This window comes from Pungitius pungitius, chromosome 16 (assembly GCF_949316345.1).
Source record: "Pungitius pungitius chromosome 16, fPunPun2.1, whole genome shotgun sequence".
In the NCBI taxonomy this organism is placed as follows: Eukaryota; Metazoa; Chordata; class Actinopteri; order Perciformes; family Gasterosteidae; genus Pungitius; species Pungitius pungitius.
In genome coordinates, this window is record NC_084915.1 from 12,087,790 (window position 1) to 12,325,638 (window position 237,849).

Genomic DNA, 237,849 nt, shown 5'->3' on the forward strand with positions numbered 1-237,849 from the left:
GGCATGTGCATGAAGAAAGACAGCTATTTGGTAAGCAAGGCGTGATCAGATATCACCTGCTGCCCGATCAGAACAAAGTGTTAAAACAGTAATCCATCTTTTTTTTTCTTTCATACGTTATTTTGCAAATGCACAGGTTTTCCGGCCAAGACCCGCACACACACTTATGGCGCACTTCCTCTCGCCCTTTTGGACAGACACTCGAGAGGGACCTTCCATTACAAATCAATTGGATGGCTCTCTTGTGAGAGCAGTTTGGCGTTAGTGGCTCTTTCCACCAGGCACAGACGGGCGTAAACAATTCAACTGTCTGCTCCGCCAATTTTCCGTCTCCGTGTAAACGCCGCCTCTCCGAGCCCTCGCTAAAAGTTATGATTCATGAAATGTTGATGTTTGAAATTAGCAGTTAATTCTTGACATTTAAATATATTGGGGCTGTTTTCTCCCAATGTTCCAATACGCTAAATGAATATAATCAATATGTATTCAATTACGCTGTTACGCTGGCTTCCAAAAAGCGATTGGCTTTAAAATTCTGCTGTTGGTTCATAGAACTTTAGGACCAAAATACGTTTCTGACCTGCTGCTACCTCACGAAGCATCCCGACCCCTCAGGTTTTCAGGGACTATCGACTTTCTGCTCGCTGAGTCAGAACTAAACATCACCGAGTCAGCGTTACATTTTTTCTGCTCCACATTTCTGGAACAAACTTCCAGAAAGCCGCAGGTCTGCTGAGGTTCTGAAGACTTATGTTTGCTGGTACCTTTTAATTGAAACAGACTGAAGCATGTTGAAATTCCTGCCTTTCTGCATTCCACGTGTTACTGTATTTTTAGCTTATTTTATTGGAAAAATCTAACTGCAGAATATGCACATTGTACACGTTAAATTGTCTAGAATTGTGCCCAATACCCTTTTATCCTCTAATGCAACCATGATCAGTATGCTAGGCCATACAATTACCTTTCCTAGAATCCTCAACCTTTTCTCAGTGACTCATTGGGAAGCTAATGAATGCCTTCAGCTTTCCAGTCCTGTACCACTCACCATAAGCTCTTCCTTATACGCACGGGCTATCCCTTTGTCACGCGCACACATTATCCCTCCAAAACCGGAAATAAATGAAAACCTGTCTATTTCTCACATCCATTCCTAAGCGCCACCACCAGCCAACATTTCCTCTTTCCATCTCCCTGGGTTTATTGGTGTGTATGCGCCTATAATGACACATGTCTATATGCCATAATCTCTTTTGGCATCAATCACAAATAATTAGCAGATGAAGAGTTGCAGTCACACATGAATTCGCCCTGTGACACGGCTCCAAGGGCAAAGCTGTTCATGTTTTGAAAGCGAGAGCGCTGAAATGTTAAGACAATGACGGTGAGCCTGTTCCTCCCCATGTTAAAGCTCAGCGATAACTTTGCTTCTCCTTCCCTTTGTTGCTAGTTCCTCGTGCGGAAGCAAGCACCCCGGAGCCCGCTGGCATACATCAGCTCACCCTCGACAGTGGTCCAACTGTTTTCACACTCGCCCTCACATGGATCTTCATGGATGTAATAACTCTCCAGAGTGCTGCCCCTCAGACCTCGATGCGCAACACTCTAAAATGAAATACTGAGTCCATACTGTTCGGCGCGGAGGTATCCAGTGGCGAAGTGTTGTCTGCACCAAATGCATTAAGCATCCAGCCGACGCCCCACGGGGGTTCGGTCTTAAGCTAATCATGTCGTCAATGGAACCCGCACATTAGCATTCGTCACCTCAGGCTTGACCCAATTCAGTTAAATATGGCAGCGTGGTCACATCCCCAACGGACGAAAGGCCCTTTTTTATGGTTGAAGAAAATATTTTTGTGCCACGGCACCGCTTCCCGTCACACCATGTGGACCGCTGACTTCATCTCATTCTCTGTAAACAACAGAAAAGTTGTACAATTGACATGATAGATGACACACTGTCGGCAAATGAGCCTCTTTCCACTTGGCATTAACATACCTCTCAGGTGACGGGGCTTAGCTGCCGTACAAAGGGTGGACAATAAAACAGGGCAATACGGTAAATGCATTAAAAAAAGACTGCTACAAATAGGTACTCTATTATTTGTTTGCTCACTCCCGTGTTTGTAGAAGTGAGACGGCACAGTATGGGGACAGACAATGACCCGCCATGGGATTCACTGAGGGAAAGAACATTAGAAAGTATGAGGGAAAAAAACAGTGACGGATTGACAGGCATCTGGAGACGGATGTGGAGTGATTGACGTGGGAAGAACGAGTGATTGATGGGCATAAAAAATGTTACTGATAGCTTTGACAGCTCGGTGGTGGTGGACCAATGTGCATGGCGGTTGTAGCTGGTCACTTGACAATAAGTAAAAAATAAAGCACAACTATGTATTCATTTCCCCGCTGACCCATTCACAAAACATCTCTCACACACACAGACATACAATAACCAAAGCATCCTGTTCTCACTCCAGCAGCCACTCTAGTTTCTGCTCTCTACCCCCTTTGGTCTCACCAAATACGGTGCACTGGCTTCAGCTTTGTTTCTGCACACAAGCAGCAAGCCTCTCAATGGCAACACTTACGGCAATTAGCCCAAACCTAAGGAAGGCTGGAGCTCCATACGAGTGTGCTGAAACACCACTAAGGGTTCAGATGGCCATTCAGGATTGCCATCAGCAGGATAATTAATAACTGGAATGGTCATTAACTCTCAAGAGTGCTTGTGAGAGACTTTTAGAACCATTGCCGTCTATATTAGCTGTTTATTTGCTCTAATCTGACACTTGTGCCCAAAATAGTTCAAGAGAAAGACTTGCAGTGATGTAAATAGGATTAGCTAGATACAAATCTCTGCTTCCTGAATCACAATTACAATAATGAATTCCTGTGGGAGGGCGCAGGAGAGGTAGAGACTTATTTTGGGCAAACATTTTTGGCAGAAAAAGGTGCATGAACAAGCACAACAGAAAGTGAAATTCTCATCAGTTTGAATGTCGGATGCCAGTGTTTGTGTGTGTGTAGGATGTGTATTTCTGTCAGTATTCTTCTCCATCTCAGTAAACCTCTGTAATTACATCCCAACAGAGGGAGGAATTAAACCCAGTTTCATCTCTTGGGATGATGAATATGACAGCGCACTGTTATATAGACTTCATATCTGCAGACAAACACACATAAATCTCCGCCTGTGATGGTGCTGCTCTGAAGGCTGTGTAATTAAACATTGTTATATGAGAAAGTGAATTAATCTATAGTCTGTGAATGTGCCATCGGGATCCGGCTGATGGCAGGCTGCATTAGAGAGAGGATGATTTAGCTGACGAGGATGGTCGTATAAAACCTGAGGGACTCGGTCGACGGTGAGCAGAAATGGAGTGTAATTTGCAAGGTTCCTAAATGATGCCACTTCATTCATTTTTCAGGGGATGACTGCCATATCGAGGGAACAAAGAAAGTCACGAGGAACTTGAAGTGACGTGAGAAGAACAGGGAAAAGGGGGACAAATGGTCGTGGAGTGCAGGCGTTTCAGAGTCTCTGCATTTATTGTTCCCACAATCTGTGGGTTCATGTTATTCAAGACATTTGTTGCGAGAGATTTCCTGTCACCACTCATGATAACGATTAATTGTAACACCGATACGACCTTCATGGGAGTGATTAGCAAAGTTGGCTCACTGTGGGCACTGTTTGCCCTAGCCTGTGAGCGCTAGTGGTGCTAACATATAAATACCGTATTCGAGAATCCTACTTGTCCCATTAGGGACATTAGCCTAAGAGAACAAAAAAAATGTTTTTTGCTTGTAGATAAACATTTTTATTTCTAATTTGTATCAAGGGAATGTTATACTGTAGTTCTATGAGGATTGATTCACTGGTGGGGCCTCAGGCAAACATTTAAGAAACCGCAGTCTTTCTGCACTATGTGGGTTTGTTTCCTGTTTTAATTTGTAGTTTCTTGCCTCGTTGCACCTGGTTTAGCTTCACTTCCTGCCCTGGCGCGTTGTCCCACTGTGATTGTCTCCCGTGTCCCTGATTGTTTCCACCTGTGTCCAATCACCTGCAACCTTCCCAGTGTATTTAAACCATGTGTGTCTCGTTGAATCCTGTCGGGTTATTCGATGTGTTTTGTTCGCTCGTGTCCTGATCCCTGGTTTGCCACCGGGCATTTTTGATTTTTTGCAGTAATATTTGTTATTTGAGTTTGCATTTGAGTCCTACTTCCGCCAACCCGCCGTGACAGCTGCCGCCGTTCTTCAGCCATGGAGACCGACACTTTGCCACTTGAAAGATTGTTTTCACTGTAACTATTTTGACATTTCATTGGCGGTGAACATAAGTGTATTCAATAACAATAACAGGCTTGTTATTGGATATTTCTGGCTCACTGGAATGGCTTTTACACTCTAAATGAGATTATGATTAATTTAATCAATTACACCTGTGAAGCCTCTTATTAGCTTCTGCTAAACTTTGCAGCTTTGCGTGCATATTTTACACAGAGGGGGAAAAAAAAAGATTTATCTCACAAAATGAAATAAAAATATTTCTTACCCTGCATTTTCTGTCATCCACGTCGACAAGGTGGAGGTTTTCTTCTACCTCCTGCCAGCTCACTGATGCGTTTTGATCAGTGGAGCATTATGTACAAATACAACAGAGTGCCCGCTGGTTAAATAGTTGTTTCAGAGCAACACGAGTGATCAAAAAGTTAACTGGCACACATTGTAATGATGGGCTGTGGCTTATTTTCATTTTATCGTCCTCAAAATATCTTCCACAAACTTTTTAAGATGACATAACAGCAATTTATAATTTCACAAACATTTTCAGTTGGTCGTTAAACACGGCAGTTTCTCCCGAATAGAGACAGGCATGTTATTAAAGAGGCAAATCAATTGTTGATCGCGTTGCACCCTACTTAACAATCAAGTCTTCAAACGGGACGGAATGACTGAGGGAAAGTTAACAAGCTTTCTTGCAGCAAAATTCAACGTTTTTTGACAAATGCGTTACAAAGGCAGAAACATTCATTTCTCAAATGAAATATTTTGTCAGATCTGAGCATCTATCAGTTTATTACTGTAAATAAGTGTGCATGTTCATCTGTGCACATTATCCTTTTTTTTTTTTTTAAGCAGACTCGAGACCCCTGGGAGCCAATTAGAGTGTAATGCTGGAGATGACAAAAGAGACTGAGTTTGGTGCAGGCCACCAGTCTGTGGCTTGTTTCCCCTTGGCTTGATAGCTAAACAGAGGTTTAATAAGAGAGGTGTCTGGCACTCTCATCTCCTCGCAGACACACAGGAAGCCGAGCGGTCACAGAGTTTGGGTTTAGATGAGGTCACTGCCCCCCGTGGGCTCAGCTGGAAGAAAGCAGACAGTGAAATAAATGGACGAAGAGTCCGGAGAGCAGAAGAACCCGTTTCTGAGAGATGAAGCCGGGTGTGTTACACAACACAGTGTGGTATGAGATTGCAGATCATATGTGTCCTAGTCCCATCTCCTCTGTGGGTGGAAATGTGGTACGACAGGTTCACCTGTCCACCTTCATTTTAAGAACATATTTCCGTGGTCATTTTGATGGCTCAGAAAGAAGATTACCAGCCCAGAAATACACACAGGTGGTCGTTGTTGCAGTTTTTAAATTGTGTGACTCTGCTGCAATAGTTTGCCGAAGCAAAAATGTAGCCTGGATTTAAGGCCTCGATTTCTGCAATGCCATCCATATAAAAAAAGTTGCAGTTTTGGTTCCTTGATAACCACCTTTACATCTTTACCTGTACATTAAATGTACTGCAATCTAAAATAGCAGCGTTTGTAAAGAATAGTTTCTACGCTCACATTAAAAAAATCCTGAAATGTCGGATATTGTTTCGCTATCTGCAGTGACGGCACCTTCAATAAACAACAATGCAATGCAGCTACAGCACATTCTTCATTTGGGAATGGGTATTACGTATCGTTTGTTTGCACACGTTGGCAAAGTAAATTGCAATGCCAGTTGTTTTAGTTGCTCTTCATGGCAGTAACCCTCGTGCCGCCGTCTCACAACCGACGCAGTAACCCTCCGAGGGCGTAGCTTCACATCTCTTACGCTGTCAGCTGCACTGCCTCCGGAAGCCTCTGTTCTTCAGCTGGTAGAGTGAAGGTCTACGGGAGCCGAGGCCGTTGGGAAGCATCTGAAGTCTTTCCATCACTCGGTGTGTAACCGCAAGTTGCTGCTGAGTCACACCAGGCACCCTCAACAGGGATTTCCCTTGTTTTTCTATCCGTTTGTCTCACACACAAAGCGGGTAGAGAACACACCGAGGGGCTTGTTGGATGTCTCGCAGCAAATGTTGTACCTTTTGCAATTTTCTCCCCAGCTCCTTGATCTATTCAGCCAGGAGTTGAAAAATTGTCAAGGCTTTGTCTTTTTTGCCATATTTGAGTGATAGTGGTCTGTAAGCCATAATTTGCATGGACGATTAACCCTGCCGAAAGGACATTTTCCTTTTTACACCCCGATCATTTTGTGGCATCTCTTTTATTCAAAATGGCAGAGTGTAGTTTCGATGTAACTCATGTTCCAAGATGAAGAAAAAAATAAAAAATCTCTGACCAAACGGTTGCTTCTGACCATAAGTGTGCAATCGTTGGGTCGATCTTAAAATCATTTTAATACTTTGCTCCTGATTGATTTAAGATTGTACAGTTTCATATCACACATGCATTCCCAATCACCTGGGGCTTCTCAAGGATACAAATACACACACACACACACACAAGGGTTTTCCTTGATTCATCAGAAAATCACCTATATTTAACCATGGACCGTTTAACTATCTGATCCCGATGCATGGACTTACTCAACAGGAAATTAGTATAATCCCATCCATCCTACCTGCCATGTCATCCCTCAAACGTATCGAACACGGCGTTGTAGAGATTTTAGTGGTTAGCCTTTTTTGCCCTATACTTCCCAAACTATTTCCATTACCTTAAGGTCAGGCGCTGCCTCTGTCTGCCGGCTGCAATATTTATCAATCAAACAGGTCTGAGACAACAGAGAGAGGTGGAGTGGCACAGCAAAGAGCACTTAGCCTGGATAAACAGGCAGCTAGTACCATGGATCACTGCATTGCTAAGCCTGTCACTAGGAGAGGGGCTAAAGGGGGAGAGAGAGGGGGGGGGGAGAAACTCCGGACACAGTCTACGTGTGCATTAATGTGTGTGTGTGCGTGTGACTTCGAGTGAGGCTTTGGGGAGAAACACAGGCCTGGTCAAAATGTCATCAGCGTGCCAGCTTATAGCAGCTTGAAAGGCTTAGAGTTGTGATATTTATCCTGTGGGCTTTGGCGAGGAGGTGGACTGGGAGAGAAAATATCTGTAATTTCATGGTGTCTTCGGGGGAAATTTGATTTCAGATGGCTGGCAGTTTGATAAATAGGAACTGCTGCCTGCAATCCTTCCTAAAGGGATGGAAGAAAGGGTACAAGTCTCTCTTACATCTGAGTAGGTGTGAATGTGTGTGTGGGTGTGTGTGTGTGTGTGTGTGTGTGTGTGAGTGTGTGTGTGCAGAATTCGGTGTGCATGTCAATCTATAAGATGAGAAAAGCTGATCTTTTATGCATGGTGCATGAAGTAACGCTTTAAGGTGGACTTCTACCTTGATTGACCGGAGTGGTTTTGATTACCCGTCTGCGCTGCTCTGTTTTTCATTTCAATTGTTTCCGGACAGCCCTTTTTTTTTTTTTTTTTTCAAGAGATGAAAAAAAGGTCAGAATTTCTTCATCTTTTTTTATGTGACTGTATTTTATCATGTGCCTCTGCCAGCCCGGGCTGTCGGTTCACACATAATTAAAACCAACATCCTCACAATCTCACCATGAATCTTTAACTATGAAATCACATCCTATTAATTTAATAGAGACCTCAAAAACGCTGTGCAAACAATTAGAGATCCCTGCCCATCTTTTTGCTCTATTTACATTTAATGTGACTCTTCACACAGTTGAGGGGACGGAGATGGAGATAATAGGAAGGAGAGGAGAATACAAAGAGAAAGATCCACATTTAGTTGTCATACTTCATTATAGTGGATCAGAGCCGTAAATACAATAATAGCTAAGTACTGATAAACGTCTCTTTCTTTATTGGTTCTCGTACCTTTTATCGTTTTGTTGTTTCGCAGCAGTGCAACTGTTTTTTTTTTTATACATGACAAGCGATACATCAAGCTTCAACACTCTACCTTCTGTTTAACATCCCACAACCCAATTGAGTGCAACCGAGGTGTGATGTTTTTAAAGCACTCAGATGCCTCTAATTAGAGCAGTTTCTGTGCAAACACTCTACCCCGACTCTGGATGAGATTCAAAGGGAGCATGACCTTATTTCCAGCAAAAGAGGCAGTGGGAGGCAAAAAGGACGGGTTTAGAGGCTCTCAAGTAGAAACAGGTGACTGGTGCAGATCTATTCTCCTCATCTGCCAACAGCTCCAAATGCTTCTAAAAAAACGCTGCTGATGCTCGTGAAGAGGTGATTTTTTTCTCTCACTCTCTGGCTCAGCATATATTCATCTGTGTATTTCCCAGTGGGTGCGGCTGAGGTCTTAAGTGACGCCCTGTAGCATCTCACATAGCGCCAACATCGCTTTGGCGGAGCAAGAAGAGCATGAGAGGCTGTCGTCATAATTGATAGGTGACATCGGGGGTCAAAACAGAGCCAGACTGACACACGCCACACCCAAAAGTTTGGGAAGCCAGAAAAGTCATTGTGCTGCCGATAGATCAGAAAGCTCTTATGTTCATTCCTGATTAGAAATGATATTGTGTTGGTATGTGTGGACAACTTGTTGTATGGGTATTTATTTTGTCCATTGTGCCTTATCAGATTCCTTTTTTAGGAGGTCGAAAGCACAGAGGTCTGCGATCAAAACAATAAAATACACCATTTATCATCAATTCAATCTAAATGGATGATGATGTTTATGACTCACGTGTTCATTTGCCAACACCAATTTAATGACAATCCATTGTGGCATTTACTTCAGTCCAGAAAGTTGCTCCCGTTTGTCTGCAAATTATCTAAATGAATTCGGTGTGAAAGCGCTTCAGAACATCTCATATTTCCAACATTGCTACATTTTTTTAATATGACAACATCAACGGTGTTTTAAATGTTTCTGTTACAGTGACATGGGAAGCTTCCAGGTTCACATGGAGCACAGACCCTGATAACAGGTGTTCATTTTTACCGACCAATCCAAACACTGGTTTGACGGACGCACGAGCCAAATACTTTCCCCTCTATCGCCGTTGACTTCATACGTTCTAGCATATCATTTTCGTTGCGGTAATCTCTAGGTCAATCACCCACAAAGAGCGGGTGTGAATTTGGAAAGGCACCCACAACCCGCACACATTTATGAGGCTTTGATGTAAGCCATCCCCATAATGATCAGGGCTTTGCTCGTCTCATTTCCTTGATTGAAGCCATACAGCAGCATAAATAATTCATTCTCATGTATATTGCAATCTTTTGAATCTTGTTTTCAGAGACCGGTTTGATTAGTCAATTCGGAACACATGTACACCTTTTCCAAGCTGTCTGCCCTAAATTTAGATCTATTTCCGATGGATCGCTCTGTGAGAAAGATGAATTTGGCCCAACATCTGCATCCAAAAATTGAATAGCAGACTGCTTTGTAAGGACATTAAGTCTGACACGAATGTCCTTTTGTATTGCAGTTGACATAATGTCCATCCCTTTGTTAAAGCTTTATTCATACGTTGCTAAATGATCATATAGATATAGATTGTATTTGATTTGTAGTCCCCGCATGTTCATAATATACATTTTATTTTACATATTTGATGTCTAGCCATTTTTAATCACAATCATATGGTGGCATTCAGTCTTGTCCTTGAAGTTCAAACAAACTCCTTTTTAGCAACACTAAGTAACTGAGAGTGAGCAAACTGCTAATACTGCCTTTCTCACTTAAACTTGCTGTTTTAGGCCTTCAAAGTCCCACAAGTATTGCTTTGAAAGCAGCCCGATTAGACAGGCTGTTAGTCTGAGTTAGTCATTCACACAAACAAGGCGGCAATTAACCAATTGGGGCTTGTCTGTAGCAGTGCATCGAGGAACATAGATGGAATAATGAGGAGCGTTCGATGTCTTTGCACTGGTGCGAGTCAGGCGTTCATCAAAGCAATCAAGACTGTTCACACCCGAATATATCGTGGCATTGAGAACTTTGTTGACGCCACAGAAAGATTTCGGATCCAAACTTTGTCTTCATTACATCGATAGTCAACACACCCCCACCCCCCCCCCCACAAAAAAATAAATATATGAATGTAATCAACATTTCCACAGCCTTTACCTCTGTCCCATCGATACCACGTAATACCGACTTTATTGGACTTTTTTCTTAATCATCGACCACAGTTCACCATGTTGCTGCAAGTAGCTCTAAAGAGAAGCGATAACATGAGATTATCAAAGCTTGCTGTCAGCGCCACAACACAACAAGTTCACCTTGTGTGTCTCCGCATCAGTTGCACACAATGGCATAGGTGTTGAAGGCTATGTGTGTCACTGGGTTCAATGCAACAAGGTCCTGTTGGTGCAGTTGGTCTGGAATGCTGTCAATTAGACAAACAAGATGCATGCTGCTTTTCTGCAGGGAGGCGGCGGGTTTCTGTGGAGCTTCTGCTGTGGTGTTCCTGTATGTGTGTGGGGGGTGGGGGGGGGCACGCGGCACCGCTCAGGTTTTTTGGGGGCAGAATGGTCATTCTGTCATCACAGATGGACAGGAAAAGCCCGAGGGGGGCATCTGAAACGCCACAGGCAGAGTCGTTTGCATGCCGTGTGTTTGTGTGTGTGTGTGTGTGTGTGTGTGTGTGTGTGTGTTTGTGTGCGTGTGTGGTCTCCAAACATTTGTGTGTGCCACAACGGAGTAGCTGACAGAAGCGCTACAACCCCCCTCTCACGCAACAAATGCCATCCCTGTCTCTTTGGGTTGCCCTCCAAATCATCAGATCAGTCACACACATATACACATAAACACATGCAAAGAGCCACACATGGTTTTCACACACACACTCACACACACACACACCACCAGAAGCAACTATCTCTGGGACCAGATAATATTCAGAAAAGGGCCAGTTTAGCGTCAGTTGTACTAATGGCTTGTTTATTTCCAATGGAGGTAAACTGTGCTGTCCTTCATACATTCACAAACTAAAAAGATAACCATGTGTACAAAAGTGGTGTTTTGTAATGGAAATGATGAGATAGTGCTAGAATGACATGCTGCAGGCAAGTCTGCAATGCAACTGCATGCTGCCACGTGAACCAATCTATGACCTTCCAAAACATTCGAGGTGCAGGTAGTAATACCAACGGTTTTATTGGTCGCGATTTCAACACATGTTGCCGACTTTATCTGTAAAACACTTTCACATTTGTGAAGCGTTTCTTGTATCATTTTTGAAAATAGCATAGTGATTCATTTGCTGCTTAGCTGTCACAGCTACAAATGAATTGATCAAAACAACCGGACTGGAATATTCATAACCCGGGCCTCACCCAACATGGCAGCTAAGCATGCTGATTGCACCAGTTCACCACCCCTCCAGTTGCCAGTGTGTGAACCATTGTAAACCAGCTGTACAATGACTTAGGTTTGATCAAGCGTATCATGTTCATATCCCAATTATCTCTAATATGCAAGTAACAAAACCTTCCATAATGACCTGGATCACAGAAATTGATGTCCCACTAATGAACACACCAGTGTACTTGAGCGTTTTAAGTTGCAAACAATACATGGTTAGCAAACATGCCACTTTGACATGTTGGGGCTTCTGCTGCCAGACTCTCAGCCCTCATCTCAACGGAAGCTTCCAGGTTGTTGAAGGGTGGAAGTGAAGGTGGATCTGGGTCTGTCTCCTATGTGCCGGAGTCTGAGCTGAAGGAATTTCTGGTAAACCTGCACGATTTCATCGGACTTTGGGCCAAATCCAACCCTGCAGCGCCAACGACAAGCATTAAGGAAAACTAAATAGAAACAGACAATCTTCCTGCAGATGTTGTTATTTACTTGTGTACGGCATATAGAGGCACCTGTTTTAACTTGAGTCTGTTTTATAACTAGTAAAAAGTTCATCTCAGTAACTTCAGAGAACCTGAACTCTGTTTCAGGGCAGCACGGATTGGATCATTTTGTTGACTGCAAATTATTTTTCAATTCAGCTTCAACCTTGAGGCCTTCAAGAACCCTTTATTTTGTGATGGCTCACCTTGCTAAGAGGCACCCTATTGACATGGAAATTATGGAACACTGACAAAAGAGGTTTTGCCTCGCTGAAATAGTCTCATGATCTTTCTTTGTACTTCAAAGCCCCAAAGCTCCACCAACTGGTCAGAATACTAACAGATAAAACCAGTCTTTATATACTGACAAAAATACGTGATTATAAAGTCACTTGAATGCAAATATAGGACTTATAAATAAGCATAAATTATAAACGGACACTGAAAGCAATGAACAAGTGAGACAGTGCTACTCATGAGGCCTGTTGTGAACATGAAGGCAGAACAAGTGGCGTGAGTTCGGACTATTGGGCAGCAACAGGTCCCACTGGCGTTCTGGCTCTGTGGGCACGGGCCCAGAGGGCCCACAGGCACAACACCAGCGGCTGCCATCTATGGGGGGGGGGGCACTTGCTCAATGCTGGACTAATTTCTAAAATTGCTGTAGTTAGTCTTTTGTGTGAAAATAGGGCTGAATCGCAAGTTCTTTGGCATTATGTATAACTCCCTGAAGTCAGCTGGGCTTGATAAACATGGATACCAGTACATGAGTCACGAGTAATGCCATTCAACCAGTAATGCATATGTGAAACACACACACAGACCATTGTAGTGAGTTTTCATCTTTGTTCTGAGGAATGTGCTGTTCCTGGTGGCTCGCTGGAGGTTGGAACAGCAATCAAGAAACCTTTATGTTCCTCTGGTATTTTTGTCAAAGAAGGTAACTCAATTCAACACACTGTGCTTTTCAATCTAGTTGCCATTAATGCTCAGATACAGTACTCACAGAGAAAGTTTACAAAAGAGAAACATTGATGTAGACAGAAAGTAATAATGCATTTTTGTAGTCTTTTGTTAAATCAATGTTTTCTATCTTAATCGTGCGTGTTGTACATCAAAGTTCGGCCCAAACAGCACTAGCACTTGCATGTGATTCCTTACAAGGGATGGGCGATATAATAAATATTGTCAAATGCTTATTTTCTAATTTGCGTCGTGAAAAGAAGACAAGCCATATACTGCAATATTTACGTCATTTGGACAAAGCTTTACATTCCTTGCATGCGTGCGGGAGCTGGAGTGGAGCGGAGCTTGAGCGAATAGGTTTGTCTTCGAGGGGGCACTACACGCAGGCGCCGTCTCCGTTTCGCCTCCATCTACATAAGTTGCACTCGCAACAATGTCAAACACAAAGGCAAATATGCGCTGCCGGCTCAGTTGTCATTAAACAGCATTACGTTGCTTTCTTTCTTCATCCACTTAACAGACTGCAGCACATAGAAGGCCATCACCAACTATTTTGACTGATTGGAGTTCACCATTGTAGGAAAATGATCTTTGTTCTGTGTGTAAAACAAAAAAAAGTGGAGAAATGAAAAAATCTACGAGTAAGAAAGCGTGCAAGCCCCAGATATCACTAACAATAATTAAATGTAAATGAAAGTTTGATGCACTGGCTACCAATCCTAAACATGAACTTTTGAAACCGGCCGCCATAGGAGACGCACTACTGTAAAGACGTGTATGGATGGAACAAAGTGTTTCTACCAAAATCTCCCAAATAGAATAAATGAGTCTTTGATGATGATTTTTACATGCGTAAGGCTGTATCCTGGATCTAATGAAGGTAACCCGCTGTGACAAACCAACGGCAGCGACGTGCACTGCTCTGATAAACCCTTTCCTTTATCTCCTTGAGACTGACAGGGGAACACTGCCGCCATCTTTTTGTCTTTTTTTTTTTCCTCGGGACCCTGAACAGCTCAAAAGTCACCTGATCCCCAGGGAGCATTTCTCACAACTTTGAAAACACTCCCCGTTTTGATGTGTTGTTTTTTTTGATGACGCGGCATGTTTCTGTGATCAAGGGCAGTTCGGGAGAGGACAGTAAAGGTGAGCCGATAAGCAAACACACACCCGCGCACACACTCACACACTCTCTTTGAGTTGTTTGCCAGAACACCTGTGCATCGGAAAAAGAGAGCAGCACAAAGCATCTCTCTTTTTTATTCTGCAGCCATGAGGTGACACGTCATTGTTTCCCCCTCATATTTCTCCCCTGTGAATTTTGATTCCTGCCAGAGAAAGGATGGGCCCATTGAAGTACGATACGAGAGAGGCCATTAAGCACCAAGCCGGACATCACTCTAGTGTGAAGGGCATTCTATTGATGTGCTATCCTTCAAACAAGTCAACTTTTGCAAAAAATATATACACATTGCGGTGTCCGTAGAATGCATGTAACTACAAGCCATCAATGGTAATCTACACATCAAAGACAACACATAGTTGCCCTTGGAGTAACGGTACAAGGGGATTCGGGATGTAATTGGAAGGCAAACTTTCACCACTGAAAGGCACATTCAACCAAAAAAAAGTAAAAGTAAAAATTTAAAAACAATGTGCTACAATATCTTGTACAAGTAGCTTGTTACATCCAAATAAAGGTTCAAAGTAGATAGTCATTCAGTACACAGATCCTGGGTAACTTCCAGAAGTGAATCAGTGGATCAACTCCTGTGAAAAGAATGTATGAAATGAAATTACAGATTTTATATTAAAACTCTGTCCTACAACGGTATCAGTAAAAAAACAATATATTGTCAAATTTCAGCGAGCTGTTTTTCGTTTTGGTTTTTATTCACAATATTGACTTAAAGGGAATATGTGTGTGTGTGTGTGTGTGTGTTTTGCGTGCACATGCACGAGAGCAAATCCATCAGTGTAAACATATTGACCTGTCAATGGGGAGTCTGGTTCATTGTGTTACCCTGCCAATGGAACCCTGTTCCAAATTAATCACACATGATGGGATGATTAATCTGGTATATGTCCCTCTATCTGTCCACCGTACCCGTCCATCTGTCCTCCTCCCTGTTTCTGTCCGCTGCGAGTACTGACCAGTCTTTGACCGGGTCCTGAAACACGCGCAACATAAAGGTTTAGAAGAAAATTGAGTTCAGCGTTGTCCCATTAAGATGTTTGTCGTGTAGTGCAGCACGTTGTCATTACAGTGAAGCTGTATCCTGACACTGGTGTTTCAGACAGCTTCGCGTTTAGCTTCCATCGTCTTACTGTGTTATTAGAATAAAACCGTAAATAGACTCACACCGAGCTATGAACGCATGCTTCATAATCAATGAGACCAATTCATAGAGGCCATGACCTAGACTGGGTGCTGCTGTTACGCAATGATCATTATTCCAAATGAAATGTTTTAGCTACAGTGGATCTTTTTTTTCTGAGTTAGCAGGCCAACACTTAAATAGCCAGCCCTAGCTGGCTGGATGACATCATATTCTGTTTGGACCGGAGTCCAAATGCGCACTACACACACCATTATTTTCCAGATTGACACTCTGCCAGGAAAATTACTCCAACCAATGTTTGCAGTCTAATTGCATATTCGGGTAGAGAAGAACACATTTCCTTTGACACTTTTGTGTTGTTGTTTCCCACTGCACAGCAGATAGATTTCCAGTGAGGGTGGAGCTGAGTACAACTGAACACTGAACAAGTCGTTTTTTTTTAATACAAAGGTTACTACTTTAGCTTATATGACAAAATAGAAGGATAACTCCCAAATCTGCAAACACTTTGGTAGGAAAGTGTCAATCTCAAGCGCAACACAACCTTAAGCATAGCCTCAACCACATTTAGCTTTAATGCCCGAAATGAACATCATGCTTGATTTAACAAGGCTTGAAACTAGCAATTTCTTCCCTAAACTCATGTTTACAATGTTTGAGATAATAAATCAAGAAGAACTTAAACGTTTTTCAGACCCGGAGGTTGGCGCCTGGTCGAGCCACATTGATCCATCACAAAACAAGGAGCATACAGATGGAAGGTAAATCTGTCCGTTGTGCTGCATTCACATGGAATCCGGCAGGTGGTAAATAGCAGACGAATAACACCTTCTGGGCTGCACGGGAAAAACAAACAAACGGTCCGCCAGAGAGGCTGGCTGGGAAAGCAGAGCACACATGACGATGTGTTGCTGGGTGATGGAAGGGATGATATCATTTTCAGCTTCCCATTTTATGTCCTTATTCCAGTAACGCATGTAGCCTGAAACACAGAATTTATTGAGGCTGCATTGTCAGCGAAAATACTTTTTGTTGAAAGTTTGTGGAGGACGGTGAGAGTTGTTTTAACTTAAGTTGGACAATTCCTTTGTTTCTTCACCATGGACAAAATATTAGAGATATTTTACTTAAACAAAATGGTACACAGTAAAAGCCCTGACGATGTACAAGTTAAAAGGTATTAAAATATAGAGAGTTCTTATAAACTTTTGAAGTATTTATTAGGCAGAATGTGAAAGTCAAAATGAAAATGATGTTACTGGAGATTTCTTTCAAAAACAAAATCAAACTACTGAGCTGTGAAGTAAAGTGAAATAAGGCTTCAGACGAAGGATTAAAAACAGAGTCTAGTTTCTGTAAGAACCTTTTAATCTTTATTTCGTTCACATTGTCTGTGATTTTATTCTTTCAAATCAAGTAAAACAATCAAGTTAATCATCATAAAATTGTTTGAAGATACTCTAAACACATTTGTATGAATATGAAATAAATTCAGTGGTTAAAATCAATGTGTCATGTGTCACTGTAATTGCCAATAACCACAATACAGGTTAAATAAATGTTTTTAACATAACTATTGTTCAGTCTTTAGAACAAGATAGTTATACTAATGCAGTATTACTGGATCATATTGCATAGATATTTCTTTTTGTATGAGAATAATTTAATAAATCAAAGTTCAAATAAATAATCAGAAAAAATGTTTTACATTATTAAAACCTAACACTGCTCTAACACCTAAATATTCTCACTTACCATTTCCACTATTTTTTGCACCTCAAATTGTATGAATTTGACATGATTTGCTTGCAATTTCAAGGTGCGATGTCCTTGTTTCAAATCCTGCCAACATGGCAGTTTGAAATGAAACATAAAACTCTCCCAAGACATTACAATATGTGTGGCATTTAATAAGTTAGCGCTGTCCCAACAACCTTTGGTCCTCCTCTCTTTGGGTCCAGAATTTAATCCTTCCAAAGATTCCAAGGAAAAGTTGTCTGGCTTTGTATCCTTATGGTTCAGATGCACAATGGAAGTCCATTTGGATAAAAGCTTCAGCTAAATGACATGTAATGTAATCTCTCTTTTACCTTTTGATATGTGAAAAACATAAAGTTTCATGACCAGAGGTCACAATCATAAGAAGGAACTATACGTAATTCATTGCAAATTGTTTGCTTATAATATTCTGTTCAAATCATAATACAAATTCTATCAAAACTGTACTTTCTGTTTTTAACAAGCTTAACAATCCATATGCTTTATTATCCAACTGTATTTTACAACATTGGGTGTAAGAGATCTTTGACTGACTGTGAAACCCAAGACAAAGCAATTAAATGTGTCTGGTATCAAGGGACTGGAACACACTCCTCTAACCTTTTATTATATCGCTTTTGTCAAAGTACATACATTAACATGAATGCGTCTGATGTAATTAACTTTTCTATTAGCTCACTGGCCTCAGAGGCAGCCAATGCCACATTTTAAAAAGGAGCTGTTCATTCAGAGTGTGCAGTTCCACATGACTCATTAAGCAGCCGGCCCTAATTGAAATGCATATGACCTTATTGGCGAATGGATCCCTCAAAATTCTGATACCTTTACCCTTTTGAAGCAGGTCAAAACATATGCAGGAGTCAGTTCATTATGAGTAGTATGTAAAAATCAGATCATATGAAACATCAATTCACAGCTTGGATTCATCATTCACACAGAGCAGGTTTCATCCTATTGGGCTGAACATTGTGTATTGATCAAAAAATACTGTGAACTTTGTTCTCCCTCGTTAATGTTATCAATTCATTCCAATCATTGAAGAAATGATTAACCCATGTTAATCAATGTTTAAGACGTGTTCAAATATTTTAATCATAAATGAGTTACTTTCCTCCTTTTCCTCAGTTGTATGACGTAGGGAGATGCAATCTTGATAAATGATGACGCATAATGATGTTTTTGGAACTAATCACTAATCTAATTGAAGTTAGAAGATAATTATATATCAAATAATTATATATTTACTGATTATTAAAAGGCTATGATAATATTCTGTATGTTGCATATTCATTAATGTAGTCGTTTTGCACAACCAGGTTACAAATGTACAGTCAATGTTAAAGATCTGTCCTGATGGGTTAAGTTTGGTGAAAGATGTGAATCCTCTACTCAGAACAATCGCACTTAGCTTTTAGCGTTGCGTTAACAATAAAGTGTTTCTGCCGATCCAAACTTTAACCAAAAAAAAAAAGGTCAAACAGGAGGTCAATGCAGGCAATGTCACATAATCTGTGTGTTAATTTCACAGCCAGAGCAACTATTACATGACAAGTTATTAGCATCAGCATGATTGCAATTATCCAACTTTGCAAACACAGACCAACTACGAGTAGACATTACACTCTGAAAAGCAGGAAGCTAAAATTAAGCTCATGCAAAGGTACTATTTATCGAGGTTTGTAGTTGCTTTTCCTTCAGACTTGGCGAGTCTGAACAGAACAGACGCCGCAACAAACATACTGACCTTTAACAACAAATGGATCTGAAGACTGCCTCGGATTTTCAGACAAAAAAACAGCAAAAACGAAAGGTTGGAGGAAGTTGCATGAAATACCTTTCAGTATATGGCCTGTTATGTGTATGTGTATATTTATATACTGTATATTCTATCCCATCCCTTATTATTGTGAATACATCTCAGGAACACCTGGCTCAAACGTCCACTAGAATCCAAGGATGACCTGATTAGAGTTTAAAACCAAACAAGAATTGTATGATTTTTATAACCATTTTACACAGAAATCCTCTGGGATAAAATTATGAAGTGAAGACGCTCAGGCCAAACGTAGACGGAAACTGCAATTTCGCACAGGTATACAACTGAAATTGTGTCATTCTAGATCTTTCTTCCCCATTACCAAGGATCACAAACTAAAACCTACAGACTACTGGAACGCTCCACTGGTTTGGGAAATACGTGGCCAACACTTGTTGATGCAGGCCATCCATAGAAGCAAAGTGGTTTACACTGTCAGCCAAATGCAGAGAGAAACACAGCTCCAGGTCAACACCATGCACATCATAGACATGTCATTAAAACAAACACATGCAAAAGTGCAAACACACACACTCTGCTTCCCACATCTCACTAATAGAATTGCAGACTGGTGTAAGCCAAACCTTTTCAGAGAGCGGTGGATTTATCAACATATTATCTTTTTCTGGCTTGAGGCAATACCTGTTTGTGGAGCTGGTCATTAAACATTAAACATTACATTTAACCTCCACACAAACACCTGACATCACAAGCTGCATTTTCCACATTGTAGACCAGAGTCAGTTTAATTGCATAACAGAATGTCAAGTGAATAATCACATTTTTTTATTATTTCTACCTACGAATACTAAAGGTCAGGGATTATATGAATAGGAAGATATCTTGGAAACAAAACCTAATTTGGTACCGCTATATATATATATATATATTTATATAGCAGTGCTATATATGTATATATATACATATAGCAGTACCGAATTTTGCATGATTTCAGAATAAATATGGTAAATATGGTATGTATTATCTGATTATTATTGCGTTTCACCATTGTATGACCTATTGGTATATGATATCATTTAAAAAAGTAATTTATATCATATGACAGACAGACATAATGATTCAGATTTGGGCTTTCTAATTATTTATTCTGTTTTATCACTTCGACGGTAACTATTCATCTGCTGGTGGAGAGTCTTGGACTTGAAAAAATCATTTTCAAAACAACATCCTAAAGAGTGTTCTTTCTGATCACAAACAGTAGAGATTACTTTGAGAACGCTACAGTTTAGCAAGACGTTGTGTATCTTTTATTCCTTTTCATAGAACACTGTAAAAACATCTTTTAAAGTTTGACAGGCATCACAATCACCAGACAATTCTCTGGTATGGCTTAGTAAGGATAAGATACGTCACAAGGTGGACAAAGGTTCTGAGTAAAAAATATTCCTACTTGAAGGTCTGTGTCTTCATATTGGAGTTGTCTTTGCCACACGTGAACTTAATCCCAGCCTTTATCTGACTGCAGCCCACTCAATGGACAAGAGGCTGCATTTATTTGTATCTCTCACTGTTGATACCATCATGTCTTTCACAGGCCAGGCTTGTCCCAATCTATCTCCCTTTGTCACTGTCATCCTCATCACTTGCCTTCTTCCACTTCCTCGTCTTCCTCTCTTTTTCATGGTGTTGGTAATCCTGCCATTGTAGTTGTGATCATGTTTGTATTTCTAAAATAATTGGATGAAGTGCTGCTGTCTAGACGGGATTAGCTTCAATTGTTAGCCATCATTCTCCTTTACGGAGGACTTTACTGTGCCAGATAACTTTTTTTGTCAATGAAAAGAAAGGAAAGAAAAAAGATGGGGCTGTGGATAAAAGGATGACTTATCCAAATGTGAAAGCCACATAGCAGATGTTCCAACGAAATACAAATACTCATGTGGGTGTGTGCGTTTTTGTGTGTCGGCGAGGCCTCCTGCTCATGCCGTACAGGTACTCGCAAGGCGTTTAAACTGGATTTATGTTTGCTAACTGACGAAACTGAATAGATGAAGAAAAAAATCCAACAACTCTCCTCATTTGTTAAAAGAAAGAACATTTTGCAAAAAAGGCACGGTGAAGCCTAATGCAGACAAACCGGCGATTTGGAAACAACACCATGGGATCTAAAATGAAAGTGATTCATTGAGAGAAATGTCAGGGTCTAAAATATACTGCTGCGGATCAAAAAATGAGTTGAATATAAATGGCTTGATTGACATAATAATCTAGAGGGGTTTTTTTTCTTTTTTTTCGTGAATCTCCCCCCTCTGCACCAGTATGACTTTTGTTTACCAGGGAGAAAACACATGATCACAGAGCGCGGATGGATAACGAGGCCGCTTCATGCTACAGGCCTGAGGCCGCTCTGAGCCACTGGGTGGTGCAGCGCTGATAACAACCCATTAGCTGCTAAATGAGTGACCCCACGCAAAAAAAACAAAAAAAGATCTAACAGACGCTGTAATGATGAAAACTGCATTTGTCGAATCAGCAGAAGCATCACTGGTCACTCCTATTTGCAGTTTTAACCCTTTATTCTTTCCTCTTCTGTCACTTCTCATCTCATTAAAGTTGTTGTTTATCGACTCTAACCCTGCTCTATAAAAGCAGCATATTATCATATCTTCCTTGTATACCAGTTATCCTTATGGTCACTTCTGGCCAGACGCTGATACAAGGGTTCTACATTTTAGGATTGTTTGATTGTGAAGAGAAAGACTAAAAGAGTGAAGTAAAAAAACTAAAGGAATAATGTAGTTTCACCATGGGAGTAAATACAACAACATAAACAAAACAGAATGTGGTTGTGGTCCCCAATGACGCAGCTATCATAGGTTCTCTAGTTTTATATAATACCAGTAGCTTTTATGTTGTCAATGTTTGTAGTTAGCTGGATGCATCCGATTCTTTCCGTATCATTTTACTACTTGCTGTAGTGGCCCTGCTTCAGTGTGGAATCATTCAACTTCCATCTGATCTATTTGACCCAAAAAATAAGAACTCAGCTAAGAAATAGGTTAGACCTGAGGATTTATTGAGTGGCATTTGAAATGTCATCTCCCGGCTCGAGGACGGCTCTTCGCTTATAGTAATTAGATGAATATTTAACAAGCTCCATTATCTGTTCATGGCAGCCAAAAACAGCCTAAAACGATGGGCTCATTGTGTTGCTCACGGACACAATGAGGCATTACAGGTATTGTTTCTTGCTCACTCTAAAGGTGACAAACTGCCATTCACCAACTATTGATCACACAATGTTGGAAATTGCCTCCCATGGTAATTGGACACAAACAACGACACGTATACATTTTAAATGCCAACTCCCTCTATGAGGCTGTCTCTCTCCACTACTTCCCTTATCTCTCCCTCTCATTCGCTGTCATACTTGAATGTTATTATTCTCCTTCTTCCCAGATTCCTCATCAAAAATGTTTTTGTGTCTTGCATTCTAATGAAAGATGGTTTAAGTCTCCTGATAGTTTTGGGTCAATTGCGGTGTGCATGTTGACTAGAAATAGGTTTGGCACGTTTTCCACTTCAGACTGGCTTACCATACTGTGAGATGCAATTAGCTAATGTCATCGTAGTTTATAGGTTTACAACAAGGATTTAAAACATCTAACATTTGTGTTGATTGGTTGGGAGCGTCACCGTGTTTCAAATGGTATAATTAACTTTCTTTACTATAGACGAAAGACAACATACTGTATGTATACATAGTATTTGATTGACTACTACACTAAATAGAAACATTATTTAGACCATTCTTGCCATCTGCCATCCAGCTTAGAAATTCATTCAGTTAATGTTCAAGCGATTTGCTACAAATAAAAAGCTTAGTATAATATTGTATCTTTTTCCCCCCCAAAGCCAAACGATAAATCCCCACCCCTCAGAGAAAGGTGAAATAAAATGTGAAAAATAGTTTTTGAAACTATTTCCTCAAAGATTGTCTAACGAGGTCGGGGGAAGCTTAAACACAGAAGCAACAAGCCATGAGCAGCCATTAGAACCTGACAGCACCGCGCGGCTCGCTCATGTCTTCTGTGGCACGAAGGGCTGTTAACAAATACGAGAGCTACATGCGGCGGCATCAAGCGTGCCTCTTTCATGTATAACCCGACAGAAAGTTCCTGGAACAAGTAGTGTGAAGTTTGACCTCAGGGTGGCAGGATGTGTCTTCCTCTCGGGAGCCTTAATGTCCACAGAAAATGTCACGCCATGTACCTTGATGCATTATACAATGGTTGAAGTGAAATGTTACTCAGCAAAATGGACCAAGATCCTCCGGGAAGCAAAGGAGGCTTCGGTTAATTTCCCATTACATCTTGACATATCCCATCCCCAAGTGTAACGTTTGGTTGCATCGCGGGAAATGCACAGGGCTTATTGCTCTCCGTGAGAAGGGCTAGCAAAGACTTAATGAGGTGATTACAAGTACTTATTTGATACAAAACAGTTCAGGGTGTAATTTATTTTTGACCAGAATAATGCAGTTTCCAGATTTATGGAAGTACACTAGCTTATAATTGGTCCCTATTTGCATGTTAAACACAAGCTGCTAATACAATGCAGTACAGTGCTGCAATTGATGCTGTCGGTTTACGTTGCTACGTTAATGTCCTAATCTTGAGGCTATCTAGTAAAAAAAGGAAAACATTCAGCTACCCTTTTTACAATGTGAATCAATACTTTTCTTCAAAACTATGGTATGAAAGAAGAATTTGAAATAAAAAAGAATAAAAGGCAAGATATGTGTACAGCATCTCTAAATTGGGAGACATGATAGCATGATACTTTTAAAGGTCAAAGCCAAGGGTTCTTCATAGGGGGATACGTTTTATATACACAAAGCAAAAGTAACATGGCTTTGGGCCATAAACCTGCTGCATTGTTAACAACACATGTCGTTAACACAACATTCCGCAGGTAAAAAAAAAAAATCTCTTTCCCCGCTGTGCGTCTTGCTGTATCTCTGGTCTGACTTGATTCCAAAAGAGACAAAAAGAATGGTTCACTTTCTTCCAATGTTTTGCATAGTCCTCGATGAGATACTGGCACCGTGGCATGAGCACTGAGCCCAGGGGGGCAGGTGCAGGTGACAGCTATCAGCGTCGCTTATTCGCACGTGTGCAAAAAACACACACACACGCATGCACCCACACGCTCAGCGGGATCACAAACAGCCCCGTGTGGGTTTGATGCTGAGCCCACACGTTTGCATGTGGCACCGTGAAAAGGGGTGTTACAGTTTTTCACAGAAAGCACAATCCTAGACAGAGATTGATCTTTTTTGTTTCTTTTATATATATATATATATTCACTTGGAGGTGTGTTAGTACATTAATATTTTGTTTGGGTTTACCTCTCCCTGCTATGACTTACTCTGCTTTACAGTTCACTAAAGCACACCGTGGCTCACATGTCTCAAAGTGTTTAATAAATACAGGGAAAAAAAAAAAGCTCCCTCCTGTTAATTTCTAAGCGTATGCATAACCTCAGTCCCCGCCTGAGTCCCGAACCATTGCCCCTGGAATTGGCATTAATTGCTTGAGAGAGGAAAGTAATTATCTCAGGTAATTATTACTGTGGGTAGAGTGAGAAACTAGACAAGCCTTCTATGTCGGTTCCCTGCGGAGTGGAGTTAAGAGAATTCCGCCTTTAACGCGTTATAATTGGAGGGGCCGGGCCCTCAAAGCCATAAGCTCTCATGGCTCAAGGGTTTAAAGCACACACACACACACACACACACACAGACAGACACCTTCATACAATAAAGGCTGATTTTTGCCCTTGCACAGGTGAGAATGACTTTGAAGTCCACATTAATAATAATCTGTCTTAATGAACAAACAAACAGGATTTTATTCAGTTAATGTTCTTTGTTTCATTTAAATACCTAATTGCTATGTTTTTTATTTAACAATGTCTTTGGGACAAAAATAAATAAATGAAGCTGTTACAGGGTTTTTAATTCTGAGCGATAATGTCCTTAACCATCAAACAAGTAGAGCGACTGAGGGTAGCAAGTGAACTCACAGAGTATTAAAAAAAAGGAACAAGGTTGTGTAACGATGTCTCTGGTCTCTGGAGACGTGCCCATGCTGCCTGCTGCGCAGAAAACATGTCAGTCATGCACCAGGTGGTCAGTACCCTGCTAAGCCTTCATTTCTGTAAACACACACACACACACACACACAGTAGCTCCACTAAAAAGCACAGAAAAATTCACACATTATGTAGACATTATGAGACGGAAGACGAAGGTGCGGACATCCCCGATGTCCTCGTCCTCCACACTCCTGAGCTGTTATGTTCGTGCCCTTTGTGACCTCAAGCACACGAGTCATAGGAAAGACTTTTAATTTGTTTTTTTTATGCAAAGCGTGCTCTCGTACCTCCAGACTGCAAATGAGCAATCGAACGTATAGAGGCGCAAACGTAGCTACTAAAACAAATGGGACCATACATTTCTTTTGCTGTGTCTATTTTTTGGGGCACACCAAATAGAAGTTACAAATCTTACCTAAGTTACAACCCAGAAGGATTCTTAAACCTACCAGAAACTCTGTGCCTCCTAAAAGTACTTGGGCAGAGTATTCTCTGATTTTCTTATCACCAGGAGACTTAGCTGAGGCTCTCTGGTTGGAAATATGCTGATTAGTGAAGCACACAGTGTACATTGGAACGGAAACCGGCTAACTCTTTGGCCTCCGTGGCAAATCCCATCCTGGAGGATGTGCTCTCAGATTGAATGAAGAAATCAATGAAATAAAGAAAACCCAAACCCCAATAGTTCATCAGTTAGCTTTAATTCAAGTTGTTAAAATTGAAAGAAGTGCAATGAACCAACTGAATGTTGCAAATCACCCTCCTTACTCTGAATTTTACCAAGACAACTCAGATGTTAATAGCTGCAGGGTGAAGGCAGCTGGGATTCAAATAGGCCATTCCCAACAAGGCTCCTGGCTGGCAGAAATGTCTTTCTGTCCCTACTTATGAAATACTGTGTATTCAGTACTGTGTATTTGATCAGAAAATCAAAATCCACTTCACTTTTGTTATTTTTCATTTTAAAAATCCCACAATTGCATTCAGTTTTTGGTTGCTAATCAACGTCTAAACCGTTGAATTTAATCATGCCCACAGTCGGAAACACTCAAGTAACACAAAAGAATACAATTATCTAAAATGTGTGGCTTACCTGCTGTGGTTTGCCAGTAGCCATCAGCATGTGGTAATTTAGGTTGTTACAGTTTTTAGAGCATTAATGATTTATATAGTTTTTTGTTACACACAAAAACATCATGAAAGAGAACAGAAAATTAACCCTAGTTTAGATAATGAGGTTTCTACGCCTTTATTATATGAGGCTTTTACTCAAAGAACAAACAAATATCCTTTGAAAACATGAGAACATTTTCCTTGAAGCAAAAAGAAGCGTGAATGGATTGCAAAACAGCTGCAGTTTTGTAGCATTTTTTGCATTAAAATGTAAAAAAAAATATATATATATTTCCGCTTCTGCATGAATGATAACACCATAAGGGGCAAAGGCTTCCTCTGAAAAATTAAATAGATTTACATTATTTTATCCAACAAAGCTGTGCTTTGTACCATCTGTCACGGAGGATATTTGGTGCTGAAAAACTGAAACCTGATCACATGTCTTAATCGTAATTCATTTAGTTCTTTTCAACAGGATCAATGGTGGTTAGATTTCATACCGGCCCAAATGGATAATTAAACCGAGTGCATTAACACATTTTGCTTGCCTTAATGATGTACCGTAGGCTTTTGTCCTTGCCCCTCTTATCCAGCTCGTATCCCTCCTCTGTGTGGGTCATGCTTGTTGTACGGACGGGAGAGATAAAAGAGTGTAAAGGATGATATATCTTCAGGACCTCTGTGATGTGCTGGTTTATTCAAGCTCTCCTGAAAGGTAAAGCTCTGCTCTTTGAGAGGCCAATGAGGAGGGAAAAGTACTCAGTCTGCTAGTTTACATTTGTTCTCTTGAGTTCATTATTCAGAGCGATGGCTATAACCTACATTTTAAATAGGGCGATTCATTCCTTCATTTAGAGAAATAGAAAGAGACATGGTCAGAATCATGTCTTCAAGATAAAAATAAACCAATCTGTATTCTAGGCTGATTAACTGTTTTTACTTCGAAATATGCACTCTGCCATTGCAAAGAAACACATATACTATACTATAGTCGTCATTCATGAACGATTCATTTGGCACTTTGTTAGTACGTAGTCACCCATAGTTAATCAGTCAGGATGCAAGCAAAACAGCGTGACAACTAAACCTTGAAATATACAACATTTATGCTTGTCACTGTTCTGCTTTATCTTCATACAGACTTTGATCTAGCAATGTATGCCAAATTACACAGCCAATTTATTTCCTGATTTATTGTCCAGAGTATTTCCAAATGACTCTTCATGGGAAAAGGGAAGGCTAGATTTTGATAAGTGCTCGTCTTGCTGGATTGCCCACTCCACCCTCGCTGATGTGCATCAAATTCCAATCAGGTAAGCATCTGCTTATAATTCACTAAACAACCCTTCATATTTACGCTGGGAAAAAAAATAAATTAAAGCTTTCAAGGATATTGCGCATTTTCTCCTTCTGCTGTTTGGGATAAGAGCTATGATTTATTCATTTCTAACCATTCTGGGCTCTAGACGGCATTCAGGCCCAGTTTTCTCTTTTTAATCAATGTTGAGACAAGCAGGAGATGCATTTTGTAATTTTTAGCATCATCCCTGTCTGACTCGGCCTGAGTTTGTGTGTTTGTGTGCGGCCGTTCACAAGAGCACGCAGTTGTGTTTTTTCTGGGAATGAGACAAAGACATGAATGTGTCTGCGTATTTGTCGTTGCATTGTTTGTATCTTGTTATGAATCCTTACCATGGGACCTATTCATGTGCATCGACATGCCTGTCAACATGGCGTTTGCCTCTAGAGAAGGTCTTTCCCCTATGTAATGTTTCCTTTTAACCATTCAATGGTTGTGAAAAGGTATTGAAGCCTAAGCGTGGGTTTTTTTATTAAGAAGATCTTCTAGTGTGTATATAACTGTGTGATAAACTTTCATTCCAGCTTCTGTTTTCGCATGCACCCCCGCTCGCTCCAGCCTCCCTCCACTTGCCCCTGAATGCATTATTAAACTTGAGATAAAACTAATAAAGACGAAGCATTCAAATTTATCGGGATTCAACCTCGATTTCTGCTTCTGTGAAGCACGGCTTGAGTTAAGGTTCACACTGTGTCAAAGAAAAGGAAAACACAGGGGCGGATATTGGATAGCTTGGGACTTTTTCAGTGATTACGAGTAACCTGAGTGTGTGTCATTACAGGGGACCTGGGAGTGGTGGGTTAATGTGTGAGTGTGTGTATGGGTATTATTTGAGCTTAACATCAATTTGCTACACGGCACATCATCTAAACAGTGTCACACGCATGTGTTAATGTGTCTGCACCTTCAGTAGCCCAGAAGGTTTTTTTTTTTTACTATTCTCAATTAATACCAAAGCAAGAATATTGTTCTTCAAGCCTGCAAAGTAAAACATAATCCCAAAACTTTGAAATGTGTTATGTCAACCACAAAACAAAGGTTTTTTTTCTTCTCTAGACTAAATTGAAAAGAAAATGGAAATACTGGCAAAATGACATGCAGGATAATTAACTGATATTCTTGATGATACACACACACACGATCATGCATTTCAATTAGGAGGCAAGGGTACAGAGCCTAATGACAAGCTCAGTGATTGTTGATTATTGTCTAAAACATACACTAAAACATGTATATCCATTTTTTTTAATTTATCTTTGGAGGCGTAAACAGAATTTTTTTAACTAATCTCTATTTGAAAAATGTAGCTGCTCACATCACATCATCTCATCATGTCCGGGTCGGTGTAGTAAATGTACTTGCCTTTCATATCGCACCTTTCTAATCGTCCCAGGCACTCGAGAGGCGTCCTGCTACATCCGACATTTACCCCACTCCCACTCGTCCACCCAAGACGGACGCAACCCGCTCATCAGGATTTGAACTAATGCCTCATCAATGGCGCGACCTTTGGGAGAGAACTGGGGTTCGGTACCTTGCCCAAGGACACTTTGATATGCGGACTGCAGGAGCTGCTGATTGAGCTGCTGATTGAGCTGCTGATCTTCGGGATTAGTGGACGCCTTGCTCAACCTCCACGAGCCCCCGTTGCCTTGTTTCTAATTTTGTCAGCAATAGGCCCGAACAAACCCTTGTGGGTACGACCTATTCAAGTCTGTCTAGTGGCTACACATGTGTGATTGGGTAGGGACGACCCGGTCTGGGCTGAATTCAATTTGAACACAATGGCCTCTGCTCTGGCAACATTACAAACGTTTCACGCTGAATAATGGAGCAGAGTACAATGTTAATTTAGGATGAGTGTCAGACGAGCAATACTCGTCCTAAGAGACCCTTGCCATGTTAACATTGATTATGAAACAAGAGGTCGCAGGTACGACGATGATGGTTAGAAGTGTGTTCCTCTTTAAAAACGTGGATACGCTGTCCGGGACGTTTTTCGGTTCTATGAAATTTCCAAAATGTCTTCCAAACCTTGTGTGGACTCCCCATACAGGCTGAAACTCTAAGGAAAGCATTACAGAAGATGTTCATATGGGCCATCGAGGGGATGCGTCTACTGCGTTCTGTTTTCATATCCACTTTGTACTCACTGTCAGTGTTGTAGAATTATTGTAATCACAGACGTGGCCTCCACACTTTCTGTAACGCCTTGTTCCCTCCTCCCACCGTAACACTGTGATGGACTGTGGTGCCAGATAGTGTCTAGTTCTCCCCGAGGTTGATTAGAGGAGTCAAGACTGGATGATGACCCATAATTGCTCCGGTCGGATAGACTACATCCTGGGGCTCTCTCCAAGCGGGTCTGCTGGTGTATCTCTGTTGACCTCCATGGATGTTAACGGGTGGATTTTTGTTACATTTATAGAGGCTGAGGTCTGCTTTCTAAATCAACTTGCAGTGATAGAAATTGAATTTGACGTGAAGATATTTTCTTTTTATTGTGTTTCTGAACGCGCTGCCTTGTGCTCTTTTTTTTGTGGTTAGTAAGTAGTTTACTCATTTGAATGCATTTCAGCCATTTATTTCCTTAACATCGGATTCCTGTTTATCTAGTTTGAATAGATCTTTTTATAAACAGGGGAGTAACGTCTGCCTGAGCAGGGAATAGTCACTCCCACTCTGTGTACTCTGTTGCGCGAGCTTCTCTTTACTTTGTCGACGTAAGCGAGTGAACCGTGTTAGTGTAGCTAACCGTCCTCCAGGGGCCAGATGCCAGTGTGATATTTGTGTTGACAAAATGCACTTCTGAGATTGTTACCATACTTTTAGGCCCAACTGACAAAGAGAAAGGAAAGCCGTCCAAACCCAGAGCCAATGATGCTCCAAATTCTGTAACAATCTCCAGTCGTCTTTGACTTTTATAACATTCAAAGATTTTACATCCCAGCAAGAATCCGCAGGCGTAACCAAAAGAGCAATTTGGCAGAGGAATCTTCAGCCACGAGGAGGTAGGGTAGCAAAGTTCTGAAAGCCGATTAAAAAACTCAAACTCTGAGCCAAACAGGTTTGATATCCTGTCCTCGAGAGCATCGGGTCGTGTGTTTACCAATCACTGCGCTGCTTGTTTTGGTGAATGTGCTGTCAGCAGCCACCAGGCACATTTGAGCAGAGCCTAACCGTCTCAGTTCATTTTGGTTTGAAGTGATACACAAGAATTACCGCAGTGTTTACTCCTAAAAATGTAGTAAACCTCTCTTCCGCTCTCCAATCGTGTTTATTCAAAGCCAGCTTAAAGCTCAGGCTACCTCAAGCATGGCTGGGAAAGTACAAAACAGTAAACTCGATCCTGTACAAAAGGACAGGTGGGAACTGCACACACACACACAGTGCCGGCGCTCCGCACACGCACATCACGCGCTGCGCGTAGGGCACCAAGTGCCTGGGGGGGCACCAAAAAATCTGGGACGGGAAAAATCATCACGGTAGGCTACTAGTATAAATAACAAATAAAATATGTCTAAAGCATGCTAATATGCAAAATCAATACAAAGTCAAAAAGTAATAGGCCTAGACCAAATCAGTCTAGAAAAAGGGGAGCCTCCTGTGCGGCCCCCCCCTCCCCCCACCTCCCAGTGGTTTGTTCCATTATGCCTCAAATCTCAAATGTGGCAGACAGCTTTGAAACGGCTTCGAAAAGGCATCAAGAGTCGGGGGCGGAAAAAAGAGACAGCGGGATGATGCTCGCGCGTCGCTCTCACCTAAGACAATGTTTTAAATCAGGGGTCCCCAAACTTTGTCTCGTGAGGACCGTTGCTAGCGGTCACCGGGCGGCCGGCTGCCCACATGTACTCGCCTCATAATGTCCGCACGGACCGCCGTGGGCCGTATTCGGTACTCGTCCGCGGGCCGCCTGAAGTTTCTGTTACCGTTACCGTTTCTGTTATCATTTGTTTTTTATGTTATCATTTACGTTTTTGCCTAACAATCGGCTTCAAGAGGCATATCCCAATCTGTGGTTTGCTCTTCGTATTGCACTGACTCTCCCTGTCACAGTTGCTGAGCGAAGCTTTTCAAAGCTCAAACTAATCAAAACGTACCTGCGCTCCTCAATGGGGCAGGAACGTTTAAGTGGTCTGGCTGTCATCAGCATCAATGGGGACGTGGCTCAGAAACTGTCATATGACCTGAGAGCTGATTTTGCAGCCAGGAAATGCAGGCGTGTGCCTCTGTAGGGCCTTTGACAACTGATGGTAGTGAAAATGTTTGTAATATTGTTCTATCGGATAGCAGAATGGTCTCTTTTATAGAGATGGTAAAGTAAATTCTACTGTGCAGTTTGCACTTTATTATTATTATTTGTACTTATGTATATTATTTACTGAAGAAATGTGCACATTATTACTTACACGGTTATATACTTGAATACTTTCTGCGTTTACAATGTTCAGTTCCAAATCTGTGTTTTTAGTAATTGTGGTGGTATTTGGTATTTATAATTTTATCTTTTATATAATTTATTTCTTTTCATGTTTGTTTATGTAAATTATTTATGTTTAGAAGTTATTTGGGGAATAAAGAGAACCTAACTAAGACATTCTGAATGGTTGTTATTCCTTTGGTGGTGGTGGTTGGTTGGTTCGTTGGTTGGGGGGGGCACCACCAAGCATTTGTGCTTAGGGCACCCAAATGGCTAGCGCCGGCCCTGCACACACACACACACACACACACACACACCCAAGCTCAGCACACACACATCTAGTGAGGTTGGGCTTGTGCTGTAAATTACAAACTGCAATTCGCTCATTGCAAAAGTGCACATACACACTATATACACACTCGATGTAAGTGCGTATGTGCACTCACACACACAACACGCACACACACACACACACAGTTTTTACAACCTGTCACCGTCCTTTAAGGACCTTCATTCATTTTATAGATACATTGCTAATTATTTTTGCTTAACCGTTACATCATAAACCTTAATCCCTACTTTATCATTATTATAAATCTCATTAAAATGTGTACCACTATCTTTAAGATGTCTGGAAAACAATCTGTATAAGAGATTACTTTCCACGCTCCTCTGTTTTTTTCCCTTCCTGTTCCTCCTAATTAGGTCCATGTACACAAGTCTTTGTAGGCAAACGGTACGTGTGTTAATGACACACAGGCAATTTATAACACCTGAATATGCTCTGCAGTGTGCAGGGCTATGTTTTTAATTAAAATGGCTTGTCATTTATTTACAGATCCTCTTGAAAAATAAGACTATTTAATTTAATGAGTACAATTCTTTTCTAACACTGCCGTATGGAGAATGGAGGCTGCAGGTGGCGGGGGCTGTGACTGGAAACCGAGTAACTGGTTCTCCACTGGCCTGCTGGTCACTGTCGAGTTCAAAAGTACAGATTCTGAGCTGTGTTATTTAATGTCCCATCCATTGAAATGTTTAAATGAGTCCATCCTGAGGGTCCAGATATGTGCCGCTGTCAAGAATAGGGTATCCTGGTTTTACATCACTTTTAACCAAGATTATACTCACATTGGTTATTTCTCTAAAATACCTTTCCAGGTAATGTACTCTACACGAACAGGTCACTTTTGCACAAAAAATAGCAGTGGCTGGCACCATTTTCTACCGATTGTATCACCATTTCTTTTCCATATATTAAAAGTAGAGTAGAACCACACATTGGATGTCTGCCTTTTACAGACTTTTTTGCTGACGTACTGCTTGTTTTCCGTGGGTGGCTCACCGCAAGTGGGCTGTAAGATTGTGTTTATTGCTTTATTCATGGCACGTGGGAGCTCGATTAATGGGTTACACTATCACTTGCAAATTGCTTCAGTTTCAGAATACCACGGCTAGTATTAAGGAATATGTATCTCATGCGCTGTTGAAGAGGAACATGGTCAGAATGTGTCATCAAAACCTGTTTTTCCACCAGGTTTAATCAGATATATATTACTTTAGAAATGTTGCAGTTGTAGCATGTATAGTTTAAAGCTCTTAGGAAAAAATGTATATTTCTACAAGATCAGTTACAATAGTTTGTGATTGCAAGGTTTTGTGAAAATACTGCAACCAAATACAAGAAAAATGCTACAAAGTGATCAATTGTGTGTTTGTGTTCAGTGTCACCCTCTTCAAATGTTGGCTGTGTGTGCGTATACATTCTGTCACCAGTCAGTTAAATTGCATGTGATTTACAAGATAATCTTGATGCACATTGGTGTCCAAAATATGTTTGTTTTTTTGTCAATTTCGCCATGACTAAATAAGGTTCATGTCAGACGAGTAGAATTCAATTAGTTCAATTAGTAATTAGAATTAGTTCACAACATTGGTGTCATGTCTCCATGTACTCAAACATTCAAATTAAGTTGTCAGCAGTGTAGTTTGGACAAAGGAGCCAAAGGAGGTCAAAACCTGAACAATGCACATCCTAACCAGCCAACCCCTTCACTCCACCTGCCTGCTATTTCCATCGTAATAACTGTAAAGGTTTATGATGCAGTGCGAGCCTATGTGTGTGTGTGTGTGTGTGTGTGTGTGCGTGCGTGCGTGTGTTTGCTCCCAGATGACCACTAAACAAAACAGAGAGCTGCAGAAATTGTAAAGATTTACTGCCGAGGCATGGGCTTTGAGGAGACGTGAGTCACCCAGGCACATTAAATATGGCGGTATCTCCTCTATGCGCGTGCCTCTGTCAGGGGGGGTTTTCAGACTTTGTGCATATGGGTGCAGGACAACCTTCTTCTGTTTCCAAACATGCACACAAGTCTCCATTTAATGCCGTTCAGATCTCTTCAACAGGGATCTTCACCCTCTCTCTGGCTCGCTCTCAACCCCTTGTCATTGACACATGAGCGGCAGCGATCTTTTCTCCCCGGCCCGAGACAGACCAACTTGGCGGCATCGTGGAGAACGGGTGAGAAGGGGGTGGGTCGGGGGGGGGGGAAGGGGTGAAGAACGCGAAGAGAGGGCTGATAGATTAAGGGAGGCTTGATTTAGGAGCGGTGGAGACAGGTGGGAGCCAACGAGTGAAATGGGGCAAAGAGGGTAAGAATAGGTGAGGGGAGATGAATGGGCGTCGTGATGGAGGAATAGGTGGATACCGATAATAAACTGCAAAAGACAAAAGCGAGCTGCTGAGGAAGATATGGATAACAGAGCGGGCTGAAGGCATATGGGAGAAGATCAAACCCCTTTCCAAAGGACAACACTGATATATGAATACACCATTATATTATTAGAACCACATAATCACCCTACTCTGTCTCTGTCTCTCCTCCTTTATCTCAATACTCATTTTAGCCTATTATCTTCTATTTCTTTCTCTTTTTTTCTTTTCCTTTACTCATGAGTTTTATATCCGGCTAACTGTATATTGCAGGGCAGTGTATTTACGCCGGCCATTATCTGCGATACAGTGACTGCCTGTCCATTGATAACAGTAATCAATTACACATCTGTTTACTGTTCCATTAAGCTCCGAAGCAGACGCTTCTTTATGCAACACACTCTTCAGATACTTGCTCTTTTTCGGTGCCCAGTTCAGACCTATCTACCACCTCACTATCGTTTAATCGCATGTTGTTGTTGTTTTCTTGTTTTGCTTCTGTATCCCAGTGCCCAGGACTTGACCACAAGCTACACCTACTCATCATTATTATTAGCAGAGATGTTTTTCTCCAAATATAAAAGTATGTACTCTAGTTAGAATCAAATACTATCCCATTAGGTACTCTAAAGTATGGGCATAGCAACGTCATAGTACCCATTCTACCTCAATAAAGATTGTTAATTATGATCTATTGTTGTCTAACAGGACTCAAAACGTCAAGTGTCATTAGTCACAAAATAACTAAAAATGAAGGATTTGCTGCTCTGAATATGTTCCTTATTACAAACACTAAGTCACTTGTAGGTAGACATGTAGTAACCCACACATGTTCCCTTTTCCAAAGGTCAAAGGTGCCTTGTTACCCTTAATGCGTCATAGCACAAAACCTGCAATTAACAGACCATATTCTTCAGTGATGGACGTCTATTGAGATGCACACGTTTTATTCCCATTTTGAACTAAGTCGGCAAAAAGTAGAGGACTAGAATTTTGAAATTCTCTGGTCTATTAACGAAGGATCTATTTCTATAGGTGGCTTTTTGTAACCCATCACTTAAGATTAGTGTATTTCAATAGCAGCAGTAGTGTGAAATAATGGGATTTTCTTAGTGTGAAGGAAAGGCAACTTTACAGCTGCTTGTGTGATAATACATGTCAAACAACTATTGAATTAGTTCTGAGCAAAAGCTCACTGTAGAAGAAAAAATTATGAAAGAGGCGATTGAAGGTCTTTTGAACGTTCCGCATTAACACTTGTAGTTTTGTATTGTGTAACAAAAGAAAATACTAATGTTTTTATGATTTGTTAAGGGTGAATTACAATTATTGTGTAACTACCACTTTATAATCACCATACTGACCGAAGCCAATGAAGATCCCAATACATTTACTCACTCACTCGCTCACTATACATTAAAATAAGCATAAAAACTGTAGAGATACTTGTAGTTTGGATTAGTGGTGTATCTTAATGTGGTCACAATAGACTACACTTATCTAAAGTAGTGGCTGTACAGGTCTATAAACAGTTGTGGTGTTGGTGGTCGTAGGTCTATTAGCAGTAACAGTACATGTATGTGCAGTGCTGGCAGCAGGAGGAGTGGACATTTTCACACAGATATGTTGATAAGTGCTTAGATTTTTTGCCGTTAGCTGCTATTAAGGACGGATATAAATAAATGACTCCCTTTTCTAGCAGAAGGAAGCCACATTTCCCATCCAAAAGATGTTAACGGTGGTAAGTAAAATTATTTATATGTATTTAAAATTTTGACACATGGCAAATGGTAACAAGGTTTTGCAGAAAAAAGCAGTGGTTATTTAGGGTGTGTGGTTTATGTGGTTTATGTGTTCCTCCATCCCACAGTTATCCATATTGGAGAAGGTCTACTCTTAGCTATCTTTGTCCAATGCCACTCTTCAGTGAAGAGGCGGGCAACTGCTTGTACAATATGTAGCGAGGGTTGGGGTTGTATATGTACTGTGGTGTGTTCAGTGTTCCCGCTGGAGTTCCATTGGACATTCAATTAAGTTTTTTTTTTTTAATCAATGGTAAAGGGCATTTCTGCGTAAGCCTTAAACCAAGTGTTTAAGCCCCCTAACACTAACCATGACATGATGATCCCTACATGCAGATATGTAAAGGTCGGAAAATAATTCAGTTGTTCTTTCTGCAGATTTGATGGTTGTTCATGGACCTTTGGAAGCAGATTAAGTTATGCCACATTAATAAGTGCTTTCTTTTTTCTAAACTTAACTAACTAACCATATGTTAAACATGATTTATTCGCTATAACCACCGTCTCCCCTAAAGTTGTTAGCATGCACAGATATTTAAGAAAGCAATAATCCAAGGCTTTGCAGAAGAATTTGCAGAAGAATTTGGTTCTTCCACACATTAAACCATCACTACAAGGAAGCAGGGAATTCTCCCATCCTCCTCTTTTTAAATAATTTGATTTTAAAAAATCTGATCCTCCACTGCTTTTGCACCCAGAAAATCACTTTATGCCAAAAACATAATTATTTTTGGATTTAAGCTGCTAGTGTGGTGAAAAAAGATTATACCTCTACTCAAAGATGCATATGCTCTGGTGAGTTTGTAATCCTTCTCCTCTGATTCCTCTTAACTCCATGATGATGCTATGAAACCCAGTTCCTATCAGAGATTCCATACGCGATCAATGAGAAGATCAGACATTACGGCGTGCTGTTGGAAACTATTGTTTGAGAAAATCACTATTTGAGTCCACGCCAGGGTACCATGGGCAACCTACATTACAAAAAACGTCCACGTATTTACTCCACCCAAAGAATATTGTGTACATTTTCTCTAATCAACAGAATTAAGTAGGTCTTTCAACAGAGAGGTTCAGCAGCCGAAACGGCTCATCGGCTTTTCTGCCTGACGACACTCACCAACATCAACGTTATCGGGTCACAGGGACTGAGAAGAGTGCCATCAACGCTAAAAGCCGGAATTCAGATTGTTTTTTTTTTCCCGAGACCCCTTGACAGTCATTCGGCAGTTAAACAGGTGGGTCCCCACTGCATCGTCCCTAATTTCAGCCGTTTTACTTCCCACAAAAACAGCTTCACTGCAGCCCGGCTCTTTTGGACTGTCCTTTGTAAAATAAAGTGTTGAAAACCTCTATCAGAACCTAGCAGAACCCTTTAACTTAATGCTGATTTGTAAGGACCCATGGCTTGATAAGCCTGCTGGGTCAAACATTACAAATCTCACAAATAACTACACTGTAGAGGAAGGCAAATGAATGAGGCTCAATGTTTGGTTTGTAGACGAAGCTTAGGTGTAGAATATCTCAATTCTTGACTATTAACTCCTTGTCGCAGTGTGGTGTGCGATAATACAACTTTTGTGCATATGAAGGACTTCTAACATATTTTTCACCTAATCTCTGAATTGTGTTTTTGGTAAGGTTTGGAGGGCAATCTAATCTACTCCAAAGATTTTTGCTATAGCACAACCGTCTATTTCATTCCTGTGCTGTGTTAAAGCAGCAGCTGGTCCTTACATTGGTGTGTGTGTGTGTGTGTGTGTGAGAGTGAATAGTACAGGGAGGACCTGTAAACCCAGTGAGCCTGATGACCAGAAGGTTTGTCAGCACCCAGAAACCTTTCAAGCCCATCATCATCTGGACCCCCATCATAAACCCAAAGTATATTGTATATTTGACTCCAGGCATGCTCTGATACGTCAGTCTTAAAAAATAAATAAAAATAAATAAAAGCAATTTGATGAGCCAGTAAAGTTTACTTTAGCAAAGGGATTACTTTAGACGTTAAAGGTTGCACCCTTAAAGGTGTGTAGTCTGCTGTTCAGCAATCACAGTGTGTAAAATCGCCGTGGTTTCACAGCAATAATGGAGGGTGCGGCTCCGACTATATTTTGCAACACCATCTGAAACTACATCAACTACAGTTGCTGAAACTTTTTCTAATTATACTAAGTATCAACAAAAGAGTATTGATGATTTTCTGCCATCTAAGTTGAGGCATATGCATGCAGCTACTGTACCCCATGAGCTTTGAATGGGCTTCACAGGGACTAGAGTTGATTTTGCATCTGAATCATGCAGCTAAACCCGGTGGTCTGCGTGTGGTCAGAAAGGAAAAACAATCCAACCTCTGTTGCTTTTGTCCAATTGTATCTGTAAAATGTCAAAATGATTACTTCCATAAAATATGCAACTGAAAAAAAAAGTACTATAATGCACCCTTCTCTAAGCACTTAGCCTTGCTTGGGGGGGTGGGGGGGGGGGGGGGACGACACAATGGATTGTGAGAGCCCCTGCATGGAAGCACCACATTTGGGTCTCATAAATTTTGTGAAAAATGCAAAGTGTGTCTCGAATCGCAAATAATGTGGTATTTGGACAGCAATCGCACACAAACGTCTCCCACATTCAGCCTCCTTCCAGGTTGATGTAAGTCACATTGTTGTGTGTCACTGCCAGCAGGTACAATGTTTTGGACCAACCTGTGTCGCTTGTATTGTATTGTTTTCTTTTCATATCTTGCAAGCTTTGTTGGTGTCTGACCTTTGACTTTTACCATTACCCCCCATGGTTCATAAGGATTTTAGGATCATGTCAAGATAATTGGAACTTCTTCATAGACCGCCGGTCACAGACAACCTGTCACCTTTAAGTTACATTTTCTGACAGGCAAATGCATTTTGGAGGAAATGTAATCTTGTTGAATCACATTTCGTAATGTCATAATGAGAAAACGTTATATAACAAGTCCCAAAAGTTTATAATGAGCATATTTGTTAAATCCTAACTAGCACCTTTAGTCGGAGACGCAATATGCTAATAATATCTAACTATTAAGCACTGAATCTATTCCTTTCTATCTGTTTGTCTTTGTGACCAGCTGTCAAGAACAGTTCATTCAAACTACTTCACACTTGACAGATGTATTTCTGGGGACCCGAGGGGGTGCTTTTGTCCATTTTGTTATAATTTAGACAATATACTTTATATAGCAGCAGGGCCGGGGCTCCGGGGGCTGAACCAGCATGATGTCCACAGCGGGCGGACCGTCGCTCACTGACTGCAGTTCAGCCACACAAGAGGATCGCAGAGCGGGAGCAGAATAGAATGTACTTTCCTCCCCCCCCCGTGTGACCCTGAGCAGTATGGGAATAAGGGCATTAATCGATCACCTTGTTCGGAACAGATTGAGTTGCAACTATGTCCATAAATCACAGCTAAATTATTCCTTTTTTCAACGTTTGCGGAGGGAGCACAGGTCCACCTTCTCTCGTCGTCACCTTTCACAATCAAAGCCCAACACGTATATAAGCCAGCATTACGGGAATTTCAATAATTAGTCACGCTCTGGTGTATGAAGGCTTCAAGACTGTGTTTGCAGGGTTCAAGGGATTTGTTGGCACCAGGCAAACAATGCCCTGCTTTACATTTTTTAACCTTTCTTTTACTGCTTCGTTTGGTATTGGCAGTGAAACAAGAAGACCGCCGATCAAAATTGTTTGTTTCTGTTAAAAATATTAAAATTCTTTCATGGCAAAACATCATTATACATCAATAGTTGTTTGGGGCTCTGTCCCTCGGGGGTCCGGTTGGACAGGATGCTGACCTTGTCTCACTTTAAATTATTTTTGTTGTTTAAGAATAATTCTGCAATGGAATGCTCTTAGTGTATTAGCTAAATAGATGAAAGACAAGGGCATAACTGCAGACCTAAATGACATGGACATTTCTGAATAATTATGTGAAGTCACCTGAAGTGAGCTGAAAGTTTCTGAGAGTGAAGTCATGTATTTTATTATCATCAGATCAATAAATGATCCAAGGTCAGCCGCAGGCAAGTGCTTGCCATGTTTAAACATCGCCAAGAACTGTCAAAACACCCCTGCAGCACCCCCAAAAGTTCAAAGCCGTCGCCTCATATTTTGTCATAAATGCAGCTCAGGAATTTGTCTTCTCTTTGTGTTTACGCTCTTAAAAACAGTGCCACTGGGGATCCGCAGGAGCAAGGCCTTTCACAAATAATGACCTAAGATCCAATCATTGTCTCAATGTGAAACAGCACAACTAAATGCATGCAGAATAAGACTTTCACAATCAAAAAGAATGGTCAATTTTGTCATTTGTATGTTTAAATATGTCCAATAAGGCAAACCAGCGCAGAGGACCGAGGAATTAAAGGATGGGCAATGATGCAATCACAGACCCACAGAAAACAGTAATTACATGTTCTGATTTCTCAGATTTAAATGGAATATCTTCTCCATTCGACAATCATCAAAAGTACCAGGGATGCAGTCCTAACTATGCTGAAGGTGAAGCTTGTTTCTGACTTTAACATTATATGTTATTTTAAGATTGGAATGCTGTAAATGTCAATGTTGGATGAAAGCAGCATGAATGTTACAAATTTTAAGTTTTTAAGTGTGGGATTTCAAATCCTAGAGATTCAATTTGCCGTTTTTTTGTGTGTACTAAACTATCGTTGTCACTGGATTCCCTTAACAGATCGCATCAGAGACACGGCCGGCATCCCAGATCCTTTCCAGTGTTTGGTTACCGCACGTTGACTATTTAAATATTTTGCTTTAAAAAAAATTCTCAAAGCAAAGCAGTGGACTGGAATGTGTTGTGTGTATGCAAATAGTAGATGGAGATACATTATTTATCCCTGTTTTTGACATCATTTTGAAGAACGTTTGTTTGCATATTCTGTTTGCATGCCCTTTAGTTCAGATCTATTGGTGGAATTGCAAACATACTTACCGTATTTTCGCGACTATACGGCGCACTGAATTACAAGGCGCACCTTCAATAAATCGCCAATTTTAGAACTATTTTCATATATAGAGCGCACCGGATCACAAGGCGCATAGAAGTAACTGCAGTAAAACGTTTGACTGGGGCTGCGTTATGCATCCACTAGATCGGGCTGTGCTAAATCATTTATTAAGCGTTCTGAAAACTCTTCACTCCCATGGAAACGTTGTTCAAACGTTAATGTGGATATTAACAATATCTCTGAACCTCCAACTTTCGTTCTTGATTAATGAAAACATTCTTGGCAAATGCTTTGGTGCATCTTGCACCGAGAGGCAGCGCTGGAACAGACGGTGGACCGTCAGCGCGATCCCGACATCCAACTACGAGCTTTAATGTACTGTAGCGACTCTCGCTAATTGTCTCTGGACAATGTGCTTATCTTCTGGTTTTATTGTCGAGAAACAGGCTACTGTCGGCCGTAGCCTACGCCGAACAAAAACACACCATCGCTCTCCAAAACAACAACAATTCCCGCGTCCCCATAGGTGGCACTAAGATGAGTGACGTCACATAGTGCGCCCTTCACTGACCATCCCAAAACTCTGTAAAGTGCAACGCCGCTCCAGAACATGAAAACACAGTCCGTTACAATACGCTGTTGGAGCTGGAATTACCGCGGCTGCTGGCACCAGACTTTCCCTCCAATGGATCCTCGTTAACCAGTATGGATCAACCAATTGAGCCATATATACGGCGCTCCGGATTACAAGGCGCACGCGCCGTTTTTTTAGAAAAAAAAGGATTTTAAGTGCGCCTTATAGTCGCGAAAATACGGTAAATATTTTCCATTGAATATTTAGGGGAATAGTAGTTAGTGGCCAATACCAGCATAATGGCAGGGGAACCGGCTTTATTAAGCTTCCACAAAGACCAAAACATCCTGAATGGACCATTCAGTTTGTCCAGGTGACCTTGTTTTGAAAGATCTCCTTCAGAATGAAACACTTCAATCATCATGCGACTAAATTAGTGGCCTTTTCTGAACAGCGTCGTTTGATGTGTTACAGTAACACAGCCCAAACTTTTTATGCCACGCACCCCTTCTACATCCCAACTGGGTTCATGGACCCCCACACTCCCACACTTAAAAAGAAAAAGTCTATTTTTTACTAATTTAATTTAATATGAATTATTATTCCATTTGACCATCATTACATGTTCCCTCTCCCCTTCCCCCGAGGGGGGCCCGCACCACACCCTGCCGTGACAGAGTAGCACATAGATCACTTTATCTTCATGCATCTTGGTATTTATGTGTGAATATATGTATTTACAGTACATATAGATGCATGTTTGTATGAATACAGTATATATACATATATATATATCTTCTCTATATACAGTAATATTTTAGATATGATCCAAAATCCAACTAACTTATATCAATAATGATGAGTCGGATGCCAGTTTTTCCCAAAGGAGCCAATTTTGCAACAAAACCTGAGATTTGACAGAGCTACCACTCTCTTTCTTTCACATGCATACTCTCTTTCTCTTTCACACACACACACACACGGACACACAAACATGCCGATATACACACATGCATGTGGGAGCTGTGGCACATCTCCAGCGTGGGAGATGTGCCACGCATCTGTGAATGCTTCGGTCCTGCTCTCCTCCGGTGAGCGCGCTCTCTCTCTCTCAAACCGTGTTGGGAATTAATGACTTCTCTGCAGCCCATCAACAGAAAGAAAAAAAAACACGCGGGGAGAAAACACAAGAGAAAGACTGTAGCGGGAGCAACTAAGGCAGTGGAACATGGCCTATAAATGCAGGGCCTTATGTTAGATTTCCTTGGCCACTATACTGCGTCAGAAGGATGATACTAAAAGGCGACTAGAGAGCAATAGGAATGAAGGGACAGGAACAATAAGTTGGTGCTGAGTCAGTTGGTGATATTGCAGGCAGAAGTAATTTCATTTGGTCCTCCCACCAGAGAGAAGAGAGCCAGGTTTAACAATGGATGCCCTTTCCCTTCACCTTCTCATTCAAGTTAAGACACATACTCTCATTCATGTCATCTCAATCATACACACATAATGTGCATGTCAACGCATGAATCCAGCGCTTGAAGATAAAACAGGACATGTAGATAAAGGGAATAAAAGATTATTGAAAAAAGGTTTAAAGGAAGGCACGGGATGGTACCAAGAATAGTAAGATTCCTTTCTTCATTTATGCAGCCTAAAAACATCTAAAATGACCTTTAACCTGTAATTCAGTTATAATTATTTCATATGCACAATTAAAAATGAAACATCACACATACATTTAATTGCATCTACTGGCATACGGGATAAAGCAAACAGCATGTGCTCTCTTTTGCCCACGGCCCCCCGATGAAGCCACTTATACACCCACACACAACATAAAAACCCTCCACCCATAAGGCTGTATGCATGTTTATTTATATTGTTTAAAGTCCTTTACACAAAACATGATTCATAAAACGACCACAAGACAGATTTTGAATGGTATTGGCCCACCAGGGGGAGGGACAAAAGAGATGCCATTGTTTTAAGCGTTTGTAGATTTGTCTTTTAGTGTTACCAAAAGATGATTTAGCGAGACTTTCAGGGAGAATCGCCTTTTCTTTGGTTTTATGCAGTTCAATTGATGAACTGGACAACTCTTTTTTTAAACTATTCACTAATCTCTTTCTCTGGCATTTGGGGTTGTGAACGACAATGTTATTACAAGGCAAAGATTGGCCTGTTTTCTTTTGTTTTGTATTGGTGTTATTTTTTGCCCGCTTCCCCATTCGACGTGGCTCGAATTCCCAATTCAGCGTCGGTGAGCGGACGGCCGGGTGACCAAAGAAATGTGCTGACAGTGTGTTCGGTCTCGGAAGGCAAGCTCAGGCAAGGGAGCTCCCTGGCATTCCATTTTTTCTTATTTTAGGACTCCATGGGCCTTTTCTTGCCAGCTCACCTGTCCCCATTTAAAACCAACCACAACTGTGCTCCCTCGATATTACCCCATTATCTTTCCTCTCTCGTTTTTTTCGCAGCAGCTTCAACCCCCTGATGAGTTCATGGTCTTAAGCCTCAGCTTTAGCTGCTTTCAAAATACTGTTTAACTAAAATGAATCTGTTCATGAGACCCCTTTTATTTGAGCCCGCGCCACAGAACTTGACTAATCTCAGTCATTTTGTGACGCACTAGGTATTACGCATCATTGGATCAAATGTGCGAGCAAATATGATCAGAAATATGTGACTATAAGCTGAACAATGAAGAAACACTTGTTCCGTTGCTGTTGTCATTGGCCCTCTACTTTCCTTAATCGTGCTGAAACCAACTCACTGTTTGTCTCCTATAGCTCCACCATCCTGAGTTAGATTAATTACAGAATTGACTTGAGGTTGCCTTAAGTACTGGAATTACACAGTGTTGACTTTAGCTCGCTCACATAGGAATTTATGGCACCGACACACAGCCAATGAGGCTAACTCGCTTAGCTTGGACAGCCTTTGGGTTGCCATCAGTTTGTTGGTCCGCCTGCTGTAACTGACTGAAAGTAATACCAGTAGTAACATTCAAAGTCAGTGCACATTTCTCTTTTTTCCCATAGTGAAGGAGGTACAAAAAAAGAACTTAAACAAAGATAAACAATCTGATTTATTCAAAAAATAGTTGTCCTTAGTAGACAGAAGAGACGGGGATAACATAGGAGTTATGTTTAAATTTAATTCACTTAGTAATTGATGAAGCATGACGCAACACATACATCATATTTTACCATAATGGTTGATTACAATCAAGTGATGACAAAATGTGTTTCACTAATTATCTGCAGCCAAAAACGCGCGGCAGGCGCAATGAAACATGCACACGCATGCAGCTTTGTGGGAAGGAGCGGCTGAGAGGTGGATTTTCACTAAGCAATCACGTCACTGTCATCAAATGGTATTATTAATGCTGTTTTTGTTGCAGGAGATGAGCTCTAAAGCCAAGCAGGGCATAGTTCAACAATGTATTCACTCTAATGGGTTGATAGCGCCCACGCACTCACCAGCATCTTTAAGTGACAGCTCATGCTGTCTGTTTTAGCGCCTTCTGGTCTGAAAAAGGAAGCTGGAGCGGATTTGGGTAAACGTGGCATCTTTAATAGATTGGTGTGGACCAGCTGGCTGTAGCTCACACATACAAACTGAGATTGGTACTGCTAAAATCATAATCAATAGCAACAGAGCCCTTTTTAATGAATTAGCAAGCAGAAAGAAGGGTGAATTTTAAATAGTGGCTTGCAAAGGCGGGCATACATTGCAGATGTAGGAGGGCTCTGGAGAGATTTCAGAAGTCAAAATCCTGATTGATCCAAAGATGACTGAACCACTTTTGTGTTGCAACAAAATGATCCGTCTCCAACTGATGGCAGCTTTCATGAAGCCGGAATGTCCGGAGAGACACGTCGTTGCTAATTACACAAATCACATTACACACAATTGCCCACTGGTGATTATCATGTTTTTTGGTTACCTTAAAGTTAAAGTAAAAGGTTTCCAAATACTTCACCATTTTTTCAAGCATCCATTGTTTCCATCAACAATGCAATAAAAAGAGCGCCTGTTTCCAAATGTATCCATCGGGCAGAAAAATAAACAGAAATGTTGTTGTTTTGCTGAAAGACCAATAATGGGAGAAAAACATGAATTCATCCATAAGTGCGGCCATTGTCTTTTCAACACTTAATGGTCGAAGGCCACAGAAACAGTTGGTTATGGTAGATAAAGTCTGTTTCTGGGGAAGGAGTTTTTGGAGTAAATAAACAAACACAGCAATCACACTTGGAATGATTGCCCATCCATTTCCGAGAAGCAAAATGGCAAAACGCAGCATAATGTTTTTGATAAGAATCAATAAACAATTGTTGATGCACAAAATCGGTCGCAATGACATTTTAAGATGCGGATGAACAGCTCGTGCAAGATGTCCACTATTTTCTTTAAGCTGTTTCTTACATGGCTGCATGGACAGTCGTGGGATGCAACATCTGGATCCATAATAGCCAGGTTCCTCGAGCAGTCATAAAAACTTGCAGACGCACACACACCTGTGTGTATCTGTACCGATTGAATTGCTCTTCATAGAACTACCTTTTGGCAGAGTGTGTGAAGGTGACATTTGGGAATGAGACCATTTTGAACATTTAGCCAGGAATTAGCAGATTGTACACTCGGCTTTGCCCCCACAAGCGGAAAATTCAAACTGTCAGTTAAATTTTTCCTTTTGTAGGAATGGATGTGCTGCCAAATTACCCATGTTCCTACACTTACCTCTGTAGCCGTAAGATCAAATGAATTAAAACAAGCAAATGGGGGGGAAAAGTGCTGAGAGTGAGGTTTGGAAAATGGTATCTGCTAATTAGTCACATAGACCCGCAGGCTTTTAAACTGCGTGAACATTTGTATGCAGAGTGCAACCTTACGTTTGGTTTCTGGCTTCTTCTTTAAAGTTTTAGACTGAAGACAAAAAACATACAGAAGGCCTCGCTCAGAAAATTGCGACCAGAAACATATATATCTATGTATAGAGATATATAGATATATATCTGGATTAGTTCACTTTGTTCAAATTTAGTGAGCAGTAACTTAATTTGACTGCGGCTGAAGCTCTTCTCACAGACATTTTAGATTTCATTGACGAAGAATTAATTCAATCATCATTCAAAGCATTTTCTAAAAGTTCTTGCCCCTTTGCCAACAATTATAAAATAAATCGTCTGTATCAAAAACCATTTGGTGGGCCAGGAAAGGAGTATATGGAACAACTTATGCCCTGATACTGTTTTTAAGGGCTGTCCACTCCGCTAATAATAAACAATCGACCACATTTTTCCAATTCATGATGGCGTGGGATGAATCATGTGAGAGTAGATTTGGAATAACGTTTGATGCATCCAAAAGCTGACTTCAACCAAAAACCTTTTATGTTTTTACAATCAACCAGTAAGGCATTCTCTAACTTTCTTGAGAAAAGTTATCCTCAAAACTATATAAATATATAGTTTTCTTTTAATGAACATTTGGTGTGCACTAATTCCAATGAATAGTCTGTTCAGAGCAAAGATCCTCTATATCTTCCTTTGCTCATGTATCAGCTTCTTTTGTTTGAGGGGCTGATAACTCCTCACTTTCGGCCTTTTATTTTCCCCTTCCTCCTTCCTAAATGTCAGTGCCGCCAAATCGCTGTGCCGTCGTTCCACCTCTGAACGCTCAAACGGAATTGAGGGGAGTCAAGAGGAACCGGAACAATTTGGCCTGATAGCACACCCTCTGCTCAACATTGCTAAGCGACCACCGTGAACTCAATTTCGTGAGCCTTCTCTTTCCTAGAGCCTAAAGCTAGGCAGTGAGAGAGAGCCTGTGTGTGTGTGTGTGTGTGTGTGTGTGTGTGTGAGTGGGTGGGTGGGTGGGTGTGTGTGTGTTCTCATGTCTGTTCAAAAGGCCCACCTCTCCACTGAATCCTCCCAAAATCTGTGCAAGTTCTGGTCTGTTGGGTTTCAGTCGTCTACACTTGGGCTCGGTGGATGTTCATGTGTGTGCTACCCCGCTCGTGTGCATGTTTGAGTGCACATGGCATTTGTGTGGTTCTGCATGAGTGAGAGGTCTCTGGCCGGAGTAGATACCTCAGCTGTGGACAGTCATGCTCATGCGACAAATAAATGACAAATCATGGAGCACATTACTCTGGGTAGGTGTGTGTACGTGGGGGTGTAGGTGTGCGCCAATGAGTGACTTAGTCTCTTTTGGTCTCTGATGTAAGAATCATTCAAATGTTTAAATATGTATAACTGAAGTCATCAAAGAGTTTTTGGTATTTCATAAATGTGGACTCAAAGTATATTATGAATTATGTATTATAATTTAACATTATATAGATTCCTACATTGCTTAACATATCCTGCACATCACGTCTTCTTTCTCCGAGCTGAAAGCACCAAATAGCTATTTCATTTTGTTTATTTTCATAAACACTAAAACGTTTAATCACACAGTATCATGTTCAGAATTTCATCTTTTCGTCACCTTAATCTTTTTTTTCCTCATCATCACAGAGGGAGGTTGGAAAATTGAAGCATCAGGAGTCTCTTTTTAGCACTTCATCTTAGCTTTACTCCCACTGATTTGGCGTCATTGTTACCGACTGGCTGGATATGGCAATCGAACGCGGAAATGTAACTTCCGTTGCTGCATAATAATTTGCGTGTGCCTGCCAGGAAACAGTCGATGTATTCAGCTCTGGCGTCTTCCATCCGAACGGGTTCTGGATCCGGACCGAATCAAGTCACGTCCAAGCGCAGAAATAGAGGCAAGCAGACAAGCGACACATTAAAAGACAGACAGAGGCAGAAACAAAAACACAAATACAGGCCAGTGCTCTCTAATGGGCACGTGAGACTTTGCCCTTTATTTTTTTTCATTCCGTGTAAACAAATTAAACTCAATCCTCCTGTGATGGCCAACCCACTTATGTTTGCGTTTGAAATTGTCAAAAAACCTGGCTAGCACAATTCAGAACACCTTCATGCCTCTCTGCAATCCCGTTTGAATATGTGAATTCTGCTGGTGCAGGTGTTGTCTCTGAAATGACTGTGGCACACAAGTTGTGTTTAACTACCAGCGAGACATAATGTGGCATTTCACAGACAGCAAAACATGCTGGAAGAGGATTCTGACCTTTTAAAGTTCAAATTCATGAATACAATTGATACACTCAAGGGCAAACACACACACACACACACAGGCTTTTACTTCCGTGTGGTCTTAAACTAACATGCTCATTATTTTGATCCTAAGAGAAAATGAGAAAAAAGGAACAAGTCAGATATATGATGTCATATTTTCAATTAGCTCCAGCAGGGTTTCCTTTGTTATACGAACAAAACTCGAAAGTGAGTGAGAGAGAGAGTGAGTGACAGAGTGAGTGACAGACAAAAGTACTGTTTTATGAGAGTATTTATTTTAAGAAGACAGGGCTATGAGGGGGAATAGTGTGCATGAGCAACATTGCAAGTGCACAATCGTGAATGTGAGAGAGAGTAGTTGTTCGGGCTGTGCGGTATTACCATAAACACCCATCACGGTATTTAGAAAGATTCTGACGGTATCCCGGTATAACTCTATAAATGTGCAAATACTAATGTCCCAAATTGTTTATGTGTCACAAGCTGTTGTGTTTGTTGTGGGTTATTCTTTGTCGGTATGAAGTTATTACGCACGTGAGACAAGTAGCACCGACCGCCGGGCGCTCCTCGACGACGTGACGTGTAAAAATGAATTCTGCCGCCCGCCGAAGAGCAACGTCAGCAGTTATGGCCTAACACCGGTATGAGCGGCACGTCAAAAAATCAAAACATAAGGAAATCTTATACCTTATATCTTATACCATTTGAATCGTTACACCGCCCAGCCCTAGTAGCTGTGTGAAAAATATTATTCCAATTATTCTCTGCGTTGTCATGTCCGACTCATTCATTGCCAAAAAAACAAATTCACATGGAGTTGCATCAACATTTCAGTTCCATGGCATTGCATGAGCCCAGTGAGTTTGGTTCAGAAACCCTGATGTGCAAGTGCTGTGGTCTGAAAGTTAGCAGGTATAAGAAATGCTCAGTCCAGTAGAAGAATGTTTGTCAATGAATGCAATAAAAACATTTTTAAATATTTTCATACGTTTTCATATATGATTTCATCATCTTTCATCCTCTTCAGAAGATATTGGTCTGTCTGACTCACATTTCTCTCAGCCACACAACTGACTATATCCATGAGCGAATACAGAGTACCGTGTAGGTTTGAAGGTACAGGAGTGTGGGTGGGACAGTGTAGTTGTTTACTCATGTATGATAACGATGCTGTGAGCAAATAAGTTGTATGTCCTAAATGGCCTGTCGTGCTGGTTCAGTTATTCTAGTTACACACATACAGATCATTACCACAAACACCAACCAAGGCTGCTTTTTTTCTCGTCCCAGTCAGGAAGGAGAAATAAGCCGAGTTAACACGGAGGACAGCAACAGGTAAAGTATTCACTTTATTCACAATTCCTATTTAATGGGCTAGAAAATACAAAACGGCCAGTATGGTCTTTAAAAGCCCACTGCCAAATAGCACACAGCTTTGGATCCCCCAACAGAAGATGTTCTGTTTGTGAATACGCCCCGATGTGAACCTGACCTTAGTTACCAAGCAACGCAAGCAACACATGCTTTATTTTCTGCCTCGACGCCTGGTATCTACTACGAAATCAACGAGTGACACTCCCAAAAACACACACGCTAGCAGTACATGCACATACATTCAGTAAGGGATACAGTTTGTGTGAAGGAAGGCAATCAAGGAGGTGCGTCTGTACGCTCTCTAACGCCTCTGAATGGATGTGGAATGCTGCAGTTCTCATTAACAAGAGGAAAGTTCCTTTGTATTCAGAGTTTGGCCAAGGAAGCCTTTCCGAGTGAGTGGAACTGAAACAATCGGTGTGCCACTCTAATCTCAACACCGCTACAGAGATTTGGATCAGGCTGTGGTTGGCAGACAGTCTCCCCTTGTGGTGTGGCAGCCTGCAATGGCTCCAGTCTCTTTGGCACTTCATGGTTGCCAGAATCTCAAGGAAAGGTCATTTACACTGCAGACTGTGGGGAGAGGAAAACCCAGTTGTCTGCGAGAGAGGCTGCCTGTGTCGTTGTGAAGTCACACGTCCATTGTGGGTTGCAGCTACTGGGCTGTGAAGCCTTTTCAGCTACTGGTGCGGTGTATTGGCCTCATCTCATTTCCTTCCTCTGCCACCTGTGCAGCGGCACAGGTTATCAATGGGCTTTTTCCTATTTTGTCTGCTCTGTCCCGACTGAACACATGTCATTTTCCATTTTTTGCCATGCGTGCTGACTTACACGGCGTGTGCCTTCACATGCATTCTGTGCCAAACTGCACAAATAAACTAAAGCTAAAATGAGACTTACCAATATAATGTGGCGAGCTACAGCTGTTACTAAATAGGCCTGTTTTTCGATATCAGTTGGTGGTTTCATGCTAGCAGTGGATACTTTTTTGCTTGAAGTAAGCAGGCAACAGGAAAATGAAAGATGGATGGCAGGAGAGTGTTAAAGAAAATAAAGCGCTCCAAAACCTCAAACTCTTGGCAACCACCATCACACGCTTCCAGATGTCACCCCAAAAACTTCTTAAATGAATGTTATTGAGAGATGTTCTGCATCCAAGAAACGTAATGTATAAAATTCAATTCTGTTTTTCCTTAGCAGTCAGTTGCGTCTCCATCTTGATACTGAATTTCATCATGTTTTACAAACAGATGCACCCGACAAACTAATTAACTTGTTGAATTGTTATTAATTCATACTTTACCCTGTTCTGTTGTGGGTGGCTTTGTGCAGAATTAGGTCATTAGATTCAACGCGCGTACAGAAACACACAGACAGGGATAAAATACAATTTCAACCTAGAACCTAGGGTGATTTATGTCACGCCCCGCCTTGTTCCATCCAAGCCAACGTGCTCGGCCCTCCGCTTGGCAACGTGTGTCAGCCTATATTAGGTGGCCCAGCGAACAATGGTCTCAGCCAGGAGCAGGTGGTGGTTACTTGAAACTCTGAAAGGTGGGTGTGTATTAGCGCCTATGTGTGTGTGTGTGTGTGTGTGTGGTGTACAGTACATGTGTGTGTCAAAGATAGAGGGGAAAAAGAGACTGGTCTATCCGCCATCTGGACAATCCCAGGTGAGGCGGAAACTCAAATGTGCTGTTTCCATCAGCCTCCTGACTGGCCTCTCCCCTGGATCCGAGCGCTTTTTTGGAGAGGACCCAGTGGTGGTTTGCTATGCCTCTAGTGACGGCACACACCAATTTTGGGAGTGTGAAATGAGCCATTACAAGGTGTGCAGCACCTCCTCTTAAAGTGAATTGACCCAAAATGAGATCAGCTAGCCAAGTCAGGTCAAGTTTATTTATAGTACGCTGTCCACGAATGGATCATTTACGGAAAAGAAGTAACAACTTAACAAGTGTGTGTGTGTGTGTTTGTGTGTGTACATGTACAGGCCCTTGTGCTTATGTGAGGAGGCAAACAGGATCTGAGCCTAAAGTTTAAAGAACCATCCTGCAGACTAGGAAACATTAACCAGAGCTGAGAAGTTAAAGCTATACTAAATAAAATGTGTTTCTACCAAGTCCTCATTTTCAAATTAATGTGAGTCAAACTTTACAAAGGGAAGAAATGACTTGCGGTTATGTATTATGTTTATTACTGTATGTTGGTGAATAGTTGCTGCAAAGCAGCCTCAGCTATGTTATCTGAATTGAGGTTGGGTTATTGTCAGCACAGGTAGGCAGCTTCTAATGACTGAAGTTCATTTTATAAATAATGCATAAGGTGTTTTTAGAGGCCATCTTACAATCAAGCAAAAGATGCAATCTTAGAGAGACGCCGTGTCTCTGCCCCAGAAATGTGACACCGAAGATGAGGCATACTGTAGGTGATTACGCAAACAATTTTGAGGGACTAGAAACTTCTTCTGCATTTCAATCAATACACGTACTTGCCAGCATTTTGACAAACTTCACCTCATTTATCATGCATCTAATGCCCCTCCAAAGATTTGTCTTATGATGCCTTACATTCTTATGCGTACAATAATTACATTGTTCAATGCAGCTTCGCGGGTTTTTCTGCTCAATACTATTCAATTATGTCCTCACATATGCTCATTATAATCCTCTTCCTTGGTTAGTTGGTTAGTTCATGTGTCATCACTGTAGCCCCTTCTCTTTGATTTAACAGCAAGAATTCCCCAAATTTCCTAAAGGTTCTCTGTACCATATTCAATGCGTTCATGCAAAGATAAAGATGTAAAACAAAGTGGAGTCATGGCAACCTGAGCGGGGAATGAAGTCGGTCCTTCTCTCTGTGTGTTGTAATCCGATCACCGTGTGCTCTGTTTACCCAGTCACGCCATGGATGTAAAAGATGTCATTTTCCCAATGTAAGTCTAATCAAAAATATATAATTCTGGTTTATAATTCCAATGGCATTACACGACCGATCCTCTGGTAGTGATTCCTCAATTTTTCCACTAATTTGCTTCAAAGCCCCGGCGCTTTTCCTATAAGCTTTGGATGAGTGCACCTTTAACTTGCATATTCACATGTGAGAGCTCGCCTCAATGGCTGGCTCGTGTTGGTCTGCACTTTTACTGTGGTTACCGTTGCACTGTTACCTGTATATGAATCTTAATACAATGTATGTATTTGTTCCTACAACACTGTCATGTATGCAAAATATCCAAATGCTGTTCCTGCCCCCTGTTCATACAGAGAAGACATCAAATGAACCAAGGCAAACATCACATACACCTGAGCCTGGTATCTCAGCTTCATTGCTGATTCATCAACCCTCATGTTGTTCTATTTCACTCCAAACAGCTTTATCCAAAGGGCTGTAAACTGGTTCCGCTCCCCGTCCCTTACACCTTTACACCGTTCTTATCCCATCAAATCCCACCTCACCCCTCTGATTGTCCCCCGCAAAACAATTTTTTTTAGCTCAGGCAGTTGTCAACCTTAAAACTTCACAGCCCTGTGACTTGGAGCACCACCATCGACAGAGCAGCAAGCAGGGGGAGCCCTCAGACACTCAACCATATGAAAATGGGACAAACCCCCACAGAGTTAGCGGCAGCGCACCTCAAAGTGTGTGACACCGTAATGAGGGAAATGGGACCTGTCCTTTCTGAGCCCATTCTGCTTGTACACTGCAAAAAACCCGTTTCACCTTGTCTGACGTGGTGGTGTGGCTGATTGGAACAACATACGTTTGAGACCCTGTCGGCGATGGATTCCTCACCTTTTTCTCTCGCACAACAGTCCCACTCAAACAGCTGAAGCATTTTCTTGTCCTCCAGTTGCTGATGCAGAAATAAGACGTGAAACTTTCATATAACCTTCAACAACTCACTCATATTGGCTGTACCTTATGTGCTTTACAGCTTCAGTACACACACTCCATCACTACTGAAGACATTTTCTTTTTTTTTGCTTTGAGTTTGTAGGAGATGCATTTGCACAATTGTGAGCTTCCCACCTCTCCACAAGTTTTTAGTTTTCTGAATATGTAGGTGTGTTAGTTGCGCTGTATGAAGACGTGTCTGTAAGCTTTGTGCAGCTATGTATTATTCATTGAGCGAATGAATAACGTACACGAATAATAAATGAAAGAAGATATAACTTCTACCATCCAGAGGGGAAGAATCGCTAGAATAATAGATAGAAAAATGGACATATGAGACAAAAAAACACAAAGAATCACATTTTCACTCTAGTATTTGCACACATAGGCAATAAGTCAATACGTTTTAAAAAAAAAATTAAAAAAAATTGTACTCACTTATTTGGACTTTACTCAGTTGGTCTAAAGAAGCAGGTGAAATAGACATTTTTTTTTGCAGTGTGTCTCAGGAGCTACGGTCCCTCCCACGCCCTCACCCCCCCCCCCCCCCCTCCCCCTCTCCCTCCCCCGCATCCGCCACGCTTCAGGGAAGCCACGGGCGCTCGCCATTGGTTTACCGCTCACGTCCTTCAAACGCCGTGCGGTGGGGCGGGACTCAAACAATCCACTCGTGGTGCCCCCCCCCCCCCCCTCCTGCGCTGTGGATCGTGCGCCACAGCGAACCAGCAGCGGGGCAGACAGTAGCGCGGCAGCGGCAGCGTATCAACTCAGTCTCCCGGAGGAGGACGACGGCTCTCTACTCTGCTGCTGTTCCACCCTTTTGTAAAGTGAGCCCAGCACCTCGCCGCTCGCGCATCCCGCCACGTTGCTTTTTTTTTGGTTGTTTTTTTTTTGTTGTTGTTGAAGAGTGAGAAACGTTCTCACAAAGCCAAACAGGGAGAGAGGAGGAGGAAGAGAGAGAGGGCGTCTGGTCGTGAAGTCAGTCGGTGTCTAACCCGTTTTTTTTTTGCCCTGCAACGCACCCCCCCCAAAAAAGAGACGCACTCTCCCTAAGTCCAGCAGGATAGCTGACTAAAGCCGTCCGGTCCACACCGAGGTCCAGCGGGGAGGAGGACAGACAGAGAGACAGAGACAGAGAGACGAGGAGAAGTTAGCGCGCGACGCAAGAGACACACAGCGGAGACAGGATGAATCTCAAGAGTCATTTGATTTTCACCCTCTACACTATTTATGGGATTCTTCTGAAAGGTGAGTCCTCGGGGCAAGTGGCGTGTACGTTTTTACATTTTTTATTTTATTTATTGTTGTGCGTGTAGTGTTTGTGTTCCAGGCCATGCGCGCGTGATACAGGCCAACAGCGGGGCATGGTAAAGGGGGCACGAGGATGCGCGGTCACACGGGGGTCCTGGCACAAAGATGCGGGGCTCTCTCTCTCTCTCTTTTTCTATGTCTCTCTCTCTCTCATTCGGGCACGCGTGTGTATGTCGGTTGAATGTGCGTGCGTATGCAAACGTGCGAGATGTGAGACAGCCAGAGGGGGGAAGAGAGAGAGAGAGAGAGGGGGAGAAAGAGGGAGAGAGAGCTTGTCCAGTAACATTCGGTATATTTTCAACGTTGACGTTCAGGAATGCGGGAATCCTATTTTTCATCATTTTTACCACAGACTCTTATATATAGATATTCCGACCGATGCGAAGCTCAAGGAAAAAAACAGACAAAAAAAAGCCCGCTAGGAAGACACACCTCAACGTGAAGTAATCGCGCGCGTGTTTCTGACTTGCGGCACTTGGATGACTCACAGAGACACTCCGGGCCACGATTTTACGCGCGGAGTTTCATGCACTTTTATCTCACTCCTTTTCATGTTCACATCTCTGATGCTTTGTGTTCTTTGTGTGTGTGTGTGTGTGTGTGTGTGTGTGTGTGTGTGTATGTGTGTGGTGGGAGGGGGGGTTTGCAGGTGTGGTTCGTTTCGCTGGTGCGCACATTCTTATAGCGCGCCGTGTGTCTGCATGCAGTTTAAAGGAAGTCAAACACCTCGAATGAGTTGTAGGAACAGGTCCCGATTGGAATGTTCCCCTCGCAATTGTGAACATTACATTTCAAGGTCCAATCCGCCCCTCCGATGGAGCCTCACAGCGGGGATGTTTGCCCACGTTTTAAGATGGTGATCGTGTTGTTGTTGTGACGGCTAGAGACTCCATTTGGATCTGTCGATGGGAACATCATTTCCATATCCAGACTATTTGTTCTGTTTACGAGGAAACGGCTCACAGTGGTGTTTACCCAACAGAGGACTGTAAACACCAGAACATGGTGACATTTGGGGCCAAGGTCACAGTGGGTTGCCCCCGCCTGTTTGTATACATTTTAATGTGTTTGTATAGGGCTGTGCATCAAAGTGGATCTAGAAAAGACGAATGACCCTGAAATTTCATGTATTATTTTTTAAAGCGTTTTTAGGATTCTCAGTGGCCATTATAGCGTTTGAGTCTCTCAAACAGATACGTGTCAAGTATGTTGTTCTGGCCAATGCCGTGTTCATGCCAGGCTCTTATTTTGAAGGTGCAGTTGCAGACCTTTGGACAAATTTACTTTGACTTTTTTTTGCAAATCAGATGAAAAGTTGCATGACAGGGAGTATTCTACGTGGTCATTTCTATAATACGGTTTTGTGTATTTTTGTGATAAGATGAAACTGGAATTTCCGGACCGGTACGTTCAGGTTGTGTTCAAGAGGTTGATGGACTTCCTCCTAAACAGCTGTCCGTCTGACAAGGAGGGCCCCATGTGCCATGCGGAGCTTCGGTTTTGTCCCCATCGTTCCCCTCAAAGCACATATATGTATTTAAAAGCATTTAATGAATCAGAACAGCTCTATCAACACAAAAGCCTTGACTTTAACTGCTGTTTTCCACACAAGTAAATAAGAAATCCCAAATGAGAGATAATTTGTGCTTGATTCCCTTGATCATTTGTTGTTGTCCCTTTTGAAGTGTCTGTGCCTGGAGGCATATGACGGGAGAAAGCGAGGGGAAAGCAGCCCCTCCCCTAACCACCCGACTTCATTACGGCCATCCTCCACTCGATGAATTGATGTATCTGGTACCTGGTGTTTCTTACCGCTCACACCTCATTCATTGACGTGACACTGCCGTTATTTTCCTCTTTATTCTCATACGGGCGGCGCTGCTCATTATGAGCGCACGTGTGCGTCCCCGCGCCCGTGTTTGCATAATATTCCTGCAAGTGCGTGTCGCGTTTGTTTTAGCGTACTTCTGAAGAGGCCCTACAAGCAAAGACACGGCGGCGGCTGCGGCAGCAGAGTGCACGTCGGCCTCATTTCACGCCACGCACACACACACACACACACACACACACACACACACCCTCGCATCAGTCTCTCTCCCTCTCTCTTCCTAACCCTGAAGAGGATAATACCAGGCTGCTTGATTTCAACAGCCATCTCGCGCTGTGAGACCTATTATTGTATAGGTTCCACACAGCGGGCAGGTCAGCCTCCTCCCCGAGCGCAGTCCATCTCGCCGCAGCCGCATCCGCAATCGGCGCGCGCCGCGCTCTGTAAATGACAAGCTGCTCCGCGCCTCTGGCCCGGCGCCAGCTGGCATCAGGGGATCCAGACACACCGATCCTCTTGTCACAGACTAGACCCTGCGCCGGGCGGTATATAGTGCGCGAGGGGGAAAGTGCTGCGATGGGAGGTGGTTGTTTACCAACAGGCCAAGCGGTTGAACATATTATCCAGTGGGTCTCACGTGCCGGAGCCAGAAGAGGAGGAGGAGGAGGAGGAGGAGAAAGAAGAAGAAGAAAAAAAAAAAAACGGCTGTTATGCAAATGCTCCTCTTACGTAAGAGCTCGGGGCTCGGGGCTGAGCAGCAGGCGAGGGGAGATGGAGGCAAGAGAGCCACGGAGAAAAGAGGGCGATGTTCTAGAATAGAGGAGTTTGATGTGAGCGTGGTGTGGGAGGGAGAGACGTGGAGGAGGAAACGTTTCAATCTCTCCCCCCCAGCTGAGGTCGGCGGTACGTGCGGCGCTTATCGGCTGCTCGGGACGGCCCGCTCATCTGCGAGCTTCCCGGCGGTCCTTCCGCCTCTGACCCCTGATCCCGCTTTCCCAAACACAAACACACACACACACCGCCCCGGGGGGGATGCGTTTATCACCCCCCCCCCCCCCCCCCCCCGCAGTGACTCAAAGCCGCTGAAGGCTGACCCACCGTCCCTGTGTACTTCCGCCCATTCCTCCGTTGCTTCATCCTCCCATCCTGGTGTGGAGCTTTGTGCCAAAGCAGCGTGGGAAAGCATCTGATAACAAGCGGCCTTGTGTGTGTGTGTGTGTGTGTGTGTGTGTTTGCAGAGCCGCTGATCACACGGGAGAAACAAGATGTTCTCTCTTTCTCGCTCAATCGCGCTCACCCTCCCACTCCTGTGTGTGTGTGTGTGTGTGTTTTTCACTTTCATGGTCAGGCTTTGACAGTGTGACGTGTGAGGCGCGCTGCAACGTACGCCGGTGCCACAAAGCTCCTTCCGATGCCGAGGATCCCCAGGCGAGCGGCTCTGGCCCCGATGCGCGGCGGCGCTGACTCGGCTGCGGGTTCATTGCTGCCGTGCCAAGGGATTTCCCGTGATCAAAGGCGGTCTTTTGTTAGTCCAGGTGTTTAGAAGTTTGAACAGAAAAGGAGGAGGAGGCTGGAGGGGAACGTGGTCGGATTCGGAGCGCTCGGCTTCTCCGTGGTGCAGCAGAAATGTGCCTCTGTGGAAACACGACCCGCCACCTGCTCCAACTCTTCCTCATATTGGTGCACATATTTTGGTGGCGCTTTGGCTTTGGATTGTACAGCCACGGCAAGGTAAACACAGACGCTCCTGCAGCGTGTTTCGACATAGGGATGGAATGAAGGCAGGAGGCCAGCGATTGTTAAGCTTTAATACACATTCACTCGCAGATGGCAGAGATTCACGAGCTGCAAAAGCGGAACCTAGCGAGACACCACGGAGGAGTGAAAAGTTTAAAGCGTTGTGCAAATGTTCTCCGTCGTGCACAGCTCGGCTCCCGGAGCCATGAGTCTGAAAGAGTGACGCGCTCAAACCGAACAATGCAGCTGCCCCGACCGATCGGGGGGGCCTCGTTGCTTTTTACAAGACGGCTCTGATAGCGTTAGACACGTAAAGGTGAGGAAACGCCCCCTTTAAAAGATTCCAAAAAACATCAGTAAATGAACTCTTTCAAGCTCCAGTAATCTGATTATAGGCACAACTCTAAAAAACATCTTCCAAATGTGATCCCGATAAATGATTGTACTTCACTTGCCCAATGGAGCTGCCTTCATGTGTGACCACACTGAAATGAAGACTTCCTCGGGGACATTTTCGAGATGCCGCAGTTCCATACATACAACCATTTGCATCACCAGAGCTTTAAAGCGGTTACTCAGTTTACCAAAAAGATCCCCATTCCATCCATCAAGGAGCAGGCCACGTGAATCAGATAGTGATTGACATCAACAGTATTTTATTTCAACCACAGTGGTGGGTATTATTATGGAATTCTATTTTGGTGATGCAGCGAGGTCGCTTCCTGGTTACAGAAACAGAAGATGGGCCCAGCAGGTTTCTCCTCCGCAAATTGACGTTTTTGTGAATCAATGCAGATGAAATTTAGATTTAGATCTTGGCATCATGGCCCTGTTTCATGTTTCTCAGGCAGAGTGGAGTTTTAAAGCCGGCCCAAAGCGAGAGATGAAATACAGCCTCCCGTGGAGAACGGGGAGGAAAGGAGCCCACAGGTGGCATCAGCGCCAACGTTTGAAACCCAAACAGACCTCCCAGCAGGAGAGAGAAATATGCAAAATATTGGGTTTTTCTTCAAACTATTGATGTGTTTTTTTTTTGTTGAAAGAATATGAACTAATGTGCCTTTATTAACGTGGGACAACTCATCTAAAAGGACTATAGCACTGAAATGATGAGACATTTTATAATTTTGGAATTTGTATTTTGGTCACCTTCTCTGATGTCCTTGATTGACAAGCAAAAATCTATGTTGTTGTTGTTGTTGTTCTGGTTCCTTTTGTTTTGAGTCAGCCTTCAGCGATCAGATATGATCTAGCCATGCAGGTTACGCACAGACACGCACACACACACACACACACACCGGGAAGGCCACCGAGTGTGTTATTGAGTGTAAGTGCATCAGTCCATGTGCACGCGTGCAGGCATATGTGATGTCTGTATTAGCATTGAATTCCAAAGGATTAGCGAGTGGCTAATCTCGAGTCTCCAGTCTTTGACAAGCCATGTGTCACTAAGCTCAACCACTCTGGAATTAAGACACACAAACACAATCGCCTTTTGGATTAAACCTCCTCACACAGAGGGTATTCATAATCCTTCTCTCCAACCAGGAACAGCTAAAGGAGTTCAAGAGGAGGAAAACTGAAAGTGACCAAAATGCCACGAAAACAACATTATTTACCACCTCCTGCTGCAAATAAGCCGAGCGATGAGGTGATTTAACGTGCACTCTGGCTGCGCTACAGGTCCTCTTAACAACTGTTAGCCCAGATAATGTTCTTTTCATGTTGCGTGCCCTTTCATCTGACAGCTTCTTTTCATGCGGTTCCCCGAAGGGCCGGCGTCTGGAGATTTGTTAATACACGTTACAGTAATCATTTTCCTCAGCCCAGATAACGACACGGACAGCCGTGACTCTGCCGAGTCCCTCAGCTCCTCTGCCCCGACCCTGGTGCTGTTTGGGGACTCCGTTTCTGTTCTTCACAGGAACGTGTTCCGCCCTACAAGCGAAGACGGCACATTTTGTTTACAGTATGATTCTGTGTACACGGGAAAAACACACACGCACACACACACACACACACATACGGGCAGAAAGACACATGTACAGTCTGAAGACTTACAGTTTCCTCATCACGATGATGCCTAAATTATTATTTCCTTTTTTATGATTCCGATTCCTATTCAACCCCCCTCGCTGTCCACACACAAACGCATATTTCTTTATGGCCAAAGCTCTTAACGCGGCGTAAGTCGTTTTTCAGCATCACAGTTCTTCAATATATATCGTGCAGAGCCTTCATTTGGTGCTTAATCGCTTAACTTGTACTTAAACGATAAATATGGAATTATGTCATGATACTAATTGAAAAGCAGGATTTGCTGCATCCACAAATGCAGATCTGTGCACTTGTTTTAGCATCGTGGTCTCAAAGGGAGCTAAAGCTAATTGAAATATAATTCCCCAAAGACACGTGTTCATGTTAATTGACTTTCTGTTTGTGTGTGTGTGTGTGTGCGTGTGTGTAGGTTTTTGTTTTCATATTAACGGCAGAAGTCACTGTTCTCCTCCCTTGTCTAATCATCAGCTCGAGGGTCCTCGCACGTCTTAATTTATTTTTTGAAAGCTATTAGATCTTTCGGATGAGCCATTTCTAAACACTCACAACGTAGCAAAATTGTGCAATTAAGAGTCCTCTGATGTTGTCTTAAGCTCAATGTGAGCTCGTCCTTCTATTGTTGATGGTCCCACGCCAGTAAACCTAAGCAGTTTACAATGCTCCATTGTGTCAGTTCCCGTCCGTGGGTGAACAGGTCTTTGAGTGAGTGTGAAGTGGTTTGCATATTATGTGTAAAATGCAGGTGTGAAATATCATCTAATTAAGAAAGTTTCATGGTCGTTCCCCTTTTAACAGACACACACACACACACAGCATCATACAGTGAAAGCTTTGACCGTAACCTCAAGAGTTTTAAACGGACAGACATGTAAAGTGGGCTTTGAGGGGAGGTTTCTTTGATGCTTTGCTCATAGTCGTGTCTTGTTGAGCATGAATACAGGCAGTCGGGTACATTTACGTCTACACCCTTACACACATCAAGAAGTACGTTATTAGTCACGATGGTGTCCTTGCAGCTTTATACCTCCACATCTCTCCATTCCTCTGACATACTGACGACGGCGACGATGTCGTCTATTTACGTTTTGTTTTCGTTTTCGTGTGTTTGCGGTTTCTGTGGAGAATTCTAAAAGCTTCTGTTAGTTCTAAGTTTGAAGTTTGGCCTCCCTTCTGCGTGGAGGAGGCTGCGGGCCCGTGGTAGAGGGGAGGGAAGATGGAGTCAAGTGAGACAATTTATAACAGTTAAAAACCAAATGAACTGAGACCCTTGGCTTGGGTGAGCGAGCGGCAGCATACATAATGAGCCTTAAGGATTTCTTCCCCACACTGTGTGTGTGTGTGTGTGTGTGTGTGTGTATCTTTCCAAGCTAACAAACACAAAGCCTCCACCATCTGTCTCTGTTTGCCACATTGCAAATCCATTATATGCTACACAACATTATTCCCCCCACCCTAAGTGGCGCACACCCCTGAGCTCACTTCCACTATCCTACTCAGTGGAACGGTGACAATTTGCCACCGCATACACATCTTTGTTAAAGATGCCGTGGCATGTTTCCAGCTGGATTTTAATACATGTTTTCATGCTCCATTTGCATGTTTGTAAGTTGGTGTTTGCCGTTGATGGTTTGGGATTTTACAAGCCTGTCTGCTTGTTCCCTGCTGCTTTACGTGCGACTTTGTGTGATATTTTTCTCACGGCCCCTGTTTGACCGCCACTGGACTCGAATAATCCCGCGACCTCCTGTAAACATTCATTTTGGGGGATTTTGGCAGACACACACCCACACACACACACACACACACACACAGACTCAAGCACACACTGCATGAATCTAGCTACGGCTTGGCTCAGTAGTTTTATTGCTAACTCATCTCCACTTCTAATCAAAAAGCGTCCCCAGCTCTGAACCCCCTGCTGAGAAAACAAAGAAGTTATTATGGTTTTAAATGGCCCCCAATTACGGGTAATTTCGCCGCCTATCTTGAAGCTATTTGCCGTTCTCTCACTTTGCTCCGGTTGGGCCGAGCCAGCGCAGCGCTTATCACCAACAGCGACGAGACGAGTCACACGTACGGCAGATGCATTCTTTGTAAAAAAAAAAAAAAGCACGAGGCTCCACGTCTTCCTGCACTTCCGCTCTGTGTTTTTGTTTCTCAACTCCTGTCATTAGAAATGGGAGACACAGTTTGCTCGATTTCCCCTTTATCTTCCTCATTAGTGTGTGTCTCACAGTGCACTCAATTACGCACTCCATCACTCTCCTTTTACCCACAAGTCAAAAGCTTCCACTGGCTGAAGTGAGTCAAAGTCTTTGCGTAGTTGGAATCCAGTAGGACTCATTAGTGAGGAGGGAGTGATGCCAAAATGGTTCCCTGATATGCTGGAACTAAATAGTTCAGATATGATTATGTGTGCAGTGTTTGTTTGCTTTGAGACCATTTTTTTTTAGCACAGCCATGTCCATTTTGCATGCTTGATACTTGATATATATCTATATATATAAATTACCCTGCCAAATACAATGTACAATTGTAAATGCAAATCTATAGCCCACCTAGGAGGTGCGATTAGCACAGCTGGATCAGTTTTGATGGATTGGTTTTTCTGGTGGAGCCTTTATGTCCCGGCAATTGGCAGCAGTCATTTATTCCTTCTTTATTTATTGTTTTACGGGTCAGTTATAGCAGCTTTTTTCACTGGAGAATGTCCCAACATTCAACTTTCTTAATAAATGTGTCACTGCTCCTGGTGGCCCTTTTTTTGTTTATCGTCTGGCTGTTTGATATTTTGGACAAAAAGAGTAAGTGGCTTTCTTTGCCGAACTTGAATTCTAGGAGGTGAAAACATGTATATTTTTAATCACATTTTTGTGACCTGAATTAAGTAACTTTCTTTTGAGAACGTTATTTTTTTTTCTCGATTATCTTGATAATGGCACTTTTCTATAACATGTTTTGTAACTGCTTATTTGATGAAAAATGTACTTTCTTGTTACTTGTTTTCTGAGTTTGTATCTATGTGGAAATGCACTTATTGTAGGTCGCTTTGGATAAAAGCGTCAGCTAAATGACATGTAATGTAATGTAATGTAATGATTGAATTGACACGGAAGGTTTTTTTTTATGACTTTGACTTCTTGAAGTTCAAACGCACCGGCTAATGCTAATCTCCACTGATCCTGCTGAGGAGCGCGCTCGCTGCAACATTGTCATGCTGTAGTTGAATAGTTGAGATGGAAAGTGGAGGAGAGGGAACGGCGAAATTGTACATGGAGATATGAGCGTAGCAAATATTGAATTATTACAGCGGACCAGCAGACGCTCACACCAGTGGTCACCTTCCAATGCCCACTACGACAAACACTCACACACACACACACACACACACACTAGCAGCGGTGCACACATGCACCCACAGAGCTGCAGACACAAGTTATTACTGCAAAGATCGGCCCAAAATCTCCCGGCGCGGCGGCAATAATGAGACAGTGTTAACCACAGTTTCACTGAGCTGGTAAATGGCAGACTACTCCCCAGGACTCAGCGCTGAGCCTAAGCCCTTGTCGTAATGCACTAGTCACCCTAATCCTGACCTTATTAAATTGTGATCCAGAAAGGAGCCATATCTTTAAACTGTAGTTCTTTAATACAGCTGGTCCTCGCCCCCCCCACCCCTCCCACGTTTGAGAGGAGGTGACCTTCACGTGACATAATCCTGGAGCCACCTTTCACCTCATAGGCATTAGGAACACAAAGCGGAGGAAACATCGCAATTACATTTACATTGATGTAGTTGAACACATTTATAGTGCAGAATACAGAAATAGCTGCCTACAGCATGTCTGAGATCATTTCCTAGTTCACACACTATGGTAGTTCAACAATAAACTCTGTTTACGGAAAACAGTGCTGCGTATCACATTGCACATGGCGATATGTCAGCAGAAAATTTACACCATTTGATAATCATGTCAAAATATACAGTGATAACAAGGTTTCTCTTAACTAAAATCTCCAATGAAAAGCTGAAGTTGGGATATATTTTCTTAGGTACTCTCTCATGAATACATGCTTCCACTGTACTGTTGGAGTAATAAAATATGCTGATTTCAAAACTTGTTCCTCCTACTTAAGGGTTCGTAAGTAACAAAAAGATACCACAACTGTAAGTAGGTCCGTCCCACCCTTAGATATATGACATTTACATCAATGACTCTTTCCAGTTTTAAATCAAGCTAAATCACTGACATTATGGTGGTTTACTTTTCTATACACAAATAATAAATCAAGAAATACCAGACTGCATGTACTTGTGAAGCTACTAAGTAGACATTTATTTGCTAATGTGATCAAATTAGGCCTTTTTAAAGTACGCCGCTACACCAAACAGACAAACTGCGGCTTGAACTGCTTGCATGCATTGCTTTCATCGCTTTCCAGCTTGGTTAAAAAAACACTAATAGCATAATCCCCAAAAGGCCCAGCAGTGCTCCTGATATCCAATAAGTCCTTGACATTCAAAGTAGACCACCGTTGATAGAGGACATACCAGGAGAGAGAAAGCAGGAAATGCAACAGGGAAAGGCCATGGTTTGTTTTCAGTGGTCGTGGGAGTACATACTTGAGCTGGTGGCTCTCCAGGGATCCTGAGTAACATGGAGTAACAGGCCAATGCACCCATAGAGCCTCACTACAACAAGATGGGACGAGACAGGGTTAAGGGGAAGTGTGTGTGTGTGTATGTGTCTGTATGGGGGTCATAAATGGGTTGAGGGCAAAGGGGGAATGGAAAATTAGAGGATTGCAACTTCTAACAGGATCAATGGGTGGAATTCTTACATCACGTCGGCTTCTTCACCATACAGACAGGAACTGGAGCAGAGACAGATTAACAAAAAAAAAAGAAAAAGGAATAGATTATGGTGGAAGTGGAAAAAAAGGAGAGCCAAAAAATCAGCCGTGCGTGAGAAATTCAGGAAATGAGCCTTGACAATGTTGTGCTCAGAACTCAGAAATATGACTACTATGCACAATTTGTAACCATTCATTATATATTCAGGCACAATCACAGAGAAGCACTGCAACAATGAAGAGGCAGCTTTTATAAGGTCCATTTCATCTGGTTCTTTGAGAAGCATCTCATTGAATTTCATGAAGCAGCTGGTTCATGTTGTTTTTTCCTTCTGTACGTCTCTCCTTGCATTCATCCACGCTCTCTCTTTTCCTATCTGGATGTTTCATTTCCCCACCTTTACCTCGGACACATGGCCCACCGGGGGGTCACCCAGGACTTTCATCTTGGCAGGGTGCTTCTTTTATGAGAATACTCCAATCGGCAGACAAGCCGCCCCTGTCAGACACCATTCATTGCACTTGCATAGATACGAAAAGCGTTTTAACAAGCACCACTTGAGTTTTGTGGGGCACGGGATGACATTTTATCATACTATGTGCTGATGGAGATGCAGATCCTGTCATACTTACAAAAGTTTCACTGCAGTTGCGTTCACTTTGCTTTGCTGATACATACTTGGAGAGTTTTGTCTCTCCAATATGTAGCTGGCAAGCTAAGTTAGTCGAACGTTGGCGCATATTTTCCCAATTTGATTCTCTTGCATTCAATTTGGTTCGGATACATCTCCACTATGTGACTTGTCAGCGCAATAACTTTGTGTTCAGATACCAGGGCACATGCTGCGTAATTAGATGCGTTAATTGCTGCTCTTCTATTCTATATTCTGAGCAAGAGAGCGAGGCACGGTCGCCGTTAATCCATATGCGACATCTTGGCACATTACAGATGGTTGAGAGGAATGTTTACTCCGGGTGGCCGTAAAAAATAACGGAGAAGTACAATAAAAATCTAATGCGAGGGATTCATAGTATTCCAGAGCTGGAAAAAAAGCTAAGCCTGACAATATTTTAGTCTTGTGCCAAATAAAGATGCAGATTTTTCTTCCCAGCTGGCTTATTCAAATCTTCAAAACTACTTCTATTGCTCCTGATGCTTTTCATTTTGTTTACAACCCCAGATAATGTCCCTTTTTTCCCTGATTCCAAGTACGTTTCACATCGTAACAAACAACGAACCAAAGAACCTGCAGCTCCAGACATTACATTTAAATTCAATAATCTCCTCCTCATCTGTAACAAAGTGCTCCACAGTAGATCTACTGTGCAGCTAATGTTTTAAATTTTGTTTTGAGCAAATGATCTTTCACCATCATCATCGTTATGGTGCACGCTGACAATTCTAACCTTCCTATTATCGACGTGAATTGATCAGAACCGTCTCCCATGCCTCGCGCCTCCTCCCCTCCTGTGAAGGAGCCATCTTTTCAGCAAGTCTTCAAAATGTGAATTAAGAATCAGCAAAATGAAAATAGCACTCGACTCGGTTGTGAAGCTCTGTCATGGTCTTACGTTGCTCTATTTGTGTTTTGGCTCTTTGTGAAGGCCGTGAATGGAATTCTCAGTCCCTAAAGTGTCTGGATCTTTTTCCGGCAGCCAGAGCAGAGAGACTAAATGTCTTATAAGGAGCTTTGTCATCGTAAGCGAGTGTTCTACATCCACCGCACAATGATCTGGGCCACAAGGACACTGTCTCTGAAAATATAGAAAGCGGGTGCCTTATAGACCATGACATATCATTTCCTCTTCTCCGAATGATGCGTACAGTGCTCTGTTTCCATCAGAAGGCACCCAGGCTGTACTGATGAATCTGTTACACAGGCTACGTCCTTTTTGCTCTTTACACTCTTTCGCCGCTCTCTCTCTCTCTCTCTCATTCATTGACTGTCTATCTCCGGAAGACGTGAGACTTTCAGCATTATGTATCGCTGCTGGGGTGATGCAGCTGCATAAAGGTTATGTGCATCAAGATACACCTGAAATGCGGCGCCTCTCAGAGGTTATTTCGCCCTGTTTGATGGTTAGTGCACAGCGTGCAAAATCCCCCTAATGATGTCAAGACATTGTTGGCGGCGGAGGAAATGTGGATGTGTCTTTTGGTACCCGACGTCTTCCTGTAGTCTAAGGGTTAATGGGTGTGACCAGGGAGGGGATTTCCCGAGGAGCATGTTGAGCGCGACCTGGTGTTGTTTTCCAATCTGAAAGCTGCCTAGCGACATGATTGGTTAAGGGCAGTTGTGTAGGAATTGGTTGCAACGGAATCATTGGAAAACCAAAAGGCAAACGACGGCAGGGCTGTGCAAATATATCAAATATCTTACTATAGTAATAAGGTTTTTAATGATGACAGTGTATCGATATATCCCTGACTACTGTCGATACAGCAAAGGGTAAACAGTTTCAAACCTAGCAAAGGTATAATTTAAATGGCGTGGGGTATGTTCAACATCCTCCCCCTGTAGGGCTAAATGTCGCTGCCTATTTATAAAAACCTCACAAGAGCAATACGGCCACAAGAGTTTTAACGCCTTGATGTCGCTGCATCAAATACTTTGATTTGACAAGAAACTATTTATTACTACCAATTATTTTTCGGTGTAATTTTAATTACTTAACGTTCAGTTGTTGGCGATTAGTCTCATGCTGTGCAGTGAAGGTTTTAAAAAAAACCCGAACATGCCTGTGTTGGTGGTTGATAGTAATACAACTTGTATGTACAGCACATGAAAATGAGCAACAAAAGGGTTTCACAGACAGACCTGAAAAGAACAAAGGACGGCATGAAATGGCTGCGTGCATGTTTCCACATGCGTGTATGCATGCGAACGAAGAGTAAACCCAAAGCGAGTTCTGCAAAGCAGCCTCCAGATCGGATCCCACAGCAAGCAACTATTTCCGCCACTTCCTGAGTTCTTCTCCGAAGGCGGCTTTGAAAATCCGTCCGGGAGGGTCAGTTCATCTCGACCAAGGCCCAGTGTTATGTGTCAAACTGGGGCAAGGCACCTTCCGCCATCCTGTCTTTGGATTTGTCTCTTGTCTCTGTCCCTCTCTCTCTTTCCGGGTACAATCTCGGGTCATTGGGTTCCACCTGTGCCCATCAATCAACTGGGCGGAGCTCGATAATTAAAGGAGCAAGACAGAGTCAAACAGGGGAGGGGCAGATCGGTTCGAATGAATGTGTTTGTTAAAACGTGTTATGGTGAAGGTTCGTGGTGGGAGGTTGAGGACCAGGTGAGTCCGGGGGTACCCTCTACATCGCTACTCTCACGTAGTCAATTCCTGTCTAGAAACACTGGGTTTTTGGTTGATGATTCCGCTGTATAAAGGGGATGTAACACTAGTTTTGTCAAGTGATCCCGAACCCGATGTAATGACATGGCCCTTACTTAACATCTATAACATCCACTATGACATCGCAGAGTTTCTGAAAAGGGGAACCTAGAGGTACAGGACATGAGTCGGAATTAGTTTTGTCCACTAAGTTCTTAACATGGGAAGGTTCAGTACCAGTCAAATGTTTAGACTCATTCAATTCGGTTGTATAGATGTATTTGCAGTATTGTATCCCATTGTGATGAATCATATCAAGACACGTGTATTGTGGCATTTTGTTTTATTAGCTGCCAATACACAACCCTTGTTTGCATTGTTTAAAATCTATGAATACAAGCTTTTTGCTATTGAACTTTTTCTTATTTCCATCTGTCCCACTATCCATTATTTTAAAAGAAGAAACATGCTGTTCATTCAGCCAAAGAAATGTTCAAACATTGCTCAGTACCAAAAGCAAAGGAACAATCGGCTTTCGACATTAAAACTTTAAAGGGGTACCCAGCCCCAGGCGTTAAACTGTGAGAGCTACTTGATGCTGCAATGCTGTTATGAACGGAAGGACACTACACAGTACACACACAAATCCAACTCTAAAAGCATTTTTTTTAATTTTTGTAAAATCAGATTGAAAACAATTCCATAGAATTAACAGTGCCGCTATTTTATCTCATTGGAAGTGGACGCATTGAACATAAAGCGATAGCAAAACATTGGGCGTATTGCATATTGTAAGATACTGAACGGCTGCCTCACATCCATCTGGATCTGCCTCCCTGCAAGTGTGTGTGTGTGTGTGTGTGTGTGTGTGTGTGTGTGTTGTGTTTTTCATCAGTTTCCCTGGGGGGAAACATGACTTGTTTACAGTGTCTGTAGAGACGACTAAATGAAATCACATTTCCCATCAGTCAGTGGGCTAACTGAGGCTAGATCTTCCATTAGTTGTCTGCTCACATCTTCTTTGTGGGGAGCCAGATCGATCGATGCTCAGTCAGAGTTGGATACCGCTGTGCGTTCACGCACATCCTCACACGCGCACAACCATGCAACAATTTTGCATCACTTTCTTCACTTGGAGTTCTTATTTCAACCAACCTGCTTCATTTTTTTTGCAACTCTTTTGCATGCGTCTAAGTGAGGAAATAGTTTGCACCTCTGCACAAGAGACAGGATAATACTTTCACCACCTCATTGAGAGGAGTGTCGATCTCCTATTTCACCATCTTATGTGGTGCAGGGAGGAATCTGGCTGTTCCCACAGTCCCGCTTTCCCCAAATGCTTTTCTCACTAATTCAGTTGTCCTGCCAACGGTGAGTGAAAGCGCAGAAGTGCATTATGGCCTGGTCATGCATGAGTAAAAAGGGCCCCTTTTGAATGTGTGTGTGTGTGTGTGTGTGTTTGCTGCCCTGTAGAAACCTAGTTATTATGCAGTGGTCTTAAGTGTCCTCCTGCTCCTCCAGTTATCGCACACGTACACTCACATATTAGCATACGCACAAAAAAACGCACGCCGGCATTCATTCGAAAACTTTCTTGTGCAGTAACTAATCACTAATTCACTGTTATTAATACACCCACTCCATCTTTCAGCACCTTTTCCCTCAAATACCATTGTCCTCCCGTACATAAACCATCTGGAGCAGCGAGGCATTAACAGTAAAACTCTTTCGGAGCAGGTTGCTGTGAGCTCCCTTTACGTGCCAAGACAAACCTAAGTCAGTGAACGGAAACCAAAGTGTGACAATTTCCCACATGCTGCAGATAGATCAGCTTGCTGTTGGATGAGGCGGCAGTTCAGATTCAGTGTTGTGAGGATTATGGTGATACATTAGTCCAATCTGTGTTGATCTAGCAAAGCAGGAGAGGAACAGCCCGTATGTCCGGTTGTCATTTGGATGGCTTTTGTTTTTTTTTTGTTTCTTTTTAATTCACTCTGGCTTCGGTCCTGGTCGTCTTGGCCGAAGATTCGCAAGGATGCGGCGCGTTGGCTTTTCCATACATGAGTTTGTGCGATGCCCGATTCAGCCGTATGGATCTGCCTGCCACCTCTAAGATGAATGTACATGAAATGGCATATTCATGTGCATTCTGAGGCACCTTGAAAGTGGGACACGCCCCGCATCTTTTCCACAGAAGTGAAATGGATATTTGATTAATCTACATTGAAGCACATACACAGCAGAGTTAAATTGACTCTGTGAGATTCAATTTTAACTCTAAGCTGGTGTTTATACTGTCCCAATCTTGTCAGGGTTAAATCGATCAATAAAACGAAGTGTTAACAATTTAACTTGGAAAAATAAATCCGCTCATTGGTAAATACAACATCATTTGGCTAAAGTAACTTACATTGCAATTTTATTACATGGTGTTTACATTTTAGCCCAGGGAGCAATTGCTCAGGGACACTTTGACATGGGGCATGGAGCAGCCAGGGTTCGAACCAACAACCCTGTGGTTCCTGGCGCACCTTCCACAATCCATGTGTCATAATACATGGAGTTAAGCCTGATACCAAGAAGTATGAGACTGTACAGTTACGTTTCAAACCTTTCAAAGAGTTAGTTTAACTCTACTAAGTGTTGCAAATGAATCTGATCTTGACACTGGAAAATGACTCCAGCTCTTTCGTAGAATTGACTCTGTAAGAGTTTGCAGTGTGATTTCAACTCTGCACTTCCAACACTTTTGCCCAACACTGGAAAAATTAACTCTAAGAATTTTGCAGTGTATTCATGCATATTTTAGAAGGACATACTGTAACTTGTTGTTGTACATGGTCCGTTTTTGAGAAATTCTAGGTACAGCAGCAGGATGGTCAGAAGGGCTTAATTATGATGTGATTTTAATCATTTAAATAACAACGCTAATATTCCCTTGGCCTCTTTCCTTTCCTAGCACAGGAAGCTGTTTTTTTTTCCCCTGGCACTGCTCACTGCCCGTCTCCTCCTCCTCCTCCTACTCCTCCTCCTCCTCCTCCTCCTCCCCCTCCTCCCCCTCCTGCTTACTAACATGACATGATGCAGACGTGCAGAAACGTCAGAAGCGATTACTAAGGCAGAAATTAAAGCTGTACAACAAGAAGACACCTGTTCCATTTGACTGAGATGACCCGGCTCTTTTAGCCCTACCGGTGCTGACAGCGACCTGTCACATAGCGGGTGATTACACGGAAGCAGATCATTACAGGTGATTAGGAATCATTTGAGTTCCAACGCGAAGATGGATATTACCTTTTTGCAGAGAAGAGAAACCAGTCACCAAGCATCCTGATTTACATAAGTGATTTGTCTCATACAAACAGCCAAACACACACACACACACCCACACACACAGAGTTTACTGCTCTCTCCGCCTGCGTCAGTCTCGGTCACATGTGGCCCCCTCTCTCGCGTCGTGTCTAACTTGTATGACGTGCTGAGGTTGTGTTTGCTGGTGTCGCGTTGCACTCTCCACGCCCCGCTTCTCTCTGTTCCCACCATGCTTTTCCCGTGTGTGTGTGTGTGTGTGTGTGTGTGTGTGTGTGTGAGGGGGGGGGGGTTGTTGAACACTTGCGTGTGCAATGTGTGCGTGATTGTAAGCGCTCAGACATGCTGTCATTTTCACCCGGCCACAGGCACAGTTGTGGTTCGGAGGCTGCCATTGTGTGGCTTTCTCTTAGTCACATTCTATTTTTGTTTTGCCGCAAATGCAGCATGACTGCTAGCCCACGGCGCAGCATACTGCAAAGTACCACAACGCCAGCTCAGAGGATTTGTGTTGTGTCTTTGTTTATATTCGTTTGTGTGCGTCTACGTCTCCAATCACTGAAGACCGCAAAGACGTGTAAAAAAAACCCCCAACAATTTATCTTTGCTCCTCTTGTGTCTGACTTGTGTGGCCGCGGGTGTCACCGATGCGTCTTGGTGACGTGGAAAGTGTTGGTGGATGGTTAAATAATGACCAGCGACGACGGAGGCAGGCGTTCCGTGGCCCTTGATGTGGTGTTTTTCTCGGCCTCTCAGCATGCGGGCCGGCGAGCGCCAGAGCGGCTCTGCCGGGTCGGCTTTGGCCCCCTGACAAGCTGACGAAGCGAGCGCTGTCTGTCGGGGCCCAGGCCTATTAAATGATCAGAGACTCGGCTCCCCCGACGCTGCTCTGGCTGAGAGGCCTCAACTGCCTTCCTGGAGGCTGGCCCAGAGGTGTGCGTGCGTGTGTGTGTGTGTGTGTGTGTGTGTGTGTGTGTGTGTGCGTATGCGTATATTTGAGCGCATTTGCCCTTCATTTTCAGCTTTTTCCTGAAATACTCATTTTGAATTTTGTCAATGAATTAAATCAGGGGTCCCTAACCCGTGGGCCAATTGGTACCGGGTCGCACTCCAGATAGAATATTTATAAATATATATTTTTTGTCATTATTTTTTTCAGAAACATTTTTTCTTTTGAAAATTGACTGTTCTATTCTTTCTGAGTAGTGGCATGGAAGGGACACTTTGACGTGTGTGTGTGTGTGTGTGTGTGTGCTGTGTGTCGAGCAGTAGCCCAGGAGCTCGGTTCAATTCTACGCGCCTTGTTTTTTGGATTGGTTTGCACGCCGGGAGGGCTGCAACAAACATTTGAATTTAAACCCCCAAATGCATTATTTTGCCAGCTGCCTCCCACCAGGACCTACACATGAATGCAAAGGGACGGAGACACTCGCACACACGCTGGCGAGCACCGTGTCACGTGGAAAGACGTTGCGTTGCGGTGTTGCTTTCACACGCCTCGTTCTTTACAATTCATCCGCAGCCACTGATGTTGACTTACACGAGCCCTACTACGCAGACTTTACAGAGCCAGGGCTTTATGAGTGATGGCGTGTTCTGTATCTAATTGCTACAACCCTGTTAGGCCGTGCCCGGGAGGAGATACCGAAGATTTCCATTTCAACGACATTTGAGGTGTTACCGGGAGGGTTTCTGGATCATGATTGATCAAGGAGGCACATCGCACATCACAGCATCAGGAGTTTTATGGTTTGGGATCTTTGCAAGAGGTTTAGTGAAAAACACATCAAATTCAATCCCATTTGTCAAGGTTTCCAAAGCCTTCGGGGGTTTCTGCCAGTGAACCAATGTGGGAAACCAAAAGAGCCCAGAACTCAGTCATTTTCAGAATTACTCCCAAACTCTTTATTCTCTTTCGTTCTCTCTGTGTCTCTGTGGTTGGAAACCATGAGTTGCTCATGGCAGACAGATTTAAATAAAGTCCCCAATAACACTGCAATAAGTCATTTAAAGGCCAATTGTGTTAGGGTGTGTTTGTGTGTGTGTGTTTTTTTTATACCGTTCAGTCTCAGCTTTTCAATACTTCCTTAAGAAGATTCTTGATTTTTGAGAAGTTTCAAATGTTAATTGAGAACATGTCGATGTAGCGCAGGAGTTGCAGTGGGTTCTGTTAATGGCACAATTGATGGTTTGATCCCTGATGCCTTCCATCCAAATGTCAAGGTGTCCATGCACAACACACCCAACCCCCACATTGCTCCAGATGTGTGAGTTTACGTATACAATGGAAATAGCACGCTAGTGAAATGTTATTGTCTGTATTCGCCAACAAATAAGTGCACACAATTACATGAAGCAGTTCTTTAGTAAAATCGGGTTGTGTATGTGTGTGTGTGTTGCCGTGTGTGTACATTGATGTGCATGCTCTTGCTTTAGAGTGTCATTAATCAAGTGAAGTATTATTGTTTTCGGCATCTCGCCCAAGTCTACCCATTACCATTTTAATGGCATTACTCTGCTATTAATCTGCTTACCACACAGCCACTGGTGCAACTTATAAAACTATGAAAGAAGTTCTTTGATATAAAAAAAAGAGGGGAAGAAAACAAGACCATAAAGAGAGAGAGGGAACAGTAATTAAAAAGGCACTAGAATGAAAGAAAACTCATAAACAAGAAATAGTGTTGAAAGAATGGAAAAAGTGCATATGCTGCAGTCTCGAATTAGACGTACAACAAATAAATGGATGCTCTAAATTCAGCACAAGTGTGTGGCAAAATACAAAGTCCTACCCAATGCCTTCAGCCAAACCCATTATAACTGTAAATGAGTGTGTTCCCTAGAGCCTAATCGGATAACTAAATTAAAGCCGCCATCCACTTCTTGCTGTTGAGGCACTCACAAAACAGTTTTGCTTTAATGGTTTATGATGTCTATTTGAAAGTTTGTAGCTATTGCAATATTTTCTGTGCTTTCTCAAGCGTCTTCAGGAGGAAGTCAAGCTCAAGTCCATCATGATTGGGAGGATTTTTCTTTACCAAATGATGAGCTGATTAACCTCGGTCACCAGGTTTAATGAATCTGTGAAATTCATTTACACGGGGCATAAGAGGAGGACTTCCGGGCCGATGAAAGGCCTTTGGACGGCACTTGGCCGACGCACCTCTTAAAATCTAAGCCCTTCGCCTCATTTTTACCACGAACGAGAAAACGAAATCAAGCATCGACTTCACAACGTTGATTCGTATTCTAAGCGCACCCCAATGTATAATAACACATATACAAGTTTTTACATTTACACATTTGTTGAGTTTCAGACATGTGTTCCGCCTGTCTCCCGTTAGCTGCCAATGTGGCACTTCCTGCTGCACTTCATGCTCGGGAACACTGTGTGACTGTGTGCCTCAGTCGGGTCCGTTATTTACTGGTTGCTTGTGGTGATGTAAGAATTAAAGCCCGTCCCGCTGCTCGGCACTTTTTACGTTGCTCTGGAGAAAGGACCTTTCCGATCAGGCTGTTAAATCTTCACGAATTGTTGATGTCACGCGTTTTGGGAATTGGGTTATTTAGTTTCAGATCGCTGCGGGAACATTTCTGGACTCACTTGTCCAATGTGACTGGCTAATACCTATATATGTATACCGTATAAAGCGGTGCATTTCATAATCTTACAAATAGTCCTCCTGCGCCCCCCACGCCCCTGCATTACTAAGAATTTCATTACATGGCCAGGGATAACGGATGGAAATGAGCTTTGTGCAATTAATTAAATCAAACGGGTACTTGAATGAATGAATAAAAACCCTTTGATGACATTGCATCGCTCCGTGTTTGGAAAGGCAGTGCACCTAGTGAGCAGTGGGACTCCCGGGAATTTCCCTAAACGCCCACTTGTTTGTTTAATATCTAATGGTAACCTTTTTGATGCCAAGATGCCATCGAGTAGACTTTATGCTTCCGTAATTCTTTCACAAAGCGGGATATGAAAAAAAAATCATATCCTCGGATCAATCTCCAACCTGCTAGTCAACTCGGGTCAAATCCGCCTCAATGTAGACACGACCATTAAATGGAATCTTTGCCTTGAGCGCGGCATAATGGAGAAGAAGATTGCGCCAGGTAATGGAGGAGAAACAGAAAGGATGTGAGGGTGAAAGGATTGTGTGAATGCCTGACACGGGCTCAGATAACGTAGGCGGAGAAGATATCGCAGCGTGGAGAAAAGTCAGACTGTCGTGAAATTTGTTTTCATGTGGTGGCTTACATAAACGGATAAACGGATAGACGGCGCCGCGCCTCCCGTCGTGGCTCCCGAACCCGAGCAGCCGTACCCAGGCGGCCGGCACCGACCGACTCGTTTTCCCCCTCTCTCATCCTATTTCAGCACGCTTTCGCTTTGTTTCTTTTCAAGTGTCATTCTTGATACACGCGTACGCGCTCCGATGGGGGGCGGAGGGGGGATGGAGGGGGGGGAGAGGATTCCTGAAAGTCGCATCTCGGCAGCACCGAATGTGCGGTCCAGGAAGACGTCTTATTGGCTTATCTTGTGCTGAGAAGACCCATTCACATAATCCCTAAGCAGCTAGAATCCAGAACATCCATCCCTGTCAGCCATTGTTCTCTTCAGGAAAACGGATAGTGTGTGTGTGTGTGTGAGTGTGTGTGTGTGCACCCATACCTACAGTCGACGCTGCCTTTCCCCCATCCACATGCTTTCGTGCATCTTTTGTCTTTTGTTGCTGCGGTTGTGTGTTTGTGTGCGTCTCCCTAAGTGTCACTAGGAGAGAACAGCCGCGATTCCAAACACGGAAAAGCACGTTTTTATTTAGATGCCGGCTGGAGGAAGAGAGGCTTCGTATTTCTATTGTAAAATGAACCAGAAAGAGGACTGAGCCCTTTTGGTTGTTGTCAGTAATCCAACTATTTCCATTTCAAAAAGCAGAGCTAAGTGGCTGTGATGGACGCACAAAAGCGGCGCATTACCACTGTCATTTTGTGCCTGCTGGATCACAGGGCCGTGTTCACCCTGGGGTGTCTGCGTGTTCTAGGGGGCAAACTTTGTGTGGTTCCATAGATGCAGCTGTGAACACTGAACTGGGATCTAATACGGCTCATCAGAACTGACCAACGACACTGAAGTCATTGCTGTAGTCATAGTGTGTGCTGTTGTGGTTCTCTGTTTGTGTTTGGGTGGGGGGTTGGGGGGGGGGACCCGGCCAGGGTCAGCACGTCACCCTGTTTCACTAGCTGAGTGTGCTGCCAAATGCAAATGAGGCCCCTTGCCAGCCTTCATACATTAGCGTCATCCCTTTTTTTCCGTGATTATGGTCATATTTCATGATAGCGCTTTTATCAAACTATCGCGGGAAAAAAAACTCATCAAATTTATCTATAACTTTGTTTATTGTGCGTTTTATCTCTTTTATGGGCAATTATTTTACACCCCAGGTAAGCAGAGCACAAGAGAGGGAGAGAGAAATAGAGAGACTGCAGTTGTACAAAAGATTTGTTATCAGGTAAACCGTAACTCCTGCAAGGTAAATGTGCCTGTTTTGTCTCTAGCAAAATTCTGTGTTCATAACGTTGATAAATGATAAACTACCTCGTGATTGACATTTTCAGTATCACGGTTGTTGTTCAAAAGTGAAATGATAAGGTACAGTGTGTCTGTTATGTGTGTGTGCATGCTTACGTGTGTGCTCCAGGGTGTTTACAATCCGGATTTTTTCTCCAATCAGCTTTCCACAAACCAAGCTGTTCTCCAGAGATCAAAGCGCCTACCTCTCACTAGCTTGCTTGTGGATCAGGTCATGAGATTCCGGCATGCATCCCCCCCCCTTTATCTGTGGTTTGCACTCTCTGTGTCTGTTGCTCTATCCATTATTCTCTGCCTATGTTGCACTGTTGCAGTCGTTCTTTCGTTGCTTTTGATTCCGTTTGGGGTAAAATGGACCGAAAAGCAAAATATGAAGGTCAGATAAACAAATCAAATGTCCTGCTTCTGCACACTGGTGCCTCTTCCTTTGTGTCTTTTGTGAGTTTGCTGATTGCGAGTTGAAGTAAACCGAAAAGTAGAATGAAATGTGTTGCTGTGTATTGAAAAGTGTTTGGTCACTTGGGGCGGGGCCATTGACATCGTACACTGAAGGAATCAGGGGGAGGGGGGGGGGGGATGGATGATGAGCCACGAATCTGGGCATGTCCTTTACAGATCTAGAGAATCACTCATCCGTTCTACTTCACCCTTGGGGTGGACCCAAGGGAGCGCCGTGATGAAATTGGGGCAATTTGGACACGTGAGAGTACTAATAAACAAGCAAGAGGCAGTTTGGGGTTGGAACACGTTGTCTGCGGTGGGGAAGCGACCCACTTTCGCTGCTGGATGCTCAACCATAACCGTCTTTTTTTTTTTTTTGTACGAGCGATGACCGGTTTTCCATAACACCGCGAGCAAAACTGCTGCAAATGTCACCGAGTGGTTCAGAGTCGAGCTCAAGGACGTTTCAGCATGCGGAGAGTAGGAGCCTGGGATCATGTGGTTAAGGGAAATGGGAAATGGACTGTACTTGTATAGCACTTTCTCAGTCTTCCGTCCTCAAAGCACTTTAACGGTACATGTCATCATTCAACCATTCACACACTAATGGAAGGGGCTGCCGTGCAAGGTGCCGCATACCCAGCCCAACTTTACCTAACACTCAAACCCACTCATACACCACAGGCTAGCAATCGGTGGTTAAGTGTCTACCCCAAGGACAAGGAGGACCAGCAGAGCTGGAGATCCAACCCACGCTCCTCTAATTGAAGGACAGCCACTGAGCCCGAGCCTCTACCAACCGGCGACAGGCCCGCTCCACACGGGGCATTTTTATTCCATAACGCTATATATATTTTCCATCTGGAAAGTATTTATTTAGTGTTTATTCATAAAAACACTCTAAATGTATGTACTGTGTCTGTGTGCGTGTGTGTGTGTGTGTGTGTGTGTGTGCGTGTGTGTGTGTGTGTGTGTGTCGGGGGGGGTCAGCCAACAGTTGGGGAAGCCTGTTAGGCACAGATAAATGTCTGACCCTATCTGGGGGTTGCGTTTAGTTCAGAGTGTAGTTTTTCACGGGGATTAAATATCGACAAAGGCATCATGCTCTGGGCCATAAGTAGGCCACACACACACACACATATGAAATAGATAATGTACGTGATGTGAGGATATTCAAACATCATCTGTAGAAAAGGACGGATAGCATCCGACTTTGCGAAGGAGATTCACCTGATCTTCCATCTGTCCCTACTCTGCTGTCTGACGCTCCTTATATTTGCGTCCATTCCTTTTACATCACCTTTGATATTTTCTTTTGTCACTCATCCACCGAAGCTGCAGGTGATTGTGCGCTTTTTTGTTTTTAAGCCCTTTTGTTGCCCGCTGCTAAAAGCTGTTCCCCTGAAGGTGCAACATTACAGGAACCTGCAAGCAAGCCCGTCTTTTCCCTCCACTCTCCCACTTCTCACCTCCCTTTTCTTATTTAGTCCTCCTGCTGCTTCCTCCGCTCCTCTTTTTTTCCGTTCCCATCCCTACCTCACCATTTTACTCTCACGTTGAACAACTGCCTGCTGTGGATGCTTATGCAAGACCCCATAATACAGACGGACACACACACACAAACACACACACGCAAACAGATTTCACACAGGCACACTGAAAGTCGCACTGAAAAAAAGGGTTAAAGATGAGAAAAAGAAGAAAAAGAAATGAGCATAGTTTTCTTTGACTCACACAAACCACAATTTGATGTTGAACCATCACCAGAGCGATGGAGCAACGTCGACTGACCGGTTTCAACATATCCAGCGGTCAAATGTTTACATATTCGTCATCGCTCTGAGGCAAAACCTCTGGTGAGCTGCCAACAAACAGGACATTTGCCATTTGTTCTCAGGAAGCCTAGAAATATACTGTCCTTCCATTTAATTACGTCTGTTTTTACATTCGCTCTTGACCAATAGAAAAGCTTTAACATTCTCCCCCCCCCGCCCTACAAAGGAATAATCACAGGATAAAGCAGTCTACAGACGGTATTTGTTGGTCACTAGCTTCAACTCTATTTTGGGTGCATATGTTGTTTCTATGGGAGTCGGTATGGGGTCCCTGTCATTTTATCCAAGTCGAGTCAGATAACGAAGGACATGAAGACCAGTGATCGATGCATGTTTCCATCGCTCACTCACACACTCCACTACGCAGCGCCAGAGCAAGCGCGTGGTGCATCGACACTACTTTCCGACTGTCGTCGTTGTGTTTTTGCATCTCATTTACCACACGGCAACGTAAGCATCCACATCCATTTCCCTCCAGATCTCTGTTTGCACGCACAAAAGTGGATCCCTGTTGTCTAAACTGTTTTCCGTCTCATCTTCTCCTTTGTTTATGTTTTTCTTTTTACCTTTTCCCCAAATGAATGCATATTTAAATGATTCAGTAGTGGCTTAGTGGTTTAAGAGAAAAGCCCCCTTTGATGTGCTGTGTTTCAGGATACTCTATTTAGTTTCATCAATTGTGTCAAGCATAGCAGCACATACGTATTCTTTAGTCAAAGTATGTTCATTTGCTGAACTCAATTCATTTTAATGCTGTCTGACAGGCTGGGATTTCCCAAAGTACACACTGACCCAGTGTCTTGACAACTGCAGAAAATAGTTAATTTTCCGTCTCGCATTGTTTAAACTGGCGGGGGGGGATGAGTTCATCCCACAGCCGCAATAAATGCACTTCCAGAAGAGTTTATCCACCAGATCAAAAACTAAAGTCTGAGATCACAGAGGCCATCAGGTAGCACAAAGGGAACTAGCTGTCACAGTCTGCGCTACGGCCCGAGGTATTCTTCATAACAATGCAGTTCAAAGAACAACGTTGTGCTGTGTGTGTGTGTGTGTGTGTGTTAACTGAGAATCCTTTAATCCCATATGGCATGCCACATATTGTGACAGGGGCTGTCCCCCCCCCCCTCCCACACCTTTTGATTTTGTGCGGGAAAAGATAATTATTTCACCTTTCACTTGAAATTCATTATCAGAGGGGGGAGAGAGAGACAGGTAAATGACAGGTAATTGCTTTTCACAGTCAACACCATTCTTCCTCCAATATAGCAGAGCGAGCGGGGAGATGTGAGGAATAGAAAAAGAGCTGCTGAGGGAAGCGAGACGGAGACAGAGTGGGAGGAATGAGAAGGAAGGGCTAATTTCCATAATGAAAAGGTAATAATTTGTGGTGTTAGAGTCAGTTTCAGTCTTGTGTCGGTGGCGTTTCAGCTCCTCGCTGGAGGTCATTGTGTGCTACCACTCATGCATACTAATTCATTAACAAAACCTCGCCCACGTGGCTTGCCCCTTTTTAAGAATGTCAGTTTCACCTTCACTCCTGCTTCTCATCCTTCCAATTCCATTTACCCCCAATCCCTTCCCGCCACACCTGGCTTCCCGTCTTTCTCTTCCTCCACCACATAATATATATATATATATATATATATATATATATATATTTTTTTTTCTGCTCCATCCAAGAAACCCACACTGTTTTTAAGGAATACTCGCATGAATTATATCCACTCCAGCGCTCCCTCTTAGTTGTTCAATTCTTATATTGTAGAAGCCTCCACTTTCTCTCCTCTCGCACAAGTACACACACACACACACACACACACACACACGTGCCCCACCCTCCACCCAGCTACATGAATGATTTAGGAGCATGCACATTGACTATCTGCCACCTGCCTTGGGCTCTGCTCGGGCCCACCTTGCGGCTGCTGGCCCTGCATGTTAATTCCTCCTGGATGGGGACTTGCATGTTAACATGCAAGCGGGACACTGGGGTAGCAGACAGAGTGGCAAGGCGCTGACACCGTGCGCCCCTACGGCCGTTCATGGGGCTGAGATAAGATATCAAGGAAGCTGCGTATACAAATGGTTGATTTAACGGAGGGATCAATTGAGCCGTGGTGGTTGAATCGGTAAAGAGGCAACCATTGAATCCTTTAACCGTACACGATCTTAAAGGGTTGGGGGGCCAAAACGGTTGCAGAACGGTCCGGAGCTGGCGAGTGAAAGGACAAGCATAGCGGCTGTCACAGTGACAGGCCGATGAAAGGTTTGCACCCCCCCATCCCCACACCACACTAACCCTCCTCTTTAGCAAATACTTTCAGCTGCTGCTGCTGCTGCTGCTGCTGCTGCTGTGTGACTGAAAGGAAACCCGTTTGAAGGGCACTCCCCTTTGGCTGGCGAGAAGGTTCACTTCCTGCCGCTGCGCCGAGCACTAAAGGCGCGCTAAGCCCCGCGAGGGCGTCGAGTCTTTTGACGAACGACGAGACGAAGTTCTGCTTGTGTCGGGGTGACTCGGAGCAACAGTGAGTCACACACGGAGAACATGACGTGCATGAGGGGTTGAAGGCCACGGCCCTCCTCAAAGACAAGTGGGAAGCATCGAGCGTTTCGTGATAACAAACTTTTCATAAAAACTCTGTCTGTAAATAGAGGGAGTGTTGAATCAAATCACCCTAAGCTTCTAACTGTACCTGATCCTCTTTGGAATTGATTAGAATCCACTGTGCTAATGCCTCGTAATGAGAGCATTTGATCTTCCATCTCGCTCTCACTCGCATTTTATTTATATATGATCTTGCAGTCAAGTTGTTATTTTTCTTGGTTTCAACATCCAGTGTACATCCCTGTGTGATTTCTGCTAGTTTCTGAGCTGGAACAGCAAAGGGAGGTCATTGAAATTCAACGTAGGTGTATGGTCACTTTCTTCCCATTCATTTTTGTTTCCAACCCACTTGGTTTTCTAAATAGAATGAATTCTTTTTCAATATATAAACATGTGCTCTAAGAATATTAATGTCTAACTTGCAGCCAATCTTTAAAAGGGTGAATACATTGCAGGTTGAGAAAGAGATGGTTTGCTGAAATCTAATTGGCTTTATTAATAATACATCTGGCATCATTTCAAAGAGATGTCAGCCATATTTAGTGATGAATGGGGTTTTGGTAATCTGGGCCCACACAACATCCTAGACTTCTGTACGTGGCGACTCATCTTTGTGTAGATGAATCCTTCTGGAAAACTACTTGTACCAGTACTGCCATTAAAAGAAACAACAAAACTCAATTTGTGACTAAAACATGAAAAACCTGCTCACTATCCCCGGTTTTGCGCTTTGATTTATTGATACATTTCTGTTCCGTATGTGAGATTGTAGTCAATGCATAACTGTGTAACAGGATTAATCCAGCTGGGTTGCGTATCTCATCCCACTATCTCCCACTGGCAAGGCTGAGTGTGTCGAGCTGAAGAGGCTGTCAGTGGGTGGGCGACATATTCTACACAACTAGAGGGGGATTTTATAGACTCTGGCAACCGCTACAAATAGGAGACAGAAGACAGGCGGGCGGCTCCCCTTCCGTTATCCGCCATCCCTCGACCGCCTGGGCTTGTCACTACTAAAACGGGAACAAAGACGAGAGCAGCTAAGGGATCAGACGGATCTCGTTTGGGACGAGAAATGTGTTTATTAGTGCGTCGTCGGGGTTCTGTTCACGGGTTCGACGCCCCAGGTGTGCGGGGGGGGTTGGCCCGGCTCATCAAAAACACGCACTCCTTCGACTTTTCCTTCAATGCGCACGATCGACTCGTGAATATTCTCAGTCGCTAACGTGAGTGCACGCTCAGCCTCCCCCCCCCCCCCGACGGCGTGTCAGCCGGAGCACACGTGCACCGCCGCCAGTTGGGGCGCTGACGCATCTGGCCCTACCTCAGCTGAATCCGACAGCTGTGACGCAGAGCGAGCGTAGCAGAGGGGGGGGGGGGGGGGGGGGCGTGATGTCATGCGATGACTGCGGTGAACATCAACCCCAGCCCACCTTTTTTACATCCCCAGGGGCCCAGCGGTGTGAGTAATAGAAGCTCGCGGGTAATGAGCAGCGATTAGACGACTAATCGTTGGTTTCGCAAAAAACATTTCAAAAAGAAAAGTTATTCATCAAACATTTTACAATGAGCTTTAAAACGTTGGTGCGGAAACCAAAAGGAAAATCTTATCAGCGAGAGCGGCCGCCACAATCACACGCTCCGAGTGTTGATTGTGCTCGTTAGCATTCATAGTCCTGGTTGCTGTCATCAAGCGAACCCCTAATTATTATTATTAGTATATCTTTTTGCATTCAAGGCTGTCAATGGCAAAGATCCTACGAGACAGGGGGACACAATAGTGCCGCTTTCAAAAAAAAGCGCCCCCCTCCTCAATTAACCCCCTGGCGTGCAATCACCCTCCAAGAGGAACATGTGAAATGCCGGTGGAGAGTGTTGTTTACTGCGAGCACCCGAGAGAGAGAGAGAGAGAGAGAGAGAGAGAGAGAGAGGGGCCCACTCCCAGTGTTTTCCCGTTGGTCACTGAGGCGTGGATAAATATTCTACTCGTTACAATAAGTGGAAGGGACAGAGGTTGTCTGAGCATTCCTCCCCTCTCCGCAGTGGGCGAGATGTTCAGTCAGCGGGAGGGGGGGGGGGGGGCAGTTTTCTTTTGTCTCAAGCTTTAACTGTCAGTTTACAAACTAGCAGCTCAAAATGAGGATTGATGTCAAAAAGCAGGATGTCCCTGCACTTTTGCATTGAACCTTCAACGCGGCCAGCCGTTGGTTACCTTTACAACACTCTCCTCTTTGTGGTGTTCTATAAGGGGCTGTGGGTGTTATTTAACCTGGTGTCCATCTGTGAGCCTATTAGCACAATCAGGAGGAAATTAACAAAAGGATTGAGCAGCTTTTTTGCCCCCACTAAGCCTGCACAAATAACCATGCAATAGTCAGAGCACAAATAGAGGAGAAATACAGGAGGAAACATGAATAACGCTTCTCTACACCTCTTCTGAAAATATATTGAAAATAACTAACACAGCTCATGAAAACTAAGGTCATTATGAAATTGAATAAACAAATTACGATGCGTCTTTCCACCTCCGATACCGTCGCACATCGCACTCAGCCCCAAAACGTTATGGGCGTGCTTGCGCCGTAATATCTTAAGTGCACAATTCTTTGTGCATCAGACCTTAAAAGAAAAAAGAAAAAAAAACGGGGCCGATAGAATTTGCAAACGACGCGCAATTTGCAGCGCAATCATTTCCCTCCGCATCCGATGGAGGCGGAGGAGCCGCTCTCTGCTGGCGCCTCCGCCTCCGAAGCCAGCACCACACCGCCCGTTGTGCGGCAAACCCGGCGCACACAGCCAGAGTGGCGCGCCACGGAGGGACGTGGAGGCCGAGCGGGCCTCTTGACGCACGCCGGGGACGCGAAAGCCAACGCGCGGCCTCTCTCCAGCTCAGTGGCCCACAGGCAACTCTAAGGAGAGAATCACACAGAAACGCTCCACTAAATAGCCTTGAATACAAATACGTTACGCAGCACACTAACGCGGAATTCCCTCTACGGCTTGTTTACCAACTTATAACAATTTAAGGGTTACAAGTGGAGGACGATCTCTGGTCCTCCATAAACACGGAGCCTCTGGGTGTTTTTTTGTTCCCCCCTTTTCTTCATGCTGTATTATTTATGTAAATCTACTGCAAAACCATTACGCGTAGAATACTCAAAGACGCAGTTTTCCATATGCACATCCCGGGAAGGATGTCCGCTACCGATTGCGCCGTGGGAGGAAGCGCCGTTGGAGGAAGTGCGTGCGTGTTCCTCCCCGTCATCGCGTCGAGCAGTTGCTCCGCCAGTTGGTGGACAGACAGACCGGAGCACAGGGCAGACACAGCGGACAGCGGACACTTTGCCACCCCCCCACACCCCGCCTGCCGCTCGGGTTAGGGGATGAGGGGAGTGAGCACACGACCGAGGGGCGACGGACACCTGTGCCCCCCTGGGAGAGTCTGCTTGTCATCTGGTCGCTTTGTTTCACTTTCCGACTCCTAATGCCCTCTGGACATTTTCTAAATGCCAGTTCTACATTGGAACACGGCATCTTGTTGATGTTTTTAGTTCTTTCACAATCGCAGTTTTTATTTTCGGTGTGATCACATGCCAAAATGGAAAAGTGCTCAGATCCGGGCTAGGCTGATGAAATGCAAATAATGTCAAATACCAAAGGTATTGGGTAGAGGTTTTCCAAAAAGAAAAGCAACGTTTCCACAAACTCAAGGGAAGTGTTGTAGGCGCAAGAACAAACACCGCGCGGTTTCACATATTCAGATCTCTGATCCCTCACACTGTCTCTGACAAAACACTTGCTGCCGTAACGATGTGCACATCCTGTGACGACTGCGTCTGCTTTAGGTGTGTAGCTAATACGAACCCTGAGAACAAGGCGGATGTGTCTGCAATAACGGCGTCCTCGGCGGGGGTTGAACCTGCGAGGTGCCGACGGCGCGGCAGAACAACGCGTTTCAGGTGCGGCTCCCACTGATTGTTACCTCTGGCCAATGTTCCTGTGTGAGGCACAGTTGAAACATTGATGCTAAAAGGAGGCGCAGCCTTTGACGGGAGCAGATGTGACATGTTTGTCAAATGACCTACTTCTGTCCCTATTATGAATTAATATTGTATGACAAAGGCCGGGGCGACCAATGAATGATACATGTTGGGGGCGGGGCTAAGTTAGCGCAAAAAAGGAAAACAAAGGTTATATGGAAATAAATGTGCATTGCAGAGTTTTCATCTGCGTGCTACGCTAATGTGTATACACGTGTATACAGGCGCATGTGTCATAGAGAGATGGCGTTAAACTAGAGAATATACAAACACACAGAACGGGGACAGTGACCCAAACGCCACCCGCCAAGCCTGAGTGCTAATGGCTCTTTAATTGGTTGAGTGTTTGCAGGGAGGTAGCTGTAGACAGATGTTATCCGGCCCTTCTCTCTGTAGGAGGTGAGAGTGGGGCTCTAATGGTCTGTGCATATGGAACCTGGAGTTGCGGCCTGGAAGGGGGGGGGGGGGGGGGGGGGGGTTTCAGCCTGCTGATCCGGCCCCTTCGGCTACTTAATGCTGAATTAGTTAGCGTGGAAAGAAAGTTGACTGAGGAAAGAATAATTTCCACGTTTCTTTAATGCCGGAGCGTATTGTGCACGTAGTGTGTGCACTACCCGTGTTAACGGCACTCACTTAGAGACAAATGTATGATTCCTACGTTTTGTTTCTTCTTAGTGACGCCCTTTTCACCCCCCCCGCCGCCTCTGTCTCTGTGCTCTTTCTGCATCTTGGTGGCTCCCTCTGGCTCAGCGAGGCACAACTGTGTGTCGTGAGAGATCACATTCTCTTGACCTTGCTCCGGGAGTTCTGATATATTTCATCTCTCATCGATTTTCTATCTTCTGCCATTTTTTTTTTTATCGCCCACTCCCTCGCTTTCATTGCCGTCTCTCTTCCTAGCCACAGAATCATTTTCATCTCTCATCCCATACAAACATACTAACAGAACCTCTATCAACAAAAAAAAAAAAATAGAATGGAAAAAGCGAGGAAGCCCGGGGATCGTACCAGATTGTATATTCCATCAGTGTGAACTATGAAAAGATGTTTGGAAACAAATAGAAAAATACAGGGATGCTAGCAAAGTAAAGGTGAGGAAAAAAAGGTGGAATCAATACACACATTTACGCAGGTGCCATAACACACATACAGAAAACACAGTGTGGGCCCTACTTACAAATCACCCATTCACAATAAAAGCAGCACTGCACTCTGAGGTCTATAAACACTTAGGTTTCTCTACCTGTGAAAAGAAGGACGAGACACAAAACCACTTCTATTACCAGGTGACTTCTTGGCCTCGGTGCTCCCGCTAATGTGTTTCGACTAACACCGCCTGTCCCATTAGCACCCATGCTGTTGCAGGGTCAGCCCCCGTGTGGCCAAGTGGTCGGGGGTTCAGGGTCATCGCGTCCACGGAGGTGACCTGGCTCCCGACCAGCGCCCCCCACCCACCGGGCCCCACCTGAGTCCTCCCCCCCCCCCCCCCCCCCCCGTAGAGCGGCTCTTTGTCGCTTTGTGCACCCAAGTTCAGCTGTCAGTCAAATCACCCCTCGACGGCGTGCGACGCAACCTCGTCAGGGTCGGGGAGCGAGGGCCAACATGGAGATGAAAGATGACAAAACGAAGGGACGCCTCGCGGAGGAATACAGAGGCCGAGGTCCTCCCCCCCGTCAGCTCATTTTCGGCAGTTTGCTTTTGCGTCGTCGCAGACAGAGACACACGTACCCCCCCCCCCCCCCCCCCCTCTGGTCAAAGACATGAATAATTTGTTTCTGGGGAGGTTGGCGCAAACCAAGCAGCACCAACAGACTCCCCGTTGATTGGTCGGCTTGAAAACAGGGTTACGCAACACCTCGCTCTAGCCTACTCGCCAATTAATTAATAAGACATCAACAAAATGTGGCATCTACGTCACACATGGATGTGCTTACGTAATCAGCTTAGTTCATGCACTGCCTAAATGTTTATTATTAGCCAGATTTAGACTTGGATGGTTATTTGTTCCCCTTGTTGTTTTTGGTCTGGTGTTTTTGTTCTCTTCTGTAATGAGGGGATGGAGTTGTGACGGTCAGTGTCTGTCCATGATGAATTCTTAAGCAGTCACATTCTAAGTATTTGTGCCCAACCACGAACAGCTCTCAGTTTCCTTCTATTGTGTGCGTATATGTTCTTGCTCTGGCCTTGTTTCCCCTCATGAGTTTTTCTAGCCTTCCAAAAAGAGAAGAGGTTGCAGCAGTGCCACCGTCCAACCTTCTCCCCTAATTGACATTTGTAGAGAGACACAGATAGATAAATCAGCAAATTGGGAATTCGATAGACAGCGGCTCACATCAGGTCTATTGACTTGTTTTGGATAAACAGAAATGATAGTCAATGATGTAGAAAAAACATTTGATATAATAAGCTGATGTTCTCACTCCTCTAGCAGCTACTAGAACTAATACAGTTTATTTAGGTATTTTGACCAATCATTTTGTTTCATGTATTATATATTTCTATTCATACTCATTTTACTGTTAGCATACCATCAACTGTATTGTTTGGATGACAACGCAACGTCGTAGCCGAGGAGTGAAAGATGCTTTCTGTGTGCTGATGTCGTCCATGTGGTCAGCCTCAAATCAGGACCGTCTGCACTTGATGTCTACGTTCAGTTTCCTGTAGATGGAGGACAAGCCTCAACTTTAATATCCGGTCAGAACGCCATCCGTCTTCTGATTAGTCCAGTGAGGGAAACATGGGGAGCTCCAGCGCTGCGCTGCAGATGTCACAGGCAGCGACTAACAGGCTGACAACTTGACCTGTAGACATGTACTTTCCTAAGTGGAATTCTGCTCTTCATAACGTCGTATTCGAAGAGAAATCTGTTCTAAAGAAAACCCATTAATACATATTTCCAAGATGTTCAGCGGCTGCCACCTAGAATTAGTCTAATAGAAATTGAAAATGGATTTTTTCTTTAAAGCCATTTTGGAAGCAAACATACCTTGACTAATAACTTAATTAATATTCGATGAGTTTCATATTCCTAGTGGATGTTTTTACCAACATTTTACTGGAATATATCCAGACCTTTTAAAAATATTGAAAGGTTGAAGCGAACTTGTTTATCGCTTTAGGGGAAGGTTTTTACTTTTTTTCTTTTTGTCTAATGGGGTAAGCCATAGCTCAACTAAACCTCGTGTTATTTCCAAGCTTTTCTTTAAGGATGCATCGATCAATGCAGACGCTCCTTCGTCCAGAGACGTGGATTCTACTGCTGCTCTTCGCTAAATTATCAAGACTTTTACAACTACTCCTTTGAATTAGACGCTATACATAGCTCATCTTGCTACTATAAGCTGGCGTGATGTCTCGCTTTAATCGGTTCTGAGCGTTTCTTTTTGTTTATTATCCTGTTATCCTGAGTGGTTACTGTACATTTTATTGCAAATAACAACTGTAGAAGGCTGTGTGTTGTTAGTGGTAATTTTCTCCAAATAATTTACTTCTATTTTATTAGGATGATTTATTATCATCACTACTTCATGTTCTCTTTTGCAAAATATGTTTCATAGCCATGCTTTGAATACCTGCCATGGGATTTTACACCAAGACTAAATCTTTAGCATGATTCCACCGCCTGGTACCAAAGGTTTCTTGGGAAATTCCCTTTTATGGATCACTTTCTCTGTGTGTTGTCTGTGGCCTCACCTGACCCTGTCTATCTCATCAGAGGGAGGGAAGGACATGCTGGGAAGCTTGAACCTCTGTGTATTTTCATGGTTGACTGGAAAAAAAAAAACCGGAGTCTACTTCTCCCTGTGGAATATGAGAGGATTGTAAAGTGCAGGCCATGACAACCTATTCCCTGTGTGCTCCCGGTTGGCCTCTCGTGGTCCTGCCAGTTCCACAGTTGACAGTTACACACAACTTACTAGGCTCTCAGAAAGACATGTAAGACTTACATTGACTGACATCTCAAACGGGGCTGTATTTAACATGGTGAAAATAACAAAGTAAGAACCTGCCATTTGCTATGTTAAGATATAGTGGAGTAATGGGCGGAGAAGGGAGTCCCTCGCTGTGTTTTCTTACACGAGCTGCTTCTTGCTCTTTTGACACAGGGGGCACAGTGGTCCATGCTCTCAGGTGATGGTTCAAACCGATAACACTGTTCCGGCCATCAGCGCCAACGTGAAAGCCTAGCGCCCAAACCCTTGGGTGAGATAAACCCTTTTGGAGTTTCCACTGTGAGCTTTAAGCCTCTTGCTGGCAGTTAACACGTTGAGGGCCATGGAGAGAAAAAACGTTGGTGTGATTGTGTGATGCTTCGTTAGGAAACAACATGGTTCCTTGGTCAACTGTGTTGTCTCTTTAGGTACTACAAATATAAGGGATAATCAGATTTTAGTTCAGACAAGAAATTACCATGAGCACCAATGGTTTCCTGTTCCATTTGTGTCTTTCACACTTTTCACACACGCCGTTGCAGTATCAACAGTTTATTTCTGTGACCCTGACCCCTCTTGTTGACCTTTTCTCTCTCTCTCTCTCTGTCATAGGTGAGTTCCAGGACCCTGGGTGCATGATTCATGGTTGTGAGAAGTACTGGGTTGGTCGTCACAGTAGGCACTAATTTTACCTTTCATTTTTTTTTTCCTCCAGTTCTTAGATTCACTTAGTGAATTTACTGCGTTTCTCGCAGGCATCTGCACTCAACTCCCATGAGTAATGGCCGATTACAGTTGTTGGCACTACACTATATTATCATTAGGCATATGCACTGTGTACGGGCATTGCTCAAGAGTGCTGTCCATGGTGCTGAAAACAAATCCATGGACGCCAATACATTTGTGCTCAGTTGTGTAACAGGTCTATTGTGTGTGCAAGACTCTGTGGGAGCATGTGGCAGTGTTTCCTTGTCCATCCTCGCAGTGTGTGTGTGTGTGTGTGTGTGTGTGCGTGTGTAGCTCCATTATCTCTGCGTCTGAACTGTTTTCCCGTCCCATGCATCATCCACCCCCGTCTGTCTCCATGTCAGGCCTGATAACAGCTCCTATTGCCCACAGAGATGACTAATCAATAACACACAACCATGGGAACAACAGCTTGCTCTTTACATGCACACACACATACACACACACACACACACACACACACTTTCTAAGGTGGAAATATTGTCTCTCTCTCCGCAAACAATGCATCGACTCCTGTAGGCTGACAGAGAATCTGTTGTTTTCTGATTTTAGGATATCTGGAAGAATCACACTTCCACACCCCCCCCCCCCCACAACCACCACAACATTGCTACGCCAAACCTTAACACACACACACAAACAAATACACATATATACATATATATATATGCATGTGCTCATTCACACAACCACACAATCCGCCGATAGAGCCACAATCGCTCATGGTTTATCAGCCTGACAGTATCACTGTGTGGCGCTGAGGATGTTTCTTTTTTTCTCAGAGAATCTTCCGTTTCTTTCTCCTTGCATCACGCTCACCATTTGTTCTGTTGCCTTCTTATCTATTCATGTTCTTCACTTTAATGCTCTCCTAGTACGAGGCCTGTCGACTTCTGTGGAAGCTAAATCAGCGCCTCAGCTGAGTGGGACTGCTTACTGATTTCACTTGATTCGCTGCCCCTCACCTTCAATCAGTATCCCAGCCGGCCACAGTGGAATAACACGGGCGAGTTGACAATAAATGCATGAAAAGCCTTAGAAGGTACTGACAAAGCACTTTACCTTCTTACCCTTTCTTTTTATAGTCTCTTTTCTCCTACCTCTCAGCAAGGTGTAATTCCCATAGACACAGCGTCCTGGATAAAGGCTTGTCAGCTGTCCCGATTCCCCCCTGAGGTGCCATCCTGACCCGATAACTCCGTCATTTCATTCATGCTTCATTCACTGGTCTTTCTGCCTCCTTTTCTTCCTCTTATCCTCCTCTCACTCTCTGTTGGCCGCTTGTTCTCCCTCCCTCCGGTGGCCAGAAGGCTTTAATCGAGTTTTTTTTTTTAATTCAAGTCAATTAAGAGTGCAGGCTGAGCTATAGACCAAACAAGTCTGCATAGTCCCCTTTCTCCTCGGGCTGCCTTGTTATGTATTCAATCCACTCTTTATGTCACTAAATAGCTGAGAAAACACAGGGTGTGTACTTTCATTTCATATGTGTCATTAAACTGTTTTGACATTGTTTACAATGTAATTTATCTTTCTCTATGAGGCCTTCCCTTCCCCCAAAAGAAATCCCATTTAAATGGTAATTCATACTTCCATTAAGTTGCGGCCTTTGTGAATACCATACAGAAGTTGCTCTATTCCTCCCTTCTGCCTCAGCGGACATGTGAGGTATGATTGTTTACCCCCAAAAAGCCAAATACTCATCAAACCGAAACACCAGCCCTGCTATCTTATCCGTTTCTAATGCTCTCTTATTCTCATTGAGCTTCATATTTTGCCACTGAGGAAATGAGTGATGCGGCTAAGTTCATTGGGACAATTCCGCATGATAGGGCGTGATGACTGATCTGTTGCCTGTCGATACATAACAACTGCAATGAGAGGGATACATGGAGGTTTGATTGAACTGGCGCACTTCACACTCCCCAGGCGAGTTTCGGGAATAAATCGAAATGCGGATGTTGACACGAAATGCTCCACGAGTCACCACTTGAATGTTTTCTCTCCCTTGTTTACCGAATCGCAATTTGGTTGGTGCGACGTAGAGACACAGTGAAGGTGATTCTTTTCGTATGCAAATGAGAAAATGAGATTTGCAGCATTCATCAAAGAAAAGCAACAAGATGGTTTATGATGACTGCGGGGTTAATTTTCTTCAAATGCCTTAATCAACAAACTATTTGGAAGTGAAGTCTCTGAAAAGGAATTTTGGCCTCTTTGTGTGCTCGCACACACACACACACACACACACACACACACACACACACACACAAACGCTCACATTTGCACTTAAGCACTTAAGAACAAATGTAAATGCTGTTTCCTCCTCCATACTCCTTTTTACAATTTCTATGTAATATCTTTACATTTTTTAAGCAATTGTAGCTTGGAAATGATTCATCTGAAATGTACATTTGATGCCGTGTATCTTTTTGAGCAGGCGGCGTCAAGTTGACAGCTCAAGCACTCGTAGTATCGTTGCCCACTTGCACACCAAGAGAAGAATACTGAACAGAATGAAGCTTTGAAAGTCTCAGTGTTGCGATGAAACACTTTGGCCCCTTTGAGGATTCAAACCACCGACCTTTCCTCGCGGCGCGGTGTGCGTTTCTTTTCTTCTCCTCACCAACTAATGATACTGGTGGATGCAGGCGCTGAAGGAATGATGGAGGATAGAAACCCAATGTAATGTAAGATGTAATCTCCAAAAATGTAGTATTTCTGAGAAACTTGAATAATTCCAGTTGTGACAACAACATGAACGTGTATTTGAAAGGGACTTATAACCTGTTTTTATATGTACTTTTATCTGGAGCTGTATTATGTTAAAGGTAAAAAGATGACATTCAGAATGCACTTTCTGAGCCTTGAGATCCTTTTTTTCAGGTTGCGGGGCCAAACAAACTAATCTGTATCTGCAAATATGGATCAGCAATTTGTGTCGGCAACCAAAAACATCATCGGCGACATCTAAGAGTTAAATTATGTCCAAAATATGATCCGATTCTTGACTCCGACTACTCTTTATATTGCAGCGTTTCTGTTTTCAAAAGCCCACTTTTAATGAATTCCCTAATTGGAATTTTGGCCGGCAATGCTGTTGTGTCATGATATGTATTCAAACCATGATGAAGACGTAATGGATTTGCACTACGTGTCACTTAGATGTATGGTTGTGTGGGGAAGTAAACACCAGTTACAAATCCATTGCTCCACTTCCAATAATCCAAACCGTAATGAATGACTCACAGAAACCAGCTAACCTTGAGGTGTGGACATTTACCACTGCTATCTATAAGGCTGATTGTTAGCCTTTCATTATTTAAAGGGTTCGCAATGGGAGCAGTAGGAAAATGCCACAAATAACTTGGGGTAGATAACTCATGTTGCCTATGGACTGCAGAGCAGGATAATGCATCAATACCTGCATCGATACCAGCGCCGGCTGTCCAGCTGTAAGCCGCAGGGTTAATAAAATGTACGTGGCTGGTTCTTAAACACCTTCTTTTTTTTGTTCCCTTCCCTCTCGTCCAACGGATCCCGGTCACTTGGTGCCTGCTCGATGAGTTGGCATCCTCGTGTTCACAGCTTGAAAAGTTTGACAACCGTGGCGGCAGAGCACACGACGCTCGCTAGGGAAATAAACGTTGCAGGACTCGTGGAGGTGGCCAAAATATCTTAATAGTATTTAATAATATCCCAACAATGAATATAACAATGTAGCTTGATAAGGGGTCTGAGTGAAATTGCTCAATGGTCATGTCTAGTCCAAGGTAAATCCCCGACAATTACACGTCACTGACTATTTTCTCATTTAATTAAGGATATTAGTGCAAGAGTTTCAATTGCCACTACACATCGAAAAATACACTGATGGTAATATTCATACACACAAATAATAGACAAAGAGTAATTAGATTAAAGCAGTAAGTGGAATTCCCACTTTATTTTTTCAACAACAAAGAAGCACATCATGAGAGCAATATATGAATATGGTCAGATTAAACTGATCAACTTTCATGCTGTCAGAACATGAATGTAAATGAAAATATTACAAAAATATGAAATAAAAAACATTGTGAAGACATCATAAAGGTGGGCTATACTGCAATACTATACTATTTATACTTAAATGCTGCAATACTTATGCAGTGAAGCTTACTCAGTGAATTGTTTAAACAGAATAATCGTATTCTGTATTCTATGACGATGGACCTCAAAGGGAAGTTTGTAACTAGAAGGTTGTCAGATGTAGTCTGTTTTTTTATTGTATTGAACTAAATGGTGGTATATGATTTTATCACAATATTGAACCAGATTGAACCATCCACCACATTTCAGTGATGTACCTGCAGCCATTTGTTATGATGTCATCACCCCAAAAAGCAAACAGGGAACACTGTGGCTGTTGTTTTTTATGCTTTAACTACTCGACGTATGTTGGTTCTAGGCGGCAAGTCTAATTCAAATCATTTTCTGTATCTGGGAGCTACTCATAAAACCTCTCCATGAATCAGACAGCAGACTTTATCCCTCCTTTCTGTACCTGATGATGTTTAGCTTCATGTTCCTGTCGGTAATCATTTGCAAGATGCAACATCGTTGTTTTCTACATCCAAATGAGGTTTCTGATTGGAAGCTCCTCACAGGTCATGCCACAGAAGATTGTTGCATTACATCCTGTTTACTGGGGAACTCGTTTTAATTGCTTCGGATGAGAACACCAGCACAATAACTAAAATGAAGGCATTCTTGTGTTGGTAAAACAAAGACAACATTTATAAGGAAAGCTGACAGGGGGAGTCGTTCTGATTTGGAATTAAACATTTCTGATGAGTTATCCCAGACCATTGACTCCAGAAATACAACACACATCAAAGTGTTTAGATGACATGGATAAATATACAGCATTGTTTTGGCAGATCTGTCCACATAGTCTATGCCGTTGGACTGTTAAATCAGTTCAATCAAACATCCTGTATGACTACACCTGTATATTAAGTTCCATGTCCAAAATGTCAAAAACCTGGGACCTGCTGCGCCTGACTAATCAAATGAATTTTAAATATTCCCTCTAAATGAAAAAAATGCAAGTAAATTATTTGAGTGAGCATTTTAAAGGCCACATTCCAACCCTGCTGCTATCACATCTGTGTATTCAAAGTTTTAATCAGGAACATTTCCTGAATTATGACTTGGATAATAGGGGAATATTAAATACATAATGTGGTAATTCTCTATTAGAACAGTCTGATCCGTCTATCCGTCTGTCCATCTGCACAACGATTCAGCCTTCGTCTTTCTTCTTTCAAAACCTCTCTGTTTCCATGGTGACTGAAGACTCGTAAGAGGCAGGTAGAAGTAGGATATACACTTTTGAGTCTCACTACTCTCAGGACTCGCCGGGCTTAAAATGTCTTAACCGAATTGTCCTCCATTTAAATGATGTCAGGACTGCCTCTAATGGAGGACGGCGGGTGCTTTTTCTGACGCCCTTCCTTTGTCCCGACAGGAACACGGTGAACGTGAGAGAGGCTCGCTCCCTTTCTTTACTCTGCTTTTTTTGTTCAGCTCGGGCTGTTTCACGCGTCGTCACAGTGGTCCCAAAAGTGGCTTGTTGTACAAGCACTGCGGACTGTACGGTGTCTACAGGGCGGCAACAACTACTGGTGAAAACAATAGTACGGATTTGCATGGGAAGGCAGCTATCTTAATACTTAATACTGAATGCACTCTGCTGTGAGAAAAGTGCACACCTGACCCACTTCACAAATGTTGCAGCGGAATGATTCTAATTTTAAGTCGCGATACAAAAAAATGAAATAAAAGTTTTCTCACAGGGGACTAAAGTTAATTTACACCCTGCATTTTATTGTTTCACCTACTTACAACCATATAGCATCAATGGATTTTTCTTCATTTGTTTGAGTCTTGAGGGACATGTTGCCTTTATTACTATCATGTAACACCCCCCCCCCCATCCCTCTCCCACCGGTGTGATGTCGAATCCTCTCCCCTCAGCTTTTGGAATGACACCCTTGTTATTTATCGTCTATCACTTCTCCCACAGCCGTAGTCATTACGAGATGCCTGGATCCCTTTCACAAATATCAATTCTTTGCTCACACTGAAGCCTCCGAGGTCCCTCAATAAGCTCTTTTCTTTAGCTGTGATCGGGTTTGTGTCTGACCTATTAGATCACACGTTTATTCACCGGTTTACTGCAAGAAAGCTCTTGTTATTGGCGAGTATCCTGCCATTTGACAGGGCTTTGGTATTGATTAGCCAATGGCAAGGCTTCTCATGGTCAAACGGCATGCCACGTGTGTTAAATATTATTTGTGAGGTCGAGAGTTCCAGTTTTCAAGTCGCCAGAAGACGATAGACAAACTTAGAAGGTCAGCTCAAGTATATTTTGTTCATTTTAAAACATCAAATGGAATTACGGAAGAGCTCCGTAAATTTTACAACTTGATTACAAACGAGGAGATTCTGAAATGAATAATTCACTTCACCGTCCTCATAAAATCCTCTCGTGCCCTTCACAAACACAGCAACACGCATTTCCCTCTTCGCTCCACACTGAGTCTTGGCCCCGGTGTATGCTGGGACGCACACGGGCCGGATACCTTTGTCAACTCACCTCAGCAGGATGTAATGATATTGATGACAGGAAGTCATCATCGAGGACATGTAACGCAGCAGGAAATGTCTTCGGTGAAACATGTCTCCTCTTTACTCATCAATTCTTCAGCAACCTGCTGTCACCTCACTCGTCTGGGCGCAGCCACATAACTCCCACCTTTGCTCTTTTTGCATTTTCTCTCTCTATCTCTTCCCTCCCTGTGTCACAGTGTAGTTGTGTAGCAAAGGCAAGTATTGTAGACGCGTCATTTATTTGAACTCCTGTTATTATTACTGAAAGTTAGAAAAAAGATATTTGGAGGCAAGTTGGAAAGGCCTTTTGCTCTCAGACTGCAGGTGGGTGTGACGGCGCCGGCGGCCGATCGACAGCAACACGCAGGGTAATGAGAAGAAGAACGAGGTTATCACATTCATACAAAGTTAGTGCCATTGAAGAGTAAGCACCCTGACGTCATTTAATCAGATCAAACCAGATGACATTTGCAGGTATGTTTACATCGTGTTTAATGTGCTGCAGCTGAGCAGCTAGCTGGCTATCTGTCCATTCGACCAGGGGGAAGGATGGAACGTGCGTTCATCTTTGTGTGTTAGATAAGAAGGAGACTTCAGCAGGAGTAAATGTGGTTGATGTAAGGAGCCTTTGACGCTTGTGATGCGTATCGGGCCGCTTGCTGTCTGACAAAATCTTGACTTTACCGCTTTGATTTGCTGGATCGCACAAAGGTCTCCGGAAAGAAAATCATGCAGTTTGATATCAGTTTGACTTTGAATAAAAAAATGATTAGTATAACTATAACAGACCTGGCAGAATCAGCAGGTTGTAATATGATCTGTTATCGCATATATTGCCACCGCAAAGTAAATGCAAAGGTATAATGCAGTCGCCCACAACATGCAATGAAATGTGAATGTGACCGTGATTGCCAGATCCCCTCTGCTTGCAGTCAGCCTTACATTGTGATTGGACACCGGCCAGACTCATTCAGGGGCAAAAAGCAGTCTGCACAGTGTGTTCACAGTTGTGAAAAGCTTGAAACGTTATGATACAAACACACACACACACACACGTAACCTTCTGCACAGCTTTTTTCCTCCCACCTGCCACTGCTCATTCCTCTCATTCATAATGGAGATGTCTGTGCAGCTGTAGGACACTTGCAGCCGCGCTAACCTGTTGGGGCATTGGATGCGTCCTTAGAACCAGCCAATAAAGATGTTTTTCTCTCATTTCAGCCAGAAAGTAAATACAGGCTGCACCTGCCATATGCTCTTATTGACTGCGCTACCTCTCCACCTGCTCCCCTGCTTTGCATATGAAATACATGAAAAATGGCTTAGCGTCATCACGTATAAAGAACTGTTTTTTTTTTCTCACTTGTTTGGAATACCTGCGTTCAGATCATATTTTAATGGTGCTCAGAGGTTGTTTTTTTTTACTGGTGTACACTCTGATAGACTGAGCATCGTGTCTGCATATTGTACCTCTCCGTGGTAGGTAAGCACCCTTCCGCACAAATCACATGTACTCTCCTCCATTCGACGATAATCATCATTTTATTATCTCTGTTACCGTCTGACAGGTGAAAAAAAACAAAAGATCCATACATTTTCTCTCTTTCTCAGTATGTGTCCGTGTCTCCCACCGAGCTGAAGAGAGTCTCGCTGTTCGGCTGAATCTACTAGTGAATTAGCAGCTTCACGGCCTGGCGGGGGCCTCATTAGAAATGTATTAGTGCTGTTGTCAGTAACCCAACACACTCTGTTTAAATGTCTATAACTCTGTTTGTGAGATAGATTATGAGTGTGTGTGTGTTTGTGGTTTAATTGGAGCTGAGTTAATTTAATGCAGTAGTGATTTAATAGAGAAAGTGAACACGGTGCATTTTTTAGACCGCAGACTCATTTTTGGTAGGTAGTGCCTTACGGCAGCTGTGTGTGTGTTTGTGTGTGTGTGTGTGTGTGTGATTTGAGGTTTCTACAATAGTCTCCAAGTTTCCTGATTACATTTCAAACGTGTAATAATAACTCAAAACTCTAAAACACATTTCAGTTTTTAAAACCGCAAATGCCGTCTGGGCATGCTCCTCTTCGGTAACTCGTTTCAAGCCCGTGCCTGTGCAGCCACTCCTTTCCACTAACTTTTTGTCCGAAACTTGCAAGTCACCACCGAAGAATTTGGAGTTTTTCCTTAAAGCTGCAAGTGCTGTTTAATCCCCTGCTTAGTTCAGATTCTGAGAAACGTCCCCCGGTGTTTGGTATGAGCCTCTCCCGCTAAATATACTAAACAAAGCCAACAGCAAATCGCTGTAAAAAGGAGTTAGAAGATGCATCGGGGAGAAAGTGGTGATTTGCATTCTTCGGAGGGTTTTAACCTTAATCCGACCCATGCACGTGACATTTCGAGGCCTCTTCTGCTCGGCGTAACCGCAGAATTCCTGTGATTTATAAGCGTCGGAGGCTTTTGACGCTAAAATGGGTGGATATTGACATAGTTTAGTCTTTGGCAGCTGACAGAGTTAATTGAAGCAGCGCCGAGGTTTTCGGTGCTTCCACGGACACTGAGATCTAAATGAAGCGAGGCTCCGGGATGCTCTTCATCCACTCCGTGTACACATGGCCAGACATGCAGTCCGCGGGTGTTCCCAGAGATGAAGCCCACGCACTGATGGGGAAATTACTGTTATCCAGTCGCAGTTATGATTGAACAAAGCAGGATGTTTAATTTACAACAATCACAATCATTTTCACAATTGGACAGAGAACGTTTTTTTATGACTGCATCAGTCTGCTCCGAACTATCACGTTGACTAATACAATGTGACATTTAACATATTGGGATGCTGGAGGTCTGCAGGGGCAACTGATTAGAAATATTGTAGACCATATATCTACTTTTTCAAATATCAATCATTTGAAAAGATCCTAATGCTCAGAACATCTGTCATTTTTGACAGATGTATCATTCATCACCTTTCAGTCATGTACAGCTGTTGTCCAGTGACATCGATGTCGGGTGGGGTCACAGTTGCTCCGTCATCATGGCTGGGTGTAGTCAGAGGAACAGGCTTGCCACTTTCAATCAGGGAAGAAAGGGACACACTGCTTTTGAACCCGGTGTTAAGTCACTCGATGAATAATTTAATCGTTTTCTTTTATCGCAGGTTTTCTGAACCCGGAATGAATTTATCATCAAATCGCTTTTCTCCACCAAGCGAGTGTAGAAAAAAATGGCTATTTGTCTTGTGAACTATCTTAACGCTCAACCCTTTTGCTGAGAAAGTAGCAGCGTGAAACTGAAAAAATGCTAAATGTAATATGATGAATACCTGAGGCCCCCTCTGTTGGCCTTCAGTTTCAATCGCTGAATAGAATAGCAGATGAGTACCAGAAGCTTTCTCCTCTACAACAAACACTAATGGAGACCTTGGTAAAAAGTTAATTTATTGCGGTTATCTAATGAAATACATTTCAGAATAAAATAATAACGACAGGAATATGCAAAAAAAATATGTTGCAAAACTTTAAATTGATTTAGAGTCGCATTGATAACGGTCAAAAAGGTACAAAAATGAAAGGTTGGATGATACTGAACTACATTTTTTATTTTTTCTAAAACTGAAGACAATTTTCTGACTGTTGCTATGTTAAATAAAAAGGTTTGAACAATTGAGTTCAGTAGAGGATCAAATATACATGTAATGGCAACATTTCTTGAGCTCACACACACACACACACACACACACACACACACACACACACACACACACAGGCGCCAAGAGGGCCAATAATGAGAAGCTCATAATGGAGCATGAAGAAATTTCCTTTATTGCTGCTTTTAGGTGCAGAGATAACGGATTTATGGACGATAAAGAGACTGGACATTTGCCTTGTGGCGACCCAGACTGATCTAAGATCTAAAACACCCCTTCGGGAAACGTTGTCTTCTTCTAACAGGTTTAAGGGCACAAGTTTCTGTGCCGTCTGTTTCCCACTCATCATCTATACATGAGAGGAGAAAATAGCTGCTAAATAAGTACACAATATCACAAAATTCAAATCTTCCAGTTAGATTGATATCAATGAATTAGTTAAATGGTGCGTAAAGCAAACGACTGACAGTCTCCCTGCATGTTTGCGTATATTATTTAGCGTGCCACGCATACATCATCACGATCTGCTTACACACTCGACGTGACAACCCGTCATTGTCCTCTGCTTTTTCCTCTTGTGTACTTATGAAGCCAACACAAACTGGTCAGTAAAGCTATCTGTGAAGCGCAGCGTCCTCCCCGGGCTCCTCATGCCCGCGGTAAACTATGAGTTGTCATTGAAAGATTGTCAAAAATAGATGTGCACCGAGTGGTACTTGTTTTCTCTCCCTCTGCCTCCAAGCTGTGGGCCATTATCATCCAGGGGACTTAGAAGCAGAGCCTCTCTGAGGTTATGCCCGGACAAAAGAAACACGTCCTCAGATATTTCGCTCTGACTTGAGCAGATTGAGGGTGTGTGTGTCCCGTCCAAATATTTAATTAACCAAGTTTTTCACAAAACAGCAAGACAGAGCCCCGAGGCGCCGTCGTACATGCGATCCGGGATCTGGTCCTGCTGCGGGTCTTGGGATTAGCTCTTGCCCGAGTGAATGAGGATCATGAAGCGGACATGGACATTAGCTGCTTTGACCGCTGTCGCTGCAGCTGGAGCCCTCAGGGGAGTGCTCCTCCACGCGCACCGCTCACTTACCCCGCAGCCGGGACCGGGTGCTTGCTGGCGATGACGTTAAGTCAATCCGCAGAGGAGTTAATGTGTTTGCTGAAGAAAAGTTACCATTTCCCACCCGCTAAAGATCGTTTTGTTCACTGAGGTGAGCCGCACTGCCTAATGCCAGGTTTCATGCCGATGACCCCGAGCTAATGTGCAGGCCCTCGCTTTGGCACAAAAGCTGTAGCGAGGTATCTTAAAGGCTCCCTCTTTGTGCATCATTAGTTTTGCTGTTGTCTGATTGGAGCAGATGAGCCTGTGCTGTGCTTTTGGCCTCATACCAGGCCTCATTACGCCCCGCGGTCTCGGCCCGTGCCTCGCCTCAGTTCCCCATTCTCTCTTTCCTACTCACATGTGCGCCTTTTGAATAGAGCATGCGGACACACGCGCTTTCAAGAAATGCCTTTTTTTAATTTTTTATTAGACTTGTCATTTATACGTTGCACACAATAGCTGCAAATACAGTCAAATGTAATTACTTTGACAACAAAAAAAAGAGCACAAAACGTAGCCTCCTTCTTTATTTGGAGCTGCCAATGATGACAGACACTGAACGACGTCTCGACATCTCACAAAACGCCAGGATTTCATCCGCCCACTCTCCTTGGAAACATAGATCCGTGGATCCATTCTTTCCCAATAAACACGCTCTCCACCGCCCGCCTCTATGACGTCTATAAGCCTTCCAGCTGGAAACGTCCCCTCCTTCACGAGGGGGGGGGGGGGATGACCTCACGGCTGTGTGTGAATTTAAATGTTAAGGGTCTCTTGTATGTTGTATTAAGCAGTTCTATTAGGGGATCCATAGGCAACAATCCGTGTCTTCTATCATGTGGAATGTGATGCGTGAATGTAGTAACGATGTTTTCTCCCCTTTTCTTTTCTCCGTCTCTGCAGGTAAGCCAATGATCTGTCGTGAAAGGTTCTTTTGAAGCGCCTCATTTGTGAGTAACGGAAAACACGCCTTTCTTTGTGCAGCGGTGACAAGTGGGCATTTTTTTAAAGTCTGTTACAGGGGGGACATAATTCAGTTTGACTTTTTTTTTTTCCAGAACCTCAATGTTCTTCAGGCAGGTCAAGCTCTAGTTCCACTTTTTCTTCGCTGCCGTGGAAGCATTTTAAAGCACATCTGTCCAGTTATTGCAAGGAAGCTTCTTTTTTTCCAAGCGATTCTGGCAGTTTTTCTCGCCAAGAGCCATCGTGCAGAGTCCATTTCAGTTCTTTGAACATGGGTTAACCAGAGGAGATAGCCAAACACAGTTTGACATCTCAGCAGCAAATAAACCCTCAGAGGCCTTTCCTGCATTTCCGTTGCTTCCGATGTTATTTTGGACCAAAAAGCGAGGAATACGTCGTGCGCTGAGCACACCATCCTCTCTTGGTGTGTTTCAAAGGATCCATTTGCCTGTTCCTGGAGCTACACTTCTCCTCTACAGGCTCTCGCCATCGATGATACGGCTCAAATCGAATCATTTCATTTCAAATCACGCCGCACGTTAAGGGTTTGTAGTTCCGCCGAGTTAAATCTACATTGAAATCTGTGTAATGCATGGTTAGAAGGTAACCATTATTCTAAAGCTGTGCTGAACAGTAGGTGGCGGTTGTAAATGTGAGCTTTTAATGAGTGGCCGTCTCATGCTAATCAGCCCTATACCGAAAATACATTATGTTAACTATTTCTGCAACAATTCATTTCCTTACGACAGTCAGCACGGACGGCAGCGCTTCCTCGATCCGCGTTCATGGCGTCCGTTGGTTAGAACTCAAAGTGGACAACAGCAATCGGCACAGAAGACTCATGCGATCGCTCACATTTGATGTCACTTGAGTATTGCACAAGGTACACGTTTTCTTTTTTGATGGCCCCCTTTTTGTCGTCAGTACACACTGTTCTTCCTGGCAATCCACTGAAGGCTATTTTCTGATATCCGCTCTTCCTTTTACTGCAACCATTTTATTACAATTCCGTTTTTTCAGTTTTAAGTTTTAGCCTGAGGCATCATGTAAAAACTCATTAAACTTTGAATCCTGAAAGCTTATATGTAGCAGTCAGATTACACTTTGTTTAAACATTAACTGACTCATTATAGTCACATTCCTCTTGTCATTAAGTCGTTCTTCAACCAAATAGTTAGAATTCTTCGATTCCACAGCACATCTAATCTCAACAGATATAAAATTGTTCCAAAAGAATTCTGCAACACTAAAGATATGAAAGATAGCAACAAGACTTCCTTTTAAGACTGACTTATGAGATAAAGATAATTCATCAAACACATTTACTGTATCAGCACTTCCCTACAACCAACTATGCCACTTACATTTATTCATTCATAAACACACATGTGACTGTATTTGCATACAATTTTCTTCTTTTTGCCCTTTAATTTCCACGTTGTATCTGGTCTCCATCCTTAAAACCAGTTTCATGAAGCTGCTGGACTGGACCAAACCAGACCTAGCCTCATTCTACCCTTCAGCTCTCCACATTACCAGAGCAGCCCCTCCCGATGACCTCTTCTTTTTATAGGGACGCTAAGGCAACCAAGCAATCCCACAAACAGGGAGCATTTCACTTCCACACACACACACACACAGACAGACACGCACGCGCAGTTGGGCCGGCGCGTGCCCTGACACCATGGCGGCTGTCTCTGCTAAAGCATTGAGCACTCAGTCGTTTGATCATGCAGAGTAAAGCCCAGTACAGAAATAGTAACAAATGAACCCTCGGCAAAAGTGAAACTGTTGTTCCATCTCTGTGTGCTTTAATTGGATCATACGGCACACAAACCCACCATCCCAAATCCCCCAAAAAATGCTGTACTGCAGTTAAACTGCTTTAGCAAAAACACATACATCTGGTCTTCATTAGCGAGGCGTTCCTCATCTGGGAGACGTGGCCTTGCAGTCGAGACCACCCTTCTGCTTTCTCTCAAAGTGGTTACTGGAGTCAAGAACCACTGGTTTGGCTCATCATAAAATAAAAATAAAAGACCGGGAAAAAAGAAAGACTTACTGTGTGCCATGCATTAACACAGCAGGTCCAAATTGGTTTTCAAAGCGTCATTTTTATTTTGCTAGACTGTGTGTATCTCCACGTGGGATGAGGGAGCCGGCTTTGTTGCAGAGCTTTTATGATGTGCTAGAGCCCAGTGTTCTCGTTTGATCGTCACATGATTTGATTTAAAGGCTTGGATGGACCTGTGGAGCGTTCATGTGTGTGTGTGTGTGTGTAAGGCTGTAGTCCCCAGGTAATGCTTTCTGAGCGATGGGACAGGAACTTCTCCCTTGGCTTTGCTCAGCTCTTTGCATTTACGGAAAACCTGGGCTGCCCTGATTAACACAGGCATCGGATCAAATATCAAAGGATCCTAAAGCAGAGTCACACACTGTTCTTTTTCAGGAGGTTTTATCACACAAACAATGAACACACTTAAAAGGTGTAACATCCTATCAACCTCTTTGCCGGTTCCTCTTCCTTCCCTCTTTTTTTTTCATGGGATCTGCCACATTCCAGGGTACAAACAACCTCCAAACTCGCTGAGGACCAGCCTAGGGTTCCTTTCCAGCCTCTCGATGCCACATCTGATTGGGCAAACAAACACACACACAGAGGAGAACACACACAACCCTCAGGTTATTGGAAAGACCGATGGAGCAGTTGGCTTGTCTGTTCTCCATGAAAGCACAAAGAAACCCGTCAAATAGAATGAAATGTAAATTTTGCCTAACAGTCGAATGAGCTCGTATGTCAACGTGCAAATTAAAAGCGACTCATTCAAAGTTGTGGGCTGAAATCAGTACGTAAACAATAAAGAGAGGTTGTGATGCTTCTGAGGATTCCATGAACACACACTGTGGCGCATGCACATCTGTTAGCACCTACACACTGTTGTTGAATCCCAGATGTAGTTACGCAGGGCGTCAGTGTGTGTGTGTGTGTGTGTGTGCTGGTGTGTACAGGAGGTTAACTGGAGGAGAGAGAAAGCAGGACACACTTTGGGAGCAGTGTGTTTCTGTTATTGTATCTCTGAGGTTAACCTCGAGCTGCAGGAAGGAGCCAGCCATAACAGAGCTCAGAAATCCCACCGTACAATGTTTGCTGCTCTAATGGCCGACACAAATGCGGTCAGGGCTGGAGCCCGGGAGCAGTACGGGGCGCCCGTTGTGAGTCACGACACGTGGCAGGATGGCGAGGGACTGATCTGTTTTTTAAAGGTCACAGATCTGAACCCCGTCTCCACTTCAGTTGAAATTATTTGCACAAAAAAAAAAAAAACACCCACATCGGCTGGATCCTCGTCCTTTAGTATCGGCGGCGGTGACTCTGATCCGTGATACGATCCGGACTTTGAGCTTTGTGATGCATCGCACCGCGCTCACGATGCGACACTCTGCCTAGTCACAAAACGCTGCACCCGCCAACTCTTCAGTCCACCTGAGCTTCACTGTCATGACTAGAGACAAACCGAAAACATTCCAGTGGCAAAACATTTATGCGTAGATTTAGTTTTGAATGTCTATCATAAAGATGCGAAAAGAAAAACAAAAGATCAGGTAGAATATATGAGCGATTCTGTGACATGTGTTTCTCACCACAAGAAAACACAGTGAGCTGGCAGCTTATTAAGATGCAAGGAAAAGGAATATATTATTACACCAGACCTTTTGGAAAAGAGTTGAATAATTGGACGATATGTGTTGTTCATTACAATAAGAAATATCTCTTAAGATTATCAGAGATATTCCCCCGCTCAGATGTTCTCTACTTCACATTGACTTTCAGTGTTCCCTTGAAACTCAAGAGTTGTGTGATGTGAAGTTGGCTTAGCTTCTTTGTTGTCATGAGAACTTGGTTGCCTAATTTCTCTGTGTATGAAAATCATTGTGATTTTATATCCGAAGGGGGCACAGAGCCCATTTCTCCACTTGTTTATTTTCCAGTAAGGCTCTTCAACGTGTCCCAGAAGAATTGCTGGAGATAAAAGTAGCCTTTTGGTGGATGTTAGGTTGAGTGGGAGGGAACCGTGGTCTGGGGGTCTTTGGCTTTGTTGATGCTTAAATATAGGCTTGAGAAACACCACAAATTGAGGGCCTAGCCTCCATATTAGATCATTCTGGGGGCTCACTGGCATACAAAGATCCATTAATGAGAAACACACACACACACACACATGCACACACTTTTGTACATTGCCCTGCTTTCTGTCTAACTCACACATATCATACATTGAGCTGAAGATTGGAACAGATCCTGCCATACATGAGAAAAGAGGCGTTGTTGTTTTGAAGGAGGAGATCTGAAGTATAATATTACTCTTGATCTTTCAGTGTGGTGTTTGTTTCACTGTGTAAATATCGCTGTGCCTTTATGAGCCTTTCCTCAGACTCCCTGATACTCTGACTTGACCTCGAACACCCAAGTTTTCTTTTAATTGCATATTAACTCTTTTCTTGATCATTTTAATATATATATATATATATATATATATGATCAATATCACAGCAGTGCTGTCTCCCTGTTCCATGTGCACCGACCTAAGATCAAACACAGCGCTGATATGAGTTTGACCTGAAGGGGGCAGGTACTCTCTCGGGAAGATTTACTCTGGACCAAGTGAGAGCCAATAAACACTCCATTCAAACAGAGCAATGACACGGAACAGGCTGATATATGTGTGTGTGTGTGTGTGTGTGTGCCCGCATATGTGTTGAGCCCCGCGCTGCACGTGCCCCTTCGCTCTGGGTCCGACGTATCCTGTGACACTCCAAGATCACAGAAGCAAGAAATTGGCACTTGTGAGCCCCATTTAGCAGGCTTTGATGTAAAATAATGGTTGAGGTTAAGGGATGTCTTACGGGTGGAGAAACTGATCGAAAGTTGAACAATTGTCCTCAACCATAACAGCAAAGGGGTGGATTGTTTTTTCAATTGATTTTTATCCAAGTGCGGTCTTGTGAATCGTTAAGGGAGGGAGGGGGGGGGGGGGTGTCGCTGTCCTCTGCCCAACCAGAGCCCACATTCGCCCCACATGGAGAATGGAGGTTTAGGATTGAGGCTGAAAGGTTGATTGCATTAGTGGCTTCTATCAGGATTCATTTGAGAGATGGTTTAGAAACAAAGAGATGGTTTTTGAACTCTCAGAGTGACCTTGACATTTAGGTGTCCAAGCAATCTTACCCATTGGGATGTGTGTGTGTGTGGGTGTGTGTGTGTGTGTGTGTGTGTTGTCTGCAGTAGATCCACAAGAGCATAAAGTGAAAAACAAGAAGAAGAGTGGAGCTTTTTTCCTTGTTTTCTGGCAGTTTCTCTTCCCTCTCTCACTCTGAATGCAACGCTCATTTATTAATCATGCGCCACAGTTCAAATAGTGCATCAGATTTAGGTTTTTTCAAGATATGATTCGGCGAACAGAATTATAAAAAGTGCAGTTTTAGGAGAAGCGATTGACATGAGACAGGAGAGGGAGAATTAGATCAAAAAGTAAGATGGGGTAGGTAAAATATTCACTCACAGACGGATAGATACACACATGAATGCACACGCAAATGCACGCATGCGTACCCTGGGGGCGCACACATGAGAGGCTTCCTACTCTGAGCCCACTGTGAAGTAGAGCGGAGGTAGTCAGACGCCATCATGGGAACGGGAGCCAGTGACGGATGTGAAGCAAATAAAAAAAAAAAGGCAGTGAATTTTACCTTTATTTAGCTCATCTGGACTTGGTATTAGTTATTCCTTTGCTGTACCATTTTTCCTGTATTCTTTTTTTTTTACAATTGTCCAATTTGTGATTTGAGTTCAACTTTGCTGTTTTCACACTTTAATAAGATTTAGCATTCACGTATCTACATATTGTATTAAAAAAGAAAATCTGCAATTTGATCATCATCTCATCCATTTCTTTTTGTTTTGGGGGGGGGGGTGTTTTTCCACAAGAACAAATCGTTTGATTTCAATTTATGCCTTTTTCCTGCTTGCATAACGTCTTCTATGAAGGAGAGAAGGAGAAGATTCACAGAACAGTAGTTGCTCTTGCTCTAACCTTGAGGTCGGGGGAAGCATCACACGCATCACACGCATCACATGTACACAAACTAACATTTTGTAGCCTCTGTTTAAATGCAATGTTCTCACATTTAATCTTGTCTACCTTGGATGGGCTTCCCTTATCATTAATATTAATATAGACCTGTCTTTGTCCACTGGAGTCCTTGCAAATAGAATTTGTCAGAAGCCTTTTTTTGCTTTGCTTGCTTTTTGATTCACTAAGGTGCCTAAGGTAGTGTGACTAAGCTGGCTCCTTTTTTCACCTTCTGAAAACATTTTTGTTATTCTCCCCTCGTCAAAGCGTGCGGGTATATATGTGTTGACCTTTTGCTCAAACCATTCTTCATTCAAATGACCTTGTATTGACCCGGATCATGTCAGCTTTATGTGGAGTGCTGAATCCAAAGCTTTTATTTTCTTATCCACTTTTCCTTCTTCAACGTTGTCGATTCCCGGCTGCTGTTCTTTTTATTTTTCTCATTTTCCCATCACTTCTTTATAGTTTTCGGGATATCTATCTCCAAAATTGTATGGTTTCGTTTTTTCAGCACATTGCTGCAGAGCACTTACCCCTACCAAGTGGCAATTTAAAAAAACAAAAAAACAGGCCCTTATTCTTTCTCCCTGACTTTGTCCTTGACACCCGTCCTAAATAAACCAATGTCCACTCCTCGGGAGATGAAAGATGTGCAGAGACAAGTCAGACCCCACTTGCTCCCTCCCTCCCTCCCTCCCTCCCCCCGTCTCCCTCTCTGTTCTCTCTCTCTCTCGGTATCGTCCCCGCTGGGCTAGACATCTGACAGATGTTGAAAACACAAACGCATTAATTTCGACTGTGTGGGTGTTTGTGTACGGACACATACAGGACTCAGCGGCGTGCACACGCGTGTGCGCGTCCCCGTAGCCAGCATGCGACGTGTGATCGCGCACACACCTGCTGCATTTACACATTGTCCGTCTCTCTCTCTCTCTCTCAGCCTTCAATATGCTGCTGAGCTGTAAGCTGGGTGTGATGATCCTGTCATGGATGGCCAGCTGGCTCTCGACCGTCTGCTTGTTTGGATGCTAACGCGTTACCATTTGGGGGACAACATAGACGTCTCAGGTCCCTCCTTCCGTGCCCGCTGTTGTGTGGGCACAGTGAAGCTCTGCGGTTTCCCTTTTTGATGGTAGAGCGCCCCTCCAGTTTGGGAACCAGGGTGCAGCTGAACTTGGCAGTAATCGGCCTGTAAAAAGCTCAACTCTTGTAACCTTTGGGTCACTTAAGTGGTCACATTGTAGGTGTGTTGTTTTTTTTGGTGCAGTATGTTTCTGTTGTTTTTTTGGTCTCTGCTACACTACAATTTAAACCTATACCGTCTACCCATTGTTACCTCCAGCTCATCTCCTCCTCCGCGTTCACTTTATCCCCATAAACACGTTACACACAAACAGATGTTCTTCCCCTCCGATGTGTTTTCTCACCTCTCCTTTCTCAACCCCATGTAACATTTTTCCTACTCACTCCCCTTCACCGCCGTCACCGCACAGACTTCTCCTCGCTTTTCTTGGGATCCCATTAATGTATTCCACTATCTCTTATTGTTATAGTTCTTAAGGTCGGACGCATTAGAGTGTGATAAAAGTACAGATTTCAGATGAATGATGGTGAACTGGCTGAAAGGGCGAAAAGGTGACATTGTAAGCAGTTACGTTGATGCACACGCTGGAGTTATTTATCATGGAAAAACAATGTGGTGTGTGTGTGTGTGTGTGTGTGTGTTTGGGTGGAGTAGCCATTGCTCCCAATGCATTTCAGTGGTTATTCTGTTACTTATTCATTATAACTTTTACATTTGCATTTACGTCTCTCTTGCAGCACTATTTATATGCACCACAAATCAAGTGATGCTTTTGAACTGCACTGTGGTTACATGTTTAAACAAAAAAATCTAATCAATCAAATGTTTGCAATATCTAGCATGTACTACGTCTTTACTGCATGTAAATTGTTACTATATGTGCGAAGGAGAGCGAGTTGGCCGAAGAGAGAGATCTGTTTAAATTATACTTGCAGCCTCCTAGACCTGCGTGGCGATCGGCCAATGAGTAAAAGTCGCTCAGCCCGTGCCTGGTACCCAAACATCTATTTTAATTTCGCTGCTCCCTGTCAGTCTTGCCGGACTAACACGTGATCAATATGGGCAGACGTCCATGTAATCACGACAGATTGGATTTCTCTGAGCATGAAAGTCGTGGCGGGAGGATTGTGACAGGTTTAGCAGGACATTAGGACTGTTCTCATTTAACCGCATGTTGCTGCTTCCTGTCTCCGGAAAAGGTCTGCAGTGTGCCAAGATTACTTACACCTAAAGTTGAGATCAATCCTTTTTGTGGTCTATGTGCACTGTTCTTGCATCTTCTTCCGTCCATACCTTTGGAAAGAACCGTGTCTTCGTCAGATAGGAGATCAAAGCGCCCTAACGAGCTAATCAGCATTAAAGGAGTCTGCTCTTGACTTTGTCATCCCCTTCTGTCCGTCACATCTCACACATTCCAGGCCTTGTGTGTGTGTGTGTGTGTGTGTGTGGGGGGGGGGGGGGGGGGGGGGGGGGGGGGGGAAGTGTGCATATTTGCTCTGCGTCACGTAACCTTTATTGCTAGTGAAGCATTCAATTTAATCTGGTCCATGCATTGCCATGGTTTATTCCCCGCACAGAAAAGCATTCTTCATGGGGATAAATATATGCTGCTCCTATGAAAGACTTGTGTTTTTCATCTAATGGCTTGAGGGATTGATGGACACAGCTGGAAGACCTAGAAAATACGACACCATGGTAACTGTGTTTGAAACCGTCTGTGTTATTCGACTGGTCTCAATTGGATGGAGTGAAGAGACATTCTCAGTATTAAATCTTAACAATCAGTACATGAGCGTATCCCTATGAGTTTAGACAACCCCTAAATAGACGTCGGACAACAGAGAATTTGTATAGTTGTATGTTTTAATATGTGAATAGTGCAATTAAATGAGATGGGCTGAAAGCATTAAAGGGGCCTGTCTGCCTGTTATGCCAACACTATGATTTGAATGAGTTTAAATGAGGTGAGAGACCCCCTTAAACCGGGACAGAATCCAATGACTTCCCTTAATAACACAGCAGCTTTTGGTGTTAGTTACTAGTCGTGCTTTGCCTCAGGTGGTCCGAAGAACGTTTTACAACAATTGGATCAGTGTTTATTGCTGAATGTCATTACATGGTGTGAATATATGTTACATCCACAGCTGGGATGTATCAGAGGACCTTTGGTGTGTGACATCAGTAAAACTCATGGTGTGGAAACAGTTGATCAGTGATTCACAAATCGGAGTCCAGGGACTTCCAGTGCTCGGTGGCACTTTGGTATAAATAAACATTTTTGTGGTACCATAAAAACGTACGTATCTACAGATGGGTTGACATTTGCCTAATAGAAAAAACAAAACAATTCTGTTAATGTCTCAAAACAACTTTAGCTATGGACCAATAGGAACTCTCTATTATTTTGAAGAATAACGGGTAACTTTACTCACGTTAAAGCACATATCCCAATGAAAATGTTCTAAAGGAAGCTCAATTACTATTACATGCTTTCTCTAACACTGTTAGGATGTGTGGAGAATAGTGATTTAAGCATTTACTGAAAGTCAGTTTTAGACCTGAAATATTAAATGTCTGGCTACTGTTCATTATTTACTTGAAAAGTGTAAATGCTCCATAAGATTTTTGAATAAAATAAACCCTGTGATATTATAATAATTCAAAGTTGGTGAATGATGAAACAGATCTAAAATATAGGTAAAAAAATAAGAGTTCCAATAGCCAACAACAAACCAGATGGGAATGTTCAACCTTTAGAGGGAAGTCATATAGAGCTCTAGGTGACACAACAGCAAAGGCAAGTTCATACCAGTGCATCAGTTTTTTTTTTGACCGCGGGCCACGAGGCCACAAGCTTCAGCTCATCACGACCCCCCGGGATCTGGATGACACGCGAGGAGAGGTGAGAAGATATGAGATGTACGACGCAATCGCGCTAAATGCCCCAGGAACAAACAGCAAGACGCTGGAATCAATCGTGCTGCACGCGAGGACGCGCTGATGAGAGGTCAGCACCGGGGTGCCGCCGGGGGGGGAAGTTCTAACAGCAGCGTTTTGAGCCCGATGCAGACGTGACGCCCCCGGGGTGACTAATAGCAAAATAAGGAGGCAAAGTGAGAGGAAATATTGGCCATAATAACTTTCTCGAGATCACCAGGCAACAATCAATACAATCAATCCTTCTTGTGGAAAAAAAACCCCTCAAATAAGGCCCAAGTGACTTCTTTATCATATTCATAAGTCAATGCAGCGTGGAAGCATCGGGCCCGAGTCGCGGGGAATTCTAACAAATTCTGCAGCGGTGCAGCTCCACAAAGTCAACCTGTTTTTTGTCGCGTTGAGTTTGATGATCCAACAGAAAATGCAACATTCCCTTTGCTGACAGGCAAACATCCTCGAATAACTCAAGCAAAGTGTTTGCCAATCAACACGAGGTAGCGCCAGTGAAAACATGCAGATTTTTTCCTCTGTTTGAGTGGACTCCAGCAGGCACTTTTGACGATGTGTTGCCACAGCGTGCGTTTACGCAGTGACTAACAAACAAGTCACCCTTGTGTAGTTTAAAAGAAGTGCAAATCTGATTTCATGTGTCAGTCACAGGCGCCCAGCGACAGTAATGTTCAATCCACAAATGGGTTTTTCCGGATGTCATGTCGCGCTGCCCTGTGTAAAGTATGAAGGTTCACAAGTCACTTGATTTTTTTCCTGACTATTACTTTTTTTTTGTTAATATATCATTTTGATACAGATTTCCATTCAAACTAACACGTCTTCATTATTTACTGCATTTCAGCCACTCTGCCTGTCGCATATATAGATTTATAATGCTATCAAATAGGAGGGCAGAAATCTGATTATCAATTTGTATTACTATGTTAGTAATGCATTAGTTTACAGGTAAAGCTAGTGCTGGAATTTATTAATGGAAACCTCTATGTTAAATGTTAAAAGTGATAAAACGTATAAATAAATAAAAACATATAATGCCACCCAATCAGTATAGAAGAATGAACTCGTCTAAAAGGCATCTTAAGTAAGATTTGTCATAATCAAGGGTTCAGCTTTTTTACTTTAGTGAACATGAGCGCAATATTTATTTGTCTATACACTTAAAACAAACTGCGTGTTGTTCCCCATGTGAGAGCAATACATTTTAAAAGAGCAAACAGATTGATAAATCCAAAACGAACTGTTAGCATATAAACCTTAGCTATGGCTGAGCAGATGTGTGCATGTGTTAAAAGTGTCTGAGCTTCATCAACTATTCTGTAATGCAGAAGGTAATTCTTATCAAAGGAATACGCGAGGGATGAGAAAGTGGAGAGCTACAGCAAAGATAATGTAAATTGTTTCATCCAGATTAAACTCAACACATCCCTACTTTATATTACTTTCGTATTGTTCTGTGGAAGCAGTTCATACGTCTTTATAATGTCATCCGTCAAGTGTCGCTGCTTGCTTTTTATTACCTGCTGTGCTACATCAGCGCGTCGCAGCATAGGAGCAGCTTAGCGCTGCGCGTTCACAGATTTACCAACTTGGTGTTAAGCTCCGCTTTTTCACCAAGAACAGTGCCGGGTTTAAAAAAAAAAGAAAAAAGAAAGAAGGCAAAAACAGGTTATGGCAAGCGGGGTCGCGGGAAGTCACATACTCATTAAGCAGATGAGAGGGTGAGGAGCGGCGAGCGGAGGCCACGCATCAGGCGCGCTGCCAGACAGCGGAGCTTCACCTCCGCACCCCGCTGAGGAGGAGGCTCGCTGTTCCCCTGTCACCGCTCCCCGACGTGTCAGCTACCTTAATTACTGCGCCTCATCCCCGCAAAGATTAATGATGCCGCTGTTCCGCCAGTATTTCTCAATTTTATCCGCTCATTTACGTCCCGCCGCGTGCCTACTGTAGGTGTGTGTCTGCGCATGTGTGTGTGTGTGTGTGTGTGTGTCAGCCACACTGATGCCCCTCCTCTGTGTTATTCATTTGGATCTGCGATTCCCACTTAAAATGAAGTGGAAGACTGTGAAAATATCGCATGCTGTAAAGCCCGTTGGTTTTTATACTCACCTTTTCGCTCACAGAGCTCTTGTTTGCCTGGATGCTGAGGCTTTGTTTCTGGCTGTTTTCGTGTTGCATCATTAGTCTCTTTATTTCACGCAGCTCGTCTCTTTCTCTCTCTCTCTCTCTCTCTCTCTCTCTCTCAATATGCCTGTAGTCGCCGACTGTGTCGCGTTACGGCGCCGACATGTTTGAAGCGGCTTTTGCTTGTGTTTGTTAAAAGCACTTTAACGAAGTGAATTACCGGGGCTTAACCTCGGCTACAAATAACGAACTGTCGTATTAACTTGGGCACAGCTCAGCAGCTCAAACCTTTTGGGCAGAGAACTAGAAAAAAAAAACCACCATATGGAAGGTCAAGAAGGCTCGCTTTTTGTAATATTCATCTTGGGACTTTCTTGCTTCCGTGCCCCTTCATGCACACATCATGACCCTGCAGTCACATCACTCGTCTGGTTTCAGACAGCCAGTAAACTGCAACCCCCGTTAAGGGACACTGCCCTACCGTGTAATTGTTCATTTTAATAGGGATCAAGAGTCGGGCCTCCTTCAATTGGCTACCTTTGTTCGCCTGTCTGAGCGCGTGGCATATCAGCGAATGCCTTCTAAGTCGATCCCCCAGCGTTACGTAGTCATTTAGATCATTGTTCCGCTGTGAATGGCTGCGATAATTAGCCCTGATTATCACGCGCCAGCGCAATATTGGGCTTTGTCATCTCAGCCAGTGTTCATCTTTCTGTATAATGTCACAAATATGAACTAAATAGTATAAAATAGTTGGGCAAGATACTTCCAGCATAATCACAGTCAATAATATCAATGTATTCCCTACCTCTTGTCTTTCATACACTTTTTTGCATAATCGGGCTGTCATCATTGGTAGGATGTGAGGTAGAAAGGGGAGGTAAAAAACAGAAGGATAAACTTAGCTGATACCTCAGGGAAAGTGTGTTCATCTTCAATTTTCTCTGCACAATAACTACGAGCGACTGCATGGAGTCTGTCAGGGATTCGAGAGGGGTTGGTGCAGTGTGTGTGCGTGCAGGGGGAAGCAGTCGTAACGCTGGCTAACAATTCGTTTTAAAGATTAGGTACATAGGAATTACAGTCAGATAGTCAGGAGGATAGCTTGAGAAGACATTTGGTAATAAGAAAAGCTCAAAAACCCAGCCAGGAGAGAATATTAAAAACTCCCTGCTGCCAAAGAAGACAGTTGTCTATTGTGCTTTTTAATAATTCGTATTATGTCTGATTATCTAAAGCACCAAATGAGATGGATCAGTGGGCTAATTGATTAAAGAGTCGTTCATTTACATCATAATGTGACAGGAAAAAAAAATCTAAAAGAAATACTACCCCATGTGACAGCGGATGGATGATGATAGGCGACTTAATTGCCGGGTAATTACAGCGAGCAGAAGAATATTACGGTTTATTGCATTTAGGTTTGCACTTCTTTTCCCAAGATTACATTCTTGATGATGTTTTTTTGTGCTTTAGCTCGTATTGTGATGAGTAGTCTTCCGAAATCTTGAAATGAAGACTAGTGACAGCCTTGCATAAGTGGGCACAGGGATCCGGTGCTTTTACTGTGGCTGTCATTCAAAGTTTCTCACTTATCTTTATGAGACTCGCTGTATTACAAATTATGGAGCATGCACTTTGTAAAATAGCAACTGGCACAGATCCTTGGCAACATGTCAGCAGTCTAAGTCTGGTCTAATAAAACAGAAAGCAGCCACAAGCTCAAAATATAATGAAATCTATCTAAAACAAGGCAAGCTAAATATCCCTTTTTGTCATACACCTGCACATAATCAGTTATTGGATATTAGAACTGCTCTCTAAGTGGTTATTAACCACAGCGTAGCGGCCTGGAACTGACACATGCTACAGCAATTAACCCGGAGACCTTTATGCACAACAACAAAGGTCAAATGGGTTAAATATTGCCTGCTGATGGAGGTGTGGATTGAGCGTTGTTTGTGGTACCTCTTCTTGTGCCTGTGTGCACCATACATATTATGTGACAGCAGAAAAGGAGGAACATCAATATACAAAAAATAAATCTTATTTACAGTTTTAAATGAATCCAGTCCAATCAAATGCAATTTTAATTTGAAAGTCTGTGGAATAATATGATGGAATTACATCACAAGAATATGTAATATGTTGATCTGTCTGCATTGCAGAAATTGAAGTTAAGTCCTGTATCAAGATTTAGTATTTAGGCTCCTTTTTAAATAGTCTGCCATCACTTAACCTTGTAAAAGACTTTACAATCTACTATGAGGTCCCACAAGAACCAATGAGCTTATGGCTGTAGCATCCGATCCGCTGTATTACGCCTCCAATATTCTTGTGGAAATTGGACAAGATATTTCCAACTAACCTTGGATTAAAAAAGGGCTGAGGAGGTAGAGGCAGTAACAGATAGGAGTATTAATCACAAGGCAACCTCACCAACACTCCCTACCCCCATCACCTCCTACACACACACACACACACACACACACACACACACACACACACACACTATCTAACTGAAGCTTCAGCCACATACAGTACATGGAACACCCTGCCAGACATCATTCTATCCAAGGCAATGAGATCCCTGATGAGCAGCATCAATAGCAATCATGGGATTCGCCATGACGGTGATGGATTTGAAGGCCTTTTTGCCCTCATTACAGGCCAGTGTGATAGCTTAGCTGAACTCACATTTACCTAGCTAAATGTATAAACATTACCACCAGTATATTTGTGGGTACAAGTACAGTTCCTCTGAAATTCCTTTCAATGTTTTCCTTCTCAGTTATTTTTCAGAATTTCCTTTTTGTTTTAATGTCTTTTTAGTCTTTAGCTCATTGCCCTATTTTTATTGCCAAGGCAGTTGATTTCACAACTGAGCCTAGTGTATGTAATGCATAATGAAAGGCAGACTGTTGGTTATTATTCCAGTTACTTGGCGTCACGTCTGTAGTGCATTGCACTTTAAAGTCAATTTCCTCTCAGCTCAGAAATGGATTTTAAGTCATTTGAACTGAGTCGGCCGTTTCACTGTCAACGGGCCATTCCTTTCATCCAAATTTTCTCTGAAGCTCCATTAGCAAATATTATTTAATCTCAACACTTCTACAGTCCTGGTGTTGGGCTGAAATTAGAGAACATGCAGCTAGGCTTAAGTAAACTCGCCATATTCTTTTAGAAGCAGCATGATTTGCAGTTCGTATAGTGTAAAACTAACATCAGCAGCAACTGACACATGCTTACTGACAAAGGGAAAATCATATCCAAATAATGAATGCAATCTCATCAAATTCTTAACTATTGGAACCCTTATGAATGGTTAAATCAATATGTACAGCTAAAGATGAAATATATCAGTAAGTAGTAACAACTAGCAAAACGCTACTGAGAAAGAGCTTTGAGGTTCATCCACCACCTTGTATTTTGGCTTTAGGCCAATTCAAAGTATGTAAGGGTCTTTTACTCTGAAGGGCGCGGAAATCATCCACATGAAGTCAGTCAGTAAATGCTTACACCAACGAGAGTATCGCTAGGTGAAAAAACGCTGGAAGGCAATGCACACGTGCGGGAAAACAAACGGGTCGGGTTTGGCAGAGGGAAAAACAAGGGGCAGGGGATTGAACGCAGGTGTAAGTGAATGAGAAATCAGGAGGAACGCGTCAGGAACTTCAGCGACAGGGTAAGCGAGTGACTAAAAATAAAACGCAGACACACCCGGGGTTAACGGGAGGTTACGAGAACATGCCAACTACTTGGAACCTGATGCAGCTTAGTGAACAATGGTGAACAATAATCAATGCATTATGTTTGTTGCCCAAATTGATGCAATCCGCCAGGCGTGTACTGTTTGGTCATGCTTTGTTATACTGATTTTACCAGAACCAAGAGGGAGCTGGGGAAAGCTGCTTTGTTAAAACTTGGGTCTGGTATTGTGAGACAGGCTTGGCAGAGGTTCTTTGCTGTGCTGTTTCCAGTGGTGCAGGTCACAGGAAAGTGGTCACTGCTTTGAGCATTTCTCAGAGATGTCAGAGGTCATGGGAAAAGAAAACAAGAGGAGAGAAAACGGAGGCCTGGTTATGACAATAAGCTGACGTCGTGGCTCCTCAGTTAACGGGCCGCCGTTATGTAGGTATATAGGTAATACCAGGTAAAGGTGACAGGGAGTGAAGAGGTGTGACTGTTATTGTAACGCTTTACACTTTATAATAAAAGTTCAGGACGCTCACAGAGTTGCCTTTGAAATATGCTAAAAATAAACATATAGAAATAGAATTCAAACATTTTCCCTTATGCGAACATCACGTGATCTAAAAGTGAATGTTGAACGTGTTTCAATGAATTGTTTTTCAACCTGATTTTATTGCAGTGATCAGTGGTAACAAAAGGTGAGATATGCAGGGAGGGGTCAGGATGCACCTTTACCAGGTTGGGGCAGAGTGTAAATTGTATCTTAAGGTCAAGCTTAACTGTTGGGTAAACAAACACAATCCAGCAGCGCAGGACGGTTTGTATGAGTGCTGTGTGTGTGTGTGCCTGTGTGTGTGTGTGTGTGTGTGTGTGTGTGTGTGTGTGTGTGTGTGTGCGTGTGGTATCAAGAGTATTGTAACCTTTGTTATCGCAGTTCACAAATAAAAGCATTAGCGTGCAAACATTAGCCTAATTGGTCATTTGGTTCCCTTTTTTTCCCAGGTCAGCTGTACAGATTCACTTAGAACCTGCTGTAAAGCCCCTGGGACCATGCTCGGTTCATCTCCTGCACAGTGGGGGCTCGTGCACCCACACATATGGAGCTTTATACTTCTGTGAACACATATGGTACTAATTGGTCTCATAAATCTTAGCAATCATCCTATAAGACATTAGATACATGGTATTCTACAAACACACTGTGTTTATCTAACTGCAGTCTTCCGTTTTTATTTTGTGTCATGTATTTATTTGATTTTTTTTTACATTTCTGAAAATGTATTTTGTGTGAGTGAGTCCATTGGCAGTCGAACCCCAACCCTCATGTCTTACGCTATAAAGTTCCAGCCCTTTTGTGGATAGGATATGGGTTCATTATCTCTTATTGGGTGTAGGAGGATCATCCTCTAGCCACAAGGTGAGTGTTTCAATTCCCAGTTCCTATTGTGCTCATGTGTTTGAGCAAGACTTTGGATCCAATGTTGCTCCCTGGGCACTTTAAAGCCTTCTAAGCATATTAGAGTAAAGTATTGAGCAAGGAGAGGAACTTTCCCTCGACGGTAGAAAGATACAGGAATAATAGCATATCATTATTTTATAGAAAACAATTAGATGGACATAAAAGAAACACTGATAGAGAAAAGGCTTCACCACGAAACACAAGACTTAGAAGAAGGGGAAGAGAAAGGAAGTTTATTACAGGCTGCCATAGACTGTCGTGCTGTTGTTTCCAAGGAAACGGCCATGCTGCGCGTGTGGAGGTTGCTGTAACCCCTGAATTCTCAGGCATTACGTTTTGCTATGGGCTGAAATTGGTTGGGATATAACAGGATAACATCTAATCTCTCCAATTAGATCCATCGGGGAGCTTCCCACTGTTTGGGTGTCTGCGTGTATTAGCCTGCATGCTTGTGTGTATGCGCGTGTGGGATGGGTTCTGGGACGTTGCCAGTGTGCCTGTGTGTGCGTGTGTGTATGTGTGTGATGGTCTGTCCTGCACAATGGGACATTTTGTCACAGGCATGGTTTGTATATCAAAGCAAAATGCATCATTCACTAATTGCAATGCATTAGACAACACAATGCCCTCTTATCATGGTGTGTGGAAAATGGACGTGGAGTTCTCTCCCTCCAGCCAGAATGTAAGCGTTTCCTGTCCTTTTCTCACACTCTTCAATAGCCATCTAAGTGCATACTCAATACTCTTAACGTTAGCATACATAATGTATAATTATCTACGCTCAGCGCTCCTGTGCCGCACTTCAACCGATTTCCAGTCTTATTCTCCTCTATCCTCTTTCCATCTGTCCTCGGGGCACAAAATGTGTTCCTCTCATCTCTTGCAAGGCTTAATTCTCTGTTTTTCCCCTCTGTCCATCAATCTCCGATCACCCATTGCCACACCGAGCACCGCGAGGTGATTCAAGCAAATACTTCCTAATCGCTCTGTGATATTTCAGTACGCTAAGGGTTCGTTGATCATCGAAGGCAATTCTCTTCAGATCAAACAAGAAGCAACATCACTCCAAATGGAAACTGAACTTTCTGAACACGAATAACTGCTTACTTTTATTCATATTGTAATCCTTCAAATGTTGTTTACAATCTGACTGAACATCACGCTTACACATCCCTGCACATGGCATTCCGAGGAAGCATCAAAAGCAACGCTTTGCAATGTTGTCTGAAAAATAATAATATCACTATAGTTTATATCTTTTTTTCGTTAACATTTTTCAGAATGCATTGTGTTCTCTGATTGCTTTGTGAAATCTGCACAATGCAAATGTGTAAACTGAAGCGACAGGTTATTGCTGTGGCCTAATATCAGCTTTGACTGGAAGGGGTGGGACACTGTGTCTGACTGTCTCTCACACATGAAACGATGTCACTTGGCTCATTATAATGAGCCTTGAGAGGCACAGTTTCAAGCACAGTGACTTAAACTGATGTACCCTAACAGACTGGATGGAGATCTGAAAGGCCCTAGTACTGTTGGTATGATTGATGTTTAGCTAGCCATCACAAGGCAGGTGGGTGGATGTAAAAATGCATTTGACTGAAAAAAATGCATTTTAAAGCCCTTTTTTCCCCCGTTTTTCTTCTTGTACATCCCACGTAGCTGCGTCTGATTGCCGTACATTCCAGTGGTCAGAGCCCAGAGAGTGACCCCAACATTTCCACAGTGTACATGCACACATACTAATGGACCAAACAGACTTCTGAATAAAGGACACCGTCCAACTAAAATAACAAAACACCATCATCGTCCCAAAAATAAATGCTATTCACTGCTTCAATTCAGTTTTGTGAATCATGTTTTAGGTGAATAACAGCAATTAGCTGGTATTTTTGTGACAAGTCAAGTCATTGTTTTCATCTCTCTATACATAGACATTTACATGTATCTGTCACTGCTAACAACACAATCTATATCCATTAGATGCTGATTGATAACGGTGGTAACGATTGAACTAGAAAGCTTCATTATCTTTCTGTCTGTAAACATCCAACACATGAGATAGTAATCATCGTTCGCTTCCCTACACCCTTTCATTATCAAAATGCACTTGCGAGACCTGAGCGTGTAAAATGAAAGTGTTGGACTAATAAGAAAAAGATCTCAAATGGGAATGATGGCATAGAATGAAATCCGAGCAGCCAGGCATGGGAAGAAATTTGTCGGCAGCTGTCAGAGATGGTTAAAGATGCACACTTATTAAAAAAAAAACAGCACATGGAGGAAAATTCGAGATAATTAGCAAGCTAAATCCCCTTGCCGTTGAGTAAAAAAAAAAAAAAATGAAAAAATGTCCTGCATTAAAAAATGACGGGCTAAGCTGCAGTGGATCTGGTGAATCACTCATTAGTTGTCTGAGCAGCGTGAGGCGGTGTGATGGAAAAGCCATTCTGACGTTTTTGTTGTGTTCCATGAGTGAAAAGCACTTATGTGCGCCTACATCTCCGCCATCACAAAGCGGTGTGATCTGACTTTCCAGAGGAAGAAACCGCTGTCTGATTGGAGAATATGGCTCGGGCAAAGAAAGAAAGCAAATGAGGGCTTTCGCTCACTTCCGTCTAACGTCGGCTACCAGCAAGAGTCTCAGCCTCACTGGGGTTACATCTGTATGGATATGTCACCTTTTTTTACATCTGTTTTCAAAATGCCATTCGCATGTCGATAAAAAAAAAAAAAAAAAAAAAATGAATTCATGGATTATGTTCCAGGCTTCAAGTTACTTTTCCCTCCTGGTAACTCTCCCTTCCCGGTAAAGCTCCACGACCTTTAAGCGCGGGCTAATCGCAGTTTGCCCGTCTGGCTGCTGGGTCTTAATCCACTGACTCGCTTTATTCTTCATTCAATCTCTTTATTCAACACTTAAAGATCCACACTAATCTTTATCCAACAAATGTTACATACTGTGCCCACTATCTTGCTCTCGTTCGCTTTGCCTGCCAACACACAGGCGCATGTGCAAACATTATCTTCTTTTCGCTCCTACATTTTCTCCTCTAAAGCAAGATGACCCTGTTGCGGGTAGAATTAGCAAAAAAAAACAAATCCTCACGAGATAACATTGGCGTATAAAATAGGCTGAGGTTTGTCTTTGTTGGGGGAAGTACCGTGGATAAAAACTTGTTCAAGAAATCATAAATACACTTTACTTTCGACACCCGCGCCTACGTTTTCAAGATGCGCTTTTTAGAAATGCGTGCGAGTGTAAATAATTCATCAACTTTCCTCTCACGTAACACACCCCGAGATAAGAGAGCCGGCTTCTGGATCAACATGCTGCAGCACATTGGGAGAGCCGGGACGAGGTGAAGAGGTCTGTTGGCTAAGCGGGTCTGTTGCGTTTGTGCTGTAGAACAAAAAGCTTCTCTGTGTTTGTGTGTGTGTCTGTGTTTGTGTGTGTGTGTGTGTGTGTGTGTTGCGACAGCAGGTGGGTGAGCAGAGTCTTCTGTGAGTGTTGGGCTGTGAAGCAGCTGTCCGAGACGATGTCTCTGACAAAGATGGATGAGATGGCTGCACGAGGCGCTGTCCACTAGCAAGGGCACACACACACACACACACACACGCTGCCCTAAAGCAAGGAAATACAAACACATTCACGCACACTTACGCTCAGCATGTGTCTCTCTCTCTCTCTCTCTCTCTCTCGCTCTCTTACTGTGCCGCACAGGCAGTGTGTAACTATGTTTTCCGTGCAGCAGAAATGCAGCATCTCAGAAGGTAGCTCCGAGCCCCCACCTCCCCCCCTCCCCCCACCCCCTGCGGCGCCGTACTGCTGAACTGGCAAGTGGAATGAATGGCTGCTCTGAGATTAGCTAAATCTGAAAATCCTAATGCCACGCTTGTCTCCGCCAGCTGACACGGGACCAGACTCTCGCTGACATAAACAATGTGTTGACACAAACACACAGTGAGCTGGCCCTTTAGCAAACATGCTGTTTTTTCCTAAAACGATAGCGTATTCATTGGATTCCTCTTGTTTTCTTACTCGACTACAATGTCACCCGGCGGTCATCGGTCGAGCACTTGGATGCAGACAGCACCTTAAGAACCAGGGAGCAGGGATACAAACAGATGACACACCATTTCTGTTTAGTTTCTTCTTTGTAAAATAATAACGAGGGCTTAGCATATTCCAACATTTCAGCATCATCATCATCAGCATTTTGTAATTTGAGTTTCTTTTATTTGTGTGGGAAAGGATGTTGGAATGTCGCTTGACAGGTAGACGGACGAAAGGAGGCGTGAATAGAGACAGAGAGAGCAAGGCCAGCGGTAGTACACTCACACACACACACCATCTTCCTCAGTAACACACGCGCACATGCACGCCCGTCGCTGCCAGTCACTTAGTCACAGAGGCGTGGACAGCCACCTCGTCCCGAGTGCGTTTACATACAGAGGGAAGACGAGGACAGGGAGACACCTTCAGGGCGCCAGGTGCAGAGAGCAAAACGCGTGGCAGCAGTTCAAAAAAAAAAAAACAAGGAAACAAGGTCACCAACCAATGTGGATGCTCCCGTTTCATTTTTCTAACTTCGTTTACTTACTGTTTTGTGTAGCAGGTGGTCTGTCATCACAATCCCTCCAATGCTCCTTTCTTAAGAAAGATTTATCCGGGGCAAGCAGTGTATTTGCACATTTAATTGCACTCGACTAACTGTGCGCATTCTTCATTCCCACAAAACCATTTCCCAGAGCGCATCCTACCACTTGTCCTATTTCTTACCTACCTTTTATTTAGCAGACACGTGTTGGTTTTCATGCCCCTGGGAATCCACACAAAATGACCACTTGCTCGGGTGTTGTGATCGGTTGCTGCTTGGATTTGTGCGATCACGATGCGGCCCACAGACCTTGTTGTTAGACTGAGACTTTCTCTTTAGAGTTAGAGTTTGAGCATATCTCCCTTTGTAAACACGCTGCTTATTATGGCCTTGGATTGTGTCCTCAGCTTCATTACTGTAGATAATAGCAACGCTCACCTCTGCATTTCGTATGAGAAGGTTCTCTTCCTTGATTGAGACACACAATAGCCACTGCACATTGCTGTCGCTTTGGAACTCCACGTTGCACTGCTGCAGGGGAGAAAATAACTCGCCTCTAATATCCTGTGTGGTGCCACATTTCTTTTGTGTCGGTGTGTGCTGCTAAAAGTCTCCACTTGCCTGGAAACCTGTCGGCTCGCTCGCATTGTCACCGTCCTCCTCCTCCTCCTCCTCCTCCTCCTCCTCCTCCCTCACATCCACCAGCCGATGTGAGGCAAGGCCGCCTTGTAGTGCCTGCTGTCTATTTACTCCCATTCAGGGGATTCACTTGAGAGGCCACAGCTCAAATAAATTCACTCAACAGCCACCGCTCAGTGGGGACCTCTCCATCCTTTTCCCTGCTCAACTTGCTCATTCTCTCTCCGCGCCTCTCCCTCCCCGCTCCTCCACTCTTTTTCTGCATCTTTGTCTGTCTTCTTTCAATTCTGTTTCCCTCCCTCTCTGTCACGTCTCCCCGATTTAGTGCCTGTCTGTCGTCTGTCTTTCCAGCTGTTTTTTTTTTTTTCTTCTCTCCTTTCAAACTGAAGCAACAGCAGAGCAATCGCCCATCTCCACGAGAAACAATGGTGCTGTGGAACTTTTGAAAAAAAAAAAAGGGCCGCTGGGTTAGTTAATACTGACACATGTGGCAGGGGGGGTATTAGGATGGTTAATCTCTCCAATGTTTTTTTTAACATTCATTATTCAGTAGGTTTCTAAAAGCATGATGTATGATGTATGTATGTAGGTTTTTATTTTTGAAGCCACATGAACTCACGTACCACGCATGCATATGCAGTGAGCTCACAGATGTACACACACACACACACGTGGACATGCAGGCAGCTGATCTCGGGTTTCTCCTCTCCAGAGGGAGCATGAATAAAACAGGAGTGCAGAGACTTTCGCGAGGAGCAGTGAGAGACAGCGAGTACTCGCAGTTCTCTCTGCAGCAGTGTGTTCGTGCCACAATCTCTGTGTCAACAATTACAGGAGTAGCTTGGACGCTGTCAAAAAACACACTCTTTTTGCTAACCCGGTACAAACATGCAACTCTATTACGAAATGAACTCGCAAATGTTAAAAAAAGAAGTTTTTTTTACATTTCTGTTAAACCATATACATATATCAAGATGTAATACGATAAGATTGAAAGCAGAGTATCCTGTTCTGTAAATAGCAACACATTCCCTTTAGAATTATGTATCAGAAATTAAATTCTGTGGTTGAATAATATTGATATCAATCCACTGAAACCGAGTGTGTGTGTGTGTGTGTGTGTGTGGGGATGTGTGTCCACTCCCTCTCTCTCTTTGCTGGTCTCTGAATCAATACCTCAGAATCCCCAGGGTTTCTTTGCCGTGCTAGTGAAGCAGTTATGAATTCTGAAGACTCAGCTGACTGAACCTCTGACCCTGAAAATCGCCCACTGAAAAGAAATGAATGCAGCCACTATGTTATTTCAGTCTGTAAACAAATGGAATGTGGAATGTGAAAAAAAGGGCAATGCCTTTCAGTGCTTTTAATATTTGATTCTCCTGAACCACCTCGATTCTCTGAAGGTCTGAATAAGAACCTCATTCCACGGCGGGATATCCGCTATTTGAAAAGATGAGTAGAACCTTTCTGAAAGTATGACTGATGGCAAAAGATGAAAACTAAGCTGGTAGCCATTTTAAAGGCGTGCTGGTGGCCTTAAATCCTTTGCTAAGGGCAACTTTCATGCCTTGATTCTTCAGGCTAAACTATGCTGGCATCCAAAGGTTCATCTTGGCAACTTTGCTTTAAAAACAATTCTTTCTTTTTTTTAAGGTTACAATAGCTATGGAGGAAGTGATCTCTTAAGCTTCAGAAGATTTGGGCGATGGGTTCATCTTAGCGTGATGTTCCAAGGAATTACAGCTTCATCTCCTTCCTCCAGCAGCCCCCACCGATTTATCGGTGGTCGTTTTGGATTTTGAAGAAAACAAATGAGCTTTACATTTGCAAGATATGAATGCATCAACACGAGTCCGTCAGGCCGGTTCACTTGTATCATTCATGAAATCAGCTTTTATGATACAACCCTTTTGTATGTGAGTGTCTATTTAGGTGCCTTCACTCGAGTGCGCGCCGTGCAGCTCGGCTCGCCAGTTTGTCGGGTAAGAGGAGCGGTGGGAGGCCTATGAAAGCTTAATGTGCAGCTTCATATTTAAAAGAAAGTGCATTAGGGGGGGGGGGGTTCTGTGCCCCCCGTCAGCCCCCTCTGCCTGCATCCCTCTCCCGTCTGCAGCCCTGCATGAAACCCCACTCCGAACCAGCCGGCCCAGCTCGCTCCACCTCTGTTGCAGCAAAGGCACGCGGCCACGAATGAATAAGTGTGCCTTTAGTTGGGAAGGTCCTTTCAATAGCTCAGTACAAGCAATTGCAGCACAAGCGAGCCAATGGGTGGCTGACAGTGAGCTGAGGCATCGGGAGACAGTGGCGTTTTTCTTTGAATTTCATTTGATAAAACTATGGAACGGCAGCAGTCGTATAATTCAATCAAATGAAATATCTGTGGTTCATTTGAATGGATATTTTCAACACATTAGGTCAGCCGACTGCAAAACGGCTTGAGGGTTTCAGTTCTTAAAGCGACCCTACGTAATTTTCAAAATGCCAATGACTGCGGTCTCGAGTGGCAGTCACAGGAGAATCGGAAAAGCTCCAATGTAATGGCAAAGTGGCAAAAGAGCAAGAAGTCAGAAACCGACTCAATAATACTGTTTGTACAGCTAATATTACTCGGTCATACGAGACCAGGCTTCAGCATCAAAACCCCTCAACATATTGAAGTGACGTCTCACAGTTATGCTTTCGGCTGAATTTCATATTTGACCCTGCATCATTTCAAAGGATTTAGAATTACCTATAGAGTACTTAGGGTGTTGTCCACAGGCGGTTCTTCAATCCCGTGTTCTAACCCCTTCACAACGTACCTTGACTTTATTACATTCAGTGTTAACGGACAGAGCAAAAATCAAGGTAACTGTGCAGTAACAGCAGGAGACCACATTTCTCTGGGAGAAGAACAGCATGAGATCTTATGGCAGCTTTCAATTATCGGACCACGGCCCACAGAGGCTTTCAGGGCGGGATGCAATACCGCCGGAGATTTCCTCTCATGACAAATGTATTTCTGGCATAAATATTGGATCAGAACAAAGGGGTAAACCTTTCACTTTGCTGTTGAGGGCTTGACTTTAAAAAGGGATGTTTTTGAGATGATGTACACATGGACACGTGTTATGCCTCGTGATAACAACCATAACGATTTAAAAAGAAACGATCAATACTTTGTGCATGCTCTGACATGGACACGCGTAATGTTGGATTCCTCCTTTCTCTTTTTGGCGAGAGCTCTCTTTAAGTCATTTATGTCTAATATCAGCTTTGTCGCTTTGTTCGTGACTAGTAGATACTGAACATGCATCTAGGGGGATGTTAGGACTTACTCATGAACAAAAACACCCGTAGGTAATTGGCTGAGGTATAGAATAGATAGTGTATACTATAACACACAGCTGTGATATGATTCAGAAGGCATCATATCACAGCTGTGTGTTTCCCCCCATTGATGTGTTAATGTTTTCTACAGTGATAAAGCTGGGGATTGCAACTCTCAACTGTACCTCCCCCCCCCCCGCCCTATAAAGGATGATTAAATAGCCTCGTCTCATGGTGTGATCCATTTTCCCTGTTGGTCCTCTGTTCGTTTTGGTTATTGTTGTTGTTGTGATAAAAGCCCAGTTGGGGTAACAGCGGGATTCCAAAGCCTGTTTGATGGGACTCTGTTCCCTGTCGTGAGACCCTTTTTGTGGACGCTTTGTCCGCCCGGTGCTGTGAGGTCCGGATTACTCTCGGCTTTTGTTCCAGCGGATGGTGCAGGCATAAAGGTTTTGTGCTAGTTTTGCACTTGTTTCCCCGTGTTTATCTTATTCTTTCAGAGCGACGGCACGGTTCAGAAAGGTCAGTTTGTTGTTCCACATCGCTTCTCTCTCTGACGCCATACGGGGGGGAGGGGGAGGGGGGGGGCATGCTGAGGCGACTGCTGCTCTACCCAGATGACCCCCATGGCAAAGCGCCAATGGAATAGCGCTGTCTGTTGTGTTAAACCTAGTCCGTAGGTGTGCACCAAATTGCACATCGACATCAGTAAACAGCCCCCGAATCCATGAAGCAGCACGGAAGTACAACCCCCTCCAGGGGTCAGGATTCAGTAGTTTACACACCTGCGGAATTCAAACACAGCCTCGAGCATCATTGTGTTCACATAATCATTTGAAAGAAGGATCGAGGAAAGCACAAGCTTCACAATGGAGCAACGCTTACTGAACAGGGGGGGGGGGGGGGGGCACATCCGTTGTCTTCATCTCAGCTTAGTCCAATTCAAAGGACATTATGGCCCCCAGAACAGACCAACGGTAAGAGACTCCCACCGCTGAATTAAACCGATGCCTGTCAAGTGTGTGGGTGCATCACTTTTAGCTCGTAGCGGGAGCCAGTGAATGTCTTTCAAGGCGAGTTCAATCCAACGCGCCTCCGCTAGATGGGTCAACTGTCTTCTTTTTTGTGCTTGTAGAAAAAAAAGCACTTTTTTTTATGCTTCCTTGCCTTCCTCTGAAAGCGAATGTTCTTTCTGTGCGCCGTTTGAATTTTTGATCTGAGTTTTTCTGAGAGTAGCTGATGCGGAATTGACCCGCGCTGTGTTTCTGCTCTACGTGGCGGTGCACAAACCCTTTTTTAATGTGGAGTACCTCAAGGCCTGTGTCTTGCTTACCGATGTTGTCTTTGCAGTAGGAAAAAAAAACAAAAAAAAACAGCAGTCTTACTGCAGAGGATGCAAAATGACTAACAAAAGACGAAGAAAAAAAGGTACCACATGTATTTTTGGAATAGAAAAATGAAAAGTGCCTGTGAAGCCTCTGATGTTGAGGCATGGATGCACTTTCTCGTTACATTAGACTGCGGATGGCCCAAATCATTTGTGATGATAGGAATCAGGGCCGATTCTTGCATATACGGATGGATCCGTGTCAGCTAAAATATAACAGATCAGAATCACATGCTCCCACTGCTGCAGTCGACAGTTTAGCTCCGCAGCGTGCTGCTCTCCTTCGGGGGCGGTGGGTTGAAAAGGGAAGAATCCCAGACTGACTATGGAGAAAAGGGTTGGTGAGATGCACTCTGATCGTAACAAAGCTGTGGCCTCGTCTGAGCAAATATTCAGGAAGCAGCTTCTCCTTCCAGCCGGTGCTGACTGTCGCTCTCACTCTAATCAGAATCGTCTCCGTGAGGATGTTGATGGCAAGGCCAAGAGAAAGTGTTACTGTGGTTCCCCCGACTCCCAACAGATGCACCCTCTTGCATATGGTTTCACGCCGACAAGAGTTGCGTTCTCCCAGTTGGACATTTCTATCAAATCAACAACAAAACAAAAAAAAGGATTCTTCTGTGAGAGAAGGTGAGCCGGCTTCTGTTGCAGCGTGTCCAACACATGTTTAGGTAAATATAGATGTATTGGTAACAAATGTTATGCCAAACTGTATGTCTGTGTTTTAGTGGAATGAGTACATTTTAAAAGAGCTTTTAGTCACACCTTCCACGTTGTTCATTTGTGTAAGCACAGTGCTTAGTGCTGCTTCTCACTCACGTCTCCATCTCTGCCCTATTATGTACTTCATTGCATTTTACGGTGGAGGAAGAACTAATTACATTTCTTAAGTATGAATTACTCAAAATTATCTTTTGTCTTTTGTTTTTCTTTAATCACCCTCTTAATTTGTTTTTAATATGTGCTTTTACGCCGGACGTGTCTCTGCGATGATGATTTTTAACGTGGTGATTAAGACCAATAATGTGTATTATCTCCCTCTCTTTCCCTCTCCCTCTGTGTGTCTCGCAAGTGGAGTATTAGCCTCTCACTCATCGCTTCCCCGGTCCTGCATCATAGTCTCCCAATTACCGAGAGTCAGCGTGGTTCAATGCAGAACAAAGGCTTATTTGAGGAATGTCACGAGCTAATTTGTGGCATGTGGGTAGGTCTTTGAAATGATATCACACATAGGCTGTTTGGTGACATGAAGGAATCAAGCTGGGAGGAAACAGCACTCCACTTTGATCTCATTAGCAGCCTTTGCTCCACTTTGCTTCTATTGCACGTCGGAGCTGGACTCGCTGTTTATCAGCTAAAAGAGGTCATGAAGAGGAGAGGATGCTGAGCCAAACCGAGGAGGCCTTCACTTGAAACCGGTTATTATGAGAGACATGAATTTATTTGTAATCTTCCCAGTATTAGGAGTGTGTTTTGTCATGATTTAGAAAATCATTTTGAGGCAGCGCAACGCAATGGAATAGCTTCCCCCCAATACAGCATGTTGATATTAAAGGGGGGGGTCTTTTTATGGGTTCACCCCACCCCCGTTTATACCTCACTGCAACCCCGAGACCTCAAGTGCAAAAATGCATGCAATAACAAGTGGATTTCTTGATTCATGTCCCACTTTAGTGGCTATGCAACAAACATAGTGTGCCTCTGAAGCACTTTGCAGATTTCCTTTAGTCAGAGATGACAACATACTCGCTGCTTCATTGTGACGCATGTGTTCTCTTTGGTGATTTGAGCATCGGTTGCTTATGAAGACAGCTTTTGTCCTTCCCACTCGTTCAGCTCAATAGGTTCAGTAATTAGCTCAAGTGTGTCTGGACGAGGCCTTGATACCCAGAAGTGACCAGAAAAAGTATTCTACTGTTCGGCTTTAAACTCTAAACGAGTCCTTCTCCATATGTGCAAACTCGGTAGATAATCCTCTGTATGTCTACCTGCTCTTTGCCCCTCAATCAGCCCTCCTAGCCTGCAAATGCAAAGAATGACTCTAAACACAGAATCTAAATATATACATAATTTATCACATTTCTTCTTCCTTCCTGTATCTTTGTGATAAACTTTGTCTTTGTCAGTCTGTATGCAAAGTGCCAATCAGCCACTTTTCACAGCCTCCTGGTTGTGGTTCATTGTGCTTCCGTAACTATAGTGACGAACGTGGTGATTTCACAGAATAAAATAAAGTCACTCTTTCTTTGTCAGAAAGGTGCCATTTACTTTAACTGCTGCCAATTACCGGAAATGTCGGTGTTTGTCTGACACTAAACGCTTCGTCTAATAATCCCCAACTAGCAGACACTGCACACCCACATTTGTGTTGAACCGATATTTCTCCACAAGCTGCCTATTGTATGACTGGGAGATGGGAGTATTACAAGGTGGGAATACATACTAAGCTCCACATCTTTCTCTTTGGGTGGGGGCTGGGCTTGTAAGCCCCCCCCCCCCCCACCCATCCACAATTCATCTTTCTTAAAAAAGCGCCCTTTCTCTCTCTCTCTCTCTCTCTCTCTCTCTCTCTCTCTCGTTCAGCTAATCGCAGCGTTGTTCGGCCTCGACCTCTCCGCGTGACCAGCGCGACTCGTACACAGGCGCACGCGTGTACCGTACACACACGTGTGCCTCTGGCACAGCGCAACGGTCGTCTTCTCCCGCTTTGGATCTCTCAGCCGTGACCCCTTGACCTCTGTTCCCTAGCCACGCTATTGTTTGGTGCCTCTCTGATGTGTAGCTGCGGGTGATCCCGGGCATGGTAAATAAAACACCCTACCGCCGGTGATGAAATATTGAACAGACGAGGCACAGAGATGCTTGTCTTGTCTGAGGTAAGGGGGGGTGGGGGGGGGAGACAGAGGGGTTTGTGGATGCAGAAAAAGGGAGGGGAGAAAGCGCTATGGTTAGGGTGAATCTGAGTGACAATATTGGTGAAAGCACATCCCCATAGAGATTTCAGTGGGAAGAAAATGTACTACAAGAGAAGAAAGATGGGGAGGAAATGGAAACTGATAATGGACTCCAGGCAGAGCCGCTCCTTCTTCCCCTTTTTCCCTGTTTGTCTCCCACACTCCACAATTTGTACATGCACTGTGCACAAGAACGGATCCGAATGCAGGTCTTCAACTTGAGACGTGCACTGGTCTCTTATTTGTTCGTTCATTAAAATCCCGCTGAGTCACTCTCCAGAAGCCGTACGCCGCCTCACACTATCTCCAAACCCATTGTCACGTCAACAGTGCCACATGCCCGGATGGCTGCAAGTAGCAGCAAGAAAACAACACAGCTCTCTTTCACACATGCAAACAAAAAGGGGGCGGTGACTTTTATTCATGCTGTAAACACAGTTGCTCGCTTGTGTGCTCATACATTTCCAAGTCCAAAAAATGTGCTTGTCACGGTGGATAATGGGACAACATTCTTCTCATTCCCCTTTCAACTAACAGTTTGTATTCCAGATTGTGAACAATGTTTGTGCACCAGGTTCACAGATTGTACACCATGTTGGGTTGGCATTTATAGTGAATCTTGTATAATCTAATGCTCTGTATTCATTTGTTTGCATGTTTGCATCATGTGTTTCGGAGAGCGCACTGATAAGCATTGATTCTCACCGCACTTTTTGCTTCAGTTCCCAAATATAACATTGTGCTTTAGGTACACGCGTGCAACAATGTCCTCTGCATGCGGACTGACACAAACAAAGTCCAAAAGCGTTCAAGTAAAACAGAAAATATAATGTGGCGGTTCCCCTGCTGTGTCCAAATATGTCATTCCACCAACCCCCTTCCTGTGTACGGTGACAGCACCACGGACACTAATTGCTACCTTTCAGCTTGGAATCACAAAGGGAAAAAAAGGAAGTTTAACAAACATCTAACCAAATGCCTCGGTTATTTGGATTGCCAATCGTAAGGTGCAGATGGGTACAGTAAAAACACATCCAAGTCCTTTTGGATTTTGTGCCAGAGCAACAGGCGTGAGAGGAACAAAATAAGCTTGTATGTCCCTGTATGAAGGCACATTTCAGTCTATCTTCAGAGGAAAGTGCATCGGACCGCTTTGTACCCGCTGAGATAAATAAAGGTCACACACGTCAACTCATGGTGCAAGTACTGTCAGCCTACTGCCAGGTGTGTGTGTGTGTGTGTGTGTGTGTGTGTGTGTGTGTGTGCGCGCACGTCCACGCCATGTAGCACACCTTACAAATGGCAAAACAAAGGTTTGTTTTTGTGCGGCATTGAATTTGTCCCAGAGCCTTGGATGGTTTCCAGTGAAGCATTCACAATAAAATGCAGGGCCCATGTTTCACATGTGTTAATCCATCAAATTCGGTAAATAAGTGATTGACTTTATTAACAATAATGTTAAATATATACATATTGTATTATTCGATTCTATTTAAAATTCAGAACTGAACAAACCAAAACAGCGTAAATGGCATAATGTGAAATATGATCCATATCTTAAGATAATTGGTACATTTATTTTATAATGTATTGATTATTTAGCCAAGTTTGCCTGAGTGATACAAAAAATGGAATTTAAAATGTATAAATAATTAACATTTTGACCTAACTAGCGATTGAATTGATTTTCTCAGGTAAATCAAGAAGCCATGGTCATGGCCCTCTTAGAATATAGCCTATAGACACATTTTCTATATTGTGCTCTTCATTTATTGTAGTCCAGCCATTTTACGTTTACAAATCAGTGTGCATTTTATGAATGACTGAAAGTTTCATTATCCATATTTCATCACTGCAAATCATGTTTCCCCACACCTTCATTACACCAAGTCTTTTAGGATTGTAATTGCATGAACTCCTAACGTGATTAGGTGGCTGCTTTATACCAGCCACTAATGTCAGCATTCGCTGTAATGAGGGGTAATGATGCTGGATTTGATGCTGCCAGACAGAAGGACATGAATCAGAGGATTAATGTTCTCATCCAAGCCATTAACCATTGGGAAAAGTTAACCGAGGAGAATCAACTGACACATCCTCACGTTGAACAAAAGGGCGGCGCTGTCCACACTGAAACAGATTTTCTCATCTCTTCATCAAGGCTCGGTGTTCCAAACAAACCTGAAATGTGCCGTTTAATTTCACCAGGTCAACATCAATTGATTGTCTTTAGCTTGGCTTATTAGATGCTGGTAGATTGCTGCCTTAAGAAGTCACTGCAAGCATGAATGAGAATCCCAACAGGCGAGCCATCTGTTTTAGCAAACTCAAGTCCCAACAATCCAAAAGTGCTCACGCCATCTTTGTTGGTTCACGTTTTCCGCACCGATGCAGCATCGCACATCACCAGCGTCGGATGTAAGAGATCCGTCTTCATCACAGGGAGAGGTTTCCTCCACGAGTCTCCGCGCTCTCGTTACGTAAAGAGGGAAGATTGATACGGTGCAACTGCTGCTACCGCGCTGCATCCGTCCTCTGTGTTATTCATCCTTATTGGCTGATGGATGGTGTGAATATTACTGAAGTTCGGTAAATGCAATGTAGATACACACACGTGCACGCAGCTTCAACTATCAACAAATACTCGCCTTAATTTCCTCAACCGTCATCTTCTCTGTGTTACACTTCGTGCATTATTCAATTTAGAAAGTGTGTCATGTTGTGGTTGAAAACAATGTCAAATAATCAACCCCATGTTGTTAACATGTGGTTTAACAATTGTGTGCAATCCAAAAATTAACTTTGAAAAAAGTGAATCAGACTCAGCTCATCACTGGTAAAACTTTTTTTTTAGGTGACAATATGTCCAAAAGTGCTCTGATTACAGAAGTAAACAGAAAACAAAAAGGTGTGGCAATATTTACTTCAGTTCATACTTTTTTGCTCGAGAAAAAAGGGAAATAAAGAATTAGTTTCCACCTGCGTTTGTTTCTGGAATGTGCAGATTACTACTTTATTAAGTTCTACCTGCAGTTAACACATTGGCAAATTATGGAAAAGCAAACAAGCAAATATTGCTTCTTGCACAATGCACACACAGATGCTCCCACAAACTCCCACATTAAAGCATCTGGTGGTTATATCACGTTTGTCTTTTAAATGACTAACAGCTGTCCCCTGGTTGATTTCTAATTAGAAAGCTATTGATTACACTCAATACCAAACTTCCACATTAGGCCTGATGAGCAAACACAACAGATGTTTAAAAACATCAATACGGGAGTCATTATTTCACAAATGGCACAAATTCACTTTTATGACCCCATTTCAAAACATGAGCACAAACACTTTGTTACATTAATGAGTCGCAGTTCCCTCCACTCAAATTCTTTGATTCATCCCATTTTGATTTGAATATGTTAACGTTGTGAACTGTTCATTATAGGAAAGCAATTTAAACACACTATCATTGGAAAATGTAATCAGCATTATTGGTACTAAATAATTTATTAACACATAATACAACTCTACGACTACGGCCTCAGGCTCAAAGTTATGCTTCAGCCGAGGGGGGGACGCCGGCCGTGTCCCTGTCCCTGTCAGAGCCGTCCCTCTGCCCCTCCTTCGAGCAGTGTGTCTTTGCGTGACGGAGGACGCGGGCAAACAAAGCGAGGCAGAATGACGCCTCCGATCCAAAGCGGTGCGTCCGACTTCCCCGCCGGCCTCTGTTGTCCTGGACGTAATGTCCGGCTTCGTTCCGTCCCGTCCTGTCGATAGTCAATTGGTCCTCTTCCCTCTTAGCTGATAATGACAAATGGCGAATTGACTGTATCTGACATTTTGAAGAAGAAAAAAAGAAAAAAAATGAGACAACACTCAAACACACCAGCTAACACCTCGTCAGCAGTGAGTAATGCCGGTTTAAGAGCCAACACACCCACAGCGACGTTACCACTGAAGTGGGAATATATTTTGCCGGAGGAAATGAAGTGGAGGTGCGCTGTCAAGATGGTCGTTGAGACTTAGTTTTCCGGAAGAGTAATCGGCGCAGATAGAATTACTTGACAGGAGGATTTCTTTTTTTTTTGCCAAAATAAGACGTATAAACGAAGATTTTTTTTTTGTTAATTGGCTTCACCTGTCGAAAAAAAAAAGTTATTTGAATCCCTTTAAAATAGCCTAATCATTCATTCTCTTACGTGTGTGTGTGTGTGTGTGTGTCCTGGTCTGTGCGTGAGTGTGTGACATCACACACAGCAACCCCTCGCTAAACCCTCTTATACTTCCTCCAGGGGCAAAGCTTAGTGTAAACAAAGGGAGAGAACCAAAAGAAAAGGGGGAGGCAGAGTGGATTATCTTCCCTCTCCTCTTGAATCCGGGGGAGATCAGCGAGTCATTTACACATCATAATTCATTTAAAATGTAATATTCCCCTAAATCTAATGGACTTCAACACAACAACTGTTGCATGGCTTGTGACACACTCCAGTGAAAGCAACCCATCACGTCTGGGGTGTCGCTGCAGTTTCAGGCTTCTCTGATTTTGAGCTTTTCTCCTCCTCTTTCTTTCTTTTTTTCTCGCCGGGCTCCAACCCTGAGCTCCACTTAATGTCGCTCTAATGAGAGGCGAGAGGGATTTCGCTTGTGTTTCCTAAAGAGCCAGCTCCTTGGATGGGCGCAGGCGTTTGGTTCATGTCTAATAGTGGCATGAGCCTCATCACAAATATGAATGCAACAATTGGAATGGTCTTTTCATTTTGCAAAACACACAATTATCAGTCCTTATAGTAATTCTTTTTAAACAATAATCCTAATTTCTTCTCTTTTTTTCATCCTTTATGTCTACTCCCCCCTCCCACCTGACTGTTACCTGGACCATGTTGTTCCATCACCAGGTAAGCATACAATTTCCTGTCTTTCCTGTGAAGTTTCCTCCCCTCACCTCTTACACATATGTTCCCACCCACTTTGTCAAAGCAGATTTGCCTGGCGGGTTACTTAGCATTAGAGATGCTTCTACTATTTGCATTGCAGTCCCTAGAAGTGAGGGTGAAGGTTGGCCAAAATGATATCATTCTCACAATACATCATAACATTCCACGTTTCTTACGCATTCAATGTGACATCTAGATGTGCGGCATATGCCTCTCCTCCTTAGAAACTGAATGTCCTTTTCTGTCATATTTCTATTGTACCGAGATAAAATGACAAGAGACAATCCACTTCTGAATCCCTGCCTTCTTTAATAGCACATTTACACCGGTAAGAATCATCACCAGAATGTAAATGGGACGTCATGGGCAGCTGCTGAGCGAAATGCTGCACCTATTTCACTAATCCGCTCTTAAAGCTACACCTCCTTTCACATTAATCCCTCGCTTCCCCTTGACTGGATTTCCATGCGGTTATGACGAAAGCCTCCAAATAGCATCTGGTGATGGCTTCACAAATAACAAGTAAAACACCGCACCCGCCCGGGGAACGCCATGGCGACCGGACGGAGAGGAGGGCGGCCTCTAAACAAACCTCAGCCACGAGAGCAGCAATATTCCCGGAGCAGGCCAGGAGGACATTAATCAGCCAGGCATCAAAGAGAACCCTGAAGGTGATGGAAAGGATGTGTTCATAGAAGCACTCCAAGTCGTAAGACCCACACAGGCGGCTTTATTAAAAAGTGGCCAGAGAAAGACATAATTTTGCAGTTTGCCAAAGAACAGACAGAGTCCAAATTGGTTTTTCTATGTTTCCTGAAAAAATGGAATTAGTATAATTCCGTCAGATCATCACCGAGGAGACTTCATTGAACTGATTATGTGTAACTGAAGGTAATTGTATCACCAGATCTCATTTAGGGGCTTTGTAGCAAAGGGGCAACCTACATGAGCACACAACACCTTTCAGTCGCTGCTTTTCTTCCCCAGAAAAGTTTCACTACTTTGCGTCGGCCCATTGCATCATTGTCGTGGACACTAATGCAGAAACTCTTCTAGCAAGTCTCCAACGCACCAATTACTTCAGCTGCTTGGTGGTCAGCTGAGTTTCTACCTCGCGTACTCGGGCAGGGCTTCTGCCAGCGTATTGCAAAGGTGGTGTAACGTTAGCGCGAGTGTTTTCTCTTTAGAGAGAGGGGTATTTTGTCTGATGAGGATGAAGTTAATAAGTAATACTATAGCTGTGAACGTAGCAGTGCAGTATGTGTACACGCAGTTTATTATTTATTAGGAACGCCCGTGGTTGTGTTTAATAGGGAGGTTGAATTGAGGTATTAGCAGAGAGTGTTTCTTTGATTCCTTCCTGTGTTAATAATGCCAACAAGTGGCCAGGGATACGTTTGAAAAGGAGACGTAATCAATGAATTAGAGAGGCGAGAGATCGGGCTTGATAAACTGTGATGTCAACATGACATAGAATTTTCATTAAATGCCTCAAAATGAGCCTTTTTTGTTTTGTTAATAAATAACAAGGCATTTCGACTGTATTCATTTTAGCCCAGTAGGTCTGCATGCAAATAAGCACAAATGTGTTTGCTCATTATCTCTAGCCTATTTAAGCTATTTAAGCTGTGTGCAAGTGCCAATAGGTTGCACCCACAGGAAATAAAACGAGCAAGGAAACAAATCATTGCTAAATGTTTAATAGGGCTGAAAACTAAGCCTGTGAGTATGCTCAGAGTGTCAAGCACTAGCAATTAAAACTGTAGACCTTTTCAGCAAAAACTGTTGTTCTCCATGTACTGTGTGAACAGACTGTAGAGGGAAAGCAGAGCTCCCCCCCCCCCCCCCCCCCCCAGCAGCAGCTACTCGAGCATCTGTTTAGTTTCGTGGGGACGGGTCACAGTCAGGGAGGAGTTAGAGGTTAGAGGGAAGCTTTCAGGGGTCAAGCCACGGTTGGTGGCTGCAGTAAAATATCGGGGATGGCCCGTAATAAACAGAGAACGTATAAGGTCTCTGCTACTGTCAGCAGAAAGCTCAACACTACATCATTCTAATGGCATCCCAAATGGACAATGTCTGCCACTGTCTCTAAGCGACTAAGGTAAGAAAAGCAAACCAGCAAACCTTTTTTTTTTCGGTTTAACTACCCGAGGCCTGGAGAAATACACCAAGTGCACCTCATAAGATCTTACCATCCCCGCCAATATAATTCAGTCCAATGAAAGAGTCTAATATTAGTCGTGTTTAACTGGCCTTCTTTACGGTTGGAAGGGACCAGCATGTGACGAGCTAAGCAGTAAATTACCCACCTGCACTTAATCCACCAATGTAGGCATGGATTCACAATCATTAGATGTGAGGGAGTCTTCATACTGTTTGTCACGCTCACGTAGATGTATAAGAATGACTATTGTCATCAAATAATGAAACATTCTTAATGATAACGGTTTGAAAAGGACACAGAGATTACAGAGACAATAATGTCTTCTGACACAACAGTGAGTGTACATTCATGCAAACACTTGCATTGTGCGCTCTCCTACACACACACACACACACTCTCACATACCGTAAGTCACACAGAGCCATCTGTGCAGTGCAGAGCATGGGCCCAAAGTCCGTAATCTTAATATCTAATGTCTTCTCATATGTGGCCTGCATTGCACTCCAAACATCCCGGTACTTCTCTATATTTTAGAGCTACACGGAGGATACGGAAAAAATCTACGGTAGTTACGGTAAAGCTCCGTGTTTTGCGGCTTCAAACTAAAAGCTTTGTTTCGGGCTCCCCCGCTTTTCTGCCAGAGTGGACATTGTCTACATAATGTAGACTAAACCAAAGTCTTGACGCTACTCACAGAAAGTGGCTAAAAAAGCTATTTCTTAGATCTCCAAAAGAAATTGCTAAAGGTAAACCGAATAGGCAAATAGTATCAAAGTTACCAAAAAGTTCTCAAAAGTAGTGGAGCTTATTGGGCTTATCCAGTTGTGAAATTGAGTCAATTGGTATAACATCAGCAGAATGTGCTAAAAGGAGTGTAAAAAAAAAGCTTGATGCTGATGAACCATTCATTTAGTGCAATATTTGATGTTCCTGGTTTCCCCGTATTGACATTTAGAAGATAGCATATTTGATGTATGGTTAGCACACAGTCGATGCTGCTTAATTCCGCATCTAACCAACGGCTGCCAGACCTGGGTCCCTCATTACCCATCAGCCCATTTGCCAGCTGCCTCATCATTACCCGTCTCCCATGCGGCCCCTGTCACTCAAAATGCCTGGGAAGAAGCTGGAAAGTCAATTAATGTGTGTTGTATGCAAACATGTCTTTCTGCCTGTCTTTCTCCTGCGTGTGTGTGTGTGTAATGCAGCAAGAGGACGCGTGTTTGTTCAGTAAATATTGTTCAGTTGAACATTACCTGTTGAGCACTGTAGGTAACGGGTTTCTGAGCTTTGAGCCATTTTCTTCAGATTCAGGACCAATGCAGCATGCTGAGTTGTGTCTTATTTACGTTGCAACCATGGGGGGGGGTTTCAAATCAAAGCCCTTCGCATGATTCTTTAAAAAAAAAAAGATTAATTTCCACTTTTCTAACCGTATGATTATTTTATATTTTGAGGTTGCCAATCAATTAGAAAACATTGGCTTATTGAAAGGGATAATTAGGACTGAGACAGAGGAATAAAGACTAAACTGCAATAATTAGTTAATTAAGAGACAAATCAGTGTTCATAAAATGAGGACATAATTAACATAGTTTCAATGTTGGGGGGGCTCATATTGGTTCCTCTATTCTATAGAGTCTGTAGGTTATGTACTGCATGACGTAGCAAGATCGCTGCAGCACAACTTTAGTGCAGCTTAGTTTTGTTGAAGCATTCAGCTAATAGCTAATAGCATGGCATCAGCATGCAGGGTGATGCTCTGCTGCAGTGCTTTTGTCAAATGCAACGCTGCAGATGCGTTTAGTCAATGTTCAGAAAGGGAAAGCCTTCATACTGTCTTAGTTTACTTACTTATAATAATAATAATAATCCATTTACCTTTGATATCCTTGTTTATTGAAATTATTTCAACAATTTCAAGTTTTGTTATCTCGACATTTCTGATGGAAATGTACAGTTTCGTTGAAATGTTCACATAACCATCATCATCACTCTTCAATCTCAAGACCTTCTGCTCAATCTTCTGCCTGTGCATTTGGCTTCACTGTGATAGTCAACAGCTGAGTGAGTTTTACTTTGTCATGTGCAGGTTGCCCCTATAAAGTCACATGATATTGTATAATTGTGTCTTTAATACTGTCAGGAGAAAGGTACGCACTTTCCCCAAGAATAATACAGTACAGTATACATTTAAGCCTCAGAAAATTCGTGACCAGATGTTTTTGCCAATTGGCTCCATTTCTAAGTAGCCGGTGTACCGATTTCAAATTCAGTGGGAGGTGTAGCTTGAATTTCTCAGGTCTAATGTGCTGGGCGAGGATGAAACGCGTGTGGGTAGTCGAGTGTTTACATCATCTTAAAATGTCAAAACGGATGATGCTGAAGTAAAAGCAAATGAACAGATGATAAGAAGTGTAGGGCCTGAGAAGAGAGAAAGAGAAGGTTTTTACTTCAGTGCCAGATGGAAGAGCAGTTGGCACCTCTTGTCATTACTGTGGGGATGGATTTTCCTCTAACACGTCCACGCACACACACACACACACACAATCACACAAGCATGCACGCACTCACATGCAGAGCTACCTCCCGCCAACCCAAACCACCTGCCCAGCACCTGGTCATCAAAGCGGGACCAAGGATGGCTCTCATCTTTAGCACAGGGAAGAGGGGGGATTAGAGCATTGGGGGAGGGAGTGGAAAGGCACCTCACCTTTTGCCTCTTTTCTTATCATCAGTTCTACCCAAATCGGCCTCCTATCATCTCTCTCATTTCCGTCTTCCGTCCCGAATTCCTGTCTTTCTTCCCGCCGCGCGTCTCCGCGACGCGGGCCAGAGGTACGCGTGCGTTTTTGTGTCAGGCCCTCGACGGCCGAGACGCGCAAGGCCCGCCCGCCGGGCCCGCGTCAAGTTGAATGTGACACAGATGGGCGGAGTAGCTTTCCCCCCCTTTTGATCCAACTGGTGCAGCAGAAGGACACACCCTGACCAACACATGTCAGACAAAACTGTTGGGCACCACCAAGGATCGCCCCGTGGTCTCATTGGACCCGGGCCAGGGCGTGAAACCAGAGGGACGCGCGTCTGTCCTGGTGGGACCACGGGCAGCCACACGGCAGTTCAATTTGAAGAGTTCCAGGACATGAACTTATTTCTGCTAGTGTGAAACTGCTGTCCCTTTGCTTGTTGGGCTGAATCTCCTCTCCGAGATATTTGAAAGGGCGACAGTCTCAGTCAGAGCTGAACAAAATGCGCCAATCAAAATGCACCCAGTCTCATTGTGTGACGGATATGTCACTCAAGCAGAAGCAGACAGCGGCATTAAGTCGGCAAGCATTCAGAGTTGTCTGATGTACAACAACATAGAAGACATGATTATCTGTGCTCGAGTGTCAGTTGCCGTCTCATCTTTTGCTTTTACTGTGAAAAGACATTTCGTAAAGTGTTATCTTTGCCAGAACAGTCTTTGTATGCATGCATGAAGGAATTCATTGTCTCTCTCAACATTTGATGAGTATTTTCTTGGGGTCAGAAGCGGGACGTATGGGACTGACCTGATGTGAAGCAAAGAAAATTAACTGATGTAGACCTGACACACTTTCATCTTCTCGTCACATGGGTCAGTCAATTTTAGATAATGGCCGTCTCAAACAAAAGCATTGGACAAATCATTGTCTATTGGCTCATTTATAATAAGGATGTGCACATGAATATATCATTCAGGCTTACATTTGCATAAAGTCTATCCACCTTTCTCTATTTGATTGCCCCACTCAACCTCTTATTCCACAGTAAACATTTTAGGGAGAACTCTGTCTTTTTAGGGCACTAGGGTTTGTCAAACAGGACTCAAATATAGGTTAGGGTTAGATCTTTTTTGTTTTTTACTAAAAGTAGAAAGGCACCTTATGATTTATGCCTCAGCTGCAGGATAAAAGTGGTGTTGTATTGCATTTGAAGTAACTGTAAATACTACTCAGCATTGGACACACACAAATGTCAGCTATTTTTTTTTCCCACGTACGAAGCCAAAAGCCATCAGTGCAACCCATGGAATACAGAATAACCTGCAAGTCACAAATGTATCCAAATAATATTAGAATCATTGCATTAGACAGCACAGATGTTCACGGTACTTTGTGTACTCTCGGTGTGAGAGGTGCCAGCCGTGCGTGGTTGTGGGATCAAGGCTTTCATCGGGTCCCGGACAGAAGGCCTCTGGGCAGGTGAGGTGATGTATAATTAAAAAGGACACGCTGACGTAAAGGCTTAACACGTTTTAATACAGAGCCCAAAACACCAAGATTTCATTCTCATTAAATTCCTTTTGATAATTGTGCCTGCATTGTAAATATATTCACACTTGTATTTACACACCATTATCATGTCTTGATTGTGAAGCGATGCATTATAGTGCATATGTCCTAATGGCATCCTCTGGGCTATTTCTTTATGATGCCATATAGTAGACTTGAAATATAATATTCATTAAGATATATAATACTACAGTTGGTTCTAAATGTGGTGAAGGGTATAAGGAAATCATTCCGCTATCACACTAATGTCTTCAGAGGTTATGCTGCTGTTTTATAGCTTGGGTACTGTGGTGCTTACACCAAACTACAACCAGCACAGGTTATTCAGGCTTTGACACCTAATGAGAACAACGACCTTGGGTTCCATTCGAATGGGCACATCTGTCCTCTACAGACATCTATCTTTAAAAAACGTCCTCATTTCGTCTTTTTTTTTTCTTTGTTTTTTATTTCCAACGTTGTGTTGAGTCATCCATTCATCTCTCTCTCTCTCTCTTTCTTCATCTCTCTCTATCTCTCCTCGTGGTGTATTCCATGGGGATCTGCACAGGCATCCTAAATACAATTACAGTCTGCGGCAGAATGGAGAGGGTCCTCTGGGATCCCTAGGAATAGGAAATGGTCAGGAGGGTTGGACTGAGGAGGGAACAACAAATCCCTAATTCAATTGGCTGAACCTTGGCAACAAGCCCCTGGCGACTCTTACTGTGGAATCAGTGGAATCAAACAATGCGGCTCCAACCTAGCAAACACACACTGACAAATTGACACAAATACATCCCATTTTACCTTTCCTTAGTTAGGTTTCCCCCTATTCCCTTCCTTTGTATTCCCCCGTATTCCATGCACACGCTGAACACTGGTGAATATACTGAGAGGACTGTGTGTAGAGTGAGAATAACAAAGTCAACCTGTAATGGCACTTAATATTTTAATCCATGTTTTCGATGTCCATTTGCAAGCCGGAGAGAAGGCCGGGCAGCACGCGCGCATAAAGCGACGCAGTCACAACTAGTGTGGATCACTGATTGAGATGACTTGAAAGAAAATCTCTTTTTTTATATTGTTGATGTTCCGATGCTCAGTCAGCTAAGATCTTCAAAAGCAGTAAAAACCAGGGATTTGAAATACAAACTCTGCCTGCAACTACCGAACTACAGATAAAAATGCCATCATCATGAAATCACAAACCTATTCTTTGGTTAATGTAATGTCACACGGCTTTAGCCAATGACCTGGAGACAAAAAAACTGACGCTTTAAAATATTTGCAAATGGCTGGAAGGATTTGCATTGTTGCTCTGTGTCAGCCATGAATTGTTGTCACCTATTTGCAAAGATGTATTTACAATACTTAATGGCTGAATAGTTTTAAAATAAACTCAATTTTATCGCATGGCTGGCGGGGGATTCCAAGCATAGAATAATCCCAAGCTTTAAAAAAAATAAGGTGCATAAAAATACCCTGGTTTATATGAATTTATTTATTGGATCCCATCATGTTATTTTCCATCCTGTCCTTCGGCTGTGCATCTTTTGCTTGTTCCTCCTCTCACTTCCTCCCACTCTCCTGCAGTAAGCCTCCATTCTCAACTATGTCGGCCTGTGTTGCTCTAACGCTCGTGTGAATAGCAGTATTAGGCCCCATACCCCTGATAATTGGAACAAAGTGGGGAATCGATGCCGGGGGGCACACACACACACATACACACACACACACACACACTTTCGTAACAATATAAACAATCACATTTCCGCATACACAGCGAGCACTGGAATCAATACAACTCCGACGCAGGATTTTCCTCTGCGTTTAACAATGCGTTTTGTGTGCGACGGACGCCACGATGACTAAAATGTTTCTTGTTGTTGCTTCCTCTTCGTGTGGTCTCCCGAGGTGTCCTTTATCTCTGGCCAGTAACTTGCAGCTAAACCAAGGCAGTTAAATGCAGGCTAAATACTGAAAGCTGGGTGCATTTTCCTGTTTGAGGTTCATATCGAATGTTTCACCGCCATCCGGCACTGCACACACCCAACAATGTCAGTGATGGACAGGAATGGTTTGAGGGATGGTGAATGTGCCTCTCCTTTGACAAATGCTTCTCCACATATGTGTGTGTGTGTGTGTGTGTGTGTGCGTGTGTGTGTGCATTTGGCCAGGCATGGATGCACGTGTGTATTCCGCAAAAATAAATGTTTTGTCTCTCGTGGAGCTGCTCCTAAGGGAGGACAGAGCAGCCGAGTGAGACTAACAGGCGAGTCTAAGTGGAAGTGTGCTGATGGGTCTAAGTGGAAGTGTGCTGATGTAGGACGTTACTACATCCTGTTAAAGAAGGAAAGATATTTGATCATGGCCTCCAGGCGTCCTTCTTTCAAGACAGCACTATAAATGTCTTTGCAGACGGTCAATGTCTGTCTCTCTACAGTTGCTCTAATTGTCTGTTTTTCAGTGCAGGAGAATCACAAGGACTTTTGTTTTCTCTCGACTATGTGAAGACCACATTGAACAGAACAAAGTATCCATTGAATGTGAACTTTTGCACCATGTAATTCAACCATTGTGTTACTTTACTTTACTTTTTATGTTGATTACTTTCCAACCAAGAACATAATGGTGAATAGTTTCTATAATTGCACACAAAATGATGACTTTCCTTCATTTAACTTCCACCTTTTTATTGACCATTAGTCACGTAAACAGTCACTGGATATTTCAGTTGGTTGTCAATCTAATTAAATAGATCTACACCACGGGGTGTAGGCTAAGTGAAGAAGACTGAGAAAGACAAAGGGCAGACAAAAGACATTAACTTGGTAATTGATTTCTTTGAATTTTTTTTTTCTGTCAAGTCTACACTCCAGGAAATATTACCCTCTCATTTAACTGTTAAATTAAGTTCCGCTGCTGGCAGAATGTAACCGAATTTCATAACAGATCGTTACCAGCATGGAGGTGCTTTTTATAATAAGCATACTTATATTTCATTTTCATATGTAAGTTTGAAAGATCAAACCAGAGATTATTCCAGCAATAAAATGAGGCTTTCTTGTTTTTTTAAATTTCAATTTATTGATACTAAAGGTTTATCGCATTAAATGCAAAACCATAAAATAGTGCTTTTCTTAATTTTAAATGACTTAAATATGTATATCTTAATATTTAGTTATTGTTAAACCGTTTGATCTGCATGTATTTGCAAATAATAGAATGTTTAGAATAAATGATCATGCTGCAAAGGTATTTGCTATTGCCTAGACAGTAATTGTCTTTTAAAATATAACATGAATTAGAACAAGAACATGTTGTTTTAAGTTGGTCCCTCGCTCTTTGTGTTTCACACCATGATAGAAATGTCAAAAAGATTTGTCATGTTTCTATTTCACAGCAGATTTATGCATTCAATTTGCTCTGGCCTTTGTTTCCTTTGTATTATAGAGTAATTTGGCTAATTCTGAGACAATTTAGCAAAGTGCAGGAAAATGTCAACTAAGGTCAGACATTTCACCACATTAAATACTTCATTCCCTGCATATTTTCCATTATTTTGACTGACTTTAAAACATCAATTTGGGTTATTTGAATAAGGACCTTTTTTGAGGTCAAAGGATGTTTTATGCTTGTTTGTGCTCTTTGTAAAAGCAGTAATGATATATAACAGTTTTTAATCATTGCAACATAGGTTCTAACAGCAGGTGTAAATAATACAAATCATCTCTTCTTGAGATTTTTGCTAATGTCTAATTTATGGAAATTAACAAAGAAATATAGGTGAAATTATCTTAAGATCGTTATTAAGTATTTAGTTGATTGTTTTGAAGTGGCATTAATTACATTTAAAAATGCCTTTTAAATTAGTGGATTTTGTTGATATACAAATCACAATTTGTAGTCCTTCTGTGTACATTCATACAATCTTAGTCTGATTTGACCACATAGATGGTAAAATTCCCAAATCACTTTACACATCTACACCAGTGATGATTAAAATATACTCCATTATCTATAGCTGAATTTAGAATTTTTCTAAATTCTACTCACAATGACTTTTTTTTTAATTTGACACCACAGGCATCACAAGTATCAAAATGTATCTGCACGATCATCATGTGTGCACAGGGCCTTGTTTGTATTGTCACACACTCACACGGCGTTTTTTCATTAATGCTTGTCTTATCACATCCAACACTGAAGCGCTGTTTGTGCCTTGAATTGATATTTAATGGAAATGTAAGGAAGTAGTTATTCTTAAGACATTCTCAGCATGACATAATTGAACAAATAAACATCTCTATTAAGCAATCCAATGTACTTATCTCCCGCCGTAAGTGCATTATAATCTATAATCTACTATTAGGATGGGCCGAAAGGCCTGAAATTACCATACAGTTTGGAGAAAGGATTGCAAGGAGTAATTGTTGACAGCTCTATTGAAAGTGGGAGTCGAACCCTGACTATCCAGCACCATACAGCATACGGTTGCACTTTTTTACTATTTTACTGACTGTGATCATCTTTTGGGAGGATTGTCTTTATTGTCCACATACCATATATCTATATCATCTCCTCATGCATATGTGGTGATGAGATGCCATTTTGTTCTTTTTTTTTCTATAATCCCATGATGTGTGTGAAAGGAAGGTGAGAATCTGCAGGTAAATCGTGAAATCTCCAACTTTTAACTTCTCTAAATAACGTAGCTCAAGTGCAGCCTTCACTTGCACTGCAGTGAGTGGCGAGCTCTGACAGCATCACACCTCGCTGAGCCATCTCAATGTGTCTCCTGGTGACCAGGGCGCCGTAGCGATAGCCGTCGAGCTTCATCCCCACCACTGCCGATTCGCAGGAGTTGACAGGTGTGATTGTACCAAGTGAATACTATATAAAACATACCCATTCATTAAATCCCAACGGAGCGTTCCTCTCGAGCATTATGTATGCGGTGGCCTTTTTCCCCGAGTTGCCAACTGACAATCACCGCTTACCACTCGTCTATGAGAGCGCAGCCGTGTGTCAGGGAAGTGACATTTGAATGGCCTCCTCACTCACCGCGCGGTGTTGAGGTGTCAATACCTTTGTCTGGCACTGACAGAAAGTCGGCTGTGACGGATATGACATTGCAGCTCCTTGACATTGTTGCTCCCCTTCGAGAGGTCCGTAGGAGGCCGCACCTAGACCCCCCCCCCCCCCCCCCTCCCCCCTCCCCCGGCGCACATGCACGCGCGTGCACAGTGAGTGAGCGTGAAGGCGTGAAGCCAAAGTGGCATAATCCTTCAATGATCCTGCAGGCAAGTTGTTGAGCAGCCATTGTGTCCACGGCCATTAACTGGGCGAGGAGAGCATCTTTGAGATGGTAATGCCGCCGCGCGGCCAACACAAAATGCCAACTGCTAATCAGCCGCGTGTGTTAGAGGGAGAGGGACAGCGAGAGAGGGCGGCCATTAAGGCTTTTTAAACAATTCACACGGACAATCTTCCTCATTATTTGTGTGGAGAACCAATGATAATTTAGCCCGAGCCAATAATTGGGTTGTGTTGGGAATCTCATGGAATGCAGTGGATGCTCAGTATTTATGTGAACCTACAAGCAATGAACAATTCCAGCCCATTAAACAATAACTGGAGCACAATTACTGGGTAGCTGGTGACAGCAAGTTCAAGCCCAAAGGTGCAACTACAAAGAAAGTGGTTTTTTTCATCTAGGTTTTTGAAAATGACCCAAACCCCATTGCTAAACTGAAATAGAGAGCAACGTTTTTATATCTTTACAGTAAATAATGAGCTTAATTTAGGCTCAAGATTATACGACATTACTGAATAGTTAGCTTATAGCTTTTTTCATATTGTTGATATTTGACATGTAACTACTAATATTAGCTTGTGGTTCACCTCTAAATATCCTCTGCTCTTGTGTTTCACCCAGTGTCGTGTTTCAGCCCCTCGACACACATGCAGCCAAGCAGAGGAGAGAGGGGTGGAGATGACGTAGCCTGCACCCGTTACATAATAACATAGCTGGAATCATTTCAAAGTTTAAATCATCCTTGGTTGACGTTTAAATATTCCAAAATAACATTTTCCCCAGTGAGGAGGGATATTCCTTAAATAAAGTTGCAGGTAACTAATGCCATGATTTGATCACTTAGTATATATTTGGAATGTGTTCTGCTTCTTTCAAAAAACGTGGGTAGATCCCCCCCCCCCAAAAAAAAGTGTATTATAGGTACTGCTCTAAAAAATACATTCTCAGCGATTTTCATACAGAGCTCGCTCCTTATGTTGCTCTGTAGCATCTGTTTGTGTGTAGGAGGTTTCCACCACTCTAATACCAATACACACAATAATGTAGCGCTGTTATATTGCTCTTGTGCAGTACATCCTGCTCCAAATGGTCGCCATCTGATGCCACTGGACGAGCCTCCTGCAGGGCCCTGAGAGTAGGCAGAGCGCGCGTGTGACTCTGAATGCAGTAGCTGTCTGCCCTCCGTGGGTTTTTTTACGGGTCGACGAACTGAAGTAAACGGAACGCTTCGAGCCAAACGCAGCAACACGTGCATGCCCACACAACCATGTTCAGCATGGTGCATCGGGAAGTTTGGGCACATTGTGCGATGCACTGTGATGTTGGGGGTGGACGTTTAACAGATGGCGCCAGCTATCTCCCAGGATAGTAATGTTCAATTATCTGTGTCCAATTTACACTTTCGTAATGGGTGAGAAAGACAAGGAGGGAGGAATGGGAGAGAGAGAGAGAGAGAGAGAGAGAGTTGATTAAAATGAAAGCTAGGATACATGGGAAACCTGGTGACAATGACAGGAATATGAAGTTATTTTTGTAATAATAAGTGGTGTTATGTGCATTGTCCTGCGAGGGGCTGCATCACGTTGTAGCACAGCTGTGTCCACCTCCTCCCTCCCCCTCCCCCTCCCCCCATCTGTCCTTGCACAGCTCCCAATGGGCTGCAGCCTGTGGATAGATTTAATAGGGGCACGTTGAGGTCAACTTTAATTTGATGGGGGGGGGGGAGGGGGGCAAACAAGTCACCATTTCGTTTATCTATTTTGTTCAATTGTAACACTCCGAAATAATTAGTTCCTGTTCAATTTGTTTAAAACTGACCCAGATGAGTTCATATTTGTCTTTGGTAATTGGACATAGCTTTTTTTTTTTTGTTCTTCTGCAAATTTAAGGTGAGGCATGAAATGGAATTTGTTCATGTTTTCTAGCCTTTAAAAAGGTAAAATTGTGAGGCCATGTGTGTCCTTTTTTTCCTAAAAATGAATCTGTAAAAAAAGCACAAGTATATTGGTTTTTTATTCTGCCCACATGTTAGACTAAATTTGATCAATAAAATCAGATTAATTTAAATACGCAAATGAGAAATACAGAAATGAACAGGGAATCACTGTCATTTTGTCGGAACAGTTGGGTGGTTTAAAAATACCGATGCAACACCAAACCAAGCAGGTCACTTCCAAACAAACTGCCGTCTCAAGGACAACCCGGCATGACTCCTGCCAGGTTAGCCCGGCAGGAGGCAAGCGCACCCACGCAATCACACAAAACAGGACAAAACAGATGGAGGAGGAGGAGGAGGAAAGAAAAACCTCGCAGAACGCAGACTATCATCAATAATTTAAATCAAATGGACAGCTAAAATAAGACAAATGGGATCACTGCAATTAGTAAATAGCAGTTTCAAAAATAGTACACTTTTATTTGGGGGGGAAACACATTTGTCACCTTGAGTTTTAATGAATTAATTATCACACCTAACCCTGAACTTGCCTGTAGACGGGTTTTGTTGTTTACATCGATCCCCCCCACTTGTCTCATGGCTGCTCTAAATGAGTCCTATCATTAGTAAACATAATTCCACAATTCATGTGTAAGCTTTCCATGCAGGACCTTCGAAATAGCGTGACGTGACAACTCACTGCACAGTACTTGCAGCACTTATACCAATGAGACCAGATTGATGGGTGATTACAAATTAAACATAAAAACATTAGTGTTAATTTATTAATTAATATTATTTATTTATTTAATTTTCTTTTTATGTTTTCTTTTTAATGTTTATTCTATACCCCCCCCCAGCCCATAGCCTTCTATTTTAGAGTTAAATTGTACATTTTTCTTGTCTTGTTGTCTATTCTCTCTTTGCCTTACTCTCCGATGTTATGCACAACGTTGCCTTGTCGAATCCCTTGTATGTCGAACATATTTTGGCCCCAAATGTTCCTGGTTCCTGATTCCTGATGAGTTGATTATTTTAAATTTTTTAAGTAGCAGAAGGGAGGATCAGAGCGGCGGATCCTTTTAGGAGTCCTGGGCGACCTGGTTAGCGCGAGTCGGTTTAACTCCTGCGGGGAACCCGTGTGTTGACGCGCTGCTCACCTCATCTCACCACAGCACTTTCATTAGAAGACCTGTCCCCCTTGTGCTTAGTGATATATTTTGTGCGTTAATGTGAATAACAACACACACAGACTTGCTTGAGTTGTTCTGAAGAAAGACATTATGCATAATGCAAGCTTTTGAAGTAGATTGAATGCCTTGACGCAAATAGGCCACGGACAAACACGCAAGGTCACCCATTTTACACCCCCCTCTTCTCCGTTTGTTGTTTTTTTTGCTTCCACCCTTCTACTTGCTCTCACAGCTTCTCGCGCTGGTCCGCCCACGGACGGGACGGCACGTGGCGCACTGTTGATCGGTGAAGTAGGGATGAAAAAGGAAGAGAACGCAAGAGGAAGCTATACTGAACTGAACTTGAAAGGAATTCAAATCCCCGCGTGTCTTTCAGTCTTTTCTTCTCCCATTTAAAGTGGCGGTCGGTCTCCACGGAGCCGCCGCCGCCACACCGAGGGCCGGCTGTGGCCGCGATGCCCTTCGGGTCGCCTATTGCCATCATTACCAAAGACCACTTGCACTGCGGCAGTCCACTCACACACACACGCACACTTTTATGCAAGAGGGCCACGCGGCATTTCGCCTCTGAGCGAACTCAGAAAGATCTTAACACACACACACACACACACACATGCACATACAGTACATGCATTCATTAGGGGTGCTAAGCCCCACAGGTCCCGAGCTTTCAGGCCTTCCTGTCGGAAGTCTATTCTCTCCTTGACCCCGCTGGAAATCCCCAGTGGCTGAAAGAATGGGATATAAAGGTGATGTTTTGGAAATGGGAGGTAACAGTCTGGCAATGACTGAGGCGGTAACAATCACAGGGAGCTCGCGCTGTTTGATGCCAAATGGTCCCTGGAGGGTGAAGCTCACCGGTCAGCTCCCCATAGAGACACAGTGACCACTTGGCCAATTTACCATCATGCCCGCCTTTTCAAATGCAACACTGCACAAACATGCCTTTGTTCACTGACCTTTGAATAATTCAGCTTGAGCAAAATGCTACGACACATTTTTGATCAAAGTCTGACTATCAAGGGGAAGGAGGCCTTTTTTCAGGTGCCGTGTTCCTCTCCACCAACGATAAAAGCTCCCCTTATCGACAAGATCTCAGACTAACAGTAAGGATAAAGCCATATAAGAGAATTCCTCATAAATATAAAACAATTCCTAGGATAGAATTAAAAAAAAAGACTACCTAATACCGAAAAAGCATTACAGCCCCATATCCCCTCGCCGTGGAGGGAGGACGTTTTATCTGGAGGTTTTCCCTCGAAATCTCCTGTTCCTTCCCCCCCCTGTGACGAATGGCTGGAGATTACAGGCTGGTGACCAGGTATACACATCCACTTCAAAGCTTTGTCTAGAGGAGGCCATTTGTTACCCCCAAGGCATCTATCACAATATAACTTCACCTTCTAAACTATTCATTTGAAGAAGCAGCGGAAACAAAAAGCATCTGCTGAGTTATAGGCTGTACCTGGACTGTCCATCATCTGACGGCAGTACCTGTTTGACATTGTGCGGTGTGTGTGTGTGTGTGTGTGTTCGTGTACATTTGTGTGTGTCCATCCTCCTATTGCAATTGCCGGTCTGACTTTTCTTGTTGGGGAGATTCATGATTTCGATATCCCCGGGGGGTTTTGTGGAAATTGAAATGTGCTTCTGGAGCTCATGGGGAATATCTTTAATGCTTTAAATGGCAAAAAATATATGGGCTGTGTGTGCATGCGTGTGTGTGTGTGTGTGTACTCCTATGCGCATGCACGTGCCCGGTTTTGTTTTTTGTCGTCAGAGGGCAGTTTTTTTTTACGACATGACCACGGTCAAACCCAAAAACCCGTCGTTGCTCTCGTCTGATCATCATTCATTCTCGCCTCTCTCTTTTACACCATCCGCTGCACAGTGATGGATGAAAACGATGCATACTATATTACCCACAGTACCGCGATAAGACTGGATTGAAGATTTCTGCAGGAGGGATGCTGCCATTGTTATGGTCCACAGGGTGTCTTAGAAGGATTAATGAGATGAGTTTGGTGCTCCTGTCATGTCAGTTTTTAAGAATATACTCATCAAGAATTCATCTTATGCCCAATGGAATGAGTGCAATTTTAAGTATGAGCTGCTTCAAAATAGAAAATGCTTAATAGTCCCAAGGGTCAGAATTAATGTTGACTCTCCTCTTGGTTTCTTTTTTTGTCCGGAGTGCCTCTAGCATGGGACAAACTCAATCGCTCTGATGTTTTCTTTAAAGGGCTTTTATAACAAATAAAGATGGCTGCAACTGCAGATATAACATTTAATTTAAATCTGCAGTTGCAGAGACATCTGGGGTGTTCTTTTTTTCTTTATAGTTCAAAAACTCGAAACTTAGCTCCATCGAGGCTGAAGTCTCAACCAACTTGATAGAGTGTAGTCCAAGACCAGGTCAAGTCTAGTTTGTTTTCAAGACCAGATCCAAAGGCGTGGGAGAGGTCAAGACATGAGCGTCATGGGCGATGGTATCTTTCCACTGCTAATGCTCTGTTCACACAACTAGGATATCAGCTCTTTTCAGTTAACTAGATAAAATAGATAGAAGTTGATAGATAGAAATGCAACAAAAAAAGAATAATTCAAGGAATCCATTTCAAGCCAACCTCACCATTTATTTAGCAAACAGAGTAAATAAACATGATATATCAAGTAGTGGGAAGAAAGATAAGTAGATAATTATGTGCTGTGCACAATGCAGAGTGCCACATGTTCTTAATGAGGCCTGCTGTGTGTGTGTGTGGGGGGTGGGGGGGGGGGGGGGTGATGCGTTATTTTCTTTGCATTCTGGGAGAAACCTGTGAGATAAACAGTTGTGTAGAATTACATATTTTATTATATACACTGTTTCTGCTGTGTGAATGTGTACACCAGAGGGTGTACACATGGCCCATGTTTTTTTTTGTAGCTGTGCTCTGACCTTTCTTGCAGAAAAGCTGTGAAGTCAAGTGACAGAGGAGCTGTAAACCAAAATGTCCTGACATTAAAACCACCAGGCTACTGGCAGTGAGCCCTCTTCCCCATGCAATAACTGTGGATTGTATTGAGACGCTTTTATATACGCACTTTATTAGAACAGGAGGCACTTCTGAAATCACAATTTCTCTCAAGAAAACTAGCCGCACTTGTAAGAATTGTAATGTAAGAATTAAAGCGTTTATTTTCTAAAACCTGCTGTAAAAAATGGAAAAACAACATCTGACACATCGTGCCACACAACATATTTGTTTGTAATTTTGCAGCAGATGTCTATAAAGTTGAAACGTATATACATATGTAGTACAAAGGCTGTTAACATCGCACTCATTGTTTTTTTCACGGTCCATCTGTCTTTTTCTTGTTTAGTTTACTGATTTATACTGTACAGTCGTTTTAACAACGCACGTTTGCCATTTAAAAAAAATATTACTCATTTTACTCAACGTTCTACTGAATTACCAAAACGCAGAAACAGGAAAAGCACACTTAATTCCAATTAACTTGTCAGTGTATTAGGTGTGGTGGCCCCATACGTTTAAAGTATTATTAGCTCACTCAAGCCCGCACCGTATACTGATATACATTTGATTGGCTGAGCAGCGTCACGTGATACGCTTACCAACGCGTGCAAACGGGTCGGCGTGCATCCCGGAGCGTGGAGCGAGTCGCGTAAAGGTCAACATTTCTGTTGGCGGTCCAGGTCGCGCTACAACATCGTCTGGGTCCGGTACCCAAGACCACCTGTCAGTGAGCCCTGCCCTATAGTGTGCATACGTGGTATAGAATATAACAGAAAATAGCCAATTTCAGCAATACAAATACATTTGGAAGCTGTTCACCCTGGATCTCTGATGTGTGTATTCATCATCAGCACGCGTGCGTGTGTGTGTGTGTGTGTGTGTGTGTGTGTGTGTGTGTGTGTGTGTGTGAGTGTGTGTGCGTGCGTGTGTGTTTTATGGGCATTAAGCCTATGAGCATATGATTGTACCATGGACAGGGTGTGTAAGTGTAATCGCATTAAGGAGTGGAAATCAAATATGCTAGATTAAATGACAAAACAAACAGATGTGTGCCCCCCCCCCTGTAATGTGAGAAAACAAGGACGAGGTAGACAGATCTAATAAAGCTGGCAGTATGGTGGCAATAAGCCGAGCTAAGTAAGCTTGATTCCATCTATTAGCACTGTTTACCATCTCCTTTATTACACTGAGATGAATTGCGGCCCTTAGCAAAAGCTGCGCTAAATCAAATAAGATTTAAATAGATTTGCTTGTAGTCGTTCTGAGCTATATTTACGCTGATGATTCTCATGAAATTTCAAAAAGTCACCATTGTTGGAATACATTTCCGCGATGTGTACAAGCACGTCATGGGGTGACAAAGAGGGTGTTAATGTTTTACAGCAATCCGCTCACCGGTGGAATTTTGGTTGTAAACCAGGGGCCTGGAGTACATTAAACAAATTTCAAAGCCGCTTCTCCCGTACGACAGATAAGCTAAACTCTCCATTACGCCACGTGACAGCTCAGAGAGCCTCGCTGCACACATCGATCTCCGTAGGCCTCTCACCGCATGTCAGGCTCTGAATGCATCTGCCACTGTGAAAAAAAGGTAGCCCGAGGCGGCAAAGAAATACGGGAGGGAAAACGCGAGGAAAGAAAAGGGTTGAAAGGGGGGAAAGAGGGGGTTGAGGGGGGGGGGGGGGGGGGGGGGGTATGTGGGGAAAGAGTGAATGTACGAAAGAGCAAACTCCTGAAAGAGCATAAGTTAAAGGGGGAAGAACAGAGATGGAAAAGAAGAGGAAAACAGGAAGGATGTTTGGAATTTAAAACATGTCATCCCTGGTGACTTATACCCTTAAGGGATACTATGATCACTGGTGTGTGTGTGTGTGTCTGTGTGTGTGTGGGTGTGTGTGGGTGTCACAGAAGATGGTGTCTATCACACACATTATTTATTACGGCATTCCACTGACGGTGACAGCAACAGAGAAGAGCTTTTTATTGTAATGTTTTACTGCTCCACCGCCATACATTCACTTTTCTGTCTTGCATGTGTGTGTGTGTGTGTGTGTGTGTGTGTGTTTACATATAACACAATAAAAATAAAAGTAAAAACTTAATTCAGAGCATTTATCTCAAACGCAGGATATTAATCACCAGATATTTGTGATATCTACAAAGTGTATAGAATAGTTTGGAAGTTTTCTTTAGTGTCTCTCTTACTGACTATGTTACATAGTGCCACTAGGGGAAGGAACGATTTTAACTTGACACTGATACAGAGTTGGAAAACAGCTGCTTGATTGCACAGCCAACGGAGCAACTGTCCCCACCTGATTGAACAGTGAAACCAATATTACTGCTGCTGTGTTCCTGATGTGGCTCCACTTTGCTCCACCAGCCACAGTTATTGGAACAGCGGTCCAATGAAGCACTAGATTAAAAATAAAGTTGATTCTCTGTATTGCCAGTGCAATACAACTTTGACATTATAGAAAGTCATTTATTTATTTTGTGCAAAAATATAGCTTGACAGAGCTTTAAATACGTTCAAAACCCTCATATATTATTGAGTTTATTATAATGCTGCTAATGAAAATACTGACAATACTGATTCCATTGTGGCGGTATGGCTGAATCTGATCCCATCCAGGTGCCGGCTTCTTACTGCCTCTTAGTTCTTTAGTGCATCCTGTCCAAACAGGAGGATGGAGAGCGTGTGAGAGGTGGCCATTGTGTAATCAATTTGGAGCACTCTGCTCATGGCACGGTAAAATGGGGGAACGCAAGAGTGGAATGAAAAGTGTTTTGTTCAATTTCAGCTCGCCAGGACTTACCAAACTGTTGTGTTGGTTGCCTGGTAACTGTAATACTCAGATGCACAGAAAAAAGAGAAAAAAAACTATTTTTTTCTTTGTTGCTTCTGTTCTTGCTTTATATATATATATATATATATATATATATATATATATATATATATATATATATATATATATATATATATATATAAATTATAAATATAATAGGTGTTAAAACTATACACCCCTTTTTCTTTCATCCATCTTTCGTGTCCAGTCTTTCTTTTTTTTCCATGGCCATGGACTGGGAGAGATCACAGAGACACACTTGTGACAGGGAACTCTGACAGGCGGGATGAAAGGCGGGAATGAAGCGAGGTCAGACTTTGCCGAGGGAATGTTTCACAAAGCCATCAGGCTCATGTAGAAGGCAGTGTTGGAAGAGATGTGACATCCGCTGCCCCCCTTTCTACGTCTGACCCTCTCCCTTTTGCCCGGTGAAACAGCATCAAGGTGGGACATTTTCACCGGTCACCTGAGTGCTTGTGTGTGTGTGTGTGTGTGTGTGTGTGTGTGTGTTGGCGCATTAATGTGTGCAGTCTTTGTGACAGAGAAATAGTGCAGCTTTTTAAATTTGGTTTTCTCCATTTTGTTCTTCTCCAATTTTGACCGGAGAAGTGACGGAGATATCTGGATCTGGTTAATGCTAAAACCTAATCATGTCCCATCAGCCACTAGAAATTGACTGGTAGGATTCGATGGAAATATATGCATGCGTATCCAGCTGTTGTTTTCTATTTCTAGTCGTTCTTCTGGATTGCTTTTTGACACTGAGTCAGATTGTGTGCGGTCAATTTTTCAGCCAAAACAGAAAACAATATATATATATATATATATATATATATATATATATATATAATTAAATTCATATATGTTATTCACAGGGAGAGTGATTTTTTAATCTGTAATTGTAAAAAAAAAAAGCACAATATTTTTTTACAACCTGCAGAGTGTTGCACCTGCGCTTCCATCCTCTTTGTTCTTCCCCTCTCATTCTTTTCCAGGCACTGTCTCCCTAGAGCTGTACAGGTTTACCAGGCTCACTGGAGGCATTCCAATAGATCCATCAATTTGGCAAAGCAGTGTGTGTGAAGCATAAGAGTGATTCCCTCGGGATACGCACGCAAACACACCGTCACGCGCGCACGCTAATACACAATCTGTGTTGTTTATTTGTCTCTCTTCTGTGTTCCTACCAGCAGGACGTCTCAGAGGTGATGCTCTTGTTGTCCCTTTTGTTTTTGTACATGGCCATATGTCGGCCTTTACATTTATTGTTGAACCTCCCCATATCATCATGTTCTCTGCTACACAGTCCTGTCTGTGCTTCCCCTCTCTGGTTACAGTGCTGTCAATCACAACCTAATAGGACCGTGTTCCAGGGTGCGTCTGGACACACACACACACAAACACACACACACACACACACACACAGACGCCGGCAAATCATTACTCTCTGTTTGTCCACATATAATTGGAGCCACGCAGGCATCAGCTCAGAACGAGATAATCAAATGTAGAATGTTCATGATGTCTTTCATTTCCCACAAAATAAAAAAAATAAAAAAATCAAATGAAGCACATCATGCACTAATCTACATCACGACATCTATAGTATGGACAAATCCTTATGGGGCCTCGCAAGCTCATTAGAAAGCACCAAGCTGCCTTGAGTGATCCAAATGATGTCATGCAACTAATTACAAGGTGCCACACTGTAAGATCTCAATTCGCCGATGAGCCAAGATGGGACTTTCTCGTCCACGGTTGAGAAATCGAAGGGTTTCAGCACTCGCTATTGACACGGAGTGTAGAGACACGCTGTTCCTGCACGTACGCCACACACATACAGGCACACCGTTCCTCCCACAGTTCTCTAATCATTTGCTTTGTCTTCTGTCTGTTCTTTTTCCTCTCCACTTTTCTGGCATCTGCCTCTTTTTGCTGTCCATCCAACCCCTCTTGTCCACTTGGCTACTTCAGTGATGGCTTCAAAAGGCAAAGCTCGAGGTGAGTTGTGGCTGCATTCCCCTGCTATGCCTCATACTCAGCCTTACAAAAGTAACATCTGTACAGTCCAACAGCATTTTAGAACTTTTGAAAAAATAATTGACCGAACATTCATTTTCTTTGCTTTTTCAGTCATATTTTAGATGTCAGTTTTAAAGGGCAGCGGAGCTTTTTTTTTTTTTTTAAGGATGCAGTACTTTTATTTCAGCTTTCAAAAATGCTGCTTGTTTTCCAAACCATATTCAGTATTTTTTAGTAGAAAGACTAATCAGCACTGTGCATGTTTTCTTGTCACATCCAGACAGTGACATTCATGACAAATGTTTGGCTCTGGGTCAAACAGTCTTCAGAAATGGAAGCACCACTGCAGCACTAAGCTGAGCTCGACAGCACGTGGACTCTTAAGAGCGCCTTCCAAGGTCATAAGATGAATTATCGGGATTCAATGGCGTAATATTCCCCTTTACCATTGCCAGGTGGCAGCTAATCGGCATAATCCAAATCGTCTCCATCATCAGAGGACGGAGGCGAAGGGTTTACGTGGGAAGAGATGATGTGATTTCACTCATCCGTGTGCTTCAAATATGCCTCTTAAAACGGAGAATTCAGTCAACCATGATTATGATATCGTTCTGTTTTGTTACCGTCTCTGGCTAATGATTATAGAAGGCAAAGGTCTTGAACACGGTGCCATTCCTGAGTGAGTTAAATAGAAAGGATGAATATCAGCTTCGAGAGCAATTCCAAGCTCGGCTAGACGAAACACATCAACTTGAGCTATCAAGAGATTGGTGGAATGCAGCATTAATATAGATATATTAACATAAAACTCATATGAAAAGCGTTCATTTGCAATTAAAAGCCAATTGAGATAAAAACACCTTGACCTTAAACAAACTTTCCATCTATTAAAATCCTAAATCAAATCCAGTCGACAGCCTTAACGTTGTTGTCTCATTTCTCTTACTGTTCTCATAAGACTCTTATTCTGTTTCTGCTGATGATCACCCAGCGGAGTTGAAACCTCACGTTGTTTTGTTGTTCGCGAGCCTCCTTAAAAAGAAGGAGCGCGTTGACTGGGGAGATTCTAGATGACCGGGGGCAGCTGCCCTGCCGCAAGAACCGCAGCGGTCTTCTTTTATAAAACTGCTGTACAAATAAACAATAAATCCATAATGCATTTCAAGTGCTTGAAGCAAAGTTTGTCATTTTCAAAATATTGGCCATTGTGGAGTGATAGATTTGGTTTATTGCTCACATTCCTCTGCTTAAAATGCCGTCTTCCATTTCCCATCTCCTCCTCCTCGTCATCATCATCATCAATAGCAGCGATGGCAGACACAGCCTCGACATCACATGTTGCGACACTTCTTCATGCAGGATTTCCCGCTTAATTATTGTCGATGATCCCTCCGGACCAGCTGCGTGTGCTGTGTCTGACTGAAAGCTCTCTGTCTCAGTCACTTTTTATCCTCCTTTCTTTAAAAGCCTTCTGTGCTTAACTATCACGCTTTTCTATCTCACTGTGACGGTATAGGAAATCCATTGCTCCCCTAATAGGGGAACAAAGAATGTGTAGTTCAGAGTCGAGCACATGTCTCCCTCCCGCTTCTTTCGATGTTATAATGAGGCTATTGGTTAGAAAACATAACAAGCTAGGTAAGAATTATTCCCATAAGTGGTAGATAAACCACCTCAAAGCACGAGTTCCTCAGCATGTGGCCCTGAGAGAGAGAGAGAGAGAGATCCGAATGGGACTGAAGGAATCTGAGTGGTTAAGGGTATATATAGTATAGCCAATTACTCTGTACACCACAAACAATTAATCTCACCTGTCACTGTAATATTTTTTTTTTTGGTTGAAGATCAAATCAGGTCTATTTTAAGAAAATGTGTGAACATAATGGCATCACTGTCAGCGATGCAGAGGAACATGAAAAAGGACCTCATTAAACACAACACAGATCCCTGCCCGGGTGTGTGTGCGGGGGGGGCTGAGGAGGGGGGGGGGGGTACCTTGTTCTTATACCTGAAGCGATGCACTTTATTAATACTCATTGTAGCCTAGAGCCAGACCCGTGTTGTGAGTGTCAAAGTTCGAGTCCCTGGTACAAACTAACGGTTGTGTAGTAAAAAGGGGTTTATAAAGTCTGACATTAGGAGTCCCCCCCCCCCCCCCCTAACCCCAAATTTGTATCATCCAGCTTGTGCCAAACTAGCTATTAGCAATGTGATTATCCTCAGTCAAGTTGTAGACTGATTTATGGAGCTTGACATGTGGACTTTTAGAGATAGTGATGGAATATCCTCAAATGATATACTTAGCTGTAGTCCTGCAGGGCTTCGCTTTGAGACGAGATCTTCAGTGTCAGCCCTGCCCAGACGCAAAGTTTTCCTAGAAGAGCATCACAGTTTGACACACGAGCTAAATGATAGGAGCTGTTTTTAAAACATACCGCTTTCTGTTCCCTGAGTCTTACAGATCTCCCCAGGGGCGAGAAGCATTTCCCAAGATCTCTCTTAGATGAATAGTATCTATCAACACATCACCAGGCACTAGAGGAGCACACTGTGGCATGTTGATTTGGGGAATTTGACAGTTTTTGGTGGCAGAGATGATTAGTCTGACTTTCCCTCATGAATGCCGCTAGTCTGCGTTCCTTCCTCCGTCACCCCGTGTAGAAAAGTCTGAAAACCAAATAAAAAGAAGTTAAGCGCTTTTTCCCTTCAAATGACTTTGATGACATTTAATGATGACATTTTTTTTAAATGTCTTATCACTATGTATTATTTTTTCTTTCTTGTGTAATCAAGTGGGGTGAAGATGTGGGTGGACGGACGAGGTCAAACACACAACATGGGGGTCCACCATGACACGCAATGTTGTCAAAGGGGGCAAGCGCCTTCTGCTTTCACGAAAACTAGAAAGCCAGCAAGCGTATGTATGACTGCTGATATTGCTTTGCCTTATTTAAAGACCGAATAGAGCTGAATATCTGAGCCGAGATGTGCTCTCCCCCGACCCACAGCACTGCCTTACGTGGCCTTCTGGTGCTGAAAATACACCCAATGAGACTCTGAATTGGATTTTGTATAAATGGGATGAACCGAAAATAACATTTAGTGTAAATTTGCACTGCTCCCTTTCAAACAGCACTAGTGACATTAGCAACACACACACACACACACACTGTATGCAGTCATTTTCAACTACAGAAACGTCCATTTATACCAGCTTATATTTGTGTGCATGAATTAGGGCATCATCATTTAAAGGCCTGTTTGCCGTGTCTACAATGTCTACACAAACACAGTCTTTGAAGCGGGTCATCTAGAGGCATCCAAGACACTACGTCTCCACTTACCTGTCAAAATACACACTTTATTCCTTACCCCGACCAGGATTAGCTCTCAGCTTCGTCTGCTCTCTTTTGCCGGCTGTACAAAAGCAGTGTATGAAGTATTTATGAAGGCCAGGTTTACCTCTTTCATAAAACCATGAGATGTCTGCCCTTGGCTCAGAAAGGATAGTGAAATCCCTGGCCATCCTGGACAAAGGAAGCTTGAACTCAGGCCGCTTGCATGCAGGGAACGGGCAGAGGTGTATATCTCTGCCCTTTAAATCGATGTGGCTGAATCAAGGGCAAAGAATGGGCTACTGGGCAAATAATATTGCAGTCTGGAAGCATTTCTGCCCCCCCTGGCTTGAAATGAGTATGTGGGCCTTTGTAAATTATAAGATATCAATCCACATACACATCACGTCAAGCTTTTCCGTAACGTCACACCTTTGGTAAATAAGATCGAGTAAAGTAAAAAGAGAGGAGCTGCAGCCTGTAGTACTTTGTTCATACAACAGAGTACTACCATGGGAGACAAGTCTTCCTGGATGTTTTGTCGTCCTCATTACACCGTCTGTTAACACCTTTCACACCGTAGATGGGACTGGAAACACCCTCCCACCATCTCAAAAACCAGCCAAAAAGATGTCACTCTCCTCTGTGACAGCTCTGGGTTCCCACCGAGCTGTCTTCGCTCTGGTCACCCCCATGCCAACGCTTAAACAACACCTATTATCCCCCGGGAGAAGTGGGTGATATTTCGTTTGAGTTTTTACGTCAACTTTGTGATGGCAGACCCAGCAGCTTCCCAGTCTAATTACTGTATGTAAATAGCAACAGCACTGCCTTAGCCAGCCTCTCCGGTGGAGGATAATTAATTTCATATCTGCAGATCAGAACCGAGTGTCCTGAGGTGGTTGTGGCCCAGTGTAGAATACAAAGGTAGCACCACCCTCTGCACGGGTTGCATTCAATTTGCTCACAGCAGGAGTCTTATCGCTGTCAAAAGGGCAAGTTGAGATTCTAGTGTGCGTTTGTGTGCAAAATACACACACAGCATCCAAAATTAACAGTTTACTCAGAAACACAAACAAAACCCCTTCAGTTACCAGAACCAAAACATGAAGAAACTCGTTATTTCTGAATTATTTGCAGAATAAACTTTGGTATTCAAATAGTGTTTCCATAGATTTATATATGAATGTATATATCCTCAAATGCAAGATTACTTTCACCTCAAAGTGAAGTCAATTTATCTCCAGTTTATCCTTCAGTATCAAAAACATGTACAACGGCTGGCTGTATTACTTTTGCTGTTTAAATGAAAACGAGAAATGACTGTAACCCTCACCCTTATTTAAAAAGACACACATATAGCTGTGTTACCCTGGTATTTTTAATTTGCATATGAACACGCAGTTTAATTCCAATGTGAACATTCAAGGCTTATTTTTCAGCAGTAAGAGTGTGAAATGTTGATAAATCCCATCGGAGCCGCAAAGCGGATTTGGGACGAATGTTGAAAGAAGGTGTGAAAAAGGTCAACGCGAAAGAGAAGGAAACAAAACTGTCTGGTTGCATGACATGTTCCTGAGAAAAAGGAAGGAGTTGTGTGTGAAAATTGTCACAGTGGGAGGGAGAGTCCCAGAGCGATGATGCACTTGTCTGATATGTCACCTTCTCTCCCAGGAAGTTACCAGTAACATTTTGTGTTCCAAATTATCGGCTAAAATTGGATCTCGCCCAGAAAAAAAAAGAAACCTGCTCAAATTTTCAGGTTTATTTGCAATTTCAACATGTTGGTGATGCGTTAAACCAGCCAGAACGTTGGTAGGTGAGTTTTCCTGCTCAAGGACGCTGTGACCGCCTAATTCACACCGGCTCTTCAGCTGATCAAACCCTCGACCTCGTATGGTCTCGCCAATCACCGGGCCGCCCTGCTGCCCGACCCTCTGGCAATCACCCGCTTGACCACAAAGACCCCAACCCGTCACGGCAAAGCGGTCGCTTTCATCCGCCGTCTTCCAGCGGGATGATGGACTGGGGGTCGTCTTCATAACCTGATCGCTGTGACTTGAAATCAGCTCTTTGGTTCATGTGATTACCGACGCCACGGGTGTGCTAATTCTCAGGGGTTTCTACAATCGACTCGGTGGTTTGTCCCACCACTTTGTTTAATGCTTCATCGTAACAACACCAGCGTTTGCACGCACCTGGAGATCTCTGGGATGTTTTCACATCCAATAGAAACGATGGCACCGTGAAAACGGGACTGATTCGTTGAATTCAAATACGGAGCGATGGAATCCAGCGTCTGCATTTAGAGAGAATTTATGTCCCTGGGCTCCAAAGGTTAATCGGCTAATCAGAACCTCAGACTGCATCTATCCGTTTGGTGATCCTGTATTCCAAGCCCATGCATCATAGTTCTACAGCTCAGTTGAGCTCCTGTCCTGGAATAAAGGTCAGTAGCTCCAGGCTGTCCGTCTGTCTCGCTGCATCTCCCTCTCTCTCTCTGCTCCTCCAATGCCTAAATAAGAAAGGTTAGTAGACTCAGCTGCTCTCGCATGAAAGGTCACGTCGGAGAGCGGGCAGGGGAGCATCCCGGATACTCTTACCCGCATTATCTGTTCGGTGGTTTGCTTTGGCAACAGGAGACTGTCCGTCTCAGTGTACCTCCATGTCTCTGGGATGTCTCCACCGACGAGCGTTACAGAAGTAATAGTTTTGGAGACACTTTGTGTGGCGGGAGGCACAGGTCCAAATGTTTTTTGGGGGAAGAGAGTTGCCGCCAGCCTTGATTATTGTAGCGCCGTGCCTACAGTGGGTAGTGGAGGTTACTGAATGGTCCCATTAACTCCTGAGATTCAGCTCATCTAGGGAGGCAGCTGTGTGAAGGGTAAAGTGTGTGAATCTAGAGGAAATAATAATTAGCTACTTGTTCAGAGGCAGCTGCAAAGCCGCGTTGCAGTAGTCACCAAATCAATGCTTGCTTTGCTTTGTCGTATGGGGGACGCACATACTCCATCCAACTTTAGATTAATAAAGCAAAGCTAATTTCATTATGTCATTCCTTCATAATGTCGAGGATGTTGTTGACCTGGCTTAGCCGAGGCATGTCAGTCAAAGCAGAGGGCAATTAAAGTGACCTCTGTGAGAGATATAGCCCCACTGAGCACGAAAAAGGGAGGTAGGATCAAGACACATCCGAAAGAAAGAAGGAAAAAAAAAGGAAACGGAGAGAATAAGAAAATGAGAGGCAAAAGAAAAAAATGGAAATGCCACCCTTCGGGGATCAACCAGAGGAGGAAACGTGGCTCACCAAGAGAGAGAGAGAGAGGGGACCTGAGAGAATGGAATTGAGTGGATGTATGTGAACTGGAAAAGAGAGTGCAAGAAACTGAAAGTAGGCGAAAGCTTGGAGGTGAAGTGAGGAAAGGACCTAAATTTAGACATGGAAATCAGGAGAGAACAGCTGCCTTTTTCCCTCAGGAGATACATTTAAATCAGGTCTGGGTGGCCAGGGGGGGAGAGAATGGAAGAGCCGACTCCATTGGCCAATTAGGCCCACAGAAGACTGCACTGTTCTAATATAACCATCATTGGGGCCCCGTTGGCCCTCTCAGTCCCACCGGACGTGTTTGACCAGACACCAACCGAGGACAGTCCGAGGGAACCCTGCAATATTCTGACTTTGTAGGCACTAGTAGAGGTAGAGAAGAGAAAAAGGAAACGATGTATGATATGATATGTCGCCTCTGTCCTAAAAAGTAAACAGGCTGGGTCATTTCTGACATATGCACATAATGTGTGTAATATATTTATATATTCATATCTTTTTGGGTGTATATTTTTCTCTTTCTACAGTCTATATTTTGGAAACACCTATACAAAGGAGCGCATTAAAAACACTTTGTTCTAACATTAAATCATTTAAATATTGGGTTTTCTTGTTATAGCATATAGATCAAATAATAAAAGTAGCAGTTAAAAGTTCACGAAAGTTACTCTATCCTCAATTACATTTGGCAGGGACAGATCCACTGCAGTAACAAATTAGAATATTACACTACATCATATTGTGCAGACCCTCTGGCAAAAAATCATCATTGCCACTATTCGGCATATCAGTTATCCCCTGATTTCCCTTTGTGGCCAGCACAGAATATACAATTTGTTTCACACTGGGCTGTATGTTATCCAACTGCATGAGTGAGAAAAATTAGGCAAAATGTAAGTGATTTGAAGAGAGGAAGTAATAAATAGAGCGACGGCTGGCGCAGGAGAACGGTAAATCGCTGGCAGATCATGCGTCATGCAAAACTTTCATGAATAAAACATCCCTATCCTTGCATAGCTTGGACCCCCCCCCCCTCCCCACCCACGTTTCCCTGCTCTTCCCTCTCTATCTCTCACATGCATGATTAACCTCAGGAGGCCTTAATCAACACTGGAAATGACCCGTGCACCTTGACTTACCTCTCTGCGCATCCTCTCCCCTCCTTCACCTCACCCTTCGCTCCTCTCAACATGTCCTTCGCGGCAGGTATGTTGGTAGAGGGAGGGGGGTGGGGGGGGGCTAACCCTGCAGACAAGCAGAGTTTGATGGTTTGTTTATCTCACCTGTGCAGTCATTAACAGAAGTGAGGAAGAAAAAACATTTCCAGCTTAATGAGATCTAATGCACAAACTGTGTTTGAATGGGGTATCAAACAGAATCAAATCGGACTGGAATATTTCTTACTTCTTTATATCAATGAATGTGTTTTTTTCAGTTTCATGATCCTTTCCCGGAAGGGGTTTGGAGGGGGGGGGGTATTAAGATGGGAGAGTTAGCTGGGGATGAATAATCGTCCTTACCTAAGCCTTTAGTCACACAGTCTTTAAAACCTGTCCCTCGGGAACAGGGACAGGGATAGATATATGGTTGTTATTATGGACTCCCCCACACGCGCACGTACACACCCACCAAAGCATGCGCAGGCGCGCACAACAGTGAGCTGTCCGGGGTTCTGAAAGCTGGCAGCTATTGACAAACTGCTGGCGGTAGCGACCTGTCCGTGGTGCTGAAAACTCTCTACATGCACTGCTCACATGCAAAGATGATAACTCTCGTTTCTCTCTTCAGTCGCGGGTATTGCACACACCAGCATCCACACATGCACACTCAAGTCTACCAAAAATGTAATTTTTAATTGGTCTCCCCTGTGTAAGCTCAAGTTTCAGGGTTGGTGCCGCGGGCTAAATGCCCCCTTTGTGTTCCATGTTAGGGTCCAAATTAGCACACAGTAGTGACTGGCTATCCTCGCTTTTTAATTAGGGTGTTAAACCTTTTCCGAAGACGTGAACCAGATTTCCTCTCTCTGTCCTCCAGAGTGAGGAGTAGACTCAAGACAAGTATTTTCTTTATTTTATGTACATCTTGCTTTTTAGCTTTCATTTATTTTATGATCATCTGACATGCATTAAGGCAAGTGAATTCACAAAGTATCCTTACAAATCCACCAATCAAACACACACCATCTCTCTAACTCTGTCTGGGACATTTCTATCTCCCCCTTTGTTGATGCATCCTCGACTCCTTTCACACGTTTCTCTTGTGCATTATGTTACAGGCATCAGCGGTCAGTACCCACTGGTTCAGAATGTGACGGTGACAGAGGGTGGGACGGCGAACATGACTTGCCGCGTGGAGTATAATGACAACACCTCCCTCCAGTGGTCAAACCCAGCACAGCAGACCCTCTTTTTTGGGGACAAGAAAGGTGAGTTTTGAATACTGACAGACAGCAGCTGCTGCACAACAGATGCAGTCTTATAGAATATTCCCTGTGTTGGGTTTAGGGGGGTTGAAAAATTCACAAAGCAGTGGGATGTTTTTAGGCAGCAAAGCGACCTGAATAACCCCTTGTGTTCTTTTTTGTTTGTCAGTGGAATAAGCTTTTGTGTTTGTTGTGTCAAACAATCTTTAACATATTCCATGTGTCTGTGTTTTCCTGTTGATCCTCTGTTTTCACAGAGAGTGCATTGACAGAGTATAAAAGATACATACCTTTTGTCTTGGGAAAGGATTGTATGTGGCTATTCATATTTTTTTCATTCCATCCTTTTACCTCATGTACACCCGTCTGATAAGGAAAACAGATAAGGCCAGCTCTCTATTTGACTTCTTTTGCTGCATTGCCTGCCATGAACGATTTTGGGCATTGTGTTTATAATGTACATTGGAAAATTAGAAATGTATGAACAATTTGGTGTACATGTAATTTGGTTGGAATCTAAGACTAATATTTAAACAATATTTTACTGTTGTTGTGGAAATCAAATTTGAGGATTAGGGAAAATACAACGTCAGAAACAGCCTCGTCCCTCTCAAAGTCAACCATCCATCCCGCAGTGCAGGTACCCTTCACTTCAACCCTGCAGTACTCGCACTGCCTCCAGCACACAAAAACTCTGCTAAAAGAAGTTAGTCACATGGCATCGGGCCAGACCCAGGTTTTATCCTTGCGCAGTCAAGAATATTTTTCTTTGTGGCCTCGTGCACTCAACAGGCCTCTCACACGTTCTGCTCCCTGACTTAAACCAGTCTTTCTTCAGCTAAGAGTAGGTTGGGCCTACAGCTTAGAGGGTTACATCTATACCCACCTAGAATCCGGAGCTAGGGTACGTATAAAACGTTCTGTTCTGGCAACGCGATTTATATCGCATAACACGTATACATTTATATGTAAAAATGAATGTAATATATTTGCTTACATTGTGCAATAAGTCAATCTATTGATTATCGCCTATCCCCAAAGCCCCGCTCGGACACCAGGGTCCACGGGAAGACCACACGCTCCACTTCACACACTGCAGAGGCAACACATAATAAGGGCAGTGAAGGCACGGAGTGTGACGCGGTTAACACAGCCCTGTGTCAATACAAATATATCACACTCTGTTTGTAGAGCTCGGTCGTTGCAGAAGAGTGGGGACGTGGATTGAACTTTACCAAACCCTCCATTCTGCTCGTGATGAGATTAGGGGCGCCTTGAAGTGCCTTATTGGGCATCTCTTCATCTGCCATCTAGCACAATGAACACTGAATGAGTTTGCTTTCGGATGCATCCGATAGACAGAAAGAGATGAAAGGGCACAGAGGAGCCCAGCTTGCTGCCGCCCGGATAACTGCCACTGCCATCACTGAAACATGGATGAGGATAAAGCTGTCCTGGAGGGCGCTCAGATGCCCTGAGGAGACCCCACTCCTCATGCAGCAGTGTAGGCTAGTCAGCCAGATTGATGCTGTTTTGGCAGGCATGTCACGAGAGCACCCTCTGTAATGAAGAAACGGGTTTATGTTATACATACGAGAGACTTGCGCTCACTGGTCAGATGAGATGAGTTGCTTCCTCTGCCTCGTTCTGGTAAGGCGATGTTAAAAAAAAAGAAGGGATCTAGCGATGCTCTTCTCTAATGGAAAAGTAGGATGTCAGAGGACACCGGTCACACACTCCTAGCCGATGTCTGGAGGAGCTAATTTTGAAAGATAGCCAGAAATTGCTAGAAAGGACACGACATGTTTCTCTTTTCTAAAAGCATTTCATTAAATCGCCTACAAAAAATATTATCTCCCTCCACAGTCTTCACGGCAAGATGAAACTGCTGCAACATACGCCTCAGATAAAAAAAATGCTTATCTATAAGAGTTTGAAATTGCATAGGTTCTGAGCCTTTGGTCCACCCTCCAGCACGGAAAAGTGGAGCATCCACCGACACAACATGTCAAGCAGAAGGGTATCGAGCGCCTTGGATACTTGGCGCCACCGTAGCCAGTGCCCAAAACACATGACAGTGTCAGAATCCCGCTTTGTGTGTTAAAAAGCTGCATCAGACACCGGACCTGCTGGGATATCGTCATTAAGGGCGGATTAATCAGTAAATGTGAGTTGTAAGCGAGGCTGTGGGGGGGTGACGGAGCAGCGGCGAGCCTTCCTAGTGGTCTTGACGATGTGTGATGTGTGATATGTTGATGAAGATGTCCAGCTCTTCCATCGTTAACGTATCCTCAAGGTCTACCCGACAACCCCCCTTACCCTTACCCCCCCACGCCCCCCCCGCCATGTGGGCACAAAACTGGCCGAGGCAGCCATTGCAAGCTGGGATGAAGGACGCAGGGGGACAGCGCTGGGCTTATTCGTGCTCTTTTCATCTTTCTGTGTTGACTGATGGACACAGAAGAAAAAAGCAGCGCTGTCGTCACACAGTAAATCTCGACACAACTGCGAACGAGTGGGGGGAAAGCAATCAAAACTACATTTACCCTTTTCTGGTACAACAAGAAATCGGACATTGATTAGACTTGAGATGATGTAAATTAAAGGAGACTGACTTTAATTGTGTGTACTCAAACAAACAGTTGTGAGGTACGTTAGGCAATATTTAACAACACCCCATACAATAAGCTGAAATGATTGGGACTCAGTATTTCTTTCTAACATAAAGCATATTATGAATATAGAAAAAGTTTTCTAGTTATGCTTTAACTGCCTCATCAACCTCAGACCCCACTTCTTGAGGGAAAATGGCCTGCCATTAATGCGATCTGCAGAAAAGCACTTTATATACTGGAGACCTGCACCGTTCTGCAGAAGAAAGAAATCCTTCCATTAAATGGATGCAAACCCTCGTTATCTTTCCACACATTCACAGGCTCGATAACAGCGCTCACACACTAACAAATGCTTGCACATACATTGTGGGTGGGGGTACAACGCCACCACTGTTTTAATGGCTAATGATTACAAAGGCTTTATTCCGGACCTTCCAAACTCCCTTTTCAGTAAACTCTCCATAAAGAGGATTCATGGGTGTTATTTTGTTGGTTCATGACTACTGCAGCGACTGTGCCCTGTGCGTCTTTCAGCTGTATTAGTTGAGTGTAATAGAGTTTGAATCACACTCCCTTGTAAGTGTCTGGATTAAGCACATATGGGATTTACAAAGCCTTCTTCCATTACCCGTCTGCCCACTGGAAGGCCGTGCATCCGTGTGTTGGCGCTGTACATTTAATGGTGTGTCTGTCGGCATGTGTGTGTGTGTGTGTGTGTGTGTGTGTGTGTGTGTGTATTATACAGATGCATGCAAAGCATTCCCAATTTTATCCATTCATATTTTTCCTTACAGCAAAGAGCAGCATTAAAAGGGTGCATAGAACATCAAATTCAACAGTTGATGCTCTCTACAGGTCATTCCATTTCACGCCAGGGGTCGGTCTTGGGGATTTATTTCATGTCATTTTCACTGCAGAGGCCCGGAGATTGAAAATGAAAAAGAAGCCAAAATCTGTGTTATTATGGAAAAGCGAAAGGACACTTCTGAGGCCCCAGAATTGTGTTGCTGTTTTGGATCATTCTGCACGAGTGTGTGCTTTGGGAATTGTCTCGCGGAACGTGGCAAATTCAAATGCACACGCCGATGGGAGCACTGAAATAGTGAGCGTTTCCAAAGTGCCACTGGCAGCGCGAGAAAAGAGCCGTGTCTCAGCTGCGGGCGCCTCTGGGCACAGGAGGTTTGAGATTAATTGTCCTTGCTGCCTGTTGGGAAGAAGCAGAGGAGTATGAGGATTAGGGAAAAGCACACAGTTCAACTCACCAACTTTTTGCATACTTTGCTTGGTCGCAATTCGTTGCATAAGTTTGATCAGGAAGTGCTATTGACAGACTTACGTACACATATATACGGAAAACCAACTGTCTGAAAAATCAGGACCTAAAATGGTCTAATTCAACAGATTGTTGTCCATGCGCTGAGATGCATCCTCTTTTAAAGTCAGCCACAGAGCATTAGCATAAACATAGTGTTTACGTGTTGTTTTTGCAGAAAGTGACTCCATGCCACTCCTTTGAGTAGTGCCGGTTTTGCTGCTGCTGTTGTTTACTGTCAGAGCTGAGGCTCACCTCCGCAATGTTTAGGCGGATGAAAGAGACTCCTCTTGTCTTCCGTCCTCTCGTAGGGGCTCCTATGGCTGAGAAGTTGTTTGAATTTCAATAAGTCATTGTCCCGAAAGTGCCCAATTTGGTCCTTTCCATCACTAAGCACTGAGGGACTTGAGCTTCTACAGTGAGAGGGAGATGAGCGTTGGGCAATAGGGATTCTCTCTTTTAGAACATTCAAAAGAGGGTAATATCTCTTTACAAAGTGCTCATTTGGTTTCATTGTAATTCAAGAACTGTTAATAGCTTTATTTCCTGGAAGGAGAAATTTTACAATGAGGCATAATTACAATGTATTCGTCATCACCTACAAGAAAAAAAAACCCCAAATGTATAATTACTTTCCAGGCTGAATTTGCTGGCCTAATTAGTGGACTCATCGTGTGTGAGCAGGCCGAGGTACGACATTGAAATAATGTATTCAACGCGGTTACTGTAATTTGCTAACCCTTTTTCATCCCAATTCTTTTCCATCACCCTCATCAATATTTTCATTCTCCACCCACAGTGCTCTCTTTGCTCTGCGGATGTGTGCGCTGCACACACACACACACACACACACACACACACACACCTTAAACGTGCGTGGGCGCCAGACATCGACGAGCTGCGATACTTGGCGTCTCGGGAGTGGGAATGGCCGGCTTTCGATCCCTTTTCCCTTGCACCCCTCGCCTTCTCGATCTTTGGCAGGATCCTTAAAGTTGGCGTAAAGTATTTGCCACCATTCCGCGCGCATTATGTGGACCTGAATGCTTCATGGCTGCAGCGCTGCACGGCAAAACATTGAGTCATGTGGTTACATTTAGCTTGATCACATTTTTATTCAGTCTCTCCTCAACTCATGTATTGGTTTATTAGTGCAATACGGTATCGGTGGCTTTAGGATGCACAACTTGCACTATGTCGATGTTTCCCATCTGCGTGGTGTACCTGTGGTGGATATCTCATCCCACGCGGTGTCATCTGCAGATTCATTGGATCTGTTTAAGCATTAAGATTAGCTTCCTGGGTGAACAGTTAACGGCAAACTTTTCGTTTCAAGACCCCCCCCTGCCCCCCCCAACACCTCCCCCAGCGGCTAAATATGAAGCTATTTGTGTCCTCAGATGTCAAATATTCGGCTGTCTGAATCAATTTGCTGGCTGTTTGTGTGGTTGTGCGAGTAGGTGCTTGAGTGTGTATGTAAGCACACACATATACGCGTGTGCATGTGAAATGTCAAGCATTCCACCTCTCCAGTATGCAACCACGAAGAGCTTTGATGCATTCAGAATATCTGTGCCTGAGCAATTTAGCGGATAGGCTTTTAAAAGTTTTCTAAAGTAAATAACAAAATAAGAAATGCTTGAGAGACTTTTTATTAAACAGATAGCAGAACTTTCTCTCAAAACGTAATCTTAGCAAGAAAGTTAAACTTTTGAGACAGCTGTCTTTTTTATTATTTATTTCCTGGAAGAGTGCCTCTGAGAAACATCCTTTCATATCGGCCTGAAGATTGATACGGTGTTCTCTCTGATGGGAAAAGAAAAACTTGACTGTAAATCTCCAAAAGATCCCTAACAAGTCCCCTTCTTTCCCGAGACAAGCACCATAAAACATGAGGGCAAGAAAAGGAGGAAGAAGGAGATGGAATATAGGCCTTGGTGGGATTAAGGGGAGGAATTAAGGAAGCATTTTATGAGAGCTTTTAGACGCAGTCATTGCCATCTTCTTTGACCTTGAGCATTCTGCCTCGTCTTTCGTCGTTGCCTCCCTTTATACACGTCTGTGTAACGCTTTGGATGAAAAAAGTTTAACGGTTGCAGTCAGGTAGAAGCAATAAAAGAGGTCTATATTTTGTATGTGTTGTCCTTTGTGTGCAACCTGTGGAAAAGAGGCTCTGGTGTCACACAAATGTCAGCTTTTGTTTCTTCTGCTGTGAAGCAGATGAGAAGGAGACCACGTTCCCCTTATTACTGCCTTTTTTAGCAGAGCTTCTTTTACTCTGTAAGGGAAACGTATCTGAGGCAAATGGGAGTAACTGGCTTGCACTAAAGGGCTTCGTGGTTTGCTTCTCTGGGAGAAAGTTCTGGAGCACCTAGAAAATCAAACTATATCTTACAAAAGACATCCGGACGCTTGTTTTTTTTTCTTTCTTTTTTTTTTTTATCGAAGAGAAAACGTGGCCCTCCGAGCGCTGTCCCTTTTCTTTCGAACACTTTGCAAAGTCATTTTTTGAAGGACAGCTGTAGTCGGCATCCAAGAAAAGACTACGGTAGCTGGAGGGGAGAATGTGTACCTATGCAAAACACACGAGGGTTTAGAGGGGAAAGCTGTCTCCTCACTGACCCGCTTCTCGCAAGGACTTAATGAAGGAGGGCCGGTGGACGCGTCCCGCTGAACTTGGCATGGCAGGGAGAAACCGATGAAAGGAAATCATTTCTGTCACCCAAATCTCCACATCTCCACAGGCCAATTACCGTGTACGGAGCATGGCACATTTCACATTTTGAGAAGCCGGTGTACCTTTGGAAAGGCAGAACAGGTAATGGAGGTTGAGCTACGGCAGAGATACAGAATATACATTAAGCTATTCAATACACATTGAATTCTGTTGCTTCTCCCTCTCTCTTTATCTGTCCCTGACACACACACACACACACACACACACACACACACACACACACATATACTCAGAAAAGCTCAAGTCTCCAGATGGGGTGTTGACAAGGAAAAGAGAACAGTCACATCCAGACACAGGCAGGAGAATATATATATATATATATGTATATTTTGAAATGTGCACTTTTTCTCATTATATGTGTGTCACTTGAATGAGCACACACCTGCCGAGGTGGTATACTAATACGTAGTGTCCCTGGACAGAACAAAGGAGGGGTGGGAGAGGGGAGGCCAGCGTAGCGCCTGGCAGAGGAAAGGTCGGAAGGGAGAGAGGGTAAAGGAAATAAAAGGACGTAGTGAAATGAGAAAAAATGTTTAAAGTGAGCGAGGGAGTTTTACGACCATTGTCTTGTGCATGCACACTGTGTGCCTGCACAATAATGACATGCTTAATATACACATGCCCACACACGCGCGCTTTGTTTACTCACCCGTTGCTTTTAATGATGGCGATGATGTGGGCGAGTGCTGTGTGCCAACACCAGAACGTAGACACACAAAGCCGCATCAAACCATCAGCTGTGTCATGTGATATTAACAATAATTATTATTATCATTATAATAGTTCTCCCTAAGATGTGAAATATGGGTTTCTTTTTCTGATTCAAACGCAATTCCTCTCCTGTATTGTCAACATTTTTTTAGTTGTTGGTTTAAACCTGTTTTTTTGGCCCTGTTCCATCCTGCACCAATGGAGTAGGGGGATGTGAATGAATCCTAGGCATTCGCTGCATTTACCAATAGGTCTGACTGTGCCTTACTCGGCTCTTTGATAGCAAGATCCATAACGAGCACCTGGAGCTGTGAGGCCATGGTTTCGCTGTACAAAGCAGGACGTTTTCAGAGACATAATGTGATCCCTTCTGGAGAAAAGAAGTGGCCGAGCCCAAGGTGAGAAGAGATTTGGCTTGGTGGAAATTCCACGACCTGCTTTCTTTGTTTTATTAAACTTTTAATCATTAATGGTCCAATGATCAAATGTAACATCACACTTCCCCCAGAATATGAAATGTTGCTTTTGATTTAAAATAAACACAACATATGTTGCACTTCCTCTCTTTCTCACTTTTCTTTTTCAAATGATGTGTCTTTCTTCACATCCTCTACAGTTTTTTTTAAAGATTACCCCCCCCCCCCCCCCCCCGTGTTCTGTCCCCTTCTCAATATGCAGTTTTTTGGAAAAGGGAGCCTTGAGACGTAGTCGTTACCCTATCGGTCATGGCTTTGTTCGGGGGAAGCTTAACGCGGCCTCCGAGCCGATGGGTCATCGGCCTTCAAAATAAAACGAGAGACCTTTCTGCGTCCGGCGGGTTTCTGAATATGAATCTGCATCGGCGTCAGCACACTCATAACATTGCCAGCGTCTCAAGGCACGGTGTGTTTGTTCTGCCGAAGGAAATCAAATATATGAAGGCCATTTCTCTCTCTCTCTCTCTCTCTCTTACCTCTCTACTCCAGAAGTTCAGCAACATAACAGTCACAGGTGTATTGATCATTTCTAGCAGAAATAAATCAAACTGTGATGCAGACAACTGCTGCTTCACTATCTGTCTCTTTTTTTATGTGCAGGGAGAGATGCAGATAAAGGTTAGGTGGGGAAAAGATGTCGGCGTGAATTCAGTTAGTAGATATTCTTTTTAATAAAAATCTGCCATTCTTTGTTGGTGTTAACAACAGCAGCCTCCGTTAAGGTGTTGAGCAGCAATGGTGTCTGAGGCAGGCAGCTGCCGCACCTCCGCATAAGGAAAGCACACGATGCTTTCCTCTCCTCTGCTCTATGTGTGTGGGTGTAAAATCTTGAAGGTGTGCAGATGACCAAATCTTGGTTTTAATGATTTTAAACAAATCAAGTTTAGTTAAATGTTCATGTCCAATTTGAGTGTGACAGAAACACTATGATACCTGGTTTCTATGGTTTTATTTATTTATTTTTAATATTTTCTCTTTATTTTGACTTTATTAAAGCATATTTTTCTGTTATATCACTATTTCACAGTTATACCCAATAGCTTTAATTCTTTTTTATTTTTTAAATCCACCCTCCTGGGGGGGGGGATCAGGGTGATCCGGCTTTTTGGCATCTAAATTACCCTCATCTTTGCCTGTAACCACTGAAACTTGCAGAAAGAACACTTAAAGCATTAAAGAAATAGTAAACCCAGATTCTAACTCAAATGATCCCACTCTCCATATGATCATCTTTTTATCATCGTAGTTCATAAACATGCAGGTGTTGAATAAAAGTTCTGACATTACCAATTATTAAAAGCATTTGCTTCGGCCAAACGACGTTTCAAAATCAGGTCCATCATCTTTTTTGGTCTGGTTTTGTTTTGTCTGTCCTTGCCCCATTTAAAGCTTCTTTAGGTATCTAGAAAAACGCTACATAAAACTCAAGAATTATTATCATTATGAATGCGGATGTAATGTCTTGTGAGATCTTCATAGTCAAAGAACTGTCCATCCATCCACTGCCCTCAGCCTCACACAGACGACTTCCCACAACGGGCTGTTTAAGGGAGGGAAGAAGGAAAGTGGAGGTGCATCGCTGCAGCCAGCAGTGGATGTGTTTTTTGTGACATTTGCCCGCTCACACTTCCTTGCCCCGAGCAAATAAGACAACAGTTGCGAAGAAGCGTTGTTTAACTTGTACACATTCACAGGTTAGTGGAGCCGGCGGCCTGAGTCGACAGAATGAGGTCTGTGGGGGCAGGAGGAGGAGGAGGAGGAAGAGGAAGTGACAGAAAGTACACAGAAGCAAAAAGAGAATCCCTTCTGTCTGGAATCATCTCAAGAAATCGGTTCTTTGTCTCGGTTCATTCTTTGATGAGGGTCCCGTCACACCAAATAAGGAACTATCTTCTTTGTACAGGTCTCACCATTAACTGGACTGGCAGTGCGTTAACCAACATCTAATTCATTGGTTTTGCATTGATGGCGCCGTGTACTCGTACAAACACGCACACACACACACACACACACACACACACACACACTGACACTCAAATGCACTGTCACCGGTGCCAGGCCTAAAGATATGTCATGTGCTCATATCAACACGTCACGCCCGCTCAGGCTCAGCACACAGCAGCGTGGAGATAAGCGGTGTGTTGTGAGGCACAGAACAAATGCAATAAGAAACGAGAGGGAGCAGCTGTCGTTTAGCCAAAACTGATTACGACTCTGCTGCCATTTTCTGCCGGTGTTCAGCGCGGCGCCGGCACAGCGAGGGCCGCCCCTCCCTCGGCGGGGCCGAGCGACACAAGACAGCGGGCTCGCTGACATGGTTCTACATTCGTCAGGTCCATGATCATTGCAGCAATGCAAACACAGAGGGGGGGGCGCGGGGGGGGGTGCAGCTAATGTGGCAAACACCTCCTTCAGACTCACCTCAAGGGTTACAGACTGACAAATTACAGCAGAACACATTTAATGCAGCATTTGCCATTGATTGAATCAATCAAACCCATGACAGAGGCACTTGGTAAATGTGATTTATTGTCACGAGTTACTTAAAGCTATTTTCAAAGTTAGTTTATATAATTGCCTTTTTTATGGTGGAGGTCTGTGTTGCAAAATGCTATATTATTGTTTTGGAAACGTTGAAAACTTTGTCTGAGAGACTTTTTGTGACACTCACTGAAAGCCCGAGGACGTTCTTTAGATTCCTCTCGTGTCGTTTCTCACCATTCAGCCAGCCGCTCTTTAAAGAACTCCACAAACAGACTCTAATGGACGTAACTCTTCAAATCTTTGGACACAACCCGGGTGCTTTATATTTTTTTAAGAATTTCCCCCCAAATTAACATAAGATAAAAGTATTCTTTCATGTAGCCTCATATGAAAGAAAATATAAACACATGTGCAAAGATAATCATTAATAATCTTTTTTGCTGAACCCGGGCACACAGACGCACGAGATGTTCTCTGAGTCCCTTTGATGGAGAGCTGTTCCTAATAAATACGGTTTCTAAAAAGGTGTTCTGCTTGCAAAAGGAAGGCCTGCATAAATTCTGTGTCTGTGGCAAGGCCAACACACACAGAATGGATTAACGTTGTATCGCACTCATCCACATAGTATCTTATTAAAGCAGAATTCAGTTTTCTTTGCGTGGTTTCTTTTGAATATATCACAATAAAACCCTTTGGATACAATGGGCGTGAATCATGTCGTGTTCAAGGTGTAACCAACTTCTGAAAACTTGCTCCCACTGTATCACAGACATGAAGTACAAAGTCTTCTTTGAAGAACATGGAGTATCTTTCAACAAGTCATCCAATTTCAGCGAATCCATTTCAACTCTCACATCTGGCCAAATTCTCATTTGGCCTTTTTCTCAGCCTGTTATTGCAGTATTGATTTCCATTCCCGTTGTGTCTTTTGGAAGATTACATTTTCATATAAGTAAAATCTCTACAAGGGTTTCCACAACTAAAGATGATACGAGCTATGTAACAGTTTAAAGGTGTATCAACCTGTCATCAGTTATTATATTCGGGCAGGAATTTCAGGTCGTTGGTCACATTTCAGTTATATTTTTATTGTTGATGCATTTAATGACATCCATACACACCACATGGTTTTGCCCTTATTTACCCCGTCCCTGCGTCTATTTAACCGCGTGTCAGTGTGCGTACACACATACACGATGTAGAGAACAGACATCGAGTTTCGCACAGTTTCTATTGTGTAACGTTTAATAACTCGCGCTGTGTCTCTGTCCGTCTCTCTGTCCAGCTTTAAGGGACAACAGGATCGAACTGGTGCATGCGTCGTGGTCAGAGCTGACCATCAGCATCAACGATGTCACGCTGACGGATGACGGCATGTACACCTGCTCTCTGTTCACCATGCCCGTCAGAACAGCCAAAGCCTACCTGACGGTTCTAGGTAGGTACCCAGTTCGTACCAGAAAGACTATTTCATTCCTGCTTCGTGTTAATGTTAAATTCACTGTCACTGTCAATGATCCCTGTGGTATTCTGACCAAAGTAAGTTACGGACATTTCATTAAGACCCCAAGGAACCTTCTTAACTAGTGGTAAGATACGATGGGTCCTTTAGGATCCGTCTGTAATAACACTGTTTGTCAGTGTGCACACCTTTCTTCAACCTCAACCTGGTTCACCATAGTTAGGAAATCTCCCCTTTCCCTAAAAACACTTCAGTTGTGGATTCGGAGACTAACTCACATCCCACATTGGCTTCTTTTTGTGATTCTTTTAGTCTTATTTGGAAAAGCTCACGGGACCTTCTAGTGTAATATCTCTGCAGACGATAAGAAACATGCTATTGGGCCCTGTGGTGATGTTCATGTTGCAATCATCGCCGCTCACCAGCATTGTCTCATTTCCTGCCACTGGGCTTATTATCTTTCCAATTAGTTTTCGCTAATGTTAATAGATGTCCTAGTGCACTCTAGGACGATTAGCACGCTCTCTGTGTTAACAAGCATTCAGAGAATTACAGGCATTAAATGCTACTGCTCAATGAGGATATTGAGAAAATTATTTTGCAATACTGAACAATAGTTAATGGCGCAAGCCAGGAAAAAGGGATATTTATTAAACATACAAATTGCTCTGTGAATGGCCAGTGTGCTGGGAATGACGACAAGATAACGTTCAAATTATTTATTGAAAGAATTTTTGAACTAAAACATGTCACTAACTCAGATAAGAAATAAAATGACAAAAAATTGCATGATTTGAAGTGTGAAACAATGAAATGTAAATCAATGTAAAGTTTCAGCTTAGACAATATCGTGGTGTAGGACTTTATCGGTAAACGTAATATGAGAGCAGGGCAGAGCGCTCACACGAACATGCACTCTGCTCTGTACTGCCAGCCTAAGCAAGGACAAGATCTGATTACAGCACACTAAGAAGGAGAGCGACTTCCATCTCTGCTCAAGTATTACTCCTCTGTAGCTTTACACAGGAAATAGTGGCTTCGCTGCTATATTAATCTTCAAGTGTCATGTATTGCTCCTTTAAGGGGTCGCCAAAATGATTGCACTTAATCCTGAGGGGAACATTAATATGTGCAGTTAGTGAGGCATGGAACTTGTAAAAGTCAGGGAATCAACAAAGTCGTTAGAATTCCTCCATCAGGGAGCCATGAACTTAGAAGGTATTTCCGGACCAACATGTTGGATCCAATGCCAGGCGGCTTGTTCGGCGACATCACTGACTTAAGCCCTAAGTTATTTTTCTTAGTAGTAATTTTAGATTACTTTGATTTTAGTTCTAAAAAAAATTCTTGAAGAAATTACCTATGCGTTTTTTGTATTAAATGCACAAATGAGCATAGAAAACAAACGCCCCCTGATTCTTTGACATTGACACAAACAGGCGCACACACACACACACACACACACACACATGCAAATGGAGAGGATTAGCAGCCTCGAACCACCCGAGGGGAACGTGACAGTATCAAATGAACATTGTATTCCATCTCTTCTTGTTCAGTCTCAGAGAAACCATCAAACACTTTTCTGAGGCAAGCCACAATTACTCAAGCACACACTTAGAAATGCAGCACAGATCGTAGTTAGATACAGAGACGCTTTACACGCTTCACAACCTGTGCATACAACAAACGTGTATAGACAAAGAGTGCAGAATTTGATTTCGTTAGTCGAGGAGGGGAAAGATGCCCCTCTATACTGTATTTGCCATCCAGCAGCCATTGTTAGACTTTTTCGCTCTGATGGATGGTAAACAGGAAACAAGAGTCTGGTAATAAACCTTAGTGGAGGTGGTGAGACGGACAAGGCCAGAGTCGGTCAATGGCATTGACTGACAGACCTTTCAGACCCTCAGCCTGAGGCCGACTTATTTCTCATTGACATTAGAAGGGCACACTTAAAACACTCATTATAGGAAAAGCCAGTAATTACCATTTTGTGTACAACCCGATGTTCTCCTCTGTGACCGCGGGCCTTTGCTTACTCACATTTAAACACATCAACGTTGTCAACCTTGTGCTACTTGTGCTGAATATTTAACTGTTTAATTGGTGCTATTTTTAGAGTCAAAATCTTCTCATATATGACCACGCCAAGCAAAACTCTTCTCCCCTGTATCGAAAATGCGCTCAGGCAGAAACAGCTGTTTCACAAGCTGGCCAACGTAAATCTACCAGCGTCGCCTAATGGAGAAAAATCAATGCAATCTGTTCTTCTTTGAGCGTAGAATCCAGAGGAAATCTGAGAATGAAATAATTTGCGGATTCAATCGCCTTCACGGTGGTTGATTACTACTAAAGGTTTGCCATCAAACATGCTTCTTTGTCACTTCGATGAACTCACCCTTGAAGACATTCCAGTGCTTAGAGAGGCCGTCCACCTCTGAGTCGGAGAGAACGCTACCTGACGACTCATCGGGCAGGACGCCGCTCTGCCGTCTGATCTCAAACGTTCCCTGGAGGAAGCGGAGCTGGAGGAGAATTTACAATGAGCCACAACAATGTTATTGTTGCATAATGACGTACCGCTATGCGCGTTCCATCGCTGTAATTTCCCGCTCCACCCGTCAGGTGTGCCAGAGAAGCCGGAGATCGATGGCCTGACGAAGCCTGCGTTGGAGGGCGACGACATCACTCTGACCTGCATGACTCAGGGCAGCAAGCCCGCTGCCGACCTGCGCTGGTTCAGAAACGAAAAGGAGGTCAAAGGTATGCAACTCTTGTAGCGGCATTTGCATGTGCGTCTCTACTTTGGGTCCACATCAGCATAGGTCATGTCATCAGGGCTGCCCTCTCGTAGCGGACAATTCCTTAAACTAATCAATAGTTTTTTGTTTTTTTTGTCAACTAAGATTTTTAAGTTGGTAATTTGTTTTGTTTAAAGCTTTTGTTTCATTGTTGAATGACTTGGCTGTTAGTTGACTAAGAATTAAATGTCATGGGTTTCTCCTTAGTTATAATAAAACATGTGAAATTAAAGAGTCCTTATGAATGAAGTTTCAAAGAAAAAGATAATAGTGCTATTGCTGATGGCCCTAAAGTAAAACCTTATTTAAGGATTGAGTCCATTGTGTTGTAAAACACTATGAACTATTGATTATCAACTTTCAGACTGGCACAGACAACATATAAAAATATGAATTTGCCTTTGGGAATACACTGAAAGTCTTTTTCATAGAACTGGTTCCATGAACCTGCTGCGGCGGATCTCTCAACAATTTAGTAGTATCTTTCCGAACAAGTTGTTTCTAATTGAGCGAATTCAGTAAGTATCCTTTGACCTGAGACCGATACATTGACCTCCCTCGTAATCAGAGGGCAGCTCTAAATCTCACCGACTGGAAAACCACACCTCATTTCCACCCAGGCCCTGCTCTGTTCTACTTGATGAAGCAAGGCTTTGTAATGTTTGAACGGGAGAGAGAGAGAGAGAGAGAGAGAGAGAGAGAGAGAGAGAGAGAGAGAGAGGGAGAGAGAGGGAGAGAGAATGAGCAAAAGTGTTGAAGAAAAGAGAGATAGGGACATGAAATGATGAGATGAGCTCTTTGAGGAACAGAGAAACAGATGTGGTTTTGTATCAAATAAAATGCTAAACCCAGTGGGGCAGACTGTCGCAGATCATCAGCACAGTAGCAGGGCGGTTTTTTTACAAAGGTTTTTATGCTGTTTCACAAAGTAGATTGAAGTCAGATAACAAAATGCAAATCACCGCTTCTAATTTAAATCACTGCATGTGTGAGCAAGCAAAGACATTCAAATCACACATTCTTTCTTTTTTGTATTAGTGCTGCCACAAACAATATTGATTTGGAAAAGCACTGTCAAAGTCTATTAGTAACCCCAAAGACCACTGAAATCAGAAGTGACAATAACAAGCATCCAGTTGTTGCACATCCTAAATGACCAATTATAAAATAGTATTGTTCCATATTATGAGATGGAATGGTTGATCCTTTTACTTTTATGTTGTATAAACAATTTTCTTAATATTCAACTCATTATTTGTTGTTCGCGAGTAGTTCCTCGAGTTGTTTTACTAATCACCATGTTTTTTGTCATGTATTGTAATACTCCACCTCAAGGTTCCTCCTGTGTCTTGTTGCTTTTGAATGAAAGCAACAAAAGGAAGCCTATAGAGGAATATATGTATACGCTAATTAGCCGGTGTTTTTTCCTCACGGGGTTATTGTGTCTCTACGGGTGATTGTGTCTTCTCTCGGTGGCCTGCTAATGGGGGAAGATCTCCCTGTGAGGCAAATGGAAACCTAGCCACCACTTCACATGCTTTTAATTTGCCACAGAAAGTTTCCAGATAGTCAGAGATATCCTTGGTGGTTTGAAGTGAAGGTGGTCTCAAGAGATTCTCCTACTCATTAAGGTCACATGCTGTAATACTCCCCTGAACTCGGGCACGCTACTCTCTTTCATTTGGGTTGTGTAAACTCTTGTGTAAAATCACCTTTTAATTCACTGTGACACGGTTGTTGTTTTTGTTCTTTGCCCCGAAAGGACACAAATAACATGTTCAGGTGTTTCCCTTCTGTGTAAATGATACGCTGCATATTTTTTATAGAATGAAACATTGTTGAAAATGGTTATGAAGTTTTCTGTTTATATTTCATACAAATGTCCGATTAGAAGATTCTAGTCAGATTATCTGTTGGATTAGTCAATTTCGATCAGAGGCCCTTACTGAATTCACTGAAAAAGTAAGAGTAAGCCCAAACAGCTGGGTTGGGTTGACCAGGGTCCAGATGAGCAGACGGATACGGCCAAATCACTGCTGGCTATCATGATGTCCTTCCATTTGATTAACTGTAGTTGGGAGATAATATTGAATTTGTCTCAACACGTCTATTCACTTTGCCTAAGAACATTCTCTGAGCTAAAATAAGAGGCAGAAAAAAGTATCTAACCCTTTGACTCCTGACAGAGGGAAAAGAAAATACCAATCAGACTCTTAACAGCACAAATGATCATCTTTAATCAAATTATCTCATCAAACCTTGGTGGTTAACCGTGTCACCATTATCTTTTTTTATTACCCCATATAAATGATTGATTTCCAAGGTGAAGGACACATTGATCCTGTGATTAATACACTGCCTCCCCCGACAAGTTGTGTTTGTTTTTAATTTGCAGTTTGTCAGTCAGTGTGATGTATTTGTCAGACACAATCAGGACGCATTTATTTCAGGAAAGAATGTTTTTTTTTGAGATTGTGATTAACACATCTACTGATGCTGTTCCACTTTTCTCCATTTCTGCCATTACCTGGTCAGGTTTTGAAGATGCGAATGGTTAGCAGGACCCGGACGGTTCATTTGTGCGCCTGCCACTCTCCAAGCAGTCTGGCTTTTTTTTTTCCACATTTAAAACAGACAACATAAATACACATGGAAGAATGCCAACACAAAGAGCAAAGCCGGTCAACACACATTGTAGGTGTGACTGCGTAGGTGTATCATCACCCTGACCGCATCGGGGTGTGTTACATGTGAAAAACCATCTGATTGTGGGCGACCATGCTAGGAAGAAATGACAATTGTGACATATTGGTGTGGGATCTGGGGAAATAGGGAAGATTATATTACTGGCGGAGCCACTGGAGCAGTCCATCACCCATTCGCATGCAGTTAACGGACACCTTATGCTAAGTTCGTGTGTGTGTGTGTGTGTGTGTGTGTGTGTGTGTGTGTGTGTGTGTGTGTGTGTGTGTGTGTGTGTGTGTGTGTGTGGGAGCAAAACAGACAGATGGAGCGGACGGCCCGCGTGTAAGAGGACACACGCCTGCGTGAGAGGATCCAATATTCTTATTTCTCAGCCTCTTTGTCCCCCCCCCCCTCCCTCCCGCCCAGATCCCCTCAGACCCCACCCAGTAATGATATATTTCTATCTCAGTTACACAGCGTAACCCAGAGAGACCTTTGCCAATATCACCACATGTAGCACTTGTTTACACACCGCTGAACCAGAGGGAGCTGTGTGGAGCCCGAGCAAGGCGGAGATGAAATGAATATTTATTTCAAATGAGGGTGGGGATGTGCGCTATCGGACTAGTATCATCGCACTCCCTGACCTAAACTGTAGAGGTTATTGCTTCATCATGTTGCGCGTTAACTCAATTCCGTCGGGGGGCTTAGGGAAGAAAAACACAAAGATCCGATTCAAATCCGCTCGCGGCCACGTCCCCATTGTGTTGTCAAAGTTGTTAGTCAAGGACAAGGAACTATTACTGCTGACACAAGGCGCGCCATTTTCAGGTCGCTGTCGACTGTCACTCAAGAGCTGCCCGCGCACCCAAGAGTTGAATAGTGACTGAACAACCTTTTCTTCGTTTCTTCATTTGTGGGTAATTGTCCTTGACTACTTTGAGTGGGAACGGAACGAGTTCGCCATCATTATTCTAAGGTTTGCTCTGGAAAGAACTACCGGGCAGAGTGAGTGGCAATAGCTCCCGCAGCTTATTTCAAAGACGAGGATGTTGAAGTTGATGAGACTGCCACTGACATTGAGAGCACTAAAATACGAATTAAGTTGGGGAATTTAAAGCCGTTTCCACTCAAAAGCTGAATATATTTTCCGTTATTTCATCGGGCGTTCGACGACGCTGCACATACTTTAAATGTCTGTGTTGGGACTGCGTTCATCCCGTCCAGCTCCCTGGGGTCGGGGAGGATCAATGACCATTAAAGTTGTAATTTCAAGATGGCTCCTGCAAGTCACAGTGGCATGAATAAAAGATGTCTAAGCCACACGCACACGCACACACACACACACAAAAACACATGTTCACCCTCTACATTCTGTATACATGTGTCGCCCAAGAATGTTGGTATGTCAATGAACATGAAGGCATTGGGTTGAGGTGAGGGAAAGTTATCTAGTTTTTTTACATCTCGTTGGAGCAACAACCTTAATTGAAACGGTTTTATCCAACTTATCAACCACAAAAGGAAGAGCAAAAATATATCATCAATGTTCCATGCACTGCCTCCACTTTCTTTTCTTTCTTTTTGAACTTGTTTCACCTTGATTTAATATGCCGAGGTGGAGGTGCACCTAACTTATCCTCCTCTCTCTGGCATCATGAGAGTGCGCGAGCGGGTTAACCGAGTTTGACTTGAGCACCGCGGCGAAAGGAGATAAGATCATACCGCTACCCCCGCTGTCTATGTTCATTAAGAGCAACATCCTGGAGGTGGAGCAACTGTCCAGTTTTAAATGCCAAGGCACCCAGACCTATCAGACCTCTCCTTTTGAGGGCTGCAGAAAGCCCGTCTGCAGTATCCACAGCAGACATTTCTTAGGTGTAAATGCTCTGAGAGCCCCGTGTCAGAAGAGACATTGTGACGGGTCTGCCAGGCACTGATACCATAGAAACCCGACAGCGGCTCCCTGGTCATAGTCAGCCGTCAGTTAAGTGCAGGGTCAAACTGGTGAGGCAGCTCCCTCACGCTGCAGGGCACCCAGAACATGGGAGTAGACGGTGGACGGCACACTGTATCATCTCCACACCTCGCTGGAGCTGGAGCCTGCTGTTGATCAGCGCACTTGTTTCAATATTTTTTTGCATTGTGAATTCTAATGTATCGAAATATTTTCATGAATCACTTTATAGCGTCATATATATTTCGCTCATGCTCACCCACACCCAGGGGCGATTTCACAGGCAAACTGTTTTAGATCTCCGATGGGCCGCGGCCAGCAGTCCACTTATGTCTCTCTTCTCCGTCCCCCGTCCTCTTTTCCTGGGTCGCCGCTCTCTTCCCAAATGGCATGAAAGGGTCACACTTTTATGGCTGTCATTTTCATTTTCGAATCCCGCCAGTGCGATGTCCTGCAGAGCTGTGAGCAGCCTTCGCCTCCCAGCCAAAGGGGGGCAGGTTTGTTTGACGTTTGTTGAAGCAAGGTGCCACAAGTAAATGTGTTTTTAAATATTACATTACATTACATGTCATTTAGCTGACGCTTTTATCCAAAGCGACTTACAATAAGTGCATTTCCACATAGAGATACAAACTCAGAAGATCAAGTAACAAGAAAGTACATTTTTATAATACGTACAATACACATGGATATGGCCTTGCAATTTGTCTTTTCTAAATAATGAAGAGACTAAAATAAAAAATGGCTACGTATGAATACAGACATGTTTCCTTTACAGTATTTGAATATTGCAAATCTTTCATGAATGGGATGTCTGATTTGTTTTGAATTATATAGAAAGGCTGCAAAGGAAAATACTACCATCTATGATTTTATAAGAATTCTGTAAGAGACACTACAGTATGTAACAAAAGGAGAGTACCTGCTTAAAGTAACTCTGTAGCCGGTATTTATCAAAATGTTCTGCATTTTTAAATCTTTCCAACAATAAAATTCTCTCCAATATATATGTTTCGGGTGGTATGAGACTGGCCAGCTCTCTTTTTTGATTGACAACCATGACCTGTAATGGCAGCTCTATGTCAGCTGTTTATTTCAGCTCCACCTAAAATGTGATAAGATATTTATAAACCAATTATAGTGTACCTTCTATCACCCGCATATGCATACACACTCCTGTCCGCACACACAACAGTGCAGAAGCCTTGAGTGCATCCAGATTGACACATTTTAACAATGACGTATTACTTGCTGTTAAACTGTTGTTCGCTTCTCAAAGTGGATCTAAAAAGCATTGGCCCAAAAAATGATTTTATTGAACTCCAAATTTGTGCAAGCCAATTTTGTGGTAATCCATTCATGAATCTTATAGAATCCATTTGAATCTAAAAGACTTTTAAGAATGTAAACATTAAGAATATTAAACATAAAAGTCGCTTCTCTATCAAATGAATAAAAATATACTTTAAATACTATAAATTTACTTTTAGAAATAATGTGGGGGGGTTAGTTTTATTCAAATTCAGGATGATCCATTGAGTTTAAGTATCAAAGTCATACAAAAATATAAAGGAATTTGAAACTTGTAATAAGGTTAATAAGATAACTTTAAAAACAGTACATCTGTGTGAGGAACCTTCTACAGAACGAACAAGACAAGTTTAGCTGATGGAGAGACAAAAGGGCAGCGAGAAGCAGTCCATGAGGACGTATAGCTAATGGGAAATAGTCTGAGAATGGACGCGAGTGGTACAGCATGGCGAGACGTTAGAAATGAGATGCCCCATCGCTCTCACCCTGTTGCCTCTACTTTGCAAGAAAGAAATCCAGAAATGACCCCTCTTTTGTTGTCTGGGCGGATGTTGCTAGCACTGCAGACCTGTCAGTCATTCATCTCTTGGGGAGGCGGGCTCATTGCATCAGTTGGGGGGGAAGTGACTGAGGAGAAGGGTTGATTGGCAGAATCGAGAGGGAGAGGAGACAGTGGGGTAGAACGCTTGGAAAGTGGAGCAGATGAGTGCATAGCAGAGAAGGCTATGGAGCGTAAACCCTCTCTTCAGGAAATACAAACAAAGACGATAGAGATAGAGAGACAAAGTAGGGGAACACCTGAATGAAGCAATAAGCCTGGACATTCGGATTCAGTATTACAGTATTTTTTTTCCTATTATGAAAAAAACACATAAAGGCGTGTGAATGAACATGCTTGAGATGGTTTAAATGACCTGAGCAAAGCAACCAGCTGCAAAAGACCACTGTTAAAAATACCTGCTTGGGGGTGGTCACATATTACCAATTGAATTATTATTTCTACTAAACAGACCAAGAGGTGCATGTATAGTCTGCAGGAGGACAGTCCTTTTTTCTTACACATTTTCTCTGAATTTAGGAGAACATTTGTGTCACATCCACGGGGGGTTATTCTTTTTTTTAACAACTAGGAAGGTGAGCAGCAGCCAGCATTAAGGAGATCTTCAGCGGTAAGTAGAGGATATTAGTCCCCGACTGGACTGTTCTTTCTGTTTGGTGTTTAAATTCTGGTCATTCAGACTGAGCACGTGGCACCCGGGGGCCAGGAACGGGCTGCTGAGCTCAAGGACAGTTAGAAAGGGAGGGTAGAAATCAGCGGGAGTCAACTAGTGGACCTTCTTGTTAGAACGTACCTCTCTACTTGCTCCACATCGCTGCTTTCAGGAAATGATGATATAAAATGACAACAACGTTAAAACGTGGTGGTCAAAGATTGCTGTCATGAGGGTCGGTCGTGGAACTTTATTCTTAAACATTAGCATTATCTAAGGCCCATTTCATTAAGGATTGGCGAATGTGGCAATAAAAAGGAATGATGTGCTCAAGAAGCAAGCCAAATTTACCGACATCATGTAGACCGTTTTTACGAAGCTGAGTTGGAGGATTCCAGGATGTCTTGGCAAGGATCGGGGTGCTAATGGACATGAACTCATTGAGCTGACCCAGCTGATTGGATGGTATTACACGGCGGGTGGGGTCCGGGTAGCTCTGAGAGCAACTTGTACGGATGGAGAATACTGTGTGTAATGATTCTTTGTGACAAGGCTGAGTTATTGTCAAAGAGCTGAGGGGCCCCTGGTAATGTTTTTGTCCCAGTGGGGCTGGAAATGGTTGTCCAGTGGATGGGTTGGAAGGAGAGCACAGTGTTAGGTGAGATTCTGACATTTTGCAGGAGCAATGAAGCGCAGGAAGCACCAGGCAAAGATGTTAGTTAATAAGGCCTACGAGCTAAATATACACATTACATTCAAAGAGCCTCTAGCTACAAGTGAAGCAAGTGGGTTTGAGCATAGAAAGGGTCCTGTGCTGTAGAGCTGCCAAAGCAACATCCAGGGAGTAGTGGGATGTGAGTTTTTTTTTTGTTTGTTTTATATTCTATTCCTTTGTGCAAAGTATTTTCTGTTGCCAAATTCTTACAGTATTAGCCGTAACCATAATTCCTCCAAAATTCACTATAACCTCATTAACTATGATGAAGAGATAAAGGTATAAATATACTGTGAGAGCCCTTGTTGGGTCTGGCTGTGGTGGTAAAGCAGGGCAAGTTGTGCGCAGGGGAATCGCATTAATGTGCCGCCCTCACACCTTGCAAGATAAATGTGCTGCATCTGTGATAGTATGCAACTTTCTCCAAAGGTGCCAAAGAGGTGAATGCAAGCGGGAAGACATTTACAGTACGCAGCTCTCTGCAGCTGCACGTGGACAGAAATGATGATGGAGTGGCCTACACCTGCAAAGTGGACCATGTGGCCCTCGCACAGACACCACAGCAAGCCACCGAAGTACTGGAGGTCCACTGTGAGTGCACAGACTGAGACATGCACACACTCGCACACACTCTCACACACACACACACACACACACACACACACACACACACATGGGGTCTATGGGAGAGGAAATACATTATAGCGGAAGTCACCAAGAATGCTTTTACAGCTGCAGAATCCTGTTGGATGACATACAGACTTTAATAATGTATCATTCATGGAAACGTCCATGTACTGGGTTTGTATCAGGGCAGTCTTCTTGTAATGACATATTTTAAACATTTAATTTGGAATATTTGTGTTAATCATTTAATCATGACCCAGCATTAAGTCATTTAAGGGTTATACATATAATCCTGTCTGTCCTAGATGCTCCTCGTGTGCAGATCATCCACTCCCTTGCTGTCCCCCAGGAGGGTCAGTACTTAAAGCTGGAATGCGTGTCCAAAGGAAACCCTTCGTAAGTCACTCAAATTCTGTAATAGTTTTTTTCATCCTGATGGATAACGCTTCAGAAAACAGACCGTACCTCTTCTCTTTCATCCCCTAACCACCCAGGCCAGATCCTGTGATGTGGACAAAGGACGGCGGTGAACTTCCTGACCTGGACAGGATGATTGTAGAGGGGAGGGAGCTCACCTTTACTTCACTCAACAAGACGGACAACGGCACCTACCGCTGTGAAGCCGGCAACCACTTAGGGACCAGTAGTGCTGAATATGTGCTCTACGTCTACGGTGAGTTAAACGGAGAGGTTGATGTGGGTAGTCGTGTTTCAAAGGTAAAGAAACTGGGAGAGGAAAAAAGCTGCAGTGCAGGATGCGTTGAACTCCAATGATGCCACCAAAAATAGGGGGAAATGGAGTATGAACCTCACGGGCACTCGCTCCTAACTCCATTGCAAAAAAAAAAAGCGGATTATAATACATCCTGATCTGCATACTATATCAGTGCTCGGAGTCATTAGTGGTGCCATCTCTCACAGGGAGAATAAGGGCCTTGGGTGACACAAATGCCACCAACGCCTTCCCTTAAATAAACCTGCGTCCCAGATCTTGCACACACACACACAAACTAAGACACACATACCCACAGCAGGGAAATGTGTGAGGGTGGCACAATTTAGTGCTGCGTTGTCAGGAATTTCACCAGGAAGGATAAGTAATGCCTAGTAATGCCAGAGGAGGTGGGGGGAAAGGGACTCAGATAGCTCATCCTCACTTCTGTTTATCCAGTGCCGTTTGTCTCTTGGCATTAAGGAATAATTTAAGAAAAATAAGGGGAGCAGTTACATCACCGTTTGACCGTTGGCTTTAGCAATGACTAAGGATGAAAATGCTGGCGGTTTTTGGCCAGAGTTCATAAGACTGGAGGCAAAATACATTTCGGATCAATAGAATATTACATTAATCATGACTAGCACTTAGGGGGTGTTTCATTTGCTCTCTGATTTAAAATCAGATCTAATCAGACTAACAGAGAGAAATCTGTCTTTTCCAGTGTCGTCTAGACTGTCCTTATTAATGCTATTTGTTCAGTTGTAACAACCCAGATGTGGAGTTAAGGAGGATGGGACTAATGTCGAGTTTATGCTACAAGATTTTAGTGCCAGTTAGAGTGCAAAAGGGAAAAATAGTATTCCCTCCAACTCTCCCTGCAGGACAGACAATCATTGCTTTCAGCATCTCGCCAACCTTTCTCTCCTACATATTCATTTTCTTAGTTTTCAATTTCAACTACTGGTTTCATGCGGCCATCTTTTTTACAGTCTCTGTGCGTCTCTGCATCACTTCTCGCAAGTGTTTTTGAAGACTTGTCAGGTATGCCACCGAGTGAAATATCTTGTAATATGCATAGCCGCTATAAAAAAAAGAGGATGGAGCCACCATGACCGATTTGTTTGTTGAATATCATTTCAACACTTCATGTCTCACATTTCAGCCATCGCCACCTGGCTCTTTTGAGCCAGAATTGACCATGTTTGGACAGAGTGGGTTGAGTTAGAGAGGGATACACATTGATACGCCTCCACTGTGATTAATAGGTTGCCATGGTGGCAATGCTCTAAAGCCAAAAGCTGATTTATTTTCTACTTTACTCTAAATGGGGCCGTAATTTACAAAATGAAGAATTTAGAACTTGACTTTAGCCGTGGCATTCCACAAATTAAAGCTATTGACAGTAAAGCGCTCTAGTAGGAAAGAAAGAATGTAAATGTCAGAGAAATATAATTATAATTAGCTTCATGTCATCACACTATATTTTGGTTTTCATACTCATCCAGATGCTTCTGTGAAAAGACAAATACAACATTATAACTCAAATATTTGTTTTCAAGACCTTATTTTTTTTAAACTATCTCAAATGCAGTAATAACAACACTAGATATTTAGTTAAATCCTTAATGTCATAAGTGGCCCCTTTGCATTCAAAGCCACAAAACAGGTCAGTACGCCCAGGACCAATGCATACCACCTGATATAAACAAAATGGTTTTCCTTATTCAAATCTTTTATGAAGGCTGTATTGAAACAAATAGAGCTGCAGGTTTCCAAGCAGAATGAACCTACAGAGAAAAAGACTGACATCCATGTGTAGATCTGATCACCAGAGTCCAAAGGAGACAAATCTTAATCCAGCATATTGATTTGGGTTACCTTTATTACCATAAATGTTTAGTTTTAAACTTCCTATTAACATGCCGCATTTAACAATTCCTTCACATTTCAGCAGAATGTAACAACAATAACCAGCGCACTTAATGATGAAATGATGAATTATATGCTGCAAAAAGGCAATGGGATGTGGGAGTGTCCTTTTGAAATGGCACGCAGTCTGTTCCTACGCTTCATTAGTGATTACCACACCTTTTAGCCTTTCACAATTGCTGCCATAATTCTTAGAAAATACCTTTTAATAGTTCCCTTCCAACGAGGAGACGTTTTCTCTCCACCCTTTTTCCAAGACACATGCACTTAGCTGCATAGTGATTACCACTAAGGCTGAAATGTCACTGGGAGACTGAAGACAGTTGGCCCTGAGAAAGAGTACCACCGCCAATTAAGAGCCTCAAGCTCACCATAAAAAGCAGAGGGACACAAACATAAAAGCCATGGTGGTATCGTAACCTCATTAACTTTGTCACGGAATGTCTCAGTGCCATTTCTCCGGTTGCTTTAACAAGTGACAGGGACAAACACTGCATTGGATGAAACACTGTTTGTGTTGTGCTGTAGTGACAAGTACAAAAAAAACAAAAAACTCGAATGACAGTGATGGCTCGGCTACCCTCTCCTGAAATGATCCTTGCAAAAACTGCACACTCCCAGTGTACGATCTTTCCCCAAAGACAAAAAGCAACATTAGCAGAGTCAAGGTTAATCCTGTAATCATGCTACGGAAATGACCCTCATATTCAAAGACAGAACACAAAATGGCAATTTGCCAAATATTTCTTCCATCATTCATCTCCGCCAAGGCCTCGGGCGTCATGTTTCTGGGATGTCCTTCCATGCATTTGCTATTCTTGTGATTGTGATACAACAGAAAACCACAGACTGGATGGAATATCTACAAATGTGAGCTAATCCGCTTGGACGTAAAGATGATCCAATTACATGGGTCAGAGGTCAAGGTCACTCTGACCTTACGCCCGTCCCCTTCTTGTGAAAGCAGTACATAAGTACATAAACCCTGTTGTGCATCGCCTTGCATCAACAGCATCTCCTTGTAAGTGTTTCAATGTTTTTTTTTATGCTTTGCATTGTGCCATAATCATGCCTTTTTGTTTCCCCTCACTGTACGATGTCGTGACCATCGTGTGTTGCTTTTTTAAAGTCTATTCATTTTTTTGTTGTTGTATTGTTTTGTGTATATGTGTCTGTCTGCACCCCTCACCAGACATCCCCACAACCCTGCCTCCATCCACCACCCCCCCCCTACATCCCATCCGTCCAGATCCCACCACCCAATCAGGCACCCGCGCCTCAGACCCCACAGTCACTGACAGCAGAGGTACAGTACCGCCCCCACCACCAGTCTCCGCGGCCACCTCGGCATGCCACTGTATCTTCCCGCTTTCCCTCTTCATTTTATTTCTCTTCTGTCCTACGACTCCTCCCTCAGCTACCGCTCCGCCTGGAGCGCCGGTGTTCATGCCTCATGTTGACAGGCTGCGACGCGGAGACGCTGACATCCGGAAAATATCGGATGTTAAACATTCTTCCCGGGATAGATTTATTTCCAATCTACCTCTTTTAAATCCCCCTCTGGGATTGTAAACCTAAACTGTGCGTCTTTTTAATGGGCAGGGACATCGAGCACGTCTATTGAAATGTATCGGTTTGGTGTCTTTTTTTATTTATGTGCATTATTCAGTTTGCAAAGTCTCTTAGACGCCCCGGGTCATTGTATTCACAATGAGTTGAGCTGTTTAAATACACAATCTACTGCCCCCTTGGCATTTTAAAGACTTCAGTACTGCTGTGCATCGAAGAAGCAAATGTCATGTCTAAGTGAAAATGTCTGGCCACTGGAGTCATCATCATGACTCCTAATACTGGGATCAAACTTAAAGAATTCTCACTTGAAAAGCTCTTTTCAGAGAGATAACACAGCAGCCACCATGTGGGCATTCTAAATGGCACATTTAGATATAAATGAAAATAAAATGGTAAAAAGTAAAAAAAAATGATAAAAAGTAAAAAAAAATATTCCTGGTATGTTGACCCTCTGCCACCATGGAGGTTAAATGGCACCTTTCTGCTGAGGAAGCAGCTAAAGCTATTGTAGCCTATTCAGAGATACCAGCTACATACAATGTGCCCCCTAGAGGAATGTTGGCCGCATGTTGGACGAGGTTAGGGACACGGCGCTGAATAGCCCATTGTGTATACCAGCCCTCCGAGGCCACGCCAGAAGGTCACTTGCGCCTGTGATGGCCGCAGCCCAAGAGCCTGACTGGTCGTCTCCAGAAAGATGTTCTCAACAGGGATAGAAATACTGCTGACCTGAAGTGATAAGGGGAACAATTTGAGGAACTTGACAATGCTGCCCAACGCAGTGAGAGCAACAGTTTAATGGAAGTCTGTCCCTTCCTTTCAGCGTAGGTCACTGAGAGGGTCAAACTTCTATAACTTGCTAGAGTGATGGAATTTTCCCCAAGTTGGTAAACATTCTGGGACATTCTGCAGTTGTGGTTGACATCCCTGCTTGGAGACTATTCACATGTCAATTTAAAAGCATTATGCTGTATGCCTGGATTCTTAAAGTTGTTGATCGCACACATTTAACACATGTATCCTTTCTCGCAGAACACAACGATTCAGCCCCAAATACAATACAGTTCATTAAATAACTATATGAGACTCAAGACACTGATTTCTTCTCTGTCCTTAATTCTCTGTATTTTATCTGCAGTTCTCACGCAGCATCATGTTTTTTTCTCCATTTTATCTAAATTACTTTTAAGCCCCCTACAAGACATTATATTCCCCTTTTCCCTTTCTACCTTGCCTCTGCTGCTTTGCTTTCTCTCACAGCTTTAGTTTCACTTGTCTATCAACCATTTCTTCTGTTCCTGCCTCACGTCTCCCTACATCTTGTTGGATACTCCTCTTCAGCATGTCTCTATTGTTCTCTGATGTCTGTTTGTGTAGTGCAGAGACACGAGACAAGCCGAGCCCCTTACGGTATCTTCAGGGAATCTAAATATCAGACTCCTTCCCCGAGTCCCCAGTCACAGGATACTACAATATCTGCTTTCATGTGTCTACTTGATTCATTACCAGGTCTTTTCACAGGTTTTTGGATGAAAGCAAGCAACTGTTGAGCTGCACTGTCTGTAATAAAGTTGCCTTCCTGGGCTGATGAAATACACAGTGTAGGTTCAGCTCTGCAGCACTGCATGCAGAAGATTAGCATATTATCTGTCTGATGAGCTCTTTTAGGGCCACGTTTGTCTGTTCTGCCGTCTTTCATATGCTAGCCTTGCATTCTTCCTCCCTTGCTCTTCATCAACACACAATCATGACAACTGAGGGCGCGACTTCTTCCCACAAGAAACTGTCTGAGAGAAGATCAGAGAAGCAGAGGAGTTTTAAGCAGTTGGTATTGAAAAGAGAGAAATAACGAGGACCAGATCTTGTCACAGGAGAGGCTGTAAATGCAGTTTATTTTGCATTTCATGGTTGATTATCTTTTACCAGCTGACACCCATCAACTATGTTCATTGTTCCAGGAAAAGAAACCTGGAAGGGATCATAGTAATTTGGGAAATCATATAAGCCTGTACATACAGGAGCTGTAATAATTCACAGAAAAGTCACACCATGAGTGTTGCTTTGTGTGTTGATAGTAATTCTATTGTAATGCAAGGGCTGAGAATATTCAATTCTACATAACCATTACAGTATGACAAATACCCCATGTCAATGTAGAAACTGAAGAAAAGAATCAAAGGAATGGTGTAATTAATGTACAGTATGGGGGGTTCTTTTTGTCCGGATGCAGCCACCTGACGTATCTTGTCCTTCACCTTAGATTTACAGCTTCCGCATGCTGTCACTGAAACCTTTAGTGGAATTCATGTGACATAGTTAAACAGGGAAGGATTCACTAAGAATGCCAATATTCCTCAGCTGGCATTACACTCAATCCGCTGGGAATACAGTAAGTTAAAAACGAAAATGTTCGACTATGGATAATCTGTGTGCTAAAGCCTCGATTTCACTCCCAAAAGAACAGCTGCCGACAGCATGCACACCATCCACACACACCGCACAGTCATGACAAATTGGCGGTACATTGACATTTGCTCAGAGCGAACATGTACACCCTCTGATGACTAAATCTCGCTCTCACAGACCCATGCGTATTTGCTGATGCAGAATGTGTCACTTTTGCCTCTGTTTCCTAGAGTTTCACAGCTAAGACCAGACTTGAAATGGAGCTGCCGTTACATTAGAGGGTGACCACATCTCTGTTGTTTTGTTGCCGGAGAGCTTACGCCAGTTTGAGGGACACGTGAGAGATTATAATAATAATTGTGATTATTAGGCTGTACAGATTGTTCCGCACAATCAAGGAGTGACAATGAAACGGCATCGCTAGAAAGCAATGACTGAAAACATCTGTATCCCCCTGTACACAGTTCTACAGTGTTTTCCTCTCGGTGCAGGATTTAATATTTTTCTATCTACCTAAAAGCATTTGTGTGATATGAAATGCGGCATTATTTATATAAGATATGGCTTTAAAAATGATTTTCTGTCTATTTGTCCTGACTTTGTGGCGTTAAGTTTTCGTTGATATTCCAGCATGGGAGCAGAAATATTAGTGAATAAATACTTCATATCAGCGGTTCTAATGGTAATTTCAATTTGACAACAATCCAAGCCTTTAACACTGTTGACGACCTTTCGGGTGTAGTGTAAAGATATGTGAGATATTCCTCTGTTTTCCTTCCATATTGGATAACGCCGGGACTGATGCATAACTGCAGTCTGGGATTCACTTTATTAATGAAGTGTTGGCAGGTATGCCCGACACACACACACACACACACACACACACTCGCACACGCACACCGCTTCAAAAAGCCCAGCCAGCCTTAATGGCTATAATAACTCTTTCACTAAGTATCAGAGGTCTATGCAATGTCATCAACCCCCCCCCCCCCCACCCCATTCTCCATGAACACCCACCCACACACCCGTTCCCCCCAACCCCCACCCACCACTGGGTTGTCTAGAATTGGCCAAATGCTCTTTCATGGCTTGCAAATTTGCTTTGACCTTGTGAAGCTGGAAGGTTGAATCCTGCACAAGGCTTTCTCTGCTGTTTTCAAATATTTACCATTCACTTCTCATAATCAGCATTCGTGTGGCCAACCCCGGCCCCTGTAGCCTGGTATTGCCGCAGAAAACGGGCCCACTGCAGGGAAGACAGCAATTATTCATGCCTATGTGTCTCTGCCTGTGGAGAGGACAGGAACGCTAAAACAATACCCATCTAGTAGTTTGGTCCATTCGCTGTTCCTCGAGAGCAGCGGAAGGCAGAAGTTAAGAATTGTACCAGAAACCTTAAGTCAAAACACATATTATAAAATGGAATGAATTGCTGAATTGTCTCAGTTAGATTCCAGAGGGCTGGTTGCTGTCTGAGGCTCAGTGAAAATCCATAGCTATCCTGCATTTTATGGTTGCTACTCAAATGACAAATACGAAGGCTCTTCCTCCCTGGAAGTTGATAGCGGTGACGACCCAACGCAGCGGTTGGGATTATTTTGAGATTCCTAAAATGACCTAAATGAATAGACAAAAAAACAGAACCACCCGCATCCTTTGCTCCGTGTAGTGAGACTGGAGCCGGCGGATCTGCTCCAACTTCAGAGCGCTAATCTTACATTAGCTGCCTGTTTTCATATATTTGATGGCTGGTAACCATTTATCTAAATGATACTATTTATCGCATAGTATATACATCAGAAAAGTAAAAATATATCTTTAAGCTAATTATTTGTCACAGGTGCTCTTTCAATAAGCTATTAGAGTTGGAAATTGTTGGAAAGTTCTCAGTGATTTTTTTATTTAAAATAAAACCTGCATTACACCCTTTTCTTTTTGAGAATAAACATTGGAAATAATCAACCCATTAAATCAATTTATACAAAACAAATCATTGAGATAGCATAAATATTATAAGAGTGGGATTAAAACCAAAATAGCTGAAAGTTAGCCTTGTCTTTATTTGGTTGGAATGTTTTGGGAAGAGGCTGGACGATATGGACAATACAAAATGAAATCTAAACTGATGACAGCACACAGATGTATGACTAACTCGGTATTTTTCAAATATTCAACCACCAACCTGCACATATTTCACATTTAAAGAAATTGAGTGCAGCTAAGTGAAAAAATAACTAAATTCCTTAAATATCATGATTAATTGCTGTTTCAAATGTTTGAGGTTTTAAAAGGGATTTTAAAAGGGAGCCTCACAGGTCACGTTTTATGTCTTTAACCCCACTTTCACCTATTTGCTGCTTTTGACCCAGGAAAAACCTTTTCTGAAAATTAAATTAGAGAGGGGACGATTTCCACTGCTTGCAGGGAGTTGTAACCGCTTCATTCCATTGCTATTGATTTCTTTGTTTAAATGGGGGAGAACAGAATAGGCCGTATGATAGGCTAAAGACATTTATTCTTGAGGGCAGGTGTTCAGGGCAACGTGTTGCTTTATGTGCCTCAGGCAGGAAGGCCGAGCTCGGGTAGCGACGTCCCAGAGGGGTGAAATGGTTAAATATCGAGCACCACGACCGTCTTCTCTCCAACTCTCCAACCTTCCTCCCATAAAGCTGAGGAGCACAGGAGAAATTAAAACATAATGCAAAGGTCTTTCCACTTACTGCTGGGCAATTATTATTGATAGCCTGTCACTTTAACTCGCTTTGGGAAAGAATTATAGCAACAATTTGGAACAAAGTGTAGAACGGAAAAAGAGCAATCATTAGATCCTGAGGCTGGTGTTATGAATTAATTGTAATAGCCTTTCTATTCATTAAATCTCAATGGCAGGGGACACATTCAGCAATCTTCAAGAGGCTCTCACATGCACACACACACACACACACACACACAGTCAGTCAAGGCAAGTCTTATTCTTATTTGTTGACATTGTATTTAGTCTTTCATTCATTTTTCTCTGCTTTTCCCCTCTCAAGCGGTTGTTGAGCTTGTCGTGGCAACTTGCCTCCTCCAGGATCGCTCATCTCAGTGTCGGCTAGTTCTTCTCTCCGGCTGCTGCTCAGACGTTGGCTCGCGCAGTGTGATTCTTACGAGCTACCTAGAAGGATAACGCAATTTACGCAACTGAAGAGCAGCAGCAATACTGTATAGCTGTGATTAAATTACCACAAATGGGTTACATTGGTGTCATTGGTCATCTCCCTGCCTTACTCTTTTGAAGAGGTTATGAATTTTGCAGAACTTGAAGCTGCTTTGATGAATTGATTATCGCAGGAAACGTAATTAATTTGTATGATTAATTATCTTGCTTTGCTTATAACTTCATGCTGTTAGCCTGCTGACCACAATTTGTTTTCATTCTGAGAAGGGAGAAGGAGGTTGTTGAATATTCAAGATAGTGTCCAAGTCCATGTGAGGGCTTTATTGAATGATTAGCAGAAGTAATTTGTTTTCGGAATCTAATTAATCCACTCTGACCCAGCAAGTAATAATGTCCTGGACACACACACACACACACACACGTACACACACAAGTAGCGTCTCGTCTTTCCTGTCTTTCTAACTCTGTCTCATGCATGGGTGCATGCATTCAAAATGCACACATGTCTTTCAGCCCACTCCCACGGCCTGCAGGGACTCTTTCATCTTGGCAGTAGAGCCAGCCTTAGATGCAGATTGGTGAAGTTCTAGTCTCAGCCAAAACGTTGGCTATAATTGAGTCGTCGAACAAGTGAAGCCTGCAGGCACTTCTGACAACTCACTCCTTAACTTTCATTCTGTTGCAGGCGCTTCTTTCTATTGTCTCTAGCTTTAGCCTAATTATTAGAGCAGGAAGACGGGACAAGGCAGGAAGTGAAGTGAACCCAGGGACACAAGAGGCAGGAAAACTACAAAATGAACCAGGAAGTAAACCCAAACCGTGACAAAAGTACAAGATTTGCATACTTTGCTGAACCTGAAACAACAAAGTTTGATTTTATATACTTTGTGAATGTGAATGTAACATTCTTAATACAAATAATCAAACTAACCTTTCAGCATTCAGTGCAGCAGATTACTATCTATGTATTCATTTGTTATATTTTCAGTTACGAAAGCAACATTTAATTCAAGCCTGATGTCATCTTACATTGACATCCTTTTAGTTAAATACTGGTATCAAGTCCAGGTCCAAAGCCCAGTGCTCAGAGCTGAACGGGTCAGATTGGTGGATGCCTGTTGATAACCTGAATGAAGAAGGAGGTCGGCAGATTTTTTATATAGACTCATCATTTCTCTCCAGCTGAGTGCTTGATGGAATATTTGAGTCCTCACTTGAATTGATAATGTTCCCCTGCACCAAGGTCGTATGCTTGGTTTCAACATAAAGCGGAAAATGTTTGATGTCCAACACATCGTGTCCCGCCCTTCACTGGCTTCCTGCCCCAATTTATGGTACGAATGTCTTTGTTTCTGTACAGGAAAGCACTAAACTCAACTCCCGGTGACCTTTCAAAAAATATAAATATAGTAGAGCAAGCATTGCTTTTGAAATATGTATTCTCATGTAGATCAACCTTTCATTTAATGTCCTCCTTGCCTAGTCAAAACACAAAGACGGATTAACTTTTACTCCTTTTGTGTGTTAGACCTCTTATATGTGCATGACGCACCTTCAACAATAAAACCATTTTGAATTAATTTATGTAACTGCACCACTTACCTCATATTTGTCAAAAAGATTTCTGCTCATGTTTCATTCAACATCCACACCTACCTTATAAAACATATACATAACTAAAAGAAACCCACTACTATGTCTTATTGTTCGCATGAAGGTTAACTTCACCAGCTTTGATGAAGCATTCGATCGTATCTTACATCCTAAACCAAACCCCTTCCTTATTTCATCAGTTCCGTCTGACGATTTCATTCCAGAGTGCGAAGTAGAGCGGCGGACAGCGTGCGCAGCATCTGATGAAATCCTCACCACAGATGGGGGTCTTATTGATAACTGTCAGTTTAAAGCCGTCTGCATCATTCAGATCATTAGGAAATAATCCCAGAGGCCGGGACTTTGGTGACCTCATCGCTGGCTCACATCGGTCAGACCAGATGTGCCATTCTGCTCCTCCTAGTTTCTCTTTCTGTGTCTTTCCAGAATTATTTCAAACGTTGGCCCACATATTGCATAGGTTTGTAAAACTGTTCACAAAACTTGACTTTAGCAAACTTTTTTTTTGATGTGCAGTATGATTCACATGTGATTATAGATTGAATACAGATTAACGTATCGCATCCCCCTCTAACCGTAACCCCGTATGGAGCATCAGTGAAACCGATCTGATGAGAAGTTAGTGGCGCGGTTTAAGAGCAGCGTTTTTTGCTTCAGTCCACAGAAGCCATGAACCCCTTTAATTTATTAAACAGCCGCACGGCGCAAAGCCAGGCGACAAGGAGAGTTATAAATATTAGAAGAGGAGTTTGCTCTCCCACGCTCCCATATTAAATCGCAGGGAGAAGAATGTATGTGCCCTTATTAAAAGCTAATGTGTTCTGGACCCATTAGCTGTACGACCCTCCCTCTAGATCCCGCTCCACCTTTCCTTCTTTCCGTGTCTTTCTTGCTCTAACTGAAATTTTAGCCTTTTCCCCGTTCATCGCTTCCTTTGTCCTCTTCCGTAGACTAGAATACAAAAGATCGCAATACGCAAACCACAATTTGTAGAGAACAGGATTGTAGGTTGGGATGAATTTACGCGAGTATCCGGCTAAGGGAATCCTCCTTACTAAATCTTCTGTGTCAAATACTCTCTCCAGTTCCACCAGATTCTGCAGGAGTCAAGAGTTGGACTTGCTCAAAACCAGCATGTTGCGTGAGCAGACCGTGTATTACATTACATGTCGTTTAGCTTTCATTCAAAGCAACTTACATTGCATCTTAACCCATGGCTTACATTTGGCCTGGGGAGCAATTGGGGGTGGGGTGTCTTGCTCAGAGACACTTTGACATGACACGTGGAGCAGCCGGGATTTGAACCACCAACCCTGCAGCTCCCAGCACATCACACTATTCCACGCGCCACCATCGCCCCGTTATGCATGACTCCGTAGGCAGACATGAGACTGCCACGGCTTATTCACTGGGTTGTAATGGCCAGGCTGAGGCGCAGGAGCGGGACGGTGAGTGTGTATGATGAGTATAAAAATAAAAAAAAAACACTTACCGTCCTGACACATAGAGGTGAAGAGACACAACCATGTGTGTAACTAAACGCAGCAGAGTCCTCGGGGGGAACATTCCTCAACTCCCTGCTCCACTGACCAAGCAGAACCGCCAGGGCCGTGAAACCAGGCCACACACGTCCGCGCGCATCGGCGTTTGTCCACCGAGAGGCGGCGAAGTGTGACGGCCTGGTCACTCGGAGCGCGGGGAGAGAGTTATGGAGCCGGAGCGGGCCAGCTGTTCGATTTGGGCCACATGGGCGGTCCGCCGAGAACAAAGAAAGGAGAATGCTGAAGTGAAACGGTGTCAACGTGAGACATCGCGGTTTGTCCAAACCACCTTCCCATCGCTGATACCCCCCCCCCTCTCCGACGTGGCCATTGTCTAGCTGTCATGGGCACACATACATAACCGGAGCGACAGGGTGACGGGGTGGTGTATGGCGTGATAATGAGATGGGTGCTAATTTCTCAGGTGTCACGGACTGATATGAATAATACAGGCTGTCCCATTACCCAAATCCACCAACGCCGACGCTGTCAGCGTTTTCCATTTGCCAAGGTGGGCGCCGTCGGTACAATGTCGTCACTCCAAACCTGAATCACCCAGCTTGACTTTTAGGATAGGGGAAGTTGAGGCGAATTAGAGGAACACGCTGTTTTTTTCGAAATCAAGGCGAACCTTTGATGGCGTGAATGGCGACATTTTCACCCGCTATCATTTCTGCAGTTTTAGGAGGAGAAGGACCTGTAGCGATCCTTCAACAACTAGTTTGTTTTCCTAACAACAATCCTTCCTCGCCAAGGCAGAGACAAATCTTTATTTTTTGTTTTCTGTGTGATGATTTATTTACTGCGTGCTAACTCTTCCAGGCCGCCCTGGTTGGCATGTTGGGGACTCCTGCAGCACAGTTGGCGTGATCCTGAATTATTCACTTTTTTTTCCCTGAGTTACTCTTTTTATTCTCCTCATTCTTCAGGCTAAATGTGCGTCTGCCTGTAGCTGCTCATTTTGTCAATGTGGTGTCCGTCTCTCTCTCTCTCTCTCTCCATTCTATTATCCTCAGAGAGCTAAGCAGCTCTGTTCCCGAATGCATGATGTGAAAGGAGAGAGGAATGACAGCAGCTCATTAGAGTAGGACCGAGGTGGAAATGATCTTCTTCTTCCCTTCTCGCTCTGTTTTGTATTGTCCGTCTTGCTGCTCCTCTGCCCCTCGCTCCGTCACCTCGCCAACCGGCACCTTCATCTGCTCTCTTTGTGTGTCTCTCTCTCTCTCAGATCCCAATGCTCTGGGGCAGCACGGCACCGACCACGCCCTGATTGGAGGAGTGGTGGCCGTGGTGGTCTTTGTCACCCTGTGTTTAATCATTGTTCTGGGAAGATACCTGGCCAGGCATAAAGGTAAAAGCACACTGGAAATGACCTGAGGCTCATGGAACTAGGGTTAGCGTGTCCTTCTTCTCCTTTTGGACATCAAAGTCCCTCCCGTTTTCCCAAATTACAAGTGGTGGACCTAACAGCAGTGACTGGAGGCTTTGAGAGTTAGCGTTTGGTATTTTTCAAGCTAGAACCCTATTTTCCCATCTGTTTATGTTTGATTGATTAATTAAGACAACAATTTCTCCAATGTGCCGCTCATAGAATGCAATGTAATGCCCTCAGGGAGAGCTGCTTCATTCAAGGTCAAAGGGTAGTTTTCAACTAGTTTATTCTCATAGTTTGTCTTCCACGATTTCAGAATCACTCTTTCTATGACATCAGACACTTATGATAGCAATCGCAGCCTGTCATGGGTCAAAATAAGCTCTTCCTTTGTGGATGTAAATGAAGCAGCTTGCCCTAACAGACTTTGAGTTACCCTTCTACCCAAGCATTGGTAGCATCAATAGATGTGTCTTTGACCCATTTGATTTATTACAATTCAGAAATGTCTCTGTATTTATTTAAAGTTTTAATATTATATTTGGGAAACCATCTCCACCCTCACTTTTACAAAATCCCATTTTTTGGACGTCAACCTTTAAGTTGAGTAATTTAAGCGTCGTTGAGAACAATAAAGTCGTTTTTTTAACACACTTACTCTCACAGCTACTTGCACCTGTTGTACTTACACAGCCTCCCATCATACATTGGATTATGTAGCATTTGTCACGTTGTCTTCGGATGGGTTTCGTCACAGCGTTGTAGTAGTAGTAGTTTTTTCTTGACACAGGTTTGTCTTTGGTGTCCTCAGGAACGTACTTGACAAACGAGGCCAAAGGGGCGGACGACGCGCCCGACGCCGATACGGCCATCATCAACGCCGAGGGCAACCACGCGCACGCAGAAGAGAAGAAAGAGTACTTCATTTAGACTGCAGGGGGAGCTGTGCAGCTCTCTTTCTCCTTTCCCCTCTCTCTCTCTCTCTCTCTCTATCTCTCTCTCTCTCTCTCCTCTCTCTCTATGTCTCCCCCTTTTCTTCTTCATGTCTGACCACTGCCCCGCCGTGTCAACAAGGAACCAGGCAGCGCGCAGACAGAGGAGCCCCTTCAGTGTTTTTCCTATTGCTTTTTTTTTTTTTTCTTGATCTTTTACATCTGGTGTTTTCTCTCCGTTTTTTTTTTTTGGCAGCCGGTTTTCACAGGCAGCCGGCTGTCGCTGCCGAAGGTGTCCCCTCGTCTTTGACATAAAATGCCTGGAAGTCTGTGTAACTACCATGACTGCTTCTTACATGAGCCCTTCTGCACCCTGTTTCCCTCATAAGCAGGCATCCCAACACACACACACACACACACACACACACACGCATATCCTCTTTGTTCAAACACGCTCACAAACACATATCATATATCACATCAACACGGTGCCTAAAAATACAGACGCCATTGAACTTCTGTCAATGCCTTCATGTATCGTCTGTCGGTAGCAATGTAAATGCTTTGTAGATGGGTTCACTGGACCATCATTTCATTAATTAGCTCACAGCTTTATACTATACATTGCGTCTCTTTTTTTAAATTATTTTAATAAAACTCTTTGCTGTTTACGCCTTATACATGTCTATCACACTGAATATGCTACTTTTAGATCCACCTCCCCCAACCCCAGCCCCTCTAAATAGACGTGTAATTAAACAGTTGATCCATGTAAGATAAGAAGAAGGTTTTGTGTAACACTGTAGCAAGGCTTGTCAGATAAGTGTGTTATATGATTTTCATTATTAGAATAGGGATAATAAAGGGTGGTGTGGTATTGTTTAGAGCAGATAACACACACACACACACACAGATGCTAGATGAAGCATTCCATCAAATAAACTCAACCAAGTGTATAAAACCATTTGCTAAATCTGCTGTACTTTTGTCTGTATATTCTTGCACTGCCGAAGTTGCAGTTTAGTGAACCACCAACACCTTCAGTGTCCTCTTGACAGCTTACAATAGTTTGTGATTCACATATTGGGTTCAGGTGTACAGAAATAATTAATCTCTTCTCTCTAAAGGCTGTAAAAATTGTAATGAAATGAGTTTAGCTTTTGCTTTAATTGGTTTATTTTTTATGTTACGTCACATTCAAATAATTTTTTAGGCTTACGGACCCTTTGAAATGTAAAATTAAACGTTTAGAGTCGAGTTGGTCAAAAAAGTACACAGTTACAGGATGAATATAAAAAAATCCCTGTTGAATTCATTATTTTCTCAATCGTATAGTGGATGTTGGTTACCTTTTGTAAGCTTGATATGCTGGCAGGTTTTCACTGTGGGTTTTATACACACTTCTGTTTATTTACTGGATTATGAACAAACATGCAGTAATATTAACATTTTATTCAAAGAGTGATAACATCAGTTTGACCAACACCACATCATACACCACATTTGCAGCTCCAAGCTTCAAGCTATTTAGTTAAATGGTTTGTATCACCCACATGTCTTCTTGCTAAATGCTCTACTTATTTTCCTTTTGTCAGAGTCACTTGCCATGAGCTGAACTTTGATTTCCATTTCATAGGGTCTTCAAGCAAAAAAAAAAAAAAAAAATGTAAAATAGACGTGTGAGTGCTGGGTTGTGGATCTGCAGGGGCCTCCTTTCCAAAACTGAAGACAAATTGAGAAGCACAAAAATGTCTGAATGAGTAACTGTGTTCCTTTGGCAACAATTAGATTGCCTTGGGAATGGTTCTACTATTCAAATGTGTAGTGGGAAGACAACACGGCTGTCTTTCATCCAATTCATGGAGGGGAAATACAATGCATCTTTTTGAAAATGTAAGCTAAAACATGTTTTTATTCAAAATATTGTAATAGTTTTGGTTTAAATGGTTCAAACTCCCTGCTGTGTATTGTGTCTGCTAAAATGTGGTTGATTGTGAAAATTGCTGTTAAATTCTGGATTCCTACAAATTTGTATATTAGCCGCGTTATCTATTTACTTTACTTTTTCATTGAATAGTCCTTATTGAAGAACTTTTAAACAAAAGCATTTGGTTCTGGCACAAGGCATGTATATACTGGGTGAAGACAAAACTTTGGTAATCCACATTAGCATGTTTTTGTTTGGCTCATATTTTTTATTTATTTGAACTGAAGTTATTTAAGAGATAACCACAATGAAAATGTGTTTGTAACTTAATTTTGGAGAGCAGCGGCTTCTTGTGTTGGTGGCGTGCTCTCGGGTGCTACAGATCAGAAGGATTGGGATGTGATTAACACAACAACAACAACAAAAAACTGCAAAACTGAACGGAAATAACAGAAATCCTTAAAATGCTAATTAGAATTGAAAAGTATCCAAGGATAAATTGCCTTTATGTCGGAGGCGTTTAAAGTTTCACGCGCTCTTTCACAAACATAACCTTGTGAACAACTTCTGTTTCTTTTCATCACTGCCATTCGTCTTTCATTTAGCTGATTTACTCTCCTTAGCGATAAACAATGTGACGTCTGAAGCTAAAGAGTTAAAAGGCAAGCCGCTAATCTACCAAGATGGAGCAAATTATTACCAAGGGCAATAAAATAGTGGGCCCAGCTGTCTCCAATTCAGTGGCCAATTTACAACATTATGCAAATAAGGTCAGCAAGTAAAGTCCTTCTGGATGCGTCTCCAGCACTGCTGGAGTGAATCACAAGTTGGGAATAATTAAACCTATCACCACCGATGTAGAATTTAGGATGCATATTACATTTAGATATATTTTAAGAATGCAAAAGCTTTGTCACAGTTTCCATATTTTTTTTTCATTTTAGTGCACTTAAACCAATATACCACCACATGTTTGTCTTCAACTTCTGGGCCAAAGCACTCTAGACTGGTTTCTGCTCTTCTTGATCTTCTGTATCACATTCTGTACTTTTATCCCATTGATGTTTTTTTTTACTTTCTATATAGTTTCTATATTGTTGTGTCTTAATTGATGATGTGCCAGTAAAATTCTGCGTTGCTTTAGGCCCTTATATCAATCTTAGGAATAGGAGAGTGGACAAATGGATCTGTTGATTCTGAATTCAGAGAAACAGATTGTTTTTTTATTAAACGAACACTTGTGAATTATCAGGTCTGCAGTGATTAAATTGGTGTTTAGAAATTAAACAGGTGCCACTTACTGAATTATGCACTCTTACTAATTGGATGGATATTTCTTAGAAAATGCGTGTGTTTTACTTTTGTTGTTTTGTTTCTTTCTGAAAACCATATGTAAATATGGCAGTAATGAACTCATTTGTTGCATTTGGCTTTTTATGATGGTTTTACACACATATATATATATATATATAATTTGTCTAACAGCCTGGCACATACCATTATCAACTATTTTACAATGATAGAATCAACTATCATAGTAGGAATCATCATTGGGTCAGTTATTGGTCTGAATCTATATTGTCTTGTCGGTCGAAACTAAGCTTTAAAATGTTTGCGTCCTGGCTTTCCAGCATATACATGTTTGGTGTGTATCCTCTACATCATGGGCCTCTAATTTCAGCCTGGCGGCAAGACAGTAGCAGCGCTAATGTGGCCGCCGCGCGCCGTCGTCATTGGGCACCCTTCCATTTAACCCATTTGCCTCTGTTTTGTTTCCTGGCTCCAAACGAACCCGCTTCCTTTGACTGGCGTCGGGAGGCGTGCAGCTGAGATAGCTGCTTATTTATGCAGATCAGGCAGTAACTTTGGCATGAAATCACCCACAATTTTGAGAACATTCTTCGTGTTGGCGGTTGCAAATATCCGACTTGTACAAAATGATGTTTGTGTGACTTTTATTGGTACACGCTTTGTCCACTGTGTTAGCCAAAAGTGGACAATAATAGAAACACATTTTAATATACTATTAAGTTACTGTCAATGTTGAACAAGGGCACTCATACAGTTGCGTTTTATGACGACATCATAGCACAGGATTTCAGTGAAATGAAAAAGTTTAGCTTTAAAAAAGGACATCAGAGAATCCATGGACACATTTGGGGAGCTGCATGTCTGTTTCTCTTAAAGAGGGAAGCTGATGATACTGGTGATCATTGACGCTTGTCCAAACTCACACCTGATGATTCCACATCGTGTACCCGTCCTGCTACACACTTTTTTTACCACATGCATTTTTGCGCTAGCAATTGTCCCCAGTTTCGTGAAATTAGAAGCCCATATCACCTAAAACTACAAACTCTTCTTCCCTTATTTGAAGAAGTGATGAATATGAAAGTAGCCACTCTGAGACATACTCTGTTTGTTTTTTTCATGAACTATGTGGGTTCACATTTAGGTTCAAGGTCAAGGTTTTGTCCTGATCAGCAGTGATAATACAAACCAGTCATATCGCTCCTCATCCGAGCCGCCATGTGTTTGTACAGTTTGGTTTCAGCGCATTTCATTGTTTGTCTGCAATATTGAAACTAGAATCAATCATCCTAGTCTCTATATTGTCACAACGATGACAAGTGACACAATCACACATAGAGATGTTTTTTTTCTCATATAATTAACTCTCTTTCTTTTGTTTTGCATCTCAGGAATTTGTTTCATTTAGGTGTTTTTTGATTTGTATTCTGTCTAAAAATGGGGACTTGTTGGCACTTCTCACTCTGCTTCTGTAGTCTCTGAATGCTGACACCATGTGTTTGTTGAGTTTAAGATTATCGCAATGTTAATAAAGTTATTCAGTGATTCTTCAGTAATTCTGTCATCTGGCTGTCATTGGGATTCAAGGCTTAGGAAACACACTTTTGATTTGATGGCTGATTTAAAATCCTGACACTTATAAATACGCTGCAAATAATCACAAATATCAAGAAAAGTAGAATTAGTGTTTGCACACAACCTTGTTTTATATTACCTTATGGGATGTTTTCTGTGTAGCAGCACACATCTTAAAATATATATCAGTCCCCAGATGGAATAAGTTTAACGCATTGTCACTCACAAAATACAGAATATCCACAGTGAATGTCAGGATGAGCGCTAGAGACTTAGCGCCAGCTTCTGATAAACCTTGGTGAAATAAGGGGTTTCATATTAAAGCCATGTTAAAGCCGTTTCATTGGATTTACAGCACCGTAGTAAAGGTGTTTTTCTCCCATTGGCTGAGGGATTTATTTCATTTATTTTAGCGGTTCGATCTGATGTATGAAATGAAATTTGTTGAATAAATAGAAACACATAAACAGAAACATCTGTATGAGCTTCATTGCATGTTTTTATATGATTGCTTAACCTTTGGAAGCCTCTTACGGTGAACACATTGCTCATGGTTTTCATTAACAAGAATAATTCATGCTATATTTAGGTCCCGTGTCTGTGATAGTGGTATATACAGTATATCTATCTATATATATAGATATATACATACTCTACAGGATATACGTCTGCGTAAGCAGTTCTAACTGAAATATACAGTCAAAGAAATCTGTCTTTGTCAATAAATGCAAGAAAAAAAACAATAACAATTAAAGTCCATTTTACTTTTTATTCCAGTGAGGCAGAAGACGATGACTGAGGGGAGGAATTAAGGCTGTAAGATGTGTTGTTAGACTGAGGAAAGCAGCTGCCATCAGCCCACCTGTCTGGAATATCTGCAGCCAGAGGAGGCTTGCATTTCTGCAGCTGAGGTGTGACTCCTTCTGCTAATGAAAAATGAAGGCTGAGTGAAACACTCTTTCGGAGCAGTTTTTAGAACTAGGACAGAGAAGTTATAGGATTACATACATAAATAATGTCAAGCAGATGTTTGTAGTCCTGGCATTGAATGTAAGTTCTTTGTAGTATTCATGTTCTGTTAGATGGTGCAGAAGAGTAACAGGATGGATGCAGGGGGGAGGCGGGATGACAGGCAACAATAGACGGTTGATGGATAGGATGTAACATTGATCACTGAGCTGTCACACAGCTCAAAATCACCCCTGTACTTTTGTACGCCAATGAGCAACGCTTCCACCATGACGCCTCGTGGCCAACCGCATCTAAATATTGGAAAACAGTAAATGACTGGTCCAAAAATGTTCTAGTAATCTACTGTACAGTTTACAGCATCTCTACCTTCGTCAATTAAATATTTCAAACTCAATGCTGAGAAAGCTCAGAAAGTTTAGACTTTCTCCAAACACGACCTTTCAGAACTTGTTTTTTTGCTCAGGGATATTTAACTTGCTGTGATGAATATTGGATGTCAACATTCAAAGATATGATGGTTTAGGTTTGTCAGTGTGAGACTGTTTTGTAATGAAGGACGGCCCACCTCTCGAGTAACAAAATGACAACTTAGACATGGTGGAGATCCTGACTGAGATCAGCCGGACACCTCAGGTTTCCACGCGCCCTAATAGCCTAAATGTTCACAGTTCAGGCACTTTGGTGCCTTTTGGTTTATCTTTTGAAAAGAAAGAAGAGAAAGTTTTAGAAAAGGGAACAGCAATTAAAAAAAGAAGGGCACGGATGGATGTGCTGGGGAAAAGGGAGATTACTGATACAGTATATCTCCATCTTTGAAGGGTGCCTCACAAAGGGCTGTTTAAGATGAATGGTGGCCCCCCTGCACACACACACACACACGTCTCTCGTTAAGTGTCACTTTCCGAATGTGCCGAGCTTCACACCTGCCCAGCGCTGTCAGTCTGCCAGCTGTGAGAGCTGCAGCTGCCTTGAAGATATCAGCCACTCCACATGCAAATACCTTCCCCTTCTTTAGGATGTGGATTCACTTGCCCACATCTCTGGTTGCCTCCTTTCAGGCCTTCAGTCATTGCCAATTTGTTCCATTTGTCCATCAATCCCAATCGTTCCCTTGATCGCTTTCCCTGCGTTGTAGCGCCCGCCCTCCACACGGGCCTCATAACTCATCTTCGTTATCCCTCTTCATCCCCCCTCCTCCTCCTCCTCCTCCTCGATATCCTGTGTTGCCAGATCTCCGTTTACTCTGCGGGGGTGATTAGCTTTGGAGGGATCGATCAGGGATTACAGAGATGTTAGCAGCCTTTTATGTTCTGTAATTGTGGCCACAACCACACACACACGCACACACAAACACACAACGACCTGTTTGCTGTGCTGCAAGATACCATCAGAGAAACTTTGATGTCTACAAGTTTTGCTTTGAAGGAATTTTCCTCACATGAGCCCATGAAAGCACTGCGGTCCTCAAACAGGTCTTTGACGTTTCTCAAGTTCAGGCCAAAGACCAGAGGTGATCAGTCAAGTGACCTCCAGTTAAGACTTTGTGTCAGGTACACATGCAGTGAATTCAGACCTCTCTGATGGGCCGTGAAGGTGAAATAAAATAAACTCCAGATATAGAGTCCTTTAAAGGTTAGCTGCCTTCTCTCCGCAAGTGGGTGTAATGTCACCATGGCGACCATCGATCACTGCATGCGCATTTCCGCGACGTGTTAACCCGATGTCACACTGACACGGATCATCCCCATTCCCAATCTGCAGTGATTGGTTAAGCCAAGGCACTTTTCGTCAAACACAAGAGATTAGATTCATCCTTGAGCCGGTTGACTCGCCATGAGAAATACATTATTTCTCACTGTGTTACATCCGCAAAATAGTATTTCAACAAATGTATCTTCTCCTCGGGTCATGGGTTATTAGAATATTGCATGGTAAATTATCCATGCTTGAAAAAGGTGTAGATAATTAATAGTAAAAAGTATTACAAATAATGAATAGTATTATGTAGTTGATACTATGGAGAAATAAAGTCCAAATATGAAGTTTAAAAGTTTTACATTGCTAGAATGTTAAACCCCTCTATGTAAGTTAATAAAATATTATTACTTTTGTAGCATACGATTGAGGTATTTCTATGAAATATAGTATGATTGACTTACAAAACTTTTTTCTTTGCCATTCCAAGGTACAATGCAGCAATTTTAGGCCTTAGACGTTGTTTAAAAGTTCTTCAGTGAGTTTGAAAAAGATCAAAGCAGAGAAATTAAGATTACCTTCCAATCTAACAATAGTGTTGTCATCAATAATCTTTTTATTCTAGCATCTGATTATTTTTAATCACAATGTTCTGCGCAGCTTTTGGCGCACCAGCAACCTGTAAAGATGAACAAATGTGGAAGAAGTTTTCCAACTGCTCATCTCATGGGGCAGGACGCGCTCATTAAAGCCGACAGTCTGGACATGAAAGGGAAAGCAGCCGCGTTGCTTTCACATCCAAAGTAATGACAGCACACAGCCAAAACGATATGTGTTTTGTTCCATCACTGTCTGCGTGACACTACCAGTGCGGCTGGACTCATCATGGGTGGAATGAGAGCTTTGTGGGCGATTGCAAATCATTAGTCGGCCTTTGGCTGGATGCTGACGTGGTCGCAGTGATGCTGCTAATTCATTTCCACCGCACAGCTAATGGAGGATATAAAAGGCCTCAGGTTTGTCCATTCCGGGCTGTGCATTTAAAGGGCACAACTCCAAATGATGAGAAAGCGCAGTGTTAAATGAGAGTTTTGTGGCAGTTAGAATGTGTGTGTCTGAACGGTGGGGCCTCATTAAATAGCTGAAGAATTGTGTAATTTTATCACAAGCCACTACAGCTTGGTGTGGAGTATTCATCCTGTGAGTCTGTGTGTGTGTCACGAGCAACGGCGCCGGAACACTATCACTATTATCTTTTACCATAAAATCCAACAGATGATATAAATTCTGCCAACTTGCCGTCATATATAATTAATCTCTTGCATGTGTTGGTTCCTTCTTTAAATTCACACTTCAACCAGAAAACAAAACAAAAGAAAATGAAAGAATTACGGTACACAAAAGGATATAAAAAACATCATGTCTATACAAATTTTAAAACCTTGTGTCATTTTGAAGTTGTGACCCGGTGAAAAACCTTTTTGGAGGTGCAAGATACAAAATTGGGAGGATTGTGATGGACTCTCAAAGCGACCTGGTGGCTCACAGCTAACGTACAAACAACGCCAACAGGACCAACAACAGCAAAAGTGCCGACAGTGTTTACCTGGGGGGGGGGGGGGGGGGGCTGTGCAGAGTGGCGGCTGTGAGCCGGTAGAGCACCAACATGCATTAAAAGCAAGAGAAACCTCCGATGAAACACACACACGCGGACGGGGAGTGACCTCCTCTATATTTTTGCCAGGCTATACTCAACATGTTAGATATGGCTCCGTTCTAGTGGCTGTTACAGGTCCTTGAAGCTATTATATTTTTGGACAATAATGTTGATCTCGGGAGGCAAACACTAACTGTAGGAATGAAGAAAGGGTTGAAAAACTTGGAGCTGTGTCCGAGGTCGGGGGGCCAAAAGTGTCCCGATGAACCAGATGCTTTTCACTGAGCTTTCCCTCCGCGTGCTTCGCAATCCACTCACGCTGACCCCTGTGGTTTGGCCGGAGGTAATGATCTATGTCGAGAGAAAAGTACGAATTTACACCAAGGTACGACATGGGGGTCAGGGTCACCTTTGAACAGATGTTATGGCAGTGGCTGCTGCCCGTGCGGCAGGACACGGGTCAGTGTTAAACAGATGCTGCAGACCAGCAGGAAGAACCATGTCACTCCCTCTTTGAGTTGACTAAATGCTGTTGTCTCTTTCATGGCGCCCCCTGCTTGTGAGTCATGGTAAAACATCCTTATTTGGGTTTGAAAACAAGCGCTGTTAAACCAAATCATGTCCGTCTAACTAACTGTGGTTAGTCCACAGGCCTCTGTAGTGATCTTAATAAAGGTGTGCTGTGTGCGTGATCAACAGTATTGAAAGATTTATTACATTTAAATTTCATTTCCACAGCGAACGTTAAAATATAGAATGACCGAGAACTTTGTTAAATCCTGCCAATGGAAACTAATTATATAGTGCTGATTGTTTCAGGTAATTCGTTTTAATTAGTTCTTAAATCAATTAATCATTTTGTAATTGATGAAAAATGATGTGTTGATGTGTTAATTATTGATGATAATAAATACCAATATTTCACTCTCTCCCCCCTACCTTGCAGTTTTCAGCTTCCTTCTAAATGGATAGAATAGCTTTTTCTTTCCAGCAGCACGAGCAAAATTAAAGATGTGTTGATAATTAGAGGAAGTAACCCAATTATGCAGTGAAGTAGTTTCCCTTTAATATTAAAATCACAAATAATTTTGTTCTCACTTTGCCTTTTTCTTTGTTCTATGTGTTCCTTTTATGCTCTAATAGACACACACACATTCACATTGGTATGATTTAGCCCAGCAGTGTGCTGTTTATTAAAAAATGGGCTGACTGCTGAGCGCGACACCTCCCCACTGTGTCTGAATAATAAGTATTAACACTGCGCTATACCCTCAATGAAAAATGCTCCAACAGAGCAGCGGAAGCTGCTTTTGGTGCGCTTATGGTGTAGAGTACATGTGTGCCTTTTTGCAAATAAATGCAGCTGAATTATGAGTTTATTTGGATTAACCGTAAGGCTTTGTTTGTACAGCGAGCTTTATTAATTCATGAAAACTTTCATGCTGTCACTCTCCCTCCCGCAGATGATTAATATGTCTGTGACATAGAAGAGAAGTGAATTCCTTCTGGAAAAGTGTGCACTATGAATCTTCTCATCTATTTATCATTTATCTATGCTGTATATTTGTCCCCCATAATAAATCAATCTCCACTGTACCTCTAGCCACACATAGCTTTGCTTTGTGTACTACGCACAACTTTCAACATTAACGCAAAGAGGCACCCGAACACAGATGTGAGGTTTGAGGTTTAAGGTGTTAATACACACTTCCTTTGCCAAAGATGTTTGCAGGTGAGGCAGAAACACAGTTTCTGTCGTTTGGCAAGGATTTTTTTGGAAATTGTAACGATAACTTTCTTTGGTAAGTTGTCTGAGGAATGGCTTCAACTTCTCACAATGTTGCCGAAATGTTTCTCCTCCGAAAGAGTTGAAGTATATTTTCTACGCACTTAACTGAGCTTTTTAAGTACTATATGCCGAGCACTTATAAACATTTGATCTAAAGAGTAATTCATGGGCAAATTGTATTTTTTTTACATTCTTTTATTTAGTTAAAAGACATCATAAATCGAATCAAAAGGGAGTATTTTGCTCCTTTCAGTTTGTACAGGAGGGTGTTTATGTCCTTTATGTTCTTCCCTATGATGATTTTACTTCACAGTGCCAAGACACGGCAGACAGCTCTTTAAAATAACCCTGTTTGAGAACTAAATAGATGCTCATGCAAAATATAGAGAGCAAAGCAAGATTGAATAAGTGAAGGAGATGGAAAGAGATGGAAATGAATGAACGAGGTGAAGGACTAAGGGATTTATTTCCCTGATGGGGTGTCAAAAACCCTTTTCACTTATGTCCCTCTTAACCCTGAATGTGTCACTGCACGTGCACACACGCACGCACACACACACACACACACACAAGTAGGCACGCATTCACTTAAACAGGCACAGCCATTTGTTTTCTTGGGCCATCTGGTCGGAGCTTTTAAAGCCAGTTTAGTGGGCCAGTGAGCACAGACAGAGAGAGAAAGAGAGGGGAGCAAGGTGAAAGTGGGGACAAGTGCTCCAACTCCAAAGAGAAACCACAAGTCATTGTTGGTCACCATGTCATAAACATGTACCTCCCTTATCAAGAGGAGGGTTTGACAATACACAGATTCACCTTCTTATCATGAGTGAGATGCTAAAAACAATACATCTAAATATATAGATGTAGCCAGAACCAGACTGGAAAAAAAAACATGGAAAGCAGCAAATTGGAAAGTTTATCCACCTATGAGCACGTCTCAAGCTAACAAAACACACCTGATGTGTGGCTGAGCATTTCTCTGTGGACGCGGCACACGTCTGGAGTCGGTAACATCACAGTGATGAGGAGATGTTACTGAGCCCGGCCGAGATGTGGACTATTAAAAGCCCGCCAAAAAACAATCTACAGTTGTTATAGACATAATGAATCCTTTTACTAGACCTATCTACCTCTGATTTTTGTGAAGGTTTGGAATGTCTTTGCTACAGACGCTGGACTAAAGATCTTGCAAAGGAAAAGTACCACACCGAGAGGCTCCACGGACCTCTATGGAGCTGCTGTTTCATTTTTTTAAGTGCAGCTATAGCGGTCCGACTAATATCTATGTTTGCCAAACTACAGATTAGACAAAGAATTAAATGGCATGTTTTGAATTGATGTCAAAGAATTATCGATCACTGCGCTTTAATCGCTCAAGAAAGACACAAATGAGCAGCTTTATCATGGGGCCATTCAGGAGGTGTCCAATTTCCCTTCACTAGTCATTGATAAGCACTCTCTTTGCCTGTCACTCAGGACTTAGACTGATTCCCTCTCAGCCCACGAGCCCAATTTGGTCTCCACATGAATCTATCAGGCAGCGATGTTATCTGCAAGTAACCCAATATTCCTCTTACTCCTCCATCCGTCTTTCCTTGTCCCCTCCCCCTCCTCTCCACCTTTCTCTTTCTGCCCAGCCCCTCACATTCAATGCTCTTGAACTGTTTTCTGCCCACTGTCTTTGATCCACTGAACCCTTTGTGGAGGACCTCACAAACTAATCAAGTGAACGGGAGAACCTGACTTTGCATAAAGATCCTATCCACAGTTGACAAGGGATAGAGAAGAAAAATGTCTCAATCGCTTGCATATGAAGCCTGTCTGTAATGTGATGGATGAGTTGCATTTAGCTTCAGCAAACTTTTGAGACAATTCACTGATATGACTTGATTAATGGCCAAGCTGAGACGTCCGCTGCAAGGAGGAGTTTCTTCTCAGATAAAACACTAACTGGCTGGTTCTGTCCATCAGCAACCTCATACCAGTATCAGAGAATACTGAGCAGGCACTTGTGCAATCTTCTCAACCATGACACTACATACACTATATCTTATTGAAATGCCATCAGAAGAAAAAGGGACTAAATAAGTATCATAAATGCTGACTGGCTGGTGACCCACGGGCTCAAACTGCTCTGGTAATGAGCTCCAAAGGGAAGGGGAATGTTAGAGGAGATGAAAGACAACCAACGGAAGAGCCTAGGGACCCAGCACCTGAACAAGCACCACCTGTCAGGACAAATCGGTGGACGGGATATTAAAATGCTCGTTTATGGAAAAAAAAAAAGATGTTTTACGGCGAAGACTTAATTAATCAATCTCTAATGGTGGAACGTCTTCATGTCATCGAGGGACAGAAAATCCCTAGAGGTTTATGACCTGGGAGTGCATCACGTAATGTGGAGCAGATGTTAAACATAATCAGAGCTGCATCTTCATTTTAATGAAACCTTCGGGTCATAATAAGTGTCGTTAAATACCACATGGCACCACCAAGTATAAAAAAAACATCATGAACAAGGAGTGCAGCAAACTATGGAGTGCTGTCAATGGGGTGTTTAACGAGGCGACGTAGTGCAGAAGAAATGAATTCCACCAAGTCAAGTAAAGCCAAAGTGGCTCACTTGACATCCTCTGACCATTTGTGTGAACTTCAATTTTCTAAAAAAGGACAAAAAAAACACAGCTGCACGTAGTGCAGAGGTAACATTTGTGCGAGGAGTATACAGCATGAATAGTACAATATCTCTTTTCCCATAAAAAGGCAAAGTGTCCTCACTCGAGGCTGCTGACGGACAACAGGCGCGCAGGGAAACTCTGAATCATGCATTTCATTAGCGTTACGCTCTGCCAAGCTCTGCACATTTAGTGTCTCATTAAAGGTCTGGTTTGACATCAGGTTCGGTGGGTTATTGCAGCAGTGATCATGTGGAAAAGCTGCTACATCAACAAACTTTGTTCTCACAACAACTTTTTTTTTTAAAAGTTTCTGGTTCTCTGGCTTACCGCCCAGAAGCGGTACAGTCCACCACATAAACATACACAGGGAGCATTTTTTCTCAGTCAGAGGACTTCTAAACTCTATTATCCTGGAGAGTTAACCATGACACGCTAGACAACCTCTCGGGGAGCTAATCTGAGTGTGTGAACTGACCTTTCCTTCACAGCACCACAGAGAAAAGACACTGACATTGACATATGTGATTGTTTATTTTCAATCAGTGTGTATGTGTTGTAACTATCCTCCCTACTTGCTCAATTAATGGTGTCTTTGATAGAAAAAAGTAAACTAAACGGCACTACTTAATACAGATATAGTGCAACAACACATGGCATCTGAATCCCTTTAAAACCATGTTATAAAACCATCAACATCCTTTTTGCCTAATTCATGTTATGAATATCAGTTGTTATAAAAAATGTGTTTCTTTCTTTTTCTCACATTCACAGAGCAGAGAATAAGAAGAACAAGTTCACTCAAAGGTAAAAGTATAATTTAATACCAAATGATTCAAAGGGGATTCCAGGTCAATGTCTATTTATTGAAATACATCAAGGAATCGAATTAGTTATTTTTTCATTCTCACTTTGGAACTATTGAATTTTACTTCTTTGACTAGTTGTATGTGTAAAGCTTAAAAAGATTTCAGGAGGCAACTGCTAATGTGAAGAGCTTCTTGGTTTCTATTTTGGATAGTTATTGACTTCAAACCTCCATCCCATGGATGCAAATGGGTTATTTCTCAGTGTCAGCTTTATCAATTCCTTTGAGACACCTTAAGTAAAGGTGGAGTGCCCCCTAAAGCTTGCCATGCCATTCTGTTTCATTGTAATTTCCGCAGAGTCTGTTACATGTATAAGCTACAATAAAATATAATTTATTCTCAACATTATTGATAGTGTCATTTGTATGTTACAATAGAATTTGCATTCATTGAATATTCTTATTTTTTTATTACAAATCGCTGAATGTTTCCAACATGTTAGTTTCCATAAACACCCCCCTGCTAACTTGCTCTCGATCTAGGATTATTCCATCCATGGCATGAACACAGAGGTGTGTGTGTGGGATACAAAAGCCTTCTGCTTACATGCTGTACAAACACATTTGCATCCTTTGTTCCCTTAACCCCTCGTCCACTCGTCCACCCTTGTTCATATCTTCATCAACAATGACCTCCCATGAGAACCTGCGATGTATCCTTAAGGTTGTTGCATTGCTGTTTGCATAGATTGTGTAACATTTATCAAACATGTCCTTGTCAAAGTCACTTTGTTGGCCTGCCGTCATCAAACAAACAGCTGCCCTGCCTTCATTGTGTCACCTCTCTCCCTTGTCTAGGTACATATATTTCTATTCTATCTTCATGGCCATGAAGCCATCCAAGCATGTCATGTTTTTTAATATCCCCTTGAGCCACCTCTAAATATTTATTAAAGGTGGGCCATCAGGATGGGCCAAAAAAAGAAAGGGACCCAGCACTCGACTGCAAGAAAACACCTTTTGTTTGACTTCTGTAATAAACTGTACACTGCAAACGTTAGAGCAGAGCCGACATACTGCAGCATCATAAGCCAAAAGGACTTTTGGGCACTATACAAATTATTTTAGAACTACATGTTGGTACCCTTAACAGGCCAGAAAGCGTTTTCAGCACGGCACACATCACTGTCTTTACACGCATTAGACCCTCATGGCGGCATTAGTGTTCACAAGGACAGTGCATCTGGCCATTTAATGGGAGAATAGTATCATGCGCTCATTTGAAAGGGGTGAGGGGGAGGAAGGGACTTGTGTTTTTTAGCTAAAGGGGTTTAAAAAACATTGTCCTCTATCTGTCTCACGTCTCTCTTTCCCATAACTCTTCACCTTATTTCTATTTCTTCGCTCTTCCCCAGTCACAGCAGCCCTCTGGCCCCTCCACCTCTCCATTTGGCTCCTGTACGTTCTGTCCTGCTTTGTTCTCCCTCCAAGGCCCAGTCTGGCCCAGTTTATATCAGGGACTTAATTGCGTGTGTGTGTGTGTGTGTGTCAGTGTGTCTTTTTTTCTTTTGTTTGTGCATTTGGGCGGGTGTTCACTGAATGTGGTTATCAGGCTAAGCGTTGCTTTGATTAATATTATTAAATAAATACATAATTTACAGCAGCTTAATTGACACTGACATTCAGTTTGGCAATTCCTCAAGTAAAGTTAAAAACTCCCAATGGGATGCCAAAGTAGCAGGCTTTTTATGTAAAAGAAAAACATCAACATACATGATGCAACGTGTATAGGAGGCATCAAAATGCAAATGCGTCAGTGCAACCACATCTATAAATCAACAAGCATATAGCATTACCTAATACTTAAGATCAATATAGATCACAGAGCATCAGACCCATTTCATTTTTAGTAACGTGCCCTATTTTCTGCACGACGTCTTGTTTGTCCAACCATGTAAGTGATACACATGAATTAGCTTGATGTTTGGCTCTGTGTTATTCTTCTGCAAAGCGAGCATTGCATAAACAAATGAGTCAAAAATATCAAAGTGAACTTGATTTTCTTCACCCAAATAATAATAATTTAACTCAGTGTTGAGTATTGAAATCCTTATGTTTAATAAAACAAGAATCTTTATTTGTGAAATGGGTGTGTTGGTTTCAATAACCAGCGCAACTGTAGGTCTCCTTCATTCTACATAATAGATGGAATCCACACAAGAGGACATAAGGCAGGTGAATAATAACGTCGCCTATCTCTGTGTTACAAGCTGGAAAAACACTGACCTTTTATTACATTTTAAGCCTCCGGTTGTCCCAATGGTGGAGAACAACCATATGAAATGGTCATGACAGGGACTACAACGGCACCAAAGGGAATTTTGTCGAGGGAAAAACGTGGAAGCGTTCCCGTCAGTCGCAGATGGTGGAACCAATGAAAAAACATGTTTTAACTAAGTTTATGGAAACACTGACAATAATAATGCCACAACTGCTAAAACATTGGCAACCATCTTGAACGCGCTGTCGTGCAAATACTCATAGTAATTAAGTCGTGTTTAAGAGTTCAAATGAATGTGTTTGGGACATTTTCTGAGCAAAATGCAACACTACTTGAGTTTGCCATCTAAATGTTCGACAGTCATACAGCATTCAGGCCATTTTGGGAGCCCGGTTTAGAAGTGTAGTTTTTTTCCATGTTGTCGTTGAGATTTGCTGCTTCCTTTCTGGTACCAAACGAATTTTTTCGGAAAACATGTTGAAGTGTTCTTGGAGGAGCGCTCCCTGTCCGTGGAAGCCCACAGGTTCACGCTCCCAAGCAGCCGTCGGCGCCACGGCCCTCTCCCTCAAAAGAGAGAAGAGAAAAAGTCAGAGAAGTCGTTTAATTGGGCAGTCCGAAACTTCTTTGAGTCCGATGAATACTAATGAGGAGACTGCAGGCGAGTCTTAGATGTGTTTTATAGCCCTCCCGATGCCTATAAAAGAAGTGGAAACGAAAAATGATTACCTCATCTATCCATCTGTCTGACGGACATGCAAATTAGAGTGGGTCAAGGGAGGGTCACAGAGGGAGGTGAAAAATATTGTACAAAAATGAGGTGAAGGAAATTGTGACCTCTTCTAATCTGTAAAAACACCTCGAGCTAATTTTTTGAGTGAAGCCTGAAGTCTGGTACGTGATCACAGCCAACACAGAGATTACTCCTCTGTCTGTGTATAAAGCCGTGTGCTCTATCATTTTTGTTATGAGCACAACCCACTGAAAATGTCAGTGGGGAAATTATGTTGCACCGATAAAAGAAGTTGGATGATTTTAAATTGATACAAAGATATGAAGAGAAGCTTTCAGCTCCTTGGAAAGAGGCCCAATCAAAGACAGGAGGGTTGTATATTTAGTATTTTCCAACACTGAGATGTGCTATTCAAAAAGCTGGGGGGGGTCACTTTTCTTTAAAGACATTTGCAGTGGGGACACAGTGAACTGAAGAGCATTTATAGGTGCACTGCCTAATGGTGGGTACACATACCCGGTAAGAAATAGCAAGCACTTGATTTGTTTGAAAAGATGGTCAGTGGAGTACCTTTTTTTGGGAATCAACAACTTGAATGACCATTAAAAGTAAGGAATACCATGCATTGTTTATTACAAATAAAAAAAAGAAGTGAGATATATGGTTTCAAAGAAAGACTGAAAATACACCCGAGCATCACAATATACCCAATTAAAATATAATTACCACACATTCACTCTCTGGCACTGACCTTTAAAATCCACGAGTGAGCTTTGATAAGGGACATCTGAGTGCAGTCCTTTAACACAAAACACTTCTCCATTATTTACAGCCGTTACTCTTCTTCACAAGCTTAATAAACGCCATTTGAATTGTTGAGGAATATGATGTGATAATCGACTGGTCGACAGATATCAATATCAGCAATACAAAACACAGTTGGCTTGAAGGGGTTTTTTCGGAAGGTTCTGATCACTGGGACGTCTGAAGGACAATGGACCACAGCACTGATATGATGCTTTCACCCAGCTGCACTCTGCCCTTCATGCAGTTACTTCATTGTAACTTGAACGTGGAATATTCGTCTCACTTTTGATGATATCCTAGAAGAAAATGTAATATGTTGTTAGTGCTATGTTGAAATGACGTATAGTATATGTCATTTTGGTAAAAAATATAGTAACTAATCCTGTATTGGACAAAGCATTCGGTGCAACGGATGCATCTTCTGCTGAATATCTTAAAATACAACATTAAGCGATTCAAATAATTCGTTTCAACTTCAAACGCAAGGTCACAGGGGCACATTGGAAAGAAAAGCAGCTAATGTGTCTCATACAGCACAATGCGTACAACATTCCCCCAATACAGTTACACCATAGAGTTGAAGGTTAAGTATGTAACCAACAACATAACAGCGTTATTGCAGGCTCATAAAGGAATGCATTAAGGGGGTCCTTGTTTAACTTTTACCGACACCGGTGCAGTTTTCCTTCATAAAAAATATCTCTCTGAATAAATCAGATAGAGATGAAGAGGACATTAACAACAAACTCGCTTTTTATTGCCTCCCTAAGTAGGTGTTGACTCGACATGATGAAGTGCCTAAAATGGAGAAGACGTGGGATCATTTGCATTCAAACGCTCAATTAACTGATTGATCTCAGACCAACAAAAGGAAAAGAGTTGTACAACCTTAGTTTGAATACTAACAGCTATGAATATAATTACCATTGCAATGACGTTCCCATCAATGTACCACATACTTTAGGTATATATTTAGGCAAATGGAAAAGATTTGACTGCTGTTTGGAATCCAGATACAGTGTGAGTTTGTGGTACAAAAGCGGAGCAAAGCAAGATTTATCAGATTGTGGTTCTGCGAGTGTTTGTGCGTTCATGCATGTGTGCAGAGTGGGCCTGTGCATGCTTACACGTTAATTATGCATTATCTTTGTGTCTTCGGCACGGAAGTGAACAATAACATTATAACCCTTGGGAGCCTATTAAAGAGTATGGTCTGTATTGTGCAGTGTGTGTGTGTGTGTGTGTGTGTGTGTGTGTGTGTGTGTGTGTGTGTGTGTGTGTGTGTGTGCGTGCGTGCGTGTGTGTGTGTGTGTGTGTGTGCAAAGATAGAACGTGTTAGAGTGATGAGTGAGCTGCACCAGATCTATTAAAATGAGCCCTTTTATTCACTTCCCTCACCTTCAGTACAAGGACTCAATTGTGTGTGGATGTGTGTGAGTGAATGTGTATTTGTTTGCGTGTGTAGACCCACAAAAGAAAGCTTTGTTGCTACTTAGATTCCTGGATGTTGGTTTTGGTTTCTCACGTCAAAACAACCATTCATTGCCGTTGTCACCGATTGTTTCCTTTTACACTTTCTGTACATGTCATATTTTAAATGGCTAAAATAAGGCCATGAAACATGCAAGGACCACCGATGGAATCCAGAAGAAGTAACATTGCACTTTCTTCACAACAACCCCCCCACGCCCTTCTGTGTGACATTGGTGGTACTGTGATCCTCTGAGGGAGCGGTGTGCTATCACAGTGGGACAGCTGTGCAGCCTTGTTCCCCGAAGCACGCTACGACAGGAACACCGTGCTAATTTGACTGTCAGCGCGTTCATTAGAAATACAAGCAAAAAAAAAAGGGGACAGTGGGACGCGGACACGTTCCGTTCCGGCGAAGTCAAACCAAGACGTCTTGTGTGGTGGGCAAGGTGCTCAAACACGGCACGGCAATGACAGGCTCTCTTATCTCCAGTAATGCTTGGAGAAATGGTGCAAGATTCCTGGCAGGCAAACAGAGGAGGACAAATCTGAATGACTACAAATCAGTTTACCGTGTGTGTGCGTGTGTGTGTGTGTGTGTGTGTCCGTGTGCGTGTGTGAGTTTTGTACATCTGAAGTTAAAACACATGCCCAAAGGAAAAATGTATCCCTTCTGAAAAATGTGCAAACAAAAAGAGGTTTTATGTGCAATTGTCTGTTCTCTTGCGCAACTGCAACCTAACGTAATGGTGCAATAGGGACACAACCTATTTCTGTGTAAAAGTATGTTGGTTGAAATGTCTCCTGTGCTTAATCTTTCGTTGTTTGTTTCTTTTTGACAAACTTCCTTTGCCCGCCGTAAACTTATTTTGCAGTCAATTAAAATGAATTGACAAACAGATGAGGGATTTGAAGGGAATGTTTACTTTGGTTTCATGAAACACAAATTAAGTTCCGATTAGCATATTCAGGCACGTTGTTGAGATGGATGCTTACCGAGCTGCTTTGTGTTAACATTATTCAACAAAAGTGTAAAGACAGAACAAACAATAACAAGTAAGGAACAAAAAAAATGAAAATCAAATTTTTTTTTTCAATCAAAATTTGCGACTTTGTTTTCCCTTTTTTCCCAAAAGCTTATGTACTAAGTGCTGGTTCGCTGACTCTTTGGTTCAACGCGTGTGCGTCTATCCTTGTTTAAAACATGAAATGTAAACTGAATATGTGACAATCCCAAAAGAACAAATCAGGTTGCCGTTAAACAGCGCGGGTGTTTGTCTGAAGATTAGTAACCGTGACATCTTCACGGAATCGGGCTGTAAAAATGTGTTATGTGTCTGATGCGAAACTGGGCCCTAGGCGGAGTTTTCTTCCTTTGTGGTCATTGCAAAGCCCAGTTTTGATGGCAGATTCCTGACGATTTAAAAATATTATTATCTTCTGCTTTCTTTCCATATATGGGCCTTTTAAGACAAGCATACAGTTCACACGGAGACTCATAAAAGGGAACGGCATCTGAAATAAACAACATCTCGCCACCGATGTCTCTGCAAATCAATTGTTCGTCTGTGCAAGCAAGCACAGTGTCCGATGCATTCGTCCGTTAGATGCCAAAGCAATTTTGCATAACATCCAGAAGAAAAGAGAACACATCACACTGTGGCGCTCTTTTATTTTCATAAAGATTGCATACAATTTTGTATGGAGATTTAAGTACAACAATTAGCTTTAAAGTAGTTCCTCGATCATTTGGATCCTTTTGCATAAACCACTTTCTCATGTATGTTGTGCTGTTACTTTTGGGATAGAGGCATTCAGCAACCAGTGGTACCCCACTGTGCACCTCTTACATTTGAGCCCGAGATGGCATTACTAACTCTGTAATCTAATCACTGGCCTGTGTGGTAATGTGGTCCACAGCACAAGCCCCGGGAAACTCCTGGGCATACAAGCAATTAATTAACTTAATTACATGGTTAACTTAATTGATTACCTTGTTATTTTGCTAGCCTTGATATGGCTCCATTGCACAGTGAGATAATATAGACATAATGTGAGTATTAGCCCACTGGCAGCATCGGTCTCAGGTATCTCTCTCCCCCTTCCTCGCCTCCCAGCTCATTGATATACGAAAGTGTCCTTCCTGCGCACGGGGTAATTAATGTTGCATTATCATTTCATTGTCATGAGCTTCATTTGTTTTATTTATTGGCCATTAGGTGAATACATGCAAAAAAGGATAAGCGGGTCATGCGAGTGTACCTTGAGTGCTGCTGACTGGTGCCAGCTTGGCCGAGTCACCCTAAAGTCACAGAGATAGAGAGGTCTGCGGCAATGGAATGGATTACAGTGCAGCCATTTGATAATTGATAATGATAAGCTCGGACATGACTTATCCCAAACAGAAGTGTTGCGAAAGACTCGTTCCCTTACATCCGTCAGCGTGAAGGCTGGAAAAGCCAAAGGCGTTCATCAGTGGAATGAGTCAGCCTCCGAGTCTCCCCCAGACCGCTGTCATATCATCACTGCTTTAAGGGAGAGCAGTCAGCTTCTCTCCTCTCTTCCCAACCCACAACCCTGATTTAGTTGCCTCCTCTCTCTGTCTCTCCCCCATCTCACTGTCCTCATCTCCCCTTCTCCCCTTCTGCTCACCGGTCTCCATTCTTTTCTCGGTCTCACACTGTTCTTCCCTCCTCTCTCTTTTCCAGTTCGCCGTGTGCTGTGTGTGTGAGGGATGATTTTTTTTTTCTCCTGGTGTATATTAGTTCCCTGGCCTCACTCACTTCCTGACAGCTTTGACCTTGTTAGAACTGGAGAGTGAGACGTCCACTTTTACAGCTTGTCAGCTAAACGGCTCTTTTACCTTTTAGTTTTACCCTTGAAGATAGATGTACATAACCACATAATCATCAGGGGATGATCGTTAAAAGGAGAGCTGCCAGCACTGAAACGTCTCACTTCAAAACTCCATGGGTCTCTTTTGTTCTTCATTTCCAGATTCTTTTCTCAAATTCTTTTGTATAAAATGTTCACCTAATGGCTTAAAATGGATCCACCCACCTCTCAAGCACACCTTGATTTCTACACTTAGAAAAACCAATTAACATTTTCTCTCATGCTCCATGGCACCATCAAATGAGCTCATTAAATACCTTTAGGATTACAAATCAAAGTAATTGGCAATCAGGATTTACCTAATTGTGTAAAAACGTCGCAGATCTGATGCTTTGTCACTTAGTTTGTGGCACTGCACCGGGTCATATCACTTGTTTATCAGCTGAGCCATTCTGATGATTGATGCAGACAAGCAGAACCAGCCTGTATCGGATTTTGATACACTCTCTGCAGTAAATACTGCTGCTGAAGCAGAGAAGGACAAGTGGACCAGTAACTAAAAAAGAAAAGGCTGTCTTTCTGAAGGATGTCACCAAAGATAGTTTTGTTTGAGCCTCATGACTTTTTTGTGATCCTGAAATAATCTTTTGAGATAAAATACTAAGAGTGCTGCAGCAGTATACTGTAAAAAAAAGGACAGTAAAATTTACGGTGAAAGACTGTAAATCCAGACAGTAACAAACTGTTAAATTGAAATCGGTTAAATTCAGTTTATTTGACAGTGAAACACCGTAAATATATATGTCAGCACAGAAAGTTATCTTGGCATTCATATATTGTAATAAATATGTTTAATCACTGTTAATTTTACTAGAAATTAAACTGACAACGGAAATGCACCGTTATATGGAAATCATTCAATATTATGGTTTTTACATGAATTACTTTTAGAAACATATTTTGTTAGTGTTAAATATACGGACCATTGTGCACTGTAAAGGACATCTGTTGAAGCTGTAGTTGCCAGAACTCAAAAATGAGTTCATAAAAATGACAGGGTCAATATATTACGGGATGTTTTTTTAACTGTAAATTTCACAGTTCAGAACCGTTATTTGTTTACAGAAATTATGTTGTGTTGTTATGTTATGGTTGCCAGAACTTCAAAACGACAGAAAACGACAGTCCACGTATCAGACATTATGATATGTTTTTGGCAGTTGTAAATTTCACGGTTCAAAACTTTGTTTATGGCAAATTATTTTTTAAAAAAGAATATTCCTTTACTGGTGGCACGGTGGAGTGGTGGTTAGCACGGTCACCTCAAAGCACAAAGATCATAGGCGATTAGATGAATTGGTCACTCTAGTGTGGATGCGACTTTGAATGGTTTGTGTCCCTCTGTCTCTTGCTTGAGTCTGTCCCCTCCCCGCAATCCACTCTGTGTGAAGGACACTGCTTTGAAGTTGACTCACAATACACATTTTCATTCAGCGTAAATGAAATATGAAAAACCTTTTTCAACTGTGAAATTTACAGTGGCCAATAGTGTCTTATCTGTCATTTCTCAGTACGGTATTTTACCGTTTTTACAGTGTATATTTAGTCAAGCATTGCACTCAAGTACAATTCATAGGTTCTACTACATTGCAATTTCAAATGATGAGTCAAATGATGCAATTATTACTTCACTACGTAATCCAACAGCATAATTTACATGCTCACAATGACAATCAACCAACAGACTTCTATGGACATCATCTGTAAAAACAACAACTGCTCAAATTTCTGTCTGTAAAAAAGTGAATGTGAAATATCCTCATGAAAGAAATATGAAAATAGCACCCAAATGTTGGATTTAAATGGAGTGTTTGGTTCTGGTGTGCTAATTGCAGTCCTTTCCTTTACTCAGTGGGCCTTCTGTAGTATGTTGAATGGAAATTTTACAGCCTGATGTATCTTAACACCCTCGGGCTTAGCTATGGTAACACCGACCCCTCTGAAAGAGTGTGGCCATTTAAATAGAATAGTAAATCAAATATTGCCACAGGGAATAAAAGTCCATTTCCTTTTACTCTATCACAATATATAAAGCATTTGTACAATATATGGGCATGCCGGTGGGTTTTTCTAACTTTAGGGAACGGGATGTGATTGAGGTCTGGTCGTGAACTCATGGTGGGTCACAGTAGATCTCTACTTTTAATGACAATAACACTAACGAGGTCATTCAGAGTGAGCTAAAGCCAAAGTATCTCTATTTCCTGCATCTATTTAGCTCATGTTCAGGAGTTAACACACACACACACAACCTTAAATATTCAGTGGGTGGTACTGGCGTATTTTTCCTCATTGTACCTGGAAATGTTCATGCTCGGATTCGTTTAATATTTCTGATGACTAGAGACCCACTTCTGGGTCAGTCGACTGAAGCTACGAGCAGAGGTTTTTCTGCTAAGACAAAAAGTGCAGCGCATATGCTATTTGTAGGCAGACTCGTGCTGCTGGTGCTCAACAGTGAACTTAAGCAGAACTTCAGAATACTTAAACAGTCCTTTTCTATGCATTGCTCTTTCAGCTTATAAATTTCATCATGGGAGAGTTAGTTCAATTTCACTTAAAGGAGAGGTTGTGGATTGCAACCAACCAAAGCTTCCTCTGTGTGCCAAGTTTGTGGGAGAATGTGTGAATTGCAAAGCAGCCCTATGTAGAGCCATTATTTGGTGCGTCCTTTCTAAGCTATTCTACAAACATGGCAACAAGCTCCTCTTTGTTGATATGTTGATATAAACTGCTTATTCTACAGTAACGAAACACAGGAATTCTTATTTTCAGGTATTATCCACTAAAGAAAACCTTCTTATCACTATCATATTTAATTTCTGCCAATACATATCCTGAAATTGCATGGATTTAGCCTCTTTACAGTTATATTTTTAAAGTGTTTTAATTATCTACTGTTGCCACACATTCTGTAAAAAAAATGATATTGCATCCATTCTTTTCTTTATTAACTTTCTCTATCTTCCGCTTTCTTATTCTATAATCTTACAATACAGAATTTTCTATTTGCATCTGCTTCCGATAGCTCTGAATCACAGACTTTTGAAAGCTGCACACTCAGCCACCTGGTCGTTGATGTCCTCCATTGCTGCTATAACCCCACATTGGTAATAGAAAACCATAAAAGGCCTGTAAGTGATGACAGAGTAATAACATTAGATTTAAACTGTGGCAGACCGGGCGGCCTTCTCCAGCCTTAATGACCAATACAAATGCAAGTCCAGGAGGAAATATATTGCAGTCGATAATCATTGTTTATTAGCTTAATTATATGAAAATGGCAAATGTTAATAAAATTGATCATTTTGCTTCTGAGTGCATTTGAAAGAATAGCCCCAAAAGAATTGTAAAGTCCCCTGCTTTGGTTTAGAACAAATGATCCTGATAAATTCCCAGGATGGCATTCAACAAATTCAAATATTGATTGCATGCTTTAAGTAATTTCATAGTGTGCTGTATGATGAGGAACATGAGGTGAGAGAGAGGCAAATAAAATGAGTGGGATTAATTTTCAATAGAACTAACATCAGAGTCACACTGACAAGGAACATATTCATGTAAACACACACATGTACACAGTTATTCAAAGACCTTTCCAGAGCCGAGCCGTTGGACCCGCCTCCTACAAACGGCTTGGAATGTTAATAGGCTCACAAATGGGTCAGAGAGAGGACTAAATGGGAGCTAACTAGGCCTGGCCAACTATGAGGTAACCAAGCCTCCCACCAATCAGGTTGGAAGGCCAGGAAGGCCCGTGAACTGACTGGTTGAAGGCAAGTTGGCTGCTAATTAGCTTCTACCTCACGCAAGTGGGTCAGTGTAAGAGTAAAGCTTATGGATGGATAGCACCTCAAGCACTTTCAGTATTGAGGAAGGAGACAGGTAGTCTGACACGTGTGTTTCAACAAAATAAATTGAACATTCCTCCCCTGAGCACAACGCTCAGTCCTGCAAAGCACATGAATCCCGGTTTAATTTCCTGTGAATAAACAAATTCATTCTTTTACAACAGAAAACTACTTTCAAGTCAGCCTAAGGGAAATTAAAACCTTAGTTTTGAGTGTATTCATTTACATTGGGATTTTTCAGCAATTTACCGAGCCACGTTTTCATGACTTCAATCAGGTTGAATGGTGGCACCCATCCCAAGAAAAAACTATTGATAACCTTCCCGGTCCTTGGCTCCAATTGTCAGTCTGCAGAGGCTTCAGAATTATGACAAGGAATGAATTCATCTAATTCATTTGAGTAATTAAAGATGGCACATTAATAATCCCTGTGGGACCCCTTATTAATTCACTGCAAAAATTCATATTCATTATTTTAATGAACTGAAAATCCTTTGTCTGACAAGCAAAAAGAAAGAACACGTAACAGTAAAAGTGTCATCTTAGTAAGTCATTTCTTCCACCTAAATATACTAGAAGAAATGTTCCCTTTGTTTCACTTCACATGTACATATCTCCTCAAATGCTAGTTTTTCTCCTCACAGGCCTGTCTTGTGCTCATGCTGCCATCTTCTGGTAAAGATTGACCTACATTATGAAAAAAAAAAGGGTGCACACGGCACTGTATGTAGTGCATAACATTCGCAGCACTGCTTAATCAAGCAGATAATGAGCAGTAAGTTTTGAAGCCGTCAGTGGGCATTCGCCTGTGTGTCAAAGCATGTGAGAGAAGGAGGTTGCAGTATAAACATGTATGCCTGGCAAACAGATCAATGGCCATGAAAAAGGTCAAGGGCAGATGATGATGGATGCTCGCTGTATATATTGATGTATTTTGTTCGCGATAATGAATTGCGGATGCACACAGACTTTTGCGCGTGCGTGCGTGCGCGCGCACACACACACACACACACACACACACACACACACACACAGACGGAAAAGCAAATGATAGGGATTAATTCATTGATCATGCTTAATCTGTCATAATTAATTCCATAGGAACAACTGTGATGAGAGCAGACCTCCATTAAACAGATAAATTATTCAACGTGAGGAGGTGGTGGACCCAAGACGAATGAGCGTGGCAGACTGGAGCCAGCAGTCACAGGCTGAGGCTAATTACATTCTCTTCCTGGAAACGAGCACAGGTTCATTTACAGTAACGGTTATATGAAAATATGAAACAACTGTAATTGGAGGCTCTGGATAAGACAACATTTCATAGAAGCACTTCACACTTCATTACGGTTGACTTTGAATAAAGTTATTCGTGGATATAATGTC

General features: G+C 42.8%; 1 protein-coding gene across 3 annotated transcripts; it reads left to right on the forward strand.

The window, feature by feature from the left end:
* Positions 1-55,253: 55,253 nt before the first annotated feature.
* cadm2a (cell adhesion molecule 2a) lies at positions 55,254-214,810 on the forward strand. Of its 3 annotated transcripts, XM_037467569.2 has the most exons (12): positions 55,254-55,365; positions 55,575-55,786; positions 162,543-162,569; positions 171,526-171,675; positions 183,293-183,445; positions 186,098-186,235; positions 194,582-194,743; positions 195,085-195,175; positions 195,274-195,452; positions 198,616-198,729; positions 208,945-209,067; positions 209,900-214,810. In XM_037467569.2, exons 2-12 carry the CDS (start codon positions 55,726-55,728, stop codon positions 210,016-210,018), a joined length of 1,317 nt encoding a protein of 438 aa, XP_037323466.1. In that variant the 5' UTR covers positions 55,254-55,365; positions 55,575-55,725; the 3' UTR covers positions 210,019-214,810. The 3 variants fall into 3 exon arrangements, with proteins under 3 accessions (XP_037323466.1, XP_037323469.1, XP_037323467.1); XM_037467572.2 differs by lacking the exon at positions 198,616-198,729; XM_037467570.2 differs by lacking the exon at positions 162,543-162,569.
* The last annotated feature ends 23,039 nt before the right edge of the window (positions 214,811-237,849 follow it).

Coding starts and splice junctions, on each gene's coding strand:
- cadm2a (XM_037467569.2), top strand. CDS start 55,726: ATGAATCTCAAGAGTCATTTGATTTTCACCCTCTACACTATTTATGGG. Junction 186,236..194,581: donor AAACGAAAAGGAGGTCAAAG/GTATGCAACTCT, acceptor CTTTCTCCAAAG/GTGCCAAAGAGGTGAATGCA. Junction 198,730..208,944: donor CACAGTCACTGACAGCAGAG/GTACAGTACCGC, acceptor TCTCTCTCTCAG/ATCCCAATGCTCTGGGGCAG.